Raw genomic sequence first — 288,358 nt, 5'->3', positions numbered from 1 at the left:
GCACCTACATGAAGCGCTGCCTCAAGAAGGCAACATCCATCATCAAAGATCCCCACCATCCAGCCACGCCATTTTCTCATAGCTACCATCAGGCAGGAGGTACAGAAGCCTGAAGTCCCACACCACCAGGTTCAGGAACAGCTACTTCCCTTCAACCATTCGGTTCTTGAACCAATCAGGACAACTCTAATCACTGCAGTTTAGCAACACTATAGCCACTTTGATTATTTTGTACTAAAATAGACTTTGGTTTTTTTGTTCTAATTGTGTTCTTCCTTGTAAAAAGTGTTTAATTTATGTTTTTCTTGTGAATGCTGCTGATCTGATGCTCTGTGCCTGTGATGCTGCTGCAAGTAAGTTTATCATTGCACTTGTGCACACATGGACTTGTGCATGTGACAATAAACTTGATTTGACCTTGAGCAGCAAACAGTGGCACAAATGAAGCATTCAAGTGAAGGGGTTGGTGCCAAGATAATTTGAGAGGGAAAGGAAGTGATTTCAGGGTCAATTAAAAATGACTGAGATAAAGATGTAAGTTGAACTGTCAGGTGTTTTGTGGAAATGAATCTGATGGAGCAAGTAGATCTTAATGGACAATTTGAGGTTTGAAAAGCAACAATGGGGAGACAAGAGCAAAACTGGAGACTCTTGTTTGTTCCAGCAAACCCAAAAGTGTCCATTCTAAAACTGGAGTCCTGCTGTTACAGCTAATTATCAATTTCTGTCAGCTGAAGGCTCCCATTCTATGTGCGTTGATGTCTGTGGTAAGCCTTTCAGACGAGTATGTATGGGTGGCCTACTTAAACACTCAGTCTGAAATCTAGGTCATTGCAATCCAGAGGTGTGAATTCAATTTCCACCACATCAGCTGTGAAATTTTAATTCAATTAATGATATGGAACTTTAAAAAAAAGTCTGAATAATGACGTTGACAAAACTACTAAAAGCCCATCTAGTTCTCTAAAGTCCTTCAGGAAATCTGTCAATCTAATCATGCCTGGCCTATATGTGACATGACATTTAACTGCCCTCTGAAATGGCCTAGGAAGCCTTTCATAACCGCTGAAACAGAAAAGAAGATGAAACAAGGTGGACAATTGACCTAAGCAATGAATTCCTACATGGCAAAGTCAGTCACTGTTCAGTCCATCTTGCAAAGTCTTCCTTACAAACATCTGGGAACAAATAGATGACCTGTCAGACTTCTCCATCACAAACCCTGAGTACATCCTGCCCCACTAACAGATCTACTAGAGCTAGCAGTATTGTGATATGCAAGTAGGAAGGCATAGCACCACAAGTCCTCAACATTGTCTCCAGAATCCATGAAAGCTCATGGCATTAGATCAAACATGGGCAAGGAAACCTTCCTCTTCCTACCTTCCTCCATCAACTGATGAATCCTGCATGCTGAACAACAAAATAGCAAGGGCACAGCATTTATTCTAGGTGGAGAACCAATATGCATCGCCAAGGGCGACATGGTAGCTCCGCCATTTCTTGACTTGGTTGTAATTTGAAGAATGGATCTACCAGGCTAGGCAGTCAGAAAACCAACAGGGAGGAAAAATCAACCTGACTTTGTCATCACTAGTCTCCCTGGTGTGGATGAATCTGTACACGGCAGCACCAGTAGGAGTAACCACCAGGCAGTCCTTTTGCAGACAATGACCTATCTTCACACCACGGATTTTTTCCATCATGCAGTACTGTGCTATAATTATCCTAAGGGGGGTGGATATAGTCCTGGCAGCCATCAGTGGCAGCGAAATATACACTATCACAATCTGTAACCTCTTGGCCCAGAACTTCCTTCATGCTATGATTACCACCAAATAAGGCAATCAAACCCACTTCAAGGAAGTACAGAAGGCATGCAGGGAGCAGCAGTACATATATTTGAAAAATGAGTTCCAACTTGGTGAAGCAGCAATACAGAACTACATAGATGCTAAACAGCAGAGTGAACTAAGTGATCCTACACCTAATGATCAGATCAATGCTCTTCAGTCTTTCCACATCTTGCTGTTGATGGTGGTGCTAATGCAAGGAGGAGTTTCCTAAATCATTCCTGTCCTCAAGAATGGCAGGTTCCAGCAACTAAGTGCTAAAGGCAAGGGTGGGTCATGTTCATCTAGAAGTGCCAAGCAGTTGATCCACCTCAGGAGTCAGTCTGTGGCCAATTTGAATCATATCACATGATACCAAGAAATGGCTGAGAGTACTGAATACAGTAGGAGCGATGGTAAAACTGGGGTCAAGGGGCACCATAGGAAAAACACTTCATGGTGGAGTCATACTGCACAAAGAAAGATCGTTGTTGTTGCTGGTGATCAATGAAGCCCCTCCCAGACTCAAGCATCTTCAGCTGTTTCAGTAATGACCTTCCATCTATCAAAGAGGGGACATTCACTGATGACTGCAAAATGCCCAGATCTGTTTATAATTCCTCAGCAAATGAAGTAGTTCATATCTACATTCAGTGAGATCTAATCAACGTGCAAGCATGGGCTGAGAAAGTGGCAAGTAACATTTGTTTCACAGAACTGTCAGGCAACAGCTATCTCCAACAAGCCTCGTGATATTCAAAGGCATAACCATCAGCCAGTCCCACACCATCAAGTTTCTGGGAGTCACTATTGACAAAAAATTCAACTGGACTGGTGCATAGGTACTGTAGCTACAAGAGCAAGTCAACAGCTTGATATCCTGCAGCAAGTGATTCAACTCCTGAAACCCCAAAGCATTTGCACCATCTCTAAGGCATAAGTAAGGAATATGATACAAACCCCTCCACTTGCCTGGAGGAGCACAGCTCTAATAACACTTAAGAATCTCAACACCGTCCATCATAAAACAGCTCACTCGAATGGGATACCATCCATCAACCTAAACATGTACTCCTTCCACCAGCATGGATGAAGTTTATACTATCTACAAAATATCTTGCAAGTACTCACCTGAGCTACTCTGAAAGGTCCTCCCAAGACCAGTCACTAATACCAACAAGGACAAAGGCAGTAGACATGGTAAGGGTGGAGCAGGACAGTGGAGGTCCAGCTCAAAGGTCCACTGCCTCACAGCACCAGAGAACCAGGTTCGATCCTGACCTCGGCTACTGCGTGTGGAGTCTGCACATTCTCCCTGTGATGGTGTGGATTCCCCGAGTGCTCCAATTTCCTCCCACAACCCAAACACATGTGGGTGGTAGGTTAATTTGCTGCTGTAAATTGCCTCCAGTGATAGGTGAGGGGTAGAAGCTGGGGGTAGTTGATAAGAATGTGCAGAGAACAAAATGGGATCAGTGTAGGATTAATGTAAATGGGTGCCTCAGTGTGGACTCACTGGCATGAAGGGCCTGTTTCATTCTGAGTGACTCTATGACTCTCCATCTTGACTGGCAAATATGGTGCCATTCGTTCACTGTCACTGCATCTAAACCCAGGGACTCTCTACCCACCATAGGAGTATCTTCACTGGAATGATTGCAGCAGTTCAAGAAAGTGACTTATCACCACCTTCTTAATAGTGATTAGGGATGGGCAGCAAATGTCAGCCTTGCCAGGAACACACACATCCTGAAAAATGAATATATAAAAAAAATTGCTAAGATATTACAGGGGGACCACCTGAATATCTGTCCTGATTGCAATAACTGAGGTTGATCAGCAGATTCTGAAGTTTTGATGTTTATTCCCTGTATTATGGGGGAAAATGCTCTTCACGTGTGCAATAACAATAACTTCTATTTATATAGCAACCTTTAATTTACAAAACATTCCAATGTACTTCACTGAAACGGAATTTGTCAAAAAAAAACACTGCATCAGAGAAAGAAGGACAAGTAATCAAACCCTTGGTCAAAGGCACAGGTTTTGAGGAGCACCTTAAACAAGAAGGTGGAGAGACGGGATTCCAGAGCTGGGCTCTAGGGCGTATCCTCAACTGTTGGCCAAAGGAATCCATGATGCACAAGAGGCCAGAATTAAGAGACACAGAGTTGTCAGAGACGTGTAGGGCTGGAGAGGTTGTTAGAGAGGTAGGGCACAGACCTATGAACCTTCAAGACTATGGAAGAATTTAGAACATAGAACAGTACAACACAGGACAGGCTCTCTAGCCCACAATGGCTGTGCCGCCCATGATGCCAATTTTAAACGATGAACACTATGAAAATTTCAATGATGCGACACAAGACGGTGATCCACCATAAGTCAGTAAGCACACAGGACAATAGGTGAAAGGGCTGGTGTAAGTTGGTTTAGAATGGCAGTATGAGCTCAAGAACATTGAAATAAGTAATCAGCCAGCATGGTAGTAACTTATGAGCAAATCGACTGCATGTCCTCATGAGGATCAACAAAATTACTAGCGAGTTCTGAGTAACTGGTGCTCAGTGTTGAAACCATCCCAGGGTTGAATTGAACTGTATTTCCTTTTATTTAAATTATTTTGGGACAATTCTATGAATTTTAATTAATGTTAGAGACTTATTTTCATCTGCTGATATAATGTGTGTTTTGAGTACTTGGTTTTATTAAGGTTGGAACGGATGGAAAGATTTCCAGGATTAAGGATTGAAATGTTGTTGACTAAATGCCATATTCCAAACACTTACCCTAAAGCAAAGCCAAAAGAAGTTATCTTTCTTGAAATAAAGCACTGTCATTTGTTGACAAACTAAAATGCTGCTAGCATTATCTCCTCTGCAGTTGATGGTAGTCATTCACAAGTCAGTTTTAATAAATAAATGGATTGACTGCTGATTAATTGAGTTATATAGACCAGCAAATTACATTTGATTAATTGACTGAGCTTGAGAAAAGACAGATCACCTTAACCCATTTGAGGGGGATGCCAAAGGTCCTGCCGAAAATAAGCAGCGTTCTCCCCAATAAACTGGTCAATACTACAACCAAAGTCAGTAAAAAGACTGGCCTAAAAATTCAAACTAATTTTTGTGTCCTTTGAGCTTCCTGTCAGTCACAATGGATTTTCAGAAGGACATTTATTGTCTGAAAAGGGGCCTTAAGGTACATTTCTAGGCCATTGCTTTTAATAGCTATGTGCAGGACTGTTCATATATTGTGCTTGGACATTATGTTCTGAATCCATCTCCATTTGTCAGGTTCCTAAAACCAAGGGTTTTTCCTTGCTGACTCTCATTAGAACTCTGATTTGAAGTAAAGTCTAATAGAAGACTCCTGTTATTTTCTTTTTGTGGAATATAGAAATATAGGTAATGAAATTATTGGCAACAACTCAGGTTTAAAATATCTTGTACTTTCTGATGATGATTAATATTAGAGGAGTGAGAATTTGACTTTCCATTTAGCTCTTTCCTTCCATGTCTTCTGGCACTTACTCATACTGTGATGCTCTGTTGACACAATCCACCCTTTGTTCCCTCAACTAAATACCAGCTGACATTTGCCAGAATGAATAAGTCATTTGAGCAAATCCATGTACAGCTAAATTTAATTTTTCATTTAAAGTTTAGGTATCGCAGGCATGGCAAGAACTTATTGTCTAGCACTTCTTGCTCTGAGGAAGTATTTTAGGTTCAATTAGGTGTCAACTACTGTGGTGTAGTCCAGGATAGTAAAAAAGGCCAACTTATGTAATGTCAGCAAGTGTCCGTCCCTTAAGAACACTGAGTGAACTAGCTGGGTGTTTAAAACAATTCAGAAGTTCATGGTGCAACAAACATTCTGCTGGAGGAACTCAGCGGGTTGGGCAGCATCTGTTGGGGGAAAAGGGAACTGTCGACATTTCAGGTCAAAACCCTGCATCAATTCCTTTTCTCCCCACAGATGCTGCTCGACCCACTGAGTTCCTCCAACAGATCGTTTGTTGCTCTAGATTCCAGCATCTGCAGTCTCTTGTGTCTCCAAAAGTTTATGGTAACTTTTACTAAATTGGAATCTTAAATTGAATTCCATTTTCAAATTAGAATTCAAACTCAGAACCCCTAAATTTGGGTTTACTGGTCTGTTTTATACATTTTCTCAGTTCAGACATCAATTATATTTCTATCCACAGCTGCTGCCTGACCTGCTGAGTATTTCCAACATTTTCTGGTTTTATTTCAGATTTATAATATCTTCAGTTTTTGTTTTATTTTTCCATATCAGGTCGTGACTGGATCTATGAAAAAATTTTTCTTTTTTTTTGCTGAAACATTTCTTTTTAACCTCGTCATTACAAAAGAAGTGATCTTTTTTATCTTCCCTGTGCAAATATCAAACAGGTGCAGAATAAATCTATCTTTACTGCATCCAAAGTCAACCTAGATAAAACTCCCTCCACATTACCCACAGAGGTTACTTTCCGGTACCACTACCGTGAAATTTTCCATTTCCTCCATCCTTTTGGTCTGTTCATTGTGCGTGGGTGTGGGTTATGGGCGAGAAAAGGATTCAGAGACCCCAAAGCTCTTAATTACAAGCTGCAGTATACAATCTCCTTCTATGATGGCCCTTTATCAACGTAATTCAGCTCTCAGCTCCTCAAGTTGAAAGGACAGTGTGCTCCTCATTGTCGCACTCACTGCTTAAAATGGAAAATTGGCAAAAAGTATCTAAAATTCAACTGAAAACGGCAATGAGCGGATCTGAGATGAGGTGATGCTGCAACTCAGCTGTGGTCAGTTTCTCGTAAACCATGTATGGCTAAAAGCTGTAACACCTGCCTTCTCCATTGGTTCATTTCCTCATCTCAGTAAAACCACAGCTTGCTGTTCACACTTACTTCACAAAGTGATTATTTCACTAGATTAAAAGTAGAGTCAGAGAGAGATGCAGCACAGAAACAGGCCTTTTGGCCCATTATGTTTGCACCAATTTACACTAATCACCCGTTTACACTACCCATTTACACTAATCCTACATTAATCCCTCTTTTTTGGGAGAGCATCTCATCAGGCTCTGGGGATTTATTCACTTTTGTGCCTGTTAAGACATCTAATATATCGTCCTTTTTTGATGTTAACATCTTTTAGAATATCCCCATTCCCCATCCTGATAGCTGCAACTACAATGTCTTTCCCCTTAGTGAATACAGATGAGTAGTATGCATTTGAGACCTCACGCAAGTTCTTTGGCTCTGTGTGCAGATTTCTGGAACTGACAACACCCAACAAACTTGACTGACATTTTCTAACCTGGATTTCAATCCTTTTTCAGTGGTTTAAGGACGTGTACCTTTCTCAGAGCAACCAAGAATGGGCAATAACATCTGGCCAAACCAGCCATGTCCATGTAAAAAATTACTGAAAGAATGAGTAATCTAATTGATCACAGCAGACATTAAACTACCTCAAACAACTATTATAAACTGCTGGGTCTTAACTGACAAATGGATAAAGTGTGCAGGGGTTGGAGAGCCAGAGTGAATTATGGTTTATGAAATGTTGCAAAGTGTGGAAGTAGTCAGGATTTCGGGAAGTTCTGTTCTTAGAGCTGTGAGTCTCTGCAATACATTGTCAGTAGGAAAGGAACCACTGCTTCTTGATTGATCATGTTCCTTGATTGAATCATGTTGATACAGTAGTACTCAAAGATCTTGTTAAGAATAATGGCGTCAATACTGCCAGGTAAGTGTCTTCATAAGTAACAAATGGTCCAAGTGATCTTCTGGACTGATTTCAAAGACCCATAATGGTCAAAAGGGAAATTTCCAGCTTAAAGGTTTCCAGATGAAAAAACAATAAGATGCTGGAGGAACTCAGCAGGTCAGGCAGCATCCGTGGTGTAAAGCAGACGGTCAATGTTTCGGGTCAGGAAGGGTTTCCCTTTATTCGGCCTTGGATACTTTATCTGGTTGTGTTCCCTGCCATAAGAAATTCCACAAGTGGACAGAACGTGTCCAGTCATGATACTCTAGTCATCATGTTGTGTGGAACAAAGCTGGTAGCCTGTGCTACAACTTATCCGGCGGTGGAAAGAATATACTCGCCCACCAAGCGATGGGTTGTCAACGCCTTGCTGTTACTTCAGGCGCTGTTATTGCGGTTTGGAAATAGGTAGTTTTAGATCAGATAATCGCATTGTTCTTCGACTTTGCAGGGAGACAGGAAACGTATGCACCCCGCCTCCCTCTGTGTCTGCTGCAGATAGGATGTAACCGATGGTAACTGGGTTACTTGGCGTGGAGGGCTGACTTGCCTACTGCCTTTTGACTGCCCCCCAGGGCTGCTGGACAGCGGTGGCTTGACGACGAGGACATCAGGCCAGCCCGTGGAGATGCCGGTGAGATTCAGCGACCCGAGTGACCTGGTCTCCCCCAAGGCGGTGGCGCGGCTGCTGCAGATCCTCTTCACCTGCGCGGCGCTGGGTCTGTCCAAGACTGCGGGTGACGGCGCGGCCCAGGGCGGGGGCTTCGCCACCTTCGCCGTGGTCGCCTGGTGCTTCTCCTTCACCTCCACCCTCCTCGTCTTCGTGGTGGAGTTCACGCAGGTGCACAGCCTCTTCCCGCTCACCTGGAAGAACCTGTCGGTGGCCTTCGCCGCGTTCGCCGGTCTCATGAACCTGGCCGCCTCGGTCACCTACCCGCTGCTGGTGGCGGTGAACGCCGGCGAGAAGCCGCCGCGCTGCGCCCAGCCCAGGGCCTGGATCCACCCTCCGTGCGCCTACCACGCCGCCGCCACCGTCTGCTCCTCCCTGGCTTTCCTGGCCTACGCGGCTGAGGTGTCGATGTCCCGCAGCTCCCACCGCAGCACCTACCTAGCGACGGGGCCCGGCCTGCTCAAGGTGCTGCAAGTCTCCGTGGCCTGCGTCCTCTCCGTTCCCTTGGCAACCGGCACCATCCCCACCTTCCCGGTCTTCTGGTGGACGGTGGCCGCGCTCTGTGCCTGCGCGCTGCTCTCCCTGGTTGCCATGGTGATGGTGATGGAGTGCCGGGCCTGCTGCCCGGTGCCGCTGGAGCGGCTGCTGGCAGCCGCCAGCGCCGTCGGCGCCCTCCTGTACGGCGCCGTGCTGGTGGCCTGGACCCTCGGCCTCAGCCGGCAGGACGAGCCGACGGCGGGATCCGGCGCGACGGCCTGCCGCTGGAAACTGTGCCTGATGTCCACCGTGCTGATCAGCGTCAACTTCCTGGCCTACGTGGCCGATCTGGTCTACTCGGTTAAACTGAACTGCTCCAGGAACTGAGAGGCTGCCAACACTGCCCGCCGGTGCAGTCCGTGCGGGGATCTCACGGTAAGGCTGCACCCTTTCTCCCATCATGGACCAAAGCAAAACACTGCGGGTGCCGGGAGTCTGGAATAAAACAGGGAATGTTGAAAAATACTCATGAAGGTAAGGCAGCATCTGTGGAGAGAGAAAGGGGCAACATCTCGGAACAGGAGGAAGGGGAGGGGTCCGCAGGATAGGCAGGTCTGTGACAGTGTGGAGACCAGGAGACAGTGACTTACACAAAGGGTGATGGAACAACTGAAGAGGGTTGATAAAAGCATTAATGCACAACAAAGTTTAAAGTCGAGTTTATTGTCATATGCACAAGTACATGTGTGCACAGGTGCAATGAAAAACTGCCTTGCAGCAGCATCACAGGCACATAGCATAATATAAGCAGCATTTACAAGAAAAACACAAACATAAATTATGCACAATTTTTACAAGAAAAAAGCAAAATTATAACAAAAAAAAACAAAGTGATCAGAGTGGTCATAGTGTTTCTAAACTGCTGTAGTATTTAGGGTTTTTCCAGTTGGTTGAAGGGAAGTAGCTGTTCTTGAACCTAGTGGTGTGAGACTTAAGGCTTCGGTACCTGCTGTCTGAAGGCAGCTGCGAAAAGATGGCATGGCCCGGATGGTGGGGATCTTTGATGATGGATGTTACCTTCTTGAGGCATCCTGTAAATACTACTGATGGTGGGGAGGGATGTGCCCATCATCTATTGGGCAGAGTCCACTACTCTTTGCAGCTTCTTTCGTTCCTGTGCATTAGAAATTGCCGCACCAGACCATGATGCAACCAGTCAGGTTGGTCTAGACGTGTGTAAAATAGATGAAGTTGTGTAATATGAAAAACTACTAACAGAAAAGAAGGAAAAATTTTGAGTTCTGGAATTCCTGCTTATCTGAAATTGTTAAATTCAGTTTTGCGTATAGAAGACTGTAATGTGTCCAGATGAAGATGAGATGTTGTTCCTTGAGCTTGTGCTACATTGGAACAACAAAGGAGGCTAAAGATAGTGGGAGTCATTTAAAAGCCAGCTGGTCATAATTCAGGGCCAACATGTTCCTGTAAGGAAGAAAGACAGGATCGAGATGAATCTTGGATGTTGTAAATGTAGTCAAAAAGTAAAAGGAAGCATATGTTATGTGTAGAGAGCTGAAATCAGACAGGGCTTGAGGAATATAAAGGAAGCAAGAAAGAACGGAACGAAAAAAAACGGAAAACAAAAGGAAGCAGGAATCGGGAGGGCTAGAAGGGGCCATGAAATGTCTTTGGCGAGTAGGATTAAGGAGAATCCTGAAGCATTTTATACATACATTAAAAACAGGAGGGTAACTAGGGAGAGGGTAGGATCGCTGAAGGACAAAGGAGGGAAACTTACGCCTGGTGATGGAGGGAAATGGGTGAGATACTAAATGAGTAATTTGCATTGGTATTCACCAAGGAGAATGAGGGTGGAGGATAGTGAGATCAGGGAGGGGCACGCTGATATTTTAGGGCAGGTTGATATCACGAAGGAGGGGGTGTTGGGTCTATTGAAGAACATTAAGTACCAGGGCCCTGATGGGATCTTCACAGGTTATTGAGAGAGGGCCAGAGAGGATTTTGCTGTGGCCCTGACAGAGATCATTGCATCTTCTTTAGCCACAGGTGAGGGTCCCAGAGGACTGGAGAATAGCCAGTGTTGTTCCTCTGTTTAAGAAGGGTAATAAGGACAAACCAGGAAATTATAGGCTGGTGAGCCTTACTTCAGTGGTAGAGAAATTATTGGAGAAGATTTTTAGGGATAGGGATTTTATCACGCAGGAAAAAGCGTGGACTTATGAGGGATAGTCAGCAGGGCTTTGTGCGGAGGAGCCCATGTCTTGCAAACTTGATTGAGCTTTTTGAGGAGGCGACAAAGATGACTGATGAGGGGTAGGGCAGTAGATGTTGTCCACATGGATTCAACAAGGTCCCCGTGGTAGGCTGGTCCTGAAGATAGGATTGGATTCAAAATTTGCTTGGCCATAGAAGCAGAGGGTAGTGGTGGAGGGGTGTAATTCTGACTGGAGGCCTGTGACCAGTGGTGTTCTGCAGGGATCAGTGCTGGGACCTCTGTTGTTTGTGATAATATATAAATTACTTGGATGAAAATGCCTGTGGGCTGATCAGAAACTATGCAGACGACACAAAAATTGGCAGAATAGTGGATAGAGAGGAAGGTTGTCAAAGGATATACCAAAATATAGATCTGTTGCAAATATGGGTGGAGAAATGGCGGATGGTGTTTAATCTGGACAAGTGTGAGGTGCTGCACTTTGGGAGGTCAAATACCAGAGGAAGGTACAGTAAATACAGGACCTTTAGGAGCATTGACGCACATTTAGATGGGCACATGATCACGCAGGGAACAGAGGGGTACTGACCACATGTAAGCAGATGGGATTAGTTTAAATTGGCATCATGGCCACCACAGACATAAGATAAGATATCTTTGTTTGTCATATGTACATTGAAACACGCAGTGAAATGCTTCTCTTGCATAGAGTGTTCTGGGGGCAGCCCGCAAGTGTTGCCATGCTTCCAGCACCAACATAGCATGCCCACAACTTCCTAACCCCGTACGTCTTTGGAATGTGGGAGGAAACTGGTGCACCCGGAGGTAACCCACGCAGACACGGGGAGAACGTACAAACTCCTTACAGACAGTGGCCGGAATTGAACCTGGCTCGCTGGTGCTGTAAAGCGTTACACTAATTGCTACACTATCATAGTAAGCCAAAAGGCCTATGTTCTATGACAGAGAGGTCAGAGTGTGAGTGTGTTGGAAAATTAAGGTAACAGGGAAATAGAATTCTGGTCATGCCAGGCCCTGGCAAACAGCCTCTCGAACACTTCAGGGCTGAATTGTTTAAGGAGGGAACATGAGTAATATTGACACATTATAAGACAATATATTGAATTGATGGTACAGTGAATGTAGGAAAAGACGTATATCGATTATATTTGAAAATCAAAAAATTTGAAGATGCTGAAAATCTGAAATAAAACAGAAAATGCTTCCTCTCTCTTTCTAGTTATGATGAAGGGTTACAGACCTGAAATGTTGCTTGTTTCTCTTCCTGCAGATGCTGCCTGACCCACTGAATTTTTCCAGCATTTTTTGTTTTGTATTTACTATGTATATATTTTGAATAAAGTATAATTTTGAAGTAAAAAAATAAGCAGGTTGGAGAATATCATGGGCTGAAGTGCTTGTTCCTGTGCTGTAGTGTTCTATGTTCTAATTATGAAGCCCCACTCTGACTCCCCACTGCACTGGTGGGAAGCAATCAAAAGGTTTTTCATCCTCAAAGTTGTTCAGAAACAAGGAGCGAATTAGGGGGAATTGTGTCAACTCCAGAAAAGTATGTAGATTCTGCTTCTGCTGTTGGGGGTGGATGTGGAGGAGGATGTGTAGCTGACAAGACTCATTCTTTGCCTCAGAGTCTTCCAGGATTAGCTTCTGATCCAGAGTTCACTTCTTGGAGCAGAATGAAACATGCTCATGTAAGTTCTCCCAAAAGGTTCACAGAGGGAACTCTGTGATCCACAGCCTTAAGGAAGAGGATGACTCAGTAACATCTTCACATATGGACTCATTGAAGAAATGCAAACTCTTTTATTCCAGTTTGTATGGCAGAAAGGCCACAGGTGGCACAGCCTCCTGGAACGTGCCATCTTCTAAATTGGAAGTTTTAAACAACAGCAAGGAGAGTCTGGGACCAGCCACTGACTCTGGAGGACCTAACATGTTCCATCCATTCCCCTGAAACAAATAAGTGCCAGAAGTAATGGCTTATGGCTGAGTTGTACTTGGCTGTGGGACTGGATGGACACAGACCCACTGGAAGGATATAGCATTATTCTTCTAGCTGGCAGAATGTCAAAATCCATGAAGAAGGGCATCATCCTCCTCCTCTACAAGTCGAAGGGTGGTGGTCGTGGTGGGGGAATGTCAGAAACTGGAGACCCAATTGAATGTGGATGACAAGATTCCGTCCAAGGTCATCGCCAATTGAGTCAAGTCTGCTGTAAGGCAGGTGATCCAGCCGGACCAGACCTGTGCCATACCCAGCAGGAAAATCTGACCGCCTTGTGATGCTAATGATACCAGGCAGTGGGGCACTCAGGTCAGAATCAGGTCATGATATTTGTTGTTTTGCAGCAGCAGTACAGTGCAAAACATAACTTATAGTAATTTTTATGTCTTTTTTAAAAAAAGTGCGAAAGACGGATAACGAGCTTGTGTTCATGGGTTCTTGAAGCGTTCAGAAACCTTGTGGCGGAGGGGAAGAAGCTGTTCCTGAAACATTGAGTTTTGGTCTTCAGGTTCCTGTACCTCCTCCTCCCCGATGGGAGTAACATGAAGAGGGCATGTCAGAACCTCCCTGTACAAGGTCACTGTCACCGTCTGCTGCTCAGGCCCATGGTTTATCTGCAGATTGATCAGCAACCGTGACCTGTTTGAACTGGCATTGAGGGCTAGAGTCAATTGCAGCAAGAGTGAGGCAATGTTCTTTGGCACTGGCCTGACCGATCCTCTGTTCCTTCCACCGTAAGATCTGACTACCGAAGGTGCTAGGTATTTGGTTTGGAGGAGCCGGAGCATGTGGCAAGAATTGGATGGAGCAGATGGCCAACATGAAACAGAAGTTGGAAATGTGGGAGCGGCACTCCCTCTGGATGGCAGGCAGGAACCCGGTCATCAGTTGTGAGGTGGTCTCAGTGTTGCTGTACGTGACACAGGTGTGGCCATACCCCTCTCCTGTGCCTGAGCTGGAGTTGAAAAACAAATGTTACCATGTGTTGAGGTCCTTCGTGTCGTGGGTGTTGCAAAGATGTACCTGGCCTTGTTGCCGCGCAATGTTTCAATCAGTTGGACCTTGCCGCACTACTTTCCTTCGTAGAAAAGTTCCTACGGAAAAACACCTTTAATCACGTCCATGAGACAGACGCCAGCATGGAATGTCCTGGAGGCCCTGCAGGAGAAGGAGATGGTGGATCCTGTGTGATGGTTCCTCAAGCAGACTGTCTGTCATTTGGCAGAATTCCTCGTCTGCAGAAGTCACTTGGTTGGTGACTGCAGTCCAGATGAGATGAACATCCACCTCCTTGTGGACTGTACCGGAAAAAAATGCAACGGTAGAATTCTGTTGGAGCTAGTGGAGGATGATTTGTGAAGGATGATTCACGTCATGTTATCATTAATTTATTAAGCAGACTACTTAAACTGGGTAAACCTGGTTTCACCCTACCAGAGATGTATTCTGTTTAACCTATCCACCACACTTAAAACTAACTAGTTTTTGTTCTTTCCCAATTCTGGTGGTCTGACCTGAAGCATGAACTCCTATTTCTCTTTTCATGGATGCTGCCTGACTTGCTGGACTTTTCCAGCATTTTCTGTTTTTATTTTGGATTTCTAGTTTCTGCAGTGTTTTGATTTATAGCTACATAAATGTAAGTCCTTGCAATGTAATTCTTGAAGTCTTGGAATTATTCTGGTAAATTTGCAATGCATTCTCTCGACAGCAATATATCCTTTCCAAAGTTTGTCGCCCAGAACTGCCCAAAGTTCTTCAGATGTAGGTTTAACTGGTTAGTAAGAAATATGGGGAAAAGGTGAGTCTATGTAATTACATGAAAAACCAATCACAACCTTATTCAATTGTGGAACATGTTGTGGGGCTAAACAGTCTCCATCTGATCCTACACTTTTTTAAATACATTAATATATTTTATACCTGGGTTTATGGTATGGTACAGAGTATAATAATGGAATGTGTGATCACTGATTGAATGTCATAAATACTACACAGCTGCACTTGCTATTGAATTATAATGCTGCAAGAGGTTACAGAGGTTTGGGTGGGCAGATGGGGCAAGCTTGTGAAAGTATTTGAACACAGGGAGGAGAGTTTTATCTCATGGAATAATGCAGCATGATAGGAGGCTATTTGTCCCATCGTGCCAATGCCAGTTCTTCAGTGAAGCTCTTTGTTTAATCTCTGTTGCCTGCACTTCCTCTTAACCTGGTCAATTTCCTTTCCCTTCTACTATTTATTACTTACTATTAAATTTGCTCCCCTTTCAGGCAGTGAATTCCATAACCATTATCACTCATTCCATTAACAAAAAGTTTCCTTCTGACACTTCTGTTTTTTGCCAGTCATCATACATTTGTGTTCTTTGGTTTCTAACCCTTCGACCACACCCCCACCTTGGTGATCACAACCCCCTCTCCAACACAACAGATATTCACTATTGACCATGGTTTTGATAGCTAGAATCCAGATGTCTTATTGGCACTTTTCCCAATCTCCACTAAGCAGCACGTTGTAGGTTCCAACTTCCTTGTATAATTTTTTTCCTTTACCTGTTGCCTCTTCTTCACCCATTCTTCACCTTCTTTTCCTTCCACGCCACTCCAGTTTCCTTCTCCTACTCCTCCCTATCCCCTTTCCTCAGCCCTTCCTCCTCCCTCCACATTCAATTCATTTATCCTCAAACTTTTAACCCTGCCTTCTTGAATGCTACACCGGGCTTGAATGTTGGGAAGAAACAGAGGACGTCACTGTCCCAGTGTCCCAGGGTATTGAAAGGGACTGCTGTTAGAAGGGAGAAGTCCTGGCTGACATGTCCCTTCACATGTTTCAGGTGCTCCCTCCAATGATGTTACCTGTTTGTGGATGGTTCGGTGGATGGTTCCGGAATGTGGGTGGCGTCGTCTTTGATCCTTTTAATGAAAGGTCCTTGGTGCAGGAATTTTGCCGTCCTCTTCAGACAAGACCATTGTGCAAAGCTTATCATGCAAAGGATTCATAGTGGATTGGCAGGTGAATGAATTGCCTGTGTGAATCTACAGAGGCTGGACTGCACCTTCTAAGCAGCACAATTATTTAAGGAATCCCAGTGAAAACCCTGAACTCTCTTCGGTTTTAAACCCAACTGTTGAATATTACCCTTCTGTCGGAATTTCTTTAAGACGGGATAATGTAAAAACGGATGGTGATATTTACGGTAACTTACCAAAAGTGGACAGGGCCAGCGAAGCGCTCATCATGGTCAAACTGAATTCCACCCTCTCTTTCTCCTTGGGGCCACTCTTTAACCCATGAGTCTGTAAACTCCTCTTTGCTCATGTTAATATGGAAAAGCATTTTGTGTGAATATATCATTTTTTACACAAAATTTGTTGAGTTGAATCCACGGTCAATCAGTTCGCTTTTAATTTCCCTTTTATCTATTTTCTCCTATACACTATCCACAATCAGTGCTTGTTTGTAATAAGAACGGGGATTTCTGTAACCAGAAGTCACATTGTGTAATTTCCCATAAGGCAAACATTTCAGTAGCACCGGTACTACCATTTTACCACCTGTGAAACTGGCCTAATTCAAACTGGGATTTCCACCTTCAGAAAATGAAATTTCACCCAGCAGCCACCACTGACTCATGAAAATAATTCCCAGATTTTGTGGCTGTAACAACGGTGAAAGTGCCTGATTTGTCAGTGATAATGTCGTGAAGCTGAGAGCAACTTCTCGTGTGTGCGCATGTTGAAACTAAATGCAGAAAAACATATTTTGCAGCCTTCTCCTGTGTAATTTCCAGAAATAATGGATTGAAAAATATCTAGAGTTTTTATGAAATTCTTTTGATAAAAAAAATGTTACTTTTTGTTACTTCGGGTATGAATGAGATTTTAATGCTGTACCAACCACTGCACCTTCAAAAACAAATATTTTATATTCTGTATGTATATAGTCATTCTTGTATTTTTAAATTATTTTTATAAAGTTTGTTTATGGTAATGCATTTACTGTCATAACCTTGTGTATGAACAAATCATTAATTTGTGCTTTGTTAAACATTTAAAATATTAGTGCCCAACAAGTAATGTCAGAGTAGTAGAAATTCATTCCAGAGACTGTTGAGTCCTTCTTTGCAGCTTCTTTTGTGGCCAGCATAGAGTTCTGTCTTTTTGCCACTGGCTGCATACTGAAGCCAAAGCAACCAAGATATTTCAATGCATAGATTTATGCTCAGCACAGTGGCAGCACCTCCTCAGTAGACAGGCATGGAGTCTGTTAGTACACCAGAAACAACAGTGTTGCATTACATTAATGCACTAGCCATTCAGAGAAACCAAAGTGGTTTAAGAATTTGAAATCAATGTTAGAAATATAAAATGGGGAATACTGATGAAAAAACAACAAGATGCTGGAGGAACTCAGCAGGTCAGGCAGCATCTGTAGAGAAAAGCAGATAGTCAATGTTTCAGGACCTGAAGAAGGGTCCTGACCTGAAACATTCCTGAAGAAGGCTCCTGACCCGAAACGTAGACCATCTGCTTATCTCCACGGATGCTGCCTGACCTGCTGAGTTCCTTCAGCAACTTGTTGTTTTTCCATCTCGATTCCAGCATCTGCATCCTTTGTTTCTCTATGGGGAATACTGAGTTACAGTGAAGCTGGAAGATTATTGTCCCTAGGGAAGAAAACCTGCCTTCCCTGCCAGGTGTGGCCAACATGACAACACCACCAAAACTGCCTCTTGATTACTGTTGGCAATGGACTGGTGAGCCACTCAGTCATATCAAACTGCTACAAGCTCAGTGGGAACACCTTCACAACAGAGGTTGTGTAGGTTCAAGATGAGAACCCAGTTCTGCCTTCTCAAGGACATCTAGGCATGGGTGGTGAATGTTGAGAGTGAATTAACTCTACAGATACGCAGCAGTTCAGGAAACTCTGCACTGATCCTTCAATCACTCTGGCCTCCAGTAGTCTCACTTTTGATTAAATGAAACAAGATGAAGTAACATAGTTAAATATCATCTGAAGCCACCGCAGGTGAAGTACTAGAATTCAGGTTTCAATTTCAATGTCTCGGACCTGAAGATAGACTTGCGGTTATAGAGTACACTTCCTGGCTCAGGATGTCCCAAAGCACTTTACAGCCAATGAACTGTAGCCACAATAGTAGGAAGCATGGCAGCTAACCTGTGCACAGCCGACTCACACAAACAACAGTGTGATAATAACCAGATAATGCTCCTGTGATGTTGATTGACAGACATATTTTGACTAAGACACGAGTTCTTCTTTGAAATGGTAACTGAAGTCTTTTACTTCCACCTGCCACAGGCCTTGGTTTAGCATCACGTCTCTGATTGTGCAGCACTCCCTCAGTACTGCACTAATGTACCGCTCACAACTTGGAGTCAAGGTTTGTGTCAAACACCTGCAGACTAGAGATTTAATTTTTTTTTTGGAAGCATTTGCAAATTGCTAGAGATTCTGGTTGGGGCGTGAATTCAGCCTGCTGTTTGCATCATCTCTTTCTCCTGGTTGAGGCTGACAGGTAGTCCCCATCCAAGGCTAGAGATCCAACTGATTCTGGATGAGCTAAAAGTGATAACAAGGAGCTTCTAGGAAGGCTAGCTGTACTTAAAGCAGATAAATCTGGAGGTGAGCTGTAAGTTTTTTACTCAGAGAGTGGTGGATGCCTGGAATGCATTGCCTGATAGGGTGGCGGAGGCAAATTCACTGGGGCCTTTTAAGAGGGGCTTGGATGGGCACATAAATGAGAGAAAAATGGAGGGATATGGGCATTCTGTAGGTAGGAGAGATTAGCTATGTTGGCACAACATTTGTGGGCCGAAGGGCCTGTTCTGTGCTGTGCAGTTCTATGTTCTAACAAGCCTGGGAAACCCAGAAGGTCAGTGAGAGAACATGCAAACTCCATCCAGACAGCACACGAGGTCAGGGTCAAACCCAGGTTGCTGGAGCTGAGTGGCAGCAACACTAATTGCTTAACCATTCTGTCCTCCCCGTCTCCCCTGTCAGCTTAACTCAGCCTTTCCAGCAACACACTGAATGCTTGTGTAGCTCAGCCTTGATTTTAGTTCCAAAATATATTTTATTCAAAAAAATTTCCAAAATATATAGATACAGAATGTTCAAGTTAATATTTTCATAACAGTATTTTCATAAGGTTACAGAAGAGGTGTACCAGGATGCTGCCTGGATTAGAGGGTATGAGCTATAAGGAGAGGTTGATCAAACTTGGATTGTTCTCCCTGGAGCATCAGAGGATCAGGGGAGACCTGACAGAGGTTTTTAAAATTATGAGAGGCATAGACAAGGTAGACAGTCAGAAGCTGCTCCCCAGGGTAGAAATGTTAAACACCAGAGGACATGTTTTTAAGGTTAGAGGGGGGAAACTTAAAGGCGACGTGAGGGGCAAGTTTTTTACGCAGAGTGGTGGGTGCCTGGAATGGGTTACCAGGGGTAGTCGTGGAAGCAGGCAGGTTGGTGGAGTTTAAGAGGCTTTTAGATAGACACAAGAATATGAAGGGAATGGAGGGATATGGATGATACACAGGAGGAGAACATTTCGTATAAATTGGCATCAAGATCGGCACAACATCTTGGGCCGAATGGCCTGTCTGGTGCTGGACTGTTCTATGTTCTCCGTTAACAATTAATCTTATTCCATTACTCAACATTAAGATATCATCAGTTATCACACATTTACGAACTTAAAAGTAAATATTTCATGGGGTTTTAGCACAAATTTTAAATAATTTGTTTGTAATGGCAGTAGAGCCCTGTAGGTCCTTCCCCATAGAGCACCTACATTTTTTAAAAGCTCTTACTTTATTTATTTATTTACAATTATTAAAATATGATCCTCACTGTCCAGGGTGCACTTCAGCCCCTGTGATGCCCACAGGTCCCAGAAGGCCTCCTGAGAACCAGAGGACACCAAATGCTCCCTCTGCATGGACACCCATGGCCTTGAAAGTGGGGCAAGCAGTCAGTTCAGATGAATCCATGGACGGCCCGTTGCCTGGACCTGTGAAGCTCCAGGAGCAGACCAATGAGAAGGTCCTCCGACTGACCTTATTCCCCCTAACTTCCATGGTCTTCCCTCCAGAACAGGTGCCCAAAGATCAGGATTGTGGGAATGAATTGCAACCAGATCCTGAGGAGCAGCTTCTCACCTTCTATGTAAACGTGGAAGATGGACTCCTCCAGGCCGCAGAAATGCCAGGTGGGCTGGGACTCTGTGAACCAACATAAAAATGTGTTATATGGGACTGCACTGCACAGCACCCTCCACCCCAGGTCCCCAATGTAAAGGGGAAGGATTCCTGTTGCAGAGAGACTTACATCGGGTTCCCCATCGCTGCCGGATGGCAGTACAGACCACCATGCCATGTCCGGATGGCAAACAAGAGTGTGAAAGTGGAGAGTGTGCAGGAGCAACCCAGACAAGCAACACCTCCGTGCAGTGTGGAATGGCACGGAGGGCATATCCTAGAGGCAGCTCATGTTGTGTGGGACTGGCTCCTAGAAATAGTTTCAGGGCCTAGGTCCAGTGAACAGTTCCAGACAAGTGGGAGTTAGCTCAGTTGATTGAGATCACCTTGAGCACTCTCTAAACCCACTGTGACAGCACTCCCGGAGGCCTCAAGCCCAGTGGTGCACACCTCGCTCTTCCATCTTCCTTCGCCAGCAGGTGAGCACCCTGACTACAGGTGACCATGGCCCAAACTCTGAAATGTCTCAGTAAACGTGTAGCGGTGAGCGTAATGCTTTACAGCGCCAGCGACCCGGGTTCAATTCCGGCCACTGTCTGTAAGGAGTTTGTACATTCTCCCCGTGTCTGCGTGGGTTTCCTCCGGGTGCTCCGGTTTCCTCCCACATTCCAAAAGACGTACAGGTTAGGAAGTTGTGGACATGCTATGATGGCGCTGGAAGAGTGGCGACTCTTGCAGGCTGCCCCCAGAACACTATGCAAAAGATGCAGTTCACTGTGTGTTTCGATGTACATTTGTCTAATAAAGAAATCTCTTAAAAGACAGGCAACTCCTGCTGAGCAGCACAGTTGATACTCGCCACTGGGAGAATAGAAGAAATACTTTGCCAGTGTGTGCCTTATGGGGTATGGTCTACGTGCAGGTATCTCTGCAGGGTCCAAAGGTGGAGAGTAGCACTTTGGGTACACCAGCAATTTCCCTCCTCAACTGGGAGACTCAGAACCGCAGCAAAGTGTTCCTCTTGCCCCAGAAGAAATGCTTCTGCCTCTGGTGGCAAAAGCAGGGGATGGGAACACAGTAACCAACCAGTACCACAGCACAGAAGTCACCAGTTGGTTTATGACTAGTCGTAGGGTCATACAACATGGAAACAGACCTTTCAGCCTAACTCATCCATGCTGACTAGTGCTTAGCCCTTGTAGGAAAGCACTCAGAGCAGTGTCCAGTGCCCTAACCAGGTGGTGACTTGCCAGCTCCTGCCAGTTCAGCAGCCTGGCTTCATTGGCGAGGCTTAGGCAGACTCCAAGATAGAGGAGGTGCGTGGTGCTCCATGCAAATGGCCTCATCTCCTCGGACAAGGAGTCCACCTGCCACTGACCTACCAACAGTTCCAAACGTCCTTTTCAATTGATTTGTGCGGAGAAGGTAGCCAAAAGGATTCGCCGACGCTTATGTATCCTCTGCAGGTTCAATGGGATCCGTGAATATGGAGATCATGCCATCAGTATTAGCCGAGAGAATGACCTCCTCGTCCAGCCCGCACAGAGCCAAACCTGTCAACATCCAAAGAAGACACCGGACAGACATGGAGCATCCCTGATGCAATCCTCTCCCAAAGTGAAGGGGAGCCATCAAGGACCTGTTAACTTTCACCAGACACTCTGCAGCAGCATACAACAGATGGACCTGAGCCATGAAATGAGGTCCAAGTCCCAATGCGTGCAGAGACCCAAAAAGTATTCCCTGTCAACCACCTTCCCACCGTTGAGGGAGAGAAAGGCGATTGATAGAACATCTGTCTTGGGCTCAGACCAAATGAACGTTGTCCTGAATGAATCTTGTCCTCCTGCTTCCTTCTCTAGTTGCTCCAGAAATGATGGAAGGAATACCGGAATTGCCCATTCTCCAGCTGCCAGCCTTTCTAACAAGGCGGTCTAGCTCAGCTCTTCAAATAGTGCAGTGAAGTAACAACTAAGCTTGGCCCATCCGTCCAGACAGACACTCCAGGGCAGTCGAGCTCAGGTTTTCCAATAGCTTTTTTGTGCTTAAGGCTCTGGAGTGGAATTTGAAACCAACTTAAGCAGCTTTTAGATATATATCTAAAGAAGGAGAACAACTTTAGTAAACCTTGGTCCCTTGGAGAATTCTTAATGGGAGACAGAGAACTGATAGAAATTCTAGATAATTATGAGTCTGATTTCACAGTAGGAGATACTAAAATCATCCCAATAGTAACAGATAATCAAAGGCTATAGGGAGGGAAAACTTAAAACAATCTCTATGGTGAGAAACCTTGTACCTAGTAAACTAATAGGGCCAAAGATATAACAAGCTGGATCAAGAGGAGCCAGCAGAAGTCGAGTATTTCAATTTCAAGAAGGCATTCCACAAGTTGGTAAATTAAATTGGTACAATACACAAGAAGTGCTGGAGGAACTCAGCAGGTCAGGCAGCACCTATGGAGGGAAATAAACAGTCGACGTTTCAGGCCGAGACCCTTCATCAGGACTGGAAAGGAAGAGGACAGAAGCCGGAATAAGAAGGCGGGGGGAGGGGGAGGAGCACACGCAGGCAGGGGACAGGTGAGTCCAGGTGAGAGGGGGAAGGTAGGTGGATGAGGGAGGAGGGGAAGATGTAATAAGCTGAGAGGTGATAGGTAGAAGAGGCAAAGGGCTGAAGAAGACGGAATCTGGTAGGGCAGTGGACCATGGAATAAAGGATGGGGGAGGGGAGGGGAGGAGATGGGCGCCACAGGAATAAGGGAAGACAAAGGAGCTGGGTGGGGGGAGGGGGGAAAGAAAAAGAAGAGTTGGGGTTACCGGAAGTTAGAGAATTCAATGTTGAGTCCATCAGGTTGGAAACTCCCAAGGCAGAATATGAGGTGTTGTTCCTCCAACCTGCGTCTGCCCTCAACGTGGCAGTAGGGGAGGCTGTGGATAGACACGTCAGTATGGGAGTGGGATGTGGAATTGAAGTGGGTGGCCACTGGGAGGTCCTGGCTGTTGCGGCAGATGGAGCGAAGGTGCTCAACAAGGCAGTCACCCAATCTGCGTAGTGTCTCACTGATGTACAGGAGGCCACAATGGGAGCATTGGATCATCTGAAGCAGATTGGGTGGCCGCTTCATCGAGCACCTTCGCTCCATCTGCCGGAACAGCCAAGACCTCCCGGTGGAGGTCAATATCTGGCCCAATGTAGTTCATCCAGTGAGCAGGTAAAGAGATAACAGAACTTTGTTCTCAAACTATTGATGGGGATCATGCTTTGAACGTTTGCCCCACTTAGTGGTCTAAATACAAACTGCAGTGTTGATTTACAATGCTGATTTTATGTGTGGAAGGAACGCAGTTATAATACTCCCCATTAAATTAAAAGAATCTATTTATTATGGTTGTTGAAATCTGATTTTTAACTCACTTCACAGAAGAGGCTAGTAGTACTACATTTTAAAAAAACTTTAAAGAAATGCTGTTGTACTTGACATTCCTTCATTGCTATTTTTCCTCCCAATCCCATAGCCATCTTTTCTTCCCCTTTCTCCTCTCGTCAGAGGAGATGTGCAGGACAAGCTTCTTACACAGAGAGTGGTGGGTGCCTGGAGTGTGCTGCCAGCGGTGGTGGTGGAGGCAAATATGATTTAAGAGAAATTTAAGAGGCTCTTAAATAGGCACATGAATGTGCAGAGAATGGACATTGTGTAGGCAGAAGGGATTAGTTTAGTTAGGCATTTAATTACTAGTTTAATTAGATTGGCACAACATTGTGGGCCAAAGGGCCTGTTCCTGTGCCGTACTGTTCTATGTTCTATGACTAGCTTGATGTTATTAAATGGCAGGGCATACTGGAGGGGCCAAGTGGCCCCGAAATGATATGTTTGTAAATTACTGAATGATATCAGGAAATATTGAGCCAAAGCAGGTAAGTAATGTGGATCTACAGACAGCTTTCCTTGGCAAAATCCTCAGAGAATGATGACACGAGAGACTGCAGATGCTGGAATCTGGAGCAACACACAATCTGCTGGAGGAACTCAGCGAGTCCTGATGCAGGGTTTCAACCTGAATTAGTCAAACATGATTTTATCTTTCATAAATCCATGTTGACTCTCCTCAATTCTATTACTCTTTTCAGTGTTCTGTCATTGCATCTTCTTAGGGCACCCTTTCCAGCCTGTGGCTGAGCAGAATGGATCTCGAGAGGGACCGCTCAGTCAAGCCTGCAGTCTTCAAATTCCACTGCTGTCTCAAGCCCTAATGTAAGGCACCGTCAACCACACACTGGCTGTGTGTGAATTTGTGACTTTAATCTCTCAATAATCACTTCTGCTGTCCCCGTCTCCACCTGGCCATCGCCACACGACTTTCACACGAGAAGTGTGGAAGTGTGGGCTTGACTTAGTGTGTACTGCACTGACAACCACATGCTCCTTGGGGGAGCTGAATCTGGATCCAATGATATGGGTTTACCAACAGATTCAGAGATTCATTTGCCATCACAACTATTGAGAAGTGAGTCTCTTCAGCCACCTGTGTAATGCTATTACAGCACCAGCAACCCGGGTTCAATTCTGGCTGCTGTCCGTAAGGAGTTTGTACGTTCTCCCTGTGACTGCGTGGGTTTCCTCCTGGTGCTCCAGTTTCCTCCCATATTCCAAAGACGTACAGGTTAGGAAGTTGTGGGCATGTTATGTTGGTGAAGGAAGCGTGGCGACACTTGTGGGCTGCCCCCAGCACACTCTGCGCAGAAGATGTATTTCACTGTGTTTCGAGGTGCATGTGACTAATAAAGATATCTTAAGTCTTATTTGAGGTCCTAGAGTAGGATTTCTGTTTGTCATTAACCTTACTGAAATGGGTGATCTGAGCACTCCAGGTCAGGTTACACTCAGATTCATTGGTAAAGCCACAGGCTGTCTATCAGGTCAGGGATGCTGTCCACAGAGAAGTTCTGATAGAAAGGCAGAGCAGGCAGAAGTGTGCTCCAGTTACCATTTCACAAAGCAGTACCGTGAGACTGCTGCATAGATGGAAGTGTCATCTTTGTATAAGATATTACATCAAGGCTCCTTCTACCTTGTCTGGTGAATGTAGGAGATCCCATGGCTCTACCTTGAAGCAGAGCAGGGAATTCTGTTCGGTGTCCTGGCCAATAGTTAGCCTGCATCCCATGTTAATAACCAGTTTATTTCATCATTAGCAAATAGCTGATTTTGGGAGCTTGCTGTGCATAAACTGGCTGCCATATTTCCCATGTGACAACTATGACCACAGAAGTATTTCATAGCCTGTAAACACTTCAGAATCCCCTAAAAAGGAATGTAAAGAGTGTGGAGCAGCAGGGGGAGCAAGAGATCACCTTCAAAAATATAATGAGAACTGAGAGGCGAGAAACGGCCAGGATTAAAAAGATTCCTTGGCCTCTCCAAGCTTCAGGATCCCCCAGTGAATCTTACAGCTAACAGGTGATTCTTAAAGTGTAGCCACTATTATAGTGGACGAAACACAGCAGCCAGTTAACTTTCACAGAGCAGGTCCACAGAAGTATTACGATAAGCTCAGATAACTTGTTTGAGGTGTTGATGAAGAATTACCACTGACAGGATACCAAGAAGAAAGAAGTCCTCAGTTTTTCTTTGCAATAGGACCTGTGGATCTTTTAGTTCTGAAGGAAGGCACTTCCAGTTGTTCAGCACTTCCCCTGTGCTGTACTAGTATCAGCCTGGGCTCACCTCTGGATTGGAGTAGTGGACTCTGCCCAATACACCAGGGGCACATCCCTCCCCACCATCGGTCATATCTACAGGAGGCGCTGCCTCAAGAAGGCAATATCCACCATCAAAGATCCCCACCATCTGGGCCATGCCATCCCATCGGGCAGGAGGTACAGAAGCCTGAAGTCCCACACCACCAGGTTCAAGAACAGCTACTTCTCTTCAACCATTCGGTTCTTGAACCAACCGGCACAATCCTAATCACTACAGTTTAGCAGTACCATGGCCACTTCGATCACTTTGCACTAAAATGGACTTTTTTTTTGTTCTAATTATGTATTAGAACAAATTGTTCGGAGAAAATTGTGTATAATTTATGTTTAATTTGTTTTTCTTGTGCATGCTGCCTCTCTGATGCTATGTGCCTGTGATGCTGCTGCAAGTAAGTTTTTCATTGCACCTGTGCACACATGGACTTGTGCACATGACAATAAACTCGACTTTGACTTTGCATTAGAACCCCCAACCCCTGAATTAAAGGCAAGAGTGCAAGAGAGGGCTTTTGAGTTAAGAAATGGTTTAGTAAGGACATGGGGGAAATATGTTTCCAAAACTGGGGCCCTCGATGTAGAATAGATACTAATAAATCCAAGAAGGAATTAGAGTCATAGAGTCATAGAGCACAGGATTAGGCCTTTGGCCCAACTGGTCCATGACGACCAAGATTTCCATCTACGTTAGTTCCATTTGCCTGCGTTTGGCCCATATCCCTCTAAACCTTTCCTATACATGTACTTGTCACTCTCTGGGTGAAAAAGTTGCCCCTCAGGTTCCTATTAAATCTCTCCTCTCTCACCTTAAACCTGTGCCCTCTAGTTCCTGATTCCCTCAGCAGAATCTTCTTCACCCAGAGAGTGAGATGAATCCAGAGGTTTCATTCACAGAGAGAGTGAGGCAAAAAGCATTCAAGAGGATCGAAGAGCGAGGAATAGAAGATTATGTTATTGGGATGAAGGATAGCATTGAGGAAGCTCACAGAAAATCCTGCTAGTGTCAGCAATGCCTCCCAAAGCCCTTGCTTCTGAATCAGAAGGTTCTAGGCCCAAATCCCTCTCAAGAGACTTGAGCACAAAAAGCCTCTGTGCTAAGGGAGTACCGAAGCCCCCACTGCACTCTCAGGTGGATATAAAATGGTCCAGGGTGCTATTTTGAAGAGGAACAGGAAAGTTATTTCTGATATCCTGGACAATATCTATCCTTCAATCACTATTTCTGAAATAGATTAGCTGGTCATTTTCTAGTATCGTGCAAGGGATCTTGCTGTGCACAGGTTGGCTGCTATGTTTTCTGAATCACAACAGTGACTGCACTTCAAAAATGCCTCATTGATGTGGTGCATTGGAATGTCCTGAGGTTGTTAAAGGCGGTCTATAAGTAACAGAAGCAACAGTACGTCATGCAGCTCCTTGAACCTGTTCGGCAAAACTTTTCTTGTCATAGACTGGCAAGGACTATTTGAGCCAAATGGTCTGTTTCTGTGATGTAAGTGCTATGTCACTGATGTCCTGGTCCATCAATGTGATCTGAGCATTAATGCCCCGTTATCAAAAGATTTATGGCATAGGTAAATGCAGAGATTAAAAAAATGATACTAGCTTGTTCGAGTTAATACTGATAACCACATAAGATAAGATAAGATATCTTTATTAGTCACATGTACATTGAAACACACAGTGAAATGCATCTTTTGCGTAGAATGTTCTGGGGGCAGCCCACAAGTGTCGCCACGCTTCCGGCGCCAACATAGCATGCCCACGACTTCCTAACCTGTACGTCTTTGGAATGTGGGAGGAAACCGGAGCACCCGGAGGAAACCCACGCAGACACGGGGAGAACGTAAAAATTCCTTACAGACAGCAGCGGGAATTGAACCTGGGTTGCTGGCGCTGTAATAGCGTTGCACTAACCGCTGCACTACCGTGCCTGCTCATTGCATTGAGCATTGAACAGCTGAATCGCCACATCAAAGAACAATCAGCATTTCCCTCAGATGTGGTTAAGTGAGTCTAATAAAGGAAAAGAGCCAAAAGGCTTTAATTTGTATAGTGCCTTCCACAACATCCCAAAGAGCTCTACAGTGAAGTATTTTGAAGTGTAGCCCCCTATTATAATGAAAGAATTACTGCACCCTATGGCACACAGCAAGATCCCACAATCTGCACTGTAATGATGTCCAAAAATTGACAGAGTGAGAAATACTGGCCAGGTCTCCAGGGCACTCCCCTGCTGGACTTCAAGATAGTCCCATGGGATCTTTAACATTTACCTGAAGGAGCCGGCAGGGCCCCTGCTCATCTGAAGGGCAGCAAAATAGCACACCCAGCGTGACACACTGGAGTGTCAGCCAAAATGTTCACATGCAAGGCTCCAAAGTGGGGCTTGAACCAACAACCTACCACGGCTGCACTAGAGCACCGAGCTGCAGCGGCACCAGGGAGTGTTCCCGGGGGGCTCCTCTCCTCTTTCCAATCAGGTCCTCGAACAACCCGGCATCACTTGAATTAACTTCCAGTCCAAAACCTGCTGATGTTTCTTACATAAAATAGAAAATGCCGGTCAGCACTTGTGTGGAGAGGAAACAGAGTTGATGTTTCAGGCCAATGACCTTTCATTAGAATTAACTTGGAACATTGGCTCCCTCCAGAGGTACTGCCTGACTGCTGAATATTTCCTGAATTTTCTGTTTTATTTCAGATGTCTAGTCTTGGCAGTTTTTTGCATTAGCTAGCATTTCTCTACAGAGAACTAAACCACTGGTCAACTTCCTCACAGATCACTGACTTATTCTTGTCCATAGATGCACACTGCACCCTCAACTTTAAAAAAAAACTATCAACAATTCCATTTGTTAAGTACTTCATTAGTTACTGGGAAGCTAGGAACAGAGAGGCCACTGACCCTCTTCAGATGTTCCACCACTCGATGAATTCATCGCTGGTCTGGACCTTTTCCTTGGCTTAGAAGTCTCTCCCTTAGTTACACAACAAAAGTGGAATTAGTTCAGTTTGAAACTTTTAGCTGCTGCCCAGCCCAGTCAGAGTGTTCCAGATTACCACAGCCCTTGTGAGGAAGTGCTCCTTGGTACTGGTATTAGTATTGGTTTATTATTGTCACTTGTACCGAGGTACAGTGAAAAACTTGTCTTGCAAACCAATTGTATGGGTCAATTCATTACACAGTGCAGTTACATCGAGCTAGTAGAGAGTCCATTGATGTAGTATAGGTAAAAACAATAACAGTACAGAGTAAAGTGTCACAGCTACAGAGAAAGTGCAGTGCAATAAGGTGCAAGGTCACAACAAGGTAGATCATGAGGTCATAGTCCATCACATTATATAAGGGAACCGTTCAGTAGTCTTATCACAGTGGGGTAGAAGCTGTCCTTAAGTCTGGTGGTACATGCCTTCAGGCTCCTGTATCTTCTACCCGATGGAAGAGGAGAGAAGAGAGAATGTCCTGGGTGGGTGGGGTCTTGTAATCTCCTCCAGATGGGAGGGGGAATGTTTACAGCTGCCCTATTACTGGCTATTTTATCCTTCCACAAACAGTATCAGGAGTTGGGTGTAGCCAATCCAGGCATCACTTCATCAATGAGTCATCAATTATAAACACAGGGTTTGTGGACATTTAGTCATTAAATATTTGTCAAACACTGCAGGGTGCAATTGAATCAGAGGCGGGCAGAATGTCAGGGCATGGATCCACTATAAAAGGTGCAAGGAAAATACTGTTTCACTGGAGGAGTTTGGGTCCCAGACAACAGAAGAGGTGGGAAGGAAAGTCTTGCTCTCTTGCACTGGTTTAGGAGGAGGTCATGGGGTGGTGAGGTGTTCGGGGTGACTGAGGGGCGGTGTATAGGGTCATGCAGGGAATGGTTCTTTCCAAATGCCAAAAGGGGATGTGGGGTGGGTGGATCCATGTCAGTGATGGTATTGTTCCAGAGGTGCTGGAGGCGTTCGCTGTGGAGATTGGTGGGTGGAAGGTGAGCAACTAGTCCTGGTTTCAGGACTGAGAGTAAAACTGCAAGTAGTGGAAAGGACAAAGTCAAGGGCCTGTCAGCCAGGATGGAGGCAGTGAGGAGAAAGGACGGTGTATCTAAATCACTCGAAAAGGAGTTGGCACCATCAGAACTGATGCAATAAGACATTGATTTTGAATAGAGAGAGGTTTATCCAACAGAGCAGGAGGAAATGTGGTTGTGTCAAGGAAATTTTCTCTCTCTGTCCACAGAGGTTGATGACATGTTGTGTTTTCTTAGCCTTCCCTGTCCATCGTTCAGATTCGTAGCATTTAGAAAAATAAAACACTGCAGAACATCTGAAATTAAAAAAAAACAGAAGATCTGTCAATACTCAGCACGCCAGGCAGCAACTGAAGAGACAGTGTTAACATTGCTGGCCAATAGCCTTCCTTTAGAACTGAAAGATCATTGACCTCAAACATTAATGCTGCTGCCTGACCTGATGAATATTTCCAACATATTCTGTTTTATTATCTCCAGTAGAATGGATGATGAGGGGTAGGAGGGAGATCCCAACCATAAACATGGACATGATAATGTTAACATTAGAATTTCTAGGTAACTCAAACAATGCAGGTAAATTCAGGAGAAGAAATCAACTGGTGGCATGGGGTTTAACAACGACTTGCCCCTTGAACTGTGTGGCTGAATCGCAAAACTGCATCGAAGCTTTCCCTTCCAAGTAATGAGGGAAAACAACTGAATAGGTCTCAAGTGCCAGTCTAGAGCTGTTTGATCATTTTTCAAAGATTCACCTCCTTTCTTGGGTGATTCTTTGAACTCAATGGGTGGCACTTTTATCTCTGGCTCAACAGAACGTGTGTTCAACTCTCATTCCAGAGACTTCAGCACAAAACTCTTGGCTGGTACTTCAGTGCTACAGTAAGCACGTTTTGCACTGTTGTAGGTGTTATCCTTTGGGTGAGATATTGAACTAATATCTAGTACAGATATAAACAAACTCAAAAGGACCAAGGGAGTTCTTCCTACTGTTATGGCTAATATTAATCTCTCAGTCAACATAACTGAAAACAGGTGATCTCACTGTAGTATGTTGAAAAGTGGATTGTGAGCTTCCATTGCCTATAATAATCTCTATGACACATCAAAAGTTTCACATCATGTGTTAACTTGTGTTAACTCTCCATTGCACAACGTTCAATTGCAGCAAGTCCTAAACAACAGGCATGGGCCGATAAGTGGCAAGTAACATACGCACCACAAAAATGACCATCTTCAACAAGAGTGAGTCTGATCATCAACCCTTAACATTTGTGGCTTTATCAACACCGAGTCCACCAGCAACAACATCTTGAGGGTCATCACTGACCAAAACTCAACTGGACCAGCTATATAAATAGGGTAGTTAAGAAAGCTTATGGGATGTTAGCATTCATAAGTCGTGGGAGCGAGTTAAAGAGCCGCGAGGTAATGATGCAGCTCTACAAAACTCTGGTTAGACCACACTTGGAGCACTGTGTCCTGTTCTAGTCGCCTCATTATAGGAAGGATGTGGAAGCGTTGGAAAGGGTGCAGAGGAGATTTACCAGGATGCTGCCTGGTTTAGAGAGTATGGATTATGAGGAGAGACCAAGGGAGCTCGGGCTTTACTCTTTGGAGAGGAGGAGGATGAGAGGAGACATGACAGAGGTGTACAAAATATTAAGAGGAATAGATAGAGTGGACAGCCAGCACCTCTTTCCCAGGGCACCAATGCTCAATACAAGAGGGCATGGCTTTAAAGTAATGGGTGGGAAGTTCAAGGGAGATATCAAAGGTTTTTTACCCAGAGGGTGGTTGGGGCATGGAATGCGCTGCCTGGGGTGGTGGTGGAGGCAGGTACGTTGGTCAAATTCAAGAGATTGCTAGATAAGTATATGGAGGAATTTAAAATAGATAGATAGTTAGATAGTCTTAGGAGAGGTTTTAAAGGTCAGCACAACATTGTGGGCTGGAGGGCCTGTCTTGTGCTGTACTGTTCTATGGTTCTATAAAAGCTCAGTTCTGATGAAGAGTCTCAGATGTGAAATGTTAACTGTTTCTCTTTCCACAGATGCTGCCTGACCTGCTGAGTTTTCCCAGCATTTTCCGTTTTTATTTCGCATTAACACTGTGGCTACAAGAGCGGGTCAGAGGCCGGGTGTCCTGCCGTGAGTAACTCAACACTCCATGGCCTTTCCGATATCTACAAGGGACAGATCAGAAGTGTGATGGAACACTCTCCACTTGCCTGGATGAGCACAGCTTTAGCAACCAGCAAGGACAAAGCAGCCCACTGGACTGGCACTCCGTCCAGCACTGTTGTACAGTGGCTGCACTGTGTACCATCAGCAATATGCACTGCATTTACTTATCTAGACTACCCCATCAGCACCTGCCAAATCCACGATCTCTACCATGAAGGACTAGGGCAGCAGATGCGTGGGAACACTACCACCTACGGTTTCCTCTCCAACTCACACACCATCCAGATTTGGAATGATATCACCATCCTCTCATCATCCCTGGGTCTAATTCCTGAAGCAGGTCCCAACAGCACTCTCACCAGAAGGACTGCTGTGATTCAAGATGATGGCTCACCATCTTCTGGAAGGCAATACATGCTGCCGTGCCAGTGATACCCAGATCCTGAAAAATGAATAAAAAAACGCACAGAACAAAGAACAAAATACAGCACAGGAACAGGCCATTCGGCCCACAGTGTCTGCACTGAGCACAATCCCAAATTAAACTAAATATTTTCTGCCTGTACATGATCCACATCCCTCCATCGCCTGCAAATTCATGTGTCAAACAGCCTTTTAAATGCCACATATGCTTACACAACACATATGTTGACATCATTATCTCTCTCTCTCACACACACACACACACACACACACACACACACACACACACACACACACACACACACACACACACACACACACACACACACACACACACACATATTACTCATTCACACTTACATTCAAATATACCATGCCATAATGATTTATGAGACTTTGATGTGTGCAAATTGACTGCAGGGTTCCCTACATCATTTCATTGGCCCAAGATCACTGCAGGACATCCTGCAGTTATGAAAGGTGCTGATATAAGACTTGTCAAAATAACCAGTAGAGAACAGCAGAGAGTGGCGGGGAACCACGTTAGAATTAGCAATAATTATATCAGTTGCTGAATCTTAAATATACACTGATGCTGATACTCATCCTTGAATGTAAATGTCTCTTTCATGTTCCATTTGGATTTCTGCATAATTTGCAAGAGTTCATTCTCTGGTGAATGTCAACATGTTCTTTTGATGCTTTGTTGGGCTTTGACTGCCTTAGCTTTTTGGCAGTGGATAAATGCAATTGCCACAGGAAATTCGTTGTGATCTTCTGTGGGTTGTGACCTCCATTAACCCAGCTCAACAGCCAACAGCGAGGAATGAGAAGCATGCAGGGCGTGGGTTCGTGGAACACAACTAAAGTCCTTCTGGAGAAATGCATGCCAACTCAATCTAATTTGCACCTCAGCTAAGGAGAGGTGGCCTATAAAAATATAAAAACAGAATATACTGGAACTGCTCGGCAGATCAGGCAGCATTTGTGGACAGAGAAACAGAGTTAATGTTTCATTTTGGTGACCGTTTATCAGAGCTCAATGTTTCTGTGCTGATCACTAATCAGTGTTCAGTGTTGCTTCATTGGAACAGCAGAGACCTGTGAAATCTCACCTATTTGTTGTGGTCATCTCTGCGCTTCTGTATTCAGAAACATTAGCTGTCTCTGTGCGTCTAATTGTAAAAATAATGCAAATCTGTTTCACTGGCATTGAATCCCCTCAGTTAGATTTCAACCTGTAATTCACAGAAAAATATGTTATTCTAAAATTAAACCCTTACTCTCCTCACTTACCACAAACCTCTTAATTAGATTCTTACTTATAAATTACACGAGTATATGATATTCAATATATAACCGCCCACAGAATCCACTGATTAGATTGCATCCTGCAACTCCTGAGCATCTTTTATTCTCTATATGAATGTCACCATGGACTTCTGGATTAGATATCAGTCTGAAACTTACTCCCGATATCCATTACACTATGTATAACCTTCCAAAACCTCTGATTAGGTTCCACCCATAGCTCATTCCTTATAAATCTATGTACTAACTATACAAACTGCTTTGATTGTTATTAAAACTGTCGTTTAATCTTAACATATCTATTAATAAGAACATTTCATGATATGTTATTACTCTGCTGCTTTAGAGTTTCTTTTAAAGTGTTGAGTCTATAAATAATATCTTTCTTTTGTTATTTTCTTACCTTCTTCCAGCTCAGTATTAGTCATGAGTCCCCTGGAGTCACTGATCCTTCCCATTACTTCATTGGTTTCGGGATCACTGCCTGGGTTCGTACCTGAGTCAGATGCCAAGACTCCCTGGACCTACACAACTCAATATGTCCTCAGAGTTCCTTCCTTCAGGAAAGCTCATGGAAAGATGCGGCACTGAGAAGGTTGTGAGTCCCATCATACTTATCCAGTTAGTTATATCCCAGCTCTTTCCCAAGTACTTGAAACTGTTTCCGTACGAGGAGAGTGACACTGGCAAACTAAATTCCTCTGCTAATATTAAATCATATTGGAGTAAGTGAAATGCCCAGCTTGGACACTTGGACACATTTAAAACACAGCTTTGCATTGGATTGGAGTTACACCATGTTCAGTACAGTGTCATCTGAACGACTCAGTTTCAGACCGTGCCCCCTGAATGTGACTGTCAATGGACACTGATGTCCACTGAATCCATTTCTTAGTTAATGAGGTGTAAGAGTTTGCAGCGAGTGAGTAAAGGATCATCCCAAGTGGGAGACGTCTGCAAAGGTTTAAGCTTGAGTTTAGGATTGTGGGGGAACAGCTTTTCTATTCCTTTCAGCTCCTGTCCTTATCTGCATCTCTGTTACGATAGAGTGATGTAAAATTCTAGTGTCTGTCTTTACCTGGTGCCATACCTGGTCCAGGAGCTGACATGGTTATTCAATGTGAAAATCAAAAATAATTGTAGATGCTGGAAATTGAAAATAAGAACTGAAATAAAATCTAAACTAAAAGAAAATGCTGGAAATACCCAGCAGGCCAAGTCTCCTCTACACTGGAGAAGCCAACTGCGGATTAGAAACCAATTTTTCTTTAAAAATTCCAAAATAAACTTCATTCATCATAAAAAAACAAACTATATACAACAATAAAACAGTGCAAACCTTTACATTCGTGTACGGATCAATCATTAGTGTTACCTTTTTTTATATAAAAAACCACAGCACTGTTGCCACTTGTGTGGCTCCCTGGGGTGACACCCCAATCCCATATTCACATTACATAAGGGGCTTCCTCGACTGACCCCACCCCTCCTTCTCCAGTGGCAGAAGAACCCACTAAGTTTTTTTTACCAAAATAAACTTTATTCATCATAAAAAACAAACTATATACAATAAAACAGTGCAAACCTTTACATTCGTGTACGGATCAATCATTAGTGTTACATTTTTATATATAAAAAAAACACAGCACCGATGCCACTCGTGTGGCTCGCTGGGGTGCTACCCCAATCCTATATTTACAATCTTTAAGGGGCTTCCTCACCTGACCCCGCCCCTCCCTCTCCAGTGGCAGAAGAACCCTAAACTGTAGTCCTTCCCCACCGAGCCCTTGCATTGGCTGCACCCAGCTTCAGTGCGTCTCTCAGCACGTACTCCTGCAGCCTGGAATGTGCCAGTCAGCAGCATTCCCCTACGGACATCTCGCAGTGCTGGGAGACCTTTCATTCGGATAACATTCGAAAGGATACTAAGAGTTTTTTTAAATATATAAGGAGTAAAAGAGAGACACGGGTTGATGTAGGACCAATCGATAACGGTGCGGGAGAGATTATAATGGATGATAAAGAGATGGCAGAAGAACTAAATGAGTATTTTGCATCGGTCTTCACTGTGGAGGATATCAGCAATATACTGGATAGTCAGGGGTTTCAAGGGATGGAACTGAGTTCAGTTAAGATTGCTAGAGAGAAGGTGCTAGGAAAACTAAATGGGCTAAAGACTGATAAGTCTCCCAGACCGGATGAGGTGCATCCCCGGGTTCTGAAGGAGGTGGCTTTAGAGATAGCGGAGGCATTGGTGATAATTTTCCAGGAATCGATAGACTCCGGCATGGTTCCGAAGGACTGGAGGGTCGCAAATGTAGTTCCGCTGTATAAGAAAGGTGGGAGGCAGCATAAAGGAAATTACAGACCTGTTAGTCTGACATTGGTGGTGGGAAAGGTATTGGAATCTATCCTCAAGGATGGGGTTACGGAGTACCTAGAGGTGCAAGGCAAGATAGGTCCTAGCCAACATGGTTTTGTGAAGGGAAGATCCTGCCTGACCAACCTATTGGAGTTTTTTGGAGAAATCACAGGTAGGGTGGATAAGGGAGAGGCGGTAGATGTTGTGTATTTAGACTTTCAAAAGGCCTTCAACAAGGTGCAGCATGAGAGACTGATTAATAAGATGAGAGGTCATGGAATTACAGGTAGGATAACAGAATGGGTGGAGCATTGGCTGGTTGGCAGGAAGCAAAGGGTGGGAATAAAAGGATCTTGTCCTGGTTGGCTACCGGTTACTAGTGGTGTTCCACAGGGGTCGGTGTTGGGGCTGCTCCTTTTTACCTTGTACACTAACTATTTGGATGATGGAGTAAATGGTTTTGTGGTTAAATTTGTGGATTACACCAAGATAGATGGAGGAGTAGAGAGTATTGAGGAGACAGGAAGGTTGCAGAGAGACCTAGATAATTTAGGAGAATGGGCAAGAAAATGGCATATGAGATTCAATGTTGAGAAATGTGCAGTTGTACACTTTGGAAACAGAAATAAACAGGCAGATTATTACCTAGAAGGAGAGAAAATTCAAAGTACATAAGTACAAAGGGACTTGGGGGTACTCGTGCAGGATACCCTAAAGGTTAACCACCAGGTCGGATCGGTGGTAAAGAAAGCGAATGCTATGTTGGCATTCATTTCGAGAGGTATAGTGTATAAAAGTAAGGAAGTGTTGATGAGGCTCTACGGGGCACTAGTGAGGCCTCATTTGGAATACTGTGCACAGTTTTGGGCCCCCTATCTTGGGAAGGATGTGCTGCTGTTGGAGAGGGTTCAGAGGAGATTTACGAGGATGATTCCAGGAATGAAAGGGCTTACATATGATGAGCGTTTGTTGGCTCTCGGACTGTACTCACTGGAGTACAGAAGAATGAGAAGGGACCTCATAGAAACATTTAAAATGTTGAAAGGACTGGACAGAGTAGATGTGGCCAAGCTGCTTTTCTTGGTGGGTGAGTCCAGGACCAGAGGGCACAATCTTAGAATTAGAGGGTACAGCTTTAAAACAGAGATGAGGAGAAATTTCTTTAGCCAAAGTGTGGTGAATTTGTGGAATTCCTTGCCACGTACAGCAGTGGAGGCCAGATCATTGGAGGTGTTTAAGGAAGAGATAGATAGATATCTAATTAGTTGGGGTATCAAAGGATATGGGGATAAGGCTGGGTTAGAATAGTTCCCCCCACCCCCCCCCCCCCCCCCCCCCAATTTCTCATTTCTTTTTTCCCTTTTCTTTGGAGCAGACTCGACGGGCCGAATGGCCTACTTCTGCTCCCTTATCCTGTGATCTTGTGAGACCAACAAGTTTCGGGCAGACCAAAGGGCGTCTTTCACCAAGTTGATGACCTTCCAGCAGCAGTTGATGTCCGTCTCTGTGTGTGCGTCCCCGGGAACAGCCCATAGATCAGACCGTCCTCTGTTACGCAGCTGCTGGGGATGAACCGTGACAAGGACCCCTGCATCTTTCGCCACACCCTCCTCGCAAACCCACAGCCCGCAAAGTCCGCAGGGGCGACCCTGAGCTTCCTGTTGCTGCCACTTTAATTCTCCATCCCATTCCCACTCTGACCTGTCGTCTGTGGCCTCCTGTTACGGTCACAGTGAGCCCCAACACAAGCTGGAAGAACAACACCTCATCTTCCATCTGGGCACATTGCAGCCTACTGCTTCCAATGTAGAATTCTACAATTTCAGGTAACTTGGTTTCTCACTGTGTCAGTCCTCCATCTGTGGTACTGGCTTAGCTGAGTTATCATTCCCCCTCTTTTCTTTTTCTCTCTGGGCATGGAGGACCTGCCCAGCCTGACCTGTCTTCCTACCCTGCACATCACAACGTTTGTCCACGTTCTCACTCACTAACTGCTCCCATTCCCTCATTGATTAGATTATCTTATCCCCCTGGTCATCCTAGTTTGACCCTATCAGAGACATCCTCTTCCCCACTCTCCTACAAGCTTCTTTTCTCTCCTTACCAGTTCTGATGAAGGGTCTCTGATGAAACATTAATTCTGTTTCTTTTCCCACAGATGCAGCCTGGCCTGCTGAGTATTTCCAGCATCCTCTGCTTTTTATTTTATGGTTACTCATTGTGTTTGCCTCTGTGATCCATCCACCACCAGGCCCTGGGGAGATATGGAGGAAAGGGCAGTCTCGTCCACAAGGTACTGGACAGTCACGTCTGACAACAGATCACTGACCTGAACCTTAACTCGGTTTTTCTCTCCATAGTGGCTGCCTAGCCTTTTGTGAGTATTTCCAGAATTTTCTGCTTTTAATTCATGAGGTAGGCGTGCCTCTCCAAATCAGCTAGTGAAATAAACTAGCATTAATTTAACGTCAGTTTTGGTTAGGAAGCAAGAAACCCAGAATCTTAAAATCATCAAAATTTACAGCACAGGTGGAGTCTGTGCCAGCCAAGAAAACACTATGCTTTAATCAGCCCGGTTCTGTCTTCCAGCTCCATGGAGTTTTGTAGGCTATGGGATATCTAGTGCATATCCAAATCCTTTTATACATAATGTCCATGGCTCAGTGGCACAGCTAGTAGAACTGCTGCCTCACAACTCTAGTGACCTGGATTCGTTCCTGACCTCCGGTGCTGCCTGTGTGGAGTTTGCATGTTCTCCCTGTGACTGTGTGTGTTTCCCTGGTGCTTCGGTTTTCTCCCAGCTTCCAAAGACGTGCGGATTGGGAGGTAATCGGCCACTGTAAACTGCCCCTGGAGTGTTGGTGAGGGGTAGAATCTGGCGGTAATTGATGGGAATGTGAGGAGAATAAAATGAGATTAATGTAAATGTGGTCATTGGTCAGCATGGACTCGGTGGGCTGAAGGGTGGTCTCTACGATTCCATAATTCTACAATAAGTTTGAGGATCTCACCACGCTCAGAATAAAAAACATTTCCCCTCAATTCTTTCTCGACTTTCCACCAATTACCTTCATTCTTAGCCCTCTGGTTATTGACCTTGTGACTGAAGGAAATATCTCCTTCTTATCCACGGTATCTTCACCCCTCACGATTTTATTCAGCTCAATTAAATTCTCCCAAAGTGCCCTATTCCAAAGGTAAATAAACTCATTTTAGTCAATATCTCTGCCTCCCTGCCTTTGGGGTCATGGAATTTAAACCATTGAGCAAGGTAGATTGGGGAATCAGATTAAGCGGTTTCTCAGTAGGTAAGCAAAGACAAATGTCTTAAGAAATATTGGACAGAGGTCTTTCATACTTCTGTACTTTTCAAAATAAATTTTAAACTTAATCCTTTGACTGCACTATTTGGGATTGTTGGAGAAAAAGATATAACTTTGAAGGCTTCTGATTTACATATTCTGTCTTTTATTTCTCTTATAGCCAGGAGAGCAGTATTGCTTAAATGGAAGGAAGCTACTCCGCCTACGCATGTTCAATGGTTACGGGATGTTATGTCATACTTGAATCTAGAGAAGATTCGCCGTTCAGTGTTTGAACCTAACCGAGACTTTCAAACCCTGTGGGGACCTTTTTTTGAATTATTTTCAAAATCTCTGATTTCGGGACTAAAATGCAGATATTGGCCGACACGGTTACTTTTTTAAAAGTTTTTTCTTGTTTTTTCCATCTAACAGCTTTGGGTTTTGGTAGTGGGAGTAGGTTCTTTTTATAATAAAATATTTCAATTTTTTCCTCCTTTATTAACTAACTACTATATGTGATTATTAATTTAGAGTATTGTAATCTAAGTATGATTTAATACAATGTATTCAGTAGTATTTTTATTCTCTTTCTTGATGCATGTACTCTATTTTTTTCATGGATTCAATAAAAATATTGTAAAGACCAACGGCAAATGTTTGAAGAACTATTTCAAAATTCTCAGGTATGTACATTCTATTGAGAAATAAAAACACAACAGAAAATCTGATCCATTGCTTGCTTGCTAACAAGGTTAAGAGCAGCATTGGACTAAAAGAGAAGGTTCATAATATTGACAGGAAGAGTAGGAAACCTGAATGTTGGGAGAGTTTAAGGAAACAACGACAAATAACCAAAAAAATGATAAAGAGGGAGAAGGTAGATTATGATAATAAATTTTAAGGAAATACTAAAAAAAATTGTATGAGCCTCAACAACATTGTTCAAAAGAAGGGAGCAGTGAAAACAAAAGTGGTTCCAATGGCAACAAGGACCAGAGAAGTTCTGATCAGGAATGAAGTTGCTGAGGTGTGAAGCAAATACAGTAAAACTCCAATAATCCAGTATCCAATTGTCCAGAAATTCCAATGGTGTGGCCTCTGGCTCACTCATGAGAACACTAAATCCTCATTACCTGTGGGCCTACTACTTGTGGATCTGTGTACTCGTTTTACTGGGAGTGTGGCCTGGGTGTGCTACTGGGGTTAGGGTTGGGTACACCGGAGGAGGGGGAGTGTCAGGCACGTGGGTGGGTTTGCAGTCAGACCTAGGGTCCTGAGTGTGGCCAGAGCCAGGGTCCAGCGTGCAGGCTGGGGTCTGGAGTGTTTATATGTCGTTTGACGAACTGAACCTCACTGGTTTCTGTTTCCTGCAATCCCTTTAAATTCATCAGGGCTCATTTTCTCCTTCCTTTTAAAGTCACTGGGTTCACTGGAAAATTTATTATACTACCATGTAATATGTTAAAAAATGAAATAACAGTGTACTGGAGTAATACAAATAATATTTGATAATCCAGATGCCCATTAACCTAAGTTTTATCTGGGCACCTTGATGTCACACTTGGTCAAACGCTGCCTTGGTGTCAAGTGCAGTCACTCTTACCTCTCCCGTATTCATCCCTTGAGTCTTACCTTTGGACCAAGGCTGTGGTGAGACCCGGAGCTGAGTGCTCCTGGCAAAGCCCAAACTTGGCATGGGTGTGTAAGTGCTGCCTGATAACACTGTCAATGAAAGCTTCCGTCAATCTGCTAATGATTAAAAATAGGCTAAGCTGCGCAGTAATTAACCAGATGGGATAGGTCCTTTTTATGAACAGCACACGCCTTGAAAAATTATGAACAGCATATGCCTTGAAAAATTTCCACATTGTTGGGTAGTGGAACAGTTCAGCTTGAGGACCAGTGAGTGCCGAGCACAGGTCTTCATTCATGCAGCTGGGATATTGTCTGGACCCATATCTCGATATCACATGTTGTAAGTCAAATTTTTGGAGACAAGCTCAGGAGGAAGCCGAATTGGATGATTTTGACTGAACACAGTTACGAATACTTCAGCCTTGTCTTCAGCATAGACATGCTGGGCCTTGCTTTCGCAGAGGATTCAGATGCTCTTGGAGCCTCAATCGTCCACCACCATTCTTGGCTAGGTGTGGTAGGACTGCAGAGCTTTGATCTGATCCACTTGTTTGAGATTGCTTAGCCCCATCTATTGCATGCGATAGATCCCATCATATGGCATAAAAGTCAAAAGAGGCCTAAAGAATACTTGCCTTGGAGTTAGTGCAATTTAGATTCATGAGTTAGATTCTTGGGATGAGTGGAATATTCTATGAAGAAAGATTGAATAAGGTTGGTGTACATTTACTGAGGGTTACCTCACTGAGGCATATAAAATTCTGACATGAATTGACAGAGGAGATGCCAGAAGGCTGTTTCCTTGGTTTGGAGAGTCCAGAATTAGTGAGAATAATCTTAGGATAAGGGTCAGCATGTACATTTTTGGAATTCTCTACCTCAGGGAGCTGTAGATCCTTGAGGTTCTGGCCAACGTTTATTCCTCACTTAACATTTCTAAAAAAGACAGGTTAAATGCTCATTACTTTGCCTTTTGTGGGCTCTTGCTGTGCACAAGCCAGTGGCCACCTTTTCTACTCTTTTTCTAAAGTACTTCATTGGCTGTATTTCAAGTGCTTTGGGACAACTGAAGTAAAACGTCAGAGGCTAAAGACTTACTTCATTTTTCGGGTGGAGATACCAAAGCAAGAGAATATTCCAAAATTAAAACTGGACCATTGCAGAGTGAAATTAGGAAACACATTTACACTCGATGAGTTGTAACGATATTGAACTTGTCCTCCTTAAAAATCTGTAGATGCTAGAGGTCAGTTGAAATTTATAAGGCAGAGATCAACAGATTTTAGCTGGGTGTAGCAAACAAGGGATGTGGACCAAAGGCAGGTTAATGGAGTTGAGCAAAAGGATTTGCTCGAGGAACTGAATACTTTACTCCTCTTCTATGTCAGGGAACATTCCTGGGCAATCCTCACTGCTCTGATTGTACATTTATTCTCCTTCTCAGTGTGAGTGCATGCTTATTCAGAGCCCACCATGGCAGGTGAACTGAAGCCCAGTAATTCCCAACCCATCACCAATCATAATTCGCGACAGTGGAAAAGACCCAAAACTAAACAGGATAGGGGAAAGGATCTGGTTGGGGAATGGGACAGAACTGTGCTGGGGGTAGTGGGGGGAGTGCAGTGGGTAGGGTGGGATGGAGTGGGGTGAGACTACAGTGGGTGGAATGGAATGAAGGACGGTGAGTTGGGTGAGGCTAGCTTCAGCAGAGTGTGTTGGGCAGTGCTGGATGTGGTGCAGAGTCAGGCTGGGTGGGATGCAGTGCGATGGGGCTGAGTGTTGAGGTGGGGTAGGGCTGGTTATGGTGGGGGGAGTGGGTGGTTTTGGTCTGGGTTAGGGGGTGGAGTAGAGCTGGGTGAGTTACATTGGGGTGGGACTGAGTGAGCGGAGGGAGTGAGGCTGGTGAGATGGGCTGAGGTGAAGCTGGAAGGGAAACTAAAGGTGACGCTATTCATGGGTCCCTTTTTAGCAAAAGCAAATGAACTTGTTGTTCTGCATGATTTACAATGCACACTTGGTCCCTCAGACATCCACTTCCCTTCTCCAGGGACTTCCAGTCGGGAACACAACTTTGGAAGAGGAGCATGTAGTTGGGACTTCCTGATGTACCACTGCCTGAATCTGTTAATGACTACCATGGGGTAGCAGCCCTTCAAGGAGATTCCGCACCCTCCTGGCCCCACTCTGCACTGGTTGTCCAAAGATAAGGTGCGTGACTGAAATGTGGCCAGTAATTGAGGATTGCCCTACAGCTGGATCCTGCGTCTAGCTCTGAAACAACTCACATTAACGATAAAGCACTTTATAATTGTGAAAGTCTAAGCAGAATAAACGTTTCCCTCAGTTCCAGAGCACGTGTATTATTTGAAATAATTCCTATGAACAGCAACCATATGGTCTTTCATGGCTTCTGTTGAAAAGGGGGATTTATTTTATGCTTAAGATAAGTATCCATTTTCAATTATTTTCTGATGGGCAACTAGATTGTGTTGAAGTTTTTACATAGATGTAAACCCACAGACTAGGAACCGTGAACTAGTGTCAGTGAGTTCTAGCCTGCTGTACTGCAGTTTTCAGCTGTGCTGTTGCTGAGGCTTCAGGGAAAACATTGAAACAATGGTATCATTGCAGGCAGGCTGCCAGCTTGTGATTGATTGTAACATTTTCTCACAGAACTTGGATGGACCAACAAAGTACATAATGAATTAATTTTTCAGAAGGGCCAAAATGAGAGATTTAGTAACAACTCTGCAAGCAACCAGCCTGCATTTCCAACGGGCCAAAGTGCAGAAAGAAAACATAAAGAAGAAACAGTTTATTGAAATGCCAGTTGATATTTTGCTGAATAAAACCTGGGTGGATATTCTGGGAACTACGTCGCCATGGATCCTTAATTATTGCATTGAAAATGATAGAGTCTAGAGCTAAAGTCTAAAGTCTAGAGCAATGAACATCATGTCAAAGTAGAAAACTGGTGAGGAATAGAGTATCTCACTGAAAGATTAAATAACATCTGCTATCTCTAAGTAGATTTGTATCGATGTTATTTTGAGACAGCTTTTCAAACAAAATATGAGATATAATTGAACAAATCAATTTCCCATGCACAAAAATCTGGAACATTTTAAGCATCAGTAACATCTTTGATTTGTACCGCAATACTACAAGATAATCTTTCAAAGCATTCCCAGTAACGCAAAAAGACGCATTTCACTGTGTGTTTTGATGTGCATGTGACTAATAAATAAATCTTATCTTGCTAATTGCCATTCCCTAGTGTCATTTCTCTTTCACTGACGATGAATTTACCCATCACTCTGCCTATAGCAAACCTGATAAGCTTATACATATCAATAGGGTAGGCAAAGGCTGCTTTCCCAAATCAAGTGCATTTACAGTGGGATTTGTGCTGGGTATGAAGATCAGCACAGACCGAGTGATCTGAATGGCCCAGTTCTGTGTTACATGTGTGTTAGATTTGATGGGCTAGAACAATGATTGAGCCATTTACTTTAATATACAAAGTGCTAATTGACAGTTGTAAGAAATGCAAATAAATTCATCACAAGCTAACTGAATCTCTAATAACTTTGCCACGAAACATAACAATTTACTGCTTTGTAATCCAAGCTCTTAATCTGCATTTTTAGGCAGTAATTTACTGTTTATCTGGTGAAATATAATGAGTAAATATTAAGAGTAAAATCTTAAATATCATGAGTAAAGAATCCCCTCATTTTGATGGGAAAGACGCTGTCAGATTTTCCCAAACTGGGTACTGGACCAACAAAAGACCAGGAGCTTCAGAGTGAAGGGATCACAGCAGACTCCCTGCTGACTAAAAAATAAACAGAAGCTTGCTTCGCACCATTTTCAGCGGGGTATAAAAGCAGAAAATGACGGAAATATGCAGCAGTCAGACAGCGTCTGAGTTAACGTTCCAGGTCAATGATCTCTCATCATTGCTGTTGCTGCAAAGAGTTAATTTTCATGGCATTTAAACCCTGGGCATGTATCCCCATGACAATAAAATTGAACAACAATCTGCTGGAGGAACTGAGCGGGTCGAGCAGCATCTGTGGAAAGAAAGGAATTGTCGCGACGTTTCGGGTCGAAACCCTGCATCAGGACTTCCATGGAATTCCTTTCCTCTCACAGATGCTGCTCGACCCACTGAGTTCCTCCAGCAGATGGTTTATTGCTCCAGATTCGAGCATCTGCAACCTCTTTCGTATCCACAATAAACTTGAGCTGGGGAACTCTGCACGGGTGAGCCTCAAGCCCCGCCCAATGCAATAAGCCCCGCCTAATGCAACAAGCCCCGCCTAATGCAATAAGCCCCACCCAATGCAACAAGCCCCGCCTAATGAAACAAGCCGCGCCCAATGCAACAAGCCCCGCCCAATGCAACAAGCCCCGCCCAATGAAATATGCCACGCCCAATGCAATAAGCCCCGCCCAATGCAACAAGCCCCGCCCAATGAAATATGCCCCTCCCAATGCAATAAGCCCCGCTTAATGAAATATGTCACGCCCAATGCAACAAGCCCCGCTCAATGCGACAAGCCCCGCCCAATGCAACAAGCCCCCATCCAATGCAACAAGCCCCACCAAACGAAATATGCCACGCCCAATGCAACAAGCCCCGCCCAATGCGACAAGCCCCGCCCGATGTCACAAGCCCCGCCCAATGCATCAAGCCCCCAATGCAATAAGCCCCGCCCAATGCAACAAGCCCCCATCCAATGCAACAAGCCCCGCCCACGACGAGAAGCCACGCCCATAACAATAAGCCACGCCCGTGACAACAAGCCCCACCCACAGCCTGTCCCATTACGTTGCAAAATTGACAACCCTGCACTTGAGTGAGAGGCAGTGTTTGGGGAAAAGCAATACCGAGCGAGCTTCTGCATCAAAAACCATCGTAATTTGCCCATCCGGAGACAATCCGGACATTATCCCGCACCCCGAGCGCAGGCGAAGTAATCCATTCATCACTCTCTCCCCCGTGCCCTTGTTCGGTGCCTGTTGGCCATTGATTGGTCGGGTCTGAGCGGACTGGCCGGCAGGGGAGGGGAGGGGGGAAGTGCGGCCGTGCGCATGCGTGGTGCCACAGCAGGGGGTGCCGGTGTCAACAGGCGGTGGCGGGAGCGCCGGGCGGCGAGCCGAGCCGAGCCGAGCCGAGCCGAGGGGAGGTGTTGGCCGGCGGCTGCCATGAAAGTGCTCGGCTGAGGTGAGTGTCGACACCGCTCCCTGACCCCCTTCCTCACACTGCTCGTCGCCTCCCCCTGGGGTCCGCTGCCCAGGACGGCGGCCAGGGCAGCTGGGCTGGATGCCTCTCGGACGGCCCGCAGCACCGAGGCCCTGGCCCCGCAGCCCACCTACCCCAGTGACCCGGGCACGACGGGCTCTGCCGGGCCGCTCTCCGCCAACACCCCCCCCCCCCCCCCCCCACCATTCTTCGTGTCCTTACATAATAGTATGTTGTAATTCAGTATCATGTTCCTGGTGTATCTGCAGCCCTTCCAGCCGGTTACAATATGTAGCAGGCATTCCTGTTTTTGACTGTTTGCCTGGGAAGAACAAAGTGTAAGGTTCATATGATGAACTTTCCATTGCGCAGGCTTTTTAAGACAGCAGGATATTTTTAATAAAAGGAAAGGGGTATAGAGCATATGATACAAGTGAGCATTTTGGACTATGGAGCTTGTTCACTATGCCTTTTGAATGCAGCATCCCTTAGTAAATACTGTACTATTTGCTTTTGGTAATCTAAATTACATTTGAATGTGAGCAATGGATTGCAGTCCGGGTCTTTAGTGGATATTTAGTCTGCAGGTCAAGGTGTTTTTTTAAAGATGTTGCTTCAACCCTAGGGATTTTCATTCTGGGGTGTATTCAAGAGTCAAATAGTGGCCTCTGTAAAGCAGGTGTTCCTGCAAAATAAGTAATAAAGTTGTAGTGAAGGTATGAAAGATGAAGGTGATTGTGCAGAGGAGTCTTGTGGAATGGTAGATTAGCACTGGAGAATGGATCCATTTTGCCCATGATCTGTTAGTATCTACTCATTCAGTTTCATATGAATATATGAATTAGGAGCAGGCATAAGCCACTTGGTACCTTGTCATCTACAACCTAAGAGTATATAAATCCTAGCTGCTGTGATTGTAGCCTTAAATAGGTATTCTTATTTTTCCACGGGAAACCTTTACCCTCTTGCTTATCAAGAATCTATTTACCTTGGCCTTTTAAGTATTCAAATACTCTGCTTTCACAGCTCTTTGAGGATGAGAATTCCAAAGGCACATGATTCTCTGAGACAAATTTTGCCTCATCTGTGTTGGATTACCCTTTACTCTTAAACAATGATTTGTAGTTCTAGGTTTTCCTAAAGAGAGAGAATCTTGTCCACATCCACCCTGTCAAGACTGCAGAATCATGTATATTTTAATTGTCCATTCTTGCTCTTCTAACCTCCAACAAATACAAGCCTAACTTGACAAACGTTTCCTCATAAACAACCTGCCCATTCCAGATATTAATCCAGTAAACCTTTCCTGAACTACTTTCAATGCAATAACATCCTTCCTTAAAGAAGATGACACTGTACATGGTACTCCAGATGAGATCTTACCAGTGCCAAACATAACTGAAGTATAACCCACTCCTTAAATCCCTTTAACATTAAATCTTTATCCAGGTCCTTTTCAATTAACCTAGCTAAATTGTGTTTATGCATTTATATTCCAGTAGCTCATGTAAGATAAAACTGTTATAACGTATTGTATTTTCATCTTAATTACATCTCTGATTTCATATGAAATGAAAATCCTCATACTTGGATGTCCAGTTTTTTGGTCCACTTAATAGTCTCCTGAGCTGCCATTTGGATTAATAAGGTGTCTCCCATGACCTATAGGTCATAACAGGCAGAGGTCCCTGGCTTCAACATTCATTATTGTCATTGATCTGTCCAACAGAATCATAACGTTTACGTTGAGCTTAGGTTCTCATGGCTGCTGACAAACTTTGAGTCAACTAGCACTTCCCCTTTGTGAAACAGGTTTCCATTTTATCTCCATCCACAGTGGAGATTGAAGCCAGGGACCTCTGCTGTAGAGTTAGTGATGAGATTTGTGATGTTGGATGTATCTCTCAGTTCCTTCCAGGGTGGTGATTTGTAACCAAATCACAGATGTTGCCTGGTCTTTCCACCAGTTAGAAAAGTATTTCATTACTGTTGTCTGTTTTTAACTTTCATGACTTAATGGATTCATTTTAGGTACTTGGGCTTCTTGGAGTGTACACCTCTGCATTGTGATTACTTGGAAAAAATTAGGGTAATGGGCATTGCAGGCAACTAAAAATGACACTGTTTGAAAATGTGCATTGGTGGGAAGCATTGTGTTATAAATATTATTGTGAAACTAATACTAGGCTGTGATGAGTTTGTTACTTTAATTGCATGGTCATCGAAACATTCACAGCACTGGTCGTTATCTATGCTCCTTCCTCATGTTATATATCCTTGAAGGATTAGTTTTGTGCTAGGGAAGCTAGTAGCACATTTCATGTTTTTACTTGATTGTGTTGACAAATGGGATTAGTTAAAGTAATTTCTTGGTAAAAGTGCGGTTTTAAGGAAGTCTGTAGGTATTGCAAAAAATAATTTATGCTATTTCAGTATTAAACCATTATAATATTTTAAAAATCAAAACGGATAACCTTAAAATTAGGTGTTTTTCTATCAAACTTGGGGCACACACTGGAATTTTAGGTATTTTTAATTACAATAATCCCGTACTGTCCTGGTGAAATATTGCCATTCCGTAATTCGTCTGGACTCATTGATAGCATTTGTGTCATTTAGTCATGGAGAGAGATGGCACAGAAACAGACCCTTCAGCCCTCCAAGTCCGCACTGATCATCAGGCACCCATTTACACTAATCCTACATTGGTGCCATTATTTTATTTTCCCCACATCGTCATTAACTCCACCCGCTGCCTCATTTGACTGCTAACCTACACACTAATGACAATTTGCAGTGGCTGATTAATATCCCAACTATCCTTGTGATGTGGGAGGAAACTAGAGAACCTGAGGGAACCATAGTCACAGGGAGAATGTGCAAACTCTACGTAGATAGTACCTGACTTCAGGATTCAACCCAGGTCACTTGGCACTGTGAGGCAGTGGCTCTACTACCTCCACCCTCAGTCTAAGAGCACTGAGAAGGCAGCCTCTCTGATGTATCGTACCTTTTGAGATGAAACACTAAAGCTTAGTCTTCCTGTTAAGATGGATATAAAACATCCTAATGGTACTATCTGAAGAAGAACGTGAACTGTCTTAGCTGACATTCATTCATCAGCCAACACCATCCGAACACATTATATCTGTGTTCATTTCATCACTGTGTGTAAATTGGCTGCTTCAGTTGTTTACTGAAAAGTAACCCTTGACCATTTTTTTTCATTTGGATGTGAAGTGGATTTTGGTTATGGTCAGTATGTTAAAAGCATTATAGAAGTAATATTCTTTGACCATTCATACAGCTGGTAGGTTGCTTAAGCTGCTTCGTTTTGAGTGTTAAGATATAAATGTTTACTACTTGCAGTGTCATAGTTTATTAACGAAGTGCTATTTTAGGAACATGAGTTATTAACAAAAAATTAGAAACATCCAAATGTTTGTTTCAAAAATTGAATCCAAACATCTTGGATTTCTAATTCCTGTTTACAGAAAATAGTTTGACTTAATTCTACAACTCTTGACTGCTTCCAATAACGAATGTAGTGTATCTTAACATTTTATGGCACTTCACTGCTGGTTGGCTCTCTAGCAAATTGGGGGAAATAGGTTTGGGGGAAAAACATGGTTATTCACCAATATAATCTGTTTTATATAATTTTATTGATTTTTATCTAGATTCTATCCCTTGTTTACAGTAAAATAATTTTTTTTGAGGTTTAGATGGAGGGGATGCATGAAATAAAGACGATGCAGGGAAAAATGGTGGTTAATATTAGCAGAATCAGAGGACTTGTTGATCACTGAACAGTTACTCCCCCCAGGCTATTCTGACAGCAGCTCTCCAAATCCACCATCTTTACCAACAAGGAGGACAAGGGCAGCAGGTGCATGGGGATTCTTCTCCAAGTCATGCATCTTCCTGACTTGGAAGTAAATTGCTATTTGTTCATCGCTGCTAACTCTAAATGCTGGAACTCCTGCTCCAGCAGCATTCTGGGAATATCTTTACCAGAAGGACTTCAACAGTTCAAGGCAGTAGCTCACCAGCTTCTCAGGGTAATTACGGATGGGCAATAAACACTGGCCTTGCCAGCAATGCCCAGGTCTCAAAAAAAGAATGAACAGGCGTAAAAAGACTGCGTCTCAACAAGACTAGATGGTTTGTAATCTGGTCATCCCATCTGCTCTCATTTTTACTATTCTTGTTTTAATGTCGGCTGAAGAGTGAAATATTGACCTGATCAACTGGGCAGAATCTCTCTGCTCTTCAGAATAGTTCATGACACCTCTTAAATCCATCCATCCCCTCAGATGGAATTGCGGTTTGCTGTTTCATCTGGAAGATGCCACCTTCCCATAGATGGTAGAAATCATCTAAATTGGAAAAATGTAATTTTTTTTTAAAAAGGCATACATAACTTACAATTAATCTCTTGAGTGTTAGTTGTTTGACGGGTGTTTTGAGTCTTACGGACAAATAGTACGGACAAATAATTACGGACAAACTCTGTTTGGCCAGAAATGATTTCAAATTGGTCTTTCCATAGTTTGAAGAAAACAGTCCAAATATGTAGTTATAGGCTAAAATTGTTAGAATATTGTAATTGACAGTGGTGAAATTTTTTTGGTGCACCATCTTTTAGTGCTGAGATATTTCTTTAACTCTGTCAAGAATGGTATTTTTCAATGTGCATCTGTTGTAGCATGATGATGAATGTTTTTTAAAATTCCACTTGTATATGTAGAATTGGATTGCTGTGGCATTCTAGGTTGCTGGATAAGGCCACACAGCTTTGTGGTATGATTATGAAATAGGAACATAAAATTGGTAAATATGTGCAAACTGCCTGATTTCTGCAGAAAAAATTCTTCCACCACCAGCTCCTGCTGGACAACTGTACCCCTGGCAACTAAGATCCATGACAAAATCCTGGTCAACGTGCCTTGGGGTCCATCTGTCAATGAAGGCTTCTAATGCATCACAGAGCCTTTGGCTGTCTGTGGGAAAAGTGTTCAAAGATCAAGACCTTGCCCAGCACCAAGCTCATGATCTACAAAGCACCAATTGTCATTGTCTCCTGCATGCGTCAGAGCCAAGAAAGGCTTGCAGTAGGTGGAGTCAGCAGTGCTTATAGCCAAGCTGTTTAATCTGACGGTGTGGGCAATTGCCCAAGAATGCCCTGTCCACAAATAGAACGAATGCAGTCTAATTATCACCAATTCATCTATTCTCAATCATTAGCAAGGAAATAAAAGGGATTGTTGGCAGTGCTATCACGTTGCACTTACTCGCCCACAACCAGCTCATCAAGGCTCAGTTTGGGTTTTGTCAAGACTATTTGGTTCCAGGCTACATTGCAGCTGTGGGCCAAGCATGGCCAAGACTGAACACCAGAGATGAGATGCAGTGAGGGTGAGTGCACTTGACACCATTTAACAGAGTTTAGCACAAGGAGGTCTGGTAAAACTGGACTCAAGGAGGAAAGCTCTCTCCACGTCAAACCTGCGAAAAGAAACTTGGTTACTGTACGTCAGATATCTCTGTCAGAAGGCATTGTTTTACAAGTTCCTCAAGGCAGAATCCAAGGCCAGCTATTTTCAGTTGCTTCATCGGTGGCCTTCCCTTCCTGGTAAAGTTAAAGTTGGTGGCATGTTGATTGCACAATGTTCAATTCCATTTGCAGCTCCTTAAGATAATGAACTAGTCTACATTTTCATGTGGCAGGACCTAGATTGCTCGCTGATTTTTTTTCTTTGTACTTGCAGTTGAAGGCGGACCACCAAATTTTGTACCATTGAGTTGACAATTTATTGTTAAGTTTTTTTCTGAATTTTAAAAAATATTGTAAGTCCTTGTCTGTTGATCATTTTTTATTTTACATTGTTTAATATTTATAGTCTTTAATAAATCCTTATTGTCTTAAGTTACGGGTGTAACAACTCAAATTGCCCAATATGTTCATCCACTGTCTTGGACTAAATTTAGGATTAAAGGTTTAAAGTATTTTAGAATATAAGATATAGGAGCAAAATTAGGCCATTCAGCCCATTGAGTCTGCTCCATCATTCAATCGTGGCTGATTTTTTTTCTCTCAACCCCATTCTCCCACCTTTTCCCCGTAACCCTTAATTCCCTTACCAATCAAGAACCATCGATCTCTGCCTTAAATATACCCAATGACTTGGCCTCCACAGCCCTCTATGTAACAAATTCCACAGATTCACCACCCTCTGGCTGAAGAAATTCCTCCTCATCTCAATTCTAAAGGGATACCCTTTATTCTGACCTGTGCCCTCGGATCCTAGACTCTCCTACTGATAGAAACATCCTCTCCACAGCCTCTCTATCCAGGCCTTTCAGTATTTGGTAGGTTTCAATGAGACAAATTCAATTTTCTCCTCATTAGTACCTTAAATAGGCCCTATAGCATGCATTTTTCTTGAATGAGCACAGACAGGTAATGGTCCCTGCTAGCAGCATCGTTGCTCTTCAGGTTCCCACTTGGCATCATACGCGTGCTGATGGCCACTTTATCCATTCCTTTATACCTTCTCTAGAACACCTGATGTAGTCAAAGTTACGAGCATGCCAGATTATCAGAATTTTACCATATCTATTAAAATAGGAAATTTCTAATTTGTTTTCAAACATTTTAAGTGTTCCACTGTAACTGTGTTTAAAGTGGGTGTTTGTCAGGACTCTAGCAAGATATTTATGGCATGTGTTTTGATTATGGTGAAGTAATCATTAATTTTTAAGAAAAATGATTGCTTCAATTCAAAATCAGTCTCCTATTCTTTCAAATAGGTGATAGCAACAAAATAGACTTTCTTTATCCTTCAGGACTTTGACCAATGGCCGTGATGGGTGAAGCTGCATTATCTGTGTGTTGTGTTTTTTTTTGAGTCCTTCCATGATCTTACTCTCTCACTAAGCCCAACAAATTTCCTTTTCTGGCCTCTCGTGCATCCTTGACTTTCATTACTACACCATTGGCACCCAGGCTTTAAGTTCTGGAATTCCCTTTCTAAGCCCCTCTCACTCCCTTTATAATGCTCCTTAAATGTGCCTCTGAGTTCTTTGATCACCTGTAGTAATATCCTTGGGTTGATGGATGTCAAATTTGGTTTGATTGCACTCGTATCAAACACATTGCAATGTTGAAGATAATGAATGTAAGTCATTAGTCCATGTTGTTGAGGGCCAGCAACTTAGCTGCTCGATGAAATAGAAGTGCCATGGGTTAATTCCTGTGGAGTCTCCCAACAGTAAAGTTCCTGTGCTTCCACAAAAATAAGATGCTCAAATATTCAGCAGTTTCCATCATTCATGATTAGCCTCTATTAGCAAACCCAGCTTTCACTCCTGATTGTACTTTTCTAGACAAGGAGAAGCATTATGTTGATGCTTAGGGGGGACAAAAAAGCTCTGAATGTTTGGATTGTCAGTTTGAAATTCATGTTATTTGTGACCAGGACGTACAAATTGTATTTGAACTATTAGATTCAACTTTGTAATTTTGTTTTTTCATCTTGTTGCTCATCTTACTTTGATTTTAACTGTCAATTAAGTATGGTTATGGAGTTTTAACAGTGGATTTAATTTTGCAGTGTTTGACATCGTTTGTCTTTACTTTGGTGAAAATATGACATCTTACGGTAGTTTGCTGAATTTGGACTCAGATTTGCCTAGTCAAAATGCAATATTTAAGTTTTCCTCAATTGTTCTAGTTGCTTTATAATTCAGTATAAAAGTCCAGGCAGTGCGTGGTGATGACACTTGAAAATGATTTGCCTCAAAATTGAAGTATTTGAATATAGGCTTATGATTCTTTCTCCGCCTGTAACTTGGTTGGTAGTACTGTTGCATCTGAAACATAAAATTGTTGGGTTCAAGTCAGAGAAATGTAAATTGCAACTTCAGTGCTGAACTGTGAGAGTGCTACACCAGAGACACCATCTTTTGGACGACACATTAAACCATGTTGCTTTTTGTTCGGTCGGGTGGAGGTGAAAGATTCTGTGGCAATAATTTAAAGGGGAGTTATCCTTGGTTTCCTGGCCAATATATTTTTTTCAATCAATATTACTAAAATGTATTGAAAGCAAGATGCAGATGCTAGAAGTTTGAAATAAACTAGAAAATGCTGAAATACAGTGGAGAGAGAAATGCTGTTCCATCTCCACCAACACTTGCTATCCTTCCTCATTGGTACTTTCCTATGCAGCTGCAGGAGATGAACCACCTGCCCTTTTACCTCTTCCTACCATCCAGGATCTCACTCCTTCCAGGTGAACCAGCAATTTACTCGCATCACTTCCAATTTGGAGTGTTTCATTGTTTACAATGTGTTTTCCTCTACATTGGAGAAAGCAAATGCAGATTATGCGACAACTTTGCAGAACACCCTTTGTTCCGTCCATAAAGGCGACACTAAGCTTCCACTTGCCTGCCACATCAACTTTCCATCTCACTTCCATTCTGACCTCTGCCTTTGGCTTCTTACTCTGCTCCAATGAAGCCAACCAGTCCAGATGAAGGTTCTTGACCTGAAACATTGACTGTCTGCTTCCCTCCACAGATGCTGCCTGACCAGCTGAGTTCCTCCAGCATTTTGTGTGTTGCTCCAGGTTCAGCACCTGCAGTTTCCTTGTGACTCTGTTGAATTCATCAATTTCCCATAACCAGAGTACTGGTTGCACTAAAATCCCTGGACTGGTTTGCCTCACAACTGGCCCATTCTGAAAAATCAGCCATCAGTAACATTAAGTTATTTTTCTCTCTCAACGCACGTTATCTGACCTACTGGGTATTTTCTTTTATCTCCTATTTCCAGCAACTACATTATTTTGCGTTTCTCAGTTTCAACATAGTGTTTTCTCTCTCCTATCCTTGTTCATCTTCCTCTGTTAACACCACCTGGGGATGAATCGGCTGTTACTGGCCATCTTCATTCATCAGGTGCCACAACCATTTGTATAATTCAGTCTATCTTGGTCTCCATCCCATCAATGAGTTTCTCTTTGTTCTTTCCACCCCTTGCCCCATCTGTGCAACTTAACATGCTTGTTTTCTAACTTTTCCTAGTTCTGATGAAAGGTCATTGACAAGCAACATTAATGATTCCTGATCTGCTGGATACTTCTACCATGTTGCATTTTTATTCCTAAAATGGCCTGTGTTCATTACCCCTCTGCTGTCAGAAAATCAGTTAGGTTTCCAACATTACAATAAAGATACACTTCAAAGATATTTCAGTGACAGCAAAGTGGTTTGGGATATCCCAGGGTTGTGAAAAAAGTGATTTTAAATGATAAAAATTTTCCTTTCTTGTCTATTGCATGTTTTGTTCAGGTGGGAGTGCATTTAGTTCATGTACTTAGCTGTTTACTTCAGCCTACTTCTGGATTCTTACTTGTGTGTCTGAGTAATTTCCCTTCTGAAATAGTGTTCCAGTATACAAACTAACAAATTTTTCTTAGTGGTTAGAATTGATTTTTAACAACTGGACTTAAATTTATCTCTGCCCATCCTTAAATCATCTTTCAGTGCTTGCAGCTTTGAGCCTTTTCTGGTTAAGCTACTTGTGATGGTTGAAATTTTGTGATTATATAGCTCTGAAAATTCAGTGATAGTGTATTTGTCCTGTATGAAGCTTGTGTGTGACCAAAGTTGTACAAGAGCTACTTGAAAGTGAGATACCTAATGTCAGTGTGAAGTAGTACATGAATCAGTTTAGTGTGGGAACCGATACACAACATCTTGAATTATCTTCAGCTATATTAGAAAAATGGACATTTTTTTAAAAAAGAATCACAATGAAACCATTTGATAAATACTCATTGTTCCACTGTATTTCCGTTGCGTAAGTTCTCTGAGCTTTCTTTAAAGCTTTGTTTAACTGAATGCTGGATCTAATTTGATTGTGTAATTTTCAGACTACTGAAACCTGATTCCTGTACATTGCCAAGCCCATTGTTCAAGAGATCACTATTATGCTTTGTAATTATAAATAGGCTTAATGTATCCCATTAAAAGATCATGAGCAAATGAGAATAATCAAGGAACCTGAGACTTTTAGCTACAGTAGAGCTGTGATACTGTTATATCTCCATGTATAAATTGGGCACGAAGACTCTTGCTATTTACTGGAACAGGCAAAGCAGCACTGCAATTGATTTTTGTAGTCATAAGAAGTAGGAGCAAGAGAGGGGCCAAATAGTTCTTTGAGGCAACCTAATTATTACAAAGATTGTGGATAATCTGATTTTTGGCCTCTAGTTTTCTGTCTGATCCTTATAAGCTTTGATTTCCCTTTTGACAATATGGTTTGTATCTCTGCCGGTGCTTTCACTGCATTCTTTCAAATCTTTTTGATTATTCAACTTGCTCAAAGGATATTGTGGATCTTTATATAGTATATAATTGAATGATCTCCTTTTGTCTAAGAGCAAATCTATCCAGGCAATAGTGTTTTCTAATATCTGAACAAATATTTGAGACTAATGGAAAACCTGTTTGATGTAAGGTAATGAAAATCAAATAATTTACTTGTATATGCAGTGAATTATAAAATTTGGTTTTATATATTTTATATGTTATAAATGTTTTATATATAAACATATATTTTATATATGTTTATATATTTTAAAAAATTGCATTTTTCATACAGCAGGCTTCAAGCAGCAAAATAAATAACCATGAAGTATCAAAAATGTATTTGGGGCATCTTAGAATCAAGAAATTATAGGACTGGACAGCAAAGAAGGCTTCCCATCCTATTAACACAATCCATAAGTTGATTTGATTTTAAAAATGACTTGGGTTCATGTTTTTGCTACTCTTTCGGATTTTATATTTTTTCTCTCTCAACGGTGAGACGTTAAGCAGATCGATCATTTTGTTGCAAAGTGATTAGTTTAAAAATAAAATAACTAAAATGAAATATGTGTTTTGCCCTTAGTTACTATCCCTTAAATCCTGATCAGCAAAACATTCTTTCTAAGAGTTGAATGCAACCTATTATTTACTTTAATGACAACACAATCCTATAATTAGAAACAGAATGTAGGAAATATTTAGCTGTTTGTGCAGCTCTATGGAGAGAAATAGAGTTGAAAGTTTCAGGTTGATGACCATACATCAAAACAAGGAAAAGTCAAGATGAGCATATTTCAAGTTGCAGTGAAAGGGGAAGGATGGAGAGAACAAAGATTATGTCTGTGATACATTGGAGAGCCAGTGGTTTGATTGACACAAGAGGTACTGGTGACTAATGGAGAGTAGTGATGAGTTGTTAATCACAGCTGATCTGTCTGGAGGAAGTGTAGGTAGGAGATGAACAAGGACTGAGAAATGAAAAGAAAACCATGTTGGGATACAGAACATTATAGTCATTGAAGAAATCTGAAATTTAAAAAAAACCCTCTTGAAATACTCAACAGGTAGTATTTGGGGAGAGAAACAAAACTGGGTTGACATTTACACGTTGATGATTTCATCAGAGTTGGCCTGTTCTGACACAAACTGGAAAATCCAGTTATCTGAAATTGCTGAATTTCATGTTGAACGTTAAGAGCTGTAATGTGTGAAGTTAGAAGATGAGATGCTGTTCCTTGAGCTCGGACTTTGGATCAGTATGAAAGAGTAAAGACGGAGAAGGGTGTAGATGGCGAATCAAAATGAAGGGCACCCGGGAGATCGGTATCGTCCTCCTGACAGAAAGTGGTAACGACAAACAAGTTCTGCAAAGTGACCATCAATTCCTGGTATATCCAATGTGGCGGAGACCACATTGTAAACATTAAATACAGTACACTAAATTGGAAATCTGTTTGTGTGAATTGTTGCTTCACCTGGAAGAGAATGTTTGGGTTCCTGAATAGTGGGAAGGGAAAAAGCAGAAAGGCAGGTTTATCCTGTGTTTCTGTGAGAAGAGTGGCGAAGGGTAAGCCCTAGAAGTGTGAAGGGAACAGCCCATTTGGAATACTGGGAAGGGAGTGGAGGATGTGCTCAGTGGTGGTTTTATATTGCAGGTGGTGGTGGAAAATATAGATCTGATGAATGGAGGCTGGTGGGGTGTAACATGAGGACAAGTGGAGCACCAGACTTGCTCTGTAAGAGAAAAGAGGATGAGGGCAGAAATGTGGGAAATGATTCCCAGCATTGTGCTTTTTCTTTTTTTTTGCCCTTGCAACTCTTGCTGCCACCTACACCTTTTGTATCATTCTCCTCGTCTTTTGCAGGCAACCCCTTTATTCTTTACAGTGCTCCCTTTTCTCTGAAACTTACTGCATGGAACAGCACAAGAACAGGCCCTTTGGCTCGTAATGTCTGTGCCAATCATAATGCTAATCTAAACTAATCCCATCTGCCTTCACAAAGTCCATATTGCTCTATTCTCTGCCTGTTCATGTGCCTCCCTAAATGCTGCTTAAACATTCCTATCATTTCTGTTTCTAGCAGCACATTTCAGGTACCTATCACCATGTGTATATGTGTGTGTGTATAACTAAAAAAAACTTGTAAATCTCATAAATCTCCTTTTAAACTTTCCCCCTATCACCTTAAACCTATGCCCACCAGACTCAAGGACAGCTTCTACCCCACTGTGATAAGACTATTGAACAGTTCCCTTATACAATGAGATGGACTATGACCTCACGATCTACCTTGTTGTGACCTTGCACCTTATTGCACTGCACTTTCTCTGTAGCTGTAACACTTTACTCTGTACTATTATTTTTTTACCGGTACTACATCTGTACTATCTCAATGTAACTGCACTGTGTAACGAATTGACCTGTACGATCGGTTTGTAAGACAAGCTTTTCACTGTACCTCGGTACAAGTGACAATAATATACCAATACCAATTTGACACTTCCATCCTGGGAAAAAGACTTTGTTTACCCTATCTATGCCTGTCATAATTTTTATAACATTCTGTCAGGTCACCTCTCAACACCTACACTTCAGAGAAAACAACCCAAGTTTGTCCAACCTCTCCATATAGCTAATCCTCTCTAATCCAGGCAGCATCCAGTTGTACCTCTTCTGCACCCTCTCCAAAGCCTCAATATCCTTCCTGTAATGTGACCAGAACTGCACACAATATACCAAATGCAGCCTAACCAAAGTCTTACACAGCTGCAACGTGACTTGCCAACTTTTATACTCAATGTCCCAACCGTTGAAGGCAAACATGCCATATGACACCTTTAACACCATGTCCACTTATGTTGCCACTTTTAGGAAGCTATGGATTGCACCCCAAGATCCCTCTGTACATCAGTACTCTTGAGGGTACTTGCATTTACTATGTACTTTCCTCTTGCATTTGACCTTCCACAATGCACCACCTCAGACCTGTCCAGATTAAACTCCATCTGCCCTTTCTCCTCCCAAATTTCCAACCGATCCATATCCTGCTGTATCCTTTGAGAATCTTCCTATCTGCAATTTTTGTGTCGTCTGCAAACTTGTTAATACAACCACCTGCATTTTCTTTCACATCATTTGTACGCATTACTATAACAAGAGGTCTCAGCACTGACCCTTGCAGAACACCACTGGTCACAGACTTCCCCCTCCACCATTACCCTCTGTCTTCCCTGATCAAGCCAATTTTGAATCCATCTTACCAACTCTCCAAGATCCCATGTGGTGTACTCTTCTGGATCAGCCGACCATGCGGGACCTTGTCAAATACACAACATTTGCTACCCTACCCTTATCAATCATCTTCATCACTTCCTCAAAACAAAAACTCAATCAACTTTGTGAGACCTGACGTCCCCCATACAAACCATAAGCTATAGGAGCAGAATTAGGCCATTTAGCCTATCAGTTTGCTCTGCCATTCAATCTTCTCAACCCCATTCTCCCGCCTTCTCCCCGTAACCCTTAACCCTCTTACCAGTCAAGAATCTATCAATCTCTGCCTTAAATATGCCCAATGACTTTGCCTCCACAGCCCTCTGTGGCAATGAATCCCACTGATTCACTATCCCCTGGCTGAAGAAATTCCTTCTCATCTTAGTTCTAAAGGGATGTCCCTTTATTCTGTGGCTGTGCTTGGATGTTGGACTCTCCCATTAATTGAGACATCCTCTCCACATCCACTTTATCCAGGCCTTTCAGTATTTGGTAGGTTTCAATGAGATCTCTTCCCACCCCGCATCCACCCCCCCCCCCCCCAAAATGCTTCTCAACTCCATCGAGTACAGGTCCAAAGCCATCATACATTCCTCATACGTTAAGCCTTTAATTCCCGGGATCATTCTTGTGAACCTTCCCTGGACCTTCTCCAGGACCAGCATGTCCTTCCTTAAATACGGGACCCAAAATTGCTCATAATATTCACAAAAAAATCACAAAAAAATAGTGGAGTTGGCTCCTGTGTTTCAAGTTTGCAATCCCTGTTTCCCAGAGTACTTAACATTTTGTGATCCTTGGAGAAAGCTGTTACAAATAGGATCTGTTTTACAAGAAAGTAGAATATGACACTGTACTGGCAGACTCGAATACCAAGCAACATTTGTCTTGTATTTCTTGTGCATTTACATTCAATATAGCTATAGATTCCACAACTTGAGCTGCATTTGAATATTTACAAGATCTACATATTTTTGTATCTTTTTAACATGGTATCACTTGATGTTAAACAAAGACCGAGGTGGGGGGGGGGATGCGGGGGGGCAACTTTTAAAATGCGTGTCATGCAGATGACAGGCACGTATCTTGCAGAACATTTGAGACAGATTGGAAGATTCTCAAGAATAATATTTAGGGCATTCCTCTTTCTCTGATTTAAAACCAGTTTTTCCTCAAAGATTTAGGACTATCAGCTTGTTTCACACATGTTTGGCAGCAAAATGGTAGCCTGGTCGGGGATGGAGTCAAGGGGGCATGTATACCTTTCTGTCTGGCTGTGGAATTGTAGGATTTACAGTATTAAGGGAGGCTGTCAGGTTTATTATGCCTGCTTGTGTCGGATCAATTTCTCCTCTTGAATCCATGTATAACCTTTTGAAGTTGGTCCTGAGTTTATACCTTATTTCTGTTGGTTAATAATTAGTAACTGTCCTTCACTGCTTTTTCTTTATATTGCTCCTTTAATTTAGAGAAGCAAAAAGTACTGGTGTATGGTGCCACACACCTCAAGAACAACATAATAAAATTGTATAAAATCCTATATGTGACAGATGTAAATTAAATGTGGCTTCTTTGACACACGTGTTTTGGTCCTGTCCTCTTTTGGAAAAATATTGGAAAGATATTTTTAACATTATTTTAAATGTATTGAAGATTGATTTACAACCTCATCCTATCACTGCAATTTTTGGTTTACCGAGGATAGAATCTGACCATCTATCTGCCTCCGCTAACCATATGATTGCCTTTGTTACATTAATGGCCAAATGATCCATTTTGCTTAAATGGAAGGATCCAATACCCCCTACTACTTTTCAATGGTTCTCTCAAACTATATCGTGTTTAAACTTGGAAAAAATTAGGAGTGGTACTGTTGATCCTTCACTAAAACTTGAAGTTTGGAGTCCATTTATTCAATATTTTCACATGATATAGATCCCCTTATAATAACCTTTCAATTTGGAGGAACGGAGTTGATGACATAATATTGCTCTGTTTCTATGGAGAAATTTTAGTCCAGTTTTTTTTCTGTTTTTTTTAAAATTTTTTTTCTTTAGCTTAGTTTGGTTTGATATATTGTTTATAATTCTTCTTATTGTTTTGGGGATTTTTTTCTTTCTTTTATGTTTTATAATAAATCTTTTTCTTTTATATTCATTCACTAACAGATCATTGGATCTACAGATTTTTTTTATACTTTATTGTTCTTTATGATTATCCATGTCATGATTGTTCTCCTGATCGCTTGGTATTACATGTATAAACATTGATATATTAATCTGTATTAATTTGAAAACTAATAAAAAGATTGAAAAAGAAAGAGAATTTCCCTTAATTCTCCCCTTAAGGGAACCATGCTGACTTTGGACTATTTGACTATTTTATCATGTGCTTCTAAGTACTCTGAAACCTCATCCTTAATAACGGACTCTAAAATCTTACCAATCACTGAAGCCAGGCTAACCGGCCTATAATTTCCTGTTTTGCCTCCCTCCCTTCTTAAGGAGTGGAATGACATTAGTGATTTTCCAGTCCTCTGGAACCATTCCTGACTCCAGTGATTCTTGAAAGATCACTACTAATGCCTCCACAATCTCTTCAGCTACCGCTTTCAGAATCCTGGAATGTAGCCTGTCTGGTCCAGGTGACTTATTCATCTTCACACCTTTTCAGCTTCCCGAGCACCTTCTCCTTAGTGACAGCGACTATCCTCACTTCTATTCCCCAGGGAGAGTCAGAGATTGAAATCCTTTGCTGATGTTTGTCGTGACGATTGAAGCTTGAACAATATGCTAATGGAAGGGATGGGGAAAACAGCAGATTTCTTCTGGCAAAGTGCCCTAAAGAAACAGCTGTTACGTTGCCAGTTGTTTACTGTAGGCTCCCAAATAGTGGAGCAAATCTGTGGGGAATTCTCAGAGAAAAATGAGAGCAATGGCTTAGGGCTCATCATTTTCCAAATACAGATGAAAGAGCATATGCTAAGAGTAGTGATAAACTCCTGAAATGTGAGTACAGGGAACTTGATCAGTGTGATTCTTGTTCAAGGAGGAAGGAAGCTTTTCTGTATCTAATTCTGGGGAATGAGGCTGGATAGGTTGAATGTGTGCAGGAAGAAATTCTGAGTAATTGTGATAACAATGTAATTAATTTTAAAATTAGTTTTAGAAAGAAATGGGTCTAAGAATCTCTGCTTGGAGGAGAAGCACATTTAATGATTTGAGGGATCTAGCACAGGCAGAACGGAAATCAAGAATGGCCGGAGAACTATAAATGTCTGAAGGTACTTTGCCCAAACAAAGTATGTTGCCTTAAACATAGAACAGTACTGCACAGAACAGACCCTTTGGCCCACAATGTTGTGCTGCCATAGCTATTCCCTCCTACCTACAGAATGCCCATATCCCTCTATTTTCCTCTCATTCATGTGCCCATCCAAGCCCCCAATGAAGTTGCCTCCACCACCCTATCAGGTTAATGAACATGGTGGGACTGGTGGACTGAAGCGTTTTTATTTCAGTGCAAGGAATATTATGGGTAAGGTGGTTGAATTTAGAGCCTGGTTTAGTGCATGGAGTTATGATGTTGTGGCCATTACAGAAACTTGGTTGAGAGAGGGGCAAGGCTGCCAGCTTAATATTCTAGGGTTTTGCTGGTCCAGATGTGATAGAGGGGGATGTAAAAGAGGTGTTGCATTACTGATCACGGAGAACATCACAGCTGCAGAGGACATAATAGAGGGTGTTATTGCTATGATGGGATTATACTATAGGCTTCTCAAGAGCCAGAGGGAGATAGAGGACCAGATATGTAGGCAGATATTATGGAAAGATGTAAAAGCAACAGGGTTGCCATAGTGGGTTGTTTTAATTTCGTTAGTGTTGACTGGGACTTAGTGCAAGAGGCTTGGATGGGGCAGGACTTGTTAGGTGTATCCAAGAGGATTTCTTGAAAAAGTACATGTGGATAGTCCAACCAGGGAAGGGGCCATACTAGACCTTGTATTGTGAAATAAGTGTGGCCAAGTGATTGGGGTTTCAGTGGGAGAGCATTTTGGGAAGAGTGATCACAGCTCGTTAAGTTTGGGTAAGTCTGGATCTTGGGGGTGGGTGGAGTACTAAATTGGGGGAAGGCAAATTACAACATTGTTAGGTACAAATTACAAACATTGTTAGGCAAGAGCTGGGAAGAGTAGACTGGGAACAGCTTTATTGGGTAAGTCCACATCTGACATGTTGGAGTCATTTAAAAGACCAGATCAAAATTTGGGACTGGCATGTTCCAGTGAGGAAGAAAGATAAGGATGGCAAGGTTCAGGGGACTTGGATGACGAGAGCTGTTGTAAATTTAGTCAAAAAGGAATTGTATGGTAAGGTTTTGAAATTAGACAGGGTTTTTATTTACACAGAATGGTAGGTGCCTGGAACATGCTGTCACTTTGGAGTTGGGGGGGGGGGTGTGGAGGGGAAAGATGGTGTGGGTGCTGTGGTGGTGGAAGAAGCAGGTACAACAGGAGCAACAGGTTTAAGAAGCATTTAGACAGGCATGTGAACCTGCAGGAAGTGCAGGGACATGGATGACGTGCAGGCACACGGGATTAGTTTGGACTGTTCTACGTTCTAAGTACCATATTTGGGAAGATCGACTGCCATGTGGGAAACCTGAACCAGAAATTTGTAGCCTGAAAGATTCCATATGAAATCTGATAACATGAAGCCTTAGCAGTGAAATTTGTAATTTTACATTGTCGTACTTTAACCCTTGAGTGTCTAGCAGATTGGGTCATGGGCATATTCTGAGAACTTCAGTATCTCTTCCTCATAACCAGCATTATAGGTGTACTTCATGATGATGTCCAATTATTTTTCCTCTGTCACTTGAGAACATGCACAAGTTATTTATGGCCATGCCAGAATCTATGGAAAACCTATCAAACTGAGGTGCTTTAGCAAGTCTGAAGCTTTCACTGAATCCTGTTCACTGGTGCTTTCCTTGATCAGCATACCTTCTGCCCAACTCCCCTCAGTGTGAGGTGGCAGCAACAGGTTTTCTCAAATACCAGGAACTGCTTATGCAATGGAAAATGTTTTGCTAATGTGTGCTTATGGTGTTAGAAGAACCATCTCTGAGATTGAATTCGTGGTATCTTGCAGCATTATAGCAGTTTCTCTGCAGCTAAGGATATCAGGTAACTTTTATTGTAAATGCAATGATGATTTTGGAAATAAAGGCTCGAAAAAAGAAAGCTGATGCCACTCACCAAGATAATTTTCAGGTTTCACTTTACAGAACTGAAGTGGCTTAGTTCTTTAGATTTTCTTCAGGTTAAAAGCCTGAGTATGAGGAAAGAGTAAAGAATCATTGTGGCTCTTTTCATTCCTTGAATGTCTCCTTTTTCTTGGATCATGCTGTTCATGGTTGTCAGACTCGCATGGTGTACTGCAGCTTGCTCTGATTTGTATTCTGACTATTGTAGTTCACAGTTCTGTTGGTTTTATTGTCGGATTCATTGGTTGGAAATATTGACCTCCACTATATTCATTGGTTTTGTTTTCCAGTTTCATCCATAGCCATTACTGCATCTTCTATTGACTTTGTGTTACTCTTTATTTGTTGTTTTGCATTTATCTGTATTAATTTTAATCTGACGTTGTTTTAGTCAATTTGCTTTGACATTTCTAAGTAAGCCTTCTCTGTTTTATTTACCCTTCTAGAAAATTATTCACAAATTTCCACCGGATTCTTAGACTTAACTCATTGATGCAAAAGAGAAACACATGATTGTTGGGGCATTTGTCTAATCTCTTTCCTGCACCATAATCTTAACCACACTGCTGTTCCACTGCCAGCCCTCCAACTGATGATTCATTTTCTTTGAGTACCTGCTTTTTTTTCTGTCCCAAAACCAGTATCTTTCTCCTGCCTTAGATTTGTATAAATTTCAGCAGCTTTTGTCTTATCAAATAATTCTAGAATTTAGTCTTTTGGAATCTTGTATACGTGCGATATTTCACAGACCATTTGGAATGTCATTTTTTCATGGTGGGATTTTTCCTTTCTGTTCCAATGCCTTGCCATTTCTTAATGTAAAAAAAATATTTTTAATGCACTACAAATTGAACTAAGACTGATCTAGAATCTGTGCCCATCTAGTTGGTGGTGTTTCATATGAGCTTCATATTTGCTCATTTCTATTTTGCTGCCTTATTGTTTAGTGACTCTATCATTTTTAATACTCCTGCCTATCCTAGTTTCCTTAAGTAGTCAAAAATAAATATTGTATTTTAGTTTGTCATTAGAATTAGCTCTACTTATGTTCTCTGTACTTGAGGAATGCAGTTTGTCTTTATCAATACTTGGAAAGGGAGTGATCATTCTAGGTATGTATTACATTGTAAACATGCGCTATATTGTGTCTGTTTGGGTCATTATTGTTTTTGTCTCTTACCACTGAAGCAATGGAAATTTCTTTTACTATTATATTTTGCATCTGCAATTTTTTTAATATAGGCATCTCTCCATCACTTGTAGTTTTTGGTATTTTGCTTAGGCTTTTATTTCCCCCTCTCCCTCCCCCTTCAACACAGAACAAATGAATTAGGAGCCGAAGTAGACCATCTGGCCCTTTTGAGCCTGCTCTGCCTTTCGTAAAGGTCATGGCTGATCATTCTTTACTTTTCTGCACTATCCCTTTCTCCGTTGATTCTCTTAATATCCAGAAATCTATCAATTTGTATTTTGAATGAACTCAGTGACAGATCCTCCACATCCCTCCAGGTTCGTGATTTCCTAACATTTGCCATTCTCAGAGTGAAGAAATTTCTTTTCAACTTGGTCCTTAAACAGAAGTCTTCTATTGAGGCTGTGAACCCTGATTCCATACTCCTCCGCTCAGGGAAGCAACTTGACTGTATCTACCCTGTTGAGCCTGATATGAATTCTATGTTTCAATGAGGTCATCTCTGGGGAATACAGGCATAACCCACTTGGTCTGTCCTCTCAATATTCTAAACGTGGGCTCATACAGCCCTATATAGTTGCAGTTAGAAATCTTTACTCCTGCACTCATGCATTTGCATTGAAAACCAACATTCCATTTGCCTTCTTAATAGATTGTTAGCTTTTAATAACTTGTATTCAAGTACAAGTAGGTTCCTCTGAACATCAGCATTATCCAAACTTTCACTATTTTAAAAATTATTTTGCTTTTCTGTTGTTTTTTCACCAAAGCAGAAAACTGCATTTTGCCAAGTTGTATACCTGCCATGTTCTTGCTCATTCACTTAGCTTGTCTATATCTCCTTGAAGCCTCTTGACATCCTCCTCTCCACTGATAATTTCATTGAGCTTTGTATCATCAGCGAAATTGGAAAAAAAAATGGTATTTATACAAGGACATTGATGTCCCTTTGAACATCAGTATTATCCAAACTCTCACTATTTAAAAATCTGCTTCTGTTTTGTGCGTCAGTTTATTCCCATTATATTTCACACATTTATTCACATCACATTTCACCTGCCATGTTCTTGCCCACTCTGTAAGCTTCTCTGTATCCCCTTGAAGCCTCTTTACATCCCCCTTGTTATTGGCTATTCCCATCTGGTTTTGATTAATCAGCAAACTTGGAAATATGGTATTTCGTCCCCTCTGCTGAATAAATGATAAAAATCTTGAATAGTTGACACACAAGCACTGACTGCAGTATCCCACTACTCAGCCTGCATATCTGATAAATTTCTGTTTATTCCCACTCTTTTACTTTCTGTCTGTTAACCAGTTCTCAGTCCATGGCAGTATATTACACCAATTCCATGTGCTCTATATATAGTTTTATTGACCAATCCCTTGTGTGACAGGCACATGGGATTAGTTTAAATTGGCGTCACGGTCAGCACTGATGTCATGGGCCGAAGGGCCTGTTCCCATGCTATACTGTTCTATGTTCTAATAGACTTCTGAAAATCTAAATGCGCGTCCACTGGTTTCCGCCAATCCACTTTACTGTTCATATCCTCAAAGAATAATAGATTAAATAAATATACATTCTCTTTCATAAATGCATGCTTCCTTTGCTCAGTCCAGATATTTTGTTACTACGTCTTTTGTTTTGGATTCCAGCATTTTCCCTACTACTGATGTTGGACTGAAAGGTCAGTTCTTCACGCTTTTCCCTCTCCATCCTTTAGATGGAGGTCCACGTTTCCTGCCCTCCAGTCTGCAAGAACCAAACAAGAATCTATGGGATTTTGGAAAAATGATAACTCTTTCTAAACTTGGTTAATCATGAGGTCCTCGTGATTTATCATAATAGTGGAAAATGCTGGAAACACTCAGCAGGTCAGGCAATATTTGTGGAAGGAGAAACAATTAATGTTTCCGGTCTGGGACCTTCATCTGAGTCCTGATGAAGGGTCCTAGACTCAATGTTAACTGTTTCTCTTTCCAGAGATGCTGTCTGACCTGCAGAGTGTTTCCAGCACTTTCTGCTTCCAGATTTCCAGCATTTGCAGCTTTTTTGATTTTCATCTTTGGATTTATTGCCCTTCAGTTTCATTGATTATTCTAGTCCTTTTATTTAAACTAATTCCAATTTCTGTCAGTTCTTCATTCTTGCCTGAAATACCAAACAACATAAGTAGGAGCAGGAGTCAGCCATCTGGCTTGTTGAACCTGCTCCACCATTCAATAAGATCATGGCTGATCTGGGTGTGGACTCAGATCCACCTACCTGCCTTTTTCCCCATAACCCTTAATCCCCCTATTATGCAAAAATACATCTAACTGTGTCTTAAGTATATATATAATGAGGTAGCCTCTACTGCTTCCCTGGGCAGAGAATTCCATAGATTCACTACTCCCTGGGAAAAGCAGTTTCTCCTTATCTCCATCCTAAATCTTTCCCCCCCCAAATCTTGAGGCTATGTCCCTAGTTCTAGTCTCACCTACCAGTGGAAACAACCTTCCTGCCTCTATCTTATCCTTCCCTTTCATAATTTTATATATTTCTATAAGATCTCCTCTCATTCTTCTAAATTCCAGAGAGTATAGTCCCAGGCTCAATCTCTCCTCATAGGCTAACCCCCTCATCTGCAGAATCAACCCGGTGAACCTCCTCTGCACCACCTCCAAAGCCAGTACATTTTTCCTCAAGTAAGGAGACCAGAACTGCACGCAGTACTCCAGGTGCAGCCTCACCAGTACCCTGTACAGTTGCAGCATAACCTCCCTGCTCTTAAATTCAATCCCTCCAGCAAGGAAGGCCAACATTCCATTTGCTGCCTTGATAACCTGTTGCACCTGCCAACCAACCTTTTGCGATCCTTGCACAGGCACTCCCAAGTCCCTCTGCACAACAGCATGCTACAGTCTTTCACCATTTAAATAATCTGATCTATTTTTCTTTCCAAAGTGGATGACCTTGCAGTTACCAATGTTGTACTCCATCTGCCAGATCCTTGCCCACTCACTTAACCTATCTATATCTCTCTGCAGACTCTCCGCATCCTCTGCGCAATTTACTTTTCCACTCAATTTAGTGTCATCAGCAAACTTAGATACATTACACTCGGTCCCCTCTTCCAAATTGTTAATGTATATTGTGAACAGTTGCGGGCCCAACACTGCCCCCTGCGGCACCCCGCTCACCACTGCCAACCAGAGAAATGCCCATTTAGCCCAACTCCCTGCCTTCTATTGGTTAACCAATCCTCTATCCATGCTAATACATTACCCCCAACTCCATGCATCGTTCTGGATAAGTCTTTTATGTGGCATGTTATTGAATGCCTTCTGGAAATCCAAGTAGACAACCAAGTTCACTATATCTTCTGTGAAGATAGAAACAAAGTATTTGAAATTTCTGGCTATTTCCTTATTTCCCATTATGGAATTTCCTATTATGGATGACATTCGTGCTCACTAGTCTTTTCCTTTTTATATGCCTTCAGAAGCTTTTGCAGTCTCTTAATGTTTCTGGCCAGATTACTCTCATATTCTTTCTTCTTGTTATCAATTTCTTGTTCAATATCTATGTAACATGTTTTTTCCATTTTTTTTGATGTATTGGTTTATTATTGTCACTTGTACTGAGGTACAGTGAAAAACTTGTCTTGTGTATTGATTGTACAGATCATTTCATTACATAGTGCAGTTACATTGGGTTAGTACAGGGTGCATTGAGGTATTACAGGGTAAAACAATGTGTTTAATTCATTTGGGTAAGTTAATGAGGGAGTGGAAGTGATAATGTTAAAAGGTTTCTTTCACTTTTAAAATGAGTAAAAGAAATAGGTGAATCATGTTGAGAATGTGAAATGAATGGTAGAGTAGGAATTGATGTGACTGTTTACTCTAAATGTAAACAGTTTAAATTTTAATAATTTTAACCAAGTTATTTACTTCATAAACGTTCCAGGCATGCTTCTTGAATTATCGTGTAACTCTAAACACATTAACTGCAAAAGATTTTTTTTTTGTGTACCTGCTGAACTATTCTGTTAGGTAGTTTACAAAGGCACAACTCTAAAAAGGGTACAAGAGCACAGATCTGGAGTAAATGTGCACAGTTCATTGGAAGTGTCAGGCAGGTTGAGAAAGTTGAGAGGAAAGTATTATATCCTGAGCTTTATAAATAGAGGCATAGAATATAAGAACAAGGAATTCATGGTGAAATGATATAAAACACTTGTTTAGCCACATCTGGAGTACTGTGTCTGGTTTTGGCACCACACTTTTCCCAAAGTGTAAAGTCTTAAGAGAGGGTGAAAAAGATATTTAGTAAAATGATTTCAGAGGTGGGGAGCTGTAGTTATATGGATAGATTGGAGAAACTGGGCTTGTTCTCCATGGAGCAGAGGAGGTTGCAAGAGGATCTCATAGAGGTATGAAGAATCTATACAGAGTAAATTGAGACTAGACAAGCACTTGAATCGCCAAGGCATAGAATGGTACCGATCAAGTGCTGGTAAATGGGACTTTTCTAGATAGATACTTGATGGTCGGTATGGAAGGGCCTGTTTCTATGCAGTATGACTCTATAGCTGTTTCCACAGACAAAGTCAAAAACTAGGGTGCGTAGAATGATGTTGAGGGGCAAAAGCAAAACAAAAGTGACATGAGAAATGTTTTTATGCATTGACTCTTAATGGTCTGGAATGTACCATGAGTGATGACAGTGGAGGCAGATTCATTTGTAGGGTTCAAAAGAGAGCTGGATAAGCATCAGAAAGGAAAGGATTTGTAGGGATAAGGGGAGAAGATGAGAGAGTGGGAGTACCAGGATTGCTCTTCTGTAGAATCAGTATGGACTCGACAGGGTGTATGGCCTCCTTACCTGTTGTCCACATTCTGTGAAGTGTGATGAGTGAATTGTAGAAGCATTGGAGAAGGGCAGCATTGGGATGTTGTGGATTTTGGTGATGGTAATGTTTTGGAATATCAAAGGAAAGTGGTTAAACACTCTTGTCGGCAATGGTCATTACCTGGAATGTGTGTGGCACAAATATTACTTAACACTTGGCCCATGCATGGATAGTCCAGATCTAGCTTACAGGTAGGGCATAGATGTTATTGCTTGAAGTGTTGCAAAAAGAACTTCACTACTAACTTTCAGTGGTGAGATGGTGATTGGTAAAACAGTGATAAAATGATGCCTTGTGGAGTTCCTGCATTGATGACCTGCAGTTCATTTGATGGGCCTCTAACAATCATGGACACCTCCCTTTGTGCTAGGTATGATTCTAGTAATTGGTATGTTTTCCCTTTGAATCCTTCAGACTTCAGTTTTACCCATGTTCATTGATTCTATGCTTGTTAATTGTCATCTTAATGGCAAAGGCAGTCACTTTCACCTCCCCTCTGAAGACCAGCTCTTTTGTCTATGTTTATTTCTAGTGATGTACAAACTGAGCGACTGCATACAGGTTAATTACTAAGTGCTAGCTGATAGAATTCTAAAACAGAAACAATTAAAACCAGATTTGATAACATGATTTCAGCTAAATTTTACAACTTACAGAAAGCAATTAAGGTTTTATCTGAAAACATTTTTTGCTTACTATTTCAAAATTTAAAGCTTCCAAGATTTTTGAGTAACACTGCAGATTGCCTTGCAGCTTTAAATTGGCAAGTGTTCTGAAATTGTTTTCAGCACTTCTTGGCTATTTCAACACTACTGTTGGCAGCTCCAATAATAGTTATTAATTTTGAAAGTGATTTGAGTCAGACAGTGAAAACTCAAGATTTCTTTGAGAAGTCAAATTTGCGAACTGTAGCTTGTTTTCTGAATAAGTGATCTGAAACACTTTTTTTTGTATTGTAGATTCTCAAAAGTGTAATCTATTCATGTACTTCTATGTTTTTTAGATTGTGATACTTAATGCAAGACTGCAATGACAAGTCAGAGTGGTAGCCATGCAGAAAGAGCAGTTTCTATGTCGTCAACGCCAAAAGTGCAGGTTCAGCGCTCTGTTTCCAGAGAGACCATCACCATACACTTTTCTGCCTTTGGTAAGGAAGAGGAGGAGGAAGAGGAAGAAGAATTTGAAGATTCCTCAACAATACTTCATGGAGAGGTGAAAGACCAAAGTTTTGTGCCAGAACTTAAAGAGAAAGAGAGTGCATGTAAACATGGCGGCCAACTTTTATCAGAGCCTGCTACCTCATCAAATTCATCCACAATATCTGCTGCGGTTACATTTTCCATTCCATCTTCAGCATCGACAATGACTTCTCCAGAATCATTAGAAACATCGGTGACATTGCCATCTGCATCAGTTACCACTACTGCGTTGCCATTGCCCTCATTATTGGGCCAACCATTGGATTCCACAAGTTTGTCTTCAGAGGTGAGAACTACAGTTTCAGCCTCAGGATCTGATTCCCCATCTAAACCTGTTGTGCCATCCACTGTCCCTTCATCTTCCATGACGAGCACAAAACCATTCGCAAGTTTGGTAAAATCTCTTTCAACAGAAGTAGAACCAAAAGAATCCAGTACCCCTTTAAGGACAAGGGACTTAATGAAAACACTAGTTAAATCTCTGTCAACAGACACATCAAAACAAGAATCTGACTCTGTTCCAATTAGGACCTCTGATTCTCGGATAAACTTGCATCTATTCAAACAGTTTACTCAACCTCGAGTCACTGGAGGAGATTCTAAGACTGCACCTTCTTCTCCAATCACCTCTCCATCAGAAGGTAGGTCATTTTTTAAAGTAACTGAAGTAGAGGCAAGAATTGAAGACACTAAAAGACGTCTTTCAGAGGTTATTTATGAACCTTTGCAACTTTTAAGCAAGATAATTGGTGATGAGAGTAGTAGTCTTCGACATAAGGCCTTATCTTCTAGTGCAACAGAACTTTCCACTCTTACTAGTTTAAATGGACACTTGGAAACCAACAACAACTACAGCATTAAAGAGGAAGAATGTGATTCTGATGAGGACTACTCAACAAAAGATTCAATTCCAAATAAAAGTAGTTCTAAACTCACTGATGAGCCATCAAAAGAGGGGGACATGAAAAGCTCATCTTTGGGGTCCACGAAGGAAATTTTTTTGAAGGGATCTCCCCTAAGTTTAGATAAGTGCTCTCTATCTGTACTTGCCAGCAAAGAAGAAAATGACTACTGTGAATTGTATCTTGAAGAACTTGAGATGGAAACTGAAGAAGAGATTGTGGATAAACCTGTAGAACCCTTAATTGGAAAAGAAGCAATTGAGGAAGAAAGTGAAATATTAGGGCAAGATGGAAGAGATTCTGAAGTTCAGCCTGCTGAAGTTCCATTTAAGACTTTGTTATTCCTTACAACGCTTGTATATTCGTATTTAGTGCTGCCTCTTTCAAGTTATTTAAATGGGCTATTTCTAGGCATTGGCTTTGGATTTATGATGGCCATTGGTGTTGTTTGGCTGTTAGTACCAAGAAAGTCGAGGGACTATCAACAGTCTCTGAGAAGGATCTACTTTGAACATCTAACTACAGAACCCTTGGATATAAAGGAGCCAGAAATATTTAAGGTGGGAATACATTAATCTTTGAAATCATTGATTTGCATTTAAATCTTTTGGGTTATGTGGTTGTTCAAAGCCTTGAGGACATTTTTTTATTGCATTTCTAGTACTCGTTGAATGTATACCTCTTCATATTAGGTAAACTGCAATGTTAAAGAAAGTTGTGCTTGAAAGCTCATAGTCATGGAGCACAGAAATAGGCTTGTTGGCCCACCATGTCCCTTCCAGCCATCAATACCTATCTATGCTAATCCCATTTACCTGCATTTGGTCAGTAACATTCTATGCCTTGGTGATTCAAGTGCTCATCCAGATACCTCTTTGTGAGAATACTTCTCTACCACTTATCAGGCAGTGCTTGCCATATTACACCCATTCTCAGGGTGGGGGGGGGGAAATCCTTCCTCCAATCCACACTAATTCTCTTGCTCCTCACATTAAATCTCTACCTTCTGGTCTTGGACACCCCTGCCTTGAAAATTTTTATACATCTTCTCTATCTATACCTCTCCTATTTTCTACACCTCAATCAGGTTCCCCCTTCAGCCTCCTCTGTTTCAAGGAAAACAAACCCAGCCTATCCAGTCTTTCTTCATAACTGAAAGATTCCATCCCAGGCAACAGTGTGGTGAATCTCCTCTGCACACTATCCAGTGCAATCACGTTCATCCTCTGCTGTGCCGATCAAAACTGCACACAATAATCCAACTGTGGCCTAATAAAGTTGTACCAGGACCTCCCTGCTTGTATACTCTGTGTTCTGGCTAATCAAGGCAGACATCACATCAGCCTTCTTCACTATACTATCTACCTGTGCTACCACCTTTACACATCTTTGGACTTGTGCACCAAGATCCCTTTCTTCCTCAATGATACTCCTTAGGGGTCTACTTCCTACGCTTATTAGATCCTGCCAAAATGCATCAACTCGCACTTTATCAGGATTAAATTACTTCTACCATGGCCCTGTCTAACTTAACAGCTAATCAATATCCTTCTGTAGTCTGTAGAAGACTTCCTCGTCTCTAATAACACTTTCTTTCTTGTCAGCTGCAAACTTACTAATCATACCTCTATATTTTCATCTAAACCATTAATGTAACAAATAGCTAGTGTTCCAGCACTGATCTCTGTGCTACACTGCTGGTTAAGGCTTCCAATCACAAAAGTAACCATCCACCGTCACTGTCTTCTATTACCAAGCCTATATTGGACTAAATTTCCTGATTTGTTGTGGATTCCATGGGCTCTAACATTTTGGACCAGCTGTTTTTATTCGATTTGAAATTCTGAGTGCACTGAAGGTACTTTTAGTTTTTTTTTATATAGTTTAAAAAGAGACTATTTTTGTACATTGTATTTTGTAATTTGTGAATTGTAGAGTAGTGGTTTGCAACAGCATGCATTTATTTAGCTTCCTTAACATAATAGAGAGATCCAATGAGTTTTATCAAACAAAATTTGACATTAATCCACATTATCTGTTAGAAAGCAACAGAAGTGTTGGGTTTTAAGAGCACTTTGAGAAAGAAAGGTTTACTGAGGGGAATTCTAGAGATTGGGGAACATGCAACTAAAGGCTCAATTGTCATTGGAGTGATTAAAGTTAGATGAAGATAGAATTAGAGGAATCTGTAACATTTCAGGGTTGGCGAAGGGTACAGATAGGGAAGGCCATTGATGTGGAGAGGCTTTGAAATGGAAATGAGAATTTTACAAACTCCCAAGATGGGAACTAATGTAGATCAGCAACCATGGTGACAATGGGAAATGAGAGGATTAACATAGCAAGAGTTTACATTCATGAAGGAGGAAGATAGGAGCACGTACCTGAGATGGAACACTCAAGTAAGCCATTTACTAAATGGATTGCTATCCTTTGTTAATGGGGGTAGGGGTATAATGTAATATGTTTTTTGCATGTCATGTTGATCTTTACCAATATTGCCTTGTACTGTGTACAGGTTTAGTCTCTATGCCTAAGGAAGGATATTCCTATCAGAAGTCACTACGTTGATTTCTTGTGATGAAAAGATTGTCCTATGAGTGGGGGGAAAATAGAAAGGGTCTAGTTCTCTGGAGCAATGGGGGAAAGCTTCAAAATTTCATAAAGAGCTTGACAGCATAGATACTGAGAACCTGTTTGTCTCACAGGGAAATCTTGAAATAATGGCTACAGTTTAGGATGTAAAAGTAAATTAGTTTAGAATTACACAACAATGGAATGGATTTCCAGTATAATTAACATTTAATGGCATTGCTTTTTCACTATCCAAATCTCTCCTAATGTAGCTATGCGTGGAGCAGGGAGTTGTGTATTATTAGTCATTAGTATATCCTGCAATTCTTTCCTGTTCACTTTGCCTCTTGATGACATAGTAAGTGTCTGCTTCCATGTGTGCCATTGATATCTGGTGCTATCTCTGTCACTGTCAAGCACTCCATAATTGCTCTGCTGTTTGGCTGTCTGTCCAAAACTTATTTGGGAATTACTTCCCCTATTCTGGTTAACAGATGCTCTGCTTCTTGATCTTCCTTAGCTGACTTACTTCAGTCAATTTGAACCAAATCATTCGAGTCTCCTGCTTGACAACAACCTTTCTATATCCAGCTCTTTACCAGAAATTTATTTCCAATCACACACTGAGAGGTTGTTTCCCTTGCCTCATTTTCACTACAACTTAAATTCTGCTTGTGTAGGTCACCTTAAGGGTGGACTCTTCAAGCCTAGATTGGCCTCCCAAACTCCAACCTGCAGAAATTTCACACTCCACTGAGCCTACGTGAAGTCCTTCATTGCTGTTGCTTGACAACTGATCACAACATTTTCTAATACTCATTTTGGTTTATAAGTTGCTTCAGCTACTTAGTCTAACTTGTAATATCCACTTTTCTCACTCTAAAAAGCAATGTGTCTGTTTCTGCGGCCATCGTGTGAATTGGAAGTACTATTATTGGAACAGAAGTTAATGGTGTCATTATCTGTGATTTGCAGTTTGTGCTTCATTATCTTTTCCTGTTCAAGGGAAGCCTTTTATTTTTGAGTAGTTTTTTTTTAGAAACTTGTGATCCACTGTGGCAGAGAGGGAATACAGGATCATCTGTTGTTTAAATATTACCAAGAACAATGTCAGTTTGGATGCACGTTTAAGTCGTGCCTTTTTCAAGCTTGTTGGTAGTGGTTGACACTAATGAATCTATGAACCCACACGCTCTATTTTTGGCAAACTCACTTTGTCAACTTTGCATAAATTCCAGTTAGGTGGCTCTTCGTTTAAAAAATTTGAAATGTACCATCATGTAAATCTTCTAAAATGTGATCTTTTAGTGCTTGAAATATTTAGTGCACTTATGGCAGCATGAAACAGCCCTGATGATTGATAGCCAGTATGTTAGAGCTATTACGCCTTGCTATTCGTAAACACTCAACTAATTTAGCTGTTAAATAAGGTTTCCCTGCTTCCCCACCCCCCCCCCCCCCAACCCCCAACAGCATTTTTGCTGAGAGTTTGGAAAATGAATAAGTTGCAAATTATCACTTCCTGATGTCAGTCTTTCTTTGGTCAATCTTTTCAAGTAAATCTGTCTGTTCCAGTCCATTCATCTCTGATTTCATGGCTGCTTGAATGGAGCTTGATACAGATGAATCCCAATGGACACTGTCTAAGCATTGGGGCATAGTCATTTTTCCAAATTAAATTCTTGTCATTTTTCCAAATTAAATTCTTGTCATTTTTCCATCTTTAAATGGGACTCTATCAATTTACGTATTTCCCATCTGAACACCTTGTTGGAGTTTTTTTGTTTAAAATGCAGCAGGATCATATTCAAGCTATTTCCTCCACCTAACCAGCTTTCTTCTGTTTATTCACAATTTGCTGTATGTCGCATGCAATCAAGATTTCTAATAATTTTTGTCTTGCCTGTCTGTACAGATCTCTTTGATATGTGGTTTTAGGTTTTCTAATGTTCCAACTAATAATGAAAAGAATTATTTTCATTTTTTTTAAGTAAACTAGGTAATGAGATCCTTTTGAACATGCAGCTGAAAATGCAGGAATAACCAACTTGCCCTGTGCAGTGCTATCAATCTCATTGTTTAGAAGTTAATTACAGTAATGTAAATTCTGCATTACCAAGTTTAGACTTATTCATGTGAATGAAAGCAGGGCCTTATTTATTTCGTTGAAATAATGGCATTCTTTCAGAAATTCCATTTAAATAATAAACATAACATCATCATTGAATTTGTGTCTGGAAGTTGACTTCTGAAATTTAAGTTCGTTATTTTACTAAAAGCCTTTAAAGACTTCTCAATAATTGAACATAAGTCTTGGAAAGCAAGTTAATTTTCTGGGATTGTTAGACATCATTTTGTTCATTTAGTTTCCAGTTGCAAAAAATAAGGACTTCCACTTTTATGGTTTGTGTTTTCAGGGCATCCTGAATTACTTCACAGCCAGTAAGATCTTTTGAGGTTATAGAATTGCAGAAATATACAGCACAGAAACGGGCCATTGCTGCCCATTTCGTCAATGCTGACCATGATGCCTATCCATGCTAATCCCATTTGCCTATGCTCCAAGTATCTGTCCAAATACCTTGTAAACATCGTAATATTATCTGCCTCCACTACCTCCGGCAGCTCATTCCAAATATTCATCACATTTAACAGATTTGGGTGGATGTAAAAGATTCCCTGGGAAGTTTGTTCAGTATCCTGTGCAATATTTTTCCCACATTGTGTTCCAAAGCAGATGATTTGGTACACATTTCAATCTTGTCTGTGGGACCTTGCTTAAGTTGATTTAGTTTTTCCTACATTCCAAATGTGATTATGCTTCATTTATTGTAAAGCATTTTGAAATCATGAAGAGCTCTGTTCATTTTTTTCTGGCATAAGGAAGCATAGCAAACAATTTCTGTATTGCAAGGGCCAATACAATGAAATAAATGACCAAGTAATCTGCTTAGTGATGGTCGAGGGATAAATTTTGGCAGAACTGCTCTGCTCCATTTTGAATCCCCATGGAGATTTTGTATAGTAAAGCAACTTGTAACTTTCTCAGTTTCACTGTTAATGTACAAAGATGTATTTAAACAAGCACTGATTGTTGGATTTTTCAAACTTCTATAAATCAAAGACATGGAAATGAGTTGGAAATGAATAATAAAGATAAGCTTAATTTCACCAATACTTTAACTTTGCCAGTAAGATCCCAAATATGTACAGTGGCAGTGATGTTTTCAAAATCTTCTGTACAAATCCTACCTTGTTAACTTTATGCTGTTGGGATTATATTTTTTTTCTCTAAATTATGATTTCTTCATTAAAAATGCTTAGGACAGAATGTTCTCAGGATGGAAACAGCTCTGTGAGTTCAAGAAAATTTATGTATTGTAACATGCACTACATTAGAGATGTAAATCAAGGTGGATTAAAACTGGCTTTAGCTTTGACACAGGGTTTGTCTTTAAGATACTGAATGCAAAAACTTTATCTGCTGTATATCAATGGCAATCAGTTGTTTTATTAACATAATTTATAATTGAAAAGATGACAAATCTTCAATCTGAAATGTTAATTCTGTTTCTCAGTGATGCCATTTGACCTGCTTTGATTTTCCAGTAATTTCTGTTTTAATTCTTGACCTTCAACATCCACAGTATTTTGTTCTTATATGAGGAAGTTACCTGATATCAAAGTTGTGCTCTTTTGGAGATGCAGGTTTCAGACCAGTACTGAATTTTTGGGTTTCCATTGTTTAAAAGATCCATGTGTATGCAAGAACTAAAAAAAAGTGAAAATCAGTTTGATCTTGGATTATGAAATTGTACAAAAACCTTTTGGTTTCCCTGTAATGTTTACTTCATGTGAGGTAGCCGACAGGGATTCTATGAAGTATTCATCCAAATGTGATGATTCATTATTGAGACAAAAGCTACTGAGGAAAGAAAAGCTAAGATTTTTAATGTTTAAGCAGGGAGAAGAGAATAGGAGGTAATGCTGATAGATGAGAAGGCACGGAAAGAGGAGTGGAGCATAAATTCCAATGTGGATTGATGGGGTAAATGGTTTGTTTCTGTATTACTTGTTCCATTGCCTAAAGAAAAAAGCAAGTTCTAGAGTCTTCATGCCCTGTGAACTGACTTCTACAATTTCTTATAGTAAATTAAATAGATCCCAGAGCATGAAAAACGACCCTTTTACCAAGAGATTGTTATTAATGTGCAAATCAAACAACTTCAGTAATAATGTGACCATGATAAGTGGAACTTTGAAGTTGTCGAACATGACATAAATTATCGTTCTTTGCACTTCAATAAATGGATATTAGCATAAACTTTTTATAAAAATGTTTTCAGGTTGAGAATGTTTTTTTAAAAAAAGCTTTATAAATAGAAGCATGCAGTACAAGAACAAAGAAGCTATGTTGAACCTTTATCAAATTGGTTCAGCTGCAACTGCAACATTGTGTCCTGTTCTGGAACCATCTGGAAAATGAAGATGTTTACATAAAACAGTGCAACACAATACAGGCCCTTCAGCCCACCATGTTGTGCCGACCTTTAAACCTCGCCTAAGACTATCTAACCCCTTCCTCCCACACATATTCCTCTATTTTAAATTCCTCCATAATGCTTATCTAGTAATCTCTTGAATTTGACCAATGTACCTGCCTCCACCACTGCCCCAGGCAGCGCATTCCATGCCCCCAGCACTCTCTGGGTAAAAAAAACCTTCCTCTGATACCTCCCTTGAACTTCCCACCCATTACTTTAAAGCCATGCCCTCTTGTATTGAGCATTGGTGCCCTGGGAAAGAGGTGCTGGCTGTCCACTCTATCTATTCCTCTCAATATTTTGTACACCTCTGTCACGTCTCCTCTCATCCTCCTTCTCTCCAATGAGTAAAGCCCTAGCTCCCTTGGTCTCTCCTCTTAATCCATACTTTTAAACCAGGCAGCATCCTGGTAAATCTCCTCTGCACCCTTTCCAACGCTTCCACATCCTTCCTATAATGAGGTGACCAGAACTGGACACAGTACTCTAAGTGTGGTGTAACCAGAGTTTTATAGAGCAGCACCATTACCTTGCGGCTCTTAAACTCGATCCCTCGACTTATGAAAGCTAACACCCCATAAGCTTTCTTAACTACCCTATCCACCTGTGAGGCAACTTTCAGGGATCTGTGGATATGGACGCCCAGATCCCTCTGCTCCTCCACACTACCAAGAATCCTGCTATTAACTTTGTACTCTGCCCTGGAGTTTGTCCTTCCAAAGTGTACCACCTCACACTTCTCCGGATTGAACTCCATCGCCACTTCTCAGCCTAGCTCTGCATCCTATCAATATCCCTCTGCAATCTTCGACAATCCTTTACACTATCCACAACACCAACCTTTGTGTCATCTGCAAACTTGCCAACCCACCCTTCTACCCCCTTATCCAAGTCATTAATAAAAATCACGAAAAGCAGAGGTCCCAGAACCGATCCTTGTGGGACACTGCTAGTCACAGCCCTCCAATCTGAATGCACTCCCTCCACCACAACCGTCTGCTTTCTACTACGGTGATTCTGCAGATGAGGAAGTTTAGTTACAGCTGAGATTGGAGAAGCTGGGGTTGTTTGCCTTGCAACAGAAGAGGTTCAGAGGGAAATTGATGGAAGTATTTGAAATTGCAAAGAATTCAGAGAGAGTAGAAGTAGAGAAGGTCAAAACTACATGGCATAGTATAAAAGTGATTGGTAAAAGAAACAAAACTTACATGGGGGGTGCAAAAAAATTACACAGTAACTAGTTAGGGGTTCTGGAATGCATTGGCAGGGATAGTAGTGGAGCAAATTTAATTGTGACGTTCAAAAGGGAACTGATTAGGTACTTTTTTTTTAAACTTTATTTTTTTCAGCACGGTAACAGGTCCTTCTGGTCCAACGAGCCCGCACTGCTCAATCACACCCATGTTAACCTACTAACCCATACATCTTTGGAATTTGGGAGGAAACTGGAGCACCTGGAGGAAACCCACAGTCACAGAGAATGTACAAATTCCTTACAGACAGCGGCGGGAATTGAACCCTGATCGCTGGCACTGTAATAGTGTTATGCTAATCGCTACGCTACCGTACTGTACCTTGCAGGAAAGAATTGCTTGGCTATGGGGAGAAGGTAAAGGATGGGAGCTTGCGGAATTTTTCTTGAATGGAGCAGATCTCTACTCGAGAGTTCGAATGATGTCCTCCTACGTTGTGACTTTTCTTTGATTAAGTCAAGATTGGAGTTTGCTGAACCACCAGACTTAAGGACAGCTTCTGCCCCACTGTGATAAGACTATTGAATGGTTCCCTTATACAATGAGATGGACTATGACCTCATGATCTACCTTTTTATGACCTTGCACCTTATTGCACTGCACTTTCTCTGTAGCTGTGACACTTTACTCTGTACTGTTATTGTTTTTACCTGTACTACCTCAATGCACTCTGTACTAACTCAATGTAACTGCACTGTGTAATGAATTGACCTGTACGATCAGTTTGCAAGACAAGCTTTTCACTGTACCTCGGTACAAGTGACAATAATAAACCAATACCAAAAAGATGTACCATTCTTGCAAGCTGTATGAAAATGGAACCTCACTGTTTCTTATTCAAGTGTATTGAATAGTGTGAAATTCCTTTAATCAGTACCTGGAATCACAAGGAAACTTGCCACAAAGTTAGGGTTTGTCCATTTCAATCAATTATCCTGCTTAGTGGTGTTATCAATCTCACTGCTAAACAGTCCTTCATGCACTGAAAGTCAACTATTACAAACACTGAGCTTTTGATTTAGTTTATTTCTACTTTTTCTTTCACTTCCTCTCTTCTGTATCTTTTTACGTACCTTAGTACTGCAGATTGGTTATAGTGTGGCTCATTAAACACCATGGAAACAGGTCCTTTGGCCCACTGGGTCAGCGCTGACCAAGTATCCATTGCACTGAATATCACTTATTCTCGTGCGTTCCCATTAACTCCCGCTAGATTCTATTTTGCCTTCACTTTAGGGGAATTTACAGTGGCTAATTAACCTACCAATGCACTGCCTTCCCATATGTGGAAGATAAAAAATTGAAAGGTTATTGAAGCAACCTAATATTTATCTGCAAAAGATATTCTGTTAAGATTGCAATGTGTTCAGTATTTAAGGTTTCTTGTATCTGGTTAATGAGTTTGTGGGCTTTGGCTGGCACCATTGCAAAGAACCTTGACTGTTATATAACATTTATTATGTGCTTGTGTTTCCTGGCAACATCAGTGTTTCATTAACTATTGCTCTGCCTAATTAAAGAAACCTGATTGTAGATGTTTATTGATAAATTGGTTTATTATTGTCATGTGTATGCCATCCATACAGATCATTTCATCACATTAGTACATCGAGTTAGTACAGGAGAAAACAATACAGAATGCAGAATAAAGTTGTTACAGAGAAGGTGCAGTGCAGGCAGACTATAAGGTGCAAGGCCATAACGAGGTAGATTGTGAGGTCAAGAGTCCATTTTATAGTACTAGGTGACTGTTCAATAATCTTATAACAGTGGAATAGAAACAGTCCTTGAACCTGGTGGTAGGTGCTTTCGGGCTTTTGCCTGACGGAAGGGAGGAGAAAACAGATTGTCCGGGGTGGATGGGGTCTTTTGATAATGTTGGCTGCTTTGCTGAGGCAGGTAAGTGTTGACAGAGTCCATGAAGGGGAGGCTGCTTTCCTTGATGTGCTGAGCTGTGTCCACAATGCTCTGCAGTTTCGTGTTTGGCATTTATATGGTTGAACCAGGACAGGCTATTGGTGACGTTCATTCCTAGGAATCTGAAACTCTCAACCCTCTCAACCTCAGCACCGTTGATGTAAACAGGAGCATGTGCACCACTCCCCTTCCTGTATTCAATGACCAGGTCTTTTGTTTTGCTGACATTGAGGGTAAGGTTGTTGTCATGACATCATGCCACAAGGCTCTCTCTCTTTCCTATACTCTGACTCATTGTTATTTGAGATTCGACCCTTTATGATGGTGTCATCTGCAAACTTGTAAATGGAGTTAAGATAAGAGCCTTGTGGGGCACCCAGTGTTGAGGTGTTGCTGACTGTCCTCACTGTGGTCTGTTGGTCAGGCATTCAAGGATCCAGTTGCAAAAGGTGGTGTTGAGTCCCAGGTTGATGAGTTTGGAGACAAGTTTGCTTGAAATTATAGTATTGAAGGCAGAGCTTTAGTCAATAAACAATGATGTAATGTAGGTGCCTTTACTGTCCAGTTGCTGCAGAGATGAGTGTAGGGCCGAGGAGATGGCGTCCGCTGTGAACCTATTTCAGTGGTAGGTGAATTGCAGTGGGTTGAGGCTACCTGGGAGGCTTGAGTTGATGTGTGCCATGACTAGCCTCTCGAAGCACTTCATGATGGTGGATGTCAGAGCCATCGGGTGGTAGTCATTATTTTCTTAGGTACCGGAATGATAGTGGTCTTATTAAAGCAGATGGGGACCACAGATTGAAGTAGGGAGAGGTTAAAAATGTCTGTAAGTACCCCTGGCAGCTGACCTGCACAGGATCTAAGGAAACAGCCCGGGACTCCAACTACACCAGATGCTTTCTGCGGGTTTGGTCTCGGAAGAGTGATCTAACGTCTGCAACGGTGACTGTAGATACAGGTGCATTGAAGGCTGTTGGGGCAGGTGATGTCATTCCATTCCCCTTCTGTTTAAAACATGCATAGGATGCGTTAACTCATCAGGAGGGGATGCAGTGTTGTTGTCAATGCTGCCTGACCTTTTTATATTGAAATATTCAATAGTTTGGAGCTCATTTTCAAGATCCTATGGCCCCAGAGGGGTGCCACAAAATAGTCATTGAATGCAGAAGTCCCATCTATGTTGGATGTGTCTGCAAACATTTTAGACGTTTAGAAAAATATAAAAGCAGATATTACTTTGATTGGAGGAAAGTGCATAGATTTTCAGCAGATGCAAATCCTATACAGATAGGGTTACAAAGTACCATTTCAAATACTTGTAAGTAATTGGAATTGTTTAGATTTCTGAAAATGAGAACGATGATGTTGAATTTTGTAGTTGAAAACATTTTGTGGAGTTGCCATTCAGGATAATTCCCAAGCCCAAATGTTGTCTTCCATACAATAACCATTTCAGTTGTCCCTTGTTATGTTTCACTTGTCTGAAGCACCAGTGTTCTGTGTGAAGTAATGAATGTTTCTGTCATCCTGCTGTTGGTATGTCATTGATAATTTAAGAAGACTAGAATCAACCATCCTGTCTGGTTAGTTGGGGAAATATCTGAAGTCTTAAGCAGGAATTGAGAGGGATGCAAATAGTAAAAAAAAAAGAAACACAGATGCTGGAAATCTGAATTAAAGACAAAAAATACTGTAAGTGCTCAGCATATCAGGCTGCATCTATCGAAAGAGAAACAGTTAATGTTTTACATTAAGGATCCTTCAGAAGAGGGATAGATTCATTTTAATACTAAATTTGGTCATGCAAGTCCTTTTTGTATTGGTTGTAATATGACAGAACTACTTACTACCAGAAATCTGTTAAAGTTTCAGATTGTTATTGGAGTATGAGGGGAAAGGCAAAAACATTTATTGTGGTGTTAATGATTTTCCATGCTTGTATAATACTAAGCTTGAAGACACTTTGGCTTTATTGATTTTAATTAAATGTTGTCCTTGAATAAATGGTGTATATTTCTGCAGTTCTTCTATTCTTCAATTTTCTGTTTTTTTTTCTTCTCGCAGGGATGGATGAATGAAATCTACAACTATGATCCTGAAACCTACCATGCAACACTGACACATTCTATCTACATTCGTCTTGAAGGAGCTGTACTAAGGCTTTCAAAGCCAAATAAAAATATATCTCGAAGAGCTTCATTCAATGAGGCCAAACCTGAAGTCACGTACATCAGTCAGAAGATTTATGATTTATCAGAGAGCAAGGTGAGTGGGCACTGGAAGATCTGAAGTTCTCTTTTTAGAGGAACCACAATTTTTTTGCAAATATACAGTTGATGGAATGCAGTGCATTTGGGCCTCAAATTCGCACTCTTTCCTAATGCTGATTACTCTGTTGGCAACAAAACAAATTTTGATCTGTGAAAGATATTTTTGATTATCACCATTTCATGCATGGGTGACTGTTGAATGTGTTTCGAAAGCTCTGCAGCTAAAGCACCTTGACTAAGAAAGAATGATAATGATCATTTCATAATTCAAATCTGATCTTGTTCTTGTTGAATTCTGTTATAAGAATTTTAATTGAAATCTAAATTTGGTGATAATAGACTCGCCTTTATGGTTCCATTGACAAAAAAAACCTATTTAATAAAGTTGTAGGTTTATTTATTAATGAGCTCAACACAGCCACGTGTGCCACTTGCGTATGGGGAAATCACTCTGCTCCAGACTCTGCAATTCTACAACATTTTTTAAAGCTATAGCTTAAAATCAACACTGTCAGTGTAAAAAAAAGACTTGAATTATTTTGAAAAAATAGGTGCACAACCCTTGTTTACTTTATGAAAGCTACTTGGTAAAGATTGTTAAGATCTATGTGATGGACAAATCCTCCAGTCTTCCTTTCTGAGCTGACTGTCTTCACATGAATCATAAAGTATTGATGTCTGTGAACATATGAAAATGTAAGACAAGACGGGTAGATTTATTATATCGCAAACGTTATTTTGATTATTTTTTCTGGAAGTTCAGAAATAGTCAGCATGCACTTAACCTTTCAAATAAAATGAATATTGAACTAATAAGAAACAAAAGTATACTATTAGATTTAAGATATTTATAAGATATATAAATCCAGGTTCTCAAAAGGCAAACAACTGCAGATTTTGGAAATCTGAAATAAAAACAGAAAATCCTAGAAATACTCAGCACATCAGTACTTCAATGTTTCAGGTTGACTACCTCATCAGAACAGTTTCATATCATTGACCTGCAACATTAGCTCTGTTTTTCTGTCTCCACAGAAGCTGTCTGAGCTGCTGACTATCTCCAGCATTTTATATTTTTATCTTGGACTTTCTACTTTCCCTAAAATGAAGACGTTACAGCATTCTGAAAGCAGGAAACAAAGTGCTGGAAATACTTGGCAGGCCAGGCAGCACCTAGAGAGAGAAACAGTAAATATTTCATGTAAATCGTATTAAATATTTCCCCATTCACTGCTGGCTTGCCATAGTTTAAAGTGTAAAATAGGAAGTAATGTGTTATTGGACCAGGAGAAGATGAAGAACATAGATCAGAAAAGAGGGAGTAAAAGAAATCATGCAAGCTACTTGCTGTAAAAGGAAAAAAGAAGGAAGCAAATAATAAGGTCTGATGTATAGTAATTTTGGAAATTTAACTGTGGTCAAGACATCTGGTGAGAATTCCTCCACAGAGTAAGAACTTTTATGTCCGTTGGAGGGCACCCATTTGAAAGAATAGAAACTTTTGAGTGGGGAAGACTGCCAAAGGAAGACAGTGGCCATATTGACGGGTTAGAAAAACTACATTGTGGAAACTGGTAAAATATTGATGGGAGTCTATTGCAAAGAGGTAGATGACACATGAACAGTGTTAAACTCTATCGAATGGGAGGAGTAATTTTTCAATGACTCTTTGACAGAACTGGGAAAAATGAAAAAGTTGTGGGGAGAACAGGGAATTTCTGTGACAGGGAGTGATTATTCCACATAGTGTTTACAAGTACAACGTATTAAATTGGAAACTGGTGCTCACTTTATGGTCTCCTTTACATTGGAGAAAATGGGCCAGATTGGGTTACTGCTTCGCAGAACACCTCCGTTCAATCTGCAAAGTGGCTTGAGTTTCCAGTTGTCTGTCACTTTAATTCTCCATCCCACTCTTACCTCTGTCTTTAGCTTCCTACACTGTTCCAATGATGCCCAACCTAAAATCAAGAACAGGACCTCGTATTCCATGTAGGCACGTTGCAGCCCTCGGGATTCAGTAAAATTCAAGAATTTCAGATAACTAACCTTTCTCCTTCGCATCAGTATTGGTCATCTCTGATGCAAGGTCAATAAGTTGTAATTAACTCTCTCTCTCTCTCTCTCCACAGATGCAGCATGATGTGCTGCATATTTCTATTGTCTTTAGCTTCAGTACTCTGTAGTTGTTGTACTCTGCATCTTAGTTCTAACATGCTCTTCAGTTTCCTTTCTCTAACTGCCAATGCTGAAAAAAAATTGTTCCCTGGACAACCTTCATTTCCACTCTATCACAAAATTCCCTCTGTTCTCACTCCCCTTTCCCTTCTCTGCAATTTAAATGCACATGCTTGATTTGTCACTTCAATTCTGAGGAAGGGTCATAGACCTGAAACATTATTTCATTCTCGCTACACAGATGCTGCCTACCTGCTGAACGTTTCGAGCATTTTGCTTCTATTTGTTTTCTAGCACCTACGGTTTTTTATTTTTGAGTTTTCCAGCCCCTGTTCTCTTTCCCCCATTTCTCTCCCTCATGCATACTGTAGTGCTTTGTTTTGAGTTTTGTGCCTTCACCTCACATCTTCCCTCCCTTGATACCCAAATTTATATTGGATGCTGTGTTAGAACGTAGAACAGTACAGCACAGGAACAAGCCCTTTACCCCACCATGTCTGTGCCAACTATGATGTCTATCTAAACTAATCCCTTCTGTCTGCACATGGTCCATATCCCTGTATTCCCTGCATGTTCATGTCTGCCTAAACGTCTCTTAAACATTGCTGTCATATCCACCTTTACCACCTCTCCTGACAACACATTCCAGGCACCTACCATTCTTTTATTTGTATATTCCATATATCTATTTAATTATATTTATTTAATAAATTTAATCCATATATATATATATATATATATATATATATCTTGCACATCTCTTTTAAACTTCTCCCTCTTACCTCAAATCTATACCCTCTATATTTGACATTTCCACCCTGGGGAAAAGCGCTATATACCCTATCTATCCCTCTCATAATTGCATACACATATATTTATATCAGGTCTTCCCTGAGCCTCCAGTGCTCCAGAGAAAACAATCCAAGTTTGTCTAACCTCTCCTTATAGCTAATACTCTCCAATCCAGGCAGCAACCTGTTGAACCTCTTCTGCACCCACGTTTTTCACTGTACCTTGGTACAAGTGACAATAATATACCAATACAAAGCCTCCATAGTCTTCCTATAGTGTGGTGACAGATGCACGCACAATACTTCAAATGTGGCTTACCAAGGTTTTGTACAGCTGCAACATGACTTCCCAACTGTTGTACTCAGTGCCCTGACCGATGAAGGCAAGCATGTCGCGTGCCGCCTTTACTACCCTGTCTACTTGTGTTTCCACTTTCAGGATGCTATGGACTTGCATCTTACTCTTACTCTTGTTCTTAAACAAGAAAAAGTTAATAGGAAGTAAGGGTAAATTATTGAACAAATTGGTGTGGGAGGCACACATAATGTAGGGGCAGCCCAAAAGGTTTTCAGAGAAAATTGGTGACTGAAGAAAAATGAAATAGAGACTAAAAAGGATCTTAAAAAAAAGAGAATGGAATTAGATCAATAATAAGGGGGTTGACAATAGTGTTGGAGAACAAAAAAGGAAAAACTACAGAAAACACAGGTTTCTGGCGCCAACATAACATGCCTACAGCTCCTAACATGTACGTCTTTGGAATGTGGGAGGAAACTGGAGCACCCGGAGGAAACCCATACAGACACGGGGAGAATGTACAATCTCCTTATAGACAGCGGTGGAATTGAACCCGGATCGCTGGTGCTGTAATAGTGTGTTTTCTTGCAATATAGCTTGTATAACAAAGACTTTGAAGAAAACAATTCAAGGTCAATTTTAACATGCGTTTTTAAAAGCCTGAATTAACAGGTGATAACCTCAAAATAGTATGGGTTCCTCACTGCCTGGTTAACACAGCTGTTGGCCTACTTCTGAATGTCACAGCCATCTATTGATGAGCAGCTAAACCATCTCATCACCTCAGCAATCCCACCTTCCCATCGTAGTCAGCCATACAACCATACATGTGATATTAAAAAATCAGTATTTGGAAGCACAAACAGCAAATTGTAATGTAAAATTTTGATCTTTATTTTGACAGGTACACTTAGTTCCAAAAGATCTGGCTAGGAAAAGAATATGGAATAAAAAATACCCAATTTGCATTGAACTTGCCAGACAAGATGATTTTATGTCAAAGGCCCAAACAGAAAGAGAAAATGCAGAGGAAAGGTTATCTGCTGATAAAGTTGAAACTGCACTTGAGGAAACGAAGAAGTCATCTGGTTCACAAGATTCTGCAAAGCCAATTTGCCAGAAGGACCAAATTCTGTACCTCTTTGGAAGGACTGGTAGAGAAAAAGAGGAATGGTTCAGGAGATTCATTTCAGCCTCAAAATCAAAAATTGATGCTAAACGACCAGCCAATCTCGGAGGAGGTGGTGGTATACCAGGTGAGATGTTTTCTATGCTACCGAAAGGATACTTCAAAAATACATCCTTATGATAATGCATTTTATTGAAAGCAGCTTGTTGGATGAATTAGAATCATAAAAATATAAATACTGATGCTGGGTATTTGTTTCATTGTGCCTGTGCTGACATTCCAGTCTATTCCAATCCAAATTCCCTGCTGTTTCCCTATCCTGATAATTTTTCTTCAAATTTTCACCTCATTCCATCTTTTATTATGAATACTTTGGTTTCAATGGCCATTTGTGATAGTCCATATTCCAATGTTTTGCATGAAATAATTTCTTTCAATCTCCCTTTTTTATGCCTCTAGTACTAATTTTAAGTTGTTATTTCATAGGTTGGTGACAATAATCCTCCTCCTTTCATCCTCACCAAGAATTTTGAACTCAGTTATTAGATTCCTGCTTAATTTGTGAATTCATCCCCATTTTGTTTTAATCCTAATTATATCCTGTGATGACACACATCAGTTTCATGAATGTGCCCTGCTTTTTTCCCCTAAAGGCACAGGCAGACTTGCCTTTATATACTTCCTTGAATTGAAACCCATAATTCTATTTAATTTTACACCTGCATTTATTAAACTATCTGTTAATCTGCAGCTATCAAGCTTTGTTTCCCAACTTGACTGAAAATTTGTGTTGAAAATGTATTTCACTTCTCTTCTTTGTCTCGACTTTCACCAGTTACTTGTAATTTGAACAGTATGGCAAGTCCCTGTCTAATCCCCTAATTTATTTATTGACCAGCTGTCTCCAGAGACATTTCACATTTTCTCATGGCTCCAGATTTAATATGCCTTTTTGTTTACTCCCCATCTTTCGGTTCTTCCCTAATGAGTGAACAAGTTTATTTGTTGAGTAGTTTATGGTGTACACAGCAAAACACCATGGATTCTGTCTACAGTGAGTCTTGGTCAAGTTGATAAGGGCACTCTAATTGTAATGGTTCTGAGATTATGGAGGGAAAATCATTCATCATTCCTGCTTTTTATAGCTATCCATGAATAAACTGAAATGAATATGTGCTGATATTGGGTGAGGACAGCTTTGGGCAAGGTTGCACCTTGCCTCCAACAAGCTTCCACTGGAGTGGAGATAATCTACAGGACTGCAAAGAAACTATTCAACCTCTGCCCTATAAACAACTTTGAGCTGCTGAAGCCAAGCTCCCAGTAATCGTTGACTCATTCACTAACGCAAAAGGGGGTGAGCTTTGCACTCAATGTTTGCAAGATGAGGTCCTCTACTAACCTGCCCTCATTGGACAACAATGTCCTTGTACAGTAAAGTATCACAATGAGACCCTGGAAACTAGACCATGTTCCTTTTCTTGGGAGCCTCTCTTGGCATACATCAGTGATAAAATTCACCACCACTGGGTGCCAGCACTTTAGCTGACTGAGGAAAATTTCAGAAGATCAAAACTTCAAACATAGCACAAAACTCACGGTCAGTAGTGATTGCTGCCCTCTGTGCTTCTGAGACTTGGACTACCCACAGCAGGCACCTCAAAGGATTGGAAATATACCACTAATTTGCCTTTGCAAATACCCCCAATCCACTGGATTTCTTATCCTTCCAATGTCAGTATCCTCTCCCAAGGCAACATCCACAGAATTGAGTCCCTAATTACGCTGGACCAAAGTCATCACTTGTGTGTCTGACACTACTCCACCAAAATAGACATGCTGTTTCGTGCTTCATCACAGGAAGAGATTACAAAGTGTGCTGGATGTTCTCAAACCTTCCTTGGAAAGAGTGCAACATCCTCACTGGTCCCTGGGAATCTTTGGCCCATGACTGCTTAAAATAGGTGCATTTGGGAAGGCACTGTATATGGGAGTACACAAAAGCCCTGTGTTAACAGTGGAAGGAGTACATTTTCCTATCGCAGCTGTGAAAGAGTTTGTGGTTCCCGCTTTGGCTTCATTGGTCATCCTGGGTCTCACAGTCCCAAGGGAATGGAGAAAGAGAAACTTGCAAGTGTTTTTACATGAATAACCATCACTTGTACAATATAGTAGGAAGCAACTGATCACATAGAATACCAAGGCAATCAAGGCAAAGTCTTTCCTGAAAATGTGTATTTTTAAAGAGTGGCAACAGTAAGGAAAGAAATCCAAAAATACATTTTGTGAAGCTCTTCATAGTAGAGCACATGTACCAGCTAAAGCTCGGCAATAGGTTTGCAGTTTCACTTAAAATCATTAGATGGAATGTGCCATTTTATTTCCTTTGCCCACTTTATTGTGAATTTTCAAGTATAATGTATTCATTTTCCTCCAGAAAATTACAATATCGTTACTCACTTGTAAAAGGCTTGGGAAGGAATTGAATCATCCTTGTTTTAAAATGTAGTGTGATATTGGAATACCTCCAAGTACATCATGACTTTCTTCCTAATGTGGTTCATAAAGTGGATTGTAATTGCGGAGGCAGAAAGATATAGAATTCTCAAATAACATGCTTCATCTGAACTAGCATAAAATGTCTAAATGCCATAATGCTATCTAAAAGCAAAATCTATGACATAATATGCACTCTTGTGCATTTGTTAATGCATGTGATGTTTCTTTCAAATGTATGGGATGGTAATTTAATTTTTAACTTTTTATTTGGTCATGTTAAACACCAAATTTTCTCTGCCTCTCAGCAGAACTTTGCTTCAACTCTAGTGGCACAAGACACTGCAGATGCTGGAATCTAGATCAACACAAAGTGCCAGAGGAACTCGGCGGGTCGGGCAGCATCTATAAAGGGAAACGGACAGTTGACTTTTCTGGTTGAGACCCATCGTCTGTACTGAAAGACAGAGTCCAGATGAAGGGCGTGATGAAGGTGAAGGGTCGACTGTCCATAGATGCTGCCTGACCCACTGAGCAACCACAGCTTTCCGTATGTTGCTCCAGATTCCAGCATCCACAGTCTCCCCTGTAGTTGTAATGTCAAAATCATTACACTACAAAACTGAAGCAACTTTGGGATGTCTGCTGATGGGTATTTTAGTGTGGAAGTCCCAAGCTTCTTCAGACTTAAATCTTTACAGTACTGCACTTCATTATGTTACCTGTGCAGTTCATTAAATTAAATAATGCCATGGAAAATCGCATTTGAAATGAGCAATGCCTTTTCAGGTAATTTAAGGATTAATAATGGGCACATTTAATCATGCAAGGATTTGCTTCGTATTGCTGTTCTACTTCAGATTGCATCAGGAGAAAGAGACATTTCAAACAATTTTAAGACTGCATGTAAAACTCTTGCGAGGTCTGTAGAATAACTCAGTCTTGACTAATCAATTGCATTTCACTTTAGGTTTTGTGCCATCACACAGTAGAAACAATAGCCAATCCGGAATGTTGACACATAGTCGCAACAGCAGTAAAGGAAGTGTTGAAGAAATTGTGTCACATCCCAAACAGAAAGATCTCATATCTGGTGTGCGTCAGAAAATGTTTCTGGACTATGCTGTATATATGGCAAAGTACATTCCTGAAGAAATTTCCAGTCCTAACTCTAGTCCTATCCACAGTGCAGAAGGTAGCCCCACCGCTAAGGTAAGAAAAAATAAATTTGTGCTCTTTGCTGTATTTCTCTCAATCCACAGCATTCTCGGATTAAAAACAAATGATTGTGGAACAACTTTTAAAGTAGGACAGTTGACCCTGAAGATGTCCCCTTAAATGTTATCCATGTTACATATTTGATTCTCATCAAGAAGGAATGAGAAGATGTTAAACCTTCTCCTTGTAGCTGGATTCATTCATGTACACCAACAAACAACCGAAATTCAAGTCTAACTGCTTAATATTAGAATTATCTTTTAAGTTTTAGGTGGAATTATTGGTTCTAATAATTCATCTCAAATACCAGATATCAGGTTGATGTATGAAATCTTATGAAAATGTAAAGTATTCACATTTATTGTAGCAAATTTGATGCAGTTTTGTATAACAAGTTAGGCATGTCATCCTAGCAGTTTTAAGATTCCTGGTGTACTCGTAACAATGCATGTGGATTAACATTTTGAATCATTTAATACTCCTGTACATGATAGTTGCCAACCAGTCAGAATGAGGACACAGAACAACGAGTGGCTTGGGTCAATGCATTGCTTGGGCGAATCTTCTGGGACTTCTTGGGTGAAAAATACTGGTCTAACTTGGTGTCTCGGAAGATCCAGATGAAACTCAGCAAAATTAGGGTATGTGCTCAACATGTTACAGTTCACCTGTATCAAAGTTTATCTGTAACTTTGTTCACAGGCAATATAATTTTCTGATCCAGATGTTGAGTTGGATTTTTATTTATCTCTGCTAATTGAAATTGGAAAAGTTTGCACTTTTTAACAAGTCTGTTTCATTATGGGACCAATTTGACCAATTACTTATTATCACCCATGCCCGATCCTAAGTCCACACAAGTCTGGACATCTCAAGCTATTCAATACTGCAAACAATTTTTAAAATCTGTTTCCATATTCTTATCCTTTTATCGCCTAACGTTAATGCAGAGTTATATCAAACGTGTCATTGCTTGTGAGATTTGGTGGAGGGTTGGGGTTTGGGAAGTTATTGTTAAAAAGAGAGAGAGTGGTGATCTCATTGTACCAATGGCTGCTGAAGCTCTCCATTCACTGAATGTGCCAGAAAGATATTAGAATCAATGTGTCTTGAAGCCAAATTCCAAGATTGTTCCCTGGATACTGGGAACAGATATATTAGGCCTCTGATACAGCTTTCAAAGTTTCGCACTAGCAATATTTCTGAATATATTTTGAGAATATTTGGAAGGGTGTTTAAGTATGTTAAGTCAGCTCATTGTCTTTTTCCCAGGGAGGGGGGTGTTAAAAACAAGAGGGCATAGGTTTAAGGTCAGAGGTGAGAGATTTAAAAGGGACATCAGGGGCAGCTTCTTTATGCAAAGGGTGGTGTGTATTTGGAATGAGCTGCCAGAAATAGTGGTTGAGGCAGGCACTTTTGCAACATTTAAAAGCTACTTAGATAAGTACACGGATAGGAGGGGTTTGGAGGGCTTTGGGCCAAATGTGGCAGATGGGACTAGCTCGTTGGGCAACACAGTGGGCATGGATGAATTGGGCTGAAGGGCCTGTTTCCATGCTGTATGATTCAGAATAGGAATCATGACACAGAGCAAAACCTGTTAGGACAGTGAATGGGTCAACTTAACCAAGTACTTCAATTCTTTTAACAAGAAGACTAGAAGCAATGATGGACTGAGTAAGAGTTTCAATAATCAAAGCAGCAAGATTGGATGCAGGTGATGTTAGAAATTAAATAGGCACTTCTAGTGTCTAGAATATAGAATTTAAAATTCAGCTTGGTAGAACGAAACATTGCTATTGCGTGGTGATTTGACCTGAGCGTGAGGCAATATCTGCTATAATTTTTATTTAAAAAAAACAATATTATTGAGGTTTTTGTTTCGTATTTATTTGATGGTGGAAAAGAACTGCCAGTCTCATGTCAGACGGCAAAACAATACGACATTTGCAAAGGGTTAAATGGCTTCTTCAGTGGAAAGTCATTAACTTGAAACCTTTCTAGAGAAACTAGAGTAGGTCATGGATGTGTGACAGTGTATTCAAATCTGAATTTTCTTCTTTCCATAGAAGATTTAAACAAATAGCTTGATAACTATTCAAATGCATTAACTCTTTTGTAGGGACCATACATTCACATGTGCTTTGCAACTGACACTTTGCCCATGCTGTTTGATTAGTGTTTTTTTTATTTTGTGCTTTTCATGACAAAACTTTTCAAAGCACATCAGATTTTTTGCAATGTTGTTATAAACATAGTCTAAAGTTCTCCACATGGTCTTGGAATTTACAGAGTCTTTAAGTGGGAACATGGTCAGTGATACAATTTTTAATGGAAAGATGCAAATTTGGAAATAAATATTGCATTTTATAAATTCAGAAGCAGTTAATCACAGCAACTTCTTTAGATGTTTTTTCTACTGATAAAATAAGACATAAACTATTTTTAAAACTATTTGCACTATTATCAGGTTCAGAATTTCACTTAATTGTTGTAATCTTTCTAGTAAATTGCCAAAGACTTCAGTGCCATTTTATGTTGGTTTGCTAACTGGAAGTATGTAAGACTACTCTGCACTTACTTTTCCAAGAGTTGGAAAATAATGCTCTTCTTCATCTTTTTCATTTCCCCTTGTATCTTAATTCCCTCTTTCTTTCCTTCTCTGCTTTGTTTTATAATTTGGCATTAAACTAAATATTCTAACTCTGCATGTCTGTGTAAGGATTCTAGGGTCTGATTTTAATAGAACCCAGTAACTTGCCCTGTTCACACCAGTGCCAATTCCTCTGCAGGTTTAGATTTCTAATCACTAAAATTTCCGGCACAAAGCCCATATAGTTTGTTGGTAAGTGTCATTAATGACTAGTGCTGTTTGTTCACCATTGACATCAAAATAGACTCCATTTGAAATGACTTTGTTTCAATTGTTTTCATGTCAAAGCATAGGCAAAGTGGCTTTGCTCGGAGTTGGAACCAATTACATTCAAATCTAATTGTTTTCTAATCATATACGAACACATCGCAAAGTTGATGTGTATGTACAGCAAACATTTTGGAAGGCAAGCAGTACATTGGCCTTTATTGTAAGAGGATTTGAGCACAAAAAGACACCTTACTAAAATTATACAAAACCCTGATGAGACCTCACCAGCTGTACTGTGTGCAGGCCCAAATCTCCCTATCTAAGGAAGGCTATGGTTGTAATAGAGGCAGTGCCATTAAGGTTCAACAGCTTTCTAGGATGAAGGGATTGCCTCCTCAGCAGAGGTTAAGCAGAATGGGCCTGAACCCTTCAGAATTTGAAAGAGTGAGAGGAGATTTCATTGAAACATGCAATATTCTTATGATTAGATATAGGGTTAACAGATTAGATATAGCCAGGGTTCACAGTTTCAAAATAAAAAAAAAACTGGCCACTCCTATGGGAGATGAAAAGAAATTTTTTCCCACAGAATATTGAACCATTGGAAATTTTTTCCTTGGAGATCTGTGTAGGATTAGTCTTTGGATATATTCTAGTCGAGGTTGATAACTTAGGGATATTTAGAGAACCGAGATATGAAATTAGCACAGGAAGTGATGCTGAGGTGAAAAATCGGCCATAATAATGGCAGAGCAGGAGCGAGGGGACGAATGTCCATCTACTTGTGTTCACTTATACTGTATATACACCTTTATTAAAGTTGTTAAAAGGGGAAAGTCGGCAAGATCAATGCTGGAGTGTGGAAGCATTTTTTCGTTTGTGGTGTTGTATTTCAGTAGCTAGCATTCCCAGCATTAGACCAGAAGCAAGATGAAGTCACCTACACCATTTGCTGTTTCCCTGAACATTTGTTATGTTTAACTTCGAGGCAAAATGATTAGTCCTGTGGATTTATTACTGGCTGGCTGAATTTTACTGAGCATAGATGGTGAAGACACATCTGAGGATGTGGAGGGAAGAGATGTGATTTAGTTTCATGATATCAATTATAGAGCCTCTGAAAATCTGACTTTTTATATATTATATTTTACAGCTGCCATATTTTATGAATGAGCTGACCTTGACTGAACTTGATATGGGAGTTGCTATGCCAAGAATATGTCAAGCTTCAAAACCTTGTGTTAATTACCAGGGTAAGTGCAGTTAATGGCCTTCGTGAATGGTCTGTGGCATTTATTCTGATTCAAAATTGTACCAACATTTCCATTGATGTAGATCAAGTAGTCAGTTACAGAGAATTGTTTTGGCATCAGATTGGTGTTTTTCTAAATTTGTTTTTTTTTCCAGTATGGATATAGTGGGTTATAGTCTTAAATGTATGTGTTCCCATCTCCCACAAACAACCTGGTTCTCAACAAGTTTTTTTTAATCATTAGCAGGATGTGGGCATTGCTGTCAAGGCCATGTTTCTTGCCCATCCCTAATAAATCTTGAGCTGAATAGTTTGCTCGGCTATTTTCAAAGTACAGTTAAGAGTTAACTACGGTCTCAGATTGGAGTCCATATAGACCACACTGGGTAAGAATGGCAGATTTTCTTTCCTAAAGGATGTTGGTGAACCAAATAGGGGTTTACGATTGGATATGGTCCTAAGTGCTTTTATTTCTTCTCTTCCTCACACCACTCTCTAGTTACTAGCCTGGTGTACTAAGATGCAGTTGAGGTCCATTTCTAAAGCTCAAGGTACTACTTGTGTTGTACTGCCTTGTGGTGGTTTTCAGAGCCATAACTTAAGATGTCATTAGTGTTTAAGGGGTGATTGGAAGGAAAACAATTAGATGAGGGGAAAAGGATGAACCTTCAGGATCACATAGTGAATGGGAGGCTGTATGGAGAGGGGAAATGTGGATTGGAGAAAATAAAACTGAACCAAAATCTGCTTTCACAAATAATTGTACAGGCCTGAAAATGGCAGCTGGCTCAATTGAACATGATGGAAATACCCACACCCGAGTTAGGTTTAATACTCCCAATTGACGTTGAGATTATAGTTTTTTTGTTAACCAATGGTATCAAGAGATACGGGAGAGTATGCAGAGAAAATAGATGAATGACTAGGTTACAAATGGATATCCTTGCACTGAATGGTGGAATGGGTTTGAGAGATTGAGTGGCCCATTGTTGGTCCAATGATTTTTGCTTTGTCAATAGTTCTTGTGTGGAGTGCTCTACAGTTGCCTTTCTACACTATATAAATGAAGTTCAATACAAGGACAAAACGCAGTATCTCATTCAACTAATTCCATTACAACTTCTGGAGCCAGCAATGCAATCAACAGCTTGAGATATGATTTTGCTATTTCCCATTTCGTTTCTTCCAAACCCATCTTTTGTTTCTTGCCACATTTTTGCTTTCTTTCTCCTTGGATCATCACCCTTTTGTCATTTAATCTCCTGCCTTCCACCATATCATAAATTTTATATTCTCATCTCCCCTCCCCTATTTTCTTTACCTTATTAATTCCCTTCAGTTCCTTATTCTCTCCAGATCCTCAGTTGTATGGTACTTAAAGAATGTCCTAAAAGAGCAGCTCCCTCTTTCCCCAATACAGGTGGCAGTGCACGGTGAACTGAAGCCCATTTCTCCCACGTCAATCTTTGACCCGTGCTTTCAGTTCTCTGGTTTTGTAGCAATTTGCACATAGCACAGATAGGAAAACAGAGACTTTCACCTTTAGTTGTTCTGCTTATTAATATGGACCTCACTGCTCACATTTTCTAAGCTAAATATTCTCTATTGCCATGTCTGTGTTATTGATTCCCTCATGGAGCAGCAAAAACTAGATCTTTTCAGTCCCACTGAAATCTGCTTTCCAGTCCTGATGTCTTTAACCCTGATACCAGGAAGGTAACTTGTTCTTTGGGGTTCATTCACATGGCTGCAGCAAACTGTGTCTTCCCCTCTAACTGTATTGTCCTTATTACTACCACATTTCTCTTCACTTCAACTTCAAAGCTTCCTATACCATGGTACTGTTGTCAGTTTGTGCATCCACCCTGCAATCTGCTCTTATCCACACAGAATGCAAGAACCTTGTAGCTATTGGACAAGTGCAAGGGTCGAAGTTCCTGCAACTCTACCTTCTGCATGGCTATACCTGCCTCTCGCTCTCCTGTTTCTCTTGACTAAACAATTGTATAGTACTTAACCTCAGATGCAAAGCGTCCAGATAGCTTTCCCTCTCCCAGTACATTGCAAAGTCCAAATCTCAGACTGTAGCTCATCAAGGCTGAGTCACAGTATCTTGAGATACTGACACTGCAGATCTGATTGCAGTGGATCCCAGTGGTTTCATGGATACATTTTCCTTCATTGTCCTTGATCTGTGCTTTTTGTTCTCATTCAGTTCATTGGGACCTACCTCTTATCATTCTATTTTTGTCCATGTCAAATCATATCCAGAGCTTCTCTAGGAGTAACACTTTCCATGTTTGTGCCCTTAACTTTGAAGACCCTAAGAATTTATCCCTGCCTCTGCACATTTGAAGCTGATCTTAATGAAAAGCAGCCCCATAACTTTCAAATTCTATTCTGCAGCATGCTGCACTTCATAAGGGAACCCATGGTTATCTCTTTCCTGTTCAGTATAAATTACATGTGGTCAAAGAAGTGTCTTTGGGATTTATCTTGAGATATAAAATCCTCAATTCAGAATGCAGATTTAGAGCCTGAATGAATACTGTAAAGACTAATTCCTTACTGTTCCTTGACTCAATCATAATCAAAGACCCCACCCACCCAGGACATTCTCTCTTCTCTCTTCTTCCATCAGGTAGAAGATACAGGAGCCTGAAGGCATGTACCACCAGACTTAAGGACAGCTTTACCCCACTGTGATAAGACTATTGAACAGTTCCCTTGTATGATGAGATGGACTATGATCTCACGATTTACCTTGTTGTGACCTTGCACCTTATTGCACTGCACTTTCTCTGTAGCTGTAACACTTTACTCTACTGTTATTGTTTTTACCTGTACTACATCAATGCACTCTGTACTGACTCAGTGTAACTGCACTGTGTAATGAATTGACCTGTACGATAGGTTTGTAAGACATGCTTTTCCCTGTACCTTGGTACAAGTGACAATAATAAACCAATACCAAATTGGCCCATAAATTCAAATCTTGAATATTTGAATGTTACTTCTACAGGTTGCATAGCATTTTCATGAGTTTCTGAATAACTAATGCAGGAAATTCTCAATTAGAGCCTTAATTACTTGCTTTAGAAGCTCTTGGTAGAACCCCACCAAGTTTCAGGCTGCATTGAATACTGTCATCACAGCAAATCCTTAAAGTCATTAAACAGAATTTAATGCTTCTGCAATTGTGTCAGGGAAATTCTTCAGATGACCAACATTTTTGCCCTAAAATATGTAATTTGAGTTTGAGCAATGAATATGACTCTTACAGGTTTGGTGTCACTGTGACACAGCTCAATTTTTAGTCTTGCAGACTCTGACATTCTCAGGAGCACAATGGATATCCTGGATTTAAGCAAAGACTCTCTTCTCTATCAGCTATAATAACTAGACTTTGTCCTGTGGAATGATTTTGCAAACTAACCAGTTTATCACAAGCCAGTGTTGCCTTCGTTTAGAGCACATCATCTTTCTTCAGGGTATTCTCTAATCAGCTGCCCCTGTAACTCTAATCCTGATTTTTGTTTTATGTCTGTTCCTTTTGAAACAAAGCCATATCCTGTTTTATTTGAACTCTAATATATTTACATAGCTTTTGTTGTCCATTAACACTCTGGGCTTTAGCTTGGGCTCTGAGATGTAGACACTGCTGAATTTCTGGCCATTAACTGGTCAGGTGTGAACTTTTACTTCCCTAGTACCTTCAGGTTCAGAAGATTAAGTGACCAAGATATGTGTACTTCCATGGCATATTCACCTAGTATAAGTGCAGGTTTCAAGGTTGAAAACAAACCTCAACAATTTGTAGGTGTCTCTGTACCTTTCTGTTAACCTTTTCATATTTTGGGACTGAAGTTATTCTTGCAACACTAATCCATTAAGATGCTTTCACAAAGCATCCCCATTGAGTAGAATTGCATTTTTAAATTTATTATGAACATTTCCTCAGGTCAGGCAGCATGTGGATAGAAAAGTGAAGTCAGTGAGAGTCATACCCGAAACAGATGCTGCCTGACCTGCTGAGGTTTTTCTAACATTTTCTGTTTCATTCACAGAATCATACAGCACAGAAATGGGTCCTTTCAGCCCACCTCATCTGTGTTGACTGTGATGCCTATCTGTGCTAATCCCATTCGCTCTCATTAGGCCCATATCCCTCTGTGCCTTTCCTATCCAAGTACTTGTCCAAATGGCTTTTAAACATTGTCATTGTATCTGCCTCCTCCACCTTCTCTGGCAGCACATTCCAGATATTCACCATCCTCTGTGTGGGAAAAACTTACCCCTCAGATCTCCTCCAAATTTCTCCCCTCACCCGACATCCGTGCCCTCAATTCCTTGTTCTAAAAGAGTTCCTCCACAGACACTTCAGTGACTTGTTTTTATTTCAAATTTCCACCATCTGCAGTTTTTAAAAATTTTCATTTACTGTTTTTCTTCATCTTTTGGAATACATTTTTCTATTTTGAGATGCATTCATACATCTCTAGAGTCAATTGTTAAAGGTAGTTCTAATGACTTTGTTCTTCTCCCACAGCTGCTGTGTGCCTACTGAATGCTTATAGCATCTTCTGTTTTCAGATTTCCAATATTTGTATTTTTTATTTTTATTCAGTGTTAAATGTAATATGTTAATGATCAATTGCAAATTTAGTGGCTATCCACCACTTTCCTGAATGGTAGTTAGAATGTGCCCCGCCTGCTATGCCTACATCCTGGAAGAAGAATAAAAAAATCTGACTGTTTGAAGGTTGTAAACAGGACTACAGATATTTATTTTAAAAGAGCTGGGTATTAAGTATTTTCCAAGTTCCTGTTGTGTTCAGGCAATGTTAGACTTGGTTTATGAGCAGTTAACATAAATGTAAATACTATTCTCCTGTAATGACCACCTGTGCCAGTGTAATAACTGATTCTCAAAGCAGCCACCCTTTTGACCCAATGTGCTGCTGTTGCTTAACTGTTTAAAAATTACCAATGGATTTTTCCACTGCTCATCAATACATCTATATGCTGGAAAGACTAATTTGTGAAATGAATCTCTCCATTTCTCTAATTTTGGCATTTTGCATATATTCAATTTCTAACTCCCCAACATTGAAATTGAACACTGTGCAATCATCAGCAAACATCCTTATTTCTGACTTTGTCGTGGAAGGAAAGATACTGATGAAGTAGTCGAAGATGGTTAGGTGTGGGACATGGCATAGAAATATTCCCTGAATGATGTCCTGCAGGATCTGCTACTTGAGCTCTTGCACATCTAGATTACACTTATTCCAGGATTGCCCTTCATAAATCTTTTTTCTAAATGGAGCCACCTGATGTCAAACTGTACACTTTGGCCATCTGATCATTTTATTCACAATGACAAAGCAAGAGGGAATTAAATAAAGAACCAGCCTATTCTTTACTTCCACTCTGGGATTCTCTTTGCTAAATCCTTTCCTCCTCTATTAGCTTTCCTTGATTCATCTTTTTGACTAGGCTTTTCATGTTACATGATTGGTGTTTGCTTTTCAATAAGAACATATGAAATAGGAGGCATTCATAAAAAAATTGACTGATCTTTTACCTTTTTTACCATTTCTACCTTTCCACCACTTTCCCGCACTGCCCCCTTATCTCTTAATTCACACAATATCCAGTAATCTATCAATCTGTTTTGAATGAGTCAATGACTGAGCCTATACAGTGTCCAATGTAGAGAATTCCAAAGATTCACCACTCTCTGCAAGAAGAAATTTCTTCTCTTCTCAGTCTTAATGGCTGTACCTCTTATTCTGAGACTGGTTCTAGGCTCCTCTCCTGCCTGTCAAGCCCTGTAAGAACCTAATTTATTTGTAAATATTGTTGATACTTTTTTTGTTAGAAGCTAATTACTTTAATTCTTGCAATTAAAGTTTCAAGAGGCAACTGTGAAACTGTGATCACTATTTGCGTTTTCTGTGGCAACTCTGATTCTGTAGCCCATTATGACTGCAGCTGTTTTCCCTGTATTGTCAATGTAGCTCTTCAGATTTTGCACATGTTTGATACTGTGCTTTAAGATCTCAAACCTGACACCAATGCTGCCACTGTAAAATCCTCCAAATACACTGGCAGGATAAGTGAACCAAATTGGTGACTTTTCCTCAGCCAGCAGCCCAGTACTGAGCACAAATTAACTTAGGTGACTCTATCGGATGGGCTCTGTCATTTACATGTTTGACACCAGACTCCTGAAACAGTCTCACACACAAAGCGCTGGGGGAACTCAGCAGGTCAGGCAGCATCTGTGGAGGGAAATCGATGTTTTGGGTTGAGACTGCTGTTCCAGAGACTGTACATTAGCCAGGAGGATTGTAGGGAGGGGTGGCCTTGGGGGCCTGTGCTTCAGTTTTACCTGGAGTCCTTCCAGCAGCCACCTTTCCTGAGACAATGGAGACCTCCTGAGCTTCCAGCTGCTGCACTTGTTTCCTGGGTGGTCTGGATTCTGAGTGTGCCAGTTCTTAAGATTACCAGTTCATTTAAATAGGTTGAAACCATATTACTTACTGCAGTGCCTGAGGCTGCAGATTTCAGCTGTAGTAGTTCCAAACAGGAATATTTGATGATTCCCTCCGGAGCTGCACACAAAAAATCACCCCTCTCCTGTGCCATTTTGTCCCCCCCCCCCCCCCCCATTAAAAGAGAGGCTGTCTCCCCTCTTTCAGTCCCGATGAAGGGTCTCAACCATTTCCCATTCATAGATTCATTTCCCTCCATAGATGCTGCCTGACCTGCTAAGTTCCTCTAGCACTTTGTATGTTGCTCCAGATTCCAGCATCTGCAGTCTCATGTCTCCTGAAACAGTCGTTCCATTCTGAGTTATCATGGGAGGTGGTTACCAAGTGAACAGAAGAAAAGATTCAAGGATGTTCTTGAACTGAGAAACTCAAGTCCATGCCTTGGACACACCCAGAAGCCTAGAGCAAACAGGAAGGAGTGCACCACCTCCCAAACTGTTCACTTACCGGCCCCAGCTGTGGCAAAATCTGTGTGTCCCACATTGGCTTGGAATGAAAGCAAATTACCCTTGATCGTAAGCAATGCCTAAGAAGGTGACTTCATATTGCAAAGTTTAAAACTTGGGTTATATCACAGAATTAAATATTACAATACAGATAAACAACCTCTAGGCTGATGAAGTTTGTCTATTTATATAATGGCCACTGACCTGTAGGAATAAAATTTAACCATTGGAGTCTTGTCTTTAGTTTTTTTCCTAATTGACCAGGATTTGTGTGCAAGAAAAATTTAAAATTGACTTCAAAATTACATGATCAAACTTGCTTCTGTTGCTATTTCTGTTGTCAGCCTTGGTGGAAACTGTTCCAACATATCACTTTTTTTATTGTTATCTTGTATGAAGAAATAACATGAACTTCATTCATCCTGTTATAAATACCCTGTATAGCTGGAGAAATGAGGATTTGGAGCAGAGGTAGTTGAGAAGTGATTTGTTAAACATCTTGGAGCTTAGGCAGTAAATTTGTAAATGTCATGAGCCAGAGGAGGCAGATTTAAGAAGATAGGCAAAAGAAGATCTAAGGGAAAATTTGGAATGAGTGATTATGCTCTCCATAGATATGGCCTGACTTGCTGTATGTTTTCAATCTTTTTTTTTGTTTTTAATTTAGTTATGATCTGAATGCACTGCCTAAGTGGTGGTGGAAGCAGATTCAGTCATGGTTTTCAAAACAAAAAGAATCTGGTAAGTTCTTGAAGGGGGTGGGGGGGAACAGAAGGCACCAAGCAAAGAGTATGCAAAAGCAATTTGGTGCAAGTTTTCTCTGGCCCAGTGATCCAAGTAACTATCCTGTGTGTTATGATTCTGAGTGTCTTATCTCTGTTAACTATTACCTAACTAATACAAGTTCTAGGTTGTTGAAGAGAGAGATTTTATATTAGCTAGGTCTGTGATTCTCTGGAGAGTGGACAGTTACAGTTGCAGTTTATTTTCTACAGGACTGTGGATTGATCTGGAGATTTCTTACAATGGTTCATTTTTAATGACCTTGGAAACTAAAATGAATCTGACCAAATTGGGAAAGGAATCCTTGGGAGAAGGATATAAAGTAGGCGATATTGGCAAAGAAGGGTAAGTTTTTTTTGCATAAAATGCACTTTTTTTTCCTGCTACATAAGATTGAGCAAGTCCATTGTGCAACAGGTAATACATTAAACTGTTTCTCATATTGCATATCAATATAGATTTTTTTAACAATTGACTTAAGATATTTGGCATTGATACTCTGCACAATCCCTTCTCTGAATAGAACTACATTTTTTTGACTATATTCCCAAGTGCTATCAGAAAGTGAGAAGATATCAGGAAAGGCAATATTAGATCGTATTTTTGTGATCCCTGCTGAGTTGGCAGTGCTTGCTCCCAATCTTGATTTTAAAATCACCTCTCACTTAACCTTCAACCCCATACTCCCCCCAGCAAGAATTGAAATGGAACGTTGCAAGGTTCTTCTACGGCATCCCATTTTGACTCATTGCTTTTGTGCAGCCATAAACTGGATCCCCCAACAAAATCAAAAAGAAACTGAGAGAAGGATAGATCTGTAGCAAAATTCACCCTGCATTGCTGCGAGAAAGAGAAGCAACATTTAAACATTCTTAAACTTTTAGAATCATTTAGAGTTTAAAAAAAAACAAGGACTTTTAATCAATAAACAGTCGAACAATTTTAAACTAACATCTATCTTCAGCTGATTTCTTAAAATAATATTCTGCTGTAGAAAAATACTCTTGCAAAATCTTTAAACAAGTTGATGTCTTTTCATTTGGCTTTACTGATTTCTGTGTCAGACATGAGTGCAATATTTGGAAGCACTGAGAGACTCATGCCAGCCTGGGGAGTTCTATGCTAAAACACAAGTGCGGAGATCCCAAAGTTGCCATTCGTTTCACAGAATAATGATGGTAAATGGGTAGTTTCATTGTCATCACTACTGCAAATTCCAGGCCATGACCTTTTCCATACGTACTCAATCTGTTTCTGAATAGTCCTTGTTAGTCCAAATTACAAGGAGTTTTTTCACAGAAGGAATGATGGCCAGAAAATTTTATCACCTCTGTGGTCTATTTCCACCCTGCTTTTACTTTCACGTGTTGATCTCCTACTCTTCTATTCCCCCAAACTGACTGGTATCCACTACAAGCCCACAGACTTTGTTAGTTACCTTGACTACACTTTGTCCCAGCCTGCTTCCAGTTTCTCCCTCTGTACCAACACCACCACCTATCATACCAATGCTTATGATACCTGTATGTCTTCCTTTTCCTCCTCCATTGTTCTTCCTCCCGGGAAATGGATGGTCTCTTTACATCCTACCAGCATCCATATTCATAGAATTATATCATCATAGGTTACAACATAGAAGGAAGCCATTCAACTCATTATGTCTGTGCCAAATTTTTACCAGAGAAAATCACTAGTTCCAGCCCCTTCTCTGTCGCCTTGCAAACTTTTCCTTGCATATATTTGTCTAATTCCATTTTGTAGGACCTGCCTCCACCATATCTGCAGGCAGTGTATTCCAGATTTCAACCAATTGCTGCGTATATAATAATAAAAAAAGTTTCCCTCATGTCACTCTTAATTCTCCTCTCCTTTTACCTGTAGATAACTGGATTCTATCAAATCTCCCCTTATCCTTCTCTTCAAAGAAAACAATCTCTCTAAACTATCTTTTTCATTGTAGTATTTAATACCAGGAACAATCCTTGTAAATCTTTTCTAGACCCTCTTTAATGCCTTCATGTCCTTCCTATAATGGCACGCCGTATTTACTATCATCTCAACCTGCCCTGTCACTTTTAATGACTTGTGCAATCATACCAGTCCCTCTGCATCGGCACTTCTTTTAGAACAATATCTTTTTTCTATTTTATCTCTCATTCTTCCAACCAAAATGCATCACCTCACAGATCTCTCCATGAAATTTCATCTGCCATTCCACTAGCCTGTCTGTATCCTGCTGTAGTTTATCACCTCGGGTCCTCCTTGAGTTACGACAGGGTTCCATTCCTGAGAGCTGTTCCATAACCCAAACAGTTTGCAAGTCAGGAATGCAGCTGCAAATGAATTCCCACGTGGCAGAAGATGCCTGCAGCCCTGTAGCAGCTGGCAAATCCATTGTGCCAGTCTCTCAAGTGCTTGTTCCTATTGTGGCTTGCTCTCCTAAGTCCAGGTTGTTAATATAAATCAAACAAAAATGGCTCCAAGTGGTGGCACTGTAGCGTAGCGGTTAGCGTAACGCTATTACAGTGCCAGCGATTGGGGTTCAATTCCCGTCACTGTCTGTAAGGAGTTTGTACGTTCTCCCCGTGTCTGCGTGGGTTTCCTCTGGGTGCTCTGGTTTCCTCCCACATTCCAAAGACGTACGGGTAGGTTATCATGGGTTTAAGTGGGTAAATGCAGACTCGTTGGGCCAGACGAGCCTGTTACCGTGCTGTAGGTACAGTTTTTAAAGAAGTTTTAAAATAACAATCACTAGGCAACACCACTATTTGCCTTCCTCCGGTCCAAAGAAACAGCTGTTCACCATGACCCTTTGTTGTCAAGTTAGCCAATTTCATACCCATGGAATCGGTGTCTCTTGTACCATCTTCTTCAACTTTGTTGATAGATCAGTATCTGGCCTTTTATCAAAAGCCTTCTGGAAGTCCACATACACCACATCAATTGTTTTGCACTCATCATTTCTACTCGCTATCTCATTAAAAAATCCTTAAAGGTCAAACTCAATTTGCTCTTAAGAAATCTGGGCTGGCTTGCCTTAATCCATTTCCCTCCAGGTGACTCTTAATCTTTTCCCTGATCAATGATTCTAAGAGCTTTCCCATAAATGAGGGTAAACTAACTGGCCAGAAGCTATGTGGTTTATTCTTAATTTTTTGGGTAAGAAACTAATATTTTCCACTCTCCAGTCCTCTGAAACCACTTCTATATTCAAGGAGCATCGAAAGACTATGGTCAGAGCCCCTGTAATTTCCTTCCTTAATTCCCCCAGAATCCTAAGATGTGTCCCATTTGCTCTTTGTGAATTATATACTTAATGTATGAAGTGTCACAACGATTTACTCCTTCACTGCTTTGGAACCACTTTCTTACTTTGGAATCATCCTCTGTAATTTCTGACACCATAGTGCCATTGCCAGAAGCATATCCCCTTCCCTTCCCTTTCAGCATTTGGAAGAGACCGTTCTCTAGAGGGCATTTCATTCTTCTGTCTCTTCCAACACCTGCGATCACAGAAGATGTACCACCTGCTCTTTTGCCATTTTTCTTCCCACTCTCCATGGACCCAAGTACACTTTCCAGTAAGACAGCAATTCACTTGCATTCCAATTTAGTATGGTGTATTTGGACTCTGCTACATTGGTGAAACTAGATAAAGATTGGGTGACTGACTTGCAGCAAACCTCCGTTCAGTTCACACAGATGTTCCTGAACTTCCAGTTGCCTATCACTTTAATTCTCCCACCCCCACCCTGACCTGTCTTTGCCTCCTACATTGTTCTTGAGTTTGTATTGAGCTTCATTAGGACAATGCCTCATCTTCCATCTAGGCATGTTGCAACCTTCTGGGGACAGTTTTGAATAAATCAATCATTCTAGCCTTTGTGTTTCACATTTTCAGCATTTCATTTTTCTTCATCTTGTAACTTCAAATTTTATTCCTCATCTCCTAATTGTGTATCTCCTACACATAGCTTTTGTTGCACCCTTTTTCTGATCTCCACACTATCCTAGACCTTGCCTTTTGTTCTTTCTGTGCTTCACCCCTTTCTCTAAATTTAAAGCATGTCATTTCTAACTTTTTTTGGGACTGATGAAAGGTCATCAATCTGAAACATCAACTCTCTTTTCACAGATATTGCCTGAGCTTTTGAATATTTACAGCATTTTTCTATTTTTATTTCAGATTTCCAACATATGCAGTTTTTTTTTGTTTATATAGAATGAGCATCCTGGAGCAGTATCCTGAATTTACTTGCTGAAGAAAAGCTTGAGCTAGCAACCCACCCTCCCTCAAAGTACATAAACCTCAACCCTATCTAATGGTTACAGCCTTGTTGGGGTGGGTGTGTTCCATCTGTTTTTTTTTATTGTGATGGAACAGTTGGTCTGGAATCTGCAGTAGTTTGGAAAATCCTGAATGTTGTTTTTGGAGAAGTGTAGTTTTCACTTTTTTACCACAGGATGTGTTAGTGAAAAATAGTCTATCTAAATCAGGAAATCAGAGGTATTATATATAAAAAAGAAAGGTGGTCAGTTGGCCAGCTCATATCTGTGTAATCCCATCACAACCATTCAATCCAGCGCCACCTTTACTGTTTCCATTTTCATGCTATTAATAGAACATAGAAAGTCCAGCACAGGAAAAGGCCTTTTGGCCCATGTTGTCTGTGCTGGCCATGATGTCAAATTAAATTAAACCCATACGCCTGTGCGTGAACCATGTCCTTTCATTCCCTGCATGTTCATATGCCTGTCTAGATGCCTCCTTAAATGTTGGTATCATATCTGGTCCACCAAACCCCTGGCAGCACATTCTAGGCACCTACCACTCTCTGTGGATGGGGGGGGGGGGGGGGGGGGGGGGGGGGGGGGGGGGGTGGTGCGGGTGGGAAGAGAAAACTTACCCTGCACATCTCCTTTAGACTTTTCCCCCTCTCACCTTAAAGCTTTGCCCTCTAGTATTTGATATTTCTATCCTGGGGAAAAAGACTTTGAAGATCTATTCTATCTATGCCTCTAATAATCTTATAAACCTATTTGGTCACCCCTTGGCCTCTGCTCCAGAGAAAACAATCCAAGTTTGTCCAACTTCTTATAGCTAATACTTTCTATTCCAGGCAACATACTGGTGAACCTCTTTTGCATCCTCTGGAAAGCCTCCACATCCGTCCTGTGATGTGGCAAACAGTTCTCCAAATGTGGCCTAACCTATGTTTTCTACAGCTGCGATATGACTTCCTAACTTTTATACTCAGCTCCGCAACTGATGAAGGCAAGCATGCCTAACACGTTCATCACCACCCAATCTACTTGTGTTGCCACTTTTAGGGGACTATGGACTTGCACCCCAAGATCCCTCTGTATATCAATACTCCTGCCATTTACTGTATACTTTCCCATTGCATTTGACCTCCCAAAGTGCAACATTTCACACTTGTCTGGATTAAACTCCAACTGTCATTCTTTCTTACTGAAGAGTTTGAGCTGGCAACCCATCTTCCCTTAAAGTACATAAAACTTTACATTCTCCCTTTTCAGTTCCTTTCAGGTGATCTTTATGGGATGTTTTTTGATCACTGTCAAGTTTTCAACTAGGCAGATCACAGATGGGGGAAAAAAATAAAAGGATTGCACATGTAATCAATTCTTCCTCATTCCCTTCTCATTAAAGGGAAGATTGTATTGACTGTTAATGAGGTGTGATTTTATTCCTTCTCCCCACCACTACCTCCCTGCACATCCACTGTCATCCTTTCCTTTCACTCTGCCCACATGGAAAAGCCAATAAATTACCTGTAGGGGGTCACTTTAAACTGGCCCACCCAGAGGAAAGGGATCGAGCATGATTTGGTTGTCTACTCTACATTTGATATTGATGTTGACTTCAGGTTAAAATTATCCCTGATGCCTTGACAGTTAAAGCTCTGTGTTCCAGTCATTTATAGTTTTATATCTATCTCTTCTGTTCCCTTTTTTAAAAAAAAATGTCAAAATAATATCTGTTGATTTCTTAAGTGGAAACAACATTTCACTTTGCTTTTTCAAATCATTTAATAATGGAGGGGGAACATTTTTGTAACATTGGGACGGACACTCTAGAAATTTTACACTAAGTGTCTATTATCCTTCCTTTAGATTAACCTTGGATAATTTTTGCAGCATAGAAACAGATCTTCTGGCCAAACAAATCTATACTGTCCTTTTTGTATCACAGAAGTTTCCTTTGCATCACCTAGAAATAGCAACTTCAATATTATGCCAATTCATTGTATTTTTAGGAAAATTATGACAAGTGCATCCATAAGAGTCCTAGTCTGCAGTGAAGCAAATTCTCCCATTTTGTACATGGTCCCACCATAATGTAATGTGAGAAAGTAAAACATTGTCTGGATAAGTAATAGGAGAGTCTCATATCAAGATGTTAATTTGACCAGCTGGCTAACTTTATGGAGCTTGCTTTAAAAATATCCTGCTGGTTAACAGGCAAACCACTTCAAAACTGTTAGGTTGCTTTGTCTATATTTGCCTTGGTTTAAAGATACAATTAACAGCTTTGCACTAATGGATCTTTCATAGATTTTCTAGTTTGAATGGTGGGGCCAATGTAGCTGTAACACATTTACATATCAAGTATAATCTCCCGCACCACACCTCAAAGATCTCTCTTTCATGAGGCCGATACAATTTGGGCACTCTTTCTACTTGATGGGATTTTTGTGCATGTACCCATTAGAGACTGGGTTGAGATTACCTCATTTTGTTGCATAGATTATCTTGTACCCAAGAGGCAAAAGGGTAACTTTTAATGTTTTTGATTATGGGACAAAATGCTAACTTCAATTTTTTTCCCCATTTCCTGCTGTCCTTTCTGTAAATTATTAAGCCTCTCATAAGCAATTTAAATATTTATTGAATTATATTTAATATAGAGTTTGATTATATGTTCCACTGAACATATCTATCAAGTCTTAATTTGCCTAAATATAGTAATGGGTAATATATGCATTTATAAGCGCAGGAAGGGATTAGACTAGTATCATTCTTATTTTAAGGCACCTGGGTTAATTAATGTGCAATAGAACTGCAATGCTTACAGCAATGTTATCATGTATGTGTTACAAGATGAGTTTATTTAAGGCATCTGCTCAAAGCTAAAGTACCAGACCTTTGCACATTTGCGTGCATATTTCAGTTGAATAATGGTCTTTTTTCACTAACTTCTGTTTATACGTTTTTTTTCTTCATTTCTCCATTTATAATGTGTTTGATCGGAATCATCTGTGGATTTGTGTGATTCTGGTGAGTGGTAATTGTAATATACAATCCATATACCATTTTGTAACTTGTGGGAATGTAGATATGTCAACATCCCATTCAGGAAATAAACATTGTGTGTTCCTATACAAAGAGGAAAGCCATTGCTACTTCATCTTTGCTTGTGCATGAGAATTATGTCTATACTGCAGTGTGTTAATAAAGGGGCATCGTCATAGCAAATTACTTGCCAAGACATTCTCATTTTCTGAATGTACAATTATGTAATTTACATAGAAAAGTTTTGTGCTGTCACTTGATGTGATATAATTGATATTTGTGACATGGCTCTCCCTGGTTCCTTTTCTTCACTGTGACGATTCCCCTTTACGTTCTTGCATTTTGGTAAGCATGCAGTTTTTCCTAATGCTTGTACTAATTATATTTCCTAAGGCAGTTTACTGGTTTTACATCAGTAAACAAATTGATCAGTAGAGCAACGCAGTAGCCCAGGGTGGATTAGCATTTTATTTAAGGGTTTCTCCATTTGAACTGTTGCTGAATGACGTGTAATAGTAACCTAAATGTAGGGGGTGTAATAACAAAAAGCTTGCAGATGAGGAAATTGGCTGTGTGGTTTTTTGAGAAGGAAAGCTTTAGACTACAGGAAGATGTAGATGTGCCAGTTGGGTATGAATTTATTTCGGACTTGTGTGAGCTAATGGATTTGGGAAGGTGCAAAAAGGCAAGGGAATGTACAATGGGATTCTTAAATGTACAGAGGGAATTTGGCTTGATGTACAGATGGCTCTTGGGGTGCGTCCATAGCTTCCTGAAAGTGGCAACACCAGTAGATAGGGTGGTAAAGGTGGCATACAACATACTTGCTTTCATTGGTCAAGGCATTATAAAAGTTGGGAAGTCATATTGCAGTTGTATAAAACATTTGTTAGGCTACATTTGGAGTATTATGTGGAGTCCTGGTGCATTACTGGAATGATGTAGAGGCTTTGGAGGGTGCAAAAGAGGTTCATCAGGATATTGCCTGGATTAGAGAATATATAATGAGAGGTTGGACAAACTTGGGTTGTTTTCTCTGAAGTATCGGAGGTTGAAGGATGACCTGATAGAAATATATATAATTACAAGAGGGCATAGATTGGGTAAAGAGTCTTTTACCCCCAAGTTGGAAATGTCATATACTCGAGAGCATGGATTTAAGGTGAGAGGGGGAAAGTTTATAGGAGATTTGAGGCACATTTTTTTTGTTTAAGAGTGGTAGGTGCCTGGAACACACTGCTAGGGTAAGTGGAGGAAGCAGGTGTAATAGCAACGTTCAAGGGGCATTTAGATGGGCACAGGTTGTCGGGATAAAGATGCTTTGCTGGCAGATGGGATTGGTTTAAGTTGGCATCATGTTGGCACGGGCAGGGTTGAAGAGCTTGTTCCTTTGCTGTACTGTTCTATGTTAAAGGTAGCAGGATAGGCCAATTGGATGGTCAAAAAGCATTTAGGATGCTTGCCTTTGCTAGCTGCGACATAGAAGACATAGAATAGGGAGCTTATGCTAGGATGTATACAACATTAGTTTGGCCACAGCGTGAGTATTGGATACATTTCTTACCACCAATTTACGAGAAGGATGAAATTGCACTACTGGGGAGTGGGGTGGTGCTGGTATGTGGATCTTGCCAGGGCTAGAAAATTTTAGCCAAGAAAAATGATTGTTGGATAGGCTAGGGTTTTCTTTAAAGCAGGAAGCTTGGGAGTGACGATTGAAGGGCTTGGAAAGAATAACTAGCAAAACTATGAGGCATAGATTTGAAGTTAATTAGTAGAGGTATTAGAGGAAACATGTGAATCCTTTTTATCTACTCAGGGTGGTATGGATCTGGAACTAACTGCCTGAAGAGGTGTTAGAGGTAGAAACCCATATCACGTTTCCACTGTACTTGGATGCATATTTGAAGAGCCACGATCTTCATGAGCAAAGGGGTGGTGCTGGAAGATGAATTGGGTTGGGAGAAGCATCTCTCTTTTTGACTGGCAGGAACATGATGCGCCAAATAGCTGCCTCCCCTATCCTAAATTGTCTATGAATCCAACCATACTCATTTCATTATAGCTAGCAGTCATGGAAGTCTCTCAGTCCATCAGCTGTTCTTAATTGGATTCTGAGCCCTGGAGGTAAAAGGATAATATTTTACCTATTCTGCTGCACAGCTCCCCAGTGACCCCTCTATAATCTTGTATTTTCCCATTATATTGCATTTGGAGGCCATAGAATTTGCAGTGAGGAATCTGACTGCTCTATTGTATTGATAGACCCCTTTCCAATCAAATATTTTAGGATGCATATCAAATTTTCTCCATTTATTTTTTTTTCCCCCAAATGCTAGTCTCTGTCACATCGTGCATCTCTGCTCCAGATGTGATCTTTATTGCCATGGTTATAAGAATGTAAATCCTGAAAATTAATTCAAATAAACTGAACATTGCTGGACACAGCACTAGTTGGATAAATGTTGGAGCTGTATATTTAAAAACACTAAGAGTGCTAAGAGATCACCTAAGACATCTTGTGACCTGGGTCTGAATGATGTAATTGGTCTAATTTTTCCATGCAGTGCACCTTCCAATTTAAGATAATCTGTTGAAGAGAATATGAGGAAAGGAAGAGTCCTTCCTTTCATATGATTCAAATATCCTTTCTTTAGGAAGCTGCATTGAATTTACCATTGAAAGGTTTTAAACCAAATATTGTGATGGGGGATTGGGGATTTTGGTGAGGGAAAATTTAGGAGTCATAGAGCTATGCAGCATGGAAACAGACCCCTTGGCCCAACTTGTCCAGTCAAAAATAAAAATAATTTCCTAGCTGGAACCAGAGATCACAGTCTCAAAATATGAAGTTGGCCATTCATGCCAGCAATGAAAAGATATTTTTCACCCAGAGAGGTGAGTATTTGGAACTCTATCCAAGAGGGCTGTGGAGACAGATGGTTAGATTTTTCTTGAGGGAATCAGGAGATGTGGGGTTGGAGTGGGTTAGCTGTAAGGTAAAAGATCAGCCATGATCTCTATTGAATGGAAAAGGTCCATAGCCTACTTCTTGCTTGCATTCTTATGAAAGATGTGCACTAACTATAATTTCTTGTAATCAGCCTCTGATTGGCAAGATAAAATTAATAACTGTGCCAATCTTTAAATCTGAAATATAATGCAAAATACAGAACTATACAGAGCTACTTTTGGCAAAATTATACTGCAAAAATGAATTTAATGCCCTTTATGAACTTTGAAATAGATTCCCAATTCGAGGATACCTGGGAGTGATTAAAAAGTATTATTAAGATATAAAACTAAACTGTCAAACTTCATTTATAGGTCATTTGAATCTGTCCATTAAGCTACTACCTTGTAATCAATCCTGGATGTCTTCCAGTGACGCAAGTTCAAATTTCATATCCCACCACAGCAGCTGAAGAATTCAAATTAATCTAACTAAATAAATCTGGAATTAAATGATAGTGTCAGTAATAGCCATGGAATCACCAGATTGTTGTAAAATCCTCTCTAGTACACAAATAGCCTATGGGTAAGCAAATCTGTTTTTGTTTTTGCGCTGGAGACGTGAGACTGCAGATACTGGAGTTTGGAGCAACAAACAATGTGCTGGAGGAACTCAGCGGGTCGAGCAGCATCTGTGGGAGGAAAGGAGTTGTTGACGTTTCACGTTGAAACCCTACATCAGTCCCAAAACATCGAGAACTTCTTTCCTCCCACAAATGCTGCTCAACCCGCCGAGTTTCTCCAGCACATTGTTTGTTGCTTTGTTCCCATCTGGCCTGTGTATATGACTCCAGCCACTGGCAATGTGGTTGAATCTTAACCTGCCACTTTTGCTTAACCACTTGGTTAATAAATTTACTGTGGAAAAAATTATTGATAAATCTGGTTTGGTTCAAGGCCAATTAAGGATGGGTGATAATTACTCACGTTCCCAGCAACACTACATCTCTTGAACAAATATAACATAGCATGCCGTGGTAGAGATGGGGCTTAGTATTGTAAGTGTATGTGTGAATGCTAATTGAGTAGAGTTGGGCTTGACCCAAATGCATCTTGACATTTACTGGTTTCTTCATTAGGAATATAACTTCGAAAACTTACTGAAATAATACTGCTCATGGAATTGCCTCTTGTGCAATGCTAACTTCAGGATGAGTATGGTAATGAGAAAAAGTTGTGTGACAGGAGAAGGAGTGAAAATCTTGAAAGATTGTCTTCCTTTCATAAATTATTTGGATTCAGAAAGGATAGTGAAAGGAAGCTTTACCTGATTGCATCAACGTCTGTAAATTTTCATCTGCTCTAGTATATTTTGCAGAACTTCTTGGGATCTAAACAACTTTCAACTTTTGGAGGAATAAATCTTGAACTGCTAATTTCAGCTTCCTTCTGCATAATTCTAATTGATTTAAACTATTTCTTTAAAAAAAAATGCTTGGTTCAGGATGATTGTTAGAAGCTTGTTTTCCTTTCTCCAATGCCGTTGAAAAAGGAGCAGACCAAAAGCCTACTGTCTCGCTGATAGTGATGAGGAGTCCTCAAGTGCTGGATCATCAGATGAAGAAGATGCGCAAGAGATGTTAGGAGGGGACAAAATGCTTCCAGCAGCAGCAGAAGGGTATGAATATTATCTACAATATTTTGAAACAGTATGCTGTAACTTAATCTAAATATGTTTTCAATTGATCTTTATTCCAATTAGTGTTAGCAAATGATTTTCAGTGTTCTGGGTTTAAGTTTTTAAAACAGTTTAGCACATCCTATTTACAGAATTCCTTGCATCTATTCCCCACCTCTGGGATCTATGAACCACTCCTAAATGATGATGAAATTAGGCAGCCCTCATTGCAAACAGTGCTATTCATCTAGTTGCTTGTTGGTACACTGCATTCCCAAAGTTAAATCCCTCTTTCCTCTGCTTGTCATTGCATGGCTGGATGGAGAAAAACATCACATGAAAAGCTGTGGTGGGTGGGGGGTGGGTGCAGCAGGGAGGAAAACTTTGCAAGTTCTAATCAAAGGTCATTAGAAATTTAAAAGTTTCTCTCTCAGGCAAACTGCTTAAGCTTCTGAGTATTGTCAGCATTTTTGACTTCTATCTTAACTGCAGTCAGATAGCAAAAACAAGTTTGGAATAGAATAGGATCCCTGAGCATCTGATTACAATCTTTCTTGTATAATGATAACTTTTTTTAATGTGGATCATGGAAACTGTTTCTTTTCAATAATTGTATGAAAGAACTCTAAATACGGAAATAAGTGCCCTTGCACCTTGTAACAGTTGTTTGTAATGGTTTCCACATTGGATAACCAACAGACTCTGCATTTGCAAATGCTGAATTGCTCGTCTGAGATGCAAGGCATGAATCTAGCTGTATGTTGACTACTTATGAAGCAATAAATAATGGGGTAATACAACTGATATCTCCTCCATTTGAAGATGCATTGTAACTTAGCATGCACCCTCAATTTCCACTCGTAGTGCATTTCTTTTGCCCTTTAAGCATGCACCGTGGAAAGAGGTTTTTGAGGATACACTGATAATTCAATAAATGGGAAGACGTTGCTTAGGAATATTTGTTACCATGGAAGTAAATGAAATGTGAATATGCAAAATGTTCAATAACAAAACAAAATCATTTTCTACATGTGCAGATACATGGGAGTACATCGACCAAGCAAGATTATGAGACTTGTGGATAAAATTACAAAGTCAAAGTACTTTCAGAAAGCCACCGAAACGGAATTTATTAAGAAGAAAATTGAAGAGGTCTCAAATACTCCATTACTGTTAACAGTAGAGGTTCAAGAGTGCAAAGGAACACTAGCTGTGAATATTCCACCACCACCTACTGACAGAATATGGTAAGGGCAGGTTTGGTTATAACTTTAATGAAGCTGACTGATTCTGTAGGATTTTGTTTCATTTGATCATTCAGTATCATTAAGAGTCGGGAGTGACATAATATGTACAGTTTTACAGTGAAAAATATTAATGATCCCTGAACATCTATGAAAACACATGGGGCTAGAATTTTCTTTTGTCCACAAATTCCTTGGGACTTTGATTACCAGCATCCATTCACAATGTCATTTTTCTTGAGATAGAGCCCAATTTCATATACAGACTGAAGTTTTTGAAATTATTGGCACTTGAAGCTGGGAGAATGCAGTGTAACTGCAATGTTTAAAAGACTGCAGCAGCTTAAAGAACCTGAAGCTCATGGAACTAGGAAAATAATAGACACTGCAACTGATCTATACCCCGCTGTATCCTTTAGGCAATCTTCTACACCTGCACGCCATTAATCTTTGTGTCGTCTGCGAACTTACTAACCCACCCATCGACGTTTTCATCCAAGTCACTTATATACATCACAAACAGCAGAGGTCCCAATACAGATCCCTGCAGAACACCACTAGTCACTGACTTCCAACCAGAATCCTGTGGCAGTAAACCATAACTTGTCACTTCTATCCATGTACTGTTGGTTGAGGAAACAGCAAAATGATGCCAGCTTTGCAATATAAAAAAACAAGCCATAAATGAGGAATATACTAATAAGAGGTTCACCTACTCAGTGTAGAAGAGTTACTGATATTGAAGTTGGCCAATAATGGTAGTATGCTGATATGTTTCTGATTGAAACATGGATTCCTGCCATACCCTCCCACCATAAATAACAGTGAGCATATTACCATAAACATTACAGGACTCTGCACACTTTGCTAGTTCCTAGTGCAAGAATCGCATTGTTACAGCACAGGCAGCCATTTGACTGTGCCTGCTCCTAGAAGAGCAATCTCACTAGGTCGATTTCTTTTCCCCCCCCCCATCTTTCCCCATACAATGTTAATTATTCTTTCTCAATTACCCATCCACTTCATTTTTGAATGCACTGATTTTGTTTCCAGCACTCTTGCAGGCAATGAGTTCCAGATCCCAGCCACTATCCAAAATTTTAAATGTGTCCCCAAAGTCCTTCCATTTAACCATTAAAACGGGTTCTGATCTTGTACTTCATAAGATCTTTGCTCCGAGGACAACTCTCTGATCTAATCTTTTAGCTAAAATTGCTTATCCTGTAAACAATGCTAGAGAGGTATTGTAATGTTTAAATTCATCATTGTTTTTCTGTATTTGAAAACATTATTGGGCTATGTATAAAGTTGATCTGGGAAAGGAAGCTAGAGAATTACAAGGAATTCTCTATTTTCCTTGCAAAGGAGATGTTGGCTTCTAATTATAAAATGGACAATCATGAGAAATGGTGTCCCTCCTACATATGATAGGAGTGGCAGTATTACTCAGAGATGGAGATCAGCAATCAATCACAGGTTTGTAATTACAGCAATGCTTTGCCATAACAAATCTTATTATCCATATTTGGGGGAAAGAGCTTACAGTGATTAGTTTGGCAGGGAGTCACAAATATGGGTGATGGAGGATGCATCTATCAGCGTTGTGCAATATTGTTGGCTTTTCATTTATTTGCAAAACTATTGACTATCCAGCTTGAAATATCAAAATTTTAGCAGAAGTTCAGCTTATGCCATATTGCCTTTGTGAATTTTAAATGTATAAACTGAAAACTAACTGCTTTGTAATTTTGTTTTAAAGTTATAGTAGTTGTCTAAGGTTTGTAATGCTTGCTTAAAGGTATGGTTTTCGAACGCCACCACACCTGGAGTTAAAAGCACGTCCCAAGTTGGGTGAACGTGAGGTTACTATAGCACATGTAACTGACTGGATCGAAAAGAAACTTGAACAAGAATTCCAGGTAACGAAGTTACTTAGCATAGCAAATGATTTTGTTGCCGATTTATACATTGCCCTTTTCTCTGTTCTTTCCTCTATCCATAACAGTTTAAATAAGCATATTTATAAATGTTTACACAGGTAGTTCACCTAGTAAATAACTCCCAATTGTTTCTAAAATGCATTTAAAATTCAAAATAGCCATTGGGCAAAGACTGAAAAGAACTATGCACAATGGGAGAGGAGAAAATTAATGTCTCAAAGAGACTTATAAAAGGTTTTGATAAATTTAATCTACTTTGTTTTAATTCATTGAAATGGTCCCATTTTCTCCCTTTCTCTTCATGGGAAATAATTATCTAAGATGTTTGGAGGTCCTTAACAAAAAAGTTGTAAAATAATGCAGAATATTGAGTATTTGGACTAGGCCTGTGTCCATCTCTAACTGCAAAGCTCACCAATATTTATCACCACCTATGGTTGGATTTAAATAATGTTCACTAAAGTAGTTTTAAATCTATTCAGTATATTCTTAGCCTAGAACCCATTGGTTTTATCACCTGGCCGACTCTGTTCTAACTTTCAGCTGCAATATAAGTGGTCCCATAGTTGACCATTCGAAAGGTAAAGGTGAGGTGAGAAAATGAAATTGAGTTTGTAGCATTCTTGACAGGTTATAAATGTTCACCTTTTTTAAAAAAAAGTATTCTTCAAATAAGAGTTCAATTCAAAACCATTTTTGTCTGTATCCCAAGACTTCATACAGTCTTTCAACACCTCAGGTAAAAATAGTGCTTTTTGCTGGATGTGCAACTCCCCACCAGGCAGTGGGACTTTAACAGAACTCTGTAACTGCCAACACTGTATATTTCAAACAAGCTAAATGGCCAATGTTTAATGCAGTTAATTTTTCATTAAATTTTGCAGAAAATTTTTGTTATGCCAAATATGGATGATGTGTATGTTCCAATAATGCATTCAGCCATGGACCCACGTTCATCCACAGTGTGGCCTTCAAGGGAGACACGGACAGAGTTTGCTGAGCGACAGTGATGTATGGAGCGTTTGTTTACAGTATTATGAAGTTGCTGTTCATGTGCTTTCAGCTGTGCTGTCTGTCTTTTGGAACCATTCGTGCCACTATAGTTTCCGGGAATACTTGCGACCTGTTGTACTCAGTATGTGCAGTTTGCTAAGTGTGTGACTTCTTTCTGTGTGTTGTCAACAGCTTATATTGTTATACCCTGTTTATTTCTTGGCCATTCCAAGAAAATAAAAGCCTCAACGTATATAGAGAGACTATATGTAACTGTACTTGTAAATGACTTTTTGGCATGAAATGCTTCAGTTTAGTGAGGTTCTCATAGGCCTGAGAGAGGATTTCCAGACATGTGATTGTATGGTTGCCTGAGGTAACCTTGATGCAGCTGCAGAAATGATGCATGAATGCTTTATTGAGATTGAGTATTTATAAAGTACAGTATAATGCATCACTAAAATGACAAAGCCAGTCTGTAATTGCTAATTTTACATTAACCACCACAAAGCAATGAGAAATTATCATTAGAATTGTATTTGCAACTGCATCCTCTTTTACAGAAGGGTTCTGCAGCCCTGCACACAGTTGGTAAGTATGCAGCTGTGAGAAAGATCAATTTCCCCCCCCATTATATCTGGATGACAGTTTATCAATTGTGTGGGAAATTCCTTTGATATTTGTCTATAAAATGTGAAGTGCTAATCAGATGCACACTATAAATTGATATATCCCTATTACCCAATTCAGGATAATTTAATTACACAACTCTTTTCAGCTCTTTTAATATCTTCCTCTTTAGTTCACGTGATCAACAATTGACAACTGGCTCCTGAAATAATCCACTTTGGTGTGGGTATTCGTGGGAAAACACTGTGTGAAAGGCACTGTGATTAATAGGTTATTTTTTAAGTTTAAATTTTTTGAATTATAAACTGTTAGCCGTTCCTTAGAATATCATGATGTGTAAAGCAGAAATACACCTCTAACCCTGTAGTCATATCACAAATGTAATCCCTTAATCGATATAGTTAAGTATACTGTATAATAGTTGGTAGGTACATATGAGCTGGTGAGTTTGTTGAAAATTTTCCCAGAAACATTCTAGTACATGGCAGACATATCTGAGATCAGAGTCAAGCCACTTCTAAATATAAGTCGGTGATTTAACAATTCCATCAAATTTGAGCAGGTGATGTAATGCTGGACCGCTTCATTTTTGTTTTATGAATTGATTTTATAGAAGAAAATTCCCAGCCATTTTCTTAGCATTATATTGGGAGAAGGCTGTTGCTTCACAAAAGGTTGCATGTGCTTAGTCATTAGCTAATAGCAGCCAATTGCAGTTGTATCACTGTTCACTCTTGGGTGGTGCTGTCTGCCAGAAAGTGTTTGCCAAATTAGCAAATGATAAAAAGCTGTTGCTGCTTTTGTACTGATGGAGTTTGAAAGAAAAGTTATCCATTTGTCCAAACCTAAGGCTTTCAATTTAAATCTTCAAATTTGAAAATGACTGCATTTTTCTAGGAAACCGTAAGATGTTACAGAAGCAAATGTGACTTGAGGCCAGTCAAGTTTTAAAATAGAATTTCTCTGGCTCCCACATGTGAACAGATGTTTTCTCATAGTTTTACATGAACCTCTGTTGGTTGAAACATTTCTACACAAGGTCTTCAAAAATTTCAATATTAGTTGTATTTCAGTGCCATTATGCCAGTGATTATAATTTGTTTTGATTATACTGCATTGTTTCTTTATGAATTTCTTGAGCTGTATGTTATCCCAATAGCAGATGTTCCACATGTGTAAATTGCCATTCACTACATGAAGTGCAAATAATGAAGAATCCACCAAGTGAAGGATTTGGCAAATCATCTTTAAAGATGAAGTTACTTTGAGAAACTTGACCATTTGCAGAATGTTTAATTAAAACTAAGTAATATATTTTAAGATGTGTATAAAATTGTATTTTTAATTTTGTACATTTGTTTTAATTTAGACCTGCAGATACAATATTGCTTTGTTTCTAATGCCAGGGATACAGTAACTACACAATTTTACTGTGTTCCAGTCTTAACCCACATTCTTGCTTTGCTCTATTTACCTTTTGTAGGCAATATTTGCCTGCCAAATGAAAATTTCTGCATGTCTTGTTGTAGTTGGGCCATTTGGGTGGTCTGAATTCAGTGTGCAATAATGAATTATGAGTCCACGGACTAAATGCACTATGCATCGAAATTAAATAAAGATTCTTATTAAACTGTCATTGTACTTCACATAATCAAATTAACATTGTGAAGGACTGGCTTGCTATGTTTTATTTAATAAATTCTTCATTCTAGCTAACTGATTTGTTTCTGTTGCAACTGCACTTGTATAACATGGGATTATTTTGGTGATCCAGAAAGACCCTACAGCACACTTCCAATTCAATTAATTCCAAGGTTTTCAGCCCTATTATACCTGCAAGTTCATTCCCCAGTGTGTGGTTCTCCCAAATACTTGAATGTTGTATGTAAATATAATACTGACTTGGGGAAATTTTTGAAGTTTGCTATTTTGCTTGGTCAGAACCTTTGAATAGCCTATCTTTTTCCAGCCTGTGCTCATCAGGTCATCCTTGTGATTTGGACACAAACTGGAAGTTATATAGAGATATCAAGCCAGTTCTAGGTGACTGTCAATACTTCATTTCTAGTTGGAAGGTGGCTGTATCAATTTCAGTGGGAGTTAAGATGTTGGGGAGGTATAATGTTGTGCTTTGCTTTCCTGGTTGGGGCAGGAGTGTGGAATATGTGTTGAGTGAGAGTAAAACCAGTTAAGTTTTATTTTAAACATACCCTCTCCAGATGATTGATATGAAGAGCCTGATGTCCCTGAGCAGTGTCCCTATTTAAATAGTAGGATGCATGAGATCACACCCAACCCAAAAGAATGCAATCGAGAAATGCAACCTACTTTTGTCTTTCAATTAAACTAAGATTAGGAAAATGTCAAAGTAGGTTTGAAAGTTCTGAAAATCTTCTTCTGGACTTTTAAATGCTCAGATTTGGAAATGTTATTACTGCACTGTTGGAGTCCAATACTTTCAATATGTACAGTCTGGCAACAAGGAATTAAAAATAAGCAGGAGTCCAGGGGCCAATTATTATTAATGCAACAGTCAAGCTGGACAAGTCTGAATGGAAGACAAATTCTCATGACAAAGACTTTAGGGCCCTGGACTGGATGTCCAAAATCAACTTTATTTCACACCATTCACATTTACTGCCAAAACTAGTTCAGTCCACAAATCCATTAACCATATACTACATTAAATCTTGCTTGAAGTAGCTGTATGGGCAGGCTAACTGGAAAATTTAGATGCTGTTTTCTTGAAGATGAAATTACAATTTTCAGTATAACCACTGGAAATTCCCCTTTCCTTCTGTTGACTTGCTCTAAGATTCAAGAAAAAGTTTAATTGGTACAAAAAACTTGGTTAATAATGAGTCATATACATGTCAGAACATAAGCAGCTGAAGCCCCTTGCCAGGCCTCGTGGTTAATGTCAAAACTAAATGTGCTGAAGGTTTAAGTGCAATACTAGGATTATTTTCATCCACTCAAAGAGCAGAGAATTCTCCTGGTGAATGTGCATCTCAGTTGTTGCTTGTGGAACTTTAGAACAGTAATAATGCAAGTTAAAATGCAATTAAAGTGTATAAACTAAAATTTTCAAAGAATCATTTAAGTGCTTCATGCAGGGGTAGAACAGTAGAGCACTGAATTTAATATTGCTTGGTGGTGAACAGTCTCTGTTCTGGCTGAGTTTGTTCCTCAATATCACAGTTGATCTGCTCTTTTCACAGTAATAACTGCACAAATTAGCTAGCATTTTTCCTATGATGGTGGTTAAACTTCCAATGAATGTTATAACTCTATGCAATTCCCTTTGAAGTCTAAAGATCAAAAAAACTACATTGCAATACTAATAGCAACCTAAAGCCAATGACTCTGCAGCCCTTTACTCTTAAGGATCTCTAACCTACTCTCTCAAACATTGCTTCTACTTCAAATGCTAGATCAGGCATCAACAGGTCAGAGTTCCAACAGTATTTTGCTTTCCATATAACAATTTCTGCTTCAGTTCACAATCATGCAGTCAAGAAAGAAATCCCTCCTAGGCACCAGCTCACCAAAATATTAGCACTTGTCTGTCCAAAACCTTGAGAAATGTGAACATTTAAATTTACCTGTAGTCAGTGCTCCTCTTCCAGCAGTTCTCATCAGTTGGGTTTGCAGATTTGAGTGCCTAATCTAGAAGGAAATTTAAAATTTAGGAAATCACCCAAATGGAAAACAGCACCTTGCAGGTTTAGTGACTGGAATCAGATTATGGTCATCTTCATCTGCATCAGAAGTCTAACACGTTTAAAAAATTATCATATCCAGTCAATGAATGGGGACAAATGAAAGCAGGTATGCGGTAGATTTAAAGCTTTGCTGCTTCAGTAGAAGTAAACAAGCCACCTTGGGAGGTATCCCCTTTGTATTTGGAGAGTGTGTTATCAAGGGAATCTTTTAAATTGAAATAAGGTCAGCTAACTCATTTATTGCTGCTTGGGAGTTTAAAACGGGAGGCTCAGAAACCGGTACAGTTGATAGTGAATAAGGGAGGTCAGTGGTCACACAGAGTAGAGCCTGGCTTCTGGTTTACCAGCACGACATTGGTGCAAGTCAGGCAAGTGCGGGTCTTTTTTTGACACTCAGTTTAAGTTATTAGGGTGAAGAACGGGAGGGCCACTAAGCAAGTGGAATGCACATCCTGCACCAGGTTGGGGGGGGGCCAGATGTTTCCAGAGCACCATTCAACATGTGCAGGAAGCCTTTCCAGCTGCAGCAGATCAAGCTTCATGATTTGGAGCTGGAGTCACTGTAGTGCATCTGTGAGGCTGAGAACCCTGGAGACTGCAGCCTAACGTGGGCAAACAGAGGATGAGGGTGACCAGCGGACTGCTAAGTGCAAGCCAGTCTCACTAAAACTTTCCCATTTGCATACTGATAGGGGTGATAGTTCTGAAGAACCATCAAGATGAGAGGCAAAGAGAGCATTAGAGAAAAGATCAACTGCCAACACAAGTGAGAATCAAAGAGTTCTGAAAGCATACAAATTGTGGGAGAGCACATGGAGAAACCAGGACAAAACTGAGAAATTGCACTTGGATGTTGAGAGCAACGCAAGTTACACAAGTACGTTGTGTCTGTCTTCACCAGGAAAATGACAACTTCCAAAGCAACAGTAGAAAACGAAATAGTTGAGATACGGAATACATAGAGCGAAGTGGTGTTAGAAAAGTTATCTGAACACTAAGCAGGTAATGCACCAGGACCAAATGGAATGCATCTCAGGATTTTAAGGGAAGCACAGGAAGAAATCTCGGGGACGCAATGCTCTTTTCATCAAGAGAAAATGTTATTCCCCATTTTGTGAGGATAAATGCAGCAAAAGGCCAGTCAGTTTAACCTCGCCAGTGGGGAAGCTTTTAGAAATGTTGATCTAGGACAGCATTAATAATTACTAGGAGGAAAATCAATGAAGGCAAAGCAGTACAAGTCTGTGAAGGGCAAATCTGTTTAACCAATAATGCTTTTTGAATTAACAAATTAAATTGATGCAGTCAGTGTTGTGTACATGGAGTTCCAGGCAGCTTTGGAATCAGCAAAGTTGAAGCAAGACATAAAAGGGGCATTAATTGCATGAATACAAGTTGGAGAAGTATCAGGCAGTTATAGTGCATGTTCTTTTGTTCCCCAGACTGGTGGAAAGTGACTAGTGGCATTCCCTCGCTATTGGTGTTGGGGCCATTGTTTTTCTTAATCTTAACAATAACTTAAGACTTGGGAGTGAAAGCCATAATTTCTAAATTTGCAAATGACAAAACCCTGCAGCATTGTGAACTGTGACGAGGACAGTAATAGTAACAGCAGGATTAGAGACTGGCTGGTAAAATGGACACGAGTTTTATTCCAGAGAAATGCGAGGTGGTGCATTTTGGTAGAAAGAATAAAGGATGTTCCTGTAAAGAACTCTGGTTAGACCACACTTGGAGTATTGTGTTCAGTTCTGGTCGCCTCATTATAGGAAGGATGTGGAAGCTTTAGAGAGGGTGCAGAGGAGATTTACCAGGATGCTGCCTGGATTGGAGAGCATGTCTTATGAGGCTAGGTTGAGTGAGCTAGGGCTTTTCTCTTTGGAGAGGAGGAGGATAAGAGGAGACTTGATAGAGGTGTACAAGAGGCATAGATCGAGTGGACAGTCAGAGACTTTTTCCCAGGGCGACAATGGCTAACGCAAGGGGACATAATTTTAAGGTGATTGGAGGAAGGTTTAAGGGGGAAATCATAGAGCAGGATAAAATGTCAGCAAAACGTTGTGGGCTGAAGGGCCTGTACTATGCTGTAGTGTACTATGTTGTTCTAAAAGGTGTGCAGGAGAAGAACCTGGGGATACAGATGCACAAATCATGGGATGCAGCAGGGAAGGTAGACCAGACAAAAAGAAAATTCAGCTTTATCAATAGAAGCACGAGTAGGGAAGATGTGCTGAACCTTCATTAAGACATTGGTCTAACCCAAGTCAGTGTTCTAGTCATCTCATTATAAGATAGGAAGGCATTTTCAGGTCCAGAAAAGATCGACAAAAATGTTTCATGGGACCAGTTACAAGGATAGACAAGGTTGGGATGGTTTACATTTAGAGAAGACAGAGAGGAGACTTAATAGTATACAAAATGATTAGGTGTATGTACACAGTGGTTAATAGGTTTATGTTGGAGATAAGAGGACTAAATGTCACTGGTATAAAAAGGGGAACAGAGTAAAATTTTAAGAACATAGGGTGTGGTTGGATTCTGGAATGCACTGCCTACAGGTTCCAATGCAGCCTAAAAGATGCAAGAGAGTTTGCATGGAACTAGCAGGCTACTCATGATAGAAAAACAGGAGGCAGAATGGCTCCATTCTACAAATCCTAAGAATACCTTCGACGACAACTATTTGGGAAAACAACTGCAGGACTTGGCAATTGAGGAAAGAGAATGAAACAGCTTCCGTGAGATATCCAAGGTCACTAAACCATCAACTGTTCCTCCCTACAGCTGCTGCCCAATCTACTTACCAATATTACCAGTATTTTGCTTTTCTTATCATGATTTCCACTGCTCCTGACAACTCTGGTTGTACAACTGCAGACCTCAATGAAAATAAAACAACTTCACACCACTCCACCCATAAAAAGGTGCAGAAAAACTATTTCCACCTTTGCCCAAAGCCGTGAGAAATGCAATTTACCCATCATCTGTGCTTCTCTTCCTGCAGCTGTAGTTGCTCTAGCAAGCTTCATAGGATTTAAATGCATAACCTGGGAAAAAAATAATATTTAATAAATAGGGAGAAAGATCAATATAAAAAGAAATACTACCGGCTGACTGACTGGAATCAGACTCTGTTGTCTTCACCTGCATCAGAAGTCTAACACGTGTAAAGAATCATCACATCCAGTCAATGAATGGGGTCAAAATGGGAAGCAACCCACAAATGTCCCATGACCCAAGGTGCTCTCTCTTTTTCTCTCTACCTGACCAACTGAGTATTTTTAACATTTACAATACTTTGTACCATGGGTCTGCTCAGACACCCACTCAGTCCCTCATCTCAAACTCAAGGGGGAAAATAAAACACTGTGCTCCAACAGTTTAACCACTACAACAGTACTGGGGAACAACTTTCACCTGTTGCCCAAACTCTTTAGTTATTGAACATTTTAATTTACCTTCTTGTTTTTTTTTTAAATACTCCTGCAGTTTTCATACTTGCTGTTAGTTAGATTCAGATGCACGATCTGGAAAAAAATTAATAGAATGAATACGGGGAGATACAAAAGGGAAATACCAGCGCAGGCTGACTGACTGGAATCAGACTCTGTTGTCTTCACCTGCATCAGAAGTCTAACACGTGTAAAGAATCATCACATCCAGTCAATGAATGGGGTCAAAATGGGAAACAACCCACAAATGTCCCAAAACAGCCTCTCCACAAAATTCACAACTGATCCCACTTACATTACTCCCCCACCCAGAGATCTCAGCGCTCATTCTTGGGAGGGGGCTTTCCTTTCCCTTTCAGGAAGAGGAAGGAGAGCAAACACACGCCAGACTACATTGGGGAAAATCAATAGTGGAGAGTCAGCAGCTGGGTGTTGACATATGGAAGACCTACCCTGGGCCCAGCACATTGATGTAACCACAAGGAAGACAGGCTGGTGTCTTTACTTTCTTAGAAGGTTTAGTTTGTCACCAAACACTAACAAACTTCTACAGATGTACTGCCTAAAGTATTCTGACTGGCTGCATCATGATCTGGTATGGCGATTTGAAAGCACAGGAACGCAAGAAGCTGCAGAGAGTAGTGGACTCTGCCCAATACATCACGGGCACATCCCTCCCCACCATCGGGAGTATCTACAGGAGGCGCTGCCTCAAGGCGGCAACATCCATCATCAAAGATCCCCACCATCTGGGCCATGCTATCTTGCAGCAGCTCCCATCGGGCTGGAGGTACAGAAGCCTGAAGTCCCACACCACCAGGTTCAGGAACAGCTACTTCCCTTCAACCATTCGGTTCTCGAACCAACCGGCACAACCCTAATCACTGCAGTTTAGCGACACTGTGATCACTTTGCACCAAAGTGGACTTTGTTTTTTTGTTCTAATTGTGTTCTTTCTTGTAACAACGTCTATAGTTTGTTTTTCTTGTGAATGCTGCTTACATGCCACGTGCCTGTGCAATGAAAAACTTATTTCCAACAGCAGCATCACATAGGCAACTCGACTTTGACGTTAAGAACAGCCTCAACAAAGTGGCCCAACAATCACTAACCCAAGGCATTTTCTCTCTGCCTGACCAACTGAGTATCTTTAACATTTACCATACTTTGCTTTGTACCATGCTCTCTGTTCAGATGCCAGTCCCTCATCTCAAACTCAAGGGGGAAAAACACTCTCAGCCCCAACAGTTTACCCACCAAACAGCATTGGGAAACAATTTTCACCTCTTGCCCAAAACTCTTTAGAGCTGTAATAACATTTTAATTTACCTTTTATAAATACTTCTGCAGTTTTCATACTTGCTGTCAGTTAGATTCGCAGATGTAAATGCACGATCTGGAAGAAAATTAATAGAATGAATACGGGAGGATGCAAAGGAAAATACCAGCGCAGGCTGACTGACTGGAATCAGACTCTGTTGTCTTCACCTGCATCAGAAGTCTAACACGTGTAAAGAATCATCACATCCAGTCAATGAATGGGGTCAAAATGGGAAACAACCCACAAATGTCCCAAAACAGCCTCTCCACAAAATTCACAACTGATCCCACTTACATTACTCCCCCACCCAGAGATCTCAGCGCTCATTCTTGGGAGGGGGCTTTCCTTTCCCTTTCAGGAAGAGGAAGGAGAGCAAACACAAACCAGACAGTCTACATTAGGGGAGGGAGAGAAATGATAAATATATATTTTTTAAAAATCAGCAGCAGCTTTAATCAGAAGGCTACAGTTACAAAAACAGATCAGAGGCTGGGATGGTTTGCTTTTAGAGAAGACTTAATAGTATATAAAATGATCGGGTGCCACAAGAGATTCTGCAGATGCTGGAAATCTGGAACCACACACACAAAATGCTGGAGGAACTCAGTGGGTCAGGCAGCATCTATGGAGGGAAATGAACAAATGACATTTCAGGCCAAGACCCTTCAGGACTGGAAAGGAAGAGGGCAGAAGCCAGAATAAAACGGTGGGGGGGGGGGGGGGGGGGAGCATGAGCTGGTGATTGGTGAATCCAGGTTTTTTTTTTGGGGGGGGGGGGGGAGGAAAGAAGCTGGGAGGTGATAGGTGGAAGAAGCAAAAGATAAGATAAAGGGCTGAAGAAGGTGGAATCTGATAGGAGAGGACAGAGGACCATGGATTAAAGGGAAGGAGGTGGGGAACCAGAGGGAGGAAGGTGTGGGTGATGGGCAGGTCGTGAGGGAAGGGATAAAGGGGCCAGAGGGATAGGGGAAAACCAACAGGTGGTGGTGCTGGTGACCACCAAAACGGAAGGTGTTCTTCCTCTAATCTACATAGCCTTAACTTGGCAGTAGAGGAGGCCGTAGACAGACATATCAGTGTAGGAAAGGAAAGTGGAATTAAAATGGCCGGCCACTACGTGGCTGTACACAGTGGAGAATGGGACTGTTGGAGACAAGAGGACTAAATGTCACTGGTATAAAAAAGCAACAGGGGGAAAAAAAAAATTAAGAACATAGGGTGCGGTTGAACTCTGGAATGCACCGCCTGCAGGTTCCAATGCAGTTTAAAAGATGCAATGCGCACAAAATGCTGGAGGAACTTAGCAGGTCAAGCAGCACCTATAGAGAGAAATAAACGTACAAGATGTTTATTTATTAGTCACATGTACATTGAAACACACAGGGAAATGCATCTTTTTTTGCATTAATGAGAATGTCCTGGGGGCAGCCCACAAGTGTCGCCACGCTTCCGGCGCCAACATAGCACGCCCACAACTTCCTAACCTGTACGTCTTTGGACGTGGGAGGAAACCGGAGCACCCGGAGGAAACCCACGCAGACGCGGGGAGAACGTACAGACTCCTTACAGACAGTCGACGTTTCAGGTTGAGAACTTACATCCAAAGACCCCTGCCGTCCACACCATGATGTCCTCATCTTCAACTGAAGGGAGAAAAACACTCTCTGTTCCAACAGTTTATCCACCACAACAGCACTGGGAAACAATTTTCACCTCTTACCCAAACTCACGGCACGGGAGTGTAGCAGTTAACGTAACACCATTACAGCACCAGTGACCTGGCTTCAATTCCGCCAGTGTCTGTTAGGAGGTTGTACGTTAGAACATAGAACAATTACAGCACAATTCAGGCCCTTCGGCCCACAAAGCTGTGCCGAACATGTCCCTACCCTAGAAATTACTAGGCTTACCCACAGCCCTCTATTTTACTCAGCTCCATGTACCGACCTAACAGTCTCTTGAAAGACCCTAACGTATCCGCCTCCACCACCGTTGCCGGCAGCCCATTCCACGCACTCACCACTCTCTGAGTAAAAAACTTACCCCTGACATCTCCTCTACCCCCCATGTCTGCGTGGGTTTCCTCCGGGTGCTCCAGTTTCCTCCCACATTCCAAAGACGTACGGGTTAAGAAGCTGTGGGCACGCTATGCTGGCGCCAGAAGCACGACGACACTTGCGGGCTGCCCCCAGAACGCTCCCAGTAACACAAAAAGACACGTTTCACTGTGTGTTTCGATGTACATGTGATTAATAAATAACTCCCTCTTTAATTTTAATTTACCTTTTATAAATACTTCTCCTGCAGTTTTCATACTTGCTGTTAGTTAGGTTTAGACGTAAATGCACGATCTGGAAGAAAATTAATAGAATGAATACGGGGAGATACCAAGGAAAATACCAGCGCAGGCTGACTGACTGGAATCAGACCCTGTTGTCTTCACCTGCATCAGAAGTCTAACACGTGTAAAGAATCATCCCATCCAGCCAACGTGCCAGCTCTGAACAGCCGCGAATCCCGGGCGTTCCTCACCACCCACCACACTCCCTCCAGTCACTCACCCGCCGCCCTCCGCCTTCACCCTGGGGGCGGGGCGGGGGCAGGGTCAGGGGGCAGGGTCAGGGGCGAGGGCAGGGTCAGGGTCAGGGTCGGGGTCGGGGTCAGGGTCGGGGGCAGGGTCGGGGGCAGGGGTGAGGGCAGGGGCAGGGTCAGGGGCAGGGTCGGGGTCGGGGGCAGGATCGGGGTCAGGGTCAGGGGCGAGGGCAGGGTCAGGGGCGAGGGCAGGGTCAGGGTCAGGGTCGGGGTCAGGGGCGAGGGCAGAGGCAGGGTCGGGGGCAGGGTCAGGGGCAGGTCAGGGGCAGGGTCGGGGGCAGGGACGGGGTCAGGGTCGGGGGCAGGGACGGGGGCAGGGGTGAGGGCAGGGGCAGGGTCGGGGTCAGGGTCAGGGGCAGGGGCAGGGGCGGGGGCAGGGTCTCCCTCCCTCCCCCCCACCCCCGCCGGCCGGCCGGGCCGCTCTGCAAATCCGAACACAAAACGCCCCTCAATATCATCAGCAGGACGCGATGCAAAAACATTTTCACGTCCACGGACATTTCAACGATGCATTAACGCGCACCGACCGGTGAGTCCGCCAACCGCCGAGCCGATGCAGCCGGATTCCCCGCACTTGCCCCAACGCCGCCCGTCTCGGGTATAGGGCACTTTCACAGTGACGTACTTCCTGCGTCTGCCAGTGACCGGACCGGAGGTACTTGTTTTCCCCTCCCCAGGTAGATCATGCGGTTGCTACACTGGATAAACGGTTATATTACATTTTTGGAAAGTCACTAGTTCAGTACGAGTTCGGATACAATCTGGCCTCTGGGAAAAAAGACAGTCATTAATATTGATCAAGTCCCAAAGCACTTTGCATCTTATTGGTATTGGTTTATTATAAGATCTCTTTATTAGTCACATGTACATCGAAACACACAGTGAAATACATCTTTTTGCGTAGTGATTTGGGGGGCAGCCCGCAAGTGTCGCCATGCGTCCAGCGCCAACACAGCATGCCCACAACTTCCTAATCCGTACGTCTTTGGAACGTGGGAGGAAACCGGAGCACCCGGAGGAAACCCACGCAGATATGGGGAGAACGTACAAGCTCCTTACAGACAGCAGCCAGATTTGAACCCGGGTCGCTGGCGCTGTAATATCGTTACGCTAACCGCTACACTACCATGCTTGTCACTTGTACCGAGGTACAGTGAAAAACTTGTCTTGCATCCAGTTCATAGACACAAGAGACTGCAGATGCTGGAATCTGGAGCAACGCACAATCTGCTAGAGGAACTCTAGCGGGCCGAGCAGCGTCTGTGGGGGGAAAGGAATTGTCGACGTTCCAGGGTTTCGATCCGAAATGTCGACAATTCCTTTCCTCCCACAGGTGTGGCTCGACCTTATGAAGTACTGTTGAATTGTAGCCACTTACAATTTACACGCGACAAGTTTCCATCAACAGAAAGGCAATTATGATCAGCAAATCAAGATGATGATCAAGAGATAAATATTGGGCAGGGCTTTGGAAATAACCTCCAACACACTGCTTAAAAAATATTTAAAAATAATAAGAATGGAGCTTCTACCTGAGCAGAAAGGGTCTCAGTTACTCCCACTCGAGTACGTGTTCCCAGACTTATTTTTATTCCATCCAAACTATATGACTATGACTGCCAGCAAATATTTTATATTTTAACTCCTTAAGTGCCAATTTTTAAAAGTTCACTATTAAAAATACTTAAAATTGCCTCATTCTATTATTGAGTAAAGGGTGTATTGCTCCATCTTTTCAAATGGTTGTCTTATCTAGCTCAAATAAACAAATGCTGACAAAATTGGAGATATATCCCAATGCTGTCTCTGCAAAAAGTGAAATTAGGCCCCTTAATACCATTGAGGTACAGCGGGATCTTGGGTCCAAGTCCATAGTTCACTGAAAGTGGCTACACAAGTGGATCAGGTGGTAAAGAGGGTGTATGGAATGCTCACCTTCATTGGTAGGGGCATTGAGTATAAGAGTAAGGAAGTCATGCTGCAGCTGTATAAAACTTTAGTCAGATCGCACTTGGAGAATTGTGTGCAGTTCTGGTCGTCCCGTTACAGGAAGGATATGGAGATTGTGGAAGAGGTGTAGAAGAAGTTTACCAGATGCTGCCTGGATTAGAGGGTGTGAGCTATAAGGAAAAGTTGAACAAACTTGGGTTGTTCTCCCTAGAGCATCGGAGGCTGAGGGGAGACCTGATAGAGGTTTTTTAAATTATGAAAGGCATAGACAGGGTAGACAGTCAGAATCTGTTCCTCAGGGTAGAAATGACAAACACTAGAGGACAGGTTTTTAAGTTTAAAGGGGGGAAGTTTAAAGGCAACGTGAGGGGCAAGTTTTTTATGCAGAGAATGGTTGGTGCCTGGAATGGGTCACCAGGGGTAGTTGTGAAAGCAGGCAGTTTGGTGGAGTTTAAGAGGCTTTTAGATAGACACATGAATATGAAGGGAATGGAGGGACATGGATGATACACAGGAGGAGGACATTTAGTATAAATTGGCATCAAGATTGGCACAACATTGTGGGCTGAATGGCCTGTCCAGTGCTGTACTGTTCTATGTTCAGCGTCTTCTCCCCAGCGCTGAGGAGCTAATTATACCCAGTCAGCTCCATTGGGCAGACCACATTGTTCACATGCCCAGTACCTGACTCCTGAAACACATGCACGCTGAGCTCCATCCCAGCAAGATATTACCAGGACAGCAGAAACTCCAAGCATTTCTCAAAGCCACCTTGAAAATTGGAACAGCCCCATGGGCTCATGGGAATCCCTGGCCCGACCACCAAAAATGAATGTGAAACAGAGAACCTCAAGTGTGTGCATCAGGAGCTCCCAGTGTACACAGTGCAAGGAACACACCATCTCACAAACTACCGTGTGGCCCCTTCAAGCACCTCCTGACCTTCTTGTGGTGGAATCTTTGGGTTCCATATTGGATTCATCGGCCATCCCAGAAGTGAAAGAACTGAAATAAAAGCAAGTCATCCATGCGTGAGAAGGATTCAGCATAACACTATCAGTTTAAATGTATGGTTTCTTTGATCAACTTCAATTTGCTTCATTAGTTGTGGCTGTATTAGAGCACATTTTTGTCTGGCCCAGTTCCCCATTTTTGTAGTTGTTGATAATCAAGGGGAAAGTTGTTTGATTTGGAAATTTTGTGAAAAAATATTGGTAATTTATTCAGTTCTGTCCAATATTCTTTCTTGAAAATATACTGCAATATCTTAGGAGAAGATTCAGGAGAAATATCACTGTAATTCCGTGAATGTTTTCTGTACGTGTATCCTCATTACAGGGTACACTGACTATAACTCTAATGCAAGCTTAAATTGTAGGCCACATAATCGAGGACAAAACCCTCGCAACAAGGCACATAATCTACACCCAGGGGTGCTGGATGGCAAGCCCGTCACTCTCAGTCCACGGTGAGCCAAATGTTAGTGCGCAGGGGAGGGGAGAGGATGAGAGGAAGGAGCGAGAAGAGGGAGGGAGGGATGGAGAGTAGAAGTGGACAGGACAGAGGAAGGGGGAGAGCATTTAGTCAACTGATACAATCCTTGCAAATGCTGAACCAGTTACAGACTTCGCTTCGCACTCCCTCCTTTATCTCCCCTTGTGGTTCCTCATTCCTCCCCTCATCACTGGCAGAGGGGAATTTATGCTGAAAATGTGAGACGTGAGAATGGAATGGCTGATACTTAAATTATTGAAATGAATGTTGAAATCTTAAGGCTGTGACAATGTATAGTCAGGCGATGGGGTGCTGTTCCTCGAGCTTAGATTGGGCTTCATTGGAACAGTGTAAAAAGCTGAGGACAGGAAGATCAGAGAGAGAAGACGATGGAGAATTAAAGTGGGCAACTTGGAAGCTCAGAGTCTCACTTACAGATCAGAATCAGGTTTATTATCGCTGACTTGTATGTCGTGAAATTTGTTTTGCGGCAGTAGTACAGTGCAAAGACATAAAATTACCACAAATTACAAGATAAATAATGCAAAAAAAAAGGAATAACAAAGTAAGATTCATGGACCGTTCAGAAATCCGATGGTGGAGGGGAAGGAGCTGTTCCTAAGACGTTGAGTGTGGGTCTTCAGGATCCTGTACCTCCGCCCCGATGGCAGTAATGAGATGAGAGCATGTCCCGGGTGGTGAGGGTTCTTAGTGATGGATGCCACCCTCTTGAAGCACCGCCTCTTGAAGATGCCCTCAATGGTGGGGAGGGTTGTGCCCGTGATGGAGCTGACTGAGTCTACAACCCTCTGCAGCCTCTTGTGATCCTGTGCATTGGAGCCTCCGTACCAGGCAGTGATGCAACCAATCAGAATGCTCTCCACCGTACATCTGTAGAAATTTGTCTTTGGTGACATAACGAATCTCCTCAAACTCCAAACAAAGTAGAGCCGCTGGCATTCCTTCTTCGTGATTGCATCAATATGTTGGGCTTAGGACAGATCCTCTGGGATGTTGATGCCCAGGAACTTGAGGCCACTCACCTTTTCCACCACTGACCCCTCAAATGAGGACTGGTGTGTGTTCTCCTGACTTCCCCTTCCTGAAGTCCACAGTCAATTCCTTGGTCTTGCAGTTCCTATCCACACCCTGCTCAGACCCCTAAGGATCATCTACGTTCCAATCGTCACTTCTCACTCTCCTGATATGCACTCCCGTGTCTCCTGATAAGGAAGGGGCGACATGTAAGGGTGGGGGGGGCAGCATTGCAGTGACAGTCAGGTAAGTCATGATGTTATTGGAGCAGGTCTGAGGGGCCTCCTTCCCATGTTCGGGTCCATTTACGGGAGCACAAAGAATAAACATTGGCAGGCGTGCAGCAGCTCGCACATAAACAAACTGCCCGTCCGGTCAAGCACCGACCATCACTCCCTCCCTCCCCACTCACCCTCCCTACTCACCCTCCCTCCCTCCCCACACCCTCCCTACTCACCTTCCCTCCCTCCCCACTCACCCTCCCTACTCACCCTCCCTCCCTCCCCACTCACCCTCCCTACTCACCCTCCCTCCCTCCCCACTCACCCTCCCTCCCTCCCCACTCACCCTCCCTACTCACCCTCCCTCCCCACTCACCCTCCCTCCCCACTCACCCTCCCTCCTCACCCTCCTCCCTCCCCACTCAGCCTCTCCCCCCTCCCTCCCTACTCAGCCTCTCCCCCTCCCTCCTCACCCTCCCTCCTCACACTCCCCTCCCTCCCTCCTCACCCTCCCCTCCCTCCCTCCTCAGCCTCTCCCCCCTCCTTCTTCTCCCTCCCCCTACTCGCTCCCTCCCTCTTCTCCCTCCCTCTTTCCTTCTATCCCCCTCCCCGTCCCACTCACCAGACCCCAGCCGCCCTCAGCGACTGTCATCTTCATATCTCCTCGCGGCCCCGCCCCCTTTCCTGATTGGTTCACGTCCCACCAAGTGATACATCAGTCCCCGCCCCTCTCCCATGATTGGTTAGACTTACATTTCGCCCCTCTGAGTGACGTTGGGGAATTCCGCCCCTCCGCCTCCCCTCACGCTCCGTGGTTGACGTGGCCTCGCCCCCTTCGATGACGTCAGTAATGCCCGCCTCCCCCCGATGATTGACGCGGGAGGCTGGAGCGCCCCGCCCCATTCAATGATGTCAGTACGGCCCGCCTCCCCGCCCATGATTGACGCAGGAGGTTCGAGGCCCCGCCCCATTCAATGATGTTATACGGCCCGCCTCCCCCCGATGATTGACGCGGGAGGCTGGAGCGCCCCGCCCCATTCAATGATGTCAGTACGGCCCGCCTCCCCGCCCATGATTGACGCAGGAGGCTCGAGGCCCCGCCCCATTCAATGATGTCATGCGGCCCGCCTCCCCGTCGATGATTGACGTTGGAGGCCCGAGCGCCCCGCCTCCTCCCGAGTGACGGCGGCGTCGGTGCGAGCGGCCGCCGAGCTTCAGTCAGCGGTGTGGCCATGGCCGGCTCACGGGCGCCCGGGCACTCGCTGCTGCCGCCCGCCGGCTTCTTCTTCTTGTTGGCGGGGTTGTGCAGCTGGCCGGGGAAGGTGAGTCTTGAGCCCGCGGGGGAAGGGGGTGTGGAAGCCGCGGCCTTGACCGTGGCGGAGGGCCCGTGGGTAAAGCCGTCGGCGGGACGGGCATCCACCAGGCCCGGCGGCTGCAGGCGGGCCGGGAGGGAGCCTGGGCCCTGGGCCCGGGCCCTGGTGCGGTCGGTGCTGGGCCTGGGCCTGGGCCTGCTCTGAGCGGCCTCCTGCAGGCAGCGGGAGGTCTTCATCCGGCTCTTGTTTATTATTCAGCAGCACTTGTGGTGCCTCCATCAGATGGGGAACCCTGAAAATTCCTGAAGGGCAGCTGTCAGCCTGATCAGAATTGTCTTCTGTGTGACAGGTGGATGGGCCATGCCTGCAGCTGTGGGAGGCCAACATGATTATCAGACAAAGTTCTTTAACTTATCGCCCCATCTGGTTCTGCAATTTTAAGCTAATCGTTGATACTGGCAGCAGAGCATTTGTTGCCCACCTCTGGTTGGATGGGCTGTCTTGAACTAAACAAACTGCTGGAGGAACTCAGCGGGTCCAATTCGAGTTTATTGTCATAGGCATACATACACAGGGTATAAATGCCATGAAATCAGCTTTTTTGCAGCACAGTACATTACAAACGTGACAAACTTAAATTAACCTCGGTTATACATAACTCACATGACAAAATAAAAAGGCAAAGGGATAGTTGATGTTTTGGGTCGAGATCCTGTATCAGAACTTATCCCTTTACCTCCACAGACCTGCTGAGTTCCTCCAGTAGTTTGTTTTTTGCTCCATATTCCGGCACTTGCTGTCTCTTATGCCTCCATTGAACTACTGGTAGTCTTTTAGCAGTTTGCAAATTGGTATTGGTTTATCATTGTCACTGGTACTGAGGTACAGTGAAAAATTTGTCTTGTATACTGATCATACAGGTCAATTCATTACACAGTGCAGTTACATTGATGTAGTACAGGTAAAAATAGTAACAGTACAGAGTAAAGTGTCACAGCTACAGAGGAAGTGCAGTGCAATAAGGTGCAAGGTCACAACAAGGTAGATCGTGAGGTCATAGTTGAGCTCATCCTTCAATAGTCTTATCACAGTGGGGTAGAAGCTGTCCTTAAGTCTGGTGGTACATGCCCTCAGGCTCCTGTATCTTCTGCCTGATGGAAGAGGAGATACTAGTGACAGAATTCCAGCAAACTGACCCAGCAACAGTTTATATTAAAGTTGGTGTGTGAATTGATGGGATAACTTGATGTTTCTGTGATATTACTTGAACTTCATGGTGGTGTTTGCAGGGAACTGTGGTGTTGCTTATGGCACATACCTAATGCGGCACAGTGCTGGTCAAGAGTTCATGGTGCTAACAAGCTTTATGGGTGTCTTACAGTTGCAGCACATTATAAATTCTGTGTACTTTTGAATGCATTGAGTCAATTCATTGCGACAGCTGATTCTGGCTTAATGCTAATGTTTTTGGGTGCAAGTTATGTTGAACTGGTCAGTCTCAATTCACTGGATGAACACACTGCAAAAAAGCAGAATGCAACAAAAAGACGATAGAAGGATTGACTCAGAAGGGGAAAGTGGGTAAGCTTGCAGAGAATATAAAAATTGACTGTAAAAGCTTCCATAGATACATGAAAGGAAAAAGATTTGTGAAAACGAATGTCGTTTCTTTAAAGCCAAAATTCAGGGGATGTATAAAGGGGAGCAAAGAAATGGCAGACCAGTTAAATGCATTGGTCTGCTTTCACAAAGGAGAACGCAAATAACCTCACAAATATTGGAAACAGAAGGTCTTGAGAGGGAGGAACTGAATGAAATCAGCATTAGTGGGGAAATGGTGTTGACAAGATTGAAGGCTGATAAATCCCCAGGGCCTCTTGATCTGTATCCCAGAGTCCTTAAGAAAGTGGCCCTAAAATGGATGCATTCTGATTTATCTTCCATAATTTAAGATAAGATATCTTTATTAAATCACATGTACATCGAAACACAGTGAAATACATATTTTATGTAGTGTTCTGGGGGCAGCCCGCAAGTGCCGCCACGCTTCTGGCACCAGCATAGCATGCCCACAACTTCCTAACCTGTATGTCTTTGGAATGTGGGAGGAAACCGGAGCACCCGGAGGAAACCCATGCAGACACGGGGAGAATGTACAAACTTCTTACAGACAGTGGCCGGAATTGAACTCGGGTCGTTGGCGCTGTAATATTGTTATGCTAACCGCTACACTATGCCTGCCACTCTGCAACAGTTCCAATGGATTAGAGGGTAGACAATGGAGCCCTGCTATTTTTTTCTCAAGAAGGGAAGTATAGAGAAACAGGGAATTATAGGCTGGTTAGCTTGACATTGGTGGCACAAGAGACTGCCATCTCTGGAGCAACAAACAAAATGCTGGAGGAACTCAGCAGGTCAGGCAGCATCTGTGGAGGGAAATTGACAGTATGTAGTCGACATTTCCCTCCACAGTTGCTGCCAGATTTGTTGAGTTCCTCAGCATTTTGTTTGTGTCTGACGATGGTAATGGGGAAAATGCTGGAGTTTGTTATATAAAAATGTATTAGAAGAGTACTTGGAAAATAGGTTGAGAATTGGACAGAGTCACATGAATTTATGGAAGAGACATCATCTTGACAAACCTTCTGGAAACTTTTTTGAGGATGTAACTTTTTTTGGGGATGGGAGAGAACTAGTGCATTTGGCCTTTCAGAAGGCTTTCAATGAGATTCCACATAAGTGATTAGAGTGCATAATTAAAGCACTTGGGTTTGAGGGAAAGGTACTGATGCAACTAGTGAACTGGTTGGCTGAGAGGATACAGAGTAGGAATAAACAGGTCTTTTTCCGAGTGGCAGGGATTGACTGCTTGGGTACTACAGGGGTCAGTGCTAGAACCCCAACCATTCACAATATATATATAATTCACAATATATTCATGATTTGGATGAGAGGGTTAAATCTCCAAGTTGCAGGTGATACAAAGCTGGCTGGGAGCATGAAGGATGAGAAGGTTGTGGAGAAGCTCCAGTGTGATTTGGACAGGTTGAGGGAATGGGCAAATGCACGTGGCAGATAGATAATGTGAATAATTATGGGATTATCCAGTTTGGCTAAAGCAGGAAGGCAGATTATTATCTGAATGATGATAGATTGAGAAAGCAGTGGGTGCAGCAGTGAAAATAAGCATGCAGCTGAGGCAAGAGGTTAAAAAGGCTTCATACAGGTCCAGAGTACTGGGGTGTCTTGCTGCAGTTATTATTTGGTGAGACCACATCTTGAGTATTGTATCCAGTTGTGGCCTCCCTATCTGAGGAAGGATATTCTTGCTCTGTAGGGAATGCAGTAAAGGTTCACCAGACTGACTCATGGTTGTACATCACAGAAATAGGTCCTTCAAGTCACTGTGTTCATTCCGGCCATCAAGTTCCCAGCTATGCGAATATTATTTTCCAGCACTTGGACTGTAGCCTTCTGTGCCTTGCTGAGTCAAGTGCTTGTCTAGACACTTGTTAAATATTGTGAGAGTCTCTGCCATCCCCACCCCCTCATTGCTGGGATGGCAGGACTGGCATGTGAGGAGAGATTATGGTCAATTAGGCCCAGGAATTTGGAAGAATGAGAGGGGATTCCACAGAAAAATCTAACGGGACTGGTCAGATTAGAAGGATGTTCCACATAGCATGGGAATTCAGGACCTGGGAGTCTCAGTTAAAGGATAAGTGGTAAGCAATGTAGGACTGAAATGACGAGAAACTTCTTCATCCAGAGAGTGGTGAATCTGTGGAATTTGCTATCACATAATGCAGTTGAAGGAGTTAAGTACATTTCTTAGAATCAAGAGATATGGGTAGAAAGCAGGAATAGGTACTGAATTTGGATGATCAGCCATGATTATATTGAATGGTGAAACAGACTAGAAGGGCTGAAGGGTTCCCTTCTACTCCTGTTTATTGTGTTGGGGCGGCATGGTAATGTAGCGGTTAGTGTAACACTATTACAGTGCCAGCGATCGGGGTTCAATTCCCGTCGCTGTCTGTAAGGAGTTTGTACGTTACCTTAGAGTCAGTCGTACAGCACGGAAACAGGCCCTTCGGCCCAACTAGTCAATGTCAACCAAGATTCCCATCCAAGCTATTCCATCTGACCCTTACAAAGACTTTGAAACTACGGACTGGCGTAACTTCCTAAATCTTCCATTCCTCCTACCATGTAAAAGAATTTTAAAAACACAAGCTAGGTATTGCCTAAAAAAAACTGTTATTTAGCCTTTCTCTGACTCAGATCTTATTACTTAACATCATCTCTTTACCCACGTTGCTCAACTTTGTAAAAAAAAAAGATTTCACTATCAATTTCTTTGTTATGAAGTGAAAATAATGTACATTTGATTAACAGTAAGAATACAATCTCTCCCCATGACAGCGTGGGTTTCCTCCGGGTGCTCCGGTTTCCTCCCACATTCCAAAGTCGTACGGGTTAGTAGGTTAACATGGGTGTAATTGGGCAGCGCGGGCTCGTTGGGCCGGAAGGGCCTGTTACGGTGCTGCATGAATAAAGTTTAAGTTTTATAACTCTGAATGTAACTAATTGCAATTGCCCCCAACAAAATAGAATCGTCCAAGTTCAATTGAACTATTTGCTTCGACTTGTTGCGGTTAGTGATTTACTACTGATTCTATTAATGTTTTAGATTTGTTTTTCTGCAAGGCGCTCACTTTTTACACAGACTCTATCGGTTACTTGTTGCCTATATCCCAGTCAATATGGTGAAACATATCATCTTGTTGAGCCAAGAAATCAATTATTTAGGCTCTGGTCATGCTGATTTTAAAAAAAATTGTTAATTTTTCATTGAACAGATATTGGCCTGATAGCTGAACAGTGTAAGTATAAATTCTCTGGACCAGAAAAGCCCAGGATCAATTCTAATCTGACTGTTTCCTGCTCGTACCTGGGATAATAATGAGGATAATCTGAGTGAGTTAACCTTGGAGAAGGAAAAACAAACCATCCAGTGAATCCTTGTGGGAATATAAGCAGCAAAACTCCAAAGCTGAATAATTTATTGCCATTTACTAAACAATATATGATGAATGATCTCTTGATTGTGATAATGACACTAATTGGTCAGTACTCCATAAGAGAAAAGAGATAGCAGAGAAAGTTGATAGAAAGAGGGAAAAGTCATTCACTAGCAAACATGTTCTCTGAGCATTGTATTTTGCTGTCATGGTGAAAGGGTTATCCATTTGCTTCTATAATCCCTTTCTGAGAAGGCAGGCAGGTGACCAACACAACGTGATCTGCTGTTCATTTGGATGGCGAGTTGTGTGCAAGATTGGTAACTGAGTGCTCAGTTTTTCCCCTTCTTTGAGAAGAGCTTTGGTCCACTTTCTGATGCACAACCAAAACTTAGTACTTGTTTTGATCAGTTTTTATTGTTAGAAATGTTGTTTTTGCAGCTGTTTCACAGCTATTGAGACATCAGTCACTCATGTCATGTAGACTCTCCTGGAACTATTGTTGCTTAATTGCCAGTTATACTAGTGGCCTATTTGTTGGGCCTTTGAAGGTTTGGCAGCATCAACTTGTGTGCATTGTAAATAAAGCACCCCTGTTGTATGATTAGTCCTTGCTATATTTTTTAAATGTTCAGCACTAGTTAAGTAGAGTCATACAGCACAGAAACAGGCCCTCAGTGCACCATGTCTATGCCTACCGTCAAGCACCTATCTATACCAATCCCATCCACCAGCTCTTGGTTCACAGCCTACTATGCCTTGGATATTCAAATGCTTATACAGATGCTTACGGTCAAAGATCCTTTGTCAGAATGTACGGAGCTCTCCCTGAAGGGTCTTTGACCTGAACTGCTCATTCTTTCTCTTTGCACGGCTGCTGCCTGACCAGTGCGTGTGCACCATTTGCTGTACAGAGGTATTCCTGTCATCTTCCTTCTGTGTTCATTCTGGTTTCTTAAATGACAAGCGACCTAAGCAGAAACAACCTTGATGGAGTATAGTTTCAGAATAAGCAGTTGCCCATTTAAGGTTGAGATGAGGAAGAATTTCTTGTTCTTATAGGGTTATGAAGTTATTGATTTCTCTGCCACAAAGAACTGTGAAGGCTGTCGGTGAATGTAGTCAAGGCTGAGAGATTTTTGGACTAAAGGACAGACAAGAATAATGAGGAACAGGCAGGAAAATGAGGCCAAGACCAGATTAGCTGCGATTTGAATGAATGGCGCAGCAGGGGCAGGTTTTGGCCTGAAACATCGACAATTCCTTTCCTCCCACTGATCCTGCTCCACCTGCTGAGTTCCTCCAGTGGATTGTTTGTTGCTCCAGACGCCAGCATCTGCAGCCTCTTGTCCACCCACTGGCCTACCCCTCTCATTCTTTTTCTTGCAAATTTTTTTCATTTTGTCAAACCTAAAAGTAACTGCAAAGCGATGAAGTAAAAACTGACCGAAGGTGCAGTTTTTTTCAGGAATAAAATTTGCCTTTTGGCAGTAACTCTGTTGCATCAGATTAATACTTCAAAGGAAGTCTGTGGTCCAGTTTGCATTGGTATAATGGGCACACTCAGTCCTTCCTGCTAAAGGCAGAAAAGGCACAGTATACAGATTATATGTAAATGATAAAGTTGCTATCAAAGAAATGCACTCCTGTCCAAGCATAACACTCCCCAGAAGTGAGTGCTTGTTAGCTCTAAATGTAGAGCATTCCTTGGCCAAGTGTGCCAAGAAGTCTAATTGTTCTCATTGTGCTTGATTGATGCAAATGTGACATTCTTTGAAAATTAGTACATTTTATCAGGAGTGGATTTTGACTGAAGTTGAGAAACATTTCAAAATGTGGTGCTTGTACAGGTGATGTCTGCATCCTGAACAACACGGCAGCTGGAGATTTTGAAACGAAAACAGAAAATGCTGGAAAACAACTCATGCTAGGTATTAGGTTTAATCGAAGTGCATGTGTGAGTGTTAAGTGAAGATGAAGGTGTTTTCCCTTCTAATATTCTCTAGTGATATTGTTTCCCTTCGGCGCTCTGTTTCAGTGTTCTGCCGATACAGGCCACCCCCGTGTTACGGGGTGGGGTGCGGGGTTGTGTTCCTAGCAAATGGGCCACAACGCGATTTTCCCTAACGCGAAGCCGCATCATCTGCTCATGCGTCAAGAAACGAATCGGGAAAAACATGTTGATTTATTTACGTTTTTCCCCCACACAGATTCCGTGAGAGCGAATTTTATTCCGCGTCTCAAATTTTTGTGTGGCGATTGTGAATTCTGAAAGGACGATTTACCATAACCCGGACACCTGTAATGCGGGGGTCGCTTGCTTTGCTCTTAGTGTCCCGGTAGTAACACTCCCACTGAAATTTTATCCGTTTGAGGTAGTTGCTGACCTTCCTTTGAAGGTTCATTGTTAACGTTGGGAACTAGTGAGTTTCGAGGTCAAATCTACACCCCATCTCCTGGCCGAGGCATTATGAATGTGTTCCGAGGTGTGCTGCCTCGCCCAGTTTGCATTACTTCATTACCTGGTTGTACTGCACCTGCCGAAGCAGTGTGTTGGAGTGCAGCACGGATTATAGAAGCTTGGAAAATTTATGATATAGAGTATTGTGGCTAGATTGGTTGCATTAGATGCCTGCTACTGCCTTTCAGCATTTGGTCTGTGGCCCTGCAGGTCACAGCTCTTTTCACAGATTTCCTTTGTCAATGCAAGAGCAAATATAGTGGTCTTTGACTGAAGTTGTACTTCTAAACCAAATGCAAGTTTTTCTTCACTTTTCTACGAACCCCCTCCCATCCCTACTCAGTGTTGTTAACATCCAACTTGTACAAACAATTAGGCTGCCCTTGGGAGCCACTTCACCAAACTGGTCATTCATTTTATGACTTGATGCAGAGTTTGAAAGTCGAACGTGCATTTGGCTGATCTTTGGAACTTTGTGGACTTTTTTTAAAACTTTCTTTGCTTCCCTCCAAATGTTATGGAATGCTGAGGCCAGTTGTAAAGACACCCCCGCTGACATATTAACTTTTGCATGTCAGGGATCTGGACAGTAATCTGTGTTCAGTGTCACACCTCGTTACATATTTTTCCAGCATTCTTCCCTCTTGGGTTCTATTACAAAAGGTTGAATCTCTATAAAGTTCATCTGAACATACATGGACAAATTGCCTCCTATTATTAAATAAAATAGTGATTTGGATTTAATTTGTGCATGTGTAGCAAATTATGTAGTTATGAACTTTTAAAATCAGATTTTGTTTGTTTCTGAAGATATAGTTATGTATTTTTCAAAGTAGCATGTGCACAGTTATTTCAACATACAGTGACCAAGGTGGGAAATCACACAGCAAGATTCCTCAAGGTAGAGTGAGATTACAGATGGTTTAATCTGTTTTTAGTGGAATGTATGACATCTGGGGAACCCCAAAAGCAAAAGATTCTAGCTGTTGGAAATCAGCAATAAAAGCAAGTGTTGCAGAGAGAAGGAGACTTAATGTTTTAACTTGATGACCCTTCACCTGGGGAGGTCACTGCTCTTGACCAGAGCCAGGTTGTCACTCCACATCCTGAAATGTGGCAGTTCTTCAATGTTTTACATAATTGGCAGTCTCTATTTTGTACTGGTGTGGGACTTGCAAACTAGGGAGCCATAAGTTAACATAAGAAATGGGAGTAGGCACTTTGACCCTCTGAGCCACCTCTGCCGTTCACCAACGTTATGGCTGATTTTTTACTTCAGTGCCACTTTCCAGCACTATCCCCATAACCCTCAATTCCTTTTATATTCAGAAATTTATTGATCACTGTTTTGAGTGATCATTGCAAATGAGCCTCCACGGCAGTCCAAGCAGAGAATTCAAAAGATTGAAGAAATTTCTCCTCAACTCAGTCCTAAACAGCCTGCCCCTTAACTTGAAACTAGTCCTAGTCAGGAGAAACATCTTCCTTGCATCTAGCCTGATGTGACTTTTTCTGAATTCTCATTTTTCTAATTGCCATAAGAATACAATGATAGTGCATTTTATTTCTCCTCGTATGGCAAACCTGCCGTACTTGGGATCAGTCCAGTGAATCTCTGATGCACTCACTCTGTGGCAAGTACATCCTTTCTTAGCTAAGGAGATTAAAAACTAAACAGCCCAGTTACAATCGCTGAGGCCTTGTACAGTTGCGACAAGACTTAATAAAGACTACATTACCATTTGCCCTCTTAATTGCTTGCTGCACGTGTATATTGGCTTCACTGACTTGTGTACAAGTACACTTAAGTCCCATTGAACATCAAGAATACCCAGTTTTTCAATGTCTTACAACTACTCTGCTTTTCTATTATGAGCAGTTCCTCACTAGTCATAGCCTAGAATCTTGGGGGAGGGGGAGATTTAATGGGAATGTGGGAAGAATAGGTTATAGGGAAAATTAGAGGTGGGAGGATTGCCCAGTGAGCTGGTGTAGATTTGGTGTCTCCTATGCTTTAGATAAGATCTTTATTAGTCACACGTACATTGAAATACACAGTGAAATGCATCTTTTGCATAGAGTGTTCTGGGGCAGCCCGCAAGTGTCATCACGCTTCCGGCGCCAACGTAGCATGCCCACAACTTCCTAACCCGTTCACCTTTGGAATGTGGGAGGAAACCAGAGCACCCAGAGGAGACCCACGCAGACACTGGGAGGACGTACAAATTCCTTACAGTCAGTGGCCGGAATTGAACCCAGGTCGCTGGCACTGTAATAGCATTACACTAACCACTGCACTACAGTGCTGCCCTTAAAGAAATATGAAATGAGTGTAATCTTTTTTCCTGTTTTCTTTCTGTTCAATGACCATTTGTCTTTGCTTGTCATTATAATACCCTCAATTCCATGTGCTCTAACCATAATAACCAACCTTCTGTGCAGGACCTTATCAAAAGCCTTCCATGAATTCAAATACACTGCATCCACTAGTTCCTCCTTATTTCTACTGGTAATGGCTCAAAAAAAACTCCAGATTATCAAATATGATTTTTCCCTTCATGTCCATCTTGATTCTGCTCTGTCCTAATAGTCTTTTCAAGATGTACTATTATTCTGTTATTACGACCTTCATTATAGATTCCAGTAATTTCCCTACCACTGACTTTAGGCTAATGGGTTGGTTGTTCCCTGTTTCCTCCTCCTCCTTTCTTAAGCAGTGGGATCATGTTTACTATCTTCCAATCCATGGTAACAATTCCAGAATATATGCGACCTTGGAAAATGATAACCAGAGAATTTGCTACCACTAAAGCCACCTCATTCAAAACTCTTGGATGTTGATCATCAGATCCTTGGGATTTGTCAGCTTTCAGGCTCACCAACTTCTCATACTTTTTTTGACAAATAGTTACTTCTTTCAGTTCCTCTTTTTCACCAAACTCTTCATTCTCTGATATATATCTGGCAGGTTCTGTGTGTCTTCCGCGAAGACAGATGCAAAGTAGTTGTTTAATTCCCCTGTCATTTCCCTAATCATCATCATAAATTCTCCTGTCTATTTCTTAAAATAGCTAGCTAACTGAAAGTGTTTGTTCGTGGAGACCCGAGGAGATAATTTAAAAGAAGGTGCACTAATCAACATGCCATTCATTTTCTGTGGTCAACTATTCATACTGCCCTTTGTTATTCTGTAAATACTGTGTTTATGAAATACCATGAACCTGTTTTGAAGTAGTTTGAAATAATCCCTAAGGGTATGGTTTGTCCTTGAATGGATTATGTGTTTATCCTCTGGTGCAGCTTGTGGAGGTGCAAGTGAAATTTAAAATGGGAGATGTCAGCTCATTTCTAGCTGTTCCATTTTGGTTTACACCAAGTCCGGGTGAGCACTTTTTAGCAGGTGAGATTTCACTGATACTGTACTCACTTGCTTAAAAATAAGCAATTGTAGGAACTGTTTAGGTTTTTACTGCTAATTGCCTTGTAGTGCAACCTTTTGGACTCGTACTCTATCAATATCTTGCCAATATTTGTACACCTGGTTATTATCACATTGCTGTTTGTGGCAACTTGCTGTGCCACTGTGTTTTTTCTTTACAAGAATAACTACAAAAAAAAAGTACTTCATTGGCTGCAAAGAACTTTGGGTTAACCTTAGGTTGTCAAAGGCTCTTGAGAAATGCAAATTTGTTATTTCTGTAAGGATAATTTCCTTGTGTGGCATGTACAGACTAGTTGTGTTGAGTGGCCTGCCACTGTGTAACTGCTATCTTAAGTATTTCAATGCAGATCACTTTTATACTTCAAAAAAAAAGCAAAGGTAAAATTTGGAATTTTATGGTTACCTCAAGGTGTTGCAGTTTGGGAGGTCACATGTAAGGGGAACATGCACAGTAAATGGCATGACCCTTAACAGCACTGATGTACAGAGGGATCTTGGGGTCCAAGTCCATGTCTCCCTGCAAGTGGAGACACAAGTAGATATGGTGGTAAAGAAGGTGTATGGTATGTTTGCCTTCATCATTCAGAGTACTGAGTACAAGACTCAGGAAGTCATGTTGCAGCTGTATAAAACTTTGGTTAGGCTGCATTTGGAGTACTGTGTGCAGTTCTGGTCACCCCATTACAGGAAAGATGTGGAGGCTTTGGAAAGGGTGAAGAAGAGATTTACCAGGATGCTCTTGGATTAGAGGGTATGAGCTATGAGGAGAGGTTGGACAGACTTGGATTGTTTTCTCTGGAGTGTCAGAGACTGTAGGAGACCTGATAGAAGCTTATAAAATTATGAGAGACGTAGATAGTCAGACACTCTCTCCCAGGGTAGTAATGTCAAATGCTAGAGGACATAGCTTTAAGATGAGGGGAGAAAGTTTAAAGGAGATGTGCAGGTCAAATTTTTTATATAGAGAATGGTAGGTACCTGGAAGAAGCTACCAGGGTAGAGGTGGAACCAGACACAATAGTGGCATTTAAGAGGCATTTAGACAGATGCATGAACATGGAGGGATATGGATCATGTGCAGGCAGATGGGATTAGTTTAATTTGGCATCATGTTCATCATAGACATTGTGGGCCGAAGTGCCATACGTTCTATTTTCTATGTTAATCCGTTTGTTTTACTAAGGTCTTGGGAGTTATCTTAAAACACATCTCTTTGATCAAAATTTAGCTCATCTCTCCAGTATCCCCATAGAAGGCAAGTGTCAGATTTTGATGCCACTCCAGTGAAGCACATTAGGATGTTTTTAGTGGAAGTTCTTATTTATGAAGCCATAATTTTTTGGTAGCAGTTTCAATGCTTGTCCTATTTAGATTGAATCTATGAAGATGTTGATAAGATTTTATAATAAATATGAGTAGCCTAAGTGTTAAATTTACTTTTAGCTCTGTTCAGCACACACCACACTGAGTTATACTGACTGAACTTAAGCAGTCTTTTGATAAATGTTTAATTTCCCAGATAATGCTGATGCTAAGGCAACATTTTTGCATTACTTGGAATCGTATCTGGAGTCTATTTTAGAATACAGAGCTCTTCTGTATTTCTTTGTGGCGGCAACTTTTCTGATGGTCACCAAAAGGAATTTAAAAACCCATTGTAGTACAGATTAATATCCATTCTTTTGAAATGAGCAGAATATTTACAACATATAAAAAGGAGTGTTTGAGATGGTCCAAATTAATTTTTCCTTTGGATATTCTTGTTGCACCTGCATTATTCAACTGGGTGAATAAGTTACATCAAGATCTCAGCCAGCAGCAGTCTGAGTGTTGCTCTCAGAGGTGCCTCTGGGCTGAATTGTGCTACTTCTCTCACTCCATGCCTGCTAGCATGACTAAGATTGAGATTTCACTGTACAGATTGTGGACACCAGCTCTAAATTATGCTGATTATCCTGTTGCTGCTTGAGCGATTTGTTTTTTCTTTCTTTGAAGTGATGTATTTTCTTGACTAGTTTTTTGGGACATTCTGAGGACATGAAAGCTGCCAGTTATCAGAGATTTGTACAAGGACTGTAGTATACTTGCCTTTGCCGTTGGTTCCATAAGAAACTGCGGATAAGGTCCTCTTCTCAGATCAGTTCGTCTCTGATTCCCACCTGTGCATTGCAGTGCAGGTGTCAGAGACGAGCTGGTGGTCTGATGCCAGGGGCAGAGAATAAACATCCTGAGCTGTGTGGTTGGGTGCTCACGGCTGGTGTATGTGACACAACCCAATTCATTTCACTGGGGTCACTGATCGCAGAAGCAAATGTTTTTTTATTGTATATTTTATTAATTAATTTTGAGTACTTTAAGGAATTTTGTGTATTATTTTAATGTTAAATAATTTAAATCTATTTTAGCTATGTAGAAATGTCATTATCAGAGACATTTAATAAATTCATAGGTCTTTGACAATGATGAGTCATAGAATCCTACAACACAGAAGCAAGTCCTTAGGCCCATAATGTCCATGCAACTGTTGTGGCTAACTATACTAATCCTTTTTGCCTGCATTGGGTTGTATCCCTTTATGCCTTGCCTATTTAAGTGCCTGCCTAAATGCTTCTTGTACGGTTGTGTTTGTATCTGCCTCCACCGCTCCTATGGCAGTGCATTCCAGATATCATCTACTGCGTGGAGAAAAACTTTCCCCTCAGATCCCTTTGAAATTTCCTCCCTCTCAACTTGTACCTTTGGCCTCCTGTTCATGACACTCCTACCTTGGTGGGGTGGAGAAGGATTATGAATATCTACCCTATCTATGCTTATAATTTTATATGCTTCCAACAGGTCATCCCTCAGCCTCTCCTTATAACAAAAATCCTCCAATCCAGGCAACATCCTGGTGACTCTTCTCTGCAGATTCTCCAGCACCATCATGCCCTTCCTACAGTGTGTTGACCACATCTGCACACAATACTCCAAGTGTAGTCTAACCAGTATTTTGTAGAGTTGCAACATGATGCTCCAACTCTTGTATTCTGTGCCCTGGCCAATGAAGGCAAGCGTGCCATATGCTTTCTTCACTGCCCTATCTACCTGTTGCCACTTTGGGGGAACTATGGACTTGTACCCCAAGGTCTCTCTGTTAATTAACATTCTTGCGGCCCTACCATGTACTGTATATGTGATACCCTTATTTGACTTGCCAAATTGCATCACCTTGCGCTTGTTAGGATTAAATTCCATCTGCCATTGCTCTGCCCAACTGTCCAACTGATCTGCAGCCTTGGACAATGCTCTTTGCTAATTTACTAATCCTACTTCCTACATTCACATCCAAATTGTTAATATACATCACAAACAACAAAGGTCCTCACACCGATCCTTGCAGTATACCACTGGTTACAGACTGTAAATCAGAAAAGCATCCTTTACCACTACACTCTTCTTCCTATCACCAGGATCATTTGGGATCTTATTTGCCATCTCCCCTTGGATCCCATGTTGCTTAACTTTCTGCACCAGTTTACCACTCTAGACCTTGTCAAAAGCCTTACCAAGGTCCACGTAAACAAGATTTATCACCTGTCAAAAGGCCAGAAGGGCGGTCTAGGGGTGGGCCCTCAGTACCAGCTGCCCAATCACTTTTTGAGGACTGCTTTGCCTTGCCACTTGGCCAGGCCACTTGGAACCACAGGGCTGCAAAAAAAAATAAGTACAGCAATGGAAAAAGCTGGAGGTTTGACTGGACAAATAATGAAAGTCTAGCACTTCATTACTCTGAAGCCAGTTAGCCAATTTTTTTTTAGTTCATTGTTTCCTGCATTTCATATTGTTTCATACATACTGTCAGTATATCTGTCACTTAGTCTGAAAAAATCCTCTGTGATAGTTATTCAGTAGGGTGGGAAGGGAAAATTTGCATTAGATTTGTCAAAGCTTAATTAAATATGGTGTCAACAATATTTCATACTTAACCTCTAAGGAAGGAAAGATTACTCAAATCCTCCAAATTACACATCCGAATTAAATGTCCAATTTAGTTAAACAGGTTAAACTGCATTATCACATCAACTCTTTTGTGAGATTATCTCCAGGCTGCCACATAAAGTAGGTGTTCTTGCATCCCACCTTAGTTGAACTTGCATCGTTAAAACTGTACAGTATTTAGCCTGTAGTTGGAGTTTAGAAAACACATCTCTAGCCACCAGTCCCAGTGATTGTACATTCATTAGCTGTAAACCACAATATTCAGAGGAAGGGGCAGGGCAGTGTAGCATCAGTGAGTGCCACTGCCTCCTGGCTCTAGCAACACAGTTTGATCCTGTCTGCATGGAGTTTGCACATTCTGCAGAGTGTTCCAATTTCTGTCCATATCCCAAAATTGTGATAGTAAGTTCATTGTCATTGTAAATTACCCATTCATGCAGGCAAAGCAATCAAAGGAGTCTGTGGTCATGAGGGAATGAGTTGCATTGTTGTAGTGAAATAAGGAGGATTAATAGGAGTGATGAGATTGCTCTCGGAGCCAGCACAGACTCAGTGGGCTGAAGGTCCTCTTCCTGTGTCATAATGTAGAAGTTGCAGAATGGAACATAAACTTACAATTATGTGTACCACCTTTTGAGTCAAATCTTCAACCTGACCCCCAAATCTTTCATAATTTTGGTGTTCCAAAGCACTGTATGATGCTTTGTACATTAAAGGCATTAGAAAAATATTGTTATGGGGTAATGAAGTACTTTAAAATATCACTGTTATTATGCTGGAAATATGGTAGTCAGGTTGCACATACCAAGGTCAAAGGCTTGGTTTGTGGATGAGCTAAGCTGCCAGTTTGTTCAAGCGTGAAGAACTTAAATGATTGGGAACACTTTATTCGGAAAGCAAGTCAGGGCAGATAAATTTTAGTAAATTATGTCAGACAAAGGTAATTTTTGTTTTACTTCTACTGCAGCATGTACTCTGATACCGTCTCCTAAACCCACACCTCTACTACCAAGAAAGAAGAGGGCATCATGTGTAATGGTGAGGTTCCCTTCCAGGTCACGCACCATCCTGACTTGGAAATGCATTGCCGTGCTTTCTTTGACAGATCTAAATCCCAATCTTGGAATTTCTTGCCAAGTAACACAGTAGTATCTTCACCCCACAGGCTCTCCACCTCCTCCTTGTGTCCAATGAGAGGGAGCAATAAATATTTGCCTTGCCAGTGACAACGACATAATGTAAATGAATAATGGAAGCAGTTCACTTAACTTGAAAATTTCCTATTTGCTTTAGATGTACGCAGGAGTAATTCGATGTTGTTGAAATTATTAGAGAACAATTAAAAAGGATTGCCTAAAATGCTTCTGAAAATTCCAGAGACCAGGCAGTGATGGTTGAAAGAGGTGGGAAGAGATTTGAAAGAGATCGTATTCAGAGCGGCTCTTTGTAGGTTGGTTGCCGGTTTACCATTTTGCACAATGCTTGCTGGGTGTATGGTCTGGAAGTAATTTGTATTTCAAGGTTGAATTAAATATTGCAGCACACTCTTGCACACTTACTGATGAAAATCAGGAGGCAAGTTCTTATTTTTGAAACACCCAGGGCCTGACAAGATATCTCCTCGGACCTTGAGAGAGACTAATGTAGAAATTGCAGGGGCCCTGGCAGATATATTTAAAATGTCCTTAGCCACGGGTGCGGTGCCAGAGGACTGGAGGATAGCTCATGTTGTTCCATTGTTTAAGAAGGGCTCGAAGAGTAAACTGGGTAATTACAGGCCACTGAGCCTGACATCAGTAGTGGGTGAATCATTGGAAGGTGTTGTGAGAGATAGGACATATAAGTATTTGGACAGCCAAGGGTTGATTAAGGATAGTCAGCATGGCTTTGTGCATGGTAGATCATGTTTAACGAATCTTGTGGAGTTTTTTGAGGAGGTCACTAAGAAAGTAGATGAAGCTAAGGCTGTGGATGTTGTCTACATGGACTTTAGTAAGGCCTTTGACAAGGTCCCACATGGGAGATTAGTTCAGAAGGTTCAGTCAATGGGTATCCATGGAAAGGGTGTAAACTGGATTTGAAATTGGCTGAGTGGGAGAAGACAGAGAGTGGTTGTGGATGGTTGTTTCTCAGATTGGAGGCCTGTGACTAGTGGTGTGCCTCAGGGATCTGTGTTGGGGCCATTGTCGTTTGTTATATATATCAATGATCTAGACGATAATGTGGTAAATTGGATTAGTAAGTTTGCGGATGACATTAAGATTGGAGGTGTAGTGGACAGTGAGGAAGGCTTTCAAAGCTTGCAGAGGGTTCTGGACCAAATGGAAAGATGGTCCAGAAAATGGCAGATGGAATTTAATGCAGACAAGTGTGAGATGTTGCATTTTGGAAGGACAAATCAAGGGAGGACATACACAGTAAATGGTAGGGCACTGAGGAGTGCGGAGGAACAAAGGGATCTGGGAGTTTAGATACATAATTCCTTGAAAGTAGAGTCACAGGTAGACAGGGTTGTAAAAAAGGCTTTTGGCATCCTGGCATTTATAAATCAAAGTATTGAGTATAGGAGTTGGAATGTTTTGGTGAGGTTGTATAAGTCATTGGTGAGACCAAGTTTAGAATATTGTATGCAGTTCTGGTCACCGAACTACAGGAAGGATGTCAGTAAGATTGAAAGAGTGCAGAGGAGATTTACAAGAATGTTGCCGGGTCTTCAGGAGTTGAGTTACAGGGAAAGACTGAGCACGTTAGGACTTTATTCCTTGGAGCGGAGAAGAATGAGGGGAGACATGATAGAGGTTTATAAAATGATGAGGGGCGTAAACAGGGTTAATGCGAGTAGGCTCTTTCTACCTGGATTAGGAGAGAGGACATGGCTTTAGGGTGAAAGGGGAAAGATTTAGGGGGAACATTAGAGGGAACGTCTTCGCTCAAAGAGTGGTGGGAGCGTGGGAGCGTGGAATGGGCTGCCATCTGATGTGGTAAATGCGGGCTCGCTCTTAACTTTTAAGAGTAAATTGGATAGATGCATGGACGAGAGAGGTCTGGAGGGGTATGGGCTGGGGGCAGGTAAACGGGACTAGCTGAATAATGTTTCGGCACAGACTAGAAGGGCCAAATGGCCTGTTTTCTGTGCTGTACTTTTTCTATGGTTCTATTAATGCCCCATGTGCAGTAACACAATTACCATAGGCAGCCAGCATTTGTCTTGGGCAGCCCTTCAGGGTTGAAGTTGCATCACTTCCTCTCCAGATGTGTGTGTTCTGAGGTGGTTTATAAGGGAAACGTAGCATTGCTTAAAGGGATAGTAAGCAGTATGGGAGATGATATCTTCATTCCACTGTTTTCACTCAGCTTGTACATGCTCCAAACTAAGAGATGCAAGTTTCTCGGTGATTTCCCAGATGATGCTTCTCCAATTTGATTGATCATGGGTCAGCAATTCCAGGAGTCATTGAGAATATTAACATTTCTTTTGAGAACATCATTGGTGTTTTCTCTGTCCTTATGAAAATCACTTACTGTGACACAGCCCACCGAGTGCATGTTTTGGGTGTCTGCTGTCAGGTTTGCGAGCACTGGCTGAATGTGATTAGAGTCTCAGTGCTGGGCATGTTGGATGCTAATGATGGTTTTGGATTGAAGGATTTTGTGGAGACAGTATTGTGATACCTCTCCAGTGCTTGAAGGTCCTCCATAGATGCTTCACATCTCTGAAATATCCAGAAGATGGGAATTGCTGTTATTTGAAAGACCACATACTTGGTGCCATGTTTGATGTCTTGAACTTTGAACACTTTTCCTTGGGTGGATAAAAATTGTGCCTGTGCACTGGAGCCTATGTTGAATTTCCTTATCCTTGTAGATCTTTTGAGAGATCCTTTCCAAGGTATGGAAAGTGATCCACATTTTCCAAGGTCTTGTTGTTTGGGGGTGGGGGGGGGCATGTTGTGCAATTGAGGGCAGGCTGGTAAATGACTTTTGTTTTCTACATTTCCACAAAAGTACAAGAGTAAGGTCTATTCTCTTGTGGACTTCAGTGAACAAGTCACCAGTGACTGGGAGCTTTGCCTCCAGGTGTGCATGTACACAAGCCTCAATTCCATGCTGCAGCTGATGCTTGAAGTGGAATGACCTTGGTTCTAGAATGTAGGCTGAGGGGGTTGAATAGTTTCTCATTTATCTTGTAGATTTGTCTTGCTCCAAAAGGCAGACTTCTGACAGCAAGGTGCTAAACTGCAGCGAGATAGACTATTGTTCTGGCTGCTATATAACAATATCTAATTTTTGTGTCTCAAAGATTATTGTCAAGTATAATAAATTAGTGTATACTTTAAGATTATCTAAAAGGAAAGAAATAGCTAAAAGAAAACCTGCATTCAGCAGGTGTCACTTTTCTATTGGATAATTATTGGTTGATATTAATTGATGGAATTGCTCATGTAATTAGAAGCAATCTCTATCAATTTTCATATAGGTTATTGTTAGGAAAGATTAACAATGCTAGAAGCACAAATGTAATGTTATTTGGGGGCAACCAAGAGGCCAGAATTGCAGGAACGTGCTTGTCTTGGAGGATGACAGGATAGAAGGAAATTGGGTAGGATGGGTGAGGTCAAGGAGTGATTGAAAACAACGATGAGCAGAGGTCAGTGAGCACATTGATTACTGATGTGACCATTATTAAAACTTACTCTATCAACAATAGTATCCGCTCCAGGTCTGGATGAAGCACTTGCGCATTAGCATAGGGGCAGCAAAGCTCTTGGATAAACCCAAGTTTACTTAACATGGATGATGAGAGAACTTTGATCTGGAGGTAATAAAGGCATGGCTGAGGATTTCCATTGTAGATGAGCTAAGACATGTGCAGAGATGGATGCTGTTAAGGAAAAGCATTGGCAAGCCAGTCTTTTAAGTTGAAATGAGTTCATTTTAAAACCATACAAACTGAAAAGTAGGATTCAAGTTCTCCCTTCTTAGTGAGCACTCCCTCAAGTTGGAATAGTACTTCCAATCGTATTGTCACTCGGGTACCAACATCTGTCGATGATGCAATGCTCCAGCAATCCAGCACCTATTGAAATGATGTCTGTCAGTACAAGGAGGTCAGCCTTTGGTGTACCTTGGTCTTGTGGGAGAAATTTCACTGTGAGCGGGAAATGAACTGCAAATATTGTTTGTCCAACAGTGCGGCATTGACACAGGCATTATTGATTTACTTGAGGGAATGTTTTTATTTCTGTGAACATCCAGGTTTACTAATTCATTGATAATTCATTATTTTGTTAATTATTTCGTGTACTTCTGCTTGGAGCTCTTGTGAAGATTTGTCTCGGGAATATTGAGATGTGGCTCTATAAGACACATATGTTATCAATTAATTGACCCATGGTTATGTCTAGACCAATTTAGCTGTTTAAACTAGTTCATTTGTAATTCAAGTTCAAGCACTGGATACAAAGGTTCAGTTTGTGTTCATACAATTGAATGATGCAAACAAAGCAAGAGATGTCTCAGAACATCTTTGCCAATGCTATAAATACCCTGTCTATGGAAAAATGATTTTTGTTAAATAAATTCTTCTCATCTGGTGTGGAATGATACCATTTAATTTATGATATTCAATAAAATGTTTTATTTTATTGTAGATTCCTCTGCACTTCTGTTTTTCTACTTGATGAAAGTGCTTTTTATCACTTGGAGAGAACAGCCTGGGATGTCGGTGTATCTAGCACTGTTACCAGTTTGGGATTTGTGTGAAGCATTTGCATGTTGGAACATTTCTTTTTCTTGTGATCATCAGTTCCTGGTGCTGTGAATAGGCTGACTGATATTGTTTGATATATGATTGGGTATAATTGCTACTGAGGATATGAAGAGCATGGACTTGTGCCATGAATGGCAAGTTCCAAACACACCAAAGGTGAACTGAGAAACCTATGTTAAATGAGTGAGAAAGGGAACAGCTGCAAAGATTGCTTATCTTGAGCTGTTCCCTTTCTCATTGCTTCACTCAGCAGTATCATCTGCCATTTATTCACAAAAACACAGTAACTAGCTTTCAATGTTTTTGGCATATTTTATATCATAATTTTGTTTGCTTGGCTAATGTATCTCATTGGATATGATGTAATAGTATTTAAAAGACTCATTTTTGTAGGCATTTAGATTAAAAGTGCTGAAGCAGTACTTGTGCATATAGTTTTGGTCAAATAGATGATGATGCTCAGTGATTTAGACTGCTGCTGTTTTTCCTACAGGGTTAAGTGGTTAGAATGAGTCGTCCTCTTCTCACTGCACCAAACATGAGCATGCAGAAAATCTTCCAAGTGCTAGTAAAATTTAGCTTATTGAGAGGTAGGATAGAGTTGAGATCATGGACCCAGCTTCCTTTAAACTTGCCACTGTAAGCAAGACTGAGCTGGAACTTTCTGATGTGTGTATTTTATCAAGCAGAAACATTTATTGAAGTTTTACTTTTTTTGGATTTAGGACTGGGTAGTTGGCTGGGGAAGTACATTTACTCCCAAAGGAAGCAAAGTCGCCAGCAAAGCCTGATCCTGATTTAAAAGCATGAAAGTGATAGTAGAAGAGCTTGTGTATGTCCTCAGCAATGTTATGCAAAATCTTCAGGGTCTGCCTTAACACTGTACACTCGTCTTCAAATGAGATGCATCAATGCAGGAGGATCTATTTACTGTGTTTTATATTGAAAAAGCTGGCAGATGTGGGGGGTTGGGTGTCAGAGGCTATGTTCCAAGTATGGAGGTGGATATATAAACTGAACATAACCCCAGAAAGGCAATGCAAATTTATTTGCATATAATGCTCTTAATTGAGAGTAATTAAAATTCATATCATGAAATTAATTCACTGTGAAACAAATGACTATTGTTAACTGGGTGTGATTCTAAGACTGGTTTCATTAATGTATTGTATTGGGTTCAGTATGTCATTGCAAAGTATTTGACTCATTTTAGCATTTTGCTCTCGTGAGGACCTGTTAAGCTTAAGTTACAATATTAAGTGGTTTTTAGTCTCAACCTTTGTATTTGGGTAACTTGGTCTGTGACTAGAAACCAAATCAAATATAGATGAGCTCGGATTAAGAATATTTTTGGGCATCGCCTTAAGCTCTTGCTCCTTCCCCACTAAACTAATCTTTCAACCTGATGGATAGATTTGGAACCTACTCAAATTTCTGTCAAAACTGTTAATAAACAATTTCTTGGAGGAACCATGAAATATCATAGAGGTTTATAAAAGAACTGCATGTGACTCCAAATTGGAGCTCTTCCCATGGGGTTACATTTACAACCGAAACTGAGTTCTAGATTTTATAAATACTGGTTATATCCTGGTTATACATTCACCTCAGTATTTGGAACCATATTCTCAGATACAACCTCCTGGTGCCTATCAGCTTTTTAAATACTAAAGTAAATGAAAACTCTTGTGTTGGTGCATCTCATTGGAACATAGGAATACTGTACTTGAATGGCAGTTGGTAGTCATGCTTTCTCATGAGGGAGTACTTCATCCCATCTTTGCTCAATCATGACTGTTAAGGAACGGGAAGCTAATGTCTGCTGATCCTTTGAGTTTTCCATAAAGTGGGATTGCTATGGAGACTGTGCATTCTACTGCCACTTTGGTTGTGCTTCTTATTTTGATGTTTCTATCTTACAGTGTTATGGAAGTTCGGGTACAGTGCTGCCTGAGACACTACTATTTATATCAACTCTGGATGGAAGCTTACACGCTGTCAGCAAGCAAACAGGTTCAATCAAATGGACTCTGAAAGAAGGCAAGTATCTCTTTCATCCTGGCGATATACTCGGTAAAATAGAATTTTCTCTTCTGGTAATACAGCAGTTTTAATTTGTATTTTCCACATCATTTTCTTTGAGCCATGGACTATCCATAGTTGTGTTGGGGAATACAGTTTATGCAGACATTGGTATTCTGGCAAAACCTGTTCTAGAATGGGTTGTGTATATGGTGATGTATTTTGACTCTGTCATTTATAATTGATTATGTTTTTGTTCTGCTCATTGCTTGTTTAGAGATCCAAACTGTGATGTAAAGGACCTAATGTCCTGGTGGCACTCATTGTACCCTAGGTTATTAATATTTTGTATTGAAATCTGCCAGATGGCTATCCTGGTCGTTTATTGCAAAACTGGTTATTGTGACATAGAACATAGAAACATATAAAAACTACAACACAATTCAGACCCTTCAGCCCACAAAGCTGCGCCGATCATGTCCCTACCCTAGAAATTACTAGGCTTACCCATAGCCCTCTATTTTACTCAGCTCCATGTACCTATCCAACAGTCTCTTGAAAGACCCTATCGTATCCGCCTCCACCACCATTTCTGGCAGCCCATTCCACGCACTCACCACTCTGAGTAAAAAAAAAAACTTACCCCTGACATCTCCTCTATATCTACTCCCCAGCACCTTAAACCTATGTCCTCTTGTGGCCACCACTTCAGCCCTGGGGAAAAGCCTCTGACTATCTACCCTGTCAATACCTCTCATCATCTTAAACACCTCTATCGGGTCCCCCCCTCACCCTCCGTCTCTCCAAGGAGAAAAGGCTGAGTTCCCTCAACCTGCTTTCATAAGGCATGCTCTGCTTTCCAGGCAGCATCCTTGTAAATCTCCTCTGCACCCTCTCTATGGCTTCCACATCTTTTCTGTAGTGAGGCGACCAGAACTGAGCACAATACTCCAAATGGGGTCTGACCGGGGACCTATATAGCTGCAACAATAGCTCTCGGCTCCTAAATTCATTTCCCCGATTGATGAAGGACAATACACCATATGCCTTCTTAACCACAGAGTCAACCTGTGCAGCCGCTTTGAGCGTCCTATGGACTTGGACCCCAAGATCCCTCTGATTCTCCACACTGCCAAGAGTCCTACCATTAATACTATATTCCGTCAACATATTTGACCTACCAAAATGAACCACTTCACACTTATCTGGGTTGAACTGCATCTGCCACTTCTCAGCCCAACTCTGCATCCTATCTATGTCCCTCTGTAACCTCTGACAGCCCTCCAAACTATCCACAACACCCCCAACCTTCGTGTCATCCGCAAATTTACTAACCCACCCCTCCACTTCCTCATCCAGGTCATTTATAAAAATCTCAAAGAGTAAGGGTCCCAGTACAGATCCCTGAGGTACACAACTGACATGTCTCTTCATTTGGGTTAGAAATTAAATGGGGATTGACACAGCCAGAATAATTAACATCGAAATAATCTTCTGAAATTAAAATTCCAAGTTACTAAAGAAATTGCATTACTTTTAAGAGGGTCCATCAAATGGCTATGAAGAACTGAGTTGCAAAATATTCCTATGAAATTAAAAAACTCAATGCACTTTGGATTCACAAATGGTCTTCATTAATTGGAGCTGATAAAGAAAAATTCATTTTGATACTTTCACATTTTCTGTTTTAAATCTCAGTTGGTACATTTATTCCTGGCAAAATGTAGGTGTATTTTCCTCCTCTTCCTGTTCCTGCCCTACAACACCATTTGCAAGCTGGAAGACTGGGTAAATTGTAACCTGGTCCCAGATATCTGCCAGTGTTGCTCAATAACTGATTCGTAGAAATTAGCTGGATCAATTTTCTTCTTAGAAAAAATTTTGACAGTTCTAACATGTTGGTTAAATATAGATCATTAAATACTAAATAAACTTTGCCATAGTTTGCATTGTTATCAAAATTGGGAGAACGTGGTGTTGCAATGTTGGGCATTGACTTTCTAGTCTGTGATCTGTGACTGTAGCCCATGCTGCTGGTACGACACTTCCTTGTCTCACTCTGAAAGTCATAGAATCATAGTGAAACTTGACTAGCTGAAGAAAGATGACTTGCACACCTTCAGGAGTGGATATAGTAAAGGTATATGCAAAACCTGGAATGGTGTTCCGTTGTGATGCCACGAGCCACTTTCACATGGGCAGTCTGAAGAAAGCAGTAAAAGCAAGTTGCATTCAAGCAACTGCACTCTGTTGGTAAGATCACTGAGGAGATGAGGTGGATCTTAGATGAGGAACTGTTTAAAAACGATATTCTAGAGCAAGATAAAGGGGAAGGGCAGAAGAAATGTTTCGAGGAGCAGAGACTGGTCTAGACAAAGGGTCTTGACCCAAAATGTCGACTGTCCATTTCCCTTCACAGACGCTGCCTGACCAGCTGAGTTCATCCAGCAGTTTGTTTTTTGCTCCATATTCCAGCATCTGCAGTCTCCTGTGTCTCTTAAACATTTCAAGGATTCTCTCAAGACATGATCCACTTCAGCATCGACCCGCTCTCTTGATTGGCAAAGTTTTCTTCATACAGAATCTGCAGGTTTGAGCAAAGGAGAACTGCTGATGCAGAACAGAAGTGCAAACAGCATGCCTGCTTTTAATCATTTCAAACCAAGGTGGTGTCTTGCTTAGTGTGCCCTGACAGTTCACAGGACAAAATGCTTGTTCAATTGCTCTTATACTCTCAGAAATCAAACCAGCCATTGATGTCTTCATACAAGAACAAAATCCTGCTGCTGGAAATCTGAATAATAACGGGGCATGCCGGAAATCATCAGGGTCAGGGAGTTTGTGTGGGGAAGAGAGATGGAGTTACTAGTTCACGTCAAATACTTTTTATCAGAACTGCAAGATGTAAGGTCATTGTCATGAAACATTGACTCTGTTTTAATTTCTTCAGAAATGCCTTGGTCAACTTCAGTCTGAAAGGATGAACAAGATTCCTTTTCTGTCCTATGTGTGACTTAAAAATTGAAGCAATGAATATTTGCAATGTGATACCTTATTTGAGAGTAACTATTCAAGTGTGCAACAGATTGTGTAAAATTCTGAATTTGTTTTTATGGAGGTGGCTGACAAAGTTCTTTTGGCTAGTTGATGTTGTGACTGGTAGAGGGTGGCTGAGATTAGGATAGTGAGCACAATGTGGTGCCATATTTATGTATTCCTATTAGTGATCCAAAGAATAGAGTTCAAATCCCACCACATGGGATTTGGAATCGTCTAACGGGCTGGGATTTGGAATCGTCTAACGGGCTGGGATTTGGAATCGTCTAACGGGCTGGGATTTGGGAAAACGGCAGCAACTAATGTTGGTAATGATGACCACATCAAATTCACTAATCACCTTTGAGAAAACTGCCATTCTTACACAATCTGGTCCAAATGTAACTCCACCCCTCCTCTGCCCCACTTAGTGATGCACATTACTGCTAGCCTTGCCAGTGATGACTAGATTCCAAAAAAAAATTCAAAAAAAGCTTGTATAATAGTTGTACAATATTGGTTTATTATGGTCACATATACCAAGGTACATGTTTGCCTTGCATACTGTTCATAGAGTTCAATTCATTACACAGTGTATTGAGGTAGTACAAGGTAAAACAAAAACAATGCAGAATAAAGTGTAACAGCTGCAGAGAGTGCAGTGCAGGCAGACAATAAGGTGCAAGGTTATAGCGAGGTAGATTGAGGTCAAGAGTCCATTTTATCATGCTAGGGAACCATTCAATAGTCTCATAACAGTGGGGTAGAAGCTGTCCTTGCCTGGTGGTACGTGCTTTCAGGCTTTTGTATCTTCTGCCCAATGGGAGGGGGGAGAAGAGAGAATGTCTGGGGTGAGTGGGGTCTTTGATTATGCTGGGTAAAGGCAGCGAGAAGTATAGACAGAGTCCATGGAGGGGAGGCTGGTTTCCGTGATGTGCTGAGCAGAAATGATGGAAGAACTCAGTCGGGCAACATCTGTGGAAGGAGAAACCAGTTAACGTTTTGGGTCGATGACCCTTCCTCATTCCCCGAAACGTTAATTGGTTTCTCTTTCCACAGCTGCTGCTTGACAGGCTGAGTTCTTCCAACATTTCTGTTCTTGTTTCAGATTCCAGCATCTGCAGTTTTGCTTTTCACCAGAGAAGCAGAAGTTGGAATGTAGTCAATGGGCAAGTTGTAACTACACATGGTTGCTGGGTTAATATTCCAAACTGCTTTCAGTTTAAAGTGCCACAGTAACAACTGTCTAGGCATGGTGTGGAGGGGGATTTGTTGGCACAGTAGTTTATTTCTTCTGTGTTTTTTGGAATGCATTCAGATTGGAGGGCTGTGACTAGTGGTGTCCCACAAGGATCGGTTCTGGGGCCTCTGCTTTTTGTGATATTTATTAATGACTTGGATCATGGGGTAGAAGGGTGGGTTGGCAAATTTGCAGACGGCACAAAGGTTGGTGGTGTTTTGGATAGTGCCGAGGATTGTCGAAGATTGCAGAGGGATATTGATAGGATGCAGAGCTAGGCTGAGAAGTGGCAATGGAGTTCAATCCGGAGAAGTGTGAGGTGGTACACTTTGGAAGGACAAACTCCAGGGCAGAGTACAAAGTTAATGGCAGGATTCTTGGTAGTTTGGAGGAGCAGAGGGATCTCGGGGTCCATATTCACAGATCCCTGAAAGTTGCCTCACAGGTGGATAGGGTAGTTAACAAAGCTTATGGGGTGTTAGCTTTCATAAGTCAAGGGATCGAGTCTAAGAGCCGCAAGGTAATGCTGCAACTCTATAAAACTCTGGTTAGACCACACTTAGAGTACTGTGTCCAGTTCTGGTTGCCTCATTATAGGAAGGATGTGGAAGTGTTGGAAAGGGTGCAGAGGAGATTTACCAGGATGCTGCCTGGTTTAGAGAGTATGGATTATGAGGAGAGACTAAGGGAGCTAGCGCTTCTCTCTTTGGAGAGAAGGAGGATGAGAGGAGACATGATAGAGGTGTATAAAATATTGAGAGGAATAGGTAGAGTGGACAGCCAGCACCTTTTTCCCAGAGCACCAGTGGTCAGTACAAGAGGGCATGGCTTTAAAGTAATGGGTGGGAAGTTCAAGGGAGATAAGAGGGAGGTTTTTTACCCGGAGAGTTTTTGGGGCATTGAATGTGCTGCCTGGGGTGGTGGTGGAGGCGGGTACATTGGTCAAATTCAAGAGATTTCTAGATAGGCATATTGGAGGAATTTAAAATAGAGGGATATGTGGGAGGAAGGGGTTAGATAGTTTTAGGTGAGGTTTAAAGGTCGGCACAACATGGTGGGCTGAAGGGCCTGTATTGTGCTGTAGTGTTCTATGAATGAGTTCGGGGGTGAGGGAGAGAATTGTGTTGTATGTTACTTTGATTAAAAAATCTATTATCTGTTTTACAAAGGACAGTTTTGTTATAAAATGTGCAACTTCAAGACTTTGCAAAACGCTTCAATTGAAATGATGCCAAAGTAAAAGTTTGCCAGATAGCAAGCATATATAGTTGCTTTAGTATAAGCTGAGCAAGTAACCAGGAGACCCATCAGAGATAAAGTAGTGATGCTTGTTTGCTAACCAATCGCAGATGCTGGGACTTTGCCAATGTACATTTCATGTGTTTGAGCAGGATTTTTAGCTGATATGTATGAACTTTACAGAATGGGTTATTCTGGAAAATGGCAGTCACGGGTTCATTTCACTTAAAATCGTATTTATCAAAAAAAAATCTGACCTTCAACTGGCTTTCTGCCCACATAACATCTATTTAAAACCACAATAACGTTCCAGTTTAAACATTGTGAATTTTTCTACGACAGTGTATTTAAACTTCACCTATTTGTAGAAACCTTTGACCATTTTCTCCTGTCCATTACTGAAGTCATTGATTCTTTCTTACTATTACATATCAATGAGTGCCCGCTGTTCCCTTTCTCCTGTGGCCTGTATCCACATTATTGGTCAGCCATTTGGTAATGGAAAGGATCACAATTGTCACAGACTTGATGGACCAAAGGGCCCATTTCCATGCTGTATGAGTCCATGAGTAAATAAATCTGCTGTCCCTGGATTTCCCTGCACCCAATCTTCCTGCCAGTGAACAGGAGTGAAGTTGAAATGGAGTCATAGCCCCAGATTCACAAGGGTGTTGTTGGCATCTCCACATATCCAAACCTGAGACTGGGTAACTTATAGCAAACCAAAATGTAAATCAGTTATCCCTTTAACTATGTGAACTGCACTTAGACCAGACCATATATCACAGCAGGGAAGTTTCGGTTTGAAGGAAAGGGATGATATCAATCTTTGAATTGAAACCTGTGATTCTGAAAGATGCAACAATATTTGAACCTTGGATCAAGAAATGCTCATAAGGGTGTGGTTGATTTGGAAAATATAAATATGGATTATTATTATCCTTTGATCATAAGTAATTGATAGATTCATGAAGTTAAAAGGAGAAATCAGTATTGATGCTTTAGTGTATGGTGTGCATACTGTTTCATAAATCACAGATTAAAATATTCTATCAGCTTCATATTCAGTAATTTCTGTACAGACAAGTGTCTCCTGTTGCTTGTTATGTTATTTCCCTGCCAAGTTTTGTAGAAAATTTCACACATCTACTCTCAAGTAGCATGAGACCAATGTGCTATTTTTGTAGGATTGTTCATTTCTTATTTTGTGTGTAGTAAGGGAAGTAGATACAATTCAGCTATGTTTTGAAGGGTTTTTTTTAAAGCATTTCCTTTAATTTGGAGATTTTAGGATTAATTTACCCCATTTGTGAACTCTTTGCTCTCTTCAATTACCAGACACAATCCTTGTTGACATTGCCTCTCCACGCAAACTTATAATTATCTTTATCCAGTCCCAGGAAGTCAATTCCACCATCTGACCACTTAAAGCAATTATTTAGCATTAAGGGAGGTTATTTGCTACTTTAAAAAAAATTACTCTGACTCCTTCCTCCACCCTGGTCTTTTAACAATTATCTTAAAATTACATTTTCAGTATACCATCCTTCCTGTTTCTCCCCATCTCTCAACACTATTCATACCTCTGCACATCTTTATCAAATTGCCTCTCAATATTTTGTATTGGAAGGGGCTATCTTCAGTCCCCAAGTCTTTTCACATGTGAATCCTATTGACTGTGAAGCCATCCTAATCAGTATCTCCAAATTCTCTCATTGGCCAGACATACTTTCTAAACTGTAGTGCTTAGAGTTATTCTATTCTAATGCCTAACCTAAGTTATGATGACAGTTTAGTGTAAATTTTTTGTACTTTATAAAGTTAATTACCTTGTCTTTTTTAAACATCTTGCCCTGCCACCTGTGAAGATGTGGGCCCCACATCTACCTTCTCAATTCAGGATGTTAATTGCTGCCACTTTCCAACCAGAATGCTATCTGCCACACTGTTTGCCTTTTGAATTGCATCTACCTTTTTAGCCTTTCCCCATCTTGCCAATGTTCCTTTGCAGCTTTCTTTGATTTGTGTTGATGTCATTGGCAAATTTCAACATTCCTAATTCTGGATGTGTATCCAAATCCTTGGCAGCCACAGTAACCAGAAGTCAGTTCAGAAATGGACCTCAAGTTCCACGACCCAGTTCCAAGCTGCTCTACTCTCCTTTCTGAATATTCATAATAAAATTTTTTTTTTTGCTTTATTCTCACCCCACCTTCCTAATTCCATACTCCTTATTTTTCACATGATTTTCCTATGTGGTACCTTGTTGAAGGTTTAGTTGAAGTCCATGTGCATTATATTCTTCGTGTTTTTCCCATAAAAGCACTTAATTCTTGCTTAAATTTGGCTAATATTAATTAAAATACAAACAATGGTTGAATGTAATACTCCAGGGCACTTTTGAGGCACATTTTAACTCTTCTGCAAAATGCAAAATCTATTTTATTCTGCATGGCACAGCCAGTTACCATTAGATCATGTGCCTGGACTTTCTGTAAACTAGTTATATCGTGTGTGTTTGCACTTCATAGTATAACAATTTGGCCAGCACAGATATCAATAACTGCTGTTGTGCTTAGTTAAGGGTACAAGGACCTCAAAGTTGTTATTATTTGGAACTTTCCAAAGGACTAACTTGTGTAATCCTTCTGACAGTATCATTGTTTAATTGATATATGATAGTGTATCAGCGACTGAGTAAAACAGGTAGTTATCTCTGGAGGTGGCATTAATTGGGAAGGGTCTTCTAATTTGTCCACCCATAATGCTCTTTCACAGCGAGTGGGACATGAAGACAAACCTGAGTTCTTAAAAGCAGCTTGTGGAATTTGGGTCCATTTACAGTACGGGGTCATTGAGGCTGGTATTGGCTCAGTGAACTAATAATCACAGCTGTGAGGTTACTGAGAATGATGTCAGGGCATGTAGTATATCTGGTTGACAGAAAGTCTAGGCACATGATCTAATGGTAACCGGCTGTGCCAGGCAGAACAGTAATTTTTGCATTGGCAGAAGAGTTGAAACGTGCCTCAAAAAAAAGCCCTGAAGTATTCCATTCAACCATGATTTTGCTCCTTGCTTGCTTGTGTTTGTATTTTAATTGATATTAGCCAAATTTATGTGAGAATTAATGCTGTTTCAATTAAGAATTCAATACATTTAACAACCATAGTGTAAATGAAAAATCCTAGTGCATTGAGTTGATCTGAGAGCATTTACACACATATCTGATGGTTGCACTATATTGATAGATTCCCAACTCACTAAATTTCGGCACACCTCTCCCTTCAGATCAGGGATTCATTGTATTAGGTGCTGACTATTGTATACCTGGACTGTATCCTAACAATGGCCTTCTGTTGAGATCAGTGTTCTTCATCCAGTCTAGTATACACTTAATAGGCCCTTGATAATATACGTCTAGTGGAGGTATATCATGTTTTATTCCAATGGATATGATTTTATCTTGGTTATTACTGCATAACTTCTGTATTTCAATAAAGCCTCTGAATTTGTTTTTTACCTTTGTTTAGCTATGCTCTGATCAACCTTCTCCACTTTGAGAAAAATCTGTTTTATGTGCTTCTGTTTACCTACTACCCTCTCTCCTCACACCTTGCTTCCCCTCCCACCCACCCCCTGCCACGTAATCCCAGATCTGGGTTGTAGTTGTAATAATACCCATGTTTACATTGCACCTCCTATGGCAGCATGTCTTTATGTGGACTAGCAGTGTCCAAAGAGCATACAGCAGTTAATCCTTAGCTGAGAGGAAAATAGTGTACATGTTATCCACAATAATACTGAGATGAATCAATAATTAGTCTATTGTTAGTAAGGGGGCAGAATTTTAGCTGGGATGCTAGTGGAATTTTATCATGGGATCCTTAGCTGCTATCTGAACTACAACAAGACCGGCACATATCCTACTTCTAGTCTGATTAAAGCAACAATTCTGATGTACAACATTGAAAGAGGATTTGAACCTAAAACTTGTGCCCTGCAGGCGCAAATGTTGCTAAAATAAGCTAAACACTCTTGCGATCCGTTACACTGAGTAATAGTTGGTTACCATTTTGCATCTGTGGCACTATTTATTCCATGATTTTATTTTAAGTGTATTTTCTTTTACTGACTTTTAAATGCATATATTCTGAATAAGATCCTGGACTTGGGAAAGGATCTGAGGATTTGTAACTCCTATGATTTTAAAGTTCTTGCCTTAAGATCAAGTATGTCAGAAATTTTCCTCTGCCTGTTTGTTTTGTTACAGTGTGTGACTTTAAGCATGCTCTCCATTCCCTTTTGTCATTCGCAGATCCTGTGCTTCAAGTGCCTGTGCATCTAACAGAGTAAGTTTCTGGTATTATCTGTTCACATCTAATATACAAAGTGTAGACTGTCACATGTGTTGAGGATTTAGGGCTGGAATTCTGAATCATTGTTCTGCCACACGGTGGTGCATCCTGCTGAAGATTACAGTTACTTGTGAAGCAACAGTAAAGTTTTGGATTCTGGCCTTGCGTATGGAGTCATACTTCGAAGAAACAGGCCCTTCAGCCCATCATATCCATGCTGACAATTAAGGACTTATCTATACTAATTTACCAGCACTTGGTCCATAACCTAGTATTCCTTGCTGACTCAAGTGCTTGTCCAATTGCTGCTTAAATGTTGAGAAATGCAGGTGGCAGATCTGCTTCCTTGCAGTGCCAGAGACTGGGATCAATTCTGAGTTCAGGTACTGTCTGTGTGGAGTTTGCATGTTCTCCTTGTGAGCAGGTTTCCTTCAGCTGCTCCAGTTTCCTCCCAGATCCCAAAGATGTGCAGGTTGGTCGGTTAATTGGTCACTAAGTTGCCCCTTGTGTGTAGGTGAGGGGTAGAATCTATGGGGTAGTTGATTGAAGTGTTGGGAGAATAAAATAGGTTGGGTAGGATTTGTGTAACTGAGTGGTTGGTGATCAGCATGGCCTTGGGTGAAAGACCTGTTTCCGTGCTGTAGGATTCCGACTGGACCACCACCATCTCAGGCAGAGCGTTCCAGATTGCAGCCACCCTCTGGTTGAGAAAAATTCTTTCTCTGATCTCTTCTAAATTCTTTACTTCTCACCTTTTAACCTACACCTTCTGGTTTTAGACACCTCTGCCTTGGGGAAAAGTTTCTTACTATTTATCTATGCCTCTATCAGGTTCCACCCCCCTCCCCCCCCCCACCCCAGCCTCCACTGAGTGAACCAAACTTGGTCTATCTAGTCTCTCTTCTCATAACTGAAAATTTCTATTCCAGGCAGGATCCTGGTGAATCTCGTCTGCACCCTGTCCGGTGCAATCATATCTTTTCTGTAGTGTGGTAACCAGAGTGCAGACTGTTTTTCAGCTGTGGCTTCAACAGTGTTTTATAAAGTTGTACCAAGACCTTGCTGCTCACATACTCTGTGCCTTGTCTAATGAAGGTCAACATCCCATAAGCTGCCTTCACCTTATCTAACCGTGTTCCCACCTTCAGGGATCTTTGGACTTGTATTGATTTATTATTGTCACTTGTACCGAGCTACAGTGAAAAACTTGTCTTGCATACTGTTCGTACAGATCAATTCATTACACAGTGCAGATACATTGAGTTAGTACAGAGTGCATTGAGGTGGTACAGGTAAAAACAATAAGAGTACAGAGTAAAGTGTCACAGCTACAGGGAAGTGCATTTCAGGTAGACGATAAGGTGCAAGGTCATAAGGTAGATTGTGAGGTCAAGAGTCCATCTCATTATATAAGGGAACCGTTCAGTAGTCTTATCACAGTGGGATAGAAGCTGTCCTTGAGCCTGGTTGTATGTGCCCTCAGGCTCCTGCCTGATGGGAGATAAGAGAGAATGGTCTGGGTGGGTGGGATCTTTGATTATGCTGGCCGCTTCAAGGCAGCGAGGGGTATAGACAAGAGTCCATGGAGGGGAGGCTGGTTTCTGTGACGCACTGGGCTGTGTCCACAACTCTGCAGTTTCTTGCGGTCCTGGGCAGAGAAGTTGCCATACCAAGCCGTGGTGCATCCAGATAGGATGCTTTCTGTGATGCATCGATAAAAGTTGGTGAGTGTCAAAGGGTCCCTTTTGGTGTACCAAAAGGGACCCTTTGACCGTTCATGGTATATGTTCTGCATTTATTTGACCCCTCCAAAATGCACCACCTCACACTTATCCATCTACCATTTCTCTGCTCAATATCATTCTCTAGACTAGGCCTATTCTCCTCACTATCAACAACAAAAAATTTTCCTGCCATCTGCAAACTTATTAATCATATGACCTACATGGAGGGCTATGTGAGAGGGAAGGGTTAGATAGATCTTACAGCAGGATAAAATGTCCACACAACATTGTGGGCAGAAGGGCCTGTACTGTGCTGTAGTGTTCTATGTCTAAATTGTTAACTGTTGTCTCCACCATTTTCTCTTTGCTTCTCAAACTCTGGATGACTACCACCCCTTCAGCACCATCCAAAGTAATTCTACCAAATGCAGCCTCTTTCTTTATCTTCAGTTCTTCTCTGAGATTCATTCCCACTGGTAGTTTATTTTAGTGATGTGGCTGTGACTGGAAGGCCAATAATTACCCTGAGAAGTCGATGATAGGCCTCCTATTTTTTTTAACTGTAATTTAGATTACACTTTAGTAGTTCAGACCGTAACTAAGAATTAACAACATGGAGTTTAAACTGAAGGCAGAAACTATAATGTTTTGATTTTCTCCCTAAAGAACATCAGTGAACCAATTAGGTTTACACAAAATTCTAGCAGTTTCATGTTTAAATTCTTTGGATTATAGTGTAATAACCATCTTGCTACCACTGTCTTATTAAATCTCATCCTCCAAAAGTCATCTTAAAAACCTACCCCTTTGAACTTCATTTAAAGCCTGTTTAATCCTCTTGTCTCCCGTGTTCTTTGCTGTGCAAATACTTGAACAGCATTGCTGCATTGATTGTGTAAGTAACACATTTATCCATGGCATGGTTCAATAAATTTCAGAGTTACTGCCATCAGACTTTCATTGAACAATCCCTAACACAGGCAACATTATATTTAATCCGCTGAAAGCACAACCTAACAATGTTTTAATCTTGATCAATGCTCTTGAGAAATTTGCTGTTAACGTTTCTCCGGTCGAGTGCATGTGCATGTTCTCTGCAGAGCACATCACCAGTGCCAGAATATTCAGGCCTAATAGGATATGACAGAGCCAAGGTTTCAGTGGCCTCCAATTGCCTGTAGGGTGTTGGAGTTTAACTATCTAAAATTGCTCCTCAAATTACTTGTGAAAAGCTTGGAGTTTTGTACACCAAATGGATTAGTCTGCCACAGAAGTCTGATTTAATTCCAAGCTTTTGACTGCATAATAATAGTGTACACTCCCAAATTGTTCATTAAAGTAGGATTCCCACATTCCACTGCAGTATGTATAGTATTATCTCCTTGTTGCTTGTGGCATACTCCAGAGTATGGAAAGCTGTGACACCCATGTTGCATTTTTTTTTTGTTCTGTGGTTTCTTCAGAATTACTAAGTATGGAGACATTGACATTATTTAACTGCAAGAAGCCTACCCCTCAAAACGATGCATTCTGTACTGTTGGTTTTGCATTTACAACACTTGGATCTCGCTACATGTCTGTGTACTGTGCAGTTGAGTGACCCAGTTGAAGCTGATATTTCATCATTCTCCATATTTTGGATTACTGTTGCCAAATGTTTATTTCCTTTGTGTAGACCGGCATTTCTTCCTGATCCTAATGATGGCAGCCTTTATACACTGGGAGGGAAAAACAATGAAGGACTGACTGTAAGTTCACGCTTTCATTTCCTCTGATTTTGTGCCTGTTTAAAATTGTTTTTATAGGATGTAATGAATTGCGATAAACTGTTTACCAGTTCTTATTTATCATAAGCTTTTTATTCGCTTTATACAAAGCAAAGTGAGTGATGTTAATGCTGGAAAATAGGACATCTTTTGTTTCATGTATCCAGTGTTTAGCTATTACTGGCAATAAGGAAAACTGTTTTGTCACACTTGTTGATAGTTAATAATGTTCTGAGATCTTCAGTTTCTGTGAGGTGAACCAGGAAGTTAGGATGTTGCTTCATAAACAAGCAAAGTGCATTGTCCTGGGTTCTGAGGTAAATTTCCATGTCTGGTGCTTGGTATTCCAGTTTTAGCATGAATGTGACCTAACTGGTAATTGGTTTATTACCGTCGCATGTATTGAAGTGCAGTGCAGTGAAAAACTTTGTTTTGCTTGCCATCCATACAGATCATTTCAAAACATAAGTACATTGGGGCAGTACAGAGGGAAAAGCAATAACAGAATGCAGAATATAGTGTTACACTTACAGAGAAACAGGTAGACAATAAGGTGCAAGGGTCATGACGAGGTAGATTGTGAGATTAAGAGTTCATCTTTAACGTACAAGAGGTCCATTCAAGAGTCTTATAATAGCAGGATTCAAGCTGTCCTTGAGCCTGGTGATGCATGTTTTCAAGCTTTTGCATCTTCTGCCCGATGGAAGGGAGGAGAAGAGAGAATGTCTGGGGTGTGAGGGGTCTCTAATTATGTTGGCTGCTTTCCTGAGGCAGCAGGAAGTATATAGAGTCTCCATGGAGGGGAGGCTAGTGTCCGTGATAGACTGAGCTGTGTCCACAACTCTGCAGTTTCTTGCAGTCTTGGGCAGAGCAGTTGGCATACCAAGCTGTGATGCATCCGGATGGGATGCTTTTTGTGGTGCATTCATAAAAATTGGTGAGGGTCAATGGGGACACGCTGAATTTCCTTAGCCTTCTGAGGAAGTCGAGGCACTGGTGTACTTTCTTGGCCATGGTGTCGACATGATTGTACCAGGACGACAAGCTATTGGCAATGTTTACCCTTGGAACCTGTAGCCCACGACCAGCTCCACCTCAGCACCATTGATATCAGAATCAGATTTATTATCATAGACTTGTGATGTGAAATGCTGTTTTGCAGCAGCAGTACAGTGCAAAGACATAAAATTACTATAAATTACAAAAATAAATAGTGCAAAAAAAAAAGTAGGTAGTGTTCTTGGACCGTTCATAAATCTGATGGTGGCAAAGAAGCTGTTTCTGAATTGTTGAGTGTGGGTCTTCAGGCTCCTGTATCTCCTCCCCGATGGTAGTAACGAGAAGAGGGCATGTCCCAGATGGTGAGGGTCCTTAGTGATGGATTCCATCGCCTTGAGGCATCACCTCGAAGATGTCCTCGATGTTGGGGAGGGTTGTGATATATACATATAGGGGCATGTGTTCCGCACCACTTCCTGAAGTCAATGACCAGCTATTTTGTTTTGCTGACATTGAGAGAACACCATGCCACTAGGCTCTCTATCTCCTTCCTCAACTTCGGCTTGTTGTTATTTGAGATCTGGCCCGCTATGGTCATCTGCAAACTTGAAGGTGGAGTTAGAGCAGTTATGAATGTATAGGGAGTAAACTGCCTGGTTTCATTGCAAGTTTTCTTTCTATGATGCACTTCCTTTTGTTCTATCATTGTATGATTTAAGATATTTTTAGTTTCTGCATCTGTACTGAAACCATCCATTCTCTTACATAGAAACTTCCATTCACAATTCCTGAGTTGGTTCAGGCATCACCTTGCCGAAGTTCTGATGGTATACTGTACATGGGTGAGTGAACTACTAGTACTGCAGTACAGCTCTATCTGTTCAACTACTTTTAGAATGTAATTGTCCTTTTGGCAGTGTAATTAGTTAAAGTCTGGGGATATGTTGAATAGAAAGAAGCATTTTCATTGTCAAATGCTCTAACAATCTTAATTTTGCTGGAAGGACAAAGTGTTTGAAACTTGCAAAAGTTTCCTTAGTAATTACAAATGAGTTAAATTCAGGCTTCAGTTTGATGTTTATGCTTAATGTTTGAGTAAAGTACTTGGCTTAGTGATGTTGTGCTTTGATACGCAGCAACACATTGTGTAGTTGTCCTGATGGTAAGGTTTCATTTTCAGCTGGGCAATCTTAAAAATACACTGCCAGTGCAGGAAGGACTGAAAATTGGAGGCACACTCAAGCCGTAGGAGTCAGCAGCTCTGGCAACTCCTTTGGAGATGGATAGGACAACACTATTACAGTGCTGGTTTCGTTCAGATGCCACACTTATGGCCGTCACTGACACACTGTGCTGGATGGCTTTAAACTGCCATTTAGAAGTTGGGTTTATTCTGTCTGTGGAGGGAACCGGCACGCTGAGAGGCTGGTCGTATAACAAGGTTCAAAACAAGAAAGGGATTTGATTCTTTCAGCTAATGCCTTTTGATAATTGTGAGGGTAAGACACTTACTTTTATCAGTGAATTGAACACTGTTCCAAAAAATGCTTCCAGGCCTATGATCTAATACTTCCAGAATATAATTGGTTTGGTTTGGCCTGGTTGCCATCAGCCAGTCATCATGAGTTAACTAGATATGACTTCAAAAATCTTTTAGTCTAGCCGCGCACTATTTATAGAAAGTTCTTGGCAAGAGAAGATTTGGATAATGAGTGTTAAATGATTAAACATCTGATTAGACCAGGTACAATAAGTTGTTTAATTTTGGACTCATTAAAGTGGTTTACTGATCTTGAGATTGCGTTCAAACCAAACCGGGAGCAGTATTTCCACAGCTGCAAACTGAACTCGGTCTTGCAAATGGGGGTTGCAGGTGGTGCTTCTGATGAGTAAATAAAGCTGGTGAGAAATCTTTTTTTTTACTGAGTATAAGAAATGGTTATTTACAGTACAATATTATTTTAGTAGGATTAGTTCAAAGTGCTCTCTAGTGACTTGCTTGAAATTGCAAAAATGGAAGAATTAGTAGAATCATTAAAAGTCATGGCGCACAAGGCCACCATTTGGTCCATCTTGTCCTTGTAGATTAATCCCACTTTCCAGCTCATAGGTTATAATCCAGTTTGCTCATCTCATTTGCTGCCTTTGGCCCACACCTCTCTGAACCTTTTCTATCAATGTACCTGTCCAAGTGTCTTTTAAATGTTGAGATTGTCCCCGCTTCCTGCACTCCCTCTGTCAGCTCGTTCCACACACCCACCACCCACTGTGTGGGGGGAAAAGTTTCCCCTCAGGTCTCCTCTCACCTTAAACCTACGTTCTCTAGTTTTCGACTCCCCTACCTTGGGAAAAGGTTGTGACCGTTCACTTTGTCTATGCCCCTCGTGATTTTGTACACCTCCGTAAGGTCACCCCTCAGTCTCTCCTTCCAATCCTGGTAACAGGTAAAAATGTTCTTCTACATTCCTTAGTATCCCACCATTTGCTGTGTGTTCCCTTGTTTGCCTCACCTCCCTCCAATACAATCCCCACTTCTCTGGAGTGAATGCAGTTTACCACTTTTCTGCCCATCTGAGCTCATCAGTACCTTCCTGTAGCTTAGAACTTTCTTCCTCACCATCAACTGCATTTCCACTCTGGGTATCATTGGCAAGCTTCTCATTCAAGTCTGCATCGTTTACATACACCACGAACTGGGGATCCTAGTACTGAGCGACAGCCTCCAGTCACTAAATTATTCTTGAGCATTACTCTGTGAGCCAGCTTTTAATACAACCTGCAACTTTCCCTTGGATCCATTGGGCTTCTACTTGATCAATCTGCTATGTGGGACTTTGCCAAGTGCCGGCTAGAGTCCATGTTTACCATAGAGTGGCACTGTAGTTAGTGCAGCTCTCACCGTTCCAGCGACCCAGATCTGATTTCAACATCTGGTGCTGTCTGTGTGGATTCTGCCCGTTTTCTATGACCACATCTGGTTTCCTTGTGTCCTAAAGACCTGCAGGTCGTTAGATTAGTTAATGTAAATTGTTCCTAGTCTAGGTGGGTGGTAGGAGAATGAAGTGTGTGTTGATGGGAAATTGTGGGAGGGAAAAAAGCAAGTTGCAGGGAAAGAAGTAGGGGAATGGGAGTGATCTGGACTCGTGGGGCCAAATGGCCTCCTCAGTTGTAAGGGTTGTATAAAAAGGACTTAGTGTATAGATGCTTCACCCACATTGTCGTTCCTCATTACTTTCTCAAAACGTTCATTTGTTGGTCAGAAGGAAACTTCCTATAACAAATTCACACTGGTTGTCCTTGATCGATCAGCCCCCTATAGTGCAGACTTTCAGCATGTTTTGCAATAATTTGCCATTACTGAGGTTACACTGATTGTCATGTAATTACTCAGTCCATCCCTTTTTCCGCATTTTAAACAATGACACCACATCAGCTGACACCAAACCTGTACCCATTGAGCATTGAAAAATTGTATTTGGAGCCTGTGCTATTTCCTCGCTTGCTGCAATTAAGAGCCTGGAATGCATTTTACCTGGACCAGATGATTTTATCGGAGTTCTGTCTGAGTTTGGTGTAACCAAAGGCGCTCAGTATGGCTCATGAAGTGGACATTAGTAATTTCTGAAACGTGATAATTTATTATATATCAGTTTTACTTTGTGTCTTCAGGAAAGAAGCAGGATATCTGGTATGTTGTGGACCCGATGACTGGTGTAAAGCAGCAGACTTTAACAGCTTCTTTTGCAGAGAGCATGTGTCCGTCAACACCCCTACTCTACCTTGGACGCACAGGTAAAATGATGTAGTTATTATACTTCGTAAATGTTCTCTGAGAAGCAGTGGCTGTCTGCCACCCTTGGAGGTGAAGCCAAACTGTTGTAATTCTTCACATCCCAGCACAGTTTATACCTTAAAAACTAGGATGTATTAAAAGAATTAAAAGGACCCTTAAATCGTTTTCCATTGTCCGTGAGTAAGTTTGCTTTGTTCTTATCAGTATTCGGAATGAAATAATTTGGTAGATTTACCTTATTCCAAGCTCCAACTGTATCACCCAAGCAAAACTGAGCAAGTAGTTACACATCCGATAACTTGTGCCTGTTAGCTTGAACAAAAATTACTTTTCTTCCATTGGTTAATCACAAGACTTTGCTGAAACATTAAACAGAGCACAGCCTGATCATTGCAGCCAACCAAACTATTCTGGATGAATCAATAAACAGACTGCAGATGCTGGCAGTTTGAAAAAAGAAACATTTTGAAAGTGCTGGAAACACTTGGAACGTCAGGCAGCATCTGTGGAGAGGGAACCAGTTAAACGGTTAATGTTTCAGGTCGAATAGGTTCTCTTTCTACATGGAATACTAATTTTCCAAATTCTTCATATGAACATTAGATGCTGGAGAAGAAACATCTGAATATTTATCTAGATTGCAGTAATCTGGGTGAAACGTTCAAAATTCTTAAAGGAAAACAAATAAAACTGCAGATGCAGATCATAGTCATACAGCATGAAAATGGGCCCTTTGGCCCAACTCGTCCATGCTGACTATGTTGCCCAGCGAGCTAGTCCCATCTGCCTGCATTTGGCCCATAGCCCTGTAAACCTCTCCTATCCATGGACTTATCTAGATGGCTTTTAAATGTCGCTAATTCACCTGCCTCAACCACCATTTCTAGCAGCTCATTCCAAATACGCACCACCTTGCGTGAAGAAGCTGCCCCTGATGTCCCTTTTTAATCTCTCGCCTCCGATCTTAAACAAGATCTGAGACAAAAACAAAAATGCTAGAAGATCTCAGCCAGTCAAGCAGCATCTGTGGAAAGAGAAACCAGTTACGTTTTTAGGACAGTGACCCTTTTTCCAAAATTCTTAAAGGGCATGAAAAGATAGATGAGGAGTTGATGGTTCCTTTGGCTGAGATGTACAAAACTGGGGGTCACAGAATCAAATAAGGGGGCAATCATTCGGGACTCATAAGAAGAAATTTCTTCATACGTCATGAACCTTTGGCATTCTCAACCCAAGAGGGCTAAGGTAGCTGATTCACTCAGTACGTTCAAAACATTCTTTAGATATTGAAGAAATCAAATATTATAGGGTTAGTGGAGGAAATTGCCACGGAGAATAAAGATCAGCAGGCATGGGGTCAAATGGCCGCTGACTCCCATTTCTTATGTACTTATGCAAGGTTTGTATTATTTTTGGTCCATTTGTGTTTCATCTGAGTGACTCTGGCTCCCTCCAGTGGCTGATCGTTCTGAACTGGCTGATCTTAGTCAGGGACACTACTTGGCAGATTGAGGAAGGGGGAAAGCGGGTAGGATTCCTATTTCTGATGCTGCTGGGAAAAGGCTGTGATGTCGGGGTGATTGCCAGCTGTGATGTGACTGGGAAACCATAGACGATGGAATAAGGGACCAAAACCTCCAAGTCTCACTTTGGGCAGGTACTGGGACTAATGGAACTGGGTGTCTGTATTTGTCAGGTGAGCAGGAAAATGGTATTCCTTGGGGGGGAAAAAAGATGTTATTTTTAATAGGGTCACCGGTTGACATGGCTGAGAAACTGAGATACATTGACGTACATCTCATTCAGAACTTGGCCCTTGTGTCGTTGGAGCAAGGAATACAGATGTATCAGGGGACTCGGCCACAACCTGGATGAAATGTAGTTTAATCACTATAAGTAGCATCAACTTGCCTTTTGAGGTCACTTTATACCTGTTCCTTTAAGAGTTGTTGCGTGCTAACACACACTTCTGTTTTCAGAGTACACGATCACCATGTACGACACTAAGAACCGGGAGCTGCGATGGAATGCCACCTACTTTGATTACTCTACCACCTTACCAGATGAAGACACTGAATACAGTAAGTGGTTTGAGTTGTGCAGCGCACATTCTAGTGCCTCTGGATCGGGAACCACTGGGGCTTTTGAAAATTGTTTTACAACAGACTTTTTTCTTTATTTGTTCAAATCAATGACTTGGGCAGCACCTAGTGCTCACCTCCTCCCTCCCTGACTTTGTGACTTCAAACTGATAATCAGCCACATTGCTGTAGATCTGGGTCACTTGCAGGCAGGTCCCTTCCCTGCAGGGTATTAGTGAACTAGATTGTCTTTTATGACGATGGTCATTGTGGTTGCTACTAGCTTTTCAGTCTAGATTTCTTTAATTCTGTGAGTTGAAATACCCCAGATGTTGTGGCACCAATCGACTTGACATCTTGGGTCGATAGTCCAGGTCTCTGGATGCTGGTCTAATGATTTAATTATTATGTTACTCTCCTCCCAAACGAATTGAGCTATGTAGGTATGACTCTTAATTTTCATTTACGTTATTATTTTATGATGGATACAGCTGGTATCAAGTGACATTCTATACTTTGAAACATTGGTGATTTTGGGTTTGTAGTTTTTAAGGGTTTGTAGTTTTTTTTTTAAAGGTTTGTTCATTTGATGTGGGCCACATTCTGACTAGACTGCAAAAATTTCCTTATTGTCTTGAGAGCATTAAAAGGTAACTGCATAGAATCAGACTGGAAGCACTCATAAGAGACACCATGTAGTGGGTGGCAGGTCATCTTCTCTGAAGGACATTAGTGACCTATACATGGATTTTTATGAAAAGTGAGATTTCTGTTATTTTTCTGATGTTGGTCAATAATTACCACAATTCCCTTCTACTTCACAACTTGTCTTGCTGAGAGTTGTAGATTCCTTTTGGTTGCCTGTCCAATGCTGTAACTGTAGGCAGCAATATTGCTGTTGACATCTTGGACTTGTCTGAAGTTTGTTATCCCTGATTATAGTGAATGTAAATGTCTCAGATGCCAACAGTCCGCGACATCTTTCCCTCAGTGCAGAAATAGGCACTGGTGCTGCATTGCTTGGATCTTTCTGAGGTAGATTAGCATGTGAAATGGGGAGTCTGGGTTTCAGTCTCAACAGCATTGTTCATCCTCCGTGAAGCATCTGCCAGTCCTTGGCACAGACTTTCTGCTCAGTGGCACAATATTTTCAGTGCAATTTGCTCAAAATCAGCAAAACCAGCACAAAGTATCAGGGAGCTTTAAGTGAAACTACAAGCTGTGCAATTGAGACACGAGACCGCAGACGCTGGAATCTGGAGCAATAAACAATCTGCTGGAAGACTCAGCGGGTCGAGCAGCATCTGTGGGAGGAAAGGAATCGTTGAAGTTTCAGGTCGAAACCCTGTATCAGGGCTGCATGCAGGGGTCGACAGTTCCTTTCCTCCCAAAGATGCTGCTCGAGCCGCTGAGTTTTCCAGCAGACTGTTTGCTGATCTATGCAATTGAATTTGTGATATTGTGCTATTTTGAGAAATTTCACTGAAGTCAGCCTGCCTCGAAATTGGATCCAATTAGAACCTAACAGACCATTACAGGACAGTACAGGCCCTTCGGCCCACGGTGTTGTACTGATTTTTTAATCCTGCTCTAAGATCTATCTAACCCTTCCCTCCCACATAGCCCTCCATTTTTCTATCATTCTTGTGGCTATCTAAGAGTCTCAATGTCCCTAATGTATCTATCCCACAACCTTCTGCTGGCAGTGCGTTCCATGCACCCACCACTCTGGGGAAAAAAAAACAACAAACACCTTACCTCTGACGTCCCCCTTGATCTCCCTTGTAATTTCCTCCAATCACCTTTAAAATACGCCCCCTCATTTTAGCCATTTTCACCCTGGGGAAAAAGTCTCTGACTGTCCACTCGACCTATGCCTCTTGTCTTGTACACCTCTATAAAATCACCTCTCAACCTCCTTCTCTCCAAAGAGAAAAGCCCTAGCTCACTCAACCTATCCTCATTACATGCTCTCCAATCCAGGCAGCATCCTGGTAAATCTCCTCTACACCCTCATCTAAAGCTTCCACATCCTTCCTATAATGAGGCGACCAGAACTCTGTTCCTCCACACTGCTGAGAGTCCTGCCATTAACCTTGTAGTCTGCCTTCAAATTCGATCTTCTGAAGAGTATCACTTCACACTTTTCCGGGTTGAACTCCACCTGCCACTTCTCAGCCCAGCTCTACATTCTATCAATATCCTGTTGTAATCTACAGCAACCTTCTACACTGCTCCTGCTGCTTCTTGCTAATTGTGCCAGATTGCCAGCTTTTGGAAAAAATTTCTGAAAATTCAGCTGGATCTCTTAGGTGGCAAAGAGTAATAGACATGCGTTACAGCTTTGAAATATTATTTCTAGTTTCTTGAAGCTAGCAAATGATTCTGTGTCGTGGCTTTTTAAAGCTAATTTTGAGTTATTTAAAATGAAGTTGCAGATGGTGGACCTGGCCTCAATAAGTTGCTTAATTTTGTGACTAATTTGTCAGTCTCCCTCAGACTGTACAAGGTAATCACTCTTGAATTACCTCAAAATATTCTGTTATGTATCTTAATTACATTTTTACCCAGTTTGTACTGGTTCACGAAGAATTCTTCGTGAGTATGCATGGTGTTACATACCAGCAACAAAAGAAACACACCGGGTCATGTATAAGTGTTAGAAACTATTTTGTTAATAACTACTTATGATGATAAAAAATTAAAAGTAAAAATGGTAGAAGTAAAGATGTTAGATATTAAACATTAACCCCCAAAACTAAACTCTGTGTGTGTGTGTGTGTGGCAAATTTCCAAACTCCAAGTCCAGGAATAGTTCTCAAAGTTCAGTTCAGCAAGCCATAAGGTGAAACGTGAGCAAAGGCTTTTGCAAAACTACCGTTGACTGAAGAGAAAATGTAGAGAGAGAAATTACAAAATCCAAATGTTCCACGATGGAACCCATACGACACCTCAGTCACTGATCTCCACTGCTTTGTTCCGAAGTATCTGCCACCCCGAAAGGCATTCGAGACGTGGCCGTCCACACACATACCTGCTTCCTTCTACAGGTTAATGACAAAGTGGACTCCACTGGATTATTCCAAAAATCCATATGTGGATTGTAGTGACAGACACAGTTACTGTTTTTCGTCCATCTATAGAGAGACCAGCAGACAGTGTTTCTCTTTCTTCTGACTCTGACTGAACCAAAACGTCAGCATGTCATTATCTCCTGTTGTTGTAATAACGACACACACACACACACACACACACACACACACACACACACACACACACACACACACACACACACACACACACACACACACACACATATATACCTGTACTATCCCTTAAAGGGACATTCACCAAATAGTAACCTAATCCGTAACAACAGGAACTTGAGGGAAAGAGCACTCTTCATAACAGACACAATCTTAAGTGGAATTTGTGCGGAGACAATTGATTGTAGCAGATCGTATGGTTGAAATCTACTCCCTTTCTTTCAGAAATGCTGCACTTTGTCTCAAACGGAGATGGCCTGGTGGTGACTGTGGACAGCGAATCGGGTGACGTTCTGTGGATTCAGAATTACGCTTCACCCGTGGTGGCTGTGTACATCTGGCAGCGGGAGGGACTGAGGAAAGTGATGCACACGAATGTTGGCGTTGAAACCCTTCGCTACCTCACGTTCATGTCGGGAGAGGTGGGCCGAATCACGAAGTGGAAGTACCCCTTCCCGAAGGAGACAGAAACCAAACAAAAGCTGATGTAAGTGCATCTTTACCGTTTGCTAAGCTGGCATGTGCATTGCAATACAGTACATATGTCCTTCAGTGTAACAATGTAGACTGGATCTACTGGCTGATCCAATAACGCTTGCAGCAGCCACCTCCATCTATGTGATGTCTTCATATTGTTTTTCAGCAGCATTATAAAACAAAAGGAATGATTGGGTACTAGGATACCGGCAAATGTTAGTGCAGATGACCAAGGGCTTATTCAAGGAGGTAGATTTTCAAAGCATCTTAAAAGAGAAAGGCAAGGCAGAGAGGTTTGGGGAGCTGAAGGCATGGAAACCTTTGGATGTTTGGGGATCAGACAACTAAGTATAACATTTTCAGGGTATTCTACATTGAGATTATTTATGAATTTCAATCATCTTTTCTTGATTTTGGTAGAGAAGGCTCCATGAAGGAGCACTAAATACTTTAAAGCAACTTCATTGTCCTCATGTTAAACCAGGCATGTGTGGCAAATGTTGATTACCGTAAGTTTCAGTGTAGAGCGATGGCAGCAAATCTGACAGTTTCACTGAAATTACTGGGCCAAACGTCATTGCAGTTCACGGGATCTCCTGGGGGAAAATTGATTGTGAATAAACCATAGTCTATGTTCCAAAGTAATTATTTGTCATAGAAAATGAGTATTTCTATTTAAATGATTTCATAATTAGAATTTTAAAGTTAAATATTCAAGAGGTTTTTGAGGAAAAATTTGATAAATAAAGAGAAAGTAGATTATATTGACAGGGTGAAATACAAAAGGAACACGAACAGCAGTGGCACCTGTTGGCCACATGAACTATTTCTGCTGACGTATGGATTATTGACACCACTGTGTGCGCTCTTTATAAACAGCCTGAGAGTTCTGATGGCTCGCTGAATTTTCATTAATTTCGCTTTTTCTTTAAACTTAGGCCGACTCTGTATGTGGGAAAATACTCCACCAGTTTGTATGCCTCATCGTCTTTGGTCCACGAAGGAGTGGCTGTTATGGTAGGAAACTGGAGTTTAATTTACCTAAGTGAAAGGTTATGCTTCAAATAATGTACTCTGGTTAGGGCTTTGTTTAAAATATCCAGTAGTTGTTAGTACATGACTGACGTTAACCACTGTTGGTCCTCAATGGATTCTCTTCACTAAACTCTGCTGTGGGTCATTCTTGACCATGACTGACACCATTGTATTTATCCATGTGAGCCATAGCAACAGGTAATCGCACATTCACCCAACCTCCTCTCCACTGAGATTGGTGCCTACAAGTTCAGGAGTTTGGAATCCGGGCTCAGTTTATTTTACCAACCCTGAGAAACTGGTTTAAAAAAAAATTAACCAAACTGCCTAGTGTTTGGTCACGTCAGCTTATCTCATCACAGAAAGAGTGTTTAACCAGGTGTAATTACTGGTTTAATTTGCTGAACATCATTTATTGAACTACTTGATATAATACAGGTTTAGGGAGACAACATTTACCTTCACTTATGCAGATGTTAGATTTACCAAATTTTGGAACACCCCATTCCTTTTTCCAATGTAATATAATGTGTGTACACAGTGTTTGTAGAATAGACCCCCAGCACTGGGTCTGATCTTTTCCCAGATCCATTGCTCCCTCTTCAGTGCTGCCGATGTCAGAGGAACATTCAGAAAAGGTCTGTTGCGCTCTGCTGGGAATATTGGAATATTACTGCCTCCCTGTGACCTTGGAATAAAAATATACACTGACCCACCTGCAGTGGGGGGGGGGGGGCGCAATTACAACCCACGCTGATGCTCCCTTAGGAGGCAGCTCCCCAGCGTGGGGGGTCCCGTGTGCACCAACTCTCATGACTCCACCTTTGCTGATATTAGAATCCATTTGCCATCACTCAACTTAGTCATTTAATCCATTAATTTCTCTTAAATCCGATGCAATCTAATCAGAATCAGGTTTATTATCACTGACTTGTATGTCGTGAAGGTTGTTGTTTTGTGGCAGCAGTACAGTGCAAAGACATAAAATTAATATGAATTACAGAATAAATAGTGCATAAAGAAAAGAATAATGAAGTATTCATGGACTGTTCAGAAATCTGATGGCGGAGGGGAAGAAGCTATTCCTGAATCGCTGAGTGTGGGTCTTCAGGCTCCTGTACCTCCTCCCTGATGGTAGTAATGAGAAGAGGGCATGTCCCGGATAGTGAGGGTCCTTAGTGATGGATGCCACCTTCTTGAGACACCATCTCTGGAAGATGTCCTCGATGGTGGGGAGGGTTGTGTCTGTGACGGAGCTGGCTGAGTCTACAACCCTCTGCAGCCTCTTGCGATCCTGTGCATTGGAGCCTCCATACCAGGCGGTGATGCAACCAGTCAGAATGCTCTCCACTGTACATCTGTAGAAATTTGCAAGAGTCTTTGGTGACATACCAAATCTCCTCAAACTCCTAACAAAGTAGAGCCACAGGCATGCCTTCTTCGTGATTGCATCAATGTGTTGGACCCAGGATAGATCCCCTGAGATGTTGACACCCAGGAACTTGAAGCTGCTCACCCTTTCCACCGCGGACCACCCCCCCCCCCCCCCCCATAAGGACTAGTGTGTGTTTTGCTGACTTCCCCTTCCTGAAGTCCACCTTAAAACTAGAGAACTCAACAAAACATTCAAAGTGTGTTATATCAAAGTTCCACTGTAGTTTCATTTTACAAAATGCAACACTGCTTGCAAATGTTTAAGTTTTAATTCCATTTGGCCTATTTTTAAATGTTTATGCAGTTCAGATGTAGTCTGATGCCTGTTATACAGCGCAGCTTCAATGAAAGGAGAAACAGTTGGTTCTGGTAATGCGCAATAGCCCACTGAACAGCTCTTGCACTGATTTGAGATTTTATCTTTTTCCTTGTGCTTATTATTGAATGCTGGAGTTGAGTTGATATTCTCTCTTTAGTGAGAGAACAGAGATTCGGAAAGGTGGTTGGTGAAGAAATGTTATTTTGCATCTTTTTAGAGATTTGAGAGACTGTCTTCATACAGTGTCTTTTTACAGGAGCAGCAGACAAAATTTGACAAGTCACATCAGAGTTTGGATAGGTACTTGATCAAGGTGCTAGGTTTAAAGGAACCTCAAAGGTGGAAAGAGGTTTAGGGAAGACATTCCAGAGATTGGGACTTTTACGTCTGAAGGCATAGCCACCAAGTGCTGATTAAATTCAGGGTGATTAATGGATCAGAATTGGAGTAATGCCGATATCTTGGGTGATGAATAGGCTGAAGGTGATTACAGAGATAAGGAGGGACTTGAAAACAAGAGATCCACTTATAGGTCAGTGAGCTCATGGGAGATGGGTCAATGAGACTTTGAGTCAAGACAGAGCAAGCAGAGTTTGAGACGCAAGCTAGAATGGGGGAAGTTAGCCAGGGGTCGGTTAGAAAAGACCAGCCAAGAAATGTATGGGTTAAGGATTTGAGTAGCCATTGAGCTAAGGTGGGAGCGGTGTGGGTCGATGTTACTGAGGCGGAAGTATGTGTTCTCGGTGATGTTATGGAGGTATGATGCAAAATAATAGACAATTACAGCTCATTTCTGTTATCTTTAACTCTGTTTTCACAGCCACGAGGCAGTGCATTCCCATTACTTGAAGGCCCGAAAACAGAACATGTTACGATCGCAGATCATGGAGAATGTGATACCACCCCCAGTATTGATGTTAAGTTCACATCGGGTGTCAAAAACACAATCAATTATCTGAGGAACCAGTGGTTTCTGATAGGTGAGAAGAATTGTGGTGGCTGCAGTGCCCTCGGTGGACAGCAGGAAGTAGTACCTCGGTGTTAAAGACCACGTCAATGTCAGCTCCAGGTCGCTGAGGAAGACGGGCTCTGTATAAGGTCCCAATCTATGGCTGAAGGACTCCAGGAGAGCAATGGGAGGGTGAAACTGCACAGTGGCACAGCTAGTAGGACTGCTGCCTTGTAGCACCAGAGACCCAGGTTCTCTGTTTTCCTCCCACGACCTGTACAATCCATCTATGGGTTGGTAGATTAATTGGCTGCTGTAAATTATCCCTAGTGTGTAGATGAGTGGTAGAAACTGGGAGGAGTCGATGGAAAATACAGGGACAACTTAAACAAAAAGGGATGTAAATGGCTGGCTGATGTCAGCTGAAGCCCTGCTTCTATGCTGTATCTCTCTACAACTCTTGTAGTTCCTGGGCTGTATTAGCGTGTTCCCTGTGTAAAATTATTTAATGCTTTTGACCTGTCCTTGCCTAGCCAAGTGACTTCTCAGAATTGTTTACAGTTCCAAAAAAAAAACACGGGGACTAAGGGGATTTGAGAAGGTGAATCCGTGGATTAGTGCTACCGTTCACGTCAGGGAGAAAACCCAACAGGAATAGTGTTCAGTTTGTAATTTGTGTAGTTGTACATGAAGGGTTGTGCCACTTCTCCTGACAGTCATGACTGGGTGGAAGATTGCCTTCCATTGTATGGGCAGGCAAGTACCTAGAAGGTTTTCTGAGGTAAATTTGAGGCTAGTATTGCTATATAATTCAAAGTGCAAGCTAACTAGTGGCAGGAATGTATTGCCTGTGTCAGTAATTTAGGTATCAGGGCCTGGAGATCTTAGGAAATGTATTTTTCTCCCTCCTGGAATGAATGTTAAAAGTCATCTACTCACATGACTTTCATTTATGAAAAGTGTATGGCTGGAATTGTGTGATCTTTAGCGTGGATTTGGAACCTGGGTCTAAGTAACTGAAAGATCGAAAGTCTCCTCGCTAAGGTGCATCGAGCTCATAAAGTGAGTAGACTTTTCGCACGTGTTTGGTTCTTAATTTGTACTGATTGGTAGCAGTGTCTGCAAAAGGACTCCCAATGCAGGGAGTAAATTAGTGGTGGGGATGGTGAGGCTTTCCGTTGGGCAAGAACAGGAGGAGCTGTAAGTCACTTGGGGTACAAGTGCACATCCTACTGATGGAGAAAGATACGGAAAATGCTAAAGATAAAGAGGAGAAAGGTTCCTGCCTCCATCACACTGTGTAAATTATTCGATCTGCCTCGACAAAATCACCCAAGCTTATGGTTCAAACTCTCTTTCCTCATCCACTCATTGCATTTCCCTCCTGGCTAAGAGGAATAGCCTCAGATGTAAACAAATAGGATTTAAATATATTATTTGAAACTCACTTTATATCGTGATAAGAGATGGGTTTGGAAATTTTCAGTTGCACAGAGTATAAAGGCTTGCAGGCAGACTAGGTTGGGCCATGATTTTCATGTATCTCGATCAGTGCACGAGGGAAACTTCCTATCATAGCTGACGTGCTACTCATAGACTCGTACGGCGTGGAGAGGCCCTTCGGCCCAACCGGTCCATGCTAACCAAGATGCCCCATCCAAGCTAGTCCCATTTGCCAGTGTTTGGCCCATAACCTGCTAAACATTTCCAATCCATGTACCTGTTCAACTGTCTTTTAAAAGTTGTTATTGTACCTGCCTCACCCACTTCCTCTGGCAGCTCATTCCACATAGATACCACCCTTTGCGTATTAAAAATAAAGTTGCCCCTCAGGTTCTTCTCAAATCACTCCCCTCTCACCTTAAAGCTATGCCCTCTAGTTATTGATACCCCAACTCTGGGGGGGAAAAAGACTGAGTGCATTCACCCTATCTGTGCCCCTCGTGATTTTATACACCTCTATAAGATCACCTCTCAGTCTCCTACACTCTAAAGAATAAAGTCCCAGCCTGTCCAACCTCTCCCTATAACTCAGTCCCTCAAGTTCTGGCAACATCCTTGTAAATCTTTTCTGTGCTCTTTCCAGTTTAATAACATCTTTCCTATAGCAGGGCGACCAAAACTGAACACAATACTCTTAGTGCAGCCTCACCAGCGTCCTGTACAACAGCACCATGCCCTCCCAACTTTTATACTCAATGCTCTGACTTATGAGGGTCAGCGTACTAAAAGCCACCTTTACCACCCTGTCTATCTGTGAACCAGTACTTGTACTCCAGGGTCCCTCTGTTCTACAACACTCCCCAGGGCCCTGCCGTTCACTGTGAAGGTCCAGCCTGGATTTGACTTTCCAAAATGCCACACCTCTCTTATCCGAATTAAACTCCATTTGCCATTCCTCGGCCCACTTACTCAGCTGATCAAGATCCCCCTGTAATTTTTGATCACCTTCACTGTCCACTTTCCCAACTATTTTAGTGTCATCTGTGAACTTACTAACCCTGTCTTCCACGTTCTTACCCAAATCGTTGATGTAGATAACAAACAACAATGGGCACAGCACCGACCCCGGTGCACACCACTGGTCACGGGCCTCCAGTCCGAGAAACAACCTTCCACCATCACCCTCTGCTTTCTATTGTCAAGCCAATCGTGTATCCAATTAGCCAGCTCTCCCTGGATTCCAGGCGATCTAACCCTCTGGAGCAGCCTACCATGTGGAACCTTATCAAAGACCTTACTGAAGTCCATATAAACCACATCTACCACCCTGCCCTCGTCAACTTTCTTGGTCACCTCATCAAAAAAAACTCAGTCAAGTTTGTAAGACATCATCTCCCATGCACAAAGCCATGCTGACTACCCTAATCTACCCATCTTTCCAGATAAGTAGATTTTATCCCTCAGAATCCTCTCCAGTAACTTATCTACCACAGATGTTAGACTTACTGGCCTATAGTTCCTAGATTTTCCTTTGCTGCCCTTAAGTAAAGGCACACATTTGCTACCCTCCAGTCTACCGGCACCTCACCCGTGGCTAACGATGATGCAAATATCTCAGCCAATGCTCCTGCAATTTCTTCACTAGCCTTCCACAGTCGTCTTGGATATACCTGGTCTGACCCTGGAGATTTGTCTACCTTCATACCTTTTAAGACATCCAGCACTACTACTACTATAATGCGGACTATCCCCAACACCTCCCTATTTACTTTTCCTAGTTCCAAAGTCTTCATGTCTTTCTCCACAGTAAAAACAGAGCAGAAATATTCATTTAGGACCTTGCCAATCTCCTGTGGCTCCACACAAAGGTGACCCCCTTTGGTCTTTGAGGGGCCCTATTCTCTCTCTAGTTCTGCTTTTTACCTTAATATATTTAGAAAAATCCAGGGATTTTATTAATCTTCTCTGCCAAAGTTATCTTGTCCCCTTTTTGCCCTCCTGATTTCCTTGAGTACACACCTGCATCCCTTATACTCCTCCAGGGATTCACTTGATCCCAGCTGCCTGTACCTGACCCATGCTGTCTCCTTTTTCCTGGCCAGGCCCTCAATATCCCTCGTCATCCAGGTTCCCTACCAGCCTTGCCCTTCACTCTAACAGGAACATGCAGACCTTGAGCTCTCACTATCTCACCTTTAAAAGCCTCCTGCTTGCCTGTAGTCTCTTTGCCCCCAAACAACCTACTCCAATCAACCTTTGCCGGCTCCTGTCTCATACCATCCAAATTCACCTTGCCCCAATCTAGAACTTGAACCTGTGGACCAGTTCTGTCCCTTTCCATAACTAGTTTAAAACTAATAGAACTATGGTCACTGGTCCCAAAGTGCTCCCCCACTGTCACCTCAGTCACTTGCCCCACCCTATTACCCAAGAGTAGGTCAAGCTTTGTCCTCTCCCTAGTAGGACCCTCTCTATATTGCCCAAGGAAACTTTCTTGAATGCACTTAACAAATTTCACCCCATCTAAGCCCTTACCAGTATGGCAGTCCCATTCTATGTTAGCAAAGTTAAAATCCCCCACTATGACAACCCTATTATTCTTGCAACTCTGCGCAATCTCCCTGCATATTTGTTCTTCTAATTCCCGTTAACTGTTTGGGGGCCTATAGCACAATCCCAACAATGTGATCATCCTCATTTCTCAGCTCCACCCATAAAGCCTTACTGGATGAGTAAAAGGTTTTTGTGACTTTGGTATGTTAAGTGAAGGGCTGTAAAATTTTCCAATATCCAACTGCTGTGTCGAGGATTTTTGTTTTAGTTTAGGTTTAGCCATCCTGAAATTTATTCCAGTACCGTTCACTTTAGGGCTTGCGGTACTCTGGGCATCTTCGCTGTTGCTGGGGCTGTGTGACGTTCACTGCTGTTGTCTGCCCCGTATTCAGAGTTCAGCTCTGCATTAATAGCACATGTGTTTTCTCCAGGTCACCATGAAATGCCACTAGCAGCCCACACCAAGATCCTTAATGACTTTCCTGAAAATGTGCAGAAAATTCCAGATGATATCATCGCCACCAGCCCACAGAACAACCTATTTGAAGATGTACGTATGTCTTAACTTATCCCACTGTGGTACGATCCAGAATAAGATACTGTTTTGGAACTTGCAGCGTAGGAAGAGGTGATTCAGACTCTCCATCTGGGCCCACTATCGACTTGGGTGACAGCTGATCTGTACCTGTTCACCTGTCTTGGTTGCAAGTACCTTGACGTTCTTACTGAATGAAAATTCTAAACCCCCACTTGCCCTCTGCGTGAAAGTGTGTTTCCTAGTTTCCCCAAATGGTCTAGCTCGAAATTTAAGATGAAGCATCCTTAGCCTAAGCTCCCCATTGGAGGAAATAGTTTCTCTATATCTATACTGTTGATCCCTAATTATTTTTAAATAATTGGATCATCCCCCACACTGTTAAACTCTGTCAGTTTTATTCAACCATCCTTCAGAGTTTAACCGTCTAAATTAGAGTAAGATTCAACCAAATCAATGCTGCAGTCTCTCCAAGACCAGTTATCCCACCCATGGTTTGGTTCCCAAAACCAAGTGCTGTATTTCATGTAAGTTGAGGCCAGAGCTTTATGCAAGGTAATCCACTCTGAAGTGCATCTGTTCAATTGAAAGCACCTAGATCATTCATGGGGGATGTTACTACCATTGTTCAGCTGAGTGACTTTAGTACAAAATTTACTTTAATGGTCACATTGTAGAACCTGCAACAGAGTAGCAAAGTATTGGCTAAATTAAAAATTCAGGATGATTTATTTTGCTGGAGAGATTTCCCCACCCCTTACCTCACCCTCCCACTGTTTCCTGATTGAAGGATTCTGATCATGTCCACTGTGCTGCCTCAGCTCAGAACAGCATCAACTTGGTCAAAACTGGCACCTAATTGGTCAGTGTGTTGGTACCAGTTTAGTAGCTTTGGGGAAAAGGTTGTATATTTATCAACACCAGTAATTTCAGGTATGTGCGTGTATCTATTTCTATATTGTTGCGGCAGTATGCACATTTGCATTTTTTAGACATTTTTCTGTAATTTGATTTCAGCGTTTCCCAAGCATTGATGAAGTTGCAGAGGATTTTGACATTCTTAATGACCTCAAAGAAAAATATAGCAAATCGCAACCCAAGCATGAAGCTCCTGTGGATTCGGTGCTCAAGGATATGGCCACAATAGTCTTCAGTACCTTTCTACTGGCAGGATGGGTGGCTTTTGTCATCACCTATCCTAAGGTAGTGGACACCAAAGCCTTGAGTGAATCACTGTTGAATAACAGGTTGTAGCAGTGTTTAGATAAGACGTGTATGATGTAGAATTGTGTATGGTAACCTGGCCCCAACAACTGAGATGCTTAATCCAAACCTTTTTTTTTGTTTTGTACTCTCTCTGTCATACCTACCCCCACTTCAAACCCCAAATTAGCTCATCTAACAAGTTGCATCTGAATAATAAAATACTCCGTGGTGCTTCACAGAAGTAATTATTCGACTCTGAGCCAGAAGAGAAGTTACTAACAACTAGGTCAAAGGATCAGACTCTGGGGCCCTTAAAGAAGGGAAGAGAGATGGTGAGGTTTGGGAAGGGAATTCCAGAGCTTGATTTCTGGGCATCTAAAGATTCGGAATGGTCCCACTAACATTGGTTGCCCGTTTGGGAACACTGTCTTTGAGGGTTAATCAGTGGGAATGGTTGCTTGCAAGCCATTTGTCCATCAAAATGTTGTTGAGCTTAATCCAATGATCATGTATTTTTGAAGTAGCAATCAGGAAGGGGTCCCCAACACAGTTCCCATCAGGAAAACGGCTCCTGACAGATTTCCAGTGCTCTTCACATACACTTGTTACGCTGCAGGAGGAGGCCATTTGGCCCTCTGTGTCCATGCTAGTTCTGAGTAGATCAATTCCATCAGTCCCGTTTCCCTTCATCTTACTCCCTCGTGCCCACCAACTTCCCACCCACCCTTTTTTGATTCTTCTACCTACACTAATGGTAATTTACCCCAACCAATTAACCCACCCACATGTCTTTGGGATGTGGGAGGAAACTGGAGCACCCAAAGGTCATGGAGAACATGAAAGCCCCACACACAGATCACTTGAGGTCCGATGTGAGCTTGGGTCCCAGGAGCTGTGAGGCGGCTGCACCAACATTCCTCCCAGGGCTTCTTGCCATGGAATCCAAAAGTAACGTTCTCCCTGCTGCATCAGTTAAATCAACACAGAGAAAGTTTTGAATCTGGTACCGCACTGTGTGACCCTCGGGTGCATCAGACAGTGCATTTTTCCACTAAAGCACCGAGGAATCTCGTATTTTCTATTATACCACCAAGCAAGTTGTTGAGACCCATCCTTCCAGTGTGATGCTTTCATAACGATGTGGAATGAACTTTTATGCCCTGCATGATCTGTGTGTGTGCAATGTAATGTTCCAGACAGCTGTGGCACTAAGCACTCATTTACCATAAACTGGTTTTGGATATAATATGGATTTGCTTTTGTTGTCAAAAATCCTGGCAGCATCTACAGAGAGAAACCTGAGTCAATATTTCAAGTCGCTGACCTTTCATTATAACTAGGAAAAGTTTTTTTATATAAGATATTGTGTAGGCAGAAGGGATTAGTTAGGCTTTTAATTACTAGTTTAATTAGTTTGGCACAACATTGTGGGCCGAAGGGCCTGTTCCAGTGCTCTACTGTGCTATTTAAAAGTATGTTTTAAGCTTGCAGAGAAGGGGCAGGGCTGGATGGAACAAATGAAAGGTCTGATAGGGTGGAGAATGCACACGGTTTTGGTGCCTGCAGAGAGGGTGAAGGTTTGTTCACCCTATCAGGGACATTATTTACCATCATTGGGTTTATCTCCTTTCTTGAAGAGGGTAATGATTACAGAAACCCTTGAGGCTCCCTGGCATGTCCTTCTCTTCCTGAATACAGGAGATGAGACTGAATTTGTAACTGAAGTTCAGTTCTGCCAAGTCTTAGACTGTGTGCAGGGATACTTCCCCGGGCCTTGTTGTTTTTCCGTTGACATGTGGTCTCCAACAAGCTTCCCACTGCAGGGGAGCTTACAGGACAGATGGGAAATTATTCAGCCTATGCCACCTCTTTCCAGGAGTCACTCTAACTTCAGTCATCGAGCTGCAGTACGCTGATAACACTTGTGTGCGAGTGTTCAGAGGCTAACCTCCACGTCATTGACTCATTCATGAAAGGTGTATGAGAATGAACCTTGTGCTCAGTGACAGCCAAACCAAACTTCTTCACCAGCGTACCCCTCTGAACAACACTGCTCTCTGACAATAATGGTTCATGATGTGACCCTGGAAAATCTGAATCTCTCCGTATCTTAAGAGCCATCTCTTAATGTGACAAATATCAACAATGAAACTCCCCATCATCTTCAGTGCACCAGCACAGTCTTTGGCTGAATGCAGAGTAGAGTGTTTAAAGATCAGGACCTCAAAACCCTGTACAAAGCTCGCCATCTACAGTGATACCTACCCTCCTGGACCACCAATTACAAGCAGCAGGAATACTGGGGCAATGCCACCAGCACCATCTCTGCAAAATCCTCCAAGTCCACAAGCAGGATAAATAAACCAATGTCAGTGTCCTCTGCCAGCCAACATCCCCAGCACCGAGACCTGAATTACACTCCGTGGCCTCCAGTGGAAGGGCAGGCACGGTAGTGTAGTGGTTAGCGTAACGCTTTACAGCACCAGCAACCTGGGTTCAAATCCAGCCACTGTCTGTAAGGAGTTTGTACATTCTCCCCGTGTCTGTGTGGGTTTCCTCCGGGTGCTCGGGTTTCCTCCCACGTTCCAAAGATATACAGGTTAGGAAGTTGTGGGCATGCTATGTTGGCGCCGGAAGCGTGGCGACACTTGCGGGCTGCCCCCAGAACACTACGCAAAAAGATGCATTTCACTGTGTGTTTCGATGTACATGTGACTAATAAAGAAATCTTATCTTAGGAGAAGGTGGTAAGTAAATCTGTGACAATGTGCCAATTGGTGCATTTGTTTTGTTGAAGTACAATGCTAACTTAGCTGCTGGCAGTTTCGAAACACTTCATGACCAATGCGGTGGGTCACAAAGTTACCAGATTAAAAATGCTGCTTTTTGTTTAGACTGTGCAGCAGCAACAGTTGCAACACGAACAGTTTCAGAAGCACCTGGAGAAAAGACTGGAACTCATGCAGAAGCGCCAGCTCGTTTTCCGCCCTCCGCTCTTGGGTCCGGAGTCCGAATTCATGGAAACGCCCAGACTGAGGACAGAAAGCTCCAGCACCAATACACCAAGTGCATCACCGAGAGCATCCAACCATTCGATGTACTCGAATCATTCCATCTCTGAGTTTGGCAGCTCAGCCACGGAACAAGAAGATGGAGGTAAAGGGTGATTGTCCAATTGGAGCCCACGGAAACCACCTGCAGTGGGGGGAGGCCACCAGTGCCGGAAAACATAACCGTTTAATTCCATCATGTAGGGTTTATAAGTCTTTTCATTCCTTTTGGAATGAATTTTTGTTCAACTTGGTCAGTCACCCATGGTCAGCACTGGCATTGTTGCACAGAGGTGGTTAAATGCAAGTTACCATTCAGTGGAATTTTCAATACATTTTTTAATTGGATTACACACTTCATCATATTCATCTTTGGCTCATTCTCAAAATCAATTTTAACAGACTGTTCCTCCTCAGTTGGAACCATAACTATTCTAACAACTAGATTGACACACTGAAGTGCTAGGCCCTTAAATAGGAGCCTGGAGTTTGAATCCTTGTATTCACTAGCATTTGAATAGCAGGGAGTGTCTCTCTGACAGGATGCCGGAGACAGGGGCAATCCAGGTCACCTGTTGAGCTGAGCACTGACCGTGTTGGTTGGAGTGTACTTTGCCAGGAGAATGAAGTTCATGTCACAAAGCAGTTTTTTGCTCAGGTGCAGTTAGAATAACATCATGCACCCAGTTCCACACTGTTTACCTTGTTCAGTGTATGGAAGAGAAGGGAATCCAGACCACTTAATGTATAACAAATTCCCGATATCCAGTGGTTTGCAAAGGAAGGGAAACAAGTTGCCCCTGAATCTTTTAAGATGTCGTTAGAACAATGAGGTGCAGGGCATGTGAAATGTGGGTGATATGTGTTTAACGTCCCAATACGACCAACATACCACCTGAGCAGCCAACTCATTGTTAAGCCACTATGGTCAGAATTATATCGAACCAGCATAGGTGATGTGTGTAACTCTAAAATAGTTCCTTGAAGTTGGTTCTAGGGACATGGGAGGGAATTCTAGTCACTGTTTTATTATTGTATCTTGTCTCGGAAAGGAAACAGCAGGTTTAACGTTTTGGAGCAACAAACACAAAATGCTGGAGGAACTCCGTGGCATCAATGGAGGGAAACGAACAGTCAACGTTTCAGGCCAGGACTCTTCATTTCCCTCCATAGATGCTGCCTGACCTGCTGTTCCTCCAGCATCTTGTGTTCATTGCTCCAGATTTCAAGCATCTGCAGTCTCTCTTGTGTCTCAGGTTTATCTTGTTGCCTTTGTTCCTCAGATGACGATTCTGATATCGTGAGAGTTGGGAAGATTGTGTTTCATCCAAAGGATGTCCTGGGACATGGCGCTGAAGGGACTATTGTGTTCAAGTACGTATGGTTCATTTTCAGAATCTGGAATGTGTGATGTATACAATCCTTGTCAGGGGAAGGACTTCTTGAGGAGAGATTTTTTTTAAATTATAACTTTCTGGACTTTGTCTCCTCAAGGGGCATGTTTGATGACCGACATGTTGCAGTGAAAAGGATTTTGCCAGAATGCTTCAGCTTTGCAGACCGAGAGGTGCAGCTGCTTCGTGAATCCGATGAGCACCCGAACGTCATCCGTTATTTCTGCACCGAGAAAGACCGTCAGTTCCAGTACATAGCCACTGAGCTGTGTACAGCCACTCTGCAGGAAGTGAGAACTTTAGTGGTCTAAGTTACTGCTAGATGCAGAGGGAAAAGTGGCAAATGTTATTGAGAGTGAAATTTAAAGGTGACATCCGATGTATAGTGTCAGAGTGGTGTGAACTGAGATCTGTGCCAGAGATTCCACTTTGTAGTGCAGTCACGAGTAGTGGAGGCAATGTGTAAGATTTAGGGCTGCCTGGCCCAGTCAGGCACACGTGTCCTACAGAGGGTATTTGTTCATTCACTTAAGGTGGATGTTTCTGGCAAGGTTGTTGCTTATAGTCTGTCCCTAACTGCCCCTTAACTGAGTGATTTAGCAAGGGTAGTTTCAGAGTCAGCAACACTGGTAGATGTGAAGTTGGATATGGCCCATACTGAGGCAGGACAGCAGATTTCCTTCTCTCAAGACCAATCATGCAATGGCTGGGCTTTTAAGCCAGTCTGCTAATTTCACAGTCATGTTTACTGATGTCAATTTATTCTGGATTTATTTAAATCCCCCAGCTCCTGTGTGGGCTTCAGGCTCCTGCCTGGATCAGGGGTTCAGGATGCTGGGTGTTAGTCTATTAACGACATCAACAAAAGCTGCCCACTGAAGGCAGAGGAGGAGCTTCAAACCATGCTGGGGGTAGCTGGAGCAGGTTACATGGCAGGTGAGATAAACAGGAAAGGAGAAAAGTGGATGGGTTCAGGAGGGAGGCAGAATATTTTCAAATCAGCACCATTAGTGAAAGAAAATTAAATAAGTGCTGAAGTTTCCTTTAAATTTATTTCGTGGTTGAATCTGTTTCTTGTGACAAATGTAACATTTGCTCTTTTGCAGTATGTTGAACAGAAGGACTTTGATCGCCATGGTTTGGAGCCCATAATTCTACTTCAACAAACCACATCTGGCCTGGCTTATTTACACTCACTCAATATTGGTAAGCAAAGTGCACACACCAGCGAGTGTCCTCAGCCTTGCCGCGTCAGTGAATGGGAACCCACACGTGGGGAGGAGGGGAAAGCAAAATCACTTTCAGGGCTCTGTCCAAGTCCAAGCCAGGGAGTTTCTTCATCCTTAATGTTACCTGTGGCAGTTCAGATATCAAAGCAACTAAAATCACTTCATGTTGTGTAATGATGTGGATTTGGATCCTTCATTTGATTTCTTGAAACATTTTCTGTCTCACCTTGGAGGGCCCTGTTTGTTATCCAATATTTGGGTGAAGTGGTGATTACAGGTAGTGGGATTAATTTAAGGTAATGCACTAATACCTTGCACATTTGTATTGTCAAAGTTAATCACCTGCCATTGGTTTATACAGAGAGTATTCCCAGAACTAATCCAACTAGTCCACTCAGTATTTACTTTGCACAATACTTTTCATTCTGTATAACCTTATTCTTTTCTCTTCATGAACATACTTGGCTTTCCTTCAAGTACAGTTATGCTAATTGTCTCAACTACTCTCTCTAGCAGAAAGATTGTTACTCATAGGATGGTGCAATAACCCAGTACGAGGAGGCCAGTCAGTACATTGTGCCCATGTGAACTGTTGGAATGCACTTTCTAGTTTGCCTTACTTTATCCCCATAGGCCTGCAAAAGAATTTTACTGGATTGAAATTAGGTTCCAGCCCTAATGCAGCAAATGGAATCAGTGTAGATGGGCAACAATGAATGTGGTGAACAGATGAATGTGGTGAACAATGAATGTGGCAACAGATGAATGTGGTGGGCTGAACACCTGTCTCTGCACTGTACTATTCTGATTCTAGAAATAGTTTTTAAAAGTTGCTATTGAATTTTCATTGAATTCCAGATCACAGTTACTAACCAAACCATTAGGTGGCAGTAGACTAACAGTGCAAAGATGGCAAGTTACCTTCAAGGGTGTAAATTAAACACTGGCTTTTTAAAATAAACTACAGATGCTGGAATCTGAAATAAAAATGCTGGAAATACTCAGCAGGTCAGGCAGTGTCTGTGGAGGGAGAAACGGTTAACGTTTCAGCTGAGCTTTTGTATAATTAGGAAAAGTTAGAAATCAAACAAGTTACAGAGGGGAAGTGATGGAGATGGTGTCTGAGATTTTGGGGGGGGGTGGGGTGACAAGGAGGCTGAATGACATGAGCTCGCAGAGGGTGGTGAAGGCTTGTTGGTGGCAGCTGATCTATATGGAGGAGATTCTCCTAGAGGAGATGAATGATAGATTTCTTAGTCACATGTACATCGAAACACAGTGAAATGCATCTTTGCGTAGAGTGTTCTGTGGGCAGCCCGCAAGTGTCGCCACGCTTCCTGTGCCAACATAGCATGCCCACAACTTCCTAACCTGTACGTCTTTGGAATGTGGGAGGAAACCAGAGGAAACCCACGCAGACACGGGGAGAACGTACAAACTCCTTACAGACAGCAGCTGGAATTGAACCCGGGTTGCTGGTGCTGCAATAGTGTTACGCTAACCGCTACACTACCGTGCCATGGCGCTACACTTCCATTGAACGACTATTGAACAGTCCCCTAATGAGATAAGATGGATTCTTGACCTCACAATCTACCTTGTTATGGCCTTGCACCTTATTGTATGCCTGCACTGCACTTTCTCTGTTACTGTAACACCTTACTCTGTATTCTGTTATTGTTTTCCCTTGTACTACCTCAATGCGCTGTTGTATGGACGGCATGCAAAACAATTTTTTTACTGTATCTCAGTACATGTGACAATAATAAACCAATTTACCAAAAAGCATTGCTGAACTGCAAGATATAAAACACCGCAGATGCTGGAAATTTGAAATAAAAAGGAATGTTGGAAATATTCGGGTCTGGCAGCATCAGTGGAGGCAGAAACACTGTGTTACTGTTACAGTTAGATGTCACTGGATCAGAACTGGCCAGTTCTGATAGAGTGAAGAGCCTGAATATCAGAAGTTGCTGAATTTAGTGTTGAACTGTGAGAGCCGTAACGTTTTGTCAGAAGATGAGATGCTATTCCTTGAACTAGACCTTTCCTGGTTCTGAAGAGAAGTCATTGACTGAAATGTTAACTTGTCTGCTCTGTCCGTAAAGCTTCCTGACCTGCTGATACTGACAGCTTTTGGGTTAATTTACGATCATGTCTTTTTTGTTCTAGAATCAAACTTAAATTGTCAGGCATTGTGGGATTTTTGATGTTTTCCAGATTATCAGACAAGTAACTTGGCCACTTCATTGCTCTATACTTTGCCACTGCATCTTTTAATACTCATTATTTAGACTGATGTTGTCATTTAAAATTGTGTAATATACCCGAACCTTCTCAGTTCACAGAGACTTGAAACCGCACAACATACTAATCTCCATGCCCAATGCTCACGGGAGAGTGAAAGCCATGATCTCTGATTTTGGTCTCTGCAAGAAGTTGGCAGTGGGCAGGCACAGCTTCAGCCGCAGGTCTGGGGTACCAGGCACTGAAGGCTGGATTGCTCCAGAGGTACTGAATGAAGATTGCAAGGCAAATCCGGTGAGTTCACCAGAGCAGTGTCTCATAATTCTGTATCAGCAGCCAGCAGTTGTCGCTCACTGTGGGGGCTGAGAGCTCCCAGGTCACTGTCAGAAGATGATAGGAGAGAGTTTTACCAGTTTGGAACACAGGTGTTAGACAAGTTGGTGTCTTCTGTGGAAAACATACACCTTCAGAGACACAACATTGGATCCGAACTGTTTTAATTCCTGTGCTGCTGTGCATGTGGAAGTTCTATATCCCTTGCCACAGGTCACTGGATAAGTGGGGGTCACAAGGTTGGTTTGGACCAGAGAAGGTGACTCAACCCATTCAACCTCATTCCTTCATAAGACTGAGGCACGAGACTGCAGATGCTGCCTCCTTCAGACCATCCTGCCCATTTTGCTTGAAGAACTGGACTGCTATATTTTGAAAGAATGAAGTGCAGCCCTGGTCCCAAAGCTCCTTTCTGCCAACTTACCCATTAACAACTTTCTCAGCAAATGGCAACTGAATCTGATGCAGAATGTGAGTGAGGCTTGAGGTGGGCAGTGGAGGTAGAAGGCAGTACAATGAAAGCCCAGTCTATCTGGCAGTTCCCTGAAATGCTTCAACTTTTACCTGGACAGTTCTACATATACCCCAGCTATTGCCCACTCAGCAGCCAGGCGCAGGTGTTGTATAGAACCAGCACTCAGTGAGCTGTGGCCACATGGTGCTGTTCAGCTGTTGCTACAAAACTCAGACTGGGCTGATTTACTGTAATATTTCCAGGGCAGTGTCAGAGTGAAAGGTCAGTTGCTGTGCTAAACCATGGGAATACTTAAAATCACTAAACCTTGAAGTGAAAGTTAATAGGAGTTTAGAATTAGTCAAAGGGTAGAGAGGGACGCTGCTTTTCACCGTGGTTCTTAGTCCAGTTCTGAATAGGAGGATGAATGTTTTTTTTAATTGAGTGGGTATAACCTCGGTTTAGTTCCCAATAAGCAACGAGCTCACCTGCTATCTGATGCAGTTGAATTAACTAGGAGGTGACAAGGTGTGTGGAGGTGTAGCAAGGGGAGTGCCTTGCTGAGGGTGGTGCTGTTGAAATAAAGTAGAAAGATTTCCTCTACAGCGGACAGATGCAGTCCCCCACCTGGGAGCGTTCAGTCCTGGCATTGGACAGCAGGGAGGTGTATTGCATTTGTCAGTGGTATTGCCCAGTTTCCCCAACACATACAAGATGAGATTGAGTTTGCTGAAAACAAACAACAGCTCTGGCCATACCTGGTACAGAAGTTGTCCTGACTTCCCCCATGTTCAGGTACTGGCTCATTTGTTGAGTTCCTAGCATTCTTGTCTTTAAGATTTCCGTTTTATAAATTCCATTTTAAAAATTCAGCTCAATGACCAATGATTTTCATCAGAATTGCAATCTAGACGTGTACATCTGTGGAAACTTGGTGGATGCAGTGGCAAAACTGAGGAACTTCCCAGATTTAAAGAGAATTGAATGGAAAAGTATTCTGTACTCCAAATGTGATATCACATTGAGTCAGTTTGGTGATCCATGAAGAGATTTTTCTTCTCTGCTGGGGGTTTTTCTCTACATGCACCACCTCATGATGTTGCACCTCCACTGTTGCAGTGTGGGAAGTGCACAGCTAGACCCCACAGAGGTGGGTGATGGTAGCTAGAATCTTGGGAATATTGGTTGAGAGATGATTGTTATAATGATCATTGAATGAACCTCCCTTGTTATCTTTCAGAGTGCCTTGGGATCATTTGCATCCACCCAAGAGGGAGCATCTCATCTAAAAGATGAATGATAGAAAAATGGAGGGCTACGTGGGAGGGAAGGGTTAGATAGATAGTGGTGCAGGATAGAATGTCGGCACAACACCGTGGGCCGAAGGGCCTGTACTCTGCTGTAATTCTCTGTTCTAAAAGGTGTCATTTCTGACATGCAGCACCTCCTTGGTTCTGAACTGGTGTGTTGGCCAAGATCATAGTCACCTAGCTATAGGAAGGATTTCAGTAAGATTGAAAGAGTGCAGAGAAGATTTACTAGAATGTTGCTGGGTCTTCGGGAGTTGAGTTACAGGGAAAGATTGAACAGGTTAGGACTTTATTCCTTGGAGTGTAGAAAAATGAGGGGAGATTTGATAAAGGTTTACAAAATTATGAGGGGTATAGACAGAGTAAATGCGAGTAGGCTCTTTCCACCTAGATTAGGAGAGATAAGTATGAGAGGACGTGGCTTTAGGGTGAAAGGGGAAAGATTTAGGGGGAACATCAGGGGGAACTTCACTCAGAGAATGGTGGGAGTGTGGAACGAGCTGCCATCTGACGTGGTAAATGTGGGCTCACTCTTAAGTGTTAAAAATAAATTGGATAGATACATGGATGGGAGAGGTCTGGAGGATTATGGACTGGGTGCAGGTTAATGGGACTAGCAGAATAAAGTTTTGGCACAGGCTAGAAGGGCCGAATGGCCTGTTTCCTGTGCTGTAGTGTTCTATGGTTCCACGGATGCAGCACAGAAACAGGCCCTTCAGCCCTCCAAGTCTGTGCCGACCATCCAGCACCCATTTACACTAATGCTACTTTAATTCCAGTTTTAATTTGTAACTCCTTCCTTGTGCAATAGTCTATGGACTCAAAAAGCAAGAGTGCTACTCAGTGAACCACAGCTGATATGGGCAGATATGTCTTAAACTGATGTATGTTTGTCTCTCCCCAGACATGTGCAGTGGATATTTTCTCTGCTGGCTGTGTGTTCTATTATGTGATCTCAGAAGGGAGTCACCCTTTTGGAAAGGCCCTACAGCGACAAGCCAATATCTTGCTGGGTGTCAGCAACCTTCAACATTTAAAACCTGATGTACATGGTAAGTCTGAACATCGATGTCCTAACAGAGCTCCTTAGGCCGGAAGCTTTCTTGATGCAGACAAGGAACTGAATATTTCTTATAATATAAAACTGGGTGGGATTCAGTTGTAAAGAGGAGGCAAAGCGATTTGGACTTTGAGTGAGTTGGCAAATTCACTGCAAATGTAGTATAATGTGAATAAATGTAAAATCATCCATTTGGTGGGGAAAACAAAAGTCTAGTATTTAATTAGTGATAAATTGATGAATGTTTTTGCACAGTGTGATCTGGGTGTCCTTACACATCAGTCACTGAGAGCAAATGTGCAGTGCAGCAAGTAGTTGAGGCAACAAATGGTATGTTGGCCTTCGTTGCAAGAAGTTTTCAATACAGGAGCAAAGATGTCTTACTGAAATTATACAGGGTTTTGGTAAGACCACACCAAGAGACAAAAGACCCCACCCACCCAGGTCATTCTCTCTCCTCTCCTCTTCCATCAGGTAGAAGATACAAGAACCTGAGAGCACGTACCACCAGACTTAAGGACAGCTTCTACCCCACTGTGATAAGACTATTGAAAGATTCCCTAATACGATAAGATGGACTGCGACCTCACGACCTACCTTCTGACCTTGCATCTTATTGCACTTCACTTTCTCTGTAGCTGTGACACTTTACTCTGTACTGTTACTGTTTTTACCTGTACTACCTCAATGCACTTTGTACTAACCCAATGTGACTGCACTGTGTAATGAATTGACCTGTACGATCGGTATGCAAGACGAGTTTTTCCACTGTACCTCGGTACAACTGACAATAATAAACCAACACCAATTTTGGTTTCCTTACCTAAAAGATATACTTGTCATAGGGGATGTGCAACAAAGGTTCACCAGGCTGATTGCTGGGACTGATGTACTTCCTTCTCCAACCTGCAAACATGAAATATGATGAGTCCCTTGATGCTGGAAATCTGAAAATAAGAGCAGGACATACTGGGAACGCTCCACAGATCAGACAGTGTCTGTGGGGAGAGAAACAGTTAATGTTTCAGGTCAATGATCTGTCATCAGAAATAATGAGCAGTTCTGGGCCATTAATTCTTGTCCATCTTGTGTTTGGGAGATTGCCTTTGAAACGGAGCCTGATGCCTCTGACATCAGGAAGATAACAACAGGAGGTTGCTTTCTCCGGATGTACTTGTCAGTAATTCACTGCTTCTTTTTCTAGATGATATTGTCGCTTGTGACTTGATTCAAGAGATGATAAACATGGACCCTCAAAAACGCCCCTCTGCCAAGTGTGTCCTGAAAAATCCTTTCTTTTGGAGTCTTGAGAAACAGCTTCAGTTTTTCCAGGTTTGCTAATATTTCATTTAACACAGCCAAATATCTTGCTCTGCAGGGAATATGGTCTGTAAACCTGAAAGATTCCATGTCGATCAGATTTGGAATAGCTACAATATCTGGCACAGGAGCATGACGACTCTTTGCAAGCTGCTCTCAGTAGACCTATTCACCAATTAAGTAATTTTTGGCTTAATCGTTACAGGATGTCAGTGATCGAATAGAAAAGGAGCCTTTGGATGGACCAATAGTAAGAGAACTGGAGAGAGGAGGGCGAAGTGTTGTTCAGGGTGACTGGAAACTGCATATCACTGTACCTCTGCAAACAGGTGGGGGAAATTGTGGATTTTGCTGTAATTGATTAATTTTAAACAATGCTGATTCATCCTCACCACTGTTTTACAGAAAATGCAATTCATTTTTCTTTCTTCAGTGTTGATCTGGGTTTAATGGGATCAGAGGTAGCTTTGTCAAATTGTGTCCCTGTTACTGACACCAGTTATAACTAGTTATCCTGTGTTTTAAACTGAGATTAGACAAGAGAATAGGTAATGAAAAATTACTGGAGCAAAAAACAAAAGGGAATGTCTGTGATATGTGGTCAGGCTTTAAAAACCAGCAGTTAGAGAGGGAAAAATGGAAAAAAAAAAGCTGAAAAGAATGGCCACATCCATGGTGAAAACAAAACAGTAATCTGTGGAGGGAGAGCAAACCTGCTCAGTGCTTTCTGTTTTTATAATGAAAGATGCTGTTTTACATGACTGAGCTCCAGCACAAGCATACAGGATTCTTTTCCATATATTTAATGTAATTGTGAATGCTCACCATTTGTCTGCTTCAAAGTTTTCGTATCAGGTCTCATAAAGGTATAAGAGTTTCATACAGTGCGTGGGCATGTCATTTGGATCATTTGTACATGTGTTGCCTCTTTATCCAAATGGACACTTCCCACTTCTTTCCCCACTACATTGCTTAAGAATTTCCCTTCAATTGTTTATCCATCTGTCTTTTAAGAGTAATGATTGGATTTATTTTCAGACAGTGGATTCTAAATCCCAAGAAATTACGTTAAAATTCTCTTGTTTACTCTGGTCCTTTTTGCTGTTGTCCTTAAACCTGTGCCCTTCTGGTTCCTAATCCTCCTGCTGGGGGCACAGTTATTCCCTTCATTACTTCATCATGTCTCATAACCTCTCCTTGGTTTCTCACTTCCAAGTGGAACAATACCTGCCATTGTGATCTTTCCATGTAACTGAAGTCTCATGTTTGTGATGTCCTGTGCTGCTGCACCAAAAAGCTAATTTTCATGGCAGTTATACTGTGTATGTATCCCTCTGACAATAAACTTGGTGGTAAGTCTCTGCACCCTCTCCAAAGCTTTGGAATTGGGCTCAATACTGCAACTTTTCATTAACCAGCAATATACAAAGGCAGCACATTCTCTGCAGGCAACAATTCTCAATGCTGATGTATGGAACCTACATCTGACCACCCAGCTCCAGTCTTTGCATCAGTTATTGAAGATCGGCTGGTACGAGTCAGCTTTAGGTCTGATTGTCATCTGATCTCTGTTCACACAAGCCAGTGAGGTCTGTTGGTCAATGACAAGGATGTGAAGTAGAGTGTCTGAAATCTCAAACTAATTTCTCTTTGTAGATCTCAGAAAATTCCGTTCATACAAAGGGAACTCAGTGCGAGATCTGCTACGTGCAATGAGGAATAAGGTAACAGCATCAGTTCTTCAAGTGTCCCTGCTTTAAAATAAATCAATTAATATCAGAATGAAATATTATGTACTTAATTAGTTATGTCTCTTTCTGGTGAGCTGTTAAAACTTGTTTAACTACAGACAACGTTGCTAATTTGTCAGGGTCATTTGGCAGTTGAATTCATTTGTGAGAAGCGTGGATAACTGGCAAATTTATTGTCCATCTGGTGAAGGTGCTGCTGGGGAAGGGATTCCAGGATTTGGGAGCAGTGATATGTTTCTAAGTCAGGATAGGGTGCAACTTGAAGGGGAGCCTGCAGGCGATGGTGTTCCCATGCACTTGTCTTCCTTGGTGGCGGGTGATGCTGTCAGAATAGCTCTAGGCAAGTAACAGCAGTGAACTTTGGAGGTTGTCCACACTGCAGCTACTGTTTGCAGCGGTGAAGAGTGCATCGCCCCTACAAAGCACCTACAGCTTTGGAGTGACTGGAGGAGGGAGAGAGACCCCCTTGACAGAGGAAACACTTTCCATAAATAAGTGAGCTAATCCATTAGCCAACAATGGTGTTCACAGTCTGTAAACTGTAAAACTACAGTATCTAGCAAAGCAGCAAACTCAGCATATGTGGCACTTTCATTGCAGCAAATGTGTCACAAGGTGCTTCGCATCCAGCATTCAAGATGTGGTGCTGGGAAATGACTGTCAGGATAGTGACCACAATGTCTCAGCAGATACATGGCGGTTTGGAGTGTTTGTTGATAGTGTTGACAAAAGCCCTTGTCAGTCCTACCTGGGCGTGCGTGATGTTGTAACCCTGGTTTATAACGCAGGAGCCCATCTGTTACTTGGGTTGAGTGCAGGTGATGTAAAGTCATGATGGTGCTTAGCATGTGGACAAGCAATTCCAACCTTGTGTTTAGTTCTTTGGGGCAGGGACAAGGAGCAGCGGTCCTGCGAAGGCGGGATAGAATGTGATCTATCTCGGCATCTCCCGGGTCAGCGTAGTTGTAAGGTGACTTTGAGAAGCAGATCTCAGACCATCCTCTCAAAGAATCTGAAGGAAGTAGGTCTTAGAGCAAAATAATTTAAATATTCTCAGTGCTCAGTACAAGAGGGCATGGCTTTACAGTAATGGGTGGGAAGTTCAAGGGAGGTTTTTTACCCAGAGAGTGGTTGGAGCACAGAATGCGCTGCCTGGGGCGGTGGTGGAGGCAGGTACATTGGTCAAATTCAAGAGATTACTAGATAAGCATTATGGAGGAATTTAAAATAGAGGAATATGTGGGAGGAAGGGGTTAGATAGTCTTAGGCGAGGTTTAAAGGTCGGCACAACATTGTGGGCTGAAGGGCCTATGTTGTGCTATACTGTTCTATGTTCTATTCAATGATCAGCTGAGTTTAATAGAACTTTTATTTCAGTGGTTTATTGGTGTATATTTTCCTCAGCTCCCCTCCTCCCCCTACCCACTGTTCACCATTCACCCCAAGGACAGGTACTTGCTGAGGGCTAATTTACTGGAACAGGAGGGCTGGGTTTTGTTTATGGTGTAGGTGCTGAAAAGCCCTTTTGAGATTTGGAAAATAAAGATGCCAGCACTGCCCTTGTAAGGAAAATGTCCAATTTTTACATATACTAAATCTTGTCTTCTTGTATTTTCAGAAACACCACTATAGAGAATTGCCTGAGGATGTGCAGGAAACTCTGGGCTCAGTCCCAGATGAGTTTGTTTGCTATTTCACTCTCCGTTTCCCCCACCTATTACTCCACACATATTTGGCAATGCAGATCTGCAGCCAGGAGAGACTCTTTCATCCATACTACTACCAGGAAGCAGCAGAACCAAGGCAATTAGTCCTGTCGGTCACTGACAACTTTCAATAAACCAAAGGATGGAAGGCTGAAAGGGAAACTTTTCAATTTCAGAATGCATTCCAGCCACCGGGCCTTTTAAGGATTAGTGTGGCAAGTATAAAGAGACTACTTTTGGCAGAATGACACTTGCAAAATAAAGATGTCGCCAAACTACTTTTAAGTGCCTATTGAAGCTGTGCGCGATCTGCAGGATAATCTGAGGCAGAATGTGAATGTAGTTTTCCAGTAGATGGATCTACAGTTTGACTGCCTCTACATTTTTTAATACAAGAAAATATTTTCCTCACAGGAAGAAAAGTTTTTTTTATATATAAAGTAAGAAAAGTCATGGTGACAAATGTTGTTCTGGGCTGTTGCATGTTTTATTGTTTCAGGGGAGAAGTTCTAATCTTTGGAAGAGGATATCAAACATGTTAAAACCCTGAAGTATCAATGAGTTTGCAGGTGGCAGCCAGGTTTACTTGGCTACGGCTGCTGTAAGGATTAGAGCAGATCCTATATCACCGTGGATTAGTTCATCTGAATCAATAGGGCAGATCAGCAGAGTATAGTGATCCACAACATTTCTTGGTCCATTGATACTGAAATAATAGTAAAACAAAATGCCATGTATTCATTTCCCATAAACAGGGCATGAATGTTTAATCAGCAGGAGATTGGTTATCCACACAAAACAATAAGCCCATTGAAAGCTGTGCTTTCAGACCTCCCCGCGCAGGGTTTTATACTGGGGCATCGTCCTTGTTTTAAAAAGTCTTGAATTTATTGCTTTACGTCACTACACTGTTTTTGTAATTTTTCATCTTTAAGTCCAAATACTGATGATCATTTTCCAGGTTTACACTGTTGATGAATAAGTGTTTTACACACAAAATTAGCCTGAACTGTCTGCATGTCTGTTTAAATTGGGACAAAATGCACTGAAGGTTGGATTGCCTGTATATCTATCCTCTGCCTAATGTAGCATAAAGTAACTACATTTGTGCAGGGATATGGAAACTGATGCATGTGGAGGGCTAATGGATTGGCCCCTGTTGCATTTCTTGCCCTGCTTGAGTTTTTTTTAAAAAAATCAACTGTTGTCTTTGCAGAAAAAAGTTGAGATATTAAATCATTTTGCCTCCCATCTATTTTCTTATTTTATCCCTCCCTAGCTCCTGTGCATTGATTCTCATCTGAGATGGCACAAACTTGAGGTCATCAGGGCAAGGTAGTGCAAAGGTATGTCCTATCCTTTGTGTAAAATTTTCCTCCTTTACTATAGGTACCTGATCTCTAGCTAACTCCCTGGCAGGAGTGCCGTGATCACCTACTCACGGGCAACACCAATCCTACTGCTGTTCTGAGTGACAGCTGTGCTTGTGGTAAAAGATCTGTATTTGGCACTTACAATGAAAAATCGTTATTTCACAAGGCAGTGCAGTCTATGTTTTAATTATCAGTATAATCTTTTTTATTGTGCCGATAATTAAAAGCAGTAACTTATTTATTTATTGGGGGGGTTATCTTTATATCTGATGAGTGATAGGTTTGTCTTTTCAATGTTTAATGTACAGAGCTGATTTTAGAGCATGTTTTTTTTCTGCATTGGTTTGACTTTGTTTGCAGTGTAAGATGTTTCTGCCAAGTGTTAATTTTGTGTTGGTTTTGAAAGATAATGTGAAAATAATCAGCATTGCCTTCACTATAAGAGTACGTGAAATGTGATTAAGCTTTATCCTTTATTTTGGCAATTGCACTAAAAAATTTAATCTGTCATTAACTTTAATGGTTCATATGATGCAGTTCCATTGACGTGTTTAATTTTGTTATGTATGTCATGAATCGGGATTGACGTTAACTAATGATTTCCATTTTGAAGTCTCAATAGTGATTTAAGCATTCAAAGTGCACATTCAATCTCTGTTTCACCCCTAAGTGTTCCAGAACACTGGAGTTCTCCCTTTTGTTATTCAAAGTGAAAATCCGTCATATTGCTATCACCAACATTTCCAGTCTTCAGCCACAGTGACTTTTTAAAAAGAATAACCTAGCATTTCAATTCTGACCAAACAGTTTTTTGTCAGATTTCTGGTAAATGGACTTCAGATGCAGATCAGCAATGATCTAATTGAAATGGGGCAAACCCGAGGGACTAAACAGTCCCCTCCTGGTCCTGTGTGGAATGGTAAAGGCCCATTGACCTGTTCAAGCTCATCTAGCTGGAAGTAACCTGCAGTCTGATGCTTACCTACTGTCAGATGGGCTGAATTCACATTCACACTAGTCCTTAAATGCAAAGTGTTTAGTTCACAAGTTGAATACTCTCATTCTGTTTTAAAATGCAAGATTAATTGAAACTGCATCTTTTGCTTTACAAGTTGATCTCTAATGTACCGTTCCTGCAAATTGCTGATTCACACTCTTGTTTCCCCATGTGGTAAACTTTACTGGGGCAACAAGTCATTTGTAGACTATTGAGATGGCTTTTAGTGATTAAGATATGATGTTTAAATCTGGCACGCCTTATTCTGCCCATTATCTGCCTTCCTGCACAATATTCCAGAATCATCCTGGAATTGACTTCCTTTTTCAACAATATCTTGCCCACCCTTGTTTCCATTGACAAGTGTGAGGAACTCATGGACTTGTTTGTCACTAAGGTTGAGACCATAGTCTGCTGGTTCCCTCCCTTCCCTAGGCCACTGGCCAAACTTTCTCCAAAGTGTTTCTCCCATGCATTAACATCCTGTTCCCCTCATTCCATTCCCACTAAATTGATGAACACCTCTCCCTAGCTTCCATGGTAGTGGAGACTGGCAATGGTTCTCTCTCCCCTTGGATACTGTTGCCCTTCTTAAACCTGCTATCACCATCCCTCTAAAAACATCCGTTGGCTTCTGACTACAGCCTCATCTCTGAACCCCATCTCTCAACTCCATGAGTGTGCTGTCACTTCCCAGATCCATAGCATCATTCCTAGAACTGTTTGAATTCTTGGTCAGTAGGTTCCTGGTCCTGTCTCAGACTGAAGCAACTGTTTTTATTAAACTCAGTAATCATGTCCTGAGTTGACTGACCATTGTAATCTATCTTGCCCTACGTTCACAAACTATCTGCAGCCTTTACATGGTTGACCAAACCATCCTCCCTCAGCGCCCCTCCACCGATGGTCAGCTGGGTGAGATTGCAGTCACAGAGTCCAGAGAATTATCTGCAATGGCTTCTGCTTGTCAAAGATCTATCCTCAGACACCCCAGTTTTCTCAACTACATCAGAAAGTGCCCTGGAGACGGGAGCTGTGCTGCATCACCACTACTCTGGAGTTCTACTGCCTCAAAATTCTGAAATGAACAGAGGTGTCCTCCAAGAGATGCTACGAAAATTGATATCATTGCCTTTGGTCCCTGCCACAACCTCTTCTTCAGCCACCGACTCTACCTTGACGATTGCCTGAGGCTGAACCAGACTTTGACACCATATTTTCCCCAGAAGTGATCCTTGGAACCCACGCCCACATTGTTATAACTGTGCCTGACACTGCTCCTGTCGAAGCCATGTCTTTATTACCAGGAGACTTGACTGTTCCTACACTGTTTCTGCGAGACTCCGTTTGTAAACTGCCATTGTCCTATTACCTGAGCTCTCAAACTACGTTCTCCTTCAGTCAAGTTGATTTTAAAATTCTCACCACTATTTCAGATCTCTCCAGGGGCTTACAGTATTTCTGTGATCTCCTTTCCCTTTTAAGAACCTGAGTAACCTCCATTTCATCCTTTCCCAAACCCTCCTATTCCTCATTCCTCACTTTACAGGCTCCTTAATCCCATCTCTCAAGGTTTTGGTCATCTTTCTTAATACTTCCTTGTGTGTCTATATCAAATTCTGTTTGGCAATTGCTCTGTAAAGCATCTTTTGCCATTTTGAACAGTAAAGTTGAACAGAAAAGGTGCTTTTTTTATAAAAATATATTGTTTCTAGACATATCCTAAAATTTAGAGATGAGCCCACAGATGCTGGAACCTGGAGCAAAAATATGAGCTGCTGGAGGAAGTCAGCGGGTCAGACAGCATCAAAGGTCTTGACCTAAAACCTCAACACTCCATTTCCCTCCTCAGATACTGCCTGATCCGCTGAGTTTCTCCAGCAGTTTTTTTTATCCTAAAATCTGTCCGTCGAGGAGGTGAAACGTTCCGATATAAATGAGCTGCAAGCTGACCAGGAGAGTTATTTCTCCTTATCTGGTGTATGTTATAAAATTACACCAGCATGAAACAATTGACATCTAATTTCCCTAAATTAAAGATGTACGGAGATATTCTACAAAATGTTTCTTCTTCACGTGGCAAACTAAAGTGCTTTTATTGGAGTGAGTCATCAGAGTTTGTAGAGGAATGGAATATAACTGGGGGTGGTCATTGATGTAACAATTTGCCATCAAATAGCTATTTAGGTGAAGGCTGTTTACATTAGATAATGCTCAATTTAAGTTTGGCTTGTCCTCCAGTAATTATTAGACAACCGTGCCTTTATGTAGCTGATCTGTACAGAAAAACAAATGGCTGAAACTGCAGGAAGCTCTGGTCTGTTGACAGTCGAATGGCTGAAACTGCAAGAGCTCTGGTCTGTTGACAGTCGAAACCACAAGCTCATTAACTACCCAAACATAGGGATGTGGTACCAACCAGCTAAATCCTTCCAGAGTGTTCAGTACAGTGTACTGAGCTTATGGATTTGTTGTGTAAATTTTGCCTATAGTATGCAACGTTTATAAAATTTGATTCAGTTGCTGTGAAAGGGAGATGTAGCAGTTAAGATATATTTATTATTGTGCGATACAGTGATAAAGTACAAATTTGATCTGATGAAAAGATACATAACCTATACGTTTGTTTGGACATGAATTGTGAAAAGCATTAATAATTTTGGATGTGTGCAAGAAATAAGCAAAAACTGCAGAATTGAACTTTTTTTTACTGGATCTCTGAATTATTTATGAATTGTCTTAGACTTACACAGTTGCAATGGTAAATCATGCTTTAAAATACTGGGAATGTAATTTTTTATTTGTTGCTCTGGGTTAATGCAATAAAATATTGAAATATCTTCTCCAATTGTGTTCTGTAGGTATTGGCACCCGTTCAACTCAAGTGCATATGGCAAGTTGTTTAAAGACAAGAGCTCGCCAACAGGGTTCATTTTAAGAATCCAGGAGTTCCAGAGAACTTTAAATTAAACATTGTTTGGGTTTCCCAAATAGCTGCTGGTCCTCCTGTGAAGTGCTCTGTGACAATATTTGCTCAAAACTATATTGCAACTCATGCAATGGACTAAATTGAAACCCTACCTAGACTGGGTGAATATCAAAAAAATGACAGCTGAATTGTGGGCTAATGAGCAGGACTGTGGAAAAGTAATATTTAGTTGAAGTGGTGGTTGGCAAAGTCAGGTGGAGGCCAGAGACCCTGGGAGTGGGATTGGGAGGCAGCAAGAGGAGCCAGTGATGTGGGAGCAGGAAAGCTGACGACCTGAAGCTCAGTCGGCACGTCTTACAAACAGGCCCACCACACTGATTTTGCAGGATTTGGAATTTAACTTGGGTGCTAGACATAATCTTAAAATCAGAGCTTGCCCATGCTAATGAAATCGTGGACCATTTTTCACCTCTGGAGCACTCTCTTCCCTGCAAGTCAATGGTGCCTGAGGGTTGTGAAGTTTTCAAAACCATGGTTGGTGCACAGAAACCCTTACTGCAATAATTGTCCAGAACTTCTGTCTCACTCCCTGATTTCTATGGTCCCAGCCTCCATAACTGCACTCGACTTTCTGGGTGTTGAAAACCAACTCTTGTTGGCCCAAATCATCCCAGAATTCAGCAGTGTGGTGTTAGCACAGCAGGGCTTCCAGTGAGACCTGCCCCAGAAACTGTCCCAAAGGGTTAACGGCTGGCAAAGTCTAGCCTCCAGTTGTAAAAGGTGCAAGGGATTTTTATCCCAGGAACTACTCCCAACAATTTCAATGCCTCCTGTGGGCTGCCACAGTGGGAGAGTTACTTTGGGTAGTTATTGCTCTACACACAGACCAAAACTCGGACATCAGCTCCCTCTCTTAGTTGCATGGTGATCATGTAGTTTGATGTGATTTGCCCTACAATTTGAGTTGTTAATAGTTTTAATTGTATTTTTACTACTAATTTAAATGTTTTTTCACTCTTATAAAATGATGCAAGTTTTGGATTTTCTCTGAAAACTCAGCTCTTAAATGGCAAATAATCTTGAGCAACTTCATAGTTTCTGAACTGGGGAAGGTCACTTACTATGAGTAACATCTCAGTTTGAAACATTGTCATTTGATGTACATATAACCTCTGAAATTAGCACTCAGGTAATTTTTGTTGTTACTTGTTGACCATAACCTGTGTTCCTGCCCTGTACTTACTTGAAAGTTGATAGTCTGGATTCCTACCTGTTTGAGTAATCGAGATTGTTGTTGAAATTCTACCTGGTAATGGCCTAAAGGTGTTTTCATTTCCTTGAATATCTTTCAGTTTCAGTTCTCTTTGGCCAGAAGCTACGCCTGAAGTGGGGTCTGGTGCTCAATCTCCATCTCTAAAGGTACCAAAATTAGAAAACTAAGTGTCAGGTAGCAAATTTTTATTTGAATCTCCTGTATTAAAGCAAACTCTGAGTCAATCAGCAAACGTTTACAGTTTCAGTACAACAGTTAACAGTGGTCCAAGATTCACAATTGATGGGATGTATCTCTTGTATTGAAGTGAGGGAAAATGAGTAGTCTGAGGTTTGTGCTTTTTACTCTTCTATAAGAATCATGAAATAAAATGGAAAGATGGTGGGAGGAAATTGAGTGTGGAGATGAAGGCCAAAGTGGAAATAATGGAGGATGGGGGAAGAAGATGGGAAATTCTCACTCATTCAGCGTGATTGTTAGATGGGATATGTGTGAAATCAATAAATGAAGCCATATCAGTTAAAAATGAGCTGGGCTTGTGGGTTCCTAAACACTGAAACTATACAAAACCTTTGTTCTCGGGGCAATGTGATCTAAGACCAACTTTACTAGGCAATGTGGTCTAAGACCAAATTTACTGGGCAATGACGTTTAGTAAAAGTAGACAGAACAGCCAGCTGAAGGTTAGCAGTAGGTGGTCGAGGAGGGTTCAGACCAAAATTCATTCTAATTAGAGAAAGAGATCCTAAATCCAGACACTGCCCCCAACGTACCTTGGGCATGCAGGGTAGGATAAAGCAAAATGGGGAAACTTGGGATAGATACGAGGAAATCGAGGCTGCAGAAAGACTGGAGGAGTACAGAAGGTCAGGGTGAAATTAAACAGGGAAATTTGGACAACAAAAGGTGCGCATCAAAGAAAAATGTTTTGGAGGGAAAGGAGATGAAGGAATGAATGTGATCTGTTAGACTAAAACAGTAAACTGAGTGGAGGCAGATGTGTATGGTTCAGAATGACAGTTTCACAACAGTCTTCATTGGTGAGGGGGTTGATGCAGTCATTGAATAGGAAGTATTGTCAATGATAACTATTGAAAGGATGTATTTAGGTGTGTCTCAGCTCATGGATAAATTACCAGCCCTAGTGTATCCCAGGCTTTTAAGAGAATGAAGGAATCCCCTCTGGAGCAGCACCAGAGAACTGGATGACCAATAATGTTGTGGTTTAAAAAGGGTGAAAGGAGGAAACCAAGTAACTAGTGGACAGTCTACCTGACGTCAGTAATGGGCAGATTACTGGGGAAAGTTCTGAGGGACATTCTAAATATTGAGAGAGAAGCGGGTTAATCGAGAGCAAATCCACAAGGATTTAAGAGGAGGTTGCACTGGACTCATTTATTTGAATCTTTTGAAGAGGTAACAAGGAGTGTCAATAAACAGCATAGAACAGTATACAAACAGGCCCTTCAGCCCACAATGTCTGTGCCAACCAAGATGCCAATCCACACTAACCTCGACTGCATTTTAAAAAGTCGCAGATGGAAGATTAAGAAAACAAAACCCAATGCAATCCAAAGAAAGTAGCATTGGGTTAAAGATTGTCTTAGTAAAGAAGCGTGGGAAAGTTGGACTGGAGCTTTAGTGACTGGAGGGTTGCATGTTGTGGGGTCTGCAGTTCGGGTAGAGGGTCTGGAACACACTCACTGAAAGATCAGTGGAGGGGGAGAGCCCTATCACATTTAACAAGTAACTGGAACAGCACTTGAAGAGCTGCAGCGGAGAGCCAGAGATGGGATAACCCTAAAGAACGTCTTTCGTGGTGAATGTGATGGAAGTAATTCAAATGGTCTCCTTTCTAAATCAAAAACCTCCCTGATTCTATGAAATGTTCAGTAATGCTTTTTCACTTTTTGTTCTCGGATGTTGTTGATGAGTTGCTCCCATTCAGTTGGAGGCAGGCTTGACCCTTTCAGTTATCTCTAAGCTGCAGTTGACAGTCTTGCTTTAAAATACCCATGAAGTATAACAGCCCACACATCACAAGAACACAATAGGCCACCCAAGCCTGCCCTGCCATTCAATATGATCATAGCTGAACACCCTTGAGCCTCAGCTCCTCCTCTGTGCCAGCTCCCTATCCCTCAATACCCTGATCTTTCAAAAATGTTTCTACTTCCAGTGACTTAGCCTCCACAACTCTGAGGTAGGGAATTTCTACGCACCTCCGTTTTAAATGACTTGACCCTTGAATTGATCCTTTGAGATTCTCCCACTAAAACACCTCAACTTTTAACTTGTTATTGCAATCAAAAGATCTTGTGTTCCAATAAGATTAGAGGAATGAGGGGTAAACTTCATACTCTACAGTGGTGTGTGCTGAGAGAAGAACTAATGAAGAGTCATGGAGGGAACTTGGGAAGGAGGAGAATGGTGATGGAAGGAGAGAACGGAATGTTCCAGCAAACATTTTTTCTGAACTATAATTTAACAATACCTGTCAAAACAGAACGGCTATCTTTTTAATTGTTTGCCTTGACATCAAGGTAGGTCTTGACTGAGTGTGAATTAAGGGGAAGAAGGTGGAGGGTTGGTAGTGGAGGATAGAGAGGTCAAGAGGTTGAAGCAAGAGTGTAGAGGAGAAGGGGAAGGAAACGTGGAGGCTGAGGAATTGTAAAAGAGGAAGAGGAGAATGGGTTAAGGAGTCAGGGAGAAGGGAGAGATCCTGTATCATGACTCCGTGTCCAGAGAGGTAAGGAAAGCAAAAGCCCACAGGATTCAAGGAAAAGTGGCAAATTGGATTAAAATTACTCAGTGAGAGAAAACAAAGGATAGTGGCTGACTGGTGTTTTAGTGACTGAGGGCCAAATGCGGTGGAGTTCCTCATGGATTGTCCCTCATGTGTTAATAATCTGGATTTAAAAGTAGTAGGCATGATTAAAAACTTTCGCTAATGATATCAAAATCATCAGCTTGGTTGATAATGAGGAAGAAAGCTGTAGGTTACAGGAAGCTGTCAATGTACAGTTAGGTGGGCAAATAGAATTCAGTCAGGAGTTGTGAATTTAATGCATTTAGGACAAGACACCAAGGCAAGGGAATACATGATAAATGGTAGGATACTGAGATAGTGGTAGAATCAGGTGGAAGTTGATGGGAATGTGGGGAGAATAAAATGGGACCAGTGTCGGATTAATGTAAATGGGTGCTTGATGGTCAGTGTGCACCCATTTATACTAATCCGACACTTATCCCATTTTATTCTCCTCACATTCCCATCAACTTCCACCAGATTCCACCACTCGCCTACACTCTTCGGGCAATTTGCAGCGGCCAGTAAACCTACCGTCACATCTTTAGGACGTGGCGAGAAAGCAGAGCACCCAGAGGAAACTGGCACGGTCACAGGTAGAACGTGCAAACTCCACACAGACAGCAGTGGAGATCAGGGTCGGAGCTGGGTTGTCGGAGCTGTGAGGCAGCAGCTTCACTAACTAGACCATAACGCTGCCTGCCACATGTAAAGGGAAAGGGGGATCTTGGAGTACATGTCCATAAATACCTAAAAGAATATGTATAGGTATTCTGTTAGGTATATCGGTATTAAAAGGTTTGTACATGGAGGGGTGGGGCCTCAAGGACAAAAGTGGGAACTTGCAAATGGATGTTAGGGCAAAGTTAGTGAAGGTACTAAATACTTTGCATCCCTCTTCACCAGAGTAATAGTGAGGGAGGAGATAGTTGAGACACAAGATGTAGTGGAAAAGTTTGCTGAAGGTGTTTGGTATCTGAGCATGGCGGTGTGCTGCAACAGGTGGAAGTGTGCCCCTCAGCTCCAGTGACCTAGGTTCAATCCCGACCTCGGGTGCAGTGTGTGTGTGGAGTTTGTACGTTCTCCCTGTGACCACACTGATTTCCCCTGGGTGGTCTGGTTTCCCCCCACATCCCAAAGACATGCCAGTAGGTTAACTAACCGTTGTAAATTACCCTTAGTAGGTGGGTTGTAGGAGAATTAGGATGGTTCATGGACATGTGACAGAGAATACATTGCAGGCCAATAAATGGGAATGGGATTGCTCTGTGAGCTGGCATATACCCAATGGGCCAAATGGTTTACTTCTATGTTTCTTCAGTTCTGAGGAATGGCTGCTGACCCAAAGCGTTGACTTCTGGGACTTCCCGACGGGTTTCTCTTTCCACAGATGCTGCTCGATTGGCTGAGTTTTTTTTCAGCATTTCTGTTTTTGTTATAAAGCAATTATGTCTTATTAAGCCTTTATATGGTTTGCCTCAACTGGAATAATGTGTCAATTCTGGTAGCCTCAAAGGAAGGAAGTGAAGAATCCAGTAAAGATTTGAGAGTGGTAGCTGGGAAGGGGGAATGTTGGTGTAAGGATAGCTCAGACTGGGACTGCTCCCCACAGAGAGAAGGCTAAGGAGAGACTTGATAGAAGTATACAAAATCAATGGGCCTGGACAGAGTGGATAGTGGGAGGCCATTCTGTTTGGCAAAGGGGTCAAGGACCAGGAGTCAAGTAGAAAATAAAGGGGAAGAGAATTAACACCTTCACACAGTGTGTGGGTGGAATCAGGAACACACTGCCTACAGATGGGGCAGAGGTCATTTCCACTGTGGCCTTCAGGGGGAATATGGTGAGGAAACATTTCCAAGGCTATGGAGAAAGAAGCAGGGTCAGTGAAGCGACTGAGTTGCTCTGGTAGAGAGCCATCACGGACACAGTGGGCTGAATAGCAGCACAGTGGCACTGCTTGTAGATCTCCAGTAACCAGTGTTCAATCCTGACCTCAGGAGCTGTTGGTGTGGAGTTTGCACATTCTCCCTGGGTTTCCCCCGGATGTTCCGATTACCTCCCAGAGTCCTGCGGGTGGGTAGGCTAATTGGTCTCTGTACATTGCCCCTAGTGGGTAGATGAATAGAATTGTGAGGGAGTAGATGGGAATGTGGGATCAATGTGAACAGGTGGCTGATGGTTGGCACACGCTTGGTGGACTGAAGACCCCGTTTCTGTGCTGTATGACTGTACGACCTCAGTCTATAATGCAGAGAAAGTGGGATATTTCCCTTCATCAGTTAACATATGGAACGCCAGAGTTAAAGTAATGCTGCAGTTTTGCAGAACACTGGTTAAGCCAAAGATCGACTGCTGCATACAGTTCTGGCTATCGTATTACAGAATGTGACTTCTGGTGAGGGTGCAGGTTTTGCAAGAATGAAGAAGAACATTGGGCATGAGGACTGACCAGCTAGGCTGGGATTATTTTGATGAAGGCTGAAGAAAGATTGAAGTGGTGGTGCCATGGATGTTGTCGGAAAACTGGCTGTCTGAGACACAGAACGAAACAGTTCAGCTACCTGGTTGATCCTGCCAGTAGCATATGCTTGTCTCAAAGATTAAACCATGCATGTCTAAGTAGATAAAAGAGTAATGAAACCACACCAGAGGAACAGGTTCCTGTGGCAGGTGACAGAGACTGAAGTTAAATGATAGATGGATATTAAGGAGAGTAGTGGAATGTGTGTGTGGCAATGAAGAGGCGGGAGCTGGGAAAGCTCCTTATTTCAGTTGTACATCCTTGTTCCTATGTGTAACTTAATCTGATCAACAAAATGAAGAACAATGTGTTTTATCCACTTTATACTTTGTTTGTGGGTTGGATTAACTCAACCGGGCAGGTCTGACAGTTTCATGGTTACCTGTGAGCTGGGGAGAAACACTCCTAGTGACCAGAAACACTGACCCACATTAATGTAAAACATCCTGAAAATCAATACTGCTCCTGTTGTGCTTGAGTTTACTTTGGGCTACGTTTTGTTGATCTTAAACTTTGCTCCCCTCCTGCCCTTGAAGTTAAGAGACTTGATTCTTACCTATTTAAACAGTGGATATTCTTGGTGAAACTCCACCCACTTAATGATCTGCCTTTGCGTGTTTGCACATCAAATATATTTCAGTTTTAATTCTCCTACAACTGAAGTCAGGAGCGTCACTGAATGTCGATCTCTGAAGGTAAAAAGAAATTAAAAAATTAATAGCGTCAGACAGCAAATAATTATTTAAACTTTCTGGACAATGATGTTAGGTGTTGGATCGATCATGGAAAGTTGGTTAAAAGTTGACCGTCTCACGTTGGTCTGTTAACCATTTGTTCAGGGAACTTTGGTCCAAGACTTGCAATTTGATGAGAAGTTTCCTTCATTAAGCAAAAGTCAGCATGATTCTCACCTATGGAAAGGGTTGTAGTTTTCACTCAAATATGTACAATTCATGAAATAAAATGACTGTGTCCAGAGGTGACCACTAGGAGATGTGGGTAGTGTGGTTGGATGCCAATGACAAGATGACTGTGGTCTCAGAGCCAGAAAGTTTCTTTAAATATTAGTCAACACAAAAAGGCAGGATAAGGTCAGGGGGTGAGGAGAGGAAGGCGAGATCTTGGGGGACAGGGTAGGTGGATGGTGTGGTCTGATGGCTGGGGTGTTTGGAGGGAGTGTGATGGAGGAAGAGGGGACAAGTCTTGTCCTGCTTCCTTGTCAGACATCTGCTTCCATTGCTCCCACATAGACCGGAAGGTTTACAATACGATTTCCCTCCAGATTGCCAGAGCTAATTTCTTAAATTGCACAATTTAATACAGCTTTCAGCATGTTTTTTCCCACCTTTGCCTTTGACTATAAGAAATAGAAGTCATGGAGGTTGGCTGTCAAATCCAACCTTTCAAAAGACAATGTAGCTGTGAAGATGAAAATAAAACTGCAGATGCTGGAAATCTGACCAAGGGTCTCCAACCTGAAATGTTACCTCTGCTTCTCTCCCCACAGGTGCAGCCTGACCTGCTGAGTAATTCCAGCATTTTCCGTTTCTGTTGTAGACAATCAAGCTGTACCAATTTCACAGCTGTCTGAGTTGGGGAAGGTCACTCACTCTGATAAGATCTTAGTTTCAATCACTGACCCATGTTGACGATTAACTCCCTGAAAACAAAGACTATTCCACTTGTGTGTGAATCAGCTTATCACGCCGCCTCGTTGATCGTGAAATTGACTTCTGCAGGAGCAGCAACAAGGCAAGGAAATGGGAGGATACTGAATGATGGGGAGAAACTAGGACATTGGTCTGACCCATCCATAGATCCTCAAAGACAGCAGGACAGGTCAATACATTGGTTGAACATGATCATGTGATGCAATTCTTTAGTAGCAGAGGCATAAGATGGAGTTAAAAACTCAAAAGAAATATATAAAATCTATATGGTGTACATGAATTTTAGTAAGGCATTTGATAAGGTTCCTCATGGAAGGCTCATTCAAAGTCAGGAGGCATGGGATCCAGGGAAGCTTGGCTGCATGGATTCAGAATTGGCTCACCCATCGAAGACAGAGGGTGGTGGTAGATAGAGCGTTTTCTGCCTGGAGGTCAGTGACCAGTGGTGTTCTGCAGGGATCTGTTCTGGGACCCCTACTGCTTGTGATTTTTATAAATGACTTGGATGAGGATATGGAAGAGTGGGTTAGTAAGTTTGCTGATGGTACAAAGGTTGGTGGTGTTGTGGATAGTGTAGAAGGTTGCTGTAAGTCACAACAAGACATTAGTAGGATACAGAGCTGGGCTGAGAAGTGGCAGATGGAGTTCAACCCAGGAAAGTGTGAAGTGGTACACTTTGGAAGATTAAATTTGAAGGCAGAATACAAGGTTAATGGCAGGAATCTTAGCAGTGTGGAGGAACAGAGGGATCTTGGGGTCCACGTCCATAGATCCCTCAAGGTTGCCACGCAGGTCAATAGGGTTGTTAAGAAAGCATATGGTGTGTTGGCCTTCATTAGTCGGGGTATTGAGTTCAAGAGCCGCCAGGTGATGATGCGGCTCTATAGAACTCTGGTCAGACCACACTTGGAGTATTGTGTTCAGTTCTGGTCACCTCATTATAGGAAGGATGTGGAAGCTTTAGAGAGGGTGCAGAGGAGATTTACCAGGAAGTTGCTTGGATTGGAGAGCATGTTTTATGAGGATAGGTTGAGCAAGCTAGGGCTTTTCTCTTTGGAGAGGAGGTGGTTGAGAAGTGACTTGACAGAGGTGTACAAGATGATAAGAGGCACAGATCGAGTGGACTCAGAGACTTTTTCACACGAAAAATGGCTCACACGAGGGGACATAATTTTTAGGTGATTGGAGGAAGGTACAAGGGGGATGTCAGAGTTAAGTTTTTTTTTAACACAGTGGTGGGTGTGTGGAATGCACTGCTGGCAGAGGTGGTGGGGGCAGATCCATTAGGGACATTTAAGAGACTCTTGGATAGGCACATGAATGATAGAGAAATGGAGGGTGCTGTGGGAGGGAAAGATTAGATATTGGAACAGGATAAAATGTCGGCACAACATCGTGGGCCGAAGGGCCTGTACTGTGCTGTAGTGTTCTATGGAAAAAAAACTGTAGATGCCAGAAATCTGGAACATGCTGAAAATGCTTGAAATACTCAGCGGGTCAGGCAGCATATGTTTAAAAAAAAGTTATTTCTGAGTAAGTGTTTTTGACCTGAAACAATGCCTCAGTTCCACCTTTCAATGACGCTGCCTGACCTGCCAAGTGCTTCCAGCATTTTCTGCTTGTGTGAGAGCAGGGCAGCTCGGCTGGTGTTCTGAGCTGCAGCTGAGTGATGCATATAGGTCGGATCACCACATTACAGGAACAATGTGATTGCACTGGAGAGGGAAGGGAGGAGATTTACAAGGATGTACCCAGAACAGGAAAATTGCAGCTGTATATAAAAAAAATTAATAAGCTTGGGTTGCTTTCTTTGGAAACGAGTGAAGGAAGATTTAATTGTTTAACGTTATGAAGGTCCTAGACAGAATACAGGTCCTCCCCAGGTTACGAACCCCTGACTTGTGTACAGCCCGCACACACCAACCGGTGTTTGGGAGACTGACAGGATTGACGTGCCGGCTGCCATGGGGCTGCAGGCATCTCCTGCCACCTGGGAACTTGGTTTGCGGCCGCATTTCCTATGTGTGAACCATCTGGGTTACAAACAGCTGTAACCTGGGGAGGACTGTAATTAGGAATGACCTATTTCCTTCACAGTGGTGTCTAAAACCAATGACATGGATGTAACATGATCAGAGGAAGGATTAGAGGGATGAGAAGGAAATATTTTTCACCCAGAGGTGGTGGGTGTCTGGAATCTACTCCCTGAAGGGTGAGGGAGGCAGAAACCCTCATCACATTTACGCAGTACTTGGGTGTGCACTTGAAGGGCCGGAGCCTGCAGGGGTACGGGTGAAGTGCTGGAAGGTGGGATAAGGCTGCAGAGCTTGTTTACAAGCAGCACACACACGATGGGTGAATGCTCCCCACCTGTGCTCTGGGTTTTCTGTGAATCCCTGACTGTATGATGCAATCGTTCCCCTGCAGTTGCCAGACTTCCCACCTGTTTGGTGAAACTTCTCCCAATTAATCACCTGTCTTTTGATATTTCCACTTCTTGGAACATATTTAAGTTTCAATTCTCTTTGGTCAGATTCTTGGTGAAATTCCACCCATTTAGTAATCTGCCTCTGGGTGTTTGCACATCTCTGAATACCTTCCAGTTTCAATTCTCTTTGGTCGGAAACCACTGCTGAAGTCAGAATGCCACTGAATGTCCATCTCTAAAGGTAACATAATTAGAAAATTAATAGTGTCAGACAGCAAATTATTATTTAACCTTTCTGGACAATGATGTTAGGTGTTGGATCAATCATAGAAAGTTGGTTAAAAGCTGACAATGTCTCACATTGGTCTGTTAACTATTTGTTCAGGGATCTTTGGTCCAAGGCACTCAATTGATGAGAACTTTTCCTCATTAAGCAAAAATCGGCATGATTTTCATTTAGTGAAAGGGCCTGTAGTTTCCACTCAAGTATGGGAACTGCGGCTGGATGTCAATGACAAGGTGACTGAGGTCTCAGTTTTGTTTTAAGTCTCGGTCAATCCAAGTCTGGGAAGGTGAATTGGAAAATGAGCTCTGCTCCAGTTGGTTTTGACTCTACATTTGGCAGAGTAATGTATAATCAACTGGGAGCGAAGCCCGGGTATGGAGACCCTGGAATAGTGGCAGGAGGAAACATTGAGATGAAATAGATGGGGGAAGTAAGAAAAAGATGACAGAGGTAATTCTAGATAGGAGGTTAGAGGGGGAAGGTAATGGATGAAAGGAAATGGGATCTGGAGGGAAGATGTGGTTGGGAGATTGAAGGTTAAAGGCTGGTATAGGGGAAGGGAATAGAAAGGGGAATTGGGGTTGAAGTTCCGGGATATCATAGGGATCTGGAGGAGACCAGTGGTGGAGGAGATTGTGGAAGAGGTAGAAATGGAAGCTGAGTACTTGAAAGGAAACAAGGGGAAGATGGAAAGTTTTGGAATTGTTAATGAATGACATGTTAAGCAAGGTCTTTTTCTGCAGAAGGTAGAGGTACAGTAACATAATGGTCATTTTACTGGACTAGTATTCTGAGGCCTGAACCATTGATTAAGAGATGCCAATTTATAAGTAATTAGAATCATAGAGTGGTACAGCACAGAAACAGGCCCTTCGGCCCACCACATCCATGCCAACCTTACTGCCCATCTGCACTAACTCCATTTGCCCAAATTAGGATTGTAACTTTCTAAGCCCTGCCTATTTAAGTGTCTGTTTCAATGCCTCTTAAGCATAGTAATTGTATCTGATTGCACCATCTCCTCCTGCACTGTTTTTTTATTTACAAAAACCTGCCCCTCAGATTCCCTTTAAAACTTCTTCCTCTCACCTGAGACCTATGCCCTCTAGTTGTTGATACCCATGCCACGGGGAAAAGATTTTGACTATCTGCCCTGTTTACGCCTCTTATCTTCTATTTCTATCAGGTTACTCCTTGGTCTCCTTTGCTCCAGAGAAAACTAGCCTGGCCAGTCCAATCTTTGGGCAGGCATGGTAGTGTAGCAGTTAGCATAACGCTTTACAGCGCCAGAGTACCTGGGTTCAATTCCAGCTGCTGTCTGTAAGGAGTTTGTACGTTCTCCCCGTGACTGCATGGGTTTTCTGCGGGTGCTCCGGTTTACTCCCACATTCCAAAGACGTACGGGTTAGGAAGTTGTGGGCACACTATGTTGGCGCCGGAAGCGTGGCGACACTTGCGGGCTGCCCCCAGAACACTACGCAAAAAGATGTATTTCACTGTGTGTTTTGATGTATGTGTGACTAATAAAGATCTTATCTTCCAATCCAGGCTACATCCTGATGAATCGTCACTGCTCTCTCCAGTGCAAGCACATCCTTCCTACTTCAAGAATTTTTAGAACAAGCTAATATCAGTGACAGTTATCCTGGAACTCTCAGATCGTTACCTCACAGATGTCATTTAGGGTAAAGAGCCTGCCAGAGTCCAGTCTATATTGCGACTCCAGACCAACAGATATGGATTGTTTCTTGGTTTGGGGAAATTAGTTGATGGTATTTCTATTCCAGAGCTCTGGGAAACAGTGGGGCTAATGAAATCATTCTTTCAAAATGGATACACAGGTGTTATGGGTGTATGTTCTCCTCTATTAAGTATTTTTCAATGATTCTATCCAGTGAAAGCATCTTTTTAATTTTAATCTTTGTAATACCAGAACCCATTAATGCTAAACAAATCTTAGCTAAGAATTAGTGGTTTCTGAGTCAGAAGGGTATTGGGTTCATGCCACAGATCTGAGGACATAACCTTGGCTGGTATTTCAGAGCTGCACTGAGGGACTGGTTATTAAATTAAACCCTGCCTTCCCTGTCACCTGGACACACACATTCCCTAAGCACCATTGAGATGTTACCAAGGTTCAGGCCCATACCTGACCACTGATCAAAAATTAATCTCATTTGGTTAACTGGTGTTTGAGGTGCCTTGCTGATGTGCTGTCTTCTGGATGAGTCATTAACCAATGTATTATCTGCCCACTCAGATGGATGTGAAAAGATTCCATGGCTTTATTTTGAGTGGTGATTTTAGTGGGGTTTTGCCCCTCGTGTCCAGGCCAATATTTAATTCTCAAACTACATCGCCAAAGAGCAACTCTGCCAGATTGGCTGCCACGTTGCCCAGTATAGTGATTACAGAGCAAACAGACTTCAATGGTAACATGCTTTGGGTCATCCTGTTATCATGTGAAAGGTGTTTTAGGCGTCCAAGTTACTCTTTCTTAGATTCAACTTTTTCAGTGATGTGTACATAAGCATTAGTTTACAATGAAAATGTATTTTATACCAAGTATTAAATATACAGATTCATTGCAACTATGTGAAAATGCTAATGTTTTACTGATACTGCTTTTTTGTGCCAGGATTTATTGCTGAAGGCCTTTCTAGAGTGTTCCATTGGGAAAAACGGGAATGGGTAAGTATTATCCTTTAGTGGCTTTAGATGAGGGATAAGCATTGCCCAGCATTCTCAGATTGCCAGAGGTTCACTGATCTCAGCCAGGGTTGTAGCTGGGGCTGGAATCTATGCTCCTGACCATGGGTACTGGTGGACAAAAGCACTTCTATGGACACTGAGTGAGGACAGAACGAGTGATGTGCACTCACCATCAAGGTTCCTGCATGAAGATGTACTGGAGCCACCCTCCAATCATAAAGTTGAACCTCAGGAGAGGAAGAAATGGGAGACTGGAAACAAATCGCAAGGTGTTGCTGGAAAAAGAATAAAGCATGATTTCTGTTGTGAATGTTCATAACTTGCCAGGTTGAATTACACATTTCCACTGCTAGTTCCTCACTAAAAGCATTGCATCTTTTGTTATCTCGTAATGCTAGGTTTGCAGAGTAATGGCACATTAAGTATGCTGTGGAAGATTAAGTCTTGCATTTAAAAGCACAGATATGATGATAACACAACACTAACCAACCTTGCTTGGCCAGAGAGAGAATATTTTCAAAGTAACACATCCCTAGATATAGTACATGGTTCCAGATTTTTTAAGAACAGATTTTTTTCTTTCTTTTCATTTCCCTTCTTTGCTAATTGTGTTTCTTGATCAATCTTTAAATCTGATTTGTTTAGAAGATGAACTACTGATTCTGCTGTTCTCCAAGGTCTCAGATATAAGCTCTCACTTTCAAACTATGGTCCAAAAGATCTTCAAGTTGAAGGTCTTAGGAACATGTCTAATGTGCACTGCGAGATGTTCTACTTCAGAAGGATTTATCTTCTAAAGAAAGTAGATTAAATTTGCATATCATTATCTACCTCCCAACTATGGTATGACTTCTGTGCAGACAATGTGTCCTACAGAAAGATTTTGAATCATTGGACTGATTTTTAACTTTATACTAATTTTCAAATACTGAATAAATTCATATCCCTGTGGTTATCAGGTAAATGTTACTTCTGTTAATTGTTACATTAATCATTTTATTTGCCATTTAATACAGAAAATACTTTTCAGGGACGTGTGCTGAAAATGTACCTCCTTTGAACGAGGATGGAACAACATCCCCGTCCCAGAAGCGAAACTGGCAGGTTACACTCAATGTAACCCCCATCCTTTCAACAAAGACGATGCAGAATTTAACTATGTAAAAGGACATGTACTTCCAGTAGAATCTGGTAGCAAAAATTTAATTATTCCATGCCATGAATTTAAATCTTTCAAATATGCTGCCCAGAGAAATGATTTTGAACAGGAAATAAAATTTGCAAAGGAAGTTATAAAGTTTGCTGCAGCCTGCATGAACTGTAGAACCAATGGGACAATTCATTTTGGAGTTGAGGATGGTGGACAGTATGTACATGGTGAGATACTAGGTGTTCCCGTCCCAAGACGAGAACTTTTTGTAAAGGCACGAGACAAGTACATCAAGAAATGTTTTCTCCAAAAGCATCACTCCCATGCTGAGCATTCGATTCGTCCTCCAAGATTTGTTGAGGTAATTGGTGATGATTGTGGAGAGCAACGCTTTGTTATTGAAGTTGACATTGTTCCATCATTATCAGTGGTAAAAGATGCATTTTTCCCAGTGCAGATTCCAGACATAAGCAAATCCACAAGTGCCAAAATATCATATTACCCTCAATCATTCTACAGAAGAGAAGGAGCTGCTTCAGTTACTTTTCAAGAAATTCATCAACTGTCTAAGTATTGCCAGGACCGAAGTATTGAAAGAGAAGAAGCAGAATGTGAAGAAGAGCTCTCCAGAGGTGATGTGTACAGGAAACTGTCCAAACTGTTCACAAGTATAAAGAAACACGAGTAGTGAAATAAAGTATATTCTCGTCATTGACAGTTGTGAGAAAGATTTGGAGAATCTTGGCTTTTTGTTAAGAATGAATTTTTTCTATGTTTTAGATTTTGATCCCAATTCTAGTACGCAAGGTTTATTCAATTTGCAGTCCAAAGCCAAACCTTATTTCTTGGAAGATTGCATCACTGAAAGAGGCTTATTGAATGATGAAATTTTAAAAAAATTCCTTTCATCAAACCAGCTGGATATTTTGCAATGGCCAAAACAGCAATGGCCAGCAAAAACCTTACAGTGCAAAGTCATGGATGGAGATGAGAAGGGAGCATCTAGCAAACATTATATCGCAAATCTGCAATGCAGTCCTTCCGCCAGGATCATTTGAGGTGCTTTTTCTTTTGCTGTCATAAGCAAGTCAGCCACTTGCAGAGGTATTTCATGAATTCTATACTGGAATGAATGGCAGAAATATAAAATGCATTGTGGAAGGCAGGGAAAATTACAATGAATGGAGAAAAGTTTTAGAGACTGAAAGTAATAGAGGGAGCCTCAACAACCTGAGTATAGTAGGGATAAAGATTAGCCATTTAGACAATATGATTCAGATCATTCAGTCCTCCTGGCCAACTGTCAAGCAGTTGCTTAATGATGACACAAAATATGAAGACCTTACTGCCTGTTCTTGAAGTGCTGAGGTCAAACGACTGCAGCTCGGAGGACGTTGACCTGATGGATGAGGAGTGGCAGAAAGAAATCCGAAACAAGGAAACACACTTTTTACAAAGGTGGCAAAGTCAGCTGGATGAATTTCTGGTATGCTGATAATAATTACTGTGGGGAAATTATAAAAAGAGATGCATATAAAAAAAGTGGAAAATCATCTGAATTCATTGCTTGAGGGAGCAACTTCAGCAGAGCCTGTGGCTACTGTGACTATAAGCCACATGTCTGGCAGCGGAGGAAGTACCGTGGCTCGTCACATTCTCTGGGACTTCAGGAAAAGAGTTACATGTGCAACGATTAACATAACACATGCTGCAAAATTTATCTGTGAACATGCTGTAAAATTACAGGAGAATGAAGAAAATGATGTGCATTTACCAGTGCTTCTACTTGCTGAAGACTGTGACAAAGAATATATTGAAGAACTGAAAATCAATCTGACACGAGCAGTTGCTGATTATTCTTCAAAGCCAAGCTTCATTCTGCTACACTGCATAAGGTCTAAATCCCCAGGAGCGTTGACCAAAGGATCTGCAGTTGTGGAGGTTAACTATTTGTTATCAGAGAGGGAGAAGGTGCAGTTCAGAAAAAAACTGGATGACCTCAAAGATCTTTATGAAGAAAATTCAATTCTCACATTTGTTCTAATGACCAAAGAATTTAATCCAGAATACCTTTCAAAATGTGTGAATGAACTTCTAGGAAGTATTGGTCAGATGTCCACTCGTCTTGAGTTAATTTGTTGTATTGCATTACTAAATCATTATGTAGGGGATTCATACATAACTGTGCCTCAGTGTGAGGCATTCATAAACAGGTGTGTACAAAGTGAATGCACACAGCACATTTCTTTCGAGAGCATGTTAAGAGAAGGAGCAGGCTACCTGCTCTCCCATTTATTTGAACCTTTGACAGAAATCTTTAGTGTTCGAATAGTACACTGTAAAGTTGCAGAAGAAATACTGAATCAGATGATGTCCTGTCAGCCTCAGAGTAAGACTGTTACCCAACTCCTTGAGGAAAGTGTTTTTTCCAAACACTGTGCTGCCACACAAGTGGTGAAGTTCATCAGGCAATTGTTTGTTCGAAGAAAGGACCACACAGGTAGAGCTTTTTCTTCCCTTATTGAATGTGTATCAAAAAATGAGAGTAAAGCTGACACTATAAATGTTCTGCGAAAGGCCTGTAAATGCTTTGATAAGGATGCATTTGTGATTCAGCAATTTGCTAGATTTTTGTGCAAAGAGAAAGAGTTTAAACAGGCTGAGAGCTGGGTGGAAAAGGCAAGGTCACTGGAACCATCTAATTCTTATATTTTACACACGGAAGGTGAAATGTATAACAAATGGCTTCACTCAGACTTCAGTATACCACACCTAAACAGACAACACCAATCTCAACACATATTTGCAAAAGCAATAGAGATGGCATTAAAGGCAATTGATGCTTTTCAGAAGTCCCAAGAAGCATCCAAGCTAGAGACTGACTGGAATAATGCTGGCTGTTTCGGTGAGATTGAGGTTGGGTGTTATGTTGTGAATTTTATGTCTGAGCTGGACATATTTAAATGCAGGAATAGGTGCTACACAAATCTGGTGAAGTATTTACTAACAGAATGGATCCCAGAAGAAATAGACACCGTCTTGGGCAGGATTCATGAAAAAATAAAGATGTTACATGATAACATTTGGAAAACAATGGAATCAATTTATGAATACATTGCTTATTTCCACCCTGACCAACCAACTGAGGGAAGACTTCTTGAGGAAAAATATTTTGAGAAATTAATTAAGACTGAAAAACAATTCTCATCTTTCTTCAGAAATATAAATGATGATTTGCTGAGGCAAAACCAAATGGAACATCTGATGTCCAAATTAAAAAATCACAACATTTATTTCTTGGGTGGTGGTAGATTCACTAACATTTTTTCTCTAGATCCTGTAAATTTAAAGAAAATAATAGAATTGTGCAACAATCAACATGCAGATTACAATAAAAGTGATCTAGAAAATTATATTTTATCACACATTGCACTAGCTGTCAACCATTCTACAGATATTTCTAAAGCAGAACTTGGTGGGTTCAGCTCCATATTGTGTGAAATGTGTGCTTCAGATGAGTCTCCTATCCCATACTTCATACAAGTGTTACTGCACTGGCCAGAAGCTGAGGAGGCAGAGGAAGATGACAAGTGTTTAATTGATGCATTAAACACCATGAACAGATTGTACAAGAACAAAATAAACGATTCCCCAACTAGGAAAAAACCTACTTACCCTCACTTTTTCCTTGGCTCTGGAAAGGGCTTTCAGCGGTTCATCCACAACAGCCAGGGGGAACGTAGAGATGGGATGTACGCATGGGAACAACACCGTCACAAGCTATGATGCATTGAGGGCTGGACTGAAAACAACAAGGTTTACATTCAAGGCCATTCTAGTGAAACTAAGATTCCTGTCCATCGTGGACCCAAATGTTTGATACCACCCAAGAGCAGAAGAGTTTCATTTTATTTAGGATTTACATTGCGGGGCTGTGTTGCCTACAATATTCAGGAAGTGTCTGAAGATTACTAGACTAGCAATCAGAATTCTGGATCACTGTGGCAGCTGGGAAGTTAATTTTAAGTGAATAAATAAAGTTATAATGTTTTTTTAAAAAAACTATCTTAGTAACAGTAACCATGAAATTACCAGAAACCCAACTGCGTCACTAATTTTCTTCATGGAAGGAAATCTGCTGACCTTACCTGGTCTGGGCTCTATGCGACTCCAGACTAACCAAAGTGGTTGACCCTTAGCTGGAAAACAAATGCTGGCACTTCCTGTGAACAATTGAAGGAAAAAATGCTTTTGGGTTTCATGAAGAGTTAATTCTAATATGGACAGGTAGGGTCAAATATCCTGTATAACAAAGGGGACAAAAGAAGGTCTTCATTGAAACTACTATCAGCCAACCACAGGGTCTGACATTATCCTCTGGAGTTAGATTATAATCCTTGTAAAATCGTCACAATGGGTTTGTGAACTACAGGACTTGAAATTAAAAACAGAACCTCTCTCCTGTTTTGACCTGATGAAGTTGACTGGTACTAATCTGTGTCCTTTTAATTGCACTGATGAAGTATGGATGGGTGTTATGGGGGTGGTTGGGGTGTAGTAAATGTATGACATGAACTTCAATAACTCTTTGAATCCACTTTAATAGGAGAGTACTGACTCACTAAATAATGTGATTTTGTTAGTTGATTGTTTAACAGCATTTAAAAAAAACTTTTATGCACTACATGTTGTAGACTTGCAGCTGGAGTGTTCTCCTTTGCATTTTTGTCATCATTGTGTAGGAAGTTATTGATTTTCTGAAATGTATCTTTCTTTCAAATTAATTTACAGGGGAATTAATAGGTTAAGTTATTGTCATGTTCTCAGTTAATCAGTAATGTAATTTAGTAATGTTTAATGAATGTTCTTCAGATCAAAATAAAAATTGATTGTAATGTCTTTTTATACATTTATAATTCTGGATTTCAAATCAATGTAATCTAAATAAAAATGTGATTTTATGTTTCTTTTTAAAATTTGTCATGGTTTACACCTCTAACCTATTTGTATACTGCAACTACTTTGTCATATTTTAGAAAATAACATGAAAGTAAAGAACTTGGGCTACTTAATAATAGTGGTTTTAATTTAGAAATTAATTTGATAGCTGTGTTTTTCATTTACAATTGATCCTACCAAGAGCTGATCTTGTATATGTTGTATCCAAGGTTACAATGGAGTTGAGAGTGGAATCTGGTGATGCAATGCCAGTAATTTCAACTGTATAAAACAATTGCCAACATTAACTTAAAAGAAAGCTCACTGACTCAATGTCTCAAAATCCTAAGCACATTAAATGAAGCCATCTAGCCCTCTAGAGCGCACTCAGTCATCTCTATCTTTAACGGGCTTTGCTTTAGAGCTTCTGATTAGATCCATTATATATAACTTTTTCTAGCCACTGACAATACAAATGGTGACTGTGAACCACAGATACAGTACATTTCCCCATTCCACAATGAACTAATAGCCACCCCTCATTGACCTAGCCTGGCCAACCTCTCCCTATTACTCAGGCCCTCTGATCCTGGCAACATCATCGTAGATCTTTTCTGCACTCTTTCCAGTTTAACCACGTCTTTCCCATAACAGGGTGACCAAAACTGGTCATGATGTATGATGGTACATGATGTGTTTTAAATCAACTGGAAAGATCAGAGGTTACCTGAAATCTAGCAGCTAGACTGATATAATCAAGAGTGAACTATAATCTCAAATCTAAATGGCTGGTCAAAACTGGACACTAAAGGTGTGCGGTTTAGCATTGATCTTGGTAAACACAATCTGAAGGTGGTTCATGATTTTCTCTTTGCAACTGTGCCGCATTAAAGTGGATTCAAAACAAGAAAGTTTAATAGTTTGTAGTAGGAGGAAAAATCCTGTATGAGACAAAGAAATAAAGTGACAATGTCAAGGCAGGGTGTTAATGACAAAAGATGAAAACCATCAGAATTGATACCTGTTCTAAGAGGAGGCAGCGAACCATTTAAAAATCATAAAAGATGTATGTTGATAAGTGATGGCTTGGTAAACACTGGTCCTTTGCCAGATTTTCTAGGTTATTTTGGCAGGACAAAAAGGATTAGAATTAAGAATACTTTTGGTGATGCCAGTTTACGAAGTATTTTCACTTTGTAGACCATGAATACAAGGGAAAACTATGAAAGGTTTTAAAAGACAGAAAATATTAGCATTATTTTGCACAAGTTATTTACATCGTTTCATGTGTTGGTAAATATTCTGCAGCATTGCTTGGTTGAAATAGGTGCAGAAAATGGAAAACAAAAGCTGCAATTGTGGTTTAAACAAAGAAGTAGGAATTTTAAAAATAAAATCCGTGTTATAGTAAATTAGGAATTTGAAAAAGAGGAAGAGGAACAATTGAGGATGAAAAAGCAAAAGTCAACATGAAGAGTTGAAATAAGTGGAGAGTAAAGAGGAGAGACAGGAATTCAAAAAAAGTTGTGGTGGCTAAATTCATATGAAGGCACAGAGCCATAAGCAAAGAGGAGGAAAAGTCCTTATTGTGATCATAGGAGAACGAGGGGTGATCTTATAGAGGCATTTAAAATTATAAGTGGCATAGGGTGAATGTGCACAGTCTTTTTCCTAGGGTTGGGGAATCAAGAACTAGAGGGTATAAGGTTTAAGGTGAGAGGGGAGAGATTTAATAGGAACCTGAGGGGCAACTTTTTCACCCAGAGAGTGGTCAGTATGTGGAATGAGCTGTCAGAGGAAGTGGTTGAGGCAGGTACATTAACAGCATTTAAAAGATACTTGGACAGGTACGTGGATGGGAAAGGTTTAGAGGGATACGGGCCAAACGCAGGCAAATGGAACTAGCTTAGATGGGAATCTTGGTCGGCATGAACCAGTTGGGCCGAAGAGCCTGGTTTCGTGCTGTGCAACTCTCTGATAGCCGGCTCATACAGAAGTGTGATGTCCTGAAAGACGTAGCTACCAGACTGCACCAGGTAGCTATGAAGTCCAACACAAGGGATAAACTTTCTTGACCTCTATCCTCACCAGCCTGTCTGTGGCACTTACCACCCGTCCATGAGAGCATCGGTAGAAGTGACCACCACACAGCCCTTGTAGAGTCAAAATCCTACCTTCACTCCACGGGATAGACACAGAACAGATGTGTGTTCAAAACTGGACTTCCATGAGGTGCTGGACCATCATCAACACAGCAATATACACCACCACAATCTGTAACCAACAGATCCCTCACAGCATCACTACAATCAACCAAGGAGTCATCTCTGTTCAGTGAAGAGTGCAGAAGGAGCTGGGGGCTATATCAGGAGTGCCTATAAATATAGAGCTGCAACCAAAAAAATGGAAAATTAATATGCAATAGACAAAACTATGAGTTCTCATAACCAATAGATCAGCATCAGATCAAAGGTCTACAGCCCTGCTCCACTTCATTGTGGATGGTGTCAGACTATTAAACGACTTACAGGAGGTGGCAGCTTCAGTGTGGTGATTCTCTGTGATGGTGAATGGCAAAGACAAGACTAAAGTAGATGATCCATCTTGGCTTCCTCCTGAGATCCACTTCATCACATAAATTAGTCACTGGTGAGGCCAGTGTAATTTCTCTTGAGATGGTGGTGGTACTTGTTCTTCTGATGAAGGTACTATCATCGAGCTGTTGGGGAGAGATCAAGGATTTAAACTCAGCAATGATGAAGGACCCAGGCAATAAACCTCAGAGTTAGCATGGTCTGCAATATGGAGGGGTGTCCCCTTGCATCTGATGCCATTGTTCTTCCTGGAGGCAGAGATTGTGGGCTTGGGAGATGCTGCTGGAGCAGTCTAGGCAAGTAAGTGCAGTTCATTATCTAGATGGTACACAATGCAGCCACTGTACACTGCTGCTGGAGGTGTCTAGAAGTGTTTTACTGGAACAGCTAGACTAGAGGGACAGCTGGTTCTGGAGCACAAAGCCCAGAACCATCATCCGGCATTATAGCTCATTTATTGGGCTCCAAACACATTTCTTCCCATTTTCTACATTAATGCACTTTATAAATATAGTTATTGTTGGGTGTTGATGTGAGGTTTCATTGCTTTTAAAGAAAGGATATTTTGTAAAAACAGAATTATTCTTTTCCTACACTGCATAACAAAATCATCTTTCACCTCCTAAAGAGTAGAAGAGACCAACACATTCGCACTATTTGTAAGATTATGTTTATTGATTTTTTTGCATAATGTTTCAAAAATGACCAAAATATTCCACAGCACATTCAAACAACATTCAATTCAGAACACAAAACTGAAACTATATTGGAAATGGCATAATCATATTGAAATAGACCTTCATATTCCCCATTAGGAGGTATCCTCTAGTAATAAGTGCAACATTATTTGAAAATTAGATCAGCTGATCTGGTTCAAGAGTGTGTCTTCAATGCTTCTTAGAATTTGAAGATGTCCGTTTCTTTATTTTAACTCAAGAATCTTGGATTAACTGGATTAAAGATTGATATACAGTCACTCTGGTGAATTATATGAGATGGAGAGAAATCACGCTGAAATCATAGCAAATGCAGCTATCAACATTATACAGTAAATTCTAGAATTTCTATCTTAATTGGCAGTCTAACCCTATTTTGATTGTGATGGTGCTAATTTAATTTTGTAATTTGTGCAATGCCAGGGATCCTATTTGGTGAAATCAAGTAATTATTTTTATTTTATCACAGCAGCTGTCCATTTGATTGCATTGCCAGCAGCAGCAACATTTACTGGTTTCACCTTGCAAGTTTCTCGGTACTTTTGAAAATATAAACACAAGTAAAGATATACGGGAATTTAGTCTTATTAATGAATTATAACTATTGTTTCCCAATTTTATTTTAGATTCTACCCTGCTCAGGAAAGGTCAAAATCTGCTACTAGTTAAAATTCCAATTTTTGCTATGTAATATAATTAAACAGCATTCTGCTTGAAAACTGCACGAATCATAAGAATCAGTTTCGATCAAACTCGTTTTAGAAATTACACCACAGATGAAATAGATTAATAGAAATGATCTTTCTAATAACTGAATTACATATTGATTAATGGGCATTGGTTGTAAAGCAGTGTGCATTTCAAATGGAATGTTCAGACAATGTCAGGATACATCAGTGGAGCTCAGCATGGAGAAGTATACTAGCTCCCGTTATCAGCAATAACACTATAGACCCACTGTTATAATTTTTATGTCAACTCGAGATAACTTAAGTTAGTTGTGCTGAAACACATTGCTAATACAGGGGTTAAATCCTGCAATATAAAACAGAAAACTGATTTTCAGTTATACTGCTTTCATAAACATTTTGTGGATTCTAACATTTAATGTAATTGAAAACACAAACTTTGAAGCTTCGTGAATTCAGACAGCTAACAATATCTTTGTTTCAGTTTAGGATTTGTGGTATTTTATGAATGTAACAGGAACAATGCAACCAGTACTGGCAACTCACATTGTAACATAAAACATACAGAAAAAGTAATTTTTGGTCTTGTAAGCATGTTAGAACACTGTCCTAGTATACTGAGAAAGTTATTAACCATCACAGAGCAAACCTTACAACATTTTAAATCTGGCAGTTTCTCATTTTCAACAAGTTCAATGAATTACTTACTTCCTTTCCAATTCAATCTGTAGATTGCTAGCATTACCTTAATAATTAAATGTCATATTTTGCACCTTAGTTGTGTTTATATAACTTCTTCAGCACCGGACAACATTGAAGACTTTATTTCAATATTTATTCAGATATCAGGGGCTGGAGAGGCTTTTCATTCTGTGCAAATTGAGATAAACAGACATTACTAAATATGTAGCTTCTCTAAACAATCCATTAATGTGATTTTAATGTGAGAAATGCAAGATAAAAACAGCCAAAAAAGTTATTGTCAGCACTGAATTGGCATACTAAATGCTAAACACTGAACAAAGTACAAACATAGTAAATGCAGTCCTTCTAGTGAGAAATAGAGGTTGGGAGCTGCATCTATCCCTCTCAGCAAGGCCTATGCACTGGTGGAGGCGTGTGCAATGTAAACAGCATGATTTCTCACAAAGCATCCAAAAAAGAAGTTAGGCAACCAATTAAGCCACACCATCTGACTTAGCCAGCTGTCAAAGCTGTAAAGTATGTTCTGAATCTTTAATGTTCAAAGACATTCAAACTGATTAAAAACTGTTTAAAAAATTAAAAGCATAAAAATTTACAAGTTGAAAAGAAATAGAAAAATATTCAAACTATTAATAAAGTTCCAAATTAACATACAAAGCTAGTCCCTTGCAGCTGTTTCATTGGTGCAGGATGTTAGTGTGCATTCCTCATTGCAAGTGGTGGTGAATTACCGTATGGGGCTCCTCACTGGATTCCACGAGGAAGCTCATTGAGAAAATGTGGTGATCCACTTACTGTAACTTCGGGACTTCATGTGCTTGCATGAAATCCAGAAGTTGCTCACAAAGAACTTCTGACATTTCAACAGAGAGAATAAAATGAATGCTGGTCTTCATGCTGAAATATTTTCAATCAGATTTTAGTCTTGAATCCAACTCAATAATTTTAGGGTTACTAGTTATCCCTACATTCTTGGTGAAAATCACTATGAATTCAAATATCCAATTGTTACATTACCAGACACACATGTATGTAACAATTCTTTGCTATTTTAAATTAGGCATTATCACCCATTTAAAAGACCTGATCTTTCTGTCCCACTGAAATAGCAGCTAATGAATAACACTTAAATATATGTTGTGATAAAATGCATTGATATCTAGGCCTAGATTTTAGTGCTTGGACTGAAGTGCGTGAATGCAGATTAATCATGTTAAAAAGTTTTATTCCTGTGAAATATCCTTTGTATTGAGGATGTGATCATATTCAGCCAGCGTTAGTAGATAAGCCATACTTTCTGCAAGTCTGACACACATCCCCCAAAAGCAGTCTATGCCAAGTTCTTTCACAGCAAGAGATTTTCAGAAGAATAGAGAAAACACTTAAAGGTTGTTCTCTTTTAAAAGTGCGTAATATCCTCTCCAACACATCGAAATCCCTGCCCTTTAACCACCCAAAATGGAGATGTTGCTTATCTTTTAAATTCATTTTCACTATCTGGGCATGCTGCTAAGACCTGCTTTTATTGGCCATCCCTAAATGCCCTCAACAAGGTGTTGGTGGGCTACCTTCTTGAACTGCTGCAGTCCTTCTGGTGAAGGTACTCACATGATGCTGTTGGGGAGGGATTTCCAGAATTTAGATCCATCAACATTGAAGGAACAATGATGTATGTCAAAGTTAAGATGGTGTGTGACCTGGAGGCAAATCTGTAGGTGGCATTGTCTTGTGCTGCCTCGGCTCTTGTCCTTCTTGTTCCTAGGGGTTTGGGAGATGCTGTCAGACTAATTTGGACAAGTAACTGCAGTGCACTTTGAGATAACAAACACTGTAACCACACTGGCTGCAGTGTGCATCATCTCAAAGTGCACTGCAGTTACTTGTCCAGATTACTCTGACAGCACCCCCCAGACCCCTAGTGATGGATGCAGTGAGTGTTTACGGTTATTGATATGAGTGCAACACTGATGGATGGAATGAGTGCTTACGGTTATTATGGCCAATCAAACAGGCTGCTTTGTCCTGGGTGTTGACAAATATCTGGCAAGTCACTGAGCCTCTGCAGTGGGAGCACATGGAAGTCATGTGTAAATAATGGAAGCAGCACATGCCACCCACATGCGGCATCAAGCACCTCCTGTCTGGCTTGTGGCAGAGTCTGTGACTCCCCCGTGGAGCTCTTCAGCTACCTCAGGATCCAGACAACTGGAATGGAAGCTAGTCACCCTTGGTCGCAAGAGAGGAGGAAGTGATGAAGATGAAGAAAAAAAAGTTTGACTTCCACAGAGTTAAATTTACTGTTTTGTATTTACATATCAGATGCTGAGCCTTCCAAGCATTCAGAAACGAATACAGACATTATAAAGGGAATGAAGGAAAGGATGATGGATTGGTCTGTCTGTGTTATTGTCATGCAGCCTGAAATAAATTAGTCAGGTTCCCAGATTCAGAGGTTTATGAGCAAGATGCCTTTCTGGATGTGAGGATGCACATAAACTGCAGGACTCAAAGGGCAGGATAAAGAAATGGAAGAAAAACAGGAATTGATGTAAACTCAGCATGTTAAAGACTGCTGTCAGTTAACTGCTCTCGGCCTGAAACATCGACTGTTCATCTCCCTCCCTGGATGCTGCCTGACCTGCTGAGTTCCTCCAGCACTTTTTGTGTATTGCTCCAGATTCCAGCATCTGCAGAATTTCTTGAGTCATTTAACAGATCAGGATAAAACCTTATCTAGAAGTAAATGATTTTACAAATGAACATTTAAAAAGGAACAAGATAAAGTGGAGGGAACATATGCACAATCACAGACTCAGTAAAGGATTGTAGAATGACCTATAAAATGCTAGCTTGGGGTTCAGAATATGTTGAACAGAACACTGTGATTATAAAGGGGCTAAATTCAGAGAAGTCAAGACTTAATAATGAGAACCTGTGAAAAAGCTAAAGACAACAAATGTTAAGCATTAAAAACTGATGAAGTGAAGCAGCCCCCAATAACACAGGAATCTGTAGGGAAGTAAAAGAAACTTGGCATCAAAGCTGCAAAACCAGCCCACCAGCTCAATGTTCCAATGACAAGATGGGAGTCCCCAAACCTGGCACCAATCTACAACTTCCCCATTTCCACAGAAATCCACAATACCAGCACAAACCATCAGACAGAAAATGGGAGCAATTGGTAAAGTCTGAAGTTATTAAAATCAGTGATCAAGCCAATGGGATGCAAAGTGCCCAGTAGAAAGATGTGATGGTATTCCTCAGGCATGCATTAAACCTCACTGGAAGATAATAGGTTAATGCTAGGCCAGTCACAGTGGGAAGGGCAGGAAAAACGAAGTGGTTAGTAAGAGTGAGCTTAGGTTTCACTCATAGACATAAATGCCTAGAATTTCAATAACATAACAGTTTTTTTTCACCATGAGGTAACTGAAATACATGTTTTTTTAACTAGGTGAAATGCAGTAACAATCACTTCTGCTTCATTTTTCACCTCTGGGGATTTGCCTAGAGAATTTGATCTTCATTTTCATATATTTCTATCAATTAATCACGAGTAATAAATGATCTGACATTGGGATGGACTGAATTCAATTAATGCAGAATTAGGGTTCATTTCTTCGGCCTGTTTTTGAGTTATCGAAGTCAATAAATTAAATAAGAACAATTTGGATTCCCTTCATCATAGTCTCAATACCACGGCTTTGACGTTTTACTGATTGCATGCTGGTGGTCAAAGCTGAACTGAACTCTACATTCTGCAGTGTACTAATAATCCATGACCATATTTATTGCAGCAATCTATGTGTTTCAAGGGTCCAGCCCTAGACAGGAAAGGAACAATGAAAAGACTAGAATGCCCCTGTGATCAATTTTCTTTGGTGCTTTTTAATAAGGGCATTTTGAATGTCTCTTTTTTTGCTGGTCATGCTATGGTAGCAGACATCTAAGATTTGCTGCATCCAAACTACAGACCTGCCGGGGGAGCCCCTGCACAATCACCAGGAAATCTTAAAAATGCAAATAATCCTGATACTGAAAAATTATTCAGGTTCATAGATGCAACATTTTTATTAGAAGGGGATGGACCAGGATTCCTCAATGCCTGAAGGTACAAGTAAATCGAATTTAAGCACTCACAGAATATAATGACGCAACAATTTATTCTCTGATCACTGTTTAAACAGAGTTAAAGCTATCTGTGTATAGAACAAAAAGTTATGTTACTTTACCTGTGAACTGGAAGAATGGTGAGCAGTACTGGAATTTTTTTCAGGAGTGGTTTCTAACAGTTCTACGGCCTGTGAAAAAAGAACGCAATGAGTGTACTTGACCTTACTTTCATCTGTTCAATAATCTTGATCTGGGATTCAGAACAATGAAGAATTATGGAAGGAAGTTTGGAAGGCTGAATAACTAATGTTTAGAAGTTACACATAGTTGGAGATAAAAATAGGAAAATAAAGAAAAAAACAGGAGATAAAGAATGAGTTTGCAAAGACAAGTTTCAACTGCAGGTAGAGAACTGCACAAAGTATTCCAAATGAAACTGAAGAACTAAAGGAATAAATTACAGTGTAATTGAACTAACTGAGACATAGCTTGGCCTAGAGCAGAAACAGGAGCTAAACATTCCTAGTTTCAGGAGAGATAGATGAAAAAAATGAGTTGAGGCTGCAATATTCATTGAAGATTCAGTTAAATCATTGGAGCTGAGAAACGTAGTGAGACCTTTGGGGAAACTAATAGTGAATTGAAAGAGAAAGTAGAGTGGATGTTCAGTTATTTGATATGGTGTTGGATAAGGAGCTTGTTGATAAGAAGAATGGTATTGTGGCGGAGAGAGGAATTAGTTTAAAAAAACATAAATCCTTTGAGATAATCAATGCATTCAAAATGAAGGACGAACTGCGGTGTCTCAGGAGGACTATTGCTTTTCCCTTATGGGTTTGGGAAAACAATAATAACATCTGTAGATCATAACTGTAGAAGTGTGGAAATGGGATTAGAAAAAAATGTGCCTGTTTTTATGTGTAAATCATGCATACAAGGCATTTTTTGCATGTTTTGAATTATTGATGTCTTTTCCAGTTGACTGTGAAGTTGAAATTTACTGTTGTGACTGTCTCCAGTGCTGGTGTCATATCATATTTTGTGCACATAATAACAGCATGCATTTCTGACACGATGTTGAAAATTGGATCAAAATGTTACAACTTATGACCTTTGTTATTCATTCAAAGTAAAACAAATACACCATGCAAAAAGTTGGGAACCATATTTAAACGAAGCAATCTCTGTTTTTATTTTTTACTGACTCCCCCATATAGATTTCCACTTACTGCACTCTATTGACAGGCAGCGTTAACTAAGATTGCAGCTTCTGTCCGAAAGAATCATTGGCCCTGACGATCACTTGTAATGTGGCTTGACCACAGCATGGGGCCCAATTGAGCTGCACCAGAGCGTGGAGAGTTCACTACCCCATGCTCTATTTGGATACCTGGAAGGAACTTAACAACTCTCAACTTATTGTGAGTCAGTGGCACAATTCTATCGCACATGAGACACAAGGCATTGTTCATAACAAAGCAGGCGTTGAACGCCTCACATGCACACAGAACTTTCATCTGTCAGCTCCAGCCATGGTGAAGCTAATGGAAGTCTTCAGTTGGGCAATGATTGACAACATGGAGGTGTATATTGAGGCTCAGACTGGAGTCAGTAAGGGAGAGAGATAGAGAGGCAATGAGGTCATGGTTGGCTAGAGAGAGTAATCAGGATAAGGGTTGGTCATGCAGATCAGGATTGGGTGGAAAGAGGATCAACATCTCTAGGATATCAAACGAAGTGGGGAAGGGGAAACAGCATAAGACGGGCCATAGGTGGGAGCAAACCCAAAAACCCCAAGGAGGATTTAATGGAAAGTAATGGATGCCTTGAACTCCACAGCGTGACTCAGTTAAGGCAAGGCTCCTTTTATCTAACAACAAAGTAGGCATCAGGACTCTGCTTAGTCCTGCAATGGTGTGTGAACACTAGACCACTTGAGACACCCACCACACATCCATCAGATGTCACTATGCATGGAGCGCCCTCATGTAAAGTACAAATTTCCAGAAACACAGGAAGGGTGCCTGAAACCATTGTGCTGCGTGATATATTGTACCAATATATTTTGGTAATATTGGCTGGGGAATAAATACAGGCTTGGAAAATGGGGAAAATGCCTCTACTTCTTTCAAAACTGTGGGACCTTATATATCTACATGAAAAGTCAGAATCTAGATTTACACATCTCATCCATATGGTGGCATCTTGTGTATCACCCGAGATTATATAGATTACAAGTTCAATTTTCTGAACTTGAACTTATATCCAGGATCTTGTGACTCAAAGCCAAGAGTGCTACCACTGAGCCAAGACCATAACCTCAAGCTGCAAAAAATCCATATTAGTTCTAGGAACATGACAAAAATGAGGACAGTTTGCTTAATGTATATCAATGGGTTTGCTCTTTTCTGTTCAGGTAGCTACAGGTTTAAGAATGAGGATTCCTGAAAGTATAAACTTGCTGGTGACCAAAATCTGTCAGGATCTGTTTCTAATTACAATCGGCACAAAGTTTCACAATTTAATCATGTTAATATGTTAAATGGCCAAGCTATTAAATTCACATCTAATGATCCATTAAAGCTTCATTGAATGATAGTTATCTTACTGTCTCAGGTAATGGTGCAGCTGGTTCCTTTTTAAGCATCATCTTGCGAATGGTATGAAATATAGGAGCAATGAGGGTTTGATCCAAATTCTTGGCACCCCCTGAGTTGGAAAGAACAGGGTTATTTATGACTGAGCACAATGAACTAACTGCATCAAGACTAAAGTTTCTAACTTTTGGGCAAATGCTATTTTGAAATTGCTTATCCAGTGAAAAATAAGATTTTATTGAGCACAAAATTGTTATAATCACCAAAGGAAACTAAACATTTGAAAAGCAGTATTAACACTTTTGAATTATGGAGGGAGAAATGTAAAGCATGGAAATTTTACAGAAGTCTTCATGTTGTTCACTTTTTAGTGAATGTAACAATTTTCCCACAATGAAGAGATGCCAGTATACATTTTGATCTAAATTATACAATGAATCCATATTTAACTGGTAAGGCACCAATGTCAGTGTACCACCCCTATCTCAGTCAAACTAAGCAACATAACTGATTTAGCATAGCTTCATAGGATTCTTCTCTCACTATATAGCATCATACCTCTACTCCAGTCTCCTAGAGAAGAAACTGTCAAAACTGCAAACTGTTTAATAAAATGATCTAATGTGGTATACAGGTAAAAAAGTAGTTAATGGGATAGAAGAACATAGAACAGTGCAGCACAAAAACAGGCCCTTTGGGCCCATGATGTCTTAGCTGAACACGATGCTAAATTAAACTAAATCTCTTCTGCCTGCACATGATCGGTATCCCTCTACTCCCCGCATATTCAAGTGTCTATCTAAAAGCCTCTTAAATGCCACTATCAACTCAGCTTCCACCATTACCCCTCGTAGCCTGTTCCAGTCACCCACCACTCTGTGTAAAAAAAACATACCGCACATGTTACTTTAAACTTTCTCCTCTCACCTTAATGCATGTCCTCTAGAATTTGACATTTTTACCCTGGGAAACAGATTCTGACCATCTCCTGTATCTAAGCCTCTCATAATTTTACAAACTTCTATCAGGACTCCCCGTAGCCTCTGACGCTCCAGAGAAAACAATCCAAGTTATAGCTCATACCCTCTAATCCAGGCAGCACCCTGGTAAACCTCTTTTGTACCCTCTATATCTTGCTTGTAATGGGACATCCAAAATCGCACACAATATCCAAGAATGGAGTGAATAATGTGGAGCTGGGCAGGCACGGTAGTATAGGGGTTAGCGTAATGCTATTACAATGCCAGCAACCCGGGTTCAACTCTAGCCGCTATCTGTAAGGAGTTTGTACGTTCTCCCTGTGTCTGCGTGGGTTTCCTCCGGGTGCTCCGGTTTCCTCCCACATTCCGAAGACGTACGGGTTAGGAAGTTGTGGGCACACTATGTTGGTGCCGGAAGCGTGGCGACACATGCAGGCTGTCCCCAGAACATTCTACACAAAAAGATGCATTTCACTGTGTGTTTCGATGTACGTGACTAATAAAGGTATCTTATCTTATTCAAACAGTGACCAAGGCCAATGCCAACTAACGAGACTAACTCTCCATCTTCTAAGTTAAGACATTATTCTATTTTACTTACCAGTAGCCATACTAACCAGCAAACCAACTATAACCACAATCAACCAACCAAGGGGGGTGTAATATCCATAGGACAGAGAGCAGACATTTTCTATTATGCTGTCCCTAAAATAGATTTAAAAGATTTATGGTAAGAGATTCTAAAATGTATATTTATTTTATTATTACAAGAGTTTAATACCCCTTAGATTAGCAGAAATCAGCTCAGGAGGTGGGATAGGGGTTCAGTTAAAAGGAAAGGAACCACTTACTCCTTCCTATTGGTTTTGCCAAATAGATATAGCAACATTTAATTTCTCAAGCAGGAAAGAAGTTTCAAAGCAAACCATGACAAATCAGGTGACTTTCACTGATGTGACAGAGATGATACAGAATCATTCCCATGTATCCCTGAGGACCATGTGGCTCTCTCGCTCCCACTGTCTGCTCTGTCTGACTCAGCCCTCACTCTCTCAATCTGTTTCCCGACAATAATTGATACCTGCCATCTCCAGCTGCTGACTCCAGACTTTGTCAAGAAAATACCTGACTGCAGTCTATGTCACTCCTCCATGATCTGTGAAGAGGGAGGGAGGGAGAAACTTGCGAATTATCGGATTTGACGTTTAGAAGTCTCCCAGCTTTTTTAAAATTTGCTGTTCTTATCCTCTACTGAGGTTTTGAATGCTAAATAAGGGCACCCAGTGATGTCTCATGTTTCTTCTGATGACTTATTACTCTGTGATCTTGGCAATACCACCTCCAATCCCACAGGTAGGTTGCTGCGTCCTGATGTTAAACTACTCTTCTGAGTACAGGAGCACAACTCCTGTCACACACTGGCAGTATCCTCCTCATGTATAAGGATTGGGACTGGGTGCTGGTCTATTAATTCAGTCTGATGTCTGAATGGGAGAGCAATGATGACTCTGGAGGTGGAGCATTGGCCAAAAGAGACACACACAAATATTCAAATTCCTTTTAGGTATCTTTCCTAGCCAGAGGTGCTTCTCCAGAACTCGCAGAGAAGCCCTGACCATGTACTCCACCCATTCTATACATCACCACTTACCCACCAACCCTTCATTCCACTGCCTTCCCAATCCCAATTATCCTAACTGCTGGGAGCTCCTCTCTCATCCTGGAAGCAGTTTACTGCCTGATGTGTATATAGGGCAGCTGTCCAGGTTTTTGTTGGTCTCCAATGCAAGTTATGGTAATGAGCACTAGCTGTAAAATTTTCTAGGACTTTCATGTTGCTAGATTCCTCAGCTGTACTGCCTACCTTGGGCTCAAACACTTATTACATACGTACCTTCTCTCCTTGAAATCAGGATCTTTCATTTAGGGGATTGAATCAGACTGGACAACATCACAATATTATATTTAACAGTTCCTCATCAGTTCTTCTGTTTGTATTAAAACAGAAGAAATACAGGTAGTAACAGACCACAGCTTAACCAGCTACGTCAGTGCCATTTTCTTGTCTCATTCCCATGTCCTTTGATTCCCTCGGTATCAAACGTATCAATCTCAACTCTGAATGTACTCAATGGTTGTGAATCCACAACACTCTGGGAGAGAATTCCAAAGGTTCACAAGCTGCATTGAAGAAATTTTCTCATCATCTCATTCCAACCTTTTGAGACTACGTCTTCTACTTTGAAACAATCTAAACAGGGGTAAGAGTTGCTGGGAATCTATCATGTCAAGCACTTTTAAGAATTTCATACATCCCCTGGCAGAATTCCTGGAAAGACAACAAAGATGTGGTTGGGCTTTGAGCTCCTATTCCTAGGGAATGTAACATTCACATTTTTGGCTTTGCTTTTTTATTTTCTGTACAAACTGCAGAACATGTACTTCACTTTATTGTACACTCATATATGCACTGAAGAAAATGGAGAACAAAATGACTCTGTGTTGACTAACTTACGGTTTGTCTGATGCAGGAGATATCACTGTGGTTGCGATGAAAAATGTTCCATTCACGGGGCTGGAGATGGTGGCATTAGATAAATGACAGCCTGCTGTTGATGTTTTGAGTTTCCTTGTGTATTTAGCAGCAGGTGGATACACTTGAGAACAGATTCCCAGAAAAAATGAACAGGCAAAACTAACAATCATACCCACAAATGCTCCCTGGGAGGATCAGAATAAAGAAAAGATTATTTCAAGGTGTTTTACAGTACAGATTTACTAGTTATTCTGTCTCTTTAGATTGCAGTGCTCAGCTTCATTTCACAATGGTTTAATTGTTGCAAAAAACAAACTGCTGGAGGAACTCTGTGGGTCAGGCGGCATCTGTGAGGGAAATGGACAGTCGACAAATGAAGGAAAGTAGCTGTTCCTGAACCTGGTGGTATGGGAATTCAGTCTTCTGTACCTCTTGCCAAACACAAGCAGCAAGAAGAGGGCATGGCCTGGATGGTGGGGATCCATGATAGTAGATGCTGCCTTCTTGAGGCAATGCCTCCTGTAGATACTTCCAATGGTAGAGAGGGCTGTGCCCGTGATGGACCAGGTTGTGTCCAAAGGAAGGCAAAGAGTGGAACCAAATAAGGAAGGTGGGGGGGTGGGGAAGATGGGAACTGTGGGAGGAGTGTGTGGGTGATGGGCAGATGGAGTAGGTGGGGGAGGGGAAGAAACTGTCTTCAAAGTTTAATTGTTCTCAAGCAATAACAATAGGTAACCAAGTTTTTCAATCTCTCATCACTTAAAGCAAAACATGCTGTCTCTGTATTTTTTTCTCTATCAAAATGGATGACCACATATTTTATGTATATTTATTTCATATATATATATTTCATCTGCCAAGTTCTCACCTATTTACTTAAAATGTCTCTACCTTCATGAGACCTCGCTACATCGAGTGTTAAGCTTGTAATGTGACCTTTTGCCCACAGTCAATTAGACTGTGATGATGACTTCAATATCCGCACAGGAGCTCAGTAGCTAAGTTACAGGCTGTGACCAACACGCAAAGTCAAACTCATACTAAAAAAACAAGGATAATTGTTTGTGAGAGAGAAGAGAAAGTTAGCAGAGGAAGTTACTACATGATCAGCTTTTGACCAGTTTGAAGTTCCACCTCCAGCTGATCATAATTGTCTTTGAGAAGTGGATAGTTAGCCACCTTTTTGAACTATTGAGCCTATTTGATGAAGAAATTCCCTCAGCAATGTTGGGTGGGCAGTTTCAGGATTTTTACCAGCAACAATGGAGGAATGGTTATATAACTCCGAATCAGCATGGTGTGCAAGGTGATGGCGAATTTAGTGGTGGTGGCATTCCCATGTGCTTGTTGCCCTTAACTTTCTATCTGGTAGAAATCACAAACTTGGAAAATGCTGTCAAAGAGGCTTTGGTAAGTTGTTGCATTGATTGTTTTTGGAAAGTACACACTGCAGTTATGTGCACGAAAAGTTGTGGGAATAACAATTTGAAGTAACAGATAGGGATGAATGGTGTGACTGCTTTGTTGGATGGTATCAAGTTATTTTGGTGTTATTGGAGCCACAGTCAATCAGGCAGGTAATGGGTATTCCATCACACTCAAACTTGTACATAAGAAATAGAAGAGCACCCATTCAGCCGCTGATGCCTGTTCTGCCATTTAACAAGATCTTTTACTTCAGCACCACTTTCTGTACCAACCCCATATCTTTTACTTTGCTTAATTATTAATAATCTAGCAGTCCCTGCCTTGGATATATTGAATACCTCAGCCTCCACACCCATTTGAGGTAGAGAATTCCAAAGACTCACCTTCTCAGTCCTAAATGGCCTACTATTAATCTCAGTTTGTGACTTCAGGTTTGAAATTCCTCTGCCAGGGGCAATGTCCTCCCTTCACCCAGTCTTGTAAGAATTCTGTAACTTTCAATGAGATCCCCTTACATTCTTCTAAGTTATAGAGAATGTAGTCCTGATCTATTCAACCTTTTCTCAAATGGCAAACCCATCTTCCCTGGGATTAGTCTAGTGAATCTTTGCAGGGCTCCATCAAGGACAAATAAAATCATTGTTTTAGGGAAGAGGACCATAACTGTACACGGTGCTCCAGATGCAGTCTCAGCCCTATATGATTGCAGTCAGCCATTGTTACTCATGTACTCAGATCCTGACATAATAAAGGCCAGTTTAACACTTGCCTTCCTAATCGCTTCCTGCTCAGTTCAAGTTTTACAATGGACCTATGCTGGGAGCCTGCCTCGACAGTAGTAGCTGCATATTTTCCCAGTGTGACTTGTTTAGGACACCTAAGTTGCTTTGAACATCAACAATACTCAATATATCACCTTTTAACAAATACTTTGCTTTTCTATTTTGTGCATCAATGTAGATAACTTCACATTTTTCCACATTATATTCCATCTGCCATGTACTTGCCCTCTCACAGCTTGTCAATATCCTCTTGAAACCTCTTTTCATCCTCCTCCCTACTCACAATCACTTGAGTTTTGGATATGGGAGACACGAGAGACTGCAGATGCTAGGATCTGGAGCAAAAAACAAACTGCTGGAGAACTCAGCAGGTCAGGCAGCATCTGTGGAGGCAGAGTGATAACTGACATTTCAGGTCAAGACCCTGCATGACCTGCTGAGTTCCTCCAGAAGCTTGTTGTTTTGCTCAAGACGGATATTTTGTTTAAAAGAAAAGGGGATTTGGAACAATAATTATTGAGAAGAGGCTGTGGAGCAGCAAATACACCACTAGTTTTAGATAAGGAAAGGACTTTGGAGCTTAAATTTTCACTTGTGCATGAAAGTGCAGTTCCAGAGCAGGTCACACGGAGAGTGGAAAACTGAAATGTTCCAAATTTGTACTCAGTTTAGGTTTTATAATAGACCTAAGTGGGGGGGGGGGGGGGGGTGGCAAAGCTAGCCTATCTCAGCAGCAGCAGTTTCATTGGCCTTTTTCAGTTTGTGAATTTCTTGCTTGCTGCCTTGAGATCTCTGATGCATTATAATATTGGGTGCTCTAAAAGCACCTTTAAAGTTTGGAATAAAGCACGTTTCTGGAATTGCAGGCCACTGATAGAACTAATTCCTATAACAATCAAGCTGACTTTTAGAGCTTTGATGATACAGCAGTGCACCTGGGCGGCCCCATTGTTTGTTTCGGATGTTTATTTTTAAGTTAAATTTTATTCTTTGTTTCTGAATCAGTACAACAAGGGTTCAGATCCTACACTAGAGATTTGAGAACAAAAATTTAAACTAGCACAGAGAAAGTGCTGGATTAGACACTAAAAGATCAATTGCATTTTGTTGATCAGAAGCTGAGGAATTCTCCACATTATCTTGGTCGATATTTATCTCTCAATCAAAATAACAAACTTCTGGTATCTTCCCTTTTGCACATTAGCTGCTGTACTTAACGTGTTACAGTACTGACTCCACTTCATTGGCTGTAGGTTGTCTTGAGATGTTTTAAAAATGTGGGTTTCTTATATATGTAAGTGAGCGCAGGAGTATCTTTGGCAGCTATAACCACAAATTTGAGTTGTTTTTTACCAGTTCTAGAGGGGAAAAGGTGTATATAAAGAAAACTAGGTCTATTTTAGCCTAACTTTATAGGGAACACAACTACACACCACCTGAACATCTTCATAATAATAATGTTGCATATGGAGTCTCAAGCAGCAATAGATCTTTACTTATAAATGTAAAGGGTCTGACGCCAGTTTGAAGTGAAGGTACAGCTTGTCTGTATTTTTGCCTTTACCAACACAGTAACCATGCACATTGCACTGAGAATTGGCTTACTGTTTACCACATCTCAGGTTTGTAATCTGCCTTTTCACTTTAAGCTGGTTTTGTGTGACTATTAACTTAACACTGCACCAATAGTTTTTCTTTGAAACATAAATTTAAGATGTTGAAATGTTAGGCGTGTAAAACTAGTCCCTGACGTAGTTTTTATATCTATTTAAGGTCTTACCTTGGCATTACATTTTGGAAACAATGCTGCTAAAGTAAATACACCCAGTATGGGTCCAAGAAGTAACCCATCAACACTTCGGGCTATCTGTGTAGAAATATAAAAGAAACATTCTTATGTTAACAGGGATAAAAATGATACTCCAAGCATAACTGTTAAAAATTAAATTAAATTTGCTTTCAGTTATTTTCACACTAATTTTATGTTTACCTCCATTACATTTTCATCCAAGAGGGATGTTAATGCTGCCAGTCCAATTGTTATAATTCCAAAGATCATAGCTAAACAAAACACAAAATAAAATTAGCAGGGAAGTACTGTCTGCAGATATTTAGGTCATTTTATTCTTTGTTTCCCCCTAGCTGCTTTCTCTCACTCACCACAATTGCTCCTTGCATCCATCTAGAACTCCCTCCCTAACCCTCTCCACTTCCCTTCCTCCTAGTCAAAGCTTGTGGTTGCTGGTCCTATGTAGATGAATTTGATAACTTATGTGAAAGACCATGGAACATTTTGCTTTGCTAAAAGCTATATAAATACATAGTTGTTGCATAAGCTTATTAAGGCATGGGATGATTGCTTTTAAGACTTTTCCCAGTACATATTTATTGTTTGAATGTTCTAAATTGAGTGATGGTTTACACAATCAACATTACAAATGTGTAATTTCTGTCTTGGACTGTGGGTTTCTATCCAGAACAAACTGAGTTTGCTTGCATCTAGCTGCCACCTCTAGGATATGGTCACATCCAGGTGTCAAGTTATAGTGTGATGAATGGGACACACCACCATACCACCAACACAATAAGAGCATGTGTCAGGAGCTGTGGGGATAATTTTAACCTAACTTGGCAGCTAGGAAATGCACAGGATCAAGCCAGGAATATAACCCCTTCGGTTAAATGTACTTCAAAATCAAGCAGGGCGCAAACCCACTGCGTACTTAGTTCCACTGGGCTCCCAGAAAGCAGGGTTCCGCTGGTTGCTTCTTAGTGGTAGTGAAAGGTCAATGTTATACATAACAAATTAGAAGCAGAGATAGGATGCTCAGTACCTCATGCTCTGCCATTTAATAAGGTCATAGCCATAACCTCAAGTCTGCACTCCTATCTACCCCTGGTAACCTTTTAGCCCCTTGCTTATCAAACATCTATCTACCTCTGTCTTAAGAATATCCACCAATCCCTGAAGAGGACATTTCCGATGAGTCATGACACAGAGAGGGAAAAACCCACCTCATCCCTATCTTAACTCGGTGACCCCTTATTTTTAAAAAAGTGACACCTGGTTCTAGATTTTCCCACAAGATGAATCATCCTCTCCATATTCCTCATGTACCATTTCCTCTCTCTCTACACCTTGCTGACTGACCTGCTGGGTATTTGCAACATCCTTGATTTTATTTCAGCTGTTCAACAGCTGCAGTCTTTTACTTAAATCTTTATTTGTAGAGTCATAGAACTACACAGCATGGAAACAGGCCCAACTCTTCCATGCCAACCAAGTTGCCTGCCTCAGCTAGTCCCATTTACCTGCATTTGACTCATATCCCTCTAAATCTTTCCAATCCATGTACCTGTCTAAATGACTTTTAAATGCTGTAGTTGTACCTACCTCTACTGCTACCTCTGACAGCTCATTCGATATACCCACCACCCTCTGTGAAAAAGTTGCCCCTGAGATCCTCTGTAAACCTTTCCCTTCTGCCCTTAAATATATAGTTTTAGACTCCCCTCCCTTGGGAAAAAGATGGTGAATATTCACCTTATTTAAGTCCCTCATGATTTTATGTACATCTGTAAGGTATACACCTCAGCCTCCTACGCTCCAGGGAAAAAAAGCGCCAACCTTATCCAGTCTCTCCTTACAACTCAAACCCTCCAATCCCAGTAACATCCTCATTAATTGATGCAATAAGGCCCAAGCACTGGGACAGGAGATTTAACAATCAAAGGGCAACCAAGCTGAACCAATGAGTGAGAGCACCGGACTCCATTGGACAAGATGCATTAGGCATCTTTTAAAAATAACCGAAAAAATCCTTTAGACTACACATTGAGGTTGCTAACAGCCATGCTACACTGTAGTCTGTCTCATGCTACACTGTTCTCATCCTGACCCACCTGAAGCCTGAGGTAGATACTGGGTAAAAGAAGGAAAGTTAAGTCCCTTGTGTCATCATGCATCAGGCCTGTTTCATATCGGATGACAGGGGATCACACTGTCCAACAACCCACATTTGAAAGGGGTTGCAACCAGCCAACTCCTGAGAGCACTGGAGAAAAGCAAACTTTGGACAGAAACCAAAGAATGATTGTAGAAAGAGTGCAACAACTTCCTCCAAATTAATTCCTCCTTTGCATAGATCACATTTATCTATTTTTATCTAAAAGCTAGGTTTGCTGATCATTAAGAAAAACATTAGTGACCATTAGGATCCAGCACCATCAATGTTCAACCTTGTCTAAAAAGATTGACATCTGCAGTGATATCTGTAGGCTGAGTCACACGACTGCTTGCAGCAGTTCTGCCAATGCTTCTTTTATAAACCATCCAGTTTAGTTAACCTCAGTATCATCAAACCAAGGTACCGTGCATTTACATATATCATGACAAATAATATCATCACTCTTCCTGTATTTTAAACTCTGTCCTGTAGGAGGTTCAGAAGCTGAAAGGTAACCTAGAAACTTTGAAATCAGTGTTCTCTTGTATTCAGAAAGATGTTGCCAAGTTTTGCTGTTTGGTTTTATAATATCTTCCACAAAGACTGCAGCGATGGCATTGATGCCTGAAGAGATCGTGCTGTGGACAAGAAAAATGAAGCAATGTTTCAATAATATACAGTATGAACACAATGTAGATATCCTCGTCAATACTGGTTACAGTGAATACTACTTCTGGTCAGATTTTTATATCTTCAATCACCTTTCATCTAATATATATATATATATAAATATAATGTTTTGGCCTCTCCACATTGTCAATATGCTTTGGGAAGGTCTAACACATTAAATGAAGCTGAATATCAACAGCTGGATTTTACCTGTGCTCTTTTCACACTGTTAGTGCATGCATTCAAGAATAACTTAAATTCAACTTAGATTTGCCTCAGCTCTTCAGGGAATTAAGTGGATGGACTGTCTGATTCTCATGGAGTACATAGGCATGATAGACCCAATGACAATTCTCAGAGACCCTTATACTAGATTGCAGAAAGTTAGGAAAGAAAGAAAAACTGAATGCTGTTTACTTCTTAATTTCACGCATAATGATACCATACAGCTAACACTTCAAAATCTGTAATAATTTCTACTTACTTATGCAATTCCCCATTGATTTTTTTTGCCATTTACTTACACGAAGGGGTATTTTACAGCAGCCAAATAGCCTTCCAGCACATCTTTGGTCATGGGGAGAACATGCAATCTCCACAGACAGCACCCAATGTCAGGATCAAATTTGGGTCCCTGGAGTTGTGAGTTAGTGGCACTAACTGTGGCACCACTGAGCATCACACATGAAGTTACTGGACTTATATATATTTTCCTCAGTTTCCTATAAGAGTTTTGATTCCCACACCATTCTCTGCAGCTCATGGATGTATTGCATTTATGGCTTCATTATGATAATTTCTAGTCATTTGGATTGGCTCACTGATTTTTCTTCCTAAGACAAGGAAAAAGTCATGCAACTTTGCAACTAACCACTTAAATGACACAAAAATAGCCTGCTACGTTTTATTCTCCACCTCCATGCATAGTTTCCATAAATTCAAAATCATAGAAGCACTTTTTATAAGAATAAATTTATACAAATTATTATTCTATTATAATCTGGATTCTAACCTTTAATATAACATTACATACCTCAGAGTGCCACTAAATGCACTAGAAATAAAAAGCCCCGGAACTCCAGGCATATGAGATAAGATATCCAAGGCCAGTAACGGTGCCATCTTTGGAATGATTTTAAAATAAAGAACAAGTCATTAGGAAACAATTTGTGATATCTGCTCTAACAAGTTGAATATTTCCTAGTCATGCAGATCAGTGATGGAGTAGACTCAAATCTCTGCCCTCCTATCTCAGAGGTGAAAGTATCTCAGAAACAGAAAAAATCTAAGGTTTGACAACTTGTCATGAACTCGAGCAATGGTTTCACCGGCACTAAGAGATAAGGGAATTACACACGTGACAACATAGCTTTTGATCTAAAAGTAATAGTTTGAGGATCCAAGTAAAATTCTCTCATGTTTTCCAACACATCAGTCAATGTGATGGAACAAGTCTTATATTTTTCAGTGCTCCCTACATGTAGGAAGATTACTTAAAGAATTTACATTGAGGATGAAACAAGGCTGCTTAGGAGGGCATGTAGGAGCAAAGGAAAAGATTTGATGATGGTTTTGCTGTTACAAAGGATTGGAAATCAGACAGTAAGGTGCAGAGGACTGGTTTAAAAAAAGGGTGTAATCTGATTTGCAAAAATATCTTTCAATTCGTTCATGTAGGCAATGGTCTGGAAATTCTATCTCACTTTCTTTAACAAGTATGCTCTCAAAACTTTTAAAAAAACACTTGTTTTAATATCACTCCACAGTCAAGGTCTGTGCTTTACACACTGAAGCAGGCATTAACTGATTGTTGAGGTCTGTTTTGCATTATTTGAAGGGATTTAACATTATCTGAGCCACCGCCAGGGAGTCCTGGGTATCTGTCTTCTTCAGGTGTGTCAACCTTTAATCATTCTTTCTTAGTGATTATTCAAATGTAAGCCTCAATATTGAATAGGATTATTCTTATAAAACATCTTCACTTCTTCTCAACACATTTCTACTTTTATCAGGATTGCTTGAATATGATTAGAGCTGAGAATCCCCAATTGATTTTCATCTTCATTACCCAGGTTTACTGTCAATTGAAATGCATTGATTCAGATCAGATAGCTCAAGCAGTTTGAGGATGGAACCACATGCAATTCTAATTTGCATGGTTTACCTAAGTACTGAATCAAACAGTTGAGCCATTGAATTGAATCTGAGATGCAACTGGGTCTCCAGAACAATTTTTTTACTTCACCATGTAATCAGGAATAACCTACAAATCCTAATATATATTATCTATTTATCTATGAAGGTACAGAAGTCAATAGTATATTATAATCCTTTGCCTAAAACTATAGTAAATAAAAATATTCAGGAGTTTAGTACTTGAGCACTTCATGAAAAATTATCTTGTGCGTTAGTGCACAAATGAAAATCAGTATCTATTTTAGAAATGGACTTGAGTTCACTTTACAACTAATAGTCTCTATCTTTTGCTTTTTAAAAAAAAATCCTCTTTTTCCCTGCGAATCTACAGTATTTGTTCCTGGAAATAAGGAAATTTAAGTTAGAGAACATAGTATGATCATCTGGCATTCTTGGAGTAAAGATGAAGCACTGCCAGCTGCAGAGAAAGGGCATTACGTGCCGAGGACCTTAATCCCACTGTCAGAGCATCATTCTTCAGAGCACTTGTGTGACATTTTACATTTTCTATGCCAGCCATTCCATTGCTTTTTGTGTTATACTAAATTAAGACAATTGTGACCTGTGGGCCATGCACATGAGGAACTGGATTGAGACTGTTCAAACTCACTTCATGTAAGACATTGAGAACCATAAGCGGTAATACTTTTCATCCAATTGCACTAATCTAGTCTCAAGTCTAGAAGCTAGAGTGAAAGGGGAGTGCACTAAGCTGCAAGGCTGTCCAAATTCTCAAAGACTTTTTGGAGCTGTGATTTTTAAAATATGTATTTACTTGCCTGATTAGTATTGGTGATTCTGTTTGCCTCCATTGGATCACAGTTTTCATAAACAGCATACATAACCAAACCACACAGATAGGCCACAGTTGTCACTATAAGCATTCCAACCCAGTTCCAGAATATAGCCCTGTAAAATAAGAAGAAACAGTGGTCAACAGAAAGTTGCAAAGTACATTAAGAATGGAAGTGGTTGACTTTCATTATCATTTTCATGTATTTCAGTAGAGTGAACATGGAACAAATTGTGAATAAAATACCTGCTTCCAATGAGGGCATTCACGTTAGACCTTAGATATTTTGAAAGGTTTGGTATGAGTCAGGATTCAATCCAATGCACATGCAATGAGGTTCTTCAGATGGATCTCCAGGGTGTGATTTTAAGATAACATTACAGATGTAAATATATTTGAAGAAAGAACTTCATTACACTTGAACATTATTAATTTATGAATGGGATTACCACCCAGGAAGTGAAAATGTAATTATCAGGGTAGATTATTGATTCCACATCCAGAGTGGGCATGTTTAGTGTGAAGTAACCCAATCAAACAAACCTAAATAAAGGCAATTGTGAAGGCACGAATGAAGAGCTAGCTGAAGTGAACTGTCAGTTAGGTCAAAGGATCAGTCAATTAGGGTGCAATGCCAGAAACTTAAGGAGATTTTTCAGAACAGATGTTCTAATATGACAGAAGAAATCCATGGGGAAGACTCACGGTCTGTGATTAACTAAACAAGTTAAAGATAGTACCAAACTTGAAAAAGCAAATAATTGTGCAATGGCAAGGAGAAGATCAGGATCAGAATGAACAAAATATATAAAAAAAAGCAAAGAATGATTAAAAGATTTAAATGGAAGAAAAAAATTAGAGAACAAGACAAAAATTAGCCAGAAATATTAAACCCAGTAGTTCCTATAGATATGTTTTAGAAAAAACAAAACATGAGAGAATAGAAAGTTAGTCTGGAGAGAGATCTATGTAAATTGGAAACTGGAAGCAGGGGGGAGGGACCCAGAAAACTTATGAAAAACATCAAAGTGGTACCAAGCAAACTGCTGGAGCTGTGGTCTGACAAATTTCCAGGTTCTGAGGAACTTCAGCTTTGGGTTCTAAAAGTGACTAGTGAGACAATAGATAGGTTGGTTTTAATTTCTGAAAATTCCCTCGATTCAGGTGAGGTTCCATTTGATTGGAAAATAGCAAAAGTGATGCTTTCATTCAAAAAGGAAGACAGAAAGTAGAAAACCACAGATCTATTAAGCTTTGTATTCATCTTGGGAGAATGTTAAGAACCATTATTAAAGATGTTATAGCAGGACAGAAAAAATTTCAAGATAATTAGTCAAAGTAAACATAATTTTGTGAAAGGGAAATCACAGTTGACCAATTTTTGGAGTTCTTCGAAGAAGTAACATGTGCTGTGGATAAAGGGGCACAATTGGATGCATTACTCTTAAGATTTCCAGAAGGCATTTGATTATGTATCCTATCAAAGGTTATTACTGAAAAGAAGAACTCACAATGTAGAAGGTAACACGTTGACATGGAAAGGAGATTGACTGGTGAACAGGAAACAGAGTAGGCATGAAGAGGGCTTTTCTGGGTCACAAGATGCAACACATGGTGTGCCACAGAAATTGGTGCTGCGGCCTCAACGTGGGAAAATGTAAATGTATAAAGGAAACATATTTTGTACATGGTGAGAAATTACAGAACTCGGTGTTGCATAGAGACCTGCATGTCCAAGTGCATCATTTGCAAACAGGAAGCCATGGCTGAACTGGGAGATCCACTCCCTATTGAAGGAGAGGACCGCTGCACACAAATCTGGTAATCCTGATCTGTACAAGAAAGCGAGGTATGACCTTCGTAAAGCTATAAGGGATGCCAAGAGGCAATACCAACTCAAAATAGAGTCCCTGACCAGCCGCCAGTTATGGCAGGGCTTACATGCCATAACAGGCTACAAGACGAAGTCAGGCTGCATAGCTAACAACAGCGCATCCCTTCCTGATGAACTTAATGCATTCTATGCACGTTTTGAACAAAAAGGAAGTGGATTGTCACCATCCACTCTGACAGCCACCAGCGCAGCTGAACCTGTGATCACAGTGGAGGACGTAAGATCAGTCTTCCGAAGAGTGAACACGAGGAAAGCACCTAGCCCAGATGGTGTCCCGGGCCGCGTGCTCAGATCCTGTGCTGATCAGCTGGCAGAAGTATTTGCGGACATATTCAACCTCTCCCTGCTTCAATCTCAGGTTCCCTCCTGTTTTAAGAAGACCACTATCATCCCGGTACCAAAGAAAAGCAAGGTAACATGCCTCAATGACTACCAACCAGTGGCTCTGACATCCACCATCATGAAGTGCTTTGAGAGGTTGGTCATGGCACGCATCAACTCCAGCCTATCAGACAACCTGGACCCATTGCAATTCGCCTATCGCCGAAACAGGTCTACAGCAGATGCCATCTCCCTGGCCCTTCACTCAGCTCTGGAGCATCTGGACAGTAAGGACACTTACGTTAGACTATTGTTTATTGACTACAGCTCTGCCTTCAATACAATAATACCAAGCAAGCGTCACCAAACTCCAAGACCTAGGACTCAACACCTCCCTCTGTAACTGGATCCTTGACTTTCTAACAAACAGACCGCAATCAGTGAGGATAGGCAGCAATTCCTCCGGCACGATTATTCTCAACACTGGTGCACCTCAAGGCTGCGTCCTCAGCCCTCTACTCTACTCCCTATACACTCATGACTGTGTGGCCGGATTCTGCTCTAACTCTATCTACAAGTTTTCAGATGATACCACCGTTGTAGGCCGTATCTCAAACAGCGATGAGTCGGAATACAGGAAGGAGATAGAGAGCTTAGTGGAATGGTGTCATGACAACAACCTTTCCCTCAATGTCAACAAAACAAAAGAGCTGGTCATTGACTTCAGGAAAGGAGGCGGTGTACATACACCTGTCTACATCAATGGTGCTGAGGTCGAGAGAGTTGACAGCTTCAAGTTCCTGGGAGTGAACATCACCAACAACCTGTCCTGGACAAACCACATGGATGCCATGGCCAAGAAAGCTCACCAGCACCTCTACTTCCTCAGGAGGCTAAAGAAATTTGGTTTGTCCCCTTTGACTCTCACCAACTTTTACCGATGCACCATAGAAAGCATCCTATCAGGATGTATCACGGCTTGGTACAGCAACTGCTCTGCCCAAGACCGCAAGAAGCTGCAGAGAGTTGTGGACACAGCCCAGCGCATCACGGACACCAGTCTCCCCTCCTTGGACTCTGTCTTTACCTCTCGTCTTGGTGAAGCAGCCAGCATAATCAAAGACCCCACCCACCCAGGACATTCTCTCTTCTCTACTCTTTCATCAGGTAGAAGATACAGGTGCCTGAGGGCACGTACCACCAGACTTAAGGACAGCTTCTACCCCACGGTGATAAGACTATTGAACAGTTCCCTTATACAATGAGATGGACTATGACCTATGACCTCATGACCTCACGATCTACCTTGTTGTGACCTTGCACCTTATTGCACTGCACTTTCTCTGTAGCTGTGACACTTTACTCTGTACTGTTATTGTTTTTACCTGTACTACATCAATGCACTCTGTACTAACTTGAAGTAACTGCACTGTGTAATGAATTGACCTGTAAGATCGGTTTGTAAGACAAGTTTTTCACTGTACCTTGGTACAAGTGACAATAATAAACCAATACCAATACCAATACCAAAAAACTAACAGAATATTATTGTGAGGGGAATATAGTAGGGAATTTATGCTTCAGTTATATAGGGCACTGATTATACTACACCTGTGTAGAGTATTGGTCTCCCAATTTACATAAGTTCACAGAAGGCTGACTAGAGTAATATCTGGAATGACCAGATCATCTTATGAGGAAAATTGGTCAGGCTAGGCTTGCATCCTCTGGGATTTAGAAGATTGAGCCAGGAATTGACTGAAACCCATAACATTCTGAAGGGTACTGCCAGGGTAGATGTAGAGAAGATATTTTCTCTTGCAGGAGAATCTAGAAATAGGGGTCGCTGTTTAAAAATAAGGGGTCGCCCATTTAAGACAGAGCTGAGATGAAACGTTTTCCTCTCAAAGGGTTCAAAGTCTTTGGAACTCTCCTCCTGAAAGGGCAATGGAAACAGAGTCTTTGAATATTTCTAAGGCAGAGATAATTAGACTTCATAAGCAAGAGGATGAAAGATCAATGGGGGCAACATTACAGTTCAGCCATAGGACCATAGAACAGTACAGACCTTCGGCCCACAATGTTGTGCTGACCTCTAAACCATGCCTAAGACTAACCCCTTCCTCCCATATATCCCACTATTTGAAATTCCTCCATATGCTTATCTAACAATCTCTTGAATTTGACCAATATACCTGCCTCCACCACCGCCCCAGGCAGCGCATTCCACGCCCCAACCACTCTCTGGGTAAAAAACCTTCCTCTGATATCTCCCTTGAACTTCCCACCCATTACTTTAAAGCCATGCCCTCTTGTATTGAGCATTGGTGCCCTGACCCTAATCTCATTAGATGAAGAAGCAGGCTCAGGCCCTACTCTTAATTCATAAGTAACTAGAGATGTGTACAAGAATTCAGAAAATCACTGAATTCATGCCAGCTCTAATGTAAGAGCAGTTCAGCTAGCTCCACTTCCCTGGCCGCTCCCCAAAGCCTTCCATTTTTTCCCCTTTCTCATCCAATTCTCTTTAAAACCCATGATTGAATCAATTCCCACTACCTCACCACCCCCAGCAATGCATTCCAGATCCTAATCACTTGCCACCTGGAAAAGTTTTCCTGTTATTTTTCTTTTCCTCACACGCCAATGGGAACAGTGGCAATTCTATTCTCATTGCTGACAAGGCAAACAATCCTCTGGTGGTTACCAGTTTTAAGAAGCCTAAAGTTAACTATTGATTTAATTCCAGATATCTAACAGCAAGAGGGTAAGAGGTCTTTGAGTTATAACATCATATTGGCACAGAAGGAGGTAATGTGGCCCATTAAGTCCATTTTGCTTTTTGTGGAGTAACCCAGTCAGCCCCAGTCCTCTGTACTTTCACCTTACTGGCACTTTCAGTAAGTTGAAGTCAATCAGAGTGAATGAATGACCTGAAGACTTTTGATCTGTAGAACAAAGGGTATATCTCTGATACAGTGAGACTAAATCAGTTGACGAAAGGCAGAAAAGGCTAGTTTTAATATGTTGTTTTGCTAAAATATGATAGTTTCATGGTCAACATGAGTAATGCTAGCTTTTAATTCCAGATTTATTTAGTTGCCCTTCTTCTATTAAATTTAAATTCATAAATCTCCATGGTGAGATTTTACATGCATTATAACCATTACCAGCAGCAGAGTAAGGCAACCTGAAGGCTGCTATATCTGGTTAGAAAGGCAATGTCTTCCTTCCAGTTTTGTAGCACACCTTAATGTACTGGTACTGAGTCTAAGAGGTCAGAAACTGTAAAAATGCCTCACTGATTCTCTGAAATACTGGGGTTTTAAGAGCTCAAAACTTGCAGAACAACTCACTGAATGACAAAGGAACAGAGGGAAGGAGCTGGTTGGTGGGTCGCTGAGAGTGTTTCTTTTTTATACACTTTATTTCTGCTAAGCGAGTTCATCTCATGAAGAAAGGCAGGGCGTCTCAGAAATGGGGAATTTTTTAAAGTTTATTTTTCAGGATCTGGGTCAAAGAGAAACAATTATGGGAATTTCTGTACTTAGGGGACCAGACAAATGATTCCAGGATGTATGCTGCACTCTCCCTTCACCCCCTTTCAGTGTCAGGGTGGCTGCAGACCATTTTGGAAGGCAAGGCTGAACAGGCAGTATGAGCAACATAGCTGGGGGGATAAAAAAAGGTTCAGGACCTACAGGCAAGATTTTTAGGAGTTAGGAAAGAGTTTAAGAAGCAGAATTGGAAAAGATTACACTCCGATAATCCACTATCTGGCTGTCTCGCATCTGCTCACAGGTGACATTTCCCATGCTCCCGAAAACTTACAAGGGTCCTGGTTCTCATGCACCCTTTAAACTTACTGAATTCACTGGAGATTTTATTACAGTACTGTGTAATATGTAAAAAAGGTTAACTTAAAATGCTGTTGGGGTATTAATAGGAATAACATCCATTAGTATGGAAATTCTGCCAGTCCAGAACCACCTACATCCCAAGACTGTGGGAATTTTAAGGTATTCTTCAGATTACTCCCTGTGGCACACACCAGTGGGTAAAGGAATGGTGTTGATGAATGCCCAGTTGGAGAGGTGCTGCAGGAGAAAAGGCTTAAGATTCCTGGGACATGGGGACTGGTTCTGGGTAAGATGAGACCTATACAGCCAGACAGGTCGGACTTCAAGACCTATGAGCATGTTTACCGGTGCAGTTGGGGATCATTTACACTAACTTAGTAGGGGGAAGGAAGCTGAGCACAGATTCAGAAGGGAGCAAAGCTGGAAATGGAAGGCAGGGAGATAGTGAGGGAATTTGGAAAACAGAGCAAATAGACAACAAAGGAATTTGGGTATGCTCATGTACATGTGAATTAGGAGCAGGAATAGGCCATTTGGCCCCTCAAGCCTGCTAGTGGAGGATCAGATGATTTAAAAGTAATTTAAAAATTGCAAATGCTAGAAGACTGCAATAAAAAAAAGGGAACTGCTGAAAACAGCAGATAAAGCAGCACTTGTGGAAAGAAATAGAGAGTTAATGTTTCAGATCCAAGACCTTCTGTTGGAATCTACTGGGTTGAAAGAAAACATCATGATCTGATTCTTTGTTTTGAACAGAAACAACTGGTTTCACTTACTTTTTTGCCTCTTTTTCAGTTCTGCAGGCTAGATATCTTTGGACCTGTGCTTGATTACAACTGTATATTCCCATCCACACAAATGCACCTCCCATCATTGTGGTCCAAAACGTATGCCTTCTCCTTGGGTCAGGATCAAAGCTGAAAGAAATATATTTCTCAACCAAAATGCAACATTTCTATTTCTATTGTATATAGGTGTCTAAATCACTCACTGTTAGAGTTAGTTTTGAACACAATGTTGATGTATACAAAGGAGCTTGGATGATTATTACTCGTTACAAAAACTAAACCACTTCAAATACAAGAAATCGAGTTTTGAAATGTCCCCTTTGAAGCAGCAGTTTTGGAGATTTTCTCAGTTTTGGAGATTTTCTCAGTTTTCACCCTTAGCCCTGATGGAAAGGAGAGGAATTGATTTCAATACAGATTAATGTGAGGTGATGCATTTTGGTAAGTCAAACCAGAGTAAGGCTTCTACTATGAATGGTAAGGCACTAGGGAGTGTAATGAAACAGAAGGACCTAGGAGTACAAGGGCATAATTTGTTGAAAGTAGCGTCACAAGTAGACAGGGTGGTGAAAAAGGCATTTAGCACACTGGCCTTCCTCAGCCAGGGCACTGAGTGTAGAAGTTGGGACATTATGTTGCAGTTGTACAAGTCATTGGTGAGGCCGCACTTGGAGTGCTGTGTATGGTTTTGGTCACCATGTTATAGGAGAGAGGTAGTTAAACTGGCAAGAGTGCAGAAAGGACTTAACGAGGATGTTGCCATGTCTCGAGGACCTGAGTTATAGGGAGAGATTAGCCAGACTAGGTCTCTATTCCTTGGAACGTAGGAGAATGAGGGGCAACCTTATGAGAGGCATAGATAAGGTGGATGGTGACAGTCTTTTCCCCAGGGTAGGGGGGTCCAAAACTAGAGGGCATAAACTTAGAGGGAAAAGATTTAAAGGGGAGTTGAGGGGCAACTCTTTCGCGCAGATGGTGGTGAGTGTATGGAATGAGCCGCCAGAGGAATTAGCTGAGGCAGGTACAATAGTATCATTTAAGAAGCACTTGGATAGGTACATGGAGGGGAGGGGCCTGGAGGGATATAGGTGGAATGCAGGAAATTGGGACTGAAATTGGGTGGGCACCGTGGTCGGCATGGACTGGTTGGGCTGAAGGGCCTGTTTCCGTGCTGTATTGCTCTGTTACTCTATGACCTGTTCTGTCAGAACTCCATGTGTTGCCTCTGGAGTTCCAGAACTTCCCCTGAAGGATGAAATACAGCCTCTGTCTTTCTTTGGTGCATGACCCAACTCTATTAAAGAGATTTCACCCTATTTTCCATGCATCGAGTCCATGGCTGTCCTTCTCTAATGGTCAGAACCGGAGAATCATACAGCACAGAAGCAGGCCCTTCGGCCCGCCACGTCCATGCCGCTCTTGTACCTTTCCACACTACTCGCAGCACTTCTGCTTAGCCCTGTCGTGTCTGCAGCCTCTTCACACTTCCAATCACCTTTCTCTCCCTGTGGCTGATTCGTGTTGCACATTCCTTGGCTAGTCGCCCCTTCACTCTGCCCAGCCCTGTTCCAGCTCACCCTACACGGTCTGCTCAGCCATCGCCCTCTGCAGGTCCACTTCAGCTCCACCCTGTACTCTCCCTTTCACATCCCCCTCAGCTACACACTACCCTCTCCCTTTCACATCACTAATGGTACTTCAAGAAGTACTTTACACCTGGATATCCCTCTTGCAATATAAAAATCAGGTTCGACCTCACCTTCTTCATTATTGCTTGACAGTTATTTCAATATGCTTATTCTATTCATCTACATTTTGTAATAATTTCTATTGCCTTTACTGAACTAGTAGGAAGGGCTGCAGTTTCCTGGACAGGACCCCTCTCTACATTATATTCACCTAGTACAATGACATCAAACTTCATGATAAAAATCAGAGCTTACAAATTCTCTCCTGAATAAATGTTACTAGATTCAGAGAATTTCTTCATCTTTAGATAGAAACAGGGCCTTCAGCCCATGATGTTGTGCCAAACTAACTAAGCCAATGATGCCTAATTAAACTAATCCTGCCTGCCTGCCAATGGCCCATATCCCTCCATTCTCTGCACATTCATGTGCTTACTTAAAAAAGCCTCCTTCACATCTGCCTCCACCACCACCCCAGGTAGCGCATTCCAGGCACCCACCACTCTCTGTGTAAAAAAACTTCCCACACACATCTCCTTTAAACTTTCCCTTTACACATGAACTCCCAAAGTGCAACACCTCAAACTCCACCTGCCATTTCTCCACCCATATCTGCAACTGATCTATATCCCACTGTATCTTTTGGCAATCTTCTACAATTTCCACAATGCCGTCAACCTTGGTGTTATCTACAAACTTACTAACTCACCCATCCACATTTTCATCCATGTCATTAACGTATATCACAAACAGCAGAGGTCCTAGTACAGATCCCTGAGAAACACCACTAGTCACAGACTTTTAGCCAGAATAAGTCCCATCGACCACTACCCTCTGTCTTCAATGGGCAAGCCAATTCTAAATCCAAATCACTGTGGATCCTATCCATCTTAATCTTTTGGACGAGCCCACCATGAGGAACCTTGTCGAATGCCTTACTAAAATCCACGTTGACAACATCCACAACTCCACCTTTGTCACCTCCTCGAAAAACTCAATCAAGGTAGTAAAACATGACCTGCCCCGCATAAAGCCATGCTGACTGTCCCTAATTAGGCCATGCTTTTCCAAATACCCATAAATCCTATCTCTAAGAAACCTCTCCAATAGCTTCCTTACCACTGACATGAGACTCACCGGTCTATATTTTCCAGGATTTTCCTTTTTCCTTTTAACAAAGGAACAACATTAGCTATTCACCAGTCCTCTGGGACCTCTCCTATGGCTAGAGGACGCAAAGATCTTGGTCAAGGCTCCAGTAATCTCACCTCTTGCCTCCCTAGATCCATTGACTTGTTTCCCTTTCCCCAGATGCTGCCTGACCTACTGAGTATTTCTGGTATCTTTCTCCTACAGTAGCCTGAGAAATTTGAGGCACTAGAATTATGGTGTCGTTCAGGAATATTCCTTTAGCATTTGTCTGTTTTCTTCTTAGCATCACTTTTGTTTTGATCTTTTAGTATTTTAATTTCACTTCCAACTGCTCTGTTGCTAATATGGTATTGGAAGAAACGTGAGCATTGTGCAACAGAGTGAAGTTGGAAACCTGTTCTTAGTAATCTAAACAGGATGTAGAGCTTTCAATATTAATGGGACTGATTGAGTCACAGATACTCATATCTGTTTAGCTCTAATGACTACCAATAAATTCCTATCTGTTTCCCTATAAAAAATTGTTTTAGCAGTCTCCAAACAAATAACATCACTTCAATTTTTACTTACTCAAGAAAATTAAGGCGTCCACCTTCCTCTGCAATTTTCCAAACCTTTTCAATCCCTCCAATACGAATCAATCCTTGAATCAACACAGCAAGAAGACCAGCCGCCATAATGCAGATCTGGAAAACATCTGTCCACACAACAGCTTTTATGCCACCCTAAAAAAAAATGAAGTAAACAGCATTCCTTACATTTCTATAGAGTCATCTGAGCAATGGACAATACAGTAAACATATTGAATGCCTTGAGCCCAGCTGATGTATCTAAGTGTACTTGCATGGCTATTTTATGGTATGTCCCCTAATTCAGTAATAAGGTAAATTGAAAGGATGAGGCACCAAGACTGAAATACAAACAAGCCAAGAGGTACGAAAAGATAAGCAAAGCAAGTAAAATGCAGGGCAAAATATAAAACTGGCAGAAAAGAAAAGCAATGGAAATATTAAAGTCAACAATCACAGAAAAAAAAATCACAAGGGTAAAGAGCTGGAAATGACACAAACAGAGCAAGGGACAAACACATTAAAACAATAGTTGGAGATGACTGTTGCTAAAATATTGGCCTAAAGCTAATCTGTCCATATTATAATCCACTTTCACTATTTCAATAAAGATGCTTTCCTAGATGAACAATGGCCCAGGTTTTAGAGTCTAGTGTTTTTCTAGCTGAACATGGCTATATACCTTAAGTGTACAGTAATCAAAACACTGTCAATTATTTAAAAAGAATAAAATTATAAATAACATTAATTCACTGAAATACTAATTTCCAAGGCTTCTTAGATAAGAAATATCAATACTGCACATTAAAGACCATTAATTGATTATTGATTAACCTCTTTAAACATTCAAATAGAGTTTCCTTACCAGTGTTGTATACAGTGTACATACGGATCCTGTCGTTATGATGGATATCCATAAGTTTACCCCAGTAACTGGAATAAAAAGGTTATTGAGAAAGGTTAAAATTATGCAGCAAGCAAAATGACTTGCTTTCTGAGAGGATGACAAGTAATGGATAAGATAATAGAGTTATAGAGCAATGCAGCATGGATACAAGCCCTTCAGCCCAACGAGTCCATAATGGACTGAATTATGCTGGTTCAAGCTAATGCTAGGACCCCGAAATGGAGTCCCCACCCACTTGCAATTCCCTGGGCCAGATGTGGACAACCAATCGATTGAGCCTTCCCATCTAGGAGGCACTGGCCAAGGTACAGTGAGGCCTCAGTGGCAAGTTGGCCTCAGGCGGCAAACTGTTGAGATCCTGCCTCCAGAAAGTTCTGAGTCTTCAACAGGAGGCAAAACTAAGGGTGAAGCATTGCCTCCTGTCAAAACCTTTGAGGCTGCTTTGTAGTTTTGAATGTCTCTGAAATGAAATAATGAAAAAAACTTCAAAAAAAAAAGACGCATTACATTTAGCCACGTATTCAACTATTGCTGTCTGCAGTGCTCAGCCGGTCGGATCTTATTATGAATAGGGCGGAAAAGTACTTAAAAACAGCCAGCAGAAGCAGGAAAGGTGTGTTCTAGCTGAAAAACAGCTTCTGAAAGCAATTGTGTGTAATAGATTAAAAGGAAAGAGCAGGTACAAGATGTTTTTGGTACTTCACTTCAGGCCTAGGTTCAGGCAGTGGAGTAAAACCCTTTTTTCCCTGAGCTTCGGGGGATGCACTGAATCCTAGTGCTGAGGAAGTACAGGAGGAGAATGCTCATGATGCCAATACCAGCAGCTTTGCTCAAAGAATGTTTATGTAAAGCAGGAAAACATATAAAAATTTGATTAGAATTTTTCTAATTAGCACTGGATAACTCAAAGGTTCATTAGTTATAACACTGTCCTCAGTCACTATACTTTGTGCTGCATACACTGCTCCTCACTTCTTCACACATTCTTCTTCTCCTACGCATCCAATACCAGTACTCACCTCACTTGCCCAGGTTACATCTTACAGAGAGAGACACAATATACTTAACCACAATAACTACAGGCAGTCTCCGGGTTAGGTAAGGGTTGCGTTCCTGAGAACCATCCATCGGCTGATTTCTCAGTAAGTCAGAAACATTAATTTTTTATAGCCCTGCATACTCTTTCTCTAGATACACTTGCTATGATTCTTTCATTTCATTGAATAATTACTCAGACACTACCCATGAGTAAACTAATGAATACCATGAAACATTTTATTATCATTACTAGCTTTAAAAATGTATTGAAGATTTTGTGTAAAGTCAGTTTTCCGTAAATCAGGTCATTTGTAACCTGGGGAGACCCTGTTCTTTGAAGTACCCGTGTCTTGCCGAACTAACTGAGAAATGTAGGGATTGCTGAGAAACCTGAAGATACACAGAGAGCTACCAAAATGTGTGCAATTTTTGGTTCTTTTACCAACTCCATCTCTCCATTTGCACGTGTGCACAGACATGCTATGATGCTACGTGCCCATGATGCTGCTGCAAGTAAGTTTTTCTGTGCACCTGTGCACACATGTACTTGTGCATATGACAATAAGCTCTACTTTACTTCCTCCATATGTCATGCATTCGTTACATATCTTTCCCTTTTTTGAAAAGAAAGTGTAATTCACATATTTACACAATTAGCCTCTCCATAAGATTTAAGATATTTAAGATAGAGGGATATGTGGGAGGAAGGGGTTAGATAGTCTTAGGAGTGGTTTGAAGGTCGGCACAACATGGTGGGCCGAAGGGCCTGTATTGTGCTGTATTGCTCTATGGTTCTAAAGGTTTTCTCATTCTCTTTGACCTTCTCAAACTACCTTGTTTTGTTGTATCCACTTCCTGACTTAATGAAGATACCACTTCTGAATCTTGTGTCAGGTTGTTAGATAGATACATGAATATACAGGGAATGGAGGGAGGTGCAGGCAGAAGAGATTTAGTTTATTTCGGCATCATGATCAGCACAGACATTGTGGGCTGAAGGGCCTGTTCCTGTGCTGTACTGTTCGATGTTCTGTGTTCTTCCACCATCTCCATTGGATTAACCTCTGACATACAATTACGTATGTCTTCAATACTCATATATCACTTCCAGGAACTAGGTGATATTCATATACACTTCTGATTCTAGCTCCCATCTTGATGAGATGAATTTTGAAGGGACTATTCCTTTTGCAACTCTTTGGTCCACTCCACCAACCATGCCCCTTCATACTGGACTTTCCCATGTAACAGAGGTATATGGAACACATGTTTCAGCTCTTCCCTTCCCACCATCCAGGGAACCAAACAGTCCTTCCAGATGAAGCAGTGGTTCACTTGCAGTTCTTCCAGTCCAGTTCACAGTTCACAATGTGGTCTCCTCTACATTGGAGAAACATAGCTCATAGCAATTCTGACAGTTTTGACTGCAACACAAGCTCAAACACGATTTGAGGGGTCACATCACTCCAGTACTTTGTTCTTTGGCGAACATCTGGGAGTACCATAAGAGACAGAACTGCTGTGCACCTAGTAGTAAGGTACATGATTGAAATCTAGTGGGAGAAAGAATTCCTCATTACAACAATATTGAACATCATTAAAAATAGTTCCACTTACCCTCATTAAGTGCTAATGCGGGTGCATAAGTGACAATACCAAGATAAATGCTCTGAAAGATAGACAATGAAACAACATTAAAACAAATTTTTTAAAAGCTTATAAATTATCTTGTCCACGGAATTCTTATAATTGCAAAATTTATTATGGGAAGTATTTTATATTGAAAACTTTTAAACTGAGTTTTTCTCTACTCAATTTGGCCCAGCAGGAGAAACAATGCATTCATGGCCTGTGACATGCAGTGATATCTGTGTAACGGAGTTATGTTAATGAAAATTACAGATTACCACACTCATTACACTGAAGTGGCGGCATACCGGTTAGATTACCTGACCAGGAATCCAGGGGCCTGGATTAACAATCCATGGCAGCTGTGGTATTTAAATTCAGTGGCTAATCTGGAATTAGTAGTGGGCAGACCACTAACTAGTCTTAATAATGATGACTATGAACTAAAACCTGGTTGACATAAAAACTGCAGGGTGACCACCTCCAAAAATGTGCTTTCCACAGAACTCTTAGCCTTGGGAATGCAGATCAAGCCAGTAGAATATTCAGTCAGTAGTGCCAAAGAGGTGATGCACCTTGACTTCTGCCTGAGATCCATACCATCACAGAAGCCAGTCTGCAGCCAGTTTGATTCACTCCATATCAAGGTATCAAGAAATGGCGGAACACCGGAAGTCACAAAGGCAATATGACCAGACAACATCGCAGATGTGGTACGGAAGACCTGCACTCCAGGTATTACCTGGGAAAAGAGTTGAGGCTAAAGTGACTGCTCTTGACATCAAGCCAATACTTTTACCAATTATGCCATCAAGGTTCCATGGGAAAACCGACATTTAAGAGAATCTTAGACAGCCACATGAATGATAGAAAAATGGAGGGCTACATTGGGGGGGAAGGGTTAGATAGATCTTAGAGCAGGATATAATATCGGCACATCATTGTGGGTGGAAGGGCCTGTACTGAACTGTAATGTTCTATGTTCTAAGAGCAGGTTAGAGGCTGAGTATTCATAGCAAGTGACTCATCAAAGACTTGCCACCTTCTGCAAAGCACAAGTCAGGAATGTGACAGAATACTCCCCACCTGCCTGGATGAGAACCAGGTCAACAACTCTCAAGATCAATACTTTCCAAGATAAATCAGTCTGCTCAATTAGTGCCCAATCAATCATCCTAAACATTTACTTCCTCCACCACTGACGCACAGTGGCTGCAGTGTGTAATTGACAAAAGCCAATGGGTAATTTTCATTGAAGTCAACTCAGCTATTTAAAACAAATTAATGCATTTATTCAACACATAAGAACAAAAGAGTTGGAAGCAGGAACATGCCATTCATCTCTTCATGCCTGCTTCACCATTCACCGAGATCAGAGTGATTTTCCTCCTGCTTTCCTGCACCAACCTCATTACTGGTGCCTTTAATATCCAAAATTCCATTGCTCTATCTCGAATGTACTCAGTGAGTGAGCTCTGCGGTCTCCAGATGAAAAAGCTCCTCTGAGTTTTAGTACTGAACAACCAACCCCTTATTTTGATCCTGTGTCCCTTAGTTCTACACACCCGAGTCAGAAGAAACATCCATCATGTTAAGTTCCGGAAGAATTTTGTACATTCCAATGAGCTCACCTAGGACCCTTCATAACTTCTTAGTCCAGGCACAATCTGCTTAATCTCTCCTTGTAGGTCAACACCCCCAGGACATCCAGGTCCTCTGGACACAATAGTTTTCAGTCCCTCACCATTTAAAAGAATATTTTCCTTTTCTAACTATTCCACCAACATGGACAGCCTCACTTTTTCCACATTATGTTCCATCTGCGAGAGATGAAAAACAGGATGATGCTGGAGGAACTCAGCAGGACATCTGCCTTGTCCTTGCCCATTCACTTCACCTGTCTACATCCCCCAAGCTCTCTCTATATCCTTTTCATAATTTACACTGCATCCAGCTTTGAATCATCAGCAGACCTGGATATGTTATACATGGTCCCCTCATCAAAATCATTGAGACAGGTTGTGACAGCTGGAGTGCCAAGCACTGATCTGTGATACCCCATCAGTTACAGCCTCCCAATCGGAATATCACCTGTTAATTGTCACTATTTTTTTTAAAACACAGCTCATTAAACCAATCTTCAGGCCATGCCAGTATATTACTTCCAAACCCCTGTGCTTTAATTCTGGGTGCATCAGGGGGAGAGAGAAAGGGAATAGGCTACCTGAAACTGGATGATGTTCATGCTGCTGGTTCAGTCCTGTTTGATTCCACTTTAATCCATCATTGTCAAATAATTTCTTACAATAGCTTTATTTCCTAACTCTGTCCCATTACCTGTGGTGACCTTCAAAGTTTCAGCCAAAGTCTCCACACCCCCAACCTCCCTCAGTGACACAGTAGTGAAATCATCAGAAGACCCAGCTGTGTGATTTTGACTGTAGATGATAATCAAGATTAAAATTGAGATGGTAAATTCTACCTTCATGTCTCCACTGGTTTCTCCACAATTTCTATGCTGTAATATTCTCCCTCTGAAATCCAGCCCTGGGTTAGTTAAATTGGGAAACAAACAGCCCCTGTTTCCAGCTCCTATCACATATCACATGCACTTGCCTCTGATGGTATTTTCCTTCTTAACTGAACCAGACAGTTCACATTCTATTCTATATTTCCATCAAAAAGAAAGCTTAACTTCATCTCTTTAACACCATAAATGCAATTCTTCAGTGAACCAGTTATACTTAAGCTCATTGATATCTTTGTCACCTTCAGACTCAATTATTCCATTTCTGTCTTAGTGATGGCATTCTCATGATGCTGTTAGGCTTTTGACTCATTGCACTTGCAGGAACAGCAATAAATTAGAATGACAACAGGCTGATAGCACAGCAGTGAAGAGGTCCATACTGGTAGAGCTACAGCCTTGCATCAGTGGGTGATTTGGAGGGAAACCTGCTGGGGATGACATTTTCATAACATTGCTGCTCATGTCTTAATTAATGGCAACTTTGAAAATACCAGGAGGGTGCAATCAAAGCTAAATATCATGACTGGGAGAATTTAGGATATATTCCTTGTGTCTTAATAATGAGGCCTGGGGAGTTTGGCAGGAAATTGGAAGGGGTTATTGGAAATGTCAGGTGTGGGATTGGATCCATGGATGTGGATGCTCTGGGAGGCTGGGATATGGTATTAGTGAAAGGCTAAACTAAGTGATATAAGCACTGTCAGTAGATGCACCGGAAAAGTGATTTTTTTTTGCATTCAGCTTCTACAAAAGTAATTCTGTCTGCCTAAACAACCAGTTAATTAAATGGATATTCGATCAATGGTGTATTTTTGTGCAAAATGACTGGCAAGATCTAAGATGCTTTTGAGTCTATTTCTGAACTTACCATGTACAACAGAAAGGTCAAAATAACTTGATACTTCACAGCAGAACCAAATCTTCTATCTATATACTGTAAGAACAAAATTAAAGATTTACTGATAACATAATATTTTATGTTTATAGCTCATCTGAAAACAAATGCAAAATAAATGTATTGTAAGTGACTTCATTTTCAACCTCAACACTGGATCACATGCATTTAAAATATAAAGTCATGTTATGTACAATATCCCTAAATCTATCTACCATTTCCCAGCAGTCCCAGTGATGATGTCCTCCACGTGTGTTAGCTCAACTCTAACTTCTATGCCAGCGCATTGCAATGCCCAAATCAGAAATGAGCAGACAGTCATCTGCTCACTCATCTGTCCCCCACTCTGCACCGAACTCATCATTAAGTTCAAGTTAGGAGCTCAGACATCTTGACATGAGGAACACTTTGTATCCATCCCTTTTGCTTCATGCTTGGGATGGCGAGAGTATGTAATGTAGCTCTAACGGACTGCTGATTTCGATTGAAAGGGTAAGTGCACACAAGTGGTTTATTTGTCTTTATTCTACTTTACCATTATGTCTAGTACATTAAGGACTTTTAAGTAAATGTGTTATTTTGTAATTGTTAAAAAAAATTGTTAAAATTATTCATATCTACTCAAAGAGAGACATCTATAAATCGTTTAAGGTCCTTGACAGCAGTGAGCTGAACTAAAAAGGTTATCAGTGTGATATAGAAGGGTGTCACCAGGATCTGCTGCCTGAGGCCTAAAGGGTACACTCCACTTGCACATTGTTTTGCCTTGTGGGATCACTGGAGCAACTAGGTGTGAAGGTCATTTAGGACTGCAGGACTGCAGCAAATGCATAACTGTGGAAAAAGAGCAGGGAGCGAGCAAGCAAGCATGGATGGCAGAACAGTTCGAATGCAATCCTGATAAGCATAAGTTGGAGGAGGTACGACAAAAACTTTGTCCTATCAACTGAAGTTCTTTCGCATTATGAAATACCAAACGTCATGACAGGTAACCAGAAAGTGTTGCAAAATGGTTGGTTTATGTCTAAGTATAAACTTGTGAATTTGATAAAAACAACAATGCTTTTCTAATAGCAAAAAAATCAAGGTACTCCACTGGAGCATTATCAGACAAAATTTTGATACTAAGCAAAGTATAAGGGTGGATGACCGCAAGCTTGATCAAAGATGGAAGTTCTAGGAACAATCCCAAAGAAAAGAGTGTAAACAGAAAGAGGGGTTTGGGGAGGGAATAGCAGAGCTTAGGGCCTTGGCAGATGGAGACATAGTTGCTAATGCAGAAGCAATTAAATATGGAGATCATCAAGAGACCAAAATTGGAAGAGTGGAGAAATATTGGGGATTTGTTGGTCTGGATAATATCTCAGCAATAAGGAAGGCTAAGATGATAAAGGAATTTGAAAATAAGTTTGAGAATGTTAACTAATAACAGAAATTGCTAGAAATACTCAGATCAGGCCGCATCTGTGGAGAAAGTAAAAGTGTTAGTGTTTCATATAATGATCTTTCAAAACTGGGAAAAGTTAGAGAAGCCCTGGATGAACCAGGAGGTTTGCAGTCTGTTGAGGGCTAGATCTGTGGCGTTCAAGACTGGCAATCCAGAATCCTACAACAAATCCAGGTATGACCCATGGAAGGACATCGTGCAAGCAAAAAGGTAATTCTGTGTGAAGTTAGAGACACAATAGGGCGCACGACAGCTATGACAGGGTTTGCTTGCCATTACTTCCTATACGGCGAAACCTAACAGCATAAATGGTAGTGATGTTTCACTCCCCAATGAGCTCAACACCTTTTATGCACACTTTGAAAGGGAGAATAACACTACACCTGTGCGAATCCCCACAGTATCTGGCAACCATGTGACGTCTGTCTCAGAGGCCGACGTCAGAACATCCTTCAAGAGGGTGAACCCTCACAAGGCGTCAGGCTCCAACAGTGTACCTGGCAGGGTACTGAAAATCTGTGCCGACCAACTGGCTGGAGTATTCAAGGACATCTTCAACCTCTCACTGCTGCAGTCGGAGGTTCCCACCTGCTTCTAAAGGGCAAAAGAGCAGGGTGAGCTGCCTCAATGACTATCGCCCGGTAGCACTCACAGCTACTGTGATGAAGTGCTTTGAGAGGTTGGTCATGGCTAGAATTAACTCCTGCCTGAGCAAGGACCTGGACCCACTGCAATTTGCCTCCCGCCACAACGGGTCTACAGCGGATACAATTTTACTGGCTCTCCACTCTGCTTTAGAGCACCTAAACAATAGCAAAACGTACATCAGGCTGCTATTTATCGATTACAGCTCGGTGTTCAACACCATCATCCCCTCGGTACTAATCAATAGGCTTCAAAACCTGGGCCTCTGTACCTCCATCTGCAACTGGATCCTCGACTTCCTTATTGGGAGACCATAGTCAGTGTGGATCGGTAGTAACATCTCCTCCTCGTTGACAATCAACACAGGCACACCTCAAGGATGCGTGCTTATCCCACTGCTCTACTCTCTCTATACTCATGACTGTGTGGCTAGGTACAGCTCAAATGTCATCTATAAATTCGCCGATGACACCACTGTTGTTGGTAGAATCTCAGATGGTCATGAGGTAATGCACAGGAGTGAGATAGATTGGCTGTTTGAGTGGTGTCACAACAAAAGCTTGCACTCAACATCAGCAAGACCAAAGAATTGATTGTGGACTTCAGGAAGGGGAGGTCAGGAGAACACACACCAATCCTCCTGGAGGGGTCAGCGGTGGAAAGGGTGAGTGGCTTCAAGACTCTGGTCAACATCTCAGAGGATCAAACTTGGGCCCAACACATTGATGCAATCATGAAGAAGTCACGCCAGCAGTTCTACTTCATTAGGAATTTGAGGAGATTTGGTATCTCACCAAAGACTCTTGTAAATTTCTACAGATGTACAGTGGCGAGCATTCTGATTGGTTGCATTACCGCCTGGTACAGAGGCTCCAATGTGCAGGATCAAAAGAGGCTGCAGAGGGTTGTAGACTCAGCCAGCTCCATCACGGGCACAACCCTCCCCGACATCGAGGACATCTTCAAGAGGCAGTGCCTCAAGAAGGTGGCATTCATCATTAAGGACGCTTACCATCCGGGACATACCCTCTTCAGGTTACTACCATCGGGGAGGAGGTACGGGAGCCAGGAGGTACAGAAGACCCACACTCAACGTTTCAGGAACAGCTTCTTGCCCTCTGTCATCAGATTTCTGAACGGTCCATGAACCCATGAACACTATCTCGTTATTCCTCTTTTGCACTATTTATTTTTGTAACTTATAGTAATTTTTATGTCTTACACTGTGCTGCTGCCGCAAAACAACAAATTTCATGACATACGTCAGTGATAGTAAACCTGATTAGATTCTGAGATAATACAAGGTGGTGTGTGACAGGGAATAAAAGACATAGTAAAGCCCAATAGAGATTGAATGACACAAGTGGTGTAAAGACACTTCAAGAAGGTATTACAATAGATTGACAAAAAGTCAAGGGGGTTAATTTTGTGGAGTTCTGGGATCTGCATCTGACCTACATTGGTATTTGGAATAATTTCTCCAAGTCCTGCATACTCTATCTAAGCAATCAAATTTCTTGTTGCAATGTCTCCAATCATATCTTTTTCAAAAATTGCTTTATTGGCATAGCTGGCATTTATTGCCTATTCATTTCCCTTGAGTAGTGGTGGAAATCCATCTTCTTGAATCATTGCAGTCCTTGTGGTGAAACCATTCCACAGTGAGTAGCAACTGAATGGCTCGTTAGGACAGTTAAGAGCCAACTACACTGCTATGGTCAAGAATCACTTGTAAGTCTGGTCAGGAAAATGAGGCAAATTTTCCTCCTAGGAAATGTTAAATAAGGTTTTTAACAAGTCAAAAATCGCCATGAGTAATCCTAGCTATTCATTCCAAATTTCTATAATTAACTGAATTTAAGTTCCCAAATTATCATAATGGATTTGGTTTTGTGTACTGAACTGAACATTAGTCCTAATCTGTCTGAATTTCCAGTCCAGTCCACTCTGTTATTGTACCACTCTTAGCTCAACTACACAAAAAGGCACAAGAATTGAAAAGGTTATTCAAATATAAAGGGAAGAAATGTTACTGGGAGAATTCATTAGTGCTTTTTACATTTTTTTATTCCAGGAAAACTACTGAAGAAATAAATCAAGTTTCACTGATGATAGATTATGCTGATGGAAAAGGCATTCTAACTAAATAACTACAATGGACTTTTTTTGTTCTAATTGTGTTCTTGCTTGTAAAAGTTGTGTATAATTTATGTTTAATTTATGTTTTTCTTGTGAATGCTGCTTACCTGATGCCATGTACCTGTGATGCTGCTGCAAGTAAGTTTTACATTGCCCTGTGTGTACTTGTACTTGTGCATATGGCAATAAACTCGACTTTGACTTTGAGATAAATAAAGACCAATATTACAATGTAAATTTCACTGTAACAAAAGCAGGGATGTAAAATTATTACGAATGAAAGAAAATAAATGGTAACAGAGAAATAGGGAAAGTGAACAAAATCAATTACCTCATATACGCTGATTATGTTTAATCTGTAGAAGAGGGGGATGTAGATCAGACAAGTGAATGTCATTGTAAATAAGCAAGCGATGGTGTACATCACAACCATTATTCCATACAGATACACTTCTGCAGGGCCTCCAATCACTGTTACAACAATTAGAAACACCTAATGAGTAATCTAATAGAAAACAGCTGCTATGGTAATCGTGTAAACTTAACAAAGCATACCAAGCTTAAAAATAAAACTAGTATGATAATGAAGACACAAGTACAGTGGCACACAGACTGCTCTGACAGCATCAGCCAAACCGATAATTTCATTATGATGCATTAAATATTTATGGTTGTTTGTAAATGGTTGTCAACTAGGACAGGTGCTTATCTTAGTTCCTAATTCAAATATTTAAAATAGAACTCAGAACATCAGTGGCACCAAGGAACATGATAAATCCATGGATAGTTTAAAAGGTACATCACAAGGAAACACCAATAACTTTTTTTGTATTCATTCATAGGATGTGGACGCTTGCTGGCAATTCTGGTATTTATTATCCAACCCTAGCTGAACTGCAAAGACAATTAAGAGTCAACCCATTGGAGGGTGTGGAGTCACATGGACAAAGGTGACAGATTTCTGGTCCTAAAGGGCGTTAATGAATTAGATTTTCTGATCAGCACCACATACAGCATTTGGTTTTGTGCTCCATTCTTTAATTCACACATTTCATTTTTAGGCATGTTCACCTTAACAGAGGCTTGTTTCTTTTTGACGCAATATTCTGTATCTTTCACTTTCTACAAAAAAAACTTTATTGCTATCTGATACATTTTTGTTTTTTTTAAGTTGGAAAAAGATCACTACTTATTCCGTGCTTCTTACCTTCAAAGAAGGTTATCTAAGGATACAGTGGGATGTAGATCAGCTGGAAAGTTGGGTGGAGTGCTGGCAGATGGAACTTAATCCAGACAAATGTGAGGTAATGCACTTTGGGAGGTTAAATTCTGTTAGGACATATAGAGTAAATGGCAGAGATCTTAGGAGTATTGATGTGGAGAGAGACCTTGGGGTGAATAGTTCCCTGAAAGTGGCAACAGTGGTGGATAGTGTAGTGAAGAAGACATTTGGTATGCTTGCCTTCATAGGCTGAGGCATTGAGTAGAAGAATTGGGACGTCATTGTTGCAAATTGTACAAACCATTGATTAGAATACAGTGTGTAGTTCTGGTTGCTACAGTATGGGAAGGATGTGGTAGCTATAGAGAGAGAGTGCAGAAGAGATTACAGGAATGTTGCCTGGTATGGAGGGCTGTAGTTATAAGGAAGGATTAGATAGGCTGGGTTTATTCCCACTGGAATGTAGGAGGCTGAGGGGTGACTTGATGGAGGTTTATTAAATTATGAGGAGTGTAGACAGGATAGATAGTCAGAATCTTTTCCCCAGGGCAGAGAAGTATAGAACTAGAGGGCATAGCTTTAAGGTGAGAGGCAAGAAATTTAAAGGAGATCTGATAGGTAAGTTTTTTTGCATAGAGAGTAGTGAATGAACTGCCAGAGGAAGTGGAGGAGGCAGATACAATTATATTGTTTAAAAGGCATTTGGACAGGTACTCGGATAAGAAAGGTGTAGGGGGTTACAGTCCTAACGCAGGCAAATAGGATTAGCGTAGTTAGGCATCATGCTCAGCAATGGACAAGGTGAACCATGAGGGCCCATTTCTGTGCTGTATGTTTCTGTGATTCTACACCAGTGATGCTGCCTATCCTGCTAAATATTTCCAGCATATTAAAGTTTTTATTAAATATCTATTTCATTAGCGCACACAACTCAAATATCAGGGATTGTGTAAATAAGCTAATGTGAAAATTAACACAATTGGCTACCTGTGCAAATGGGTTGCCACTTTAAGAAAAGAATGAATAAGGAGGCAAGACTGCTGATTTCGACAGATTCATTTAAATGAGCAATACAAATTCCCCAAGTTTGCCATAACCATTAACACCACATTGTGACATGCCATTTGCACATAGGATTTTGATAAAATTGTCAAAATAAAAAATTTAATACTTTTTTTTTCTCTTGTTAATGTACGTAGTTTTCTGAGCTACATCTTCAGATTTTCAGTCCATTGATTATGAACTGAAGGAATTTGTAGTCCATGTTCCAATACTCTTGTGTAAATGCTGTTAATTGTTCATCCATCTGCTATAGATGGATAATAATACATTATGTATTATTCATACACCAAGATTTTTAATAATTCATAAAGAAATTTTCTCCTAATAGCGTTGTTGCTTGTTAATAATTTACGAAAGCTGAATATAATTAAACCTGGTCAATGTGGTTTTATGAAAGGCAAATCATGTTTGACAGGTTTGCTCAAATTCTTTGAGGATGTAACAGGGAGAATGGATAGAGGGAAATGTGTAAATGGATTGTATTTAGATTTCCAAAAGGCATTTGACAAGGTGCCATGTAAGAGGTTGGTGCATAAATTAAAAGCCCATGGTATAGCAGGAAGTATGTTAGAATGGATTGAAAACTGGCTGTCTCATAGAAAACAGAAGAGTTGGAATAACTGGGTCCTTTTCAGACTGAAAGGAGTTTAAAAATTGGGAAGTTTTGTTGCAATTGTACAGCATTGGTGAAACCTCACCTGGAATACTATTCTGGTCCCCTTAACTAAAAAAAGATAAGGTAACATCGGAGGCAGTCCAAAAGCGATTCACCAGGGTTGACGGCATTGACCTACCCAAACCATATAGTTCGGGCCTGTATTCCTTGGAGTTTAGAAGAATAAGCGGTGGTATTATTCGGACATACAAGATCCTAAGGGGGTTCGACAGTGTAGATGTTTTCATAAGTTGGAGAGTCTCAAGCAAGGAGAGGTAACTACAAGATAAGGGGCATTTAAAACTGAGGTACACAGAAATTTCTTCTCGCAGAGGGTGGTGAATCTCTGGAATTCTCACGGGTGGTGGAAACTGGATCTTTAGATGTATTGGAAGTGAGGGTAGATAAATAGTTGATAATTCGAGGAATAGAAGGGGTATGGAGAACTGGCACAGAAGAGGAGTTGAGACCAGTATAGAACAGCCATGATCATATTAAATGGGTAAGGTTTGAAGGGCATGATTGCCTACTCCTGCTTTTATTTTCTTGTGCTCAAGTGCATTTAAAAATATACTAAGCTACTTCTGAGATCATATGGCACAGTTCAATTTCTAAACAAAATAAAGGATTTGGATACATAGGCTGGCTTCAGCTCGATGAGTTACATAGCAACTTAGCAACATTTGACCTGGTTTATATGGTTACTTTCTGCATGCAATAAAATTCACTTACCGGTAATAGCAGACAAAAAACTGGAAGCCAGTGAAAGAGCAATTGGGAAAGCAGAAATTTGTCTGTGGGGAGAAATAATAGCTGTCTATTTTCCTGTTAAATTCCATTTCTTCACCGACTAATTTTCCTGAAAGTACTGACACTTGCTGCACAGGAACACATATTCTCTGCTACCTCCTCTATGGATTTCATTTCTCATTTATGAATTTAACAAATGCCAGAGTCAGAATGTTGTGGATTCAAGTCTCCACTCCAGAGACTTGAGCACCAAAGCCCAGCAGACTCTCCGGCCCAGTAATGAGGTGCGCTGCATTATCAGAAATGCTACATTTTGGATGAGGTGTTAAAACGGGGCCCCTCTCTCCACTTAGGTGACTGATAAAGGTCCCAAAACAGCACTTTGACAAAGAACAGAGGAGGTATTCCTGGCCAATATCTAACCCTCAGACAACATCATTAAAGACTCATTATCATATCATTATCACGTTGTTCTTTGTGGGGACTTGCTGTGCTTAAATTCGCTGCTGGTTTTCCTACATTACAGCAGTGACAGTTTAATAGTATTTCATTGGCCGTAAGGAATTTTGGAACAAGCTGAAGTCATAAAAGTTGCTTCATCAAAACTTGTTTTATACTTTACTACCATCAACCAACTTTTTCTGTCTCTTTTTCAGATCTTGCTGAGGCAATTATGCACTCCCCATTGATGCTGGTAACTCAGCATAAATCCAACCCTTGTTGTATCTGTACAAATACATTAAATTGCACATTTATTGTTTCTCATGTCCAGAAATTTAGACATTACGGTCATATTTTACATTATCTTATAGGGTTTAAAACAACCTGCATCTTGCTGTACATGCCAACAATACACTTACCGACTTCCTACCAAGAACTCTTCTGTAGTTCCTCTCTTTGTCCTTCCACTTTTGTAAGCAAAATAAAGTCCAACTGTAGTAGATATAATTAGCATAGCAGCAAATACAACATAATCCCAAACTTGCAGAACATTTTTCTCATACATAGCTGGTTCTCCTGTTGAGGTAAAATCCCAATAGCACTGATCAGAGTAAAATCAGGTTAAAAGTCCAAGCAACCACATGATCTGTTGGTCGTTTCTTGCATACAAATATGGTTGTTTGACACAAAGCAGATGTGGCACAACAATGCGACTGCGTGGACCTTAAAGGAATTGCTTGAAAACAGTCAAATAACAGCTAAAATTTTTGTTTAAATTGGCCGATAGGTAACAAAAGTAGGAATAAGCAGGACTTTCT

At 41.4% G+C, this 288,358-nt stretch overlaps 5 protein-coding genes, 1 long non-coding RNA gene and 3 other non-coding genes across 12 annotated transcripts; 4 read left to right on the top strand and 5 right to left on the bottom strand.

The window, feature by feature from the left end:
• Positions 1 to 3,718: 3,718 nt before the first annotated feature.
• On the top strand, positions 3,719 to 17,000 carry LOC127579888 (myeloid-associated differentiation marker homolog). The gene is made up of 2 exons (XM_052032932.1): positions 3,719 to 9,200; positions 15,864 to 17,000. Exon 1 carries the CDS (start codon positions 8,247 to 8,249, stop codon positions 9,150 to 9,152), a length of 906 nt encoding a protein of 301 aa, XP_051888892.1. The 5' UTR covers positions 3,719 to 8,246; the 3' UTR covers positions 9,153 to 9,200; positions 15,864 to 17,000.
• A 29,185-nt stretch (positions 17,001 to 46,185) lies between these two features.
• Positions 46,186 to 124,685, top strand: tex2 (testis expressed 2). Of its 2 annotated transcripts, none has more exons than XM_052032797.1 (12): positions 46,186 to 46,502; positions 72,546 to 74,203; positions 85,996 to 86,196; positions 90,373 to 90,724; positions 94,064 to 94,305; positions 94,806 to 94,952; positions 98,328 to 98,427; positions 106,428 to 106,560; positions 118,037 to 118,162; positions 119,200 to 119,409; positions 121,205 to 121,325; positions 122,231 to 124,684. In XM_052032797.1, the coding sequence occupies exons 2-12, from the start codon at positions 72,572 to 72,574 to the stop codon at positions 122,354 to 122,356; spliced, it is 3,390 nt and encodes a 1,129-aa protein (XP_051888757.1). In that variant the 5' UTR covers positions 46,186 to 46,502; positions 72,546 to 72,571; the 3' UTR covers positions 122,357 to 124,684. The 2 variants fall into 2 exon arrangements, with proteins under 2 accessions (XP_051888757.1, XP_051888756.1); XM_052032796.1 differs by having other exon boundaries at positions 46,441 to 46,502; positions 118,043 to 118,162; positions 122,231 to 124,685.
• A 476-nt stretch (positions 124,686 to 125,161) lies between these two features.
• Positions 125,162 to 134,666, bottom strand: LOC127579828 (uncharacterized). 3 transcript variants are annotated; one of them, XR_007957734.1, is made up of 7 exons: positions 134,587 to 134,666; positions 133,751 to 133,818; positions 131,476 to 131,542; positions 130,153 to 130,221; positions 129,672 to 129,741; positions 126,575 to 126,638; positions 125,162 to 125,779 (listed from the first exon to the last, which is right to left on the bottom strand). It is a non-coding gene; the product is annotated as an uncharacterized LOC127579828 (long non-coding RNA). The 3 variants fall into 3 exon arrangements; XR_007957735.1 differs by having other exon boundaries at positions 134,558 to 134,656; XR_007957733.1 differs by lacking the exon at positions 131,476 to 131,542.
• Positions 129,817 to 129,878, bottom strand: LOC127580162 (small nucleolar RNA SNORD104). The gene has a single exon (XR_007957792.1). It is a non-coding gene; the product is annotated as a small nucleolar RNA SNORD104 (small nucleolar RNA).
• On the bottom strand, positions 130,293 to 130,354 carry LOC127580161 (small nucleolar RNA SNORD104). The gene has a single exon (XR_007957791.1). It is a non-coding gene; the product is annotated as a small nucleolar RNA SNORD104 (small nucleolar RNA).
• LOC127580160 (small nucleolar RNA SNORD104) lies at positions 131,613 to 131,674 on the bottom strand. Its single transcript, XR_007957790.1, has one exon. It is a non-coding gene; the product is annotated as a small nucleolar RNA SNORD104 (small nucleolar RNA).
• Positions 134,667 to 139,934: 5,268 nt separating the features above from the next.
• Positions 139,935 to 217,289, top strand: LOC127579855 (serine/threonine-protein kinase/endoribonuclease IRE1-like). Its single transcript, XM_052032843.1, has 22 exons — positions 139,935 to 140,081; positions 162,670 to 162,787; positions 172,603 to 172,636; positions 176,042 to 176,114; positions 177,901 to 177,973; positions 180,801 to 180,923; positions 182,904 to 183,005; positions 186,497 to 186,758; positions 187,687 to 187,765; positions 190,357 to 190,516; positions 194,913 to 195,031; positions 196,034 to 196,219; positions 199,117 to 199,378; positions 200,556 to 200,646; positions 200,767 to 200,956; positions 201,773 to 201,872; positions 204,237 to 204,436; positions 207,144 to 207,291; positions 208,504 to 208,631; positions 208,825 to 208,948; positions 210,276 to 210,343; positions 211,989 to 217,289. Exons 1-22 carry the CDS (start codon positions 139,992 to 139,994, stop codon positions 212,208 to 212,210), a joined length of 2,952 nt encoding a protein of 983 aa, XP_051888803.1. The 5' UTR covers positions 139,935 to 139,991; the 3' UTR covers positions 212,211 to 217,289.
• A 14,832-nt stretch (positions 217,290 to 232,121) lies between these two features.
• Positions 232,122 to 236,156, top strand: LOC127579896 (sterile alpha motif domain-containing protein 9-like; the record flags this gene model as incomplete). The annotated part of the gene is given in 6 exon segments (XM_052032940.1): positions 232,122 to 232,903; positions 232,905 to 233,135; positions 233,137 to 233,517; positions 233,519 to 233,672; positions 233,674 to 233,778; positions 233,780 to 236,156. Coding segments are annotated over 6 exon segments (3,885 nt in total), but the record flags the coding sequence as incomplete, so codon positions are not given.
• Positions 236,157 to 240,432: 4,276 nt separating this feature from the next.
• LOC127579938 (sodium-coupled monocarboxylate transporter 1-like) lies at positions 240,433 to 288,125 on the bottom strand. Its single transcript, XM_052033008.1, has 18 exons — positions 287,960 to 288,125; positions 287,082 to 287,143; positions 283,742 to 283,881; positions 279,153 to 279,218; positions 275,743 to 275,794; positions 273,046 to 273,113; positions 272,182 to 272,336; positions 268,760 to 268,900; positions 261,895 to 262,024; positions 259,953 to 260,041; positions 258,767 to 258,888; positions 256,294 to 256,364; positions 256,084 to 256,170; positions 252,073 to 252,278; positions 250,159 to 250,262; positions 248,589 to 248,689; positions 246,100 to 246,168; positions 240,433 to 242,032 (listed from the first exon to the last, which is right to left on the bottom strand). Exons 1-18 carry the CDS (start codon positions 288,103 to 288,105, stop codon positions 241,997 to 241,999), a joined length of 1,845 nt encoding a protein of 614 aa, XP_051888968.1. The 5' UTR covers positions 288,106 to 288,125; the 3' UTR covers positions 240,433 to 241,996.
• Positions 288,126 to 288,358: the final 233 nt, after the last annotated feature.

Source organism: Pristis pectinata, chromosome 18 (genome assembly GCF_009764475.1).
Source record: "Pristis pectinata isolate sPriPec2 chromosome 18, sPriPec2.1.pri, whole genome shotgun sequence".
NCBI classification, from domain to species: domain Eukaryota; kingdom Metazoa; phylum Chordata; class Chondrichthyes; order Rhinopristiformes; family Pristidae; genus Pristis; species Pristis pectinata.
This window is presented reverse-complemented; position numbering and strand designations above follow the sequence as displayed.

Excerpts from the sequence above, each read along its gene's own strand:
- LOC127579888 (XM_052032932.1), top strand. The coding sequence starts at position 8,247 with ATGCCGGTGAGATTCAGCGACCCGAGTGACCTGGTCTCCCCCAAGGCG.
- tex2 (XM_052032797.1), top strand. The coding sequence starts at position 72,572 with ATGACAAGTCAGAGTGGTAGCCATGCAGAAAGAGCAGTTTCTATGTCG. Across the intron at positions 86,197-90,372 it reads ATGATTTATCAGAGAGCAAG|GTACACTTAGTTCCAAAAGA; the intron begins GTGAGTGGGCAC and ends TTATTTTGACAG. Across the intron at positions 90,725-94,063 it reads AGGAGGTGGTGGTATACCAG|GTTTTGTGCCATCACACAGT; the intron begins GTGAGATGTTTT and ends ATTTCACTTTAG.
- LOC127579855 (XM_052032843.1), top strand. The coding sequence starts at position 139,992 with ATGGCCGGCTCACGGGCGCCCGGGCACTCGCTGCTGCCGCCCGCCGGC. Across the intron at positions 196,220-199,116 it reads TTGTCATCACCTATCCTAAG|ACTGTGCAGCAGCAACAGTT; the intron begins GTAGTGGACACC and ends CTTTTTGTTTAG. Across the intron at positions 204,437-207,143 it reads AAGATTGCAAGGCAAATCCG|ACATGTGCAGTGGATATTTT; the intron begins GTGAGTTCACCA and ends GTCTCTCCCCAG.
- LOC127579938 (XM_052033008.1), bottom strand. The coding sequence starts at position 288,105 with ATGTATGAGAAAAATGTTCTGCAAGTTTGGGATTATGTTGTATTTGCT. Across the intron at positions 256,365-258,766 it reads ACTGATTTCAAAGTTTCTAG|CTATGATCTTTGGAATTATA; the intron begins GTTACCTTTCAG and ends TGTTTTGTTTAG. Across the intron at positions 252,279-256,083 it reads TTCCAAAATGTAATGCCAAG|GGAGCATTTGTGGGTATGAT; the intron begins GTAAGACCTTAA and ends TGATCCTCCCAG.